The 288,358-nt window shown below is 37.6% G+C and overlaps 1 protein-coding gene across 1 annotated transcript; it reads right to left on the bottom strand.

Moving 5' to 3' along the window:
* Nucleotides 1–59,111: 59,111 nt before the first annotated feature.
* ntng2b (netrin g2b) lies at nt 59,112–166,826 on the bottom strand. Its single transcript, XM_030150494.1, has 44 exons — nt 166,356–166,826; nt 164,305–165,054; nt 146,465–147,108; nt 113,886–114,058; nt 107,252–107,281; nt 105,229–105,411; nt 101,798–101,866; nt 100,007–100,366; nt 95,236–95,325; nt 93,615–93,710; nt 93,396–93,485; nt 93,171–93,282; nt 91,672–91,790; nt 91,487–91,594; nt 91,289–91,393; nt 89,884–89,988; nt 89,617–89,709; nt 89,386–89,451; nt 89,112–89,222; nt 88,884–88,955; nt 86,854–86,952; nt 86,584–86,688; nt 85,462–85,566; nt 85,224–85,307; nt 85,023–85,118; nt 84,571–84,597; nt 84,448–84,525; nt 82,447–82,554; nt 81,742–81,846; nt 81,245–81,349; nt 79,777–79,872; nt 78,554–78,643; nt 78,352–78,456; nt 78,175–78,267; nt 76,386–77,009; nt 76,197–76,325; nt 75,954–76,052; nt 75,607–75,690; nt 73,535–73,645; nt 73,330–73,449; nt 71,161–71,235; nt 68,539–68,706; nt 63,556–63,690; nt 59,112–60,422 (listed from the first exon to the last, which is right to left on the bottom strand). Exons 2-44 carry the CDS (start codon nt 164,521–164,523, stop codon nt 60,199–60,201), a joined length of 5,910 nt encoding a protein of 1,969 aa, XP_030006354.1. The 5' UTR covers nt 164,524–165,054; nt 166,356–166,826; the 3' UTR covers nt 59,112–60,198.
* Nucleotides 166,827–288,358: the final 121,532 nt, after the last annotated feature.

Genomic DNA, 288,358 nt, shown 5'->3' with positions numbered 1-288,358 from the left:
ACCATGCCACAGCAGGACCGCTACATTGAGCTGCAGCACCTCCAGGACCGCTTTGTGACTTTTGGTTTTGGGGGTCCTTAAGTTTCTTTCTTTATCCTTATTTTTTGTCAACAAATTTGGATGTGATTTTTTATTTTTACTGTATTGAAATGGCCTATGATTAATTCCAAAGAGCCTATGGAAAAAAAATCCTCATCGATTTAAAAAAATATAAGAATCTTCAAGTGTTGTGTTTTCATTGGCACTGAGTATAAAACAAGGGATTAAATAAGTAAATACATAGAAACAGTGATAACACAGGGTGCAAAGTGGGCTAAGAACAACAAAATACAACTATCATAAAAATAAAGACAAATTAAAATCTGATAAAAACAGCATAAAAAATATAAAAAGAAACATGTCACTCACTGATTAAAAGCCAATGAGAAAAAGTGCGTTTTTAGATGTGATTTAAAGACAAGCAGAGACTAAGCCTGTTGAACATCTGATGGCAACTGGTTCCACAGCTTTGGGGCGGAAACAGAAAAGGCATGGTCCCCACGAAGCTACCTTTTAGTTTTTGGAACCACAAGCTGCAGCTGATCTGCTGACCTGAGAGCACGAGGGGGGGCGTAGGGGTGGATCAGGTCAGACAGGTAAGAGGGGGCAAGACCATTCAAACATTTAAAAGCAAATAGAAGAATTTTAAAATCAACTCTAAAACGCACTGGCAACAAATGGAGTGAAGCTAAAACCGGTGTGATATGCTCATGTTTCCGTGTCCCTGTTAAAAGCCGAGCTGCAGCATTTTGAACAAGCTGCAGTCGGGAAAGTGCATTTTCACTCAACCCAGCATAAAGTGCATTACAATAGTCAAGTCTAGCAGTTACAAAAGCATGGATCACAGTTTCAAACAGATCCCTAGGCAGAATTTATTTTACTTTGCAAGCTGTCTTACGTGAAAGAAACTAGACTTGACCACACCACTAATTTTCGGTCGAGTTTAAGATTGGGGTCCATTTTAACTCCCAAATGTTAATGATAATGTTATAATGAATGGTGATAAATCCCTTTAGCCCTATCAGCGGGCCAAAAAAATGATATTAATATTCATCTACTAAAAATACAATAAATCAGGACAATGAATGTTTTTTTCAACTTTTGCTGAAAGTTTAGACCCTAATGTTAATAAAAGTACATCAAAAGTGTATTTTAGTGCAAACTTTAATGTTCAAACATGATTTTTAATCTTGTGGGGTGAAATATACGCTATTAAAAATCTCCGACACAAACAATTAATTTATGCATATCATCGTCAATCCAGCCAGAAAAAAAACAGACGAGGATAAAAAATTCTAATTTTCTTTTATTTTTTTTTACAGTTTACTCAGGCATAGTAATAGATACAATATTTTAGACAATGGGAATAGATTCTGTGAGGTCTCTAAATATCCATAGACACCAAGAACATCCATATGAACCTTATTATTGTAAAGTAATTCTTCATTTACTTTGGGTATGTCTTTTTAGGCGTTTTTCCCCTGAAAATATGGTCAGGGTTAAACAGGTTAAGAAAGGTTAAATAAAGAGAACAAGTGGTGCCAGGCACAACAAACCCCGCCCCTCGCATGTATTGTAGCTTATTTTGACATCGATTCAGCTGATGTCATCATGTCTATACACGTGCTGATGTCAGCATAGATGCAGACAGTATCGACAAATTTCAGCCATTATAAGTAAATGGGAAAAAAAAAAAAGATTTTAAAAATTCATAAAATTTCTAACTTTGACCTACTTTTCTCATAATGTAATCACATTTATTCTGGGTCACTGGCAATCTATTAACCCAGTTTGGTATGAATTCAACCAATAGTTTTGCTGGTAAAGTGTTAAAAAACAAAGAAACAAACAAACTGAACCAAAAGCAGTAGTTAAAAGGGGTTAAAATTAATTGGTGTTTTGCTGATGCGTCAGGACTCAATTTCACCACTAGATGGCAGCCAGTTTACATCTGAAAAGTGTAAAGAGAAGAGCACAGATTAGTTTAGTGACACATTAATCACATTACTGTAAGGTTTTGTGTAACTCATACCCTCAACACCAGACATCTTACACATCTGAACACCATCTGGTTATCAGAAACCTCATCAAATATTCATGTTTTCAGCTAAACGGAGCACAACATAATTATTGAACTGCCCATTAGAGAGTTGTCATGTGCTGCTTATCAACAGGTTAGATGTGAATACAACTGGGGAGTTAATTAAATGGTCCTACAAACTAAAATCAATTATGTATATTATTTAATATAGGGTTCACAAAGTCCTGAAAAAGCTGGAAAAGTCATGGAAAAAAAAGAGTAAATAAATGATGATGATGATGATGATGATGATGATGATAGTTTCTCACCTTTTGGTAAAATTAGCTGTCTGGTTTTATCAAAATAAGTCGAAGTTTTTTTTCTTTTTCCATTTTTCCTGACGTAAAAATCAACTTGACAACCAATTTTAAAGTTGATATTTGACACATTTTCTTTAGTTTCAGGAGTAGCCTTGACCCCAGAATCTACTAGTATTAAAATTCATAAAACAAGAGAGTGAACCTGTCAGATTTAGACACTGCTGAGAAAAGTTAAACAGGGGGTCAATCTTGGAGTTTTTCTATGGTTTGTGAAGTGTTTGGGTGCTGCAATTATTTTTGTTGCCATTATTTGGCTAAAAACTGTGTATTTTTATATAATTATGAATCTATATTATACTACATTATTACAATCCTTTGAAAAGTGCTCATTAGCTTAATAGATTCTTCATATTTTAATTAAATTTGAAAGCAATAAAATAGGGACCGATCTGAATATTCACATTAACTAAAATCCATTAATGTTTGTGTCCCTAAAAGTTGTGAAATATTAAGAAACGGTATATTATTGATCATTGAAAAAGCATGAAGAGTTGTCTATAAATATGTGTGGGAAGTGTGTTTAGAGCAAGGGTGTCAAACTCATCTTAGGTCAGGGGCACATAAAGCCCAAAATGACCTGAAGTGGCTCGGATCACTAAAATAATAACATAAGAATATATGAATAACATCAATTCCAAAATTTGTATGTCTAACTTCTGTGTTTAGAGTGGAAAAAAGTAAAATTATATTATCAAAATGTTTTACATCTACAAACTGTCCTCTTAAAAAATGTGAAAAACATGAACCAAACAAAAGTAAATTTATGAAGGAAAAAAAAAGTGCAATTTTTAACAATTTATGCCATTATTTGGCCTCAGCTTCTCATTTTCACATTTATTACAACGTACAGATCACAGTGGATCTACAAATACACAAAACATTTAATAACAGGGAGAATATTCATGCAACTACACTTAATTCTCTTCAGACATTTCAGATTGTTCATATTAGTTCAGGTTGTTCACATTTTTTGTAAAAGCTAGTCTGTAAATGTAAAAATTTTGTGTTATTTTCGTTTTTTTTTTTTTTTACAATAAAAAAAGAGAAAAAAATTGTGGTTTCATTATTTATAGGTTATTATGATTGTATTTTACTGGTCTGACCCACTTTAGATCGAACTGACCTAAAATTATTTTAACATCCTTGATTGTGAATTTCTTTAGTGTAAGTTTTGCATTTCACTAATTCATCCCCACGGGCCGGATTGGACCCTTTTGGCGGGCCCGGTTTTGGCCCCGGGCTGCATGTTTGAGACCCCTGGTTTAGAGGCTGTTGTAAAGCAAATGAAAGAAGGAAATCACACAGAATTAAAGACCCATAACGTCAATCAGATGTTGAATGAATTCTCTGAATAGGAGCTCCAAAAAAAACAAAAAAAAACCAAAAAACAAAAATGTGTTTTTTTTGAGATCTCATTGACCTTGATCTTTGACCTTCGGCCACCAAACTCTAACCAGTTCATCCTTGAGCTCAGCTAAATGTTATTGCCAAATCTATAGTATTTAATGACTTTAAGCTCAACCTTAATATGCATATTTATTCTTAAATGCAGCTAAAATGAAAATATGAAAAACAGCGTGTGTGTTCTTAAATGTTACGATAAAGAGGAGTAAAGTAGTCTTTATGTATGAAGTAGAAGTTGTAACCTTTAATCCTATTAGTCTAATGCCTGCCTAAAACCATTTAAAGAACCCAACACACAAAGTAAAACTGTCATAGCATTTTGTTTAATATACTTTTAACAGGAGGAAGCAGAGTTGTGAGAAAAATAGTGCAGTCTCATAGCAAAAGCAGACACAAATCACATGTTGACACGTTCTGCTGTGTTTTATGAAGAAACAGATGCGTAATGGCCTTGGTTTAACACAGGACAAGATGAATGTAAAGGTGCCGTTTTATGAGAACAATACACTGAACATAAACAGATACTTATTCAGCATATTACTAGCTGCAGGGGGAAAAAAAGCAATAACTAAACGATGGATGACACAAGAAGAACTGACAATAAATAATTGGATAGACAGAACCATGTGAATTTATAGGATGGAAAGAATAACCTTTACTGTAAATTTGAAGATGGATTTTTTTTTTTGTGCAACACTGGGAGGGATGGGTGAGATATGTGAAGCCTTTGAGATCGGATTTTGCTGAGATGAATGCATGAATATGAGCCCAAAATCCTCTGAAGGAAAAATGTTTATGTGTTTTTATTTATCTTTATTTATACATTGATTCTTTACTTTGAGATCCTGTATGCCAGGACCATGATGAGCTGCTGTAAATGTTTTTGTTTTGTTTTTTTACACCTACTCTCTGGATATGTATAGTTTGTGTATTTGTACATTTTTTTCAATGTGTGAAAAAAATCTGAATTCTTTCAATAAAAAGAGAATTTAAAAAAAAAAAAGAAGTAGAAGAATACACTGAATCCTGTGCAGCTTGGTGGATCTTTCTGAGTAGAGTTTATAAATGTAGTTTATATATTTTAGATTAGACAGAAAACCAGGTGTCCCAACAGTAAATGTGTTTTTGTTTTTCAGTCAGACTTCAGTAGGATTTTGAGTTTCTGGGGGATTTCGCATTCTTTTCAGCCAAACAGGACACATTTAATTATATCTAACCACCACATGATGAGTCTTTCATCCAAAACAGCAAAATAAACACAGTTCATCTGCTCCTTAGTCTGACTCTACATCTTCCTTTGAGTACGAGACAAAGGACACACAGTCCTATTGCTGAGCGTGCACCTGTGTTGATAAACTTAGTAACCATGACAGAGCTTTGCTTTGTGCAGCCAAAAGATGAATTCCTTGCACTGCATAAGTCACATGACATGTATTTGAGGCAAGTAGAGCATGTAGGATAGCACTGAGCTGTGTAACATAATGTAACATGAAAAAAATCAGTTAAACCCTTCTATAACACATTGTAAAAGTACTACAATCAGTAGCTACTACCCAACATGCAGGAATAGTGTATATTGCATATAATGTATGTATATGTACTATATGAAAGGCTTATAACCAAAGGGCCGAAGTGGCATTTGACCAGGGTTACACACACAAAATTTGATTTGATTTGATTCAGTGATTTATTCTGAACATGCAATGAAAATTAACACATATGTGAACTAGCAAAACATACATAATAATACAAATATCAAGAATCATAACAATTTTAGGCAGAAGAACAGCACAATAGTCTATTTACATGCCCGAAAAGGGGTGGAAAGAAGTGCAACTTATTTAACCCTTTCATGCATGAATTATGAAAACCTTAATTGAGTTTTTTTCCTGAGTGTTTTTATTCCTCTTTAGGCATGAAAAAAAAACAATGTGATTACCTCTGCCAAGGAGGTTATGTTTTGCCAGGGTTTGTCTGTCTGTCTGTCTGTCTGTTGTCTGTCTGTTAGTGTGCAACATAACTCAAAAAGTATGGACAGATTTGGATGAAATTTTCAGGGTTTGTTGGAAATGGGATAAGGAAGAAATGATTAAATTTTGGTGGTGATCGGGGGTGGGGGGGCCCACGGGGGGGGGCGCAGACCAGAAAATTTCATCAAAATCTGTCCATAACTTTTTGAGTTATGTTGCACACTAACGGACAGACAAACAGACAGACAAACAAACAACAACAAACCCTGGCAAAAAACATAACCTCCTTGGCGTGGGGGGGCCCACGGGGGGGCCACTGATCAGCCTTGGCGGAGGTCTGCGTTCTCCGAGTGCTTCTAGTTGAAATTTTTTTTATGAACCTATTTTTCATGGTGTTACAAAAATGTCCAGTCAGCTGGACACCAATTTTTGAAGCAAAAAAACATGTATGTAAAACCCATCATCAGAAAGTGATAAACTGCGTGAAAACTATGAAATAAAAACATTTTTCATGCAGCTAATCTGATGTTTTCTCACATTTTAACATACTCTAATACCAGTTATTACTAACTTCATGCAAACAATATGCAAAAAAACCCTTTTTGATTAAGAAAACTGTTGATTACAGGCTAATAACAATTAGCAACTGATTTAACACATGTTACAAAGTTACAGTAATGGTATGAATTACAATGTATTATGGGATGATGCATAAGCGTCCACTGTGCCAGCTGATATGGAACTAAAACAACAAAACCCATGAATATATAAGAGAAGAGAACTGTCCATTGTAGTGACCAGTATGCATGAAAGGGTAAATCTCACCCCCCTCCCGAAAATATTATTAATAATAATATTCATTCACTCATTCATCCATATACACATACACATATTTATACATATACATATACACACAACATACAAGTACACATAAACGCATACAAATACACATATAATCTTTTACCCATGTGTTTCTTTGTAGGGGTGTGTATTGGTAATAATCTGGTGATACGATACAAATCACAATACTAGGATCACGATACGATATATCACAATATGTCATGATACTGTTAAAAAGGCAATTTTTTGTTTGCTTCTTTTTTTAAATCATTATTTCCTTGAAGAATTGAATGACACCAGAAATATGCACAAATACTTAACACATTTTTATTTGATCAGAACAGGATCTAATGCTATATCACAACATTTTCCTGTGTTCAAACTTAAATTAAGTTTTACAGACATTACAGTTTAAGATCCTGTTCAATGTTCATATTCTACTAGTTCAGAACTAACATCAGAACATTATTTTTGTGCAATCCCACAAAGGAACTAACATTATTTAATAAAGAGTGTTAAATAATAATAAATAAAATAGAAACAAAAAAGAAAACAAAAATGAACCTCCACCATATCTGCATTTGAATAAATACCTAAAAAATATCAATACACTACTTTTAATATCGATACAGTATTGTGAAATGAAATATCGTGATATATTGCAGAACTGATATTTTCTGACACCCCTATTTCTTAGTTGTGCTGGTAAATAAATAAACAAATAATAACTAACCCAAAGAAGGAAATATATACATAAACAACAGTGAACATGTAAAGAAAATGCCCATGGTTGATATGACAGTGTGTGCCGACTTCAAGCTGTAATCATATAATTTTACAAATACATGAATAACAGTGTACTTAATGATTAATATTTTCATTTATCACCCCCAAAAAAAACTATGTTTATAAATTGGGAAAAGAGTCAAAGGCATCTTTTTCGCCCCCAATGTTTCACTCCATTCTGAATATAAACAGGAGCATCTGGTGACAGTACAAAGCATTAGATTAATGTGATTAGAGACTAAAAGAAACACCAACCCATTGTGATAAAATAAAAAAATAAAAAAAATCACTTGAAGAACTCCTTACATCAGGTACTTCAGTGAATGATAGTCATCTGAGACTGTTAGCCATCTGTGTGACTGAGAAGATCCTACAGGTGTCTTTTTTTTTTTTTTTTTTTTCATAATAATACAAAATTAACAGTAATTTTCATTATTTTAATGATACATGATTTTTATTCAGTATTTAATAAGGTACTACAAGTGAGTCTGCTTATGACCTTTTGGCACCAGATGGCTCAGTGTTTTAAACACTAAGTTCGTTGGTGTTTGATTAATAACTATAAAATGACTGATAGCTCATTTATGTACTTTTGGCAGAATAATGAGCTCATCAAGAGCTTTTTTTTTACACAGATAAATATATATATAATATGCAGTACATTTCCATTTCAGCCAAAATGTCACTTATGCCCATCTGGTTCTGAGCCCTTGATATAATATAATTTAATTTGTATCCTAATTAATGTCCTTTTTTATGTCCTTAATGTCAGTAGCTCCACTCCAGACCTTTGCTTGTTTTTCTGCAGATTCTCCACCAGAGGGCAGCACACACTGACCTGCTCTTACTTACTTGATGGTTGAAGTTATCATTGGTTGGTTCAAGGACAAAGCAGGCATTTAGAGGACAAAGATGATTAAAACTCACACTGTGAACACTCATCTGGCTTTGTGTGTCTTTTTTGAAGTGTTATGTAGAGTAAAAGTCAACTCATACTTTTTCTAACCTTGTGATTGATATAATTAGACAAAATGTAATAGATGATATCAGACTTGGATTGAGTGCAGAACATCTAAATGATATCTCTGTTAAGTTTTAACACCCTGTGTGTTGAGATTCAAGATATTCGGAAGTTTTTCAATTTTTTTCCCCCTGCTTTTATCTTTATTTAGACATAACGAGAATAAGTGAAGGGAACAGCAGTGCGAGTGTCTGTCAGGTCCTGATCCTGGACCAGCTGGTGAACTCATGCGTCTATTTTTACACAATATGGAAGTTGCACTAATCTTAATTTCAGAGGATAAAACACTGACACAGTTCTTCAGCTGTGGCCCGGCACTATTTATATCAACCATTGTGCCCACACTAAATATGTTTAACATCTGCCTCTGTACACCTGCTTTTTGTGACATCGCTTGTTTTTCTGAGTTTTACTTTCATATGTGTCACTTTTACATTTCAGAAGGCGCTCTAAACGGACTGTAATGCTGCAGATTAGTGTGAAAACTGCACTGCGGTACGATTGAAGCACATCACTGGTGTCAGTTGATAAGAGAGCCGAGAAAATCAACTTTCCACAACTACTTTCATTAACCCATAAAGACCCAGTGCTATTTTGTGGCAGTTTCCAAATGAATGTTTCTCTCTATGAAACCTTCCTTAAGTGATTTATCTGATTTATTACTTTATTATCCTCCGTATTTTGTATTTTATCTGTGAAAATCAGGTATTTTCCTGTATTTAACCCATAAGGACCCAGTGCTACTTTTGCGCCAGTTCCATATGAATTTTCCTTTAGATTTAACCTTTTGTTAAATGATTTATTACCATTTTCTATGCCATTATCTTCTGTATTTTGTATTTTATTTGTGAAAAATAAGTATTTTCCTGTATTTAACCCATAAAGACCCCGTGCTACTTTTGTGCCGGTCCCTAAATTAATTTTCCTCTAGATTTAACCTTTCTTAAATGATTTATTACCATTTTCTATAACATTATCCTCGTATTTTGCATTTTAGTTGTGAAAATCAAGTATTTTCCAATATTTAACCCATAGGGACCCAGTGCTACTTTTTAGCCAGTTCCCAGATGAATTTTCCTCTAGATTTAACCTTTTGTTAAATGATTTATTACCATTTTCTATAACATTTTCCTCTGTATTTTGTATTTTATCTGTGAAAATCATGTATTTTCCTGTATTTAACCCATAAAGACCCGCTGCTACTTTTGTGCCAGTCCCCATATGAATTTTCCTCTAGATTTAACCTTTCTTAAATGATTTATTACCATTTTCTATAACATTATCCTCCATATTTTGCATTTTATTTGTGAAAATCAAGTATTTTCCAATATTTAACCCATAAGGACCCAGTGCTACTTTTGTGCTAGTTGCCAAATGAATTTTATTCTAGATTTAACCTTTCTTAAATTATTCATTACCCTTTTCTAATTTTCCTCTGTATTTTGCTTTTTTTTCAGTGAAAATCATGTATTTTCCTGTATTTAATTTCTTGATCATGTGATGTTGGTGGAAGCTCATATTAAAGTTGAGGGTTATTATTTAAAAAACAGTGAAAACTGAAAAAAAAAGTGAATTTGTAAGCAAAAATATCAATAACTGAAGGCCAAATTAAGCATCTCCATCTACTGTCATTGATCCAACTCCATGGGTTTTACCAGTGAATCAATGTTGTAGAAGATGACGGTGTTTTCATGTTCACTATGGAGCCTCTGAACGTTCAAATGGGTCATATCTGATGACCATGAAAAGACCACAAACTGTATTTAACACCAGTTATTTACATGTATTGATAGGATTGGTGGTTCAGAAGTTATTAAACATATTAGATCAGTAGATGTTTTGGTTGCCAGTGACTATTTAGGTCTTTATAGGTTAATTCACTGATCATGTAGATGTTCATAAAAGCTCAGATTAAAGTTGAGGGTTATTATATTAGAAACAGAAGAAGTGACTTTTTCAGTAAATATACCAATAACTGAACATAACCCAGTGTGTCCATCCACTGTCATTGATCCAACTCCATGGGTTTACTGGTGAATCAATGTTGTAGAAGATGACGTTGTTTCCATGTTCACTACGGAGCCTCTAAACGTCCAAATGGGTCATAGCTGATGACTGTGAAAAGACGACAAACTGCATTTTACACCAATTGTTTACATGTTTTGATAGGATTAGTTGATCATCAGGTATTAAATAGTTTAGATCAGTAGATGGTTTTGGTCACCAGTGGCTGTTTGGGTTTTTATGGGTTAAATAAATTCTGCACAACTAAGTCAAGAATACTTTGCAATTAATCCATCTTCTGATATTAGTCTGGCACTTAAATCCTTATCTATGGCATCCTCATGCATTCCTCAAAGTTTTGTCCTCTTTCCCTTTTTTCCAGTTCTTTTCCGCTGCTTTCTTCTACCACACACTTCCCTCCTTTCCCAGCAGCCGCAGGCCAACTCTTTTCCTTCAACTATCTTTAGTTTCCTCACCATTTCCTGCAGCTTTTTCCACTTAATTTTCTACCAACGCTTTCCTTATTTCACAACAAAACCCTTTTTTCCGCATTCTTGCAGCATCCAGTGTCAAGGAACATTTTCAGGTGATGGTTTCTCTTACATCCAAACCCACGTGCCTATATTGTGTTTTTGCGTCTCCAGATCATATCCATAATGTAACTATTAATGCATTCACCTTTCCATTTTCTGCAGTGGCTCTCCCATCAGTTTTTCTATTATATAGAGGATCACATTTGTGGAATTATTCCATTCACCCTGCAAAAGAATCTAAATCCCTCAATAAATATAAATGCAGATTTAAGACCCTTCTGGTGAATAATGATGCTTGAACACACACAACACACCCTGCTATGGCCGTCCCCTTTCTCCTCTTCTTTCTCAGACAACACATATAGCTTTTTTCACTCATGTTATTAATTTAAATGATTGAAACGTAGCTGTACCAAACTCTTCCTCATGTCACATCACTCCCAAACTGTGAAAAGATCTTGCTTTGGGACATCATCCAAGAGCTGCAGTGTTCCTGGACCTCCCTCATCTTCATAATCCTCACAGTCTGAATGGATAGATTGTGATCCTCCTTAATGTTCCTGCATGCTGTCACCTGTTCAGACTTCTGCTCCGTCTTAATGGGGATGTTGAAGTCTCCTCCTATATTGCTTTGTATTGTTGCACTTGGGGGAAATCTTCTCAAAGAAACTTCGCTGCCATGGTCTGTTGAAAGTGGACGATAATTTTAGCTCCTTGGATTGGGAAAATCTGGAAATAATGAAACAATAACAGCAGTTAAATAAAAACAAGAACCAGAAAGATAATCCAATTTCAGTGCTGACAGTTGTATCATGAGGATCCTGTTATTTTAGTTTATGTTGCTGTAATGACAAAAATCAAGTAATTTTACATTAATACAGTATAAAGATAAGAAACACACTCGTGCCTTAGCTTAGTGTAGCCTAGATTAATCAGATGTCATGTATTTCTGGAGGTGACCCTCAAACATACTTTGTAAATTTGCAATCATTAAATTCACCAATCAAACACATGCTGCAAGAGCAACCACACTGTAGACTGTGGAAAAAGCTCTGAAATTAAACTGTAATGCAAAGTCAACATCATTAAATTATGCATTACACAGGTGTGTATCATCATTACACTGTAAAGGTAGCAAGGTTATAATAGTTTTAGATTTTTCATTATAGTTTAGTTTTACTTAGTTTTGACTTTTTTTTTTCTCTAATTCAGTTAGTTTTAATTCATTTTCAGAGCAGGTTTGCTAGTTTTTATTAATTGTCATTTTTTTTTTCTAAATGCTTAGTTATAGTTTAGTTTTAGTATTAATTTTAGTTTTGTTGTATCTTTTATCGTCTTCACCGTCGTATTCAAATAAATCCCAGACAGGACTCTGCTGCTTTCTCCCAACTTTAGTCTCCATGCTTCTAGGCAGAATGGGGACCAGAGGACGATTCTAAACCACAAATGACGGACCGTGAAGTACTGTATGGTGCCGCTAGCTAAAATTGTTAGAGCGAAATAAATCACTTTCGTATCAATCCGACATTGACAAAGAAGAAAATGAAGGGAATTTTATCCATAATTTTTTAGAAGTTTTAGTTAGTTTTGTAAACACACAATAGTTTCAGTTAGTTATTGTTTTTTTTCTTTTAATTATAGTCTTTATTTATTTCAGTTAACGAAAATGTTTTTTCAACTCTAGTTTTCGTCATTTTGTTAGTTTTCGTTAACGATAATAACCTTGAAACGTAGTAAAGTAGTGCAGTTAAGAAATTAAAGGATTGCTTTATTTGTGTGTCATTCGCTCCTTTGCTACTGGGCTTAAAGGTTCAGTGTGTACGATTTACTGACATCTAACCCTAATGTTACACTACAAACTGCTCCAAAATGCTCTGAACTTCTCTTTTAAAATATTACTTTTGCAGAAATCTCCCTGGTGTCATTGATTTTATTTAGACTCTCTAATGAGTGTTCTGATCCATACTGAAATTATTCCTGTCATAAAGCTGCAGGAGCCAAATCAAAAGGAAAAAAATAAATAAATTCTGTGTTTTCATGTTGAAATACAGAGTAGAGCAGCAGAATTTTGTCAAGGCTGCATTTGATCAGTATTTAAGCATTGATCATATATTTAATCCAGTGGTTCCAAACCTTTTTTTGACCCATGACGCCATTTTAACATCACAAATTTCTGGCATTCCCAGACATTCAAAACAGAATTTTTTTTTGCTAAAATTACTTTGTTTTTGATCATCTGATAGTTCGCTATACTGTGTTGCAAACAAATGTTAAACAAATGTTTAGATGACTTTTAGGCTAGATAATCCTACTATAAAAGAGATTCTGTGTCCGACACGTGTCCGACGTGTGTCCTTATGTTTGTCTCAATGTTGCAGCACAGGAGGGCGTATGGGTGCAATGCCGCTAGTGTGTACACACACACACACACACACACACACACACACACACACACATATATATATATATGTATACATATATATATATATATATATATATATATATATATATATATATATATATATATATATATATGTGTATATATATACACACACACACACACACACACACATATATATATGTATATATCTGTGTATGAATATGTATTTATATATATGTGTTATTGTATTATGTGTTTATGTAAATCATATTATATTTGTTCATAATAATATAAAGCCAGAAAGCTAATTATTTACTAGTAAGTATCAGTCATATTATGGCATAGTGTACAGATATGATTAGACTAGGAAGGTTATTATTGTTATTAATTGTATAAGGAGAAGGGGTGGGAGTTTATAAGTTGTACTTCTTCTCACTCCTTTTCGAATGTGTATTATATGTCTTATGTTTAAGTGTTTTATTTATTTATTTTCTTCTGTTTGACATTCATGTTTGAAATAAATACATCGATCAATCAATCAATCAATCAGTCAATCAATATATAATGCACCTTTTTGATTTCTGCTTCTCAGTTTCTCTTGGAGATGTCTTAGTGGGGCCAGACGGGCAAAGAAATTTTTCCATTCTCTGTTCAGTCCAGACTGTAACTGTGTCCGGGCAGGTTGAAGCGTAGTAATGCACACAGTCACATGATTGGGTCAATCAAGATATGCCCTCTCAGATATTATATCCTGCATTTTATTTGAACTTGATTTTTATAAGGAAATGTGTGTGGTATTTTAATTATAATGAAATATGTATTGAATCATTGAAAATATTTCTTATTTGGATTTTTTCTTTTTATCAATTACTAGACATTTCAGGCGACACCATGTGGGGCCGTGACCTCAAAGATGATAAACACTTATTTAATCCTTCACCCTCCTTTAACCTGTTAAAATGCTTATGATTAGCTATAGTGTTTGTGTCACGGTGTATGTTTATGTACAGGCCTGAAAACACAAGCAAGGTGCAGTTGTTTCATGTCTTCTCAAATCATTTGAATTACAATGTGTAGAAAGGTAATTATGCAATTATAAAACCAGTTTGATTTGGGAGAAATATACACTGTAAAAAAAATCCTGTTTTTTTTACGGAAAAAAACTGGCAGCTGTGGTTACCAGAACAATACTGTAAAAAAAAACACATCCAACTGTAAACATATTTACAGAGTAACATGTAGATTTAATATTTTAAACATGTAGATTTAACTGGTAAATGGGCTGCACTTATTTAGCGCATTTTATTCACCCTCATGGTGCCCAAAGCACTTTACAAAGCCACCAGGTCCTACTGGGAGCAATTTAGGGTTCAGTGTCTTCTATGAACACTTGGACATATGGACAGTCAGAGCCAGGATTTGAACCACCAATCCTTTGGTTATTGGACAAGCCGCTCTACCAACTCTACCAACCCATTAATTTACAAATTTAAAATGTTAAATTGTAAATGTTTACTTTTTTAAAATAACTTTTTATTAAAAAAAAAATAATAATAAAGCAAATATTTTCTGTGATTCTTCAGAATGTATGTCCAGATTTTATTAATAATAATAATAATAATAATAATAATAATAATAATAATAATAATAATAATAATAATGGATTGGATTTATGTAGCGCTTTTCTAGACACCCAAAGCGCTTTACATTATTAACCCATTATTCATTCACTCTCACATATACACTCTGGTGGTGGTAAACTACATTTGTATCCACAGCTGCCCTGGGACAGGCTGACAGAAGCGTGGCTGCCAATTTGCGTCTACGACCCCTCCGACCACCACCAAACATTCATACACCAGTGTGGGTGGCACTGGAGGGAGGGAGGATGAAGTGTCTTGCCCAAGGACACAACGGACTGACTAGGACAGACAGGGATTCAAACCGCCAACCCTTCAGTTACTGGATGACCTGCTCTACCACCTGAGCCACAGCTGCCCCATTTTGATCAATAAAGTTGAAGGATAAAAAAAAAATAATCAAAAAACTTCTGACTTAGAAAACCGATATGACGCTGACCCGAACACAAACTCTCCAACTCCCAATGACAGACATCACAGTACCTCTACGGCATTTTACAATAACTTAGCCCTCAGTTTGCTCTGTGGCTAATATGTTCATTTACTTAGACCCCATTCTATTGCGTCACGCTCTTAGAATCTGTCACTGCCTTTTTTGCAATCTCCAGGGCGCTGTCTTCTGCCATCTGGCCTCTCTCCCACACAGTCCAGATTTGTGAAGTGCAACTCTGACTGTTGTCTTTCCAGAGAAAAAAAAAAAATCTCATGTAGCAGCTAAGGAAGGCTGTAGCTCAGCGTGATGGGTCCTTGAATCTTGGTCACTGTCCCGACTGGAATTCACTGTTTTCCTGTCGCTTGATTTGTGGTTGGATGTCCAGCTCTGGTAAGAACACTGAACTCTGGCCACTTCTACATTCTCAGTGTGCCCATGAGGCCCCAAGAGTTTTTAAGAGAGTGCTTTTTTATTTGGCAAAATGACATGAAGGAAATACAACCGAGGCACAACCCAGACTCAGCATGTGTCTTGTGTAGTACATAAATATTACGCAATTGTCATGAGATACAGTTTTCATGAAGTGCTGCATTGAGCTAAACAGTGAGTTATTCCTAAGAAGCTCCTTGTCATGCTTTGTGTTTAACTGTGCAGTGATGGACAGCAGTGATCCGTTTGAGAGCTGCAGGGAGCTTAGTCCACATGCTTTCCTGATTTTCTGAGTTTTGTGACAGCATCATGAATATTTGCTTATACTAGACAACCTTCACTACTGCGACACTTTTGGGGTTTTTCATGTTTGAACGTTTCCTGATGCTCATTAAATTCTAACAGCCCTAAAGTTTGTGCCGCTTCAATGCAAGAGCAAAACCAACAGCTGGATAAGCAGCAGCAGTCGATAACTTTCCAATAATAATTACTGCACTAATTCATCCTCATGGTTATTTCTTTGTTGACCAAAACTTTTGCTATATTAACACTTTTTAATCAACTTTACAGTTTTTCATAGCTTTGTAGTCAAGACCACCTGAACCAGTGGTTTCCAACCTTATTACCTCTGCCAAGGAGGTTATGTTTTTGTCGGCGCTGGTTTGTCTGTCTGTTTGTGTGCAAGATAACTCAAAAAGTTATGGATGGATTTGGATGAAATTTCAGGAAATGTTGATACTGGGACGAGGAACAAATTATTAAATTTTGGTGGTGACTGGGGTGGGGGGAGGGCCACGGGGGCTCACTGATCTGCCTTGGCGGAGGTCTGCGCTGTCTGTTCTAGAAAAGCACTCGTAGAGCGCAGACCTCCGCCAAGGCAGATCAGTGAGCCCCCATGGCCCCCCCACCCCAATCATCTGCCTTGGTGGAAGTCTGCGCTCTCCAAGTGCTTCTAGTTTTATTTGTGACCGTATTTTAACATCACAAATTTCTGACGACCCCAGACATTCAAAACAGACTTTTTTTTTTTTTTTTTTTTCCGGGCGACACGGTGGTGCGGTGGTTAGCACTTGTGCCTCACAGCAAGAAGGTCCTGGGTTTGATTCCAACACCAGTCGACGGGGGGTGGGACCTTTCTGTGTGGAGCTTGCATGTTCTCCCCGTGTCTGCGTGGGTTCTCTCCGGGTACTCCGGCTTCCTCCCACCATCCAAAGACATGCACTAATAGGTTAATTGGTTAATCTAAATTGCCCATAGGTGGGAATGTGAGAGTGATTGTTTGTCTCTATATGTTCAGCCCTGCGATGAACTGGCGACTTTGTCCAAGGTGTACCCCGCCTTCACCCCTATGTAGCTGGGATAGGCTCCAAGTGACCCCTGTGACCCTAGTGAGGATAAAGCGGGTTCAGAAAATGAATTAATTAATTTGTTTTTGATCCTGTAATAGTTTGCTATACTATGTTGCAAATAAACATTAATTTTAGACGACATTTAGTCTATATAATGTATATTATTCTGGACGGAGGTAGTAAAGCCAGGCGTAGATTACTGCACAAAGGGAGAATTTGATTTTCCTTGGTCAGGATATGTACAGTCAGTCCAGCTTAGATTTACAAGGCTGACAATTAATACTGAACAAACAAGAACTCAAACTATGAATTATGAAAGAGCTGCAGCATCTGAAACTGACCACAATGAACATTTGACAGATAAACAGAACCACAGTGCTTCAGCTTCAGCTTCAGAGTTTGTCATGTCTGTTATGGATTGGGATTGTGTCTCTCAACTCACCATATTTTTTTTATTAGTACGGTTTTTATTTTGGTCAATTACTAGAAATGTCAGGCGACCCCATTTGAATTCCAGGCGACCCCACATGGGATCCCGACCCCAAGGTTGAAAAACACTGACCTGAACCAAGTCATGATTGTGACCAGATACAGAATAAGAACATTATGACACCCACATTTTTTGACTGATTAATTTGGCAAAACCTGTGAATAATTTTCCTTTAACACTAAAATATCCATCATGTTGAGGATGATGATGATAAAAGAGATGTTTATTATGAAACACCCAGTGTGAGTGAATGAGCCACAGCAGACATTGACTAACATTGATGCAATATAACTTTATAGACAGTAGCTTCTCTGGCTTGCTTAGAAGTACTCAGCCAGAATACAGGTGAATACCTCTGCAGTGACAGGATTGTCATTCTCTTTCTTTTTACTATCTCCACATCATCACTTTGAAAGTCCCCCTCGCTTCTTGGCAGAACAACAACCACCAAGTAGCAATTACACCCTGAAAGTGGAAAGTTTCCACAAAGACAAACATCTTTTTATGTGTCATTTTGTTTTGTATGGATTTCCTCATTTTAATACTGTGACGCAGTGACGTGCAGTGGGGTTCATGGCCGGGGAGGCACTGACTCTTTCAGAGCCAGATCTACAAATATATGGTGGCCTGAGAAACTGGAATAGTGAGAGTGAGCAAAAGGAACGGCCTGAGTATATGGGCTCTGCATCAGGTCAGCATAGGTAGACTGGCAGGAACTCAACAAAAAGAGCCATTTCAAACTAAAAATAAAAAAAAAGTTTATGGTCTTACCTTTATTTGTACATGAAATCCATGCGCCGATCCTGGTGAATTAAAGTGTATAAAAAAGAACGAAGAAGATTACAAGTGCATGAATCTGTGGACTCACTGGCGCCATCTATCATGAGGCAGGGGTACTGTTTGCCTCCCCAGTGACTTTTTCACTGCAGTTTTCTGATTAATCTGCGAGCCTAAACATGTTACAGAAATACATTCCATACGTTCTGCAGATTATGGAAGGATAGAGCATATAATCAGAGTGTTTGAAAGCATTTTAACTGCGATATACAGAGGGACAGCGACACAATATTTTCATCGGGTACCAGCAGAGTTCATGAGGGGAGTAGACAGTTCTCCTGGAGGCACAGCACAGCGCTGCCTCACAGCGCATCTCCTCCCTGTATCTGAACGGAGCATGCGGAAATTCTGCTATTCTAATTGAAAAAAAAAACAAAAAAAAGAAAAATAATAATAATAACAATATTGTATTCAAACGGAAAATGAGTTTATAGGACATACCAGCTGACAACTATCAACATTTATTAAATTTTATAGTCAAGTTTTTTTTCTTTTCAAGATTGACAAGGGAGGCTCTGCCTCCCCTGCCTCCTCTGACTGCACGTCACTGCTGTGACGCAATTCCTCACATGCACATTCCACCAGAACAAGTTCTCTCCCAACACTATTTTGCAAATGCAGTGTAGAAGCAACCTGTGTTCAGCACCACCCAACAGCAAACCAAAAAAGCCACATAACTTTTTGCAGAGTGATGGAGGAGGTTGCCAGATCCAACTGCGCTCAGTGGTAAAGTGTGGAAATAGGCCTTTGAAGTTATCAATATGTCTTGATTCTAAAATGAAGCCAATGTGGAAGTATAGTTGTAATACTGTTGATGAACACTGGGGGAGCACTGGGTCCTTTAGGTCCAATCCCAATTCACCCCTTGCCCTTCCCCCTTCCCCTGCATTTTGCACGTTCATGTGAGGGGGTAGGGGTGTCCCGATTCTCAATGAGTTAGGGGGGAAGGGCTAAGGGGAGGGCTGTTTAGTACACTGTAAGCCTGGACTTTGTATTTATTAAAATGCTTTAATTACAATGTACTTAAATTATTTAAGTTTTATTACATTACGATAAAATGTTAAGTATATTCTCCTATTTTGTAGACACAGTCAAAAGTACGAAAAAGTTTAAGTTGAATGGATTAAAATCACTCAGTTTTAGTCATGTCCACACCTTTTTATCTCCGCATTGCATTGTGGGTATTGGGCATGTTGTTGAAAATGTGTTCTTTTACTGTGCAGGGGTTCAGTGGGGTTGTGGTGTTAGTGTTAATTTGGACTTAATGTGTGTATGGCAAGGTTTGTTGGCCTTTTTGTGTTTTTTTTTTTTTTTGTATTTTTGTAGAGATGCACCATGAGTCAGAGCCAGAGGAAGAACTATGGATTTACTGTTCATCTCCTTTTTTTTTGATAAATATAAGTTGTTTAGTCTTACCACATTAAAAGCATTTCCTATACTGACAAATTATATTGAGCTAACTTCAAGTGTAACTTCCATACACATCACAATAAATTAAACTGAATAATTATTACCTTTGTCAGGAGGTGTTGTGATCGCTTTGCTGTGTGTATTTGCGTGCGTGTTTGTTTGTTTGTTAGCAAGATAACTCAAAAAGTTATGGATGGATTTTCATGAAATTTTCAGGAAATGTTGATACTGGCACAAGGAAGAGATGATCAAATTTTGGTGGTGATCGGGGAGACAGATCTGTCTTGGCAGAGGTCTGCGCACCCCGAGTGCTTTTCTTGTTATACAAAGCAATTTACTTTGCAAAACATTTTAATTTCAATCAACTTGGAATTGAGTCCAATGAACTGATGATATTAAGTCTAATGATTATACAAAACAATTGACATTGCAAGAAATTTGAAGTTAAATTGACTTAGCATTTAGTGTGCTTTACTTATAATAGCAATTCCATTCAAATCAAGCTTTTAAGTTTAATACACTCAAGTTTTCATTACTCATTACTTAAATTTTTTAAAGCAATCGGTTTACTCAAATTTTTAAAGTAAACTCAACTCAACTCCGGTCTTACAGTGTAGGGATGTCCCGAATTATTTGACCCAACCCAACTTGCCCTGCAAATAAACTGATATTCTTTTGACCCGTCCCAACCCAACCTGTGAGTAACCCGCTTTACATCATGAACACACGGCACTGAACGCACCCCCTGAAATAACCAAGGAGCAAGCATCTTTGGCGATCGAAATGATTGTAAATGAACATAACGTACAGTCCACCATGCTGGTTTGTTTATATCTAGCTACCCCACTTCCTTGCAGTCAGGCAGTTTGGCGTGATTTGCCTGGAATGCTACACAGTTGTGAATCGTGGTTTGAAGTCTTGACTTACGGGCTCAAAAAACGGTCTAGAATGCAATATTTATCTCTCAAAGTTAACACTGCATTAGCCACATCTCTCAATGCTAACTAAATTGTAGCCTGCACAGCTACCAGCATGGCAAATGACCTGAATGCAGCTTACACCAGGGCCCTGAACCTTACAGTATGAAAACACATTTGTATGTAGAGTATATAAATCGGTCTCTACAAGACTAGTTTCTGGTTGAGTGAGAGAGAAAATGTTGATGTAGAGGTTTCTTCAGCACCCCTAACTGGAGAAGTGGTCGATTTTTCAAAAAGATAAATGTTTTAACTTGTAAAACAATGTATTATTTCCTTTACATTTAAAGCCCAGATGTCTATTTATTCCATTGTCTGCCTTTAAAGGAACTTGGCAGAAAGCACTTGTACAATTTATAATGAAGGCAGAAGATGTAAAAAACAACACTGACGATGGCTTCGCTTCACCTACCTACCTACACTGTGCCAGTGAGGTGTTCTAGTCAGCTAGCAAAGCCTTTACCGAGGCTTTCTGCTGGCACAGATAAATGGAAAGCAGACATCATTAATAATGATTAGTCGCACTTGTGTTGTACAAAGATAAATTGTCAAATAATAGTGATAATTCATCAGTATTTTAAATTACGCAGTATTGGTGCATCAAGCTCTTATTTCCAAAGCCAGAGACACCGAAAAATATGTTGACAGCAAAAAAGGTGGAACCACATAAACGCACAAAGACACACAATCACATTTTGATTCAAGTATGAACAGAAAAAGGTGTGACCTTGTTAAGCCAGCGGCCAGCCTCTGTCCTGTTTGTCCTTCTGTCAATAAGTGTGCGGTTCGCTTTTCTTTCCATGCACTCTTCAACATTTCAACCCCTTTTAGCAACACACACCTGCATAGAGGTGAGTGTTTATACGTGAGATAAGAAAGAGGTGTTCAACAGTTTAAAAACAAATACAAACAAATGATTTCTACAAAATACAGAGAGGAAATGGCTTGAGGGGCGGAATCCAGTTGTTTTTCATAGTGGGGCTTTGTAATAATTTAAAAAAAAAAAAAAAAAAAATATTATTATTATTATTATAATAGCTAAATATAATAATAATATTTAGTTTAAATATAGATAAATGAATATATTATTACTATATTACTGTATAGGACAATATAGAATATTATATGTATTTATATTATATGTGTGTTTTGTTTGTTTTATTTGTTTTTTTTTTGTTTTTTTTTTTTTTTTTAGTTTTTTTTTTTAGTTTTTAATATCTGGCATTAATGTCTGCTAGGATAAGTTGTAAATGGGTATTATCATATTAGTGTATATAAGAAAAAGGATGTGCAATATTGTTATACTATTATTATTATTATTATTATTATTATTATTATTATTATTATTATTATTATTATTACATTCATACAAAATAATAATTGCTATATAGTGATCATTAGGAATAGAAATTGTTGGTTGGAGTGTATAAGTTTTTACTTCTTCCTACTCCTTTTTGAGCATGTATAATTCCATTTCATTTGTTTTGTTTATCTTATTATTATTATTATTATTATTATTATTATTATTATTATTATTATTATTAACAACAACAACAACAACAACAATAATAATAATAATAATAATAATAATAACTACTTTATTTATTTATTTATTTATTTATTTATTTTTGTTGTTTGTTTGTTTGTTTGCTTATCAATCATTTATGTACCAGTACTTATATTTTGTTGGTTGATTTTTGTTTTTACTTCACTGTCTACATGTTTGAAATAAAGATTTCATTCATTCATTCATTCAACTGAAAATACAGAAGTGGATGAAGCAAGCCTGGAAAGAAATGTCACTTTCCAACGGCTGAGATCTGCCGCCCTATAAGATCTTGCGTGAACTTTATTGCTATGTGCACCGTGTCCTATGCAAATACTCATCTTCAAACGTCTGTGGGTTAAGCCATCATATCTGCTGTAGGTCTATAAATGTGTTAGTTGTGTTTTTTTTTTGTCCTCCAGAGGTTACGCTGTCACAGCATAGCTCATACGTCTTCTTCTCTGCAGACATTTTGACATATCTTGTCATGAAAAGGCCCAGGTGTAACCATTAGCACTAATGATTTCTATGTATCAGGTGTACGTCTAATCCAGCAAAAAGCAAAATACTCTAGGCCTGTTGTTACTATTATATTACACCGATTAAAATTGAATACACGTGAGTTTGACAAGCCCCAGTTGGTTCAGTCACAGCAGAAAAAAGGTATACAGCCTTAAAACCTTTCCTCCTCATACCGTACTTGCTTTTTTTTTATTTCATTTAATCTTTTATTAATAACAAATTATGGTTGCAACAGTCATTTTAGTATTAATTAATGTCTTCTGTTTTGCACACTGCATTGCAGCTCATCTGGCAGAGCTTCAGCTTTATGTCCTCTGAGATCCTCCTGGCACTGCCTCAGTATCACACGCTGATGGAAGACTCAGATAAAACACAACAAATGAGATATATTCTGCTATGCACTGTACATAGACCTGTAAAAAAAACAAAAAAACAAATATATATATATATATATACAGTATGTATGAATAAGAAATGAACAGACTGCTCAAAATTTCCAGACCTGAAGCCCATTGAAAACCTCTTGAATGTGATTCAGAAGAAGATGGACAATCGCAAGTCACCAAACAAAGTCGAACTGTTTGCGTTCTTGCGCCAGGAGTGGCATAAAGCATCCAACAGTAATGTGAAAGACTGACGGAGAGCGTGCCAAGACACATGAAAGCTGCGAGTGAAAAGCAGTGCTATTAAACCAACCAGTGATTTCTGAATTCTTCCTGAGATAAAACATTAAAATGGTCTTATTATAAAATGAATGTGAACTTTTTTAATAGCACTTTTAGATGTCTGAAAGTTGTTTTATTTTTGTTATTTTAACCGCTTGTACCAGTACTTATAAAACTGCTTGAATAAACACAAAAAACAATGATACCTCAATATTTTCTACAGCTGTATTTAAATATACAGTACTTACTTTGATTAGAGAATATATAAAACCCTCTCAATTGTAGTTAGTTAGTGAGTTAGTTAGTTGTACATATTTCTGATGATATTTCCAGGCGGCGGCAGTGTAATTCACAGCAGTTCATCAGCACAGATGGCTTGTTATGCTACCTTTCACAGACTGGGGCATTTAAGCCTAATATCAAAGCACTTGGCAGGAATTACTGTGCATGATCTGCAGGTTTTTGCTCACACTGAACTAGTGAGTGTTGACAATAATATCATAAGAAAATTAGCAAAATACTAAAATATAAAATACTAAACAAAATATTTCTCCTTTTGAATTTGGGCTGCATGATATATGAAAAAATGACTCTTGCAGTGAAGAGTTCCTTGAAGATAATAGTAAATTTGACCTTGTGATGTTAAATAAATATTCTTTTGTATTTTGGCTTAATAAACAGACTTGCACACACTTTCATCACTACGCATCCAACACTGACAAGCACACAGAAGCTGACAGCAGGCAAAATCTGTTGTTATCCTTCTGTCTTATGTGCTGTAAATAACACATTTTTATATTACTAATATTTTCCTGTACATAAACAAGATCTACGCTAAGACAAACAAACAAACTAACAAACCTGCTTCCTGTTTGGCTCTGCTGTGCTGCTCTTTGGCAGGGAAAGCAGAAGTCATGTGCTCCAACATGTCCTCATCATCGGTGGCAGTGGTACAGGGTACGATGGCATGGCAGACCTGGTCGCAGATGGTACACTTAGGCGCCCCAGAGGCTGCCTGCTGGCAGGACACACACGTTACACAAGTCGCAGTGTTATCCTCTGCTTCCGCCTCAGACACGCTGACCAAAACACACAGGTCCTCTTTGTTACAAACAACACCGGTGCACTCGTTAGGTAGCTGGCACCACTCGGGCTCAAAGCCATCACTTAAATTGCACCAGTGGATTTTAAACATCGTCCTTTTTTTTTTTAATACAATATAAAAACCTCAGATTTGTGTAAATGGAAATATGCCTGGAACCTTTTGTGGAATAGATAATTGCACTCTGTGGTGTTGGAGCTGAGTTTCTGTCCCTTTGTCTGCAGGGAGTTTCTGAACAGGCTCACTTTCTTGCTCCTTCTAAATTGACCTTATTGACTCCATCTCTGTCTCTTTCTTGTGGTAGAGTGCTTTTGGCAGATCTCATTAAGACTAGACATTACATCTAAAAGAGGCTTATAGTGGATCTCCCCAAGGCCTTGCATCTCTTTAGCGACATCTTAAAGTTCTTGATTCAATCAGAAATGTTAAGCCTATACTACTTCTTGTCCTATGAGTGTTTAGGCATAAAGAATATAATGATAACCTAAGCACATGGAAATGCTATGGACCCTGTAACAAACGAATGAGAAAATAACTTGTTAAATTTTTCATTTAAATTTTCACACAAGCAATCCAAGTCATTCACCTGAATAAAATGTTTTCACTCTTTCTCTGTGACATTAGTTTCAGCTCTATCAGTGAAATGCAGTTTGGCATCCAGTCTCAGTACATACACTTTCAATAATTCTGAACATTTCAGCATACTGTATGTGTACATGACCATTGTAGTGTTTCAACCACTCATGGCACTTTGCAGTCATGTTTCTGAAAAAGTGATGTTCAAATATTTAACAGTATTTTAAGGTTATGTTGACACACTAACAGTACTTGGTTAGTGTCAGGGAAAGATGCAGATACAAAAAAATACACCATGTGTGCAGCTTGGCCTAAAAAAGTCATTTTTATCTCTGTTTTTTGGAGATTTTTTAACCTAATTTAAGTAGTTTCAGCAGCTCAGCTTAGTTGTTTTGTTCCTTGTAACAGGCCAATAATTTGAAAATTCTTACGTCTTCTGTACAGTCATGGGATTTGTCTGACACGATACGTTCTGACATAGTTGTTTAACCCATTAAAACTCAAACATCCATCAACAACAAAAAATTATTTACTGATATAAAATGTTTAATACTTGATGATCCACTAATCCTATCAATCCATGTAAATAATTGGTGTAAAATGCAGTTTGTAATCTTTTCGTGGTCATCAGATATAACCCATTTGGACGTTCAAAGGCTCTGTAGTGAACGTGGAAACACCGTCATCTTCTACATCACGGTACTAATGTAAGTGATGATGTTCAAAGGGATGATGTGGATGTTGACAGGTGTCTGGATCGGCACTTATGTTGATGGAATGTTCTAAAAGTGATGTTCTAATGTTCTAAAATACATTTTCCTCTTGCCTTATATGTATTTTTCTTGTATTTTTTATATTTACTTATTGGATTTTTTTTTTTTTTTTTTTTAATTGCAGGTGAGGAACCAAATATGGTAACTTCATTGACCTTGATTTTCTTCATAATAATAAAAAATTATGTCCTTCAATAACACACTATGGTTGATATTTTTAATTTCAAAGTATTTCTATGGGTACCCTTTTAAGGTTAAGAAAGATGCAGTTGATTGGCACTGAAATCTCTACCAGAATCCTCCTCTGTGAATCAACCACTGAGAGCAATTCCTTTTTTTTTTTTTCATTAAAAGGGCTGTTCTGTTGTTAATGGATCTGGCTACATTTACATAGCATTGCCTGGGCCCACTGAACACCTTTTTTTCTTTTTTTTTTTTTTTAACATATTTTATTTAACCCTTTCATGCATGAATTATGAGAACCTTAGTCAATATTTTTTCTTGAGTGTTTTTATTCCTCTTTAGGCATGAAAAAAACAATGCAATTGATTTTTTTTTTTTTTTTTTTTATGAGCCTATTTTTTGTGGAGTTACAAAAATGTCCACTCAGCTGGACACAATGCATTTAAGTTTTGAAGCAAAGAAACATTTATTTAAAAAAATCATCATCAGAAAGTGATACACTGTGTGAAAACTATGAAATAAAAACATTTTTAATGCCGCTATTTGCTATATTGCTACTGTTTTCTTACATTTTATCACACTCTAATATTAGTTATTACTCATTTCATGGAGGTAATATCCTCTTGAGACCCAGGAAATTGACACTTTTTTTACATTAAAAAATTGTCTTGATTGGAAACTCCATAATACAACAGTTTTTTCAGATACATTTTTAAATTATTTTTATTTATTGATTGATTTTTTTAATGGAATGTCCTTTGCAATGCACAACATTTTTAAAGGGGATCTGTCAAACTTTTGTCTCCTACAGAGGACAAAATGCATTGCTGGGTTTCAGGAGGATATGCAAAAAAAAAAAAAAAAAAAAAAACAAACTTTTTTTTTTTTTTTTTTTTTTTTTTTTACAGAAAACTGTTAATTACAGTCTAATAACAATTAGCAATTGATTTACACTAAAACATGTTAGTGCAGATCAAGTTTATCAAGAACAGAAAAGTTACAGTTCTTGTATGAATTGCAGTGTTTGGGATGATGCATAAGCGTCCACTGTGTTGGCTGATATGGAACTAAAACAACAAAACCCATGAATATACAAGAGAACAGCTGGAGAATAACTGTCCACTGGAGTGACCACTGTGCATGAAAGGGTAAATAAATGTGCATTATATTTTACATCTTTCGCACACATCAGAACACAGGTGCAGTGTAAACAAACGGCAAGTTGAGCTGTAATTTTCTCCATTAAGTAGATGGGTGCTTTGATGAAACTGGTCCCTAAAAACAGGACATGGAGGCTAAAAATTCAAACCAGATGTGGACTAATGTTATGAAACAAGTTCGGAAGCACTTTGGGTCTATTTTAAAAATAAACACTTGCTGGGATAAAAGAGAAAATATTTTTCAGATGTAACGCATTTTGATATTATTTTACATTGTATCAAATCCAAAAATCTGTATCTAACATGGTGAAAAGGACATGAAAATTACATGCTACTATTTTTTCGAATATCCCTTTATTCTCGCAAAGGTACATTTTGGGAATTGAACTAATTATGCAAGGCAGAGTTTTTCACTGTTGCAAAATCATTCATGATTCATTTGTGTTTAAATGGGCAGGTTCTGCATGTAACGAAAGTGGACACGATGGGTTACACACAAAACCTGGAATGAGACTGCCGATTCATGAAAAACCTGCATGTCTGGATTAGAAAAACCACTAGGATCATCAAATTGAACACAATGTCTTTATTTATAGTGCTTTATAAGACCATTTCAAGCGATATTTTCAAAATAAAATGCACTGACACCTAGGTAGTTTTTCCTGTCCCAATTTTGGTCCTATTTTCGGCCCCAAGATTTTATTAGAAATTAATTTTCAGATGGCTCATAGCAAGAGTATATATTTTTTGCACTTATCTGAGGTCATCATTAGGTACATCCTGGGGGAAATATGTCTAAATTTCTCCCATATATTTTAAAGTGTAGGAGGTGAATGTTATTCTTATAATATTCTTATTTGAATGAGAAGTTGCTGGTTTCCATGGCACAAAAGCAACTTTTGGGAAAAGTACACAGAACTATGAAGCTACGATTTCGTTATTTCTGTAAAGGCAGCTCTTCTTTTCAGTACACCTATCAGTACAGTGTAGTAAAAACATAACAGAAGCCTTCACTTGAACATCCAGTGTATGACAGTAGCTGACACGGCGCTCTGCCAAGCATGAAGAAAACCAGTGGAATAGGATAGAAGGGGGATCTTTTGGAATGAGACAAACAAGAGCAAAGGCCATAATACACAGAAATATACTTCTAACACACAGTAAAACAACAGAAAACTTCAAAATGTGAAGAGAAAACCACTCGATTACAAAAAAACAGGGATGAAATCATAATGAATCCATACCCTATGTTATGCAGAGTGTACAGTATATATGTGGCCTATGTTAACTGTGTTTGTGCCTTTTCTCTTAAAAACACTTCTTTTCTTGGTTTGCACTGTCAGGGTCTTTTGAAGAGGATGTTGTGCCAGATCTGTACCATCTTCTAAGCAGCCTTCAGGTGACTTTAACAGGTATGTCGCTGCTGGAGATGGTGTTTACTCTGCAGAGTCATATTTTTCTTAAATGTCAGTGCTTCTTTGTTGATGAACTCCGCTTCCTTCCCTCGTGTCACTACGTTGCCAAGTGTTCTTTTGTGTGTGATATTTTTTTAAGAGACTATTTCTTGCTCCAATTTCTCTTGACCTCCATATTGCTGAGTGGTGTGTTTCTCTTAGATGTCTTTTTTTAATCAGTTCAGTTGGACAGGCTAAAATCAGAGAAGTGGGTTTGTAAATTCCCTCCCGCTGCTTGAAATGAATGTAGCCATCCAAACTGTCACTGTGTTTATTCATGTTTCGGTTTTTATGGTGGCTGTGTATTTGGGCAAACGACTAAACCAGGCAAAAAGCAAAAGTGCAGAAAATTTGTCTCGAAGGAAGTTTTTAATAAAAGGTTTAGTTGCCTCATTCTGTTTTTTTTTTTTTTTTTTTTTTAGCAAAAAGCTTCTTATATCAGTCTCTTTTTGTAACTGCTTCATTGCCCAATTTTTTTTTTCTTTTGTTTTTCAGGAAAAGCCATCTGGAAGTACGTGGACTCTGCTGTTTCCTCTGACTGTGAGAGATGATGCTCAGGTCCCTGGTGTCCCTAATGGTTCAAGTGTCCAACCTGCAGATGAATGCACTCTGTACTTTGTCACCTGTGGTGTTGGTGTATCACTGCCACACAACATGCCAGATGTATTAAACTATGTAAAAATATTCACACCAAACTTTCCACACAATGTCATGACACTTGGAGCACATGTCTCCACAACAGTCAAATAACCTACAAACAACAACATACCAGAGGCGATTTCTCAAAGACTGCAAGGGAAGCTCAGCTTCCCCTAAAATTACTCAAATTAAATGGTCAAATATATACGGTTGTGTTGACATTTCATTGACTACAAATGTGTTAGAACACGTTCATCTCACAGACGACTTCGTTCAGAATCAGCCTTATCACAAATCAACAGACTCAATGTTGTTCACTTCTCATACATTCCTGATGCGCTGTTTTCTCATTCGATCTCTGCTCAGTGCATTTGTCCGTAGACGCTCAGCGTCCATGCACTTCAATGGGGCTGAGCGGAACAGTTTTTTTCATTGCCTCAAAACTGGACGGTAATTGGATAAATGTCACAATGTTGTCCCGCCCCCGGACGCTCGGCGTCTCTGGGGGTGAATGAAGCTGTGGGCGGAGCTCGGCTGGGCTGGACGCTGGGCTTCCATGTGCTGATTGGGGGATCAGTCGAAAAGCTGAATCCCGTTTGATTGACAGCTATTTTGAGATGTACTCCTTCACTTGACACAGTTCAGTTTAATACTGTTGTGCATTCTGCTGTGAAATCGAGAGAGAAACTACTATGAAATTACTTATTCATTTCTTGCACTGTAAATAAAACACACTCATTGTACTTCCTTGTTTCAATTTAACATAATTTCAACGTTTTCTTGTTTCAGTTACATAATTTAATCATTTCTTGTTTGAGTTTAATATAGTTTCTTAGATTGTTAAATCAGTCATACCGTTGGCTACGTTGGAGTGAACTAGCTATCTAGCAAGGTGCACATGATGGCAGACAATGCTAATGGAATGGAGGGCCGAATTTATGTTTAAATAACTTGACAATTTTTTTGATGTAAGCCATCAATGAGCTTCCCCTCTCTGAAAGATGAGCAGCTGCCACTGCAACATATTATATACTGATACTGAAAGATTTATACTGAATGGTCACTACAGTAAAACAAGGGCAAACAAAATCATAATAATCCATTGAAAATCTGTCTGATATAAAAATAGGAATTGTGTGACGCTGTTTTCTATTTATTCCAGTATTTGTTTTTGTTTGTTCTACTAATGATGTATTTTCATTTGCCCTGCAGCAAAATGTGGAACTTTTTAATGATCATTAGTTTCATTATGCAGTAGTAAAATAATTGAAAAATCAAATAAAATACTAATACATTGGACCATTAACGTTTAATACGCTATATGTGCAATATATATGTGCTATATATACCTTGCTTGGGCTTTATGTGTTTGTCAACCACTTGTTACAGAAAAGTGAGCTGCTCCATATCATACTGAGCCCTTCAGGCTGTTGATGGGGAGCTTTTGACAGTGTCTTAACCGGGAGTCTCAGCCTCCAGTCATGGAGGAGCCTCTGGCATGATGTATTTGAAAGCAGCAGAACAAAGATCAGTTCACTCACTCAGCATGCACACTATGTAGAAGTGGTGGTAGTCTTACCAGAAGCTGCTTGAAAACAGTTCAGCTGTCATAAACTATAAACTTCTACGATCACTAATAAGCTCAACAAATGGCAGTGAATTAGGATGCATCATGTGTTTAAAACTCTGTGGTTTTTGCTCAGGCCTGAAGCCCATTGTGGCCCTCGAGGATCATTAATTTAAGTGGCCTTTTATTATGGAGGACCAGGGAAAACCTGGACTCGCTATGAAAAATAGAGAAAAGGTGAAACCTTACATGTAGTTTTGAATGAGCTTTTTAGGGTACTGTAACTGGGTCTGTCTGTCCACACCTAGAACTCAAAAACTACACTATTTTTACGTAATGTAGGTCTTTCCCAGATGTCGTACCTCCTAGAAGAGGATCTGGATTGTATATATTTTTAAAGCGTTCTTCGCTGTTGAGATGCATGTCTTTGACTAGGCAGTTATTGCTAAAAAAGAACAAATCATGCTACATGATAGTATCTATCAACATGATCCAAGACTTGATCTTGAAGATGATGCCAAACTGAGAGAATATTTTCCTTTTATTTCCAGATCCTCCATATTTGATGAATGTTCCTGTCCTCAGGTGGGAGGAGTCACTTCAGATGTGTTTACCCTCATTGTTCATTCCTTTTCATATCAGACCTCTTCATACTAGAGCAAAAAAAGAAACAAAGAAAAGACAAATGTGTTTGTTACTGGAGGTAAAACATCTGATGTTTACAAATCAGGCTGATTTCTCCAGCACATCAGGATTTTGACTTTGTGGGAATGTGTTACAAGCATGCTATCTATCTATCTATCTATCTATCTATCTATCTATCTATCTATCTATCTATCTATCTATCTATCTATCTATCTATCTATCTATCTATCTATCTATCTATCTATCTATCTATCTATCTATCTATCTATCTATCTATCTATCTATCTATCTATCACATAAGTGATTAATGGGTTACTGTCCTGAAAACATGTTATCCAATTAGAATCGTTAATATCTATCAAGACCCGGTTAGCTGCCTCATTGATTGGTTAGGACTTCATGAGCCGGGGAGAAGGCCAAGTTGTGTGTTTTGGTTTCAGAGTGACGGGTCAATTGACCAGTCATGGTTTATGCAAGCTCAGGTTCTTTTTGGACCTCAAATCAAAAGATAAACTTTATGACACAGCCATCGCCAACTTCACAAAGAAAGATCAACGGATGGACTTTGTTTTCATGTAATGAAGTAGGCCTGTGTTACAAACAGCTTGATTATTATTGGGATTATTATTACAACGCTGGGGCATCCAGTATTTTTGTGACTTTCTTTTATCTGACATTAGTATTTAATGAAACAATCACTGCGCCATGTTTGTGTAACCTTTGATGTTTTGTGCATTTGAAATGGTATTTTGGTTTGATGATGCTTATGAATGTATTTGACTTGGTCAGTGTGTGTGTGGTTTGTAATGGGCACTGATTTCATATCACTGTCTATGGTGATTAAATGAGCCTTGGTCTCCCTGTAAGTGCAGTAGTTTATATTCCCAGATGTTGGCCTTGGAGGATGTTTATGCAGTTTATATTTGAGCAATGTCCAGTTTTCGTGAAGTTTATGTTGAGCAGGTTGCTTGTTGGAGAGTTGTTGACATCCTCATCATTGTTAATTAGGAGATGACGTAACGACCAGCGTCCCCACCCCATTTTGCCATTTTGCACTTACATGCGCCAACAGTCCCATAGCAGCGCGTTCATTGTTTTCGTAAGTTGTCTGTAAAATCCGTTCGATAGAAGACCCCTGGGAGACAATGGTGCAGTGTGTTTCCTCCTTGGGGTCGGGACCCCACATGGGGTCACCTTGAATTCAAATGGGGTTGCCTGAAAATTCTAGTTATTTATAAAAAAAAAAAACAAAAAAAAACAACTTACTAATAAAAAATATATGGTGAATCAAGAGAGACAATCCCAATCCATAAAAGACATGACAAACTGTGAAGCTGAAACTGCAGCATTGTGGTTCTGTTTATCTGTCAAATGTTCACTGTGGTCAGTTTCAGATGCTGCAGCTCTTTCATAATTCATAGTTTGAGTTTTTCAGTATTAATTGTCAGCCTTGTAAATCCAAGCTGGACTGACTGTACATATCCTGACAGAGGAAAATCAAATTCTCCCTTTGTGCAGTAATCTACACCTGGCTTTTCTGCCTCTGTCCATAATAATATACATTATACGGACTAAATGTCATCTAAAATGAACGTTTATTTGCAACATAGTATAGCAAACTATTACGTGATCAAAAAGAAATAAATTTTAGTTAAAAAAAAAAAAAAGTCTCAGTTTTGAATGTCTGGGGTCGCCATTAATTTGTCATGTTAAAATGGGGTCACGAGCCAAAAAAGGTTGGGAACCACTGCACTGGTGTGTATTTCCACGTTCACTACAGAGCCTCTGAATGTCCAAATGGGTCATATCTGATGACCATGAAAAAACAACAAACTGCATTTTACACCAATTATTTACATTCATTGATAGGATTAATGGATCAACAGGTATTACAAATTTAAATCTTTATGGGTTAAGGCATGTATGTTACAGTTAAATGTGTCGGTGGTTCTTGACCTAGACTTAAAGAATTGTGCCTTTTTATTAATATACTGCATTGGTTGAGGCCTCTATGCATATATTTATTTTTGTTCACTCTGAAGCTACATATTTAACCCTTTCATGCACACTGGTCACTACAGTGGACAGCTATTCTACAGCTGTTCTCTTGTATATTCATGGATTTTGTTGTTCTTTTCGTTTTTTTTTTTTTTTTTTTTTTTTTTTAAGCATATCTTTATTAAAGTTCTAAGACACTACACATCTTTTCTGATATGAATTGCATTATGCAGATCTCTCCTGAGCATAAACCCCCAGAATCACAAGCCCTCCCCATAGTTTTCACACAATTTATCAGTAAATACATTTGCTGTAATGCGTATCATTATTTTTTTATGTATTTTTTTTTGGAATTTTTAAACTATTTTTATTTTATTTATTTATTTTTATTTATCTTTCAGAAGAAAATTTTCAATCACATTGTTTTTTCATGCCTAAAGATGAATAAAAACACTCAGGAAAAAAATTTGATTAAGGTTCTCATAATTCGTGCATGAAAGGGTTAAATCTCCCAAACAGCATTTCAATAGCCTATTTGCTTGGTTTATTATAGACCAAAATACTACTTAGTTCAACTCTGCCTACTCCAAAAAATGTAATCTATCCCTTCATTGGTCCCTGAGGCTTAAAAACTATGAAAAAACTCTGGCTTCAGTAGTTTAATAGTAGCCTCTTACCCCACTAAATGGTTTGTTTAATGCGTGGTTTGCAGGTTAGAGGTCTTTTTTGTGATATATATGTGTAATTTCATACTTTGACTCATTTGCACCTTCACATGATATGTGTGTGTGTGAAAAATCCCCTCTCAGTTTCTCCAGGATTTGGCTGAATCTTGTCCAGTTATTATAAAAAAAAACCAGACAAAAAAAACAGGCTTTTATCAAGACCATAAAGAAGACCAGCCGTTTGACATCTGCTGTCAAAAAAAGTAGTGGTATCAATTGAGAATATTGCTAATATCTTTACTATTCAAGTCTGTGAAACTTGGGACTGTTGGGATTTTTCAGATGTGATGCCAAGGGTACTGCAAACATGCAAACATCCCTAAAAGCTTTTCAGATTGTACAGAAACATCCAGTAAAAAGAACATCCTACTCCTGTCGTGCAAACTCCATCTGTGACAGTAGTCTTTAAAAATTCAAACAAGTTTGACTGAGACAAAATCAAAGCGTATTATGAAAAAGACGTCGTGAAATTCATCGCGGATGTTTCAAGCACCAAATGTTTAAGCATAGTTATATTCCAGCGCTAAGCCACAGGCATAGCGCTTCTCATCTGCTCAGTGCTGAGTCTGTGCTGCTACAGGAGGAGCAGAGGAGAGGGCAGACATCCCAGCCCCAAGTTTTACAGCTGGCATTTGGAGCTCTGATGTCAGCCCCATCGGTACGCTAAGGCTGACAGCTTACTGAATTGACAAAGATTTCATTTTTTAGCCTGAAGCACACACATTTTGAGGGTTACATACTGCACAATGGCAGCCATTTTCAGGCATATGTCAACTTGTTTGAAATGTGGCACACTGATACTTCAGAAGCGTGTGTGTGTGTGTGTGTGTGTGCTAGTAAAGGACAGTGCAAGAAACATGGCAAAGGAAATGGAAGCTGGCCAAACTAAAGCCTTTTGTAAGCACTCCGCACTTGCTTATTCAACAAACAAATGACCCACAAACTGAGCAAATACACAACCACATAACCTTGAGGCTGTACTTTATCTAAGATACAAAAATCATTACTAAAGCAGTGTTCTTGGAACATGATAAATGCGCATTAGAGTTTGATGGGACAAGTGATGGATATGGAGCGAAGACAAATAGATGTGTGGGGAAAAAGTGATTAAAAAGCAGAGCAAAGCAAAAAAAACAAACCCAACTCTCCAGGAGCTGAGGTACTTGAATTCACTTGGAAATATAAATAGAATATAAAAATACCCAATATCTTTTATCTGTATTTCTACACACAATAAGGCAAAAATACTAGTCTTTAATTAAATGAATAATCTGTTTTTTTTTTTTTTATTTGCTTACAGTTTGTGGCCCACTTTTATTTACTTGTTCATAATAATAGTTTGATTGAAGCTTCAATATTATCAAATTTGATGTGTAAGGTAACAGTGATGTAGTTGCAGATTGCAGTCCACTGAAAACCTCCTCACCCTTGCCTACAGTGGCTGCAAAAACACAAAAGTTTCTGCATTAGTTTTGTCCCCTCTGTGTTTTTTTTTTAACCCTTTCATGCATGAATTATGAGAACCTTAGTCGAGATATTTTTCCTGAGTGTTTTTATTCCTCTTTAGACATGAAAAAACAAAACAAAACAAAAAACAAAACAAAACAACAGGATTGAAAATTTTTTTTATGAACCTATTTTTCATGGAGTTACAAATGTCCACTCAGCTGGACACCATGTGTTTAATTTCTGAAACAAAGAAACATGCATTAAAAACCCATCATCAGAAAGTGATATACCGTGTGAAAACTATGAAATAAAAACATTTTTCATGCTGCTAATCTGATGTTTTCTAACATTTTAACATACTTTAATGCTAGTTATTACTCATTTCATGGAGATAATATGCAAAAAGAACAACCTTTTTGATTAAAAAAACTTTTAAATTACAGTCTGATAACAATTAGAGAGAGATTGGGGGTAGGAGTATATACGTTTTTACGTCTTCCTACTCCTTTTCTAGCATGTATAATTTAATTTAATTTATTATTATTATTATTATTATTATTATTATTATTATTATTTTTTTTTTTTTTTTTTTTACTTGTCAACCTTGTATGTACCAGTACTTATATTTTGTTGGTTGATTTTTGTTTGATTTCACTGTCTACATGTTCGAAATAAAGATTTCAATGAATCAAAATTAGCAATTGATTTACACTAAAACATATTACTGCAAATCAGGTTTATCAAGAACTGCAAAGTTACAGTAATGGTATGAATTGCAGTGTATGAAATGGTCCGTAAGTGTCCACTGTGTATGCAACTGAAACAACAAAACCCATGAATATACAAGAGAACAGCTGTAGAATACCTGTCCGCTGTAGTGACCAGTATGCATGAAAGGGTTAAAGAGGTCATATTTTGCTAAACTTACTTTTATTAGTCTTTGGTTCATTTATGCCGCGTTCCCACTATGTGGAACCGGCTCAACTTGGCTCGGTTCGACTTGGGTACCAGGTCCTATTCCTGGAGACCATTTCCATTACAGGATACTACCGACTTTACAGTACCTGGACGTCATAGCGATGCGGCGTGTTACTTCTGTGTCGTCTGCTCAGAGAGTTGCTGATAAACTCGCTCGTTGCGTGTTGTCTCGTCAAGCTCATGCTGAATTTTTATGTCTGAAACTCCTCAACAAACCATGGTGTAGTTTTGTGGGCTGTCATCATGTGGATTAACCTACCGCTATATTTACTGTAAACGTCTGCATTGGTTTTTTGTGAAACGGCGGGTCACAGAGACAACTCTCTGACCAATCAGTGGTCTGCAGTGTTTACACGTCACGTTTTAGTGTCTGTTCTCCAGTCTTGGAACACCTGGCGGAGGTGATACCGAAAAACTAGTACCGGGTACCAGATTCTAGGTCCTTTTTCGTAATGGAAACACAAAAAGGTCGAGTCGCGTCGAGCCGATACCATGTAGTGGAAACGCGGCATTATTTGTATATTTGGGTACCTTGACAGTTCCAAAAGTTTGAATTTGAACCCTCCAGGTGCTGCAAAGCTATCTTTACATTTATTTTGGCAAAAATTGAGCGCATTTCTACATTCATTCATTCATTCATTTTCTGAACCTGCTTTATCCTCACTAGGGTCACGGGGGTCGCTTGGAGCCTATCCCAGCTACATAGGGGCGAAGGCGGGGTACACCCTGGACGAGTCGCCAGTTCATCGCAGGGCTGACATATACAGCATGCATTTCTACAACCTGTTTTAGTTCCTTTTTAATTTGTTACATCTATAACATTTACACATATAATATATGGTCAAAATTTCCAAAGAACATTTCTCCGAGTACGCCATAATTGATTGTCAGCAGCAGCGGTTGTAGTCCATACTGAAAATATGTCCAAACTTTGAGCCGATTACCTAAAATGTTCAGTTGTTGGTTGAACGGGACAGAGCAGCACAGTCAACAACCTGGAGGGGGCGGGGCCTGAAGTGGATCAATTGCGTTTAAAGGGCCAGTGCTCAAAACAACCTTTCTGGTGTCATTATTCAGAAATAGGGTTGAAGATGGACCTGTGGAGTTTAATTAATGAAGAATTAAGACCCAAGTATAGCGTTTACAATTTATGTAGACCACAGGGAAATGTTTTAAAATGCATAATTCCACTTTTAAAAAAGCAAAATATCACTCCTTTAATTTCAACAATATTAGTAGTTTATATTTTCATGTGATTATAAACTAATGAACTTATATGTTGGAGCATTTGTGTATTGTACCTGATGTATTTATACAATGGCTGATGTATACGTTAGGTAGTGTTGTTGTAAAGTGCATAAATTAGGGATGTTTTTAATCACTGCCAAGTGTTTTTTGACCAAGATGCAAAAAGAATTTTAGTGTCGTCACTGACCTTGTCTGTGCTGTGTATGCTCATAAGTTTTAAGCATTTGAAGAACTTACATATTGTTGGAACTAAGACTTGAACTTGAGTGTATAAATTAAGTATGCCTCAAGGTTTTAAACACTTTTATTGTCTCTTTGATTTCAGATACAGAACAAATGCATCAAACGATGGATTATCAGTCAACTGCATCAGTGGCTTGTAGTTTTTTTTTTTTTTTTTGCTGAAACAGGGTGAGTCACTATAATGTAGGATATCCTTGTCCATTTTTGCAATTAGATCTTCCTAAGTCCCCCTAAAACTCACACATATGTAAGAGCTTATATATGTTTTGCACTACATGTGACCTGTGTTACAGTATGTGTCCCAAGTATCACAAAAAATTCTGTTTCCTTAATGTCCTCAACAGCCATTTAGAGTTCGTCACTTCCTCTACTTGAGGGTTTATACTTGTTTTTTGTCTAAAGAAACACTCTCTTGAATCTGTATATTCTACTTAGATATTACTTGGTATGGGTCATTGCTTCACAGTTAGAGTTGACCAGTCATCTACATTACATTTTTACATTTACATTTATGCATTTGGCAGATGCTTTTTTCCAAAGTGACTTATGGGGAAAAACCAAAATAAAAAAACAAAAAACAAAAAAAAAACAAGATCAAAACAAACTGTGCTTTTCAGAAGGGGTGTGGCCTCCTCAGACTCCTGTTTTAACCTTAGACTGTATATAAAGATGGATACAGTGACAACACCTGAAAAGTTAAGCCAAAACATCTCAGACTCCTCATGGTGGGTGGTATAGCTCATATATCCCTCCCACTCTGTATTAAATAATGGGACATAAAAGGCCAAAAAAGAAATTCATACTACCCCTTCATTTGATCTGAACCCACAAAGACCCAAACAGCCACTGGTGACCAAAACCATCTACTGATCTGAAATGTTTAATACCTGTTGATCCACTAATCCTATCAGTACATGTAAATAATTGGTACAAAATGCAGTCATTCATCTTTTCATGGTCATCAGATATGACCCATTTAGACGTTCAGAGGCTCCGTGGTTACCATGGAAACACCGTCATCTTCTACAATATGGATTCACCAGTAAAACCCATGGAGTTGGATCAATGACAGTGGATGGAGACCATGATTTTAAGTTCAGTTAATGATATATTTTACAGAAAAAGTCACTATTTCTTCTTTTTTTTCTGTTTTGATACAATAACCTTTGAATTTACTGTGAGGTTTTATGAATATCTACATGATTAGTCAATTAAATATCGGAAAATACATAATTTCCACAGGAAAAAATGCAAAATACAGAGGATAATAATATCATAAATGGTGATAAATCACTTAGGAAAGGTTAAATAGAGAAAAATTTATTTGGTAACGGCCACAAAAGTCACACTGAGTCCTTACGGGTTAATGATAGATTTTGCTGAGAGTCACTTTTGCTTCAGTTTTCTCTGTTTTTCATATAATAACCCTCAACTTTAATCTGAGCTTCAATGAACATCTATATGCTTAGTAAATTAAATATAGAAAAATACCTGATTTTCACTGAAAAAAAACCCGAAATTAAGAAGATAATATTATAATAAATGGTGATAAATTGCTTAAGAAATCTTTAATACAGTTTATTTTCTTTTCATGGTTATCAGATATGATCCATTTGGACGTTCAGAGGCTCTGTAGTGAACGTGGACACACCATTATCTTTTACAACATTGATTCACCAGTAAACCTCATGATAGTGGATGGAGACACTTGTTTTTATGTTAATTATTGATATCTTTGTTGAAAAAGTCACTTTTTCTTCAGTTTTCTCTGTTTCTTATTTAATAACCTTTGAATTTACTCTGAGCTTTAATGAACATCAGCATGATCAGAAAATTAAATATAGGAAAATACCTGATTTACACTGAAAATAATGCAAAATTCAGAGGATAATAATATAATAAAGGGTGATAAATCACAAAAGAAAAGTTAAATCTACAGAAAAATTCATTTGTGAAAAGTCACAAAAGTACACTGGGTGTTTATGGGTTAACTGTAGGATTGTGGTCTTTATAGATAGATTTCACAAGGCTTGATTTGTTCTTAAATTATCATCTTTCCGATCAGTTTGTTTTAAGTAAGTTGTTTGATATTATAAAAGCAGTGGATTGATTGTTAGCTTTAAGGACCACCGCAGTCAGATGTGCTGCCAAACACTGATCTATAGACACCACATCCTTTACACTTGCTCCAAATTATATCAGACAAGCAATATGGCTGCTCCTGTGACCATGTGATTTTAATCTGCTCCATAGAGTATGGACAAAGCATTTCATGGGGACACATCACACGTCCTCTGAGCAGTTTTACTCATCTGACATAGTGGTTTCTTAAAGTATGCTGTATTATTTATGTTGGTAAAGTAGATGTTATGTTATTCTAACACTTTAGGGAAGCATGTGCTGTGAGCTGTGTTTCTTTTTAGTGATGCTTTTGGGTGTCGTTACTGATTCCTAGAACTCAGCCTTAGGCTAATCTCTTCAGGTAGATTTCTCAGCAGGATGAGGGACGTGGGCTTGAATAGTGAAATACTGCTGACCAATGGTATAAAACTGCACATTTTAGTTTTTAATGAATAATACTATTGATTCCATTAACATATTAAAATAATGTTTTTTCCTCCATGTAGGTTCTCAGCAGTAGATAATATATCACTTCTCTGTGCGTTGATTCATTTGTGATTCCTTATTGGACCTTTAAAGGAATACTTTGATGGTTTATGATATACACCTCAGTGCCTGTGTTGCTGACATTTGAGAAGATCCAGTCAGTCACATCTGGTAAAGATAATTTTACATCCAACAGCCATTTAACTTAGCATCAAGGCTTGAAAACCCAGTCTAAGTTTGTCCATAGGTGCCAAATATCTACCCATTATTTAATCAACAAATTAATTGTAACTCAGAGGTATTCATCCAGGAGACTGATCTCATGTATTTCACATCAGTTCTTATGGCATTTGACGCGCTTTACCAGTGTTTCTCAACCTTTTTTGAACAAACTGCCCTTTTCATCATCATGGGCCTCCTGCGCCATAACATGTAATCTGTAACACGCTGTTGAGTAAGGGGGTGTTATAGCGCAACATAACAAATTGTCGAGTCTGACAAAGTTTATATACATTGCAGATAGTGCCCCCCTTGCAACCGGGTAAAGGTATGTGACGGACGTTACCACTGAAGACTTTTGGGGGGGGGGGGGTGATTTGTAATAGGTAAATTCGCCATTGACATAACATGCTATGCTGCTTGATATTGATACTTATACAGACTAACACCCCCATTTTGGTCTAAGCACCACCCTCTCAGCACTCTCGTTCCAAACGCCCCCCCGATGTGTTATTCAACGGCATTTGACTGCGTGTCAATTTACGCCAACATCTCCAGTTCACATAACCCTAACCCCTAACTAGGGATGCACTGATACCACGTACCCGAGTACGAGTACAAGTACTTACATTTGAGTACTTGCCGATACAAAGTACCGGTATGAGTACTTAATAATCCCATTCCAATTCTTAGTTCCTTTTGTAAATGTGCTTTATTGTCGTTGTCATTAGTCTGACTGGAACAAAGTGCTGCTACTGACATTTAATGTGTTGGAATGAGCGTTTCTCAATTAATCCACCAGAGGGCGCTGCTCTGAATTAACCATACTGGACGAATACCACGAAGAAGAGTAAAGTTTGTTGAGAAGAAGAAAGTCTGTAAAAATAATCATGGAGACGACAGAGGTAATGCTAATGTGATACTAATGTTGATATTGATGAGGGTAGTTGTCATAAATGTGCCAGTAGTTTTTCTCTAACTCACACAGTCGCTCTTTGAACAGATCCTCTACATCCATGGTTCCCGGTGGTATTCTCCATCTGGGTACAGATCTGCAAGCACCTGGAAAATGGATGGAATGTACGCAGAGGACGGACAGAACGCTCTGTCAGTATCTGTCTGTGTCTTTAACCTTACTTGCAGTCAGCGTGACTTTTGTTACCGTCATTTATTTTGAAAAATCTCCACACTGCTGACATTACTCCTCTGCTGTGTACTGTCTGCAGTTAACTGCAAATGTCACGCTGCCGTAAGTGGTATCGGTGTGGTTGTATCTGAGTATTTTTACGAGTACAAGTACAAATGCTGAGTATCGGACCCGATACCTGACACTGGTATTGGTATCGGTACATCCCTACCTCGAACCCTGTGTGGTATTTGATGTGGCATGAAAATACACAGGGTAAAGCTGATAGTGTGTACAGATAACATGCCAGTTAAAAGTGGCGTGTATATTTACACGAGTCATGATATTATGTTCCATCCAGAGAAATCAACATAGTTGCAAAAACATTAACTCAAGGTTTTATGTGGGGTTATGTTATTGGTCCAGGAAACATCAGGTTGGAGGTGCAGCATCCATGTACTGGTGGCCTGGTTAATTCACACACACAGCTAAGCCAATGCATGCATTATGCATATTAAGGCAATTTTATTCTGGGGTGTTCACAGGTACCTCACTGTTACTGCATAACTAGTGGAAATTCAGATCAGTTTTTTCAGCTGCATCTTCCTCTATTTTATTTTTCTCTACAAACACATTATTGATGAATTGTGTTTGTTCTTTGTAATCTCTGACAGAATACAATCTATGATTTTTCTGGGAATGTAGTGCATACTGACTAAAACGACTTACAGCTGACAGGAGATGCTCATACAGAATACACATTTGAACAATTCTCCTTCAAGAGAGGATAAGTTAATAGTTATTTGTCAATTTTTTGTGAATCATGAAGTCATTAATTTACCATCTACTTAATAACTTAAATCATGTGGTTTATGCATGTGTAGGATGCACAATGCACATGCATTGTATGTTATCAAATAAAAAAAGACCAGAGTGCATTGGTACAGATTTTAAAAATCTCCTCACTGGGGTTTTCACTGAATTTGTTTGATTCAAGCTCTCTTCCAGACTGCGTCGGTGTGTGCACACTGGGACAACATGATTTGCACTTTCATGAGTTCCTGTTCATGCAGCTGGTGGCCTCATAAGCTCCGCTGTAATTCTGCCTAATTTAACCTGAGCCGCACAGAAGTACAAACCCAAATAAGAAGCAGTTGGAACACTGTGGAAAATACAAATGCAGAATAATGCAGTAATAATGAAATGTACTATTTCACATTTTAATTTTAGATAGTATGAACATAACATTTTTTTTTTGCTGGTTGAGTAAATGTAAGTAGGCATTCATTCCTCATATGCAGGCTGCAACACATTCAAGAACAGTTGGAATGCTGATAATGAGTTAAAATAATGAATTAGTAACAGTGTGGGTTGAAATAGGTGATGTGCACATGGGACTGTAGTCATGATTACCTACAAAAACACATGTGTTGCACCTTTAGGAGCAAAGACAGGCTGAAATTATATTGTTGTAGTATAAGATTATTATTGTTTGCTCTTCAGCATTTTTATTAAAATCTATTTACTTATTATTTATAAGTTTACAGTATTATTATTAATAGTGTCTGTCTGGATGCTGCATATTTTTATCTGCTGTATTTGTTATTTATCTTTCTCTTTGACTTGTTTTTTTTTTTAAAGTACAAAAAACAGATATGTACACAAAATGAAAGTCAAAGGAAAATATCTTAAAACAAAACAAAACAAAACCCTTGTGAAGAGGAGCACTTCACAAACAGGGTCTCACAATGCTGCAATCATGGACCTTTTCTTGAAATTCATCTTGATCACTCTGCTGCTATAAAACTGGTCAAGGGGCCTGAGGAGCTGCTGGAAAGGACCAGTCAAAGGGGCAGTGACGTCAGTGACATTACAGTCTCAAAAGACAGATGAACAAGCACGCAGTTTTTAGGCAAATAGGGTAGAAATACTCCTGTTGCAAGTGAAGTTGGGTCAATTTCACTGTGGTTTTAGTCGTGTAGGAGCTTAAAGTGGTTTGATTTACAAACTGGTAAATTTATCATGATGACAAGTTCCGTCAAATTAAAAAGTGTCCTACAGCAAACTGACTGCAACAGCATCACGGCATTAAAACCAACTTGTTTTGCACCATGCAGTAATAAATGACATGAAGTGTTGCATGTTAATAGTTATATTATTACATGTTAGATTTTATAAACAGACCACTGCTACTGTCAAATGAGCCGTGTGTAATTTATTCCTGAATCGTGGAAGATCATAACTTAAATAAGATCACATTTCATTTGAAGGAAGGGGGTGCACATGGAGGAACATTTTACATCCGTTCAATAGAAAGTCTGTGTTTTTGTTTTTTTTTTTGTGGGTGGTGATGAAAGGCTATTTGTTGTCTTTAGTCTAAAGGTTATTACATCCTCTACAACACTGGTGTTAAACATGCAGCCCGTGGTCAAAACCGGCCCTCCAAAGGGTCCAATCTGGCCCCCGGGATGAATTTGTGAAATGCAGAAATTACACTTAAGATGTTAACGATCAAGGATGTTAAAATTATTTTAGGTCAGTTCACATTAAAGTGGGTCAGACCAGTAAAATACTATCGAAATAACCTGTGAATAACTAAAAATGCAAAAAAAAAAAAAGGAAAATTACACAAAAAAGTTTACATTTACAGCTTTTTACAAGCAAAATATGAATAACTTGAACAAATATGAATAACCTCAAAAGTCTTATTAATAATAATAATAATAATAATAATAATAATAATGTCTTAAGAGAAGTATGTGGAATTGTACCAATATTCTTCCTGTTACTAAATGCTTTGTGTATTTGTAGATCCACTGTGATCTGTAAGTTGTAATGCATATGTATAAATGATAAACTAAGGCATAATATTGTTAAAATTGCACTTATTTTTCTTAGGAATTTCCAGGTTCATATTTGTTGATGTTATGTTCAAGTACAGTTCATAGATATAAACATTTACAGTACATTACAGGATTTTACTTTTTTCACTCAAAAACAGAGAGAAAACTTTGGAGTTGACATTATTTATAAGTTCTTCTCCTATTATTTATATTATTTTACTGGTCCGGCCCACTTTATATCATATTAGGCTGTATGTGGCCCCTGAATTAAAATGAGTTTGACATCCCTGCTCTACAAGAACAGAGAAATAAGAGAAGTAATTTTTTTCCCTTGTGGTGTCCAAAAACAATGGTGTGATTGTTCAGAAATTTTAGGTAGGTGTGGCTAAAGGGTTAAAGGTTAATTTGCTTCTATACCCCTGTAGGGAATTTTGTTATCTGCATTTTACCCATCCTAATACACTCACAGTACATAGCATTAGCATTAGGATTAGCATTTTTCTTGGTAGTTCTTCTAGGTTCAACTTGACTAGTTTTGATTCAACTGGACTAGTTTTAATTCAACTGGACTAGTTTTGGTTCAACTGGACTAGTTTTGATTCAACTGGACTAGTTTTGGCTCAGCTGGACTAATTTTGGTTCAACTGGACTAGTTTTGATTCAACTGGACTAGTTTTGGTTCAACTGGACTAGTTTTGATTCAACTGGACTAGTTTTAGTTCAACTGGACTAGTTTTGATTCAACTGGACTAGTTTTGGCTCAACTGGACTAGTTTTGGTTCAACTGGACTAGTTTTGATTCAACTGGACTAGTTTTGGCTCAACTGGACTAGTTTTGGTTCAACTGGACTAGTTTTGATTCAACTGGACTAGTTTTGGTTCAGCTGGACTAGTTTTGATTCAACTGGACTAGTTTTGGCTCAACTGGACTAGTTTTGGTTCAACTGGACTAGTTTTGGCTCAACTGAGCTAGTTTTGGTTCAACTGGACTAGTTTTGCTCTAGTCCACTAGTCCAGTTGAACCTAGAAGAACTACCAAGAAGAACAATAACCTGGACAAATGAGAATTTACACAGATTAGCATTAGCAATTAGCATCAGCACATAGCCCAGTGTTCCATCAAGACTAATGCTACATTCCAGAGTGCTGGGAGGTAGAATATATCTCACTTGGAGTTAACTACATTCGACCTCAAAGTATTCCAAGTGATCCATGTTGAACATAAACAAAAAATATGGAGATCGCAAATCTAAGCTCCTATTTGCTTTGTTACTGAAGAGGCATTTTGACTGTCAACACTACAGTGTTCTCATAAACGCAAATGAAGTCGAGGTACTTCGATCTGTCCCCACTTTACAGCTAGGACCTCTGGCTTGGACAGGCGTTCCAATGCATTTTACTTAGATGGATGTGAGAAACGTCCCACTTCTCAGCACTTTGGAAAGCAGCATGAAAGCATACTGAAGACCTTGCATATACATTAGTGATGATACTTTTGGCTCTTTGAAGAGGGCCGTTCAATCAGGAGCAGTTCACTGAAAAGAGCCGTTCAAAAGACTGGCTCTTTTATGTTTTTTGCATTATTTTGAAACACCAATGTTTTAACCTTTTCATGCATGAATTGTGAGAACCTTAGTCAAGACTTTTTTCTTCAGTGTTTTCATTCCTCCTTAGGCATGAAAAAAACAATGCGATCGAGGTTTTTTTTTCCTATGGAGTTACAAAAATATCCATGCATTTAATTTCTGAAGTAAATAAACATATGTTTAAAACCCAATATCAGAAAGTGATTTGAAAACAATGAAATAAAAACATTTTTAATGCTGCTAATCGGATGTCTTCTCACATTTTAACATATTCTAATGCCAGTAATTACTCACTTTATGGAGATAATATGCAAAAAAAAAAAACTTCTTGTCTAACAAATAACAATTGATTTACACTTAAATGTGTTAGTGCAGATCAGGTTTATCAAAAACAGCAGAGTTACAGTAATGTTCTGAATGTCAGTGTATGGGATGGTGCGTAAGTGTTCACTGTGTTGGCTGATATGGAACTAAAACAACAAAACCCATGAATATACAAGAGAACAGCTGGAGAAGAACTGTCCACTGGAGTGGCCTATGAAAGGGTTAATGACTAGATAAGCTACATGTGATGATTGAAATTACATTTTAAAGGTGTTTAATTGGTGCGGCAGTAAATATTACCTTACCATAAAAAAGAATAGTTAGTTTAAATGTGTGGGCTAAATACATGACATGAGAGGTGACATTAAGCAAATGCTGGAATTGGACCAAAAACATCATGGTACTTTATGTGGACTTGTCTGTAGCCTAAAAATGAAGAAGAAAATAAAAATTTTTCTTATGAAATAACATTTTATTCTCCTCAAAACAAGAACAATAAATGTGTGTAAACATACGGAAAAAAACTGCACCAAACACAACAGTGATTAATCACTGCAGTTACTTAAATACCTGAACTGTAGTGCAATTCTCAAGTTGCATGCCCATCTTTTCTTTCTGAAAAGTGCATCCAAATACTCCTCCTTTTTCTTTGGCTCATTACTCACAGGTGGTCACTCACTCTCAAACTTTTCTCCGGTTTTGACCAGTCTTCCAACTCCTCCTCCTCCAGTATGCTCACCTCACGCTTCAAACTGTTGTTTTTTTGCTAACTTCTTGCCATGGGACATGCGCAGTGTCTTTTTTTCTGCTCAAAAATTCTCCTCCTGCCCAATGCCTCCCCAGTGACGCTAAACTGACAGGCAATCGGACACCCCCTCCTTAAAAAAAAAATAAAAAAATTAAGGGCTCTTTACAAAGACTTGGTTCCCATCGTTCATTTCAAAGAGCCGTTCAAAAGATTCGATTCGTTCGTGAACGTCACATCACTAATATACATGTAAACATTCAAACATGAACAAACATGGGAACAACCTGGGTCTGGTCCTCCGAACCTACAGGGGGCAGAAACAACATGCATCTAATAGTGAGTCCAAACAATCAGCCTGCACTTCCTGGGGACCCTTAAAACCTGCACACCTGCTGGGAAAGCATGGGAGGAAAAGTTTGTAGTTAGCTGGCAAACTGCACACAGGATTTCACTGAGTCAAAGGAAAACACCTGTCAGCTTCTTATTTAGTCCCTGAAGACACAACTGGTAAGAAAACTGATATTTAAAGCAAATGATTATGTTTTGATATGTGTATTATTGCTATGAAATGGACAGAGTTTATTTTTGTTTTGGATATGAGTATTATTACTGCTATGAAAGGGACAGAGTTTATTTTGCTGTGAAATGCTCCTGCAAAATGGACAGTCTATCCTTAATATGTACAGCATTTTTGTGTTTTATGCTTAGTCAGAATTTAGTCTATGTGTAGGATTTTTGAGTCGCTTATGGGATCTGACAGGAATTTAGGGTAGGTAGAAGGATGGGGTAAGGGGGCGGGAGATTATAAATTAAACTTCATCCCGCTCCTTTATGAATGTTTTCCTTTCACTTTATAAGCAATAAATCTTTTTGTGGTTTGGTTTTAATGTTATATTCGAAACAGACAAACAAACAAACAAAACAAAATTATGATAATTATTTAGTTAAAAATGGTGACAATTGTGAATACTTAACTGTTAAGGGGCCATGTTAATTTTGTCACTTTGTGCTTTATTGCTTTATAAAGAAAATATGGACTGCTAAAATGTCATCAGCTAAACACCTTATTTGTGTTGTTTTGAATGTTTCATCAGATTTGTTTGTATTTGGAAAACAGGAGACGTTTCATCTTAAATGTTATTTAACAGCATTTCACTGATTGCTGGACTGATTGAGATGTTAATTTCAAATGTTTGCTTTATTAAAAAAAAAAAAAAAAAAGCATATTAATAACGAATGCCCTTAAATGCTTAAAATAATGGATATATTTTGTATTTAACTTAACAGTTATCAACCTATTCAACTTATTCAATCTACTGCTTCTGCTGTTACGTACATAAAACCTGGAAATCTGTCTGAACAACTGAAATTGAAATTATCAATAAATAAGAACTGAAGAGGAATTGAGTTATCCTTTTTCGTCGTTCAGAGCTGAATGAGCCTTTTTTAAGTTTGATTATGTAGTGTTGTCTATTATTAAGTCTAAAAGTGGAGGGTGCATTGAAAGTGCTCTGGGACCACCTCCAGATCTTCATCAATACTGTGGTCAGAGGTAGTGACAGGACAATTAACCTATACAAACTATTTATTTATTTATTTATTTATGGCAAGGGGGGAAAATGTAGCGCCTGGAGGAAACCTGCAAGGCTCTGGTCCAACTGGAAAAAGTGGAGGACTTCTCAATTCTGCACTTGAGTTTCTCATGAAGTATGAAATGTCTTGTTCTTACCACCTCGAGAAAGCAAACAGATGTCTCTGTTCTTGTGGAATATGTAATAACCTTAGAACTGCATCAACACTGCAATGTGTTAAATTTGAAGCAAGAAGAGGTGAGCTGAAATGTAGAAGAGGGAACATGTAAACACTGCAGAAACACTTGGTGAAACTGATCAAGGTGTTTTATGCATTTCCAGACCTATATCTGGAATAATATCTCATCACACTTAAAATAAGACATAATCACTTAAAGAGTAACTTTTCAGTGAGATATAAGAACTTATTTTTAGACAATAGATCTTGAAAATCCTATTTCAAGAAATCTTACCAAGATAATTTTCATTTGTTCCATGGGCCATGTACTACTACTGTAGAATGACTCTTTTGACTATGTGTTATTATGGAATATTTTTGCAGATGTATGTAAACACATTGTCAATGGGCCTCATGCAGCAACATTCTTTTATATTTCTCTTATATTTTATTTTTTAAAAGACAGAAAGTAAGAGACATCAACCCCGGATGCACCAAACATTCTTACTGTTCAGATCTTGATATAAAAATAATCTCTGATAGGTGCTATATAGTTTTGCAGGTAAAAGTACTAAAAGAAGGGATCCAGTAAGTCTTGTCAGATTCTCTTGGAGACAAAAAAACTACAGTACTCCACTTGCAGAGAAAAGATATATTAATTTATAACTGTAGGCTATAAGCAAACAAACAGACCAATGTGCATGGACATGTCTTCATCAGGGACTGATATAAAGATGATTTGACTGCCTCAGAATTTGAAAAAAATATTTTATTTATTTTTTTACTGCAAGATGAAGGCCATAGTTTTTTCCTTTCCAAGAAAATCTGAAAGACTTATTGGATCTCCCTCTTTTTTTTTTATCTATCTATTGGCTACCATGACAAAAACAGATCCGAGGAACAAGCTAAAGTGAAAAATATTTATTTCCACTCTACCCCAAAGATGTCCTTTTATTTAATTATTCATTTATTATTTCTGATACTATAGTGTCCAGTCAGATGCTCCACATGACAGCAATGTTGTAGTTTAATTGACAAACTGATACTTGAAATTCCCCCTTGGGGGATCAGTAAAGTATATCTTATCTTAAATTAAAATAACTAAATAAAAAACTAAATAAATAAATAAATAAATAAATATCAAATTTAATAATCAATCATAGAAATTAATTTAAATCATATAATTATCTAAATTAGATTGTATTATGTATTGATGTTCATAAAATTTTAAACATGTTTCTGTGAACAGAGCAAATACTTCCTGGGTTGTGATTTTTTTTCTCTTATCTTGGTAAAATAGACTCTTACCAAGAGAAACAGCAAAAATAAGAAGTTTGGTGAATCCCTCAATTGTATGGGTACTAACAAAATAAGAGAATATGTACGATACAAACAAAAATAAGAGAAATTGTTTGGATATGGTTTCTTTTGAGGCCCAATTTCAGGTCATTTGAATTATAACAGGTAGATTATTATCTTTTTATTCCATCAAAGAATATATCCTTTTTATAATGTAAAATATTACTAATAACCATATTTGTAAATAAATTAAATGTACCTTCTGGAAACTAATGATGTAGAACCATAAATCATAGGCGGCCATGACTCAGATGGTAGAGCAGGTCGTCCAATAATTGAAGGGTTGGTGGTTCCAATCCCGCTCTGTCATAGTCAGTCTGTTGTGTCCTTAGGTAAGACACTTCACCCTCCTTGCCTCCAGTGCCACTCACACTGGTGTATGAATGTTTGGTGGTGATCGGAGGGGCTGTAGGTGTGAATTGGCAGCCCCAGTAGACTGGAGTAGATATGTAGTTTACCACCGCCAGAGGGGGAATGTGAGAGCGAATGAATAGTGGGTCAATAATGTAAAGCTCTATAGAAATCTAATCCATTATAAATCGTACAGTGGAAATGCTTACAAAAGTATATTAGATTTGTACCTACTGTACTTGAGTACATTGTATCAGTGGAAATAGGGAATGAAATCGCATATAATCACATGTAGTTTAATATTTTTTACTCAGTTTTACTGTCAATTGTCGACCCAAAAAGAAATGTTCTTGGGTCCTTAGTTTGGGAAAAGCAGACGGTGTGCATTTTAAGTCAAACAAGATGCCTTAGAGGGCAGTAATTCAGCATTTTGTGCTTTAAATGTTATAATTTTATACAGAGCAGACTAGGGAATTGTCGAGTAGGACCTAAAATGTCAAGATCTTTGAACCGAATTCATGTGACCCTCCCAAAAAAACCACAGATGCCTTAGTCAGGTCTCCTCCAGGGGGAGTGTACTCAGCCAAGATCTGCTGTACCACTATGTTTTTGTGCAAGATGATGAAACATGAGATCAGCTACAGTAAACCCGGGAGAAACACACAACCCCACAAGTGAAATCAGGTCACGTACAGGAGATGAGCCTTGTAGGGCTACACAAAGCATGACTGGAGGGGGACCCATGGGCGCACATTGGTCGGAGGTAACCGGCATCTATATCCTGAAAACAAAAAGGAGACCTGAAAAAGGGAAATTTTAGGGCAGTCAAAAAGTAGAAGCATCAAGGACCCATGTGAAATCCACAGCTGAAAATAATCCAAACAGGAGGCAGTGCTACAGCTGGGAAAACAGTACAGAGATGACGGCAACAAATAGAGACGTTTTTCTCCAAACTCTGAGTCACATTCACAAGGCTGCAGGAGGCCGAAGACAAACTTATACCGCCACTGTTCTCCCACGTCTTTGATCTCTCTTACACACACACGCCGGCTTTGGCATGTGGTGCAACACTTGGGATTTCAGATCGGATGACAAGTGCCGTGTTTATGGTATGGCAGCCACAGTTTGATTGGGTGTTGGTTCTCCATCTCTGTATGCACACAGTCAGGTGGTCACATTGAGAGCCCGGTCATGCAAGATTTACTTAAGACCCCTACAGACTATGAAAGATAAAAAACAAATTTAGAGGAGATTTTGCTTCTTTTCCACTTATTGAGTTTTAGATGGAATTGAAAGAGGAAGTTCTTACTATGTGGGGAGTTTTATACCATGTAGCTACAGTATATTGTACAGTGATCTTTAAGCTCATTAAACACTATCATGAACTGTAATGCATTATTTAGTGGTTTTACGTTAAATCCATGCAACGCACTAGGAGGGTTTATCTCTAAGGTGATGTGTTCATCTAATTGTCTCCATGATGTTTAAAGTCATATTAAGCCATAAAGACCCAGCGCTACTTGTATGACAGTTCCCAAATCATTTTTATCCCTCTAATTAACCTTTCTTTAATGATTTATCAAAATTTTTATTATAATATTATCCTCTGTTTTGTATTCTTTCAGTGAAAATCATCTATTTTCCTACATTTAATTTTTTTTTGATCATGTAAATGTTCATAAAAACTCAGATTAATGTTGAAGGTTATATCAAAAATGGAGAAAAGTGAAGAAAAAGAACAAATCAAACCTTGTGAAATCCATCTGTATAGACCACAATCCTACAGTTAACCCATAAACACCTAATGCTACTTTTATGACTTTTCACACATGACTTTTTCTGTAGATTTAACTTTTCTTATGTGACTGATCACCATTTATTTTAACATTATTCTCTGTATTTTGCATTATTTTCAGTGTAAATCAGGTATTTTCCTATATTTAATTTTCTGATCATGTTGATGTTCATTAAAGTTCAGAGTAAGTTAAAAGGTTATTGAATAAGAAACAGAGAAAACTGAAGAAAAAGTGACTTTTTCAGCAAAGATATCAATAATTAATGTAAAAACAAGTGTCTCTATCCACTATCATGGGTTTTACTTGTGAATCAATGTTGTAGAAGATGACGGTGTTTTCACGTACACTGCAGAACCTCTGAACGTCCAAATGGGTCATATCTGATGACCATGAAAAGAGAACAAACTGCACTTCACACCAATTATTTCCATATATTGATAGGATTATTGGATCAGCGGGTATTAAATGGTTTACATCATTAGACGATTTTGTTCAATAGTAGATGTTTGGGTCTTTATGGGTTAAATCTGATTTGAGACTTGGTTGGTTCGTTGTCTTCATTGAGATGCTGCTGATGGTACTGACATTGAATGCATCACTGACTGTGCAGATCTTGCTTTTTAATACAGAAATCACCCGTTTCAGTATATTGATGTATGAGGAGTGGGAATTAGGGATGTAGACCTCTGGACTGATACAGTGCATCAAGAAGTTGTGGCCTACATAGAAATTATACAAGATTAACATTCATAATTTTTAGCCTTAGCCAGATAATAAAGATGTAATATTAGGTCACCGTCTTGCAGTGAATTGTGGCTGATGATACTTTGTGTTGAGATATTGCAGAGGGAGGCAGAGACCCACAGCAGGTGATAAACAACACACATAGCATCTTGAAAATGGGCATCTGATTTTATGAACTGGCCAGGAGGCATGAACTAAACAAGACCTATACTGTTTGTACGGTCTGTTTTTACAAAAATAAGATAATTTTGGGAATGCAATGAATTTTAGGAACCACATTAAGTATTTTCACCCAGAACTAATGCCTGCCCAGCTGAGCAAAAAAAAACAAGAGATGTTATTCTGGCCGATTCTAACAGGGCTCAGAGAATTATTATTTAAGGTGTATTAAAAAAATTACCCCCGGTTCCGCATTTGATAATTATTGGAATTTTCTTTAATGGACATCGGTAGGTAGGGGATTGGTGGATATTTGTCCAAATTTACAGACTCAGGTTTTCATGCATGAATGACCAGGGGCAAGTTGCACTATCAGAGTTAAAACTGGTTTGCGCAAAGCAAGGTTATTATCGTTAACGGAAACTAACGAAATGATGAAAACTAGAATTGAAAAAACATGTTCGTTAACTGAAATAAATAAAAACTATAATTAAAAGAAAAAAACGATAACTAACTGAAACTGGCCAAGATATTGGGGCCACAAAAAGATAAGCTGGCAACCACTTTAGGACCATTTAGGGGCAGGAGTTCTGTTTATAATGTGTATTAAAAGGCTGGGATTAAAGGAAAACTCTGAGTCTTTTCCTCAGACTGCAAGACTCTGGAGCCTTTGGCCATGTCCACATGAAACTGCATCTTTTCCTATCTGATCTGTTTCTTTGTCGTTTTCAAAAAAGTGCTCCATAGACACAGAGTCGTTTCAGGAAATATCTGCGTCCACATGAAACCACTGAAAATGATGTGGTACTGATAAAGGTTATTATCATTAAGGAAAAGTAACGAAATGACGAAAACTAGAATTGAAAAAACATTTTCGTTAACTGAAATAAATAAAAACTATAATTAAAAGAAAAAAAAAAACGATAACTAACTGAAACTGTATTGTGTGCTTACAAAATTGACTAAAACTTATAAAAATTATGGATAAAATTCCCTCCGTTTTCGTCTTTGTCAATGTCAGATTGATACGAAAGTGATTTATTTTGCCCAATCAGCTAGTGGCACTATACGACACTTCACGGTCCGTCACCTCTCGTCACTTGTGGTTTCCAGTCGTCTTCTCATCCCCACTCTACCTGGAAACATGGAGACTAAAGCTGGGAGAAAGCAGCAGAGTTCTGTCTGGGACTAGTCTGAATACGACGGCGAAGGAAGAGAAAAGATATGAAAAAACTAAACTAAAACTAAGCATTTAGAAAAAAAAAAAGAAAACTAATAAAAACTAGCGAACCCGCTCTAAAAACTAATTAAAACTAACTGAATTAGAGAAAAAAAAAGTCAAAACTAAATAAAACTAAACTATAATGACAAATCCAAAACTATTATAACCCTGGTGCAAAGTAGCGGTGGGATTTAAATCCAATCAAAGGTCATGGGAGGGAACAATGAGCATCCATCTTGTTTTCCACAAAATTGCCAGGTTACAGTATTAACACTTGGGCCACCATGTATATTTCATTTCTTTACCCATGGCAGCTGTTCCTGTCTTTCAAAATTAATTCAACTTGTTTAGGCCTGAACATGTCGCTGAGGACAGGCCAAGTAAGGGTTAGGGTTAACCCTTAACTTAAATTTAAATCCCACCACTACTTTGCACAAACCAGTTTTAACTTGGATTGCGCAATTTGCCCCCGCTCACTCATGCATGAAAACCTGGGTCTGTAAATTTGGACAAATATCCACCAATCCCCTACCTACTGACGTCCATAAAAGAAAATTCCAAAAATAATCAAATGTGGACCAGGGGGTAATTTTTCAAAATGTACAGGTTTTTTTTTATACACCCTGTAGTCTGTGGCAGCTGTCATAGCTATAGGTTAGAATCCATGGCTTCATTCAGTTGTAGAAAACCTGTGGAAAACCTTTGTATAAGTTGCCATCACAGAGCTGCTTATACTTATATCTGCACTCTACAACGAGACCAAAGCCCAGGTAATGGAATGTGATTTGTATTGTTTATTTCAGGAAGGGGCCACATTTAGGGTGTGCCCTTTCTTAGAGCTGCTATGTGTAAAAAACAAAAACAAAAAACAAAAACAACTTTTTTTTTTTTTTTTTTAACAGATCTCCGCTCTACTTGTACTGTCTCCAGATGGATTTCTGTCTGGTTTTTGTAATGGATGCATACTGAGGTGGCTCACACAGATGCTGCTCTGGAAAAGTGCAGCTGTTTATATTAAAGTCTCTTGTGGTCTCATTCGTAAAAACTCCCTCGAAATAAAAGGGAGTTAACATTCACCTGACTGCTTGTATTAATTGAGGAAGTATCATTGTTGCATTTTGAATTTTACCCCTGTTGTGCATTTTTATGATATAAAGGTGCAATACATGCCATTCATCTGTACTTAAATAAAGTTTGTGCAGGGCTCATGTTGTGCTGGGAGCTGTTTTTTTTCCTTTTTTTTGGGATGTTTTTAGGCTTGAGACAGGTGCGATACACTTGACAGTGAGTGAAAGATGGTTTTGCAGAAACTTGGATAGAAGTTGTTTACATAGAAACCAATGCACAGGTTGGTATCATGGATGTAGGTAACCAGACACCTGAGGGAGAGGCTCGTTTTTCAAAGAATGCCACACATAAAACTGATAAATACATGTAAATATCTGCATATGTATTTAACCTTTAATTTAGGAGGTAGCCGGTTCGATTTTGACATCTGGTACTTTGGCAGCTTTTTTAGACCTAATAATAGAAAGTAAATTTAGACATATTTTCCCCTGGATGTACCTAATGATGACCTCAGACAAATGCAAAAAAACAGTACACTCTTACTCTAAGCCATCCCAAAATTAATGAATTTTTAATAAAATATTGGGGCCAAAAATAGGACCAAAATTGGGACATGAAAAACTACCTAGGTGTCAGTGTGTTTTATTTTGAAAACATCACTTGAAATGGTTTTATATAGCGCTGTAAATGAAGACACTGTTAAATTTGATGAACCTAGTGTTTTTTTCTTTACCAGACATGTCGGTTTTCCATGAATTGGCAGTCTCATTCCAGGTTTTGTGTGTAACCTATTGTGTCCATTGGTGTTACATGCAGAACCTGCCCATTTAAACACAAATAAATCGCAAATGACTTTGCAACAGTGGTCATTGGACATCAACACTATGCCTTGCATAATTAGTTCAGTTCCCAAAATGTACCAGTGAGAGGATAAAGATATTCAAAAAAATAGTGGTGTGTAATTTTTGTGTCCTTTTGACCATGTTACATACAGATTTTTGTATTAAATATGATGTAAAATAATTTAAAAATGTGTTTTATCCGAATAATAGATTCTGTTTTATCTCAGTAAGTATTTATTTTTTAAAATAGACCCAAAGTGCTTCCAAACTTGCTTCATAACATTAGTCTACATCTGGTTTGAATTTTTAGCCCCAGGTATATGCAAGTCTCATCAGATTCTGAATCATAAAAGCCACTGAATTTCAAGCACCAACTTTTTTTTGCACTGAAATTAAGTATTTAAATTTTTTTGGCACTCAGAATTAAGTATCTGATTTTTTTTGGTCTCTGAATTCAACTATGCTCATAAATTTAGAATTTAAAAAAAAAAATTCAGATCCAAAAATTTCAGAAGCAAAAAATTCAAATCACACATCCAGGACACCAAGGATAAGCAATCAATTCTATCTCAAGTCGAAACAACAGCCAGCCAATCGAGTTACGTTAGGTTGGTCATGTGACACCGATGCAGGAAGACAGTCAGCATGGATGTGTGATCTGAATTTTTTGCTTTTGAATTTTTTGCTTTTGATTTTTTTGCATCTGAATTTCTTGCATCTGAATTTTTTGTATTCTAAATTTATGAACATGGTTGTATTCAGAGAGAAAAAAATTCAGATACTTAATTTCAGTGCAAAAAAAATCAGATACTTAATTTCAGTGCAAAAAAAAATCAGTGCTAGAAATTCAGTGGCTTTTATAATTCAAAATCTGATGAGACAGATTTACTTCCATACAGGTACCAGTTTCATAGAAGCACCCATAAGATAGTCCTAAACATGACGGATATCATTCAAACTGAGATCCTGCTACCCTCCCCTGGTTTCATGAAAAGAACATATAGTCAGCTGGTACATTTAGGTCCATCTATGAGGACTACCTGCTGCTTGATCCACAATGAGCTCTGTTCCTTACATCATTTCTCAGTGTTCTACATTCATAAACTATTCCCTCCCAAGTCTTGGTTCTTGACACCACTCAGACTCAGAGGAGATGAGGTCTACACACAGAATAGCTAATACAGCTACCACCAGCTCAGAAAGAGAATAGTAACGCCAGAATCCCTGTCTTGTCATTTCTCGCAGGCTTAGTCTTTCTTTTTATCTTTGATGTACAATGTATCCTGGTGTAATGCAGCATTCATGTCTCTTTATCCACTGTGTACCTGGACTGACTCAGCAATTGAACATTTCTCTGTGAAATTATGTTTTAGTGCTGTTGTAAAGAAGAGAGAGAGAGAGAGAAGAAAAAAAAAAAACTTGAAGGACGTTTGTGCTGAACTGAACAGTGTGTGGCTCTGGAGCAACCTTGTGAACAGTGACTGGAAAGTGAAGCCTCGAGGGTCAGTCACAGTCACTCAGGACGGACTCAGTCTATCTCCTGTTAGAATGGAAAAGGTTTTAATTAGCCCATCACTTGTACTGTGTAAGCAGATGACATTTTTGTGAGATATAAAAGCTCTTTGCAACTTTTAGCAGAATAAAATAATTTATATTCTCTTGACAAGAAAAGCAGTTCTTGTGATTATGATTGTCAGACAGACTGTTAAATTCCACTAATATAATCCTTTTGTAATAATAAGCATTAAAAGCCATGGCAGAAGTGAATGAAATGGATCAAACAAATGACTTGAAGTGATGTTTCTCTTTTCCCAACTTATTCTTTTTTTTTTTTTTTTCTTCTTTCTTGACTGAGAAAATATAAGATGTTAAACAGCATGTAACGGTGGACACTTAAGCGAATAAAATAAATAAATAAATAAATAAAATAATAATAAAAATACAAGCAAGAAGGCAAATAACAGTCATATTTACTGCAAGGTTTACACTCAGTGTAATAAAATGCTCATTTGAAATAGTTGTAAATGTCATTTTTTATAATTTATTTTTAACTCCAAACAAAAATAATTTCTACAAAAAATATTCAAATAATGTCATATAATATTGATACGTGGTTGATATCTTTTCTCTCTCTTTTAGAATTCTGATAAGTTAAATCTGCTTCCTGAATACTGTGTGAAGATTAAATCTCGCTAAGTGTGGCAACAATCACTCATTCCTAGAACAACCATAATAGTGACTAAATTTTTTTTTATAATTTGTAACCCCCCCGGATATTATATAATGTATAATCTCAGCGACTGTTAGTGGGCACATTAGATACATTGACTTAAGATATAATTTAAAAAAATGCAGCAGAAAGAGAATAAATGTAAATCAAGTCTCATCTTTTGAGAAGAAATGAAACCTGGGTAATATACTATGTAGGCCTCAGCAGCAGGATTAAACGGGCATCTCGCCTCCGGTCCACCAATCGTGTCAACACGTGTCATTCTGTCACCGAGTCTGACCGCACACGCTGGCCGTCAGAAAGAGCAGTCTAACGGAGGTGAGATCCTTAAACTCAAGATGAAAAGAAAAACAAAAAGGTCCTTGTGGTTACAACAGCCATTCCCTTTGAAGTGAAACAGTGGTGAAAGTGTTCAGTTTATGCTTTTTGGTTTGATGCACATTGCTCCAGCTCAGAAATAAAGGGAACAGTGGTTGGTATGATGTTCTTTCCCCCCATGGTCTGCATCTTTTTCTCTGAGGTCGCTCCCCTTTTTTCACTTTGTTGGTTCTTCTCACACCTGAGCACACACTCGGTGTCGTAACAGTCCTGTGAGGTGTGTGTATGTGTGTGTTTGGAAAGGGCCTGGGGCTGGTTATTGTCGTGTGGCTGTGTGTGCTTTTTTATGCGAGTGCTGCAGTGCGTTCATCGGGTCCATGACCGGGACGGCCCACGCCGCCATGGGGTCACCCCTTTAGCCTCACGTACACACACACACACATACACACACAGACACACTGCTCGGTTTAAGGGGGGGAGGGGGTTCGTGGCTCAGTGGGGAGTTAACGTGGCCAGCAGGTGGGCTAGCAGAGTGCAGAGCAGCAGGGTGGCTGTGGAGAGGTGCGGCGAGGAGGCGGCGTTGCAGTCCTTGCCCGCTTCACAGCGGGAGTGTTGGCACAGTACCCCTTTAAAATCTGGAGGACAGATGCACTTCTGGTTCTGGTAGCACGTTCCTCCGTTCTGGCACAGAAGCATCTCCTCATCACAAACGTTAGCTGTGAGACAGAGCAACAGAGGGAGAAGTAGAGTTAGAGAGAGAGAACGGTGGAAATTGCAGAGGTAAGTATGAGAGAGAGAGAGAGGAGTTACGAATAAAGAGGTCGCAGCAAAGTGACAGGGTGACAGGCGGTAAAAGGATAGAGGGGGAGTAAAGAGCACACAGAAGAAAAAGAAAGATATACGGCAAAGAGACAGGTGGAGGAGATAAGGAGTGCCAATGTTCGAAAAAGCCTGATGCGAACCAGAGATACAAGCAAGGGGAAGAATTCAGGGCAGAAAGAACAAAGTAGAAAAGATAGCATGAGGAAGGAAAGAGGCAAGATGAATTCTCCAGTCTTTGCCTCAGGGACAACAACAGGTAACACCTGCCTTTTTTGTTTTTGTGGCCCTTTTCTCGGTCTGTTTTTCTTTAGCCATGCACTTTCTCAGAGTCGAGTTAAAATCATTGTTATAAACCAAGCAGAAAACATACAGTGTGTGGGATATTTTTAATGATTAGGTGAACAAATGACATCATTAAAGTGCTATAAAAGGCATTAGGCAAAAACAGAGGTACAAAGATACTTGACCTAAATGTTCAGTGAGAAAATAAAGCAGATCAGGCTGGCATGACAAGAAATAATTACATACGCCCAGATTTTTTATTACACTACAGGTAATTGGCTGTGTTGCTTTGGAGCATTTGGATTAAGATGTCAGACCAAAAAACACACTGTTCGTCCTATATTGTAGTAGATAAATTTCCAGTCAAATTGCATGCATGCCTATGGAGGTTAAGTATCTGTGTGGAAGGCGATGGTCTGTTTGAGACTGAGGCCGCTGACTGGATGGTGGATGGCAGAGGAAGGCGATTCCCCGTAATGGGGTTAAGGTGTGACACGGTCATCAATTAAAGGCACAGCTGATGCTGCTAATGAGCTACATGATCCATTCCTCTGAGAGTAAAGAAAACATGGAGGACAGCACATGCTAAGTGGTAAAGTGCACTCACAAAGGTCCTGGAAGGCTCCGACAGTGCAACATGAACGGGGCTCCACAATAATTTTTTACACTGGGCGAGCTAGTACTAGTGTGCCCAACAGTTTAATTTAGGTGCATCTAAAATATGCACCACATGCAATAGTATACTTGGAAAAAATGTTTGTATTCTACCATTTCTTATTGCTTGCATTTGTTGCTGCATGGCACTTAAATATTGTGGCCATGCACCTACCATAGACATAGATGTGTTTGAGAACTGAGAAATTTAGATTTAAAATATCAGTGCTCAGCAAGAGTTCTGTCGTTAGCCATGGTTTGGCCACAGGTTTTGCAATAAATTGGTCATATTTGTCGGCTGTGTTATCATGTCTAAGCTGTGAAATTTGAACAAGTCATTGTTTGCCAAAGACAGATTTTGGGATTTTTTTGGTGCTACATTTTGGTTCTTGCTCAGACTAAGATGAGGGCATGTCTACCAAAGACATCATGATATAATGTCATATCAGAGCAGATAGGACTGGGGCCAAGTTTAGTGAGCATTGCCTCATTTTTTTTTTTTTCTGGCTGAAAATTAGTGCTGCACGATATTGGAAAAAAAATGACATTGCAATTTTTTTAACCTTGTGATATATATTGCGATATGAAAAAATACTCAGGGGGATATAATAGCTGTGTGGTGCCGACGTAAATGGTCAAACAAATTAGTTGCGTTTCCTTTCATTGCGGAAACAGGTGCAAGACACTGTCAACACAGAACATGTGTTTATATATCATCCTTGTAGCTGAAATAATTCCAGATGCTGACATTGCTTTTCTTTTTGGCACCAAGTCTTCGTTTACGGTGATTTTCTCTTGTTTGTTGCTCATTTTTCACTGTTTTTACCAGCGATTCACTCCACGTGGTGGGGTGTGGTCTGCTTTGGCAAACTGATTAAGAATGCTTGTGACTGATGGATCGCTGTGTGCAGTGTGTGTCAGGTACCCAGGTTTAAATTAGATGAGAACACGTTGAGTTCATTTGCCTCCTACATTACAGGACCTGCAATGTGACTATTGCGCACACGTACATCACGATGCCGATCCTCAAATGATATATTGTGCAGCTCTAATGTCCACCAAGACGTCATGATGTAATGTCAAATCAGAGGAGATAGGGCTGGGGACCAAGGTTATTATCGTTAACAAAAACTAATGAAATGACGAAAACTAGAATTGAAAAAACATTTTTGTTAACTGAAATAAATAAAAACTATAATTAGAAGAAAAAACGATAACTGACACTGTATTGTGTGCTTACAAAACTAACTAAAACAGATAAAAATTATGGATAAAATTCCCTTCGTGTTCGTTTTTGTCAGTGTCAGACTGATATGGAATTGATTTATTTCGCTCTAGCAATTTTGGCTGGTGGCACCATACGACACTTCACGGTCCGTCACTTCTCGTCACTTGTCGTTTAAAGTTGTCTTGTCATCCCCACTCTATCTGGAAACATGCAGATTAAAATTGGGAGAAACCAGAGTCCTGTCTGGGATTTATTTGAATATGACGACGAAGAAGATAAAAGATATGACAAAAACTAAAATTAATACTAAAACTAAACTAAAACTAAGCATTACAAAAAAAATGAAAACTAATAAAAACTAGCAAACCTGCTCTAAAAACGAATTAAAACTAACCGAATTAGAGAAAAAAAAGTCAAAATTAAATAAAACTAAACTATAATGAAAAATCCAAAACTATTATAACCTTGCTGGGGACAAGTTTAATGAGCATCGCCTCATTTTTTTTTTTTTTTTTTTGGATGAAAACACAATTAACAATTTTCATCATTTGGAATCGTGTTTTAGTTAGTTTTGTCGCTCGAGGAGAAGTTCATAACACAGTTTCACACGTACAAACATGCCTTATGTTTCTGTTTTTCCCGGCTGAATTCAGGGAAGTAGAATATCAAGGTCAGAGCCAATCAGAGGCTGAGGAGGGCGGGTCAGTGCAGAATGCAGGCGGTAAAATAACGCTACACTCAAACCTGCTAAATGTTAGGGACACGAGTGTGAGTAAACGGCTTCAACTGTCACACCATACCAACCGAAGTTGCTGCACGATGGAACCCTGATGAACACACAAAATCTGTCATGTTCTACTCACGGTAACAGCCTTGTTTCCAGTAGAATCCTGGCAGACAGTCGTCACACTTTGCCCCCGTGGCACCTTCTTTGCACTGGCAGAAGCCTGTGCCGTTACACCGGTCATGGACAGAGCCCATCTGGTTGCAGTTGCACTCTGAAGAAAAAGAGAAGAATTGGAAAAAAGGCAGACGTGAGGGACAGAACTGAGACAAGTATTGAATTTGCTGCCTATATTAATTTTTAGGAGATGTGATCTAGAGTTGAATTAAGTTCAGCAGGCTAAAAATGTCTCCATTTGTATTCAGAACACAGATTTGTCTTTGGTATTAACACACTGCTGAGCTACTGTGCATGTAAGGTGGAGTTTCTCTAAAGTAAAGAGATATCCCAAGATGCTGCAGTTTTTCAGACCTGAAAGTTTAGCTCAGACTCATTATTTCTCCACTATCAGAATCTATCTGATGGAGATTTTGAGAGATGGCTCACATTTAATGCTTTTGTAAACTACTGTAATTCAAATATTTTAGCATTTTAGCTGTTATACCTCAGCTTCCATTTATTACCTCTGCCCTGAGGTATTGTGATCACTTCGCTTTGTGTGTTTGTTTGTTTACATGTTTGTTTGTGAGCAACTTTACGGGAAAACTATTCCAACCATCTTTACCAAATTGTATCCACAGATAGGCCTAGGCCCTGGGACCGACCCATTAAATTTTGGGCCAAGTAGGCCAGAGTTCAAGGTCACAGCAAGGTCACAACATCCGCAATTTTCTTATCTCTCATCATTGAGCAATTTTCGAAAATTTATAAAAAAAAATTCAAAACGACTCTGATTAGCCTCCAATTTGATCCACCCGTAGCTTAGACCAATATCTTGTATCTGGCACAAAATTGTCCACATCCACTGCGGAATGTGGACTCTGTGGACATTTCATTTTAACTTTGAAAATCCCATTTACCACACATTTTTCATTAGAACTCAACAAGTATTGATTGGAATTGAATATAATTTGACATACACATGACTGGTACCAAGCTTCAACTTTTTTCTGCTGTATGGAACAACCTGGAAACTGTTTAATTCAAAAAGAAATAGTCGATCCACACATGCACACCATTCGGGGGGGCTTGGAGGAGGTTTGCGTTCTCTGAACACTTGTTTAATTTTTTGGTTTTCTCTCACAAAAGAAAATCACTAAACAAACTAATCTCAGATTTAGTAAGAAAATAATCAGTTTGCTTGTTTACATCACTTGCTACCTATTATACTATATCAGCGACTCTCTCTTGATATGTAACTGACAGATGTGTAATTGTTTTACTGAGTATGTCGCAGATGTTGTTTGGGAAACTAATCCCACCTAAATAGAGCTGCAGGTTTTTTTTATTTTTTTTTATTACATTTTCTTTAAAGGCAGACAAACAAACACATTTTTTTTTGTTCTTTTTTTTTTGTTCTTTTTTTTCTGCCATAAATACATTTTCAGTGATTTCCATTACAAATACATGTATTTATAGAAGCTCAGTGCCTAGATGAAGCAGATCAGAGATGATAAATATCTGCAGATCTACATTTAATTCTGAGCCAGTTTACAAGTTTCTCTCTAGATTTGATGTAAACTGATAGATTGTCTTGTCTGGTGTTTTGAACTAAGATCAAATTGATTCATTTATTATAAAATGTATAATAAAATATTCATAAAAGTGAGCAGGCTCTTAATCGAGTAATGTGTAGCAGTGAGGTTGGTGTCTGTGTGTTTGTGGGTCATGTGTATTAATATTCAGACTATATGTGAGCCACTGGGAATCGAAGTGAGCGGAGAATGTGTAATATTTGTGTGCAAGTACATTTGTGCATAAGAGCGTATGGTTTCTTGCTCCAGAGACGCTGGTGTGAACTGATTTCTGTAGCTGTTCTCGGTGTGCCAGTGTGCTGGCAGATGAGCTAATGGGGGCCTTATTTGTGCTGACTCCAAGGCTTGGCCCTGTGTGTGCCCCAACCGCGGCGAGTTTACCCTCCAACCCCCTGCAGTCCACCTACAGATGGATCCAAATCACCACCAGATTTTAGCTCCACAGCTATGCAGAGTGACCTCATATTAGGACGTGACCTTAATAAGGCTGAGTGCAAAAAGAGCTCATACTCTTTGAAGACAGAAAATCTCACATATATTCTACAAGATTATTACAGCAGCTAAAAGTTTGATGTCATTTGGCTCTGTTCTTAATACACATAGGCTTTCCAGTGAATTTAAAACAGGGGTCTCAAACATGCAGCTCGCCAACGGTTCCAATCCGACCCTGTGGGATGAATTTGCAAAGTGCAAAAAATTCCACAGATTCATTTTAGTTCAGGTTCCACATACAGACCAATATGATCTCCAGTAAAATCCTACAAAAAATAATGACTTCTTCTTGGTTTAATGTGAAAAAAATGTTGCATTATGCCTATAAACAATGACAACTTCAAGTTTTTGTCTTTGTTTTAGTGCAAAAAATAACATTAAATTATGAAAATATTTACATTTACAAACTATCCTGTAACAATAAAATGTGAATAACCTGAACAAATATGAACAACCTGAAATGTCTAAAGAAAATTAAGCATAATTTTAACCATTTTCTGCCTGTTACTCAGTGTTTAGTGTCTTTGTAGATCCGATCCATAATGCACATGTAGAAATGATACGCTGAGGCATAATATTGTTAATATTGCACTTATTTTTCTTAAGAAATTTCAGTTTTTTCAGGTTATTCACATCTTTTCTTGTTTGGATATCTTATAAAAGTAAGTATTTTCATAATTTAATGGAGTTTTTTTGCACTAAAACAAAGACAAAAACATGAAGTTGGCATTATTTATCGGTTATTATGTTATTATTTTACTGGTCCGGCCCACTGGAGATCAAATCGGGCTGAATGTGGCCCCTGAAAGAAAATGAGTTTGAGACCTCTGCTTTAAAAGGTGTAGTTTCATCTTTATTTGTCCTTCAGTGTGTTTAATTCATCCTGAGTGAATGGAGTGTTTATGTCCAAACAAAGCAAAATGCAAAACTGTCCAGTCAGTTACATCAGCAGATGTTACACTTCTAAATTTAACACCCAACCAAAAGGAAAAAAAAACCCAAATAAAGGAGACGAATCAGCAGAGATGCAAAAGTGTACAGTGATGTAATTGGTGACAAAAGTTTTCAGCACACATAGTTTCATAGTTTATGGAATAAACTCTGTTATTCTAAAAGTGCTTTAGATTCTTTTTCAGTCTCATCCTGATCTGAGCTCCTCAGCTTCATTAGGGATGAATGAATGAATGAATGAATGAATGAATGAACCCTATCCCACCCTGCAGGTTTGAGTATGTAAATTACAATTGTGCTTTAACATAAAATCTCTTATTTATTTATTTATTTGTTTGTTTGTTTATTTAGCAGGGTCAGCACACTTTAATGAACATTTCTGTAAATGTGCCAGTATTAATAAAAAGCTATTTTTCAGCTGTTGTCCCTGGGTAAGAAGTAAAGTGTCAGCATTCATAAAATTAGAAACATTTTAAAAATTAAGGCTACACCCACACATTACATACCATTAGTTCACATATAACCTTTAAGTATTAGTACAAACACCTGCTTTCTTTTAAGGTGTCCTACATTCAAAGGGTCTATAGAAAGCTGCATGGTTATTTTATCCACAATATAGTGACAGTAATAAGCATTTCCTTTGAACAAGCCCACAATAGTACCAGTGAAAATTAAGCATTTTTTAAACAGAGTTAGGAAAATAAGTATTTATCAATAGACAGTGATAATTGTATTTTGTGCTAAACTACATGATCAATTTCTTGTCAATGCAATGAAGTAATAGATTATGATTGTTAGATGTCTTAGTGCAAGCACAAACATCTTGAAAACATCAAGTATCCAGAAGAGCTTTTATTTTCATCAGTGTCTATTTTATAGCAGTCTACCCACACATTTTATTTTTTTATTTTGTTTTATGATAGTGACTACCTATTATTCAATTTTACCCTTTCTAGGTCAAATACTAATATCAGGAAAAACTCCCCCCATGTTTTCTAACATGAGGATGAATTAATCATCTGACTGTATTATAATTTACCACATGTGTATATCGTGTCAAGATCTAGTGTTTGAGACTTTGATAGGTTAAGGTCAAAGCCACAGTCACAATTTCCTTACATAAATCACTTTATCTCCAGATTTTATGCTCATATTTCCTCAGCATTTTAACACAGACATATTCGGACCATTATCATCCAGGATGCAAATGAAAATCAGTAGTGAAACTGCAGTAATTATGTTGCTGTGGAAAATGCTCTCTGAGTGGTTTCTAGTTTTTATTTATTTTTTTATTTGAAGAGTAACGGCAACAGAAAAAAACAGCTGGTAATACTGTTCTGTCTTATAGCATATGAATACTGTGGGAATCAAAATAATGCAGTTGATGAACTCTCATTAAAGATAACAAACTTAGTCAATATAAGATGCGTTACTGATCAAATTGTACGTCACTGTGGGAAAATGTAAATGTGATCAATTTCAATCCTGAAAAACCCAAATTTTGCAAGAATCTTCTGTAAAAAAAATATTAAAGCTGCAACCGATTAATCAACTTAAATTGTTTAAAAAAAATCATTCAACCACAATTCTCTTGAATCAAAGCTTTGTTTCCTTCATTTCTCTGCTGTTAAACATTGGTTCCACTGTTGTGTTTCACACGGACGCTTATTGTGACGCACAAAGAAGCTTCATTTCAGGAAAACTGCAATAGAATATTTCCCTTCAATCAATTTGAGTCGATTAATCGAATCGTGAATATTTGCATTTGCTTCAAGCACCTAATCTATTAATCGGTTGCAGCTCTAAAAAATAACAACAGCAATGAAGACTGAGCGCCTGTCCGTTCTGTCAGTTTTTGGAAAAATACACTGACACATCCACCACCTCCCTCCACACACTCTGTAACTTTCCCCCTGCAGACTGACCGACACAGACGCTTTCATCATCCAGTTCGGCAGAGGCGTTGCGGAAGTATCCCAGTCTGCAGTGTTGGCAGTTCTGGCCCCTGGTGTTGTGTTTGCAGCTGACGCACGTGACGATGTTCAGGTAGTCGATGTAGCTGCAGCGGTTGGAGTGGCCGTAGCACTCACAGTCTGTAAGAAGAGACAGATTGAGTTTTAAAAACATGGGTTGGGATGGCATCTTTTAGGCCGTTACATCCTCATGGGATTGTTAGATGACATTACGGAGTGATCTATGACCTGCACTAACACATTATGTCTGAAAGCTACTTTACTTTTAGGCGTCAGTGAACAAATGAATGACTCCGTGTGTGTTTTATGACTTGCCTTTCTGATTCTATATTGGTTCAATAAAGACGGGTCACTCCCTCTCCATTACTACTCTCTCACTCCCAGGTTTGCTGAGTCTGCTTCACTGCACTGATTACTGATGGGAATTCCACTATCCTATGCACACACACATCTGTGTGCTCTGGCTTGTTTTTGTGTATGCTGTCATAGGCCCACGAGTCCTGGTTAATTGTGTCTGGGAATTTAATTGCATTACTGGTGTAGTTGTTGATTATAAACTCTGGAATTACAACCAAGGGAGTTTGAGGTGAATGATAGGTGTTTTCAGACTCCACCTAATACTGTGAAATAAGTCTGACCCTGCTTAACCTGATCAAGAAAAAAACATATATGCCATTTCCCTTTGCTTCAGTGTTTCCTCTTTCTTCATTTCCACACAATTACGTTCTCTTTCATGAAGCGCTGCACAATCAGAACTCTTAATTAAATTTTCTCTTTGTTATTCATGAATTATCTGAGTGGGCTTGATTGCAGGTTTCACTCTACGTACTTTTATGCTTTAATAGAGACATCTTCCCCTTTGCAAAAAGAAAAAAAAACTCCTCGAAACCAAAAGTGATGCTGTGATGATTGATGTAAGACCATCTTATAAATTTTCCACAGAGGAAAAAAAACGAAAGCCTGTTATCATTTACTGTCGACATGCATTGTGTGGAAGAGTGCGGCTAGAGGTGGAAGAGTGCGTGTTGCTCTACATTCTTTCTACGATTCTCTTGGCTGAGGCTGGTACCTAATTAAGGTTTTATTAAGCTTTAGAAGTTGGCTGCAATAGTGTGCTGCAAGGCATCACTGTCCTCTAAAGAGGCGTTTACCAGGCATGTTTATGCAAATACACATTTAAATGCACATTAAAAAGTCGGAGTTTAGCTGTTTAATCAGCCGTCACATTATTATTTTATTATTGTTTGGTTGATGATGCTAGCTGAAATATTAATGAGCTGGTTTAAAGGAAGCCAGGGAGAGGAGCAGCATAAAGTGCCTCTCTCAGCACTGAGGGAACCATGCTAGCAGTGGGGGAAGAACTGCCTAATTAAATATAAATGGCCAATTACTCCACAGACTAGGACATTGTTCCACAAATTAACGTTACGAGTCAAGATGCTGCTTTATTGGTGTTTATCAATTGTGGACTGTTAAGCGTGAAAGACGGTTATATTGAGAGAAACCGAGAGCCGGCTGCATCAAAGAGAGATGCAGTCACTGAATCTGAAAGAATAATCGGATATTTTGCTAACAAGCGTTTTTTTTTTTTTTTTCTCTCTGAAGCAGGTAAGCAGAAATGTCAGTGTTGGCAAATGTTTAATATGATTTTAAAGTGTTGATACTTACCTTGATCATTGACAAAAAAAAAAACAAACAAGCATGAGGGAGTCACAGATGCATGGAGTGGGGAAGGGGGGGAGGTGAAAAATATAAAATATGCAGTCAAAGGAGTTTTTCCACAGGTTCCTCTACTCCAGGGATGTCAAACTCATCTTAGTTCAGGGCCCACATACAACCTAATATGATATAAAGTGGTCCGGACCAGTAAAATAATATAAATAATAGGATAAGAACTTATAAATACTGTCAACTCCAAAGTTTTCTCTGTATGTTTGAATGAAAAAAGTAAAATTCCATTATGAAAATGTTTACATTTACGAACTGTACTTGAACACAACATGAGCTAATATGAACATCTTGAAAATTCTTACAAAAAGTAACTGCAGTTTTAACAATATTACGCTTTATTTATTTACACATGTGCATTATAACATACAGATCACAGTGGATCTATAAATACACAAAAAATTTACTAACAGGCAGAATATTGTTAAAATTCCACATACTTCTCTTAAGATGTTTCAGGTTGTTCATATTTGGTCAGGTTATTCACATTTGTTGTATAAAACTAGTCTGTAAATGCAAATATTTTGTGTAATTTTACTTTTCTTACATTAAAACAAAGAGAAAGAATTGCAGTTTTCATTATTTATAAGTTATTATGATAGCCTGACCCACTTCAGATTGAATTGACTTAAAGTGATTTTAACATCTGTGATTGTTAATAACTTCAGTGTAATTTTTTACATTTCACTAATTCATCCCACGGGCCAGATTGGACCCCTTGGAGGGCCAGTTTTGGCCCCCGGACCGCATGTTTGACACCTGTGCTCTACTCTTTAGTTAAATGAGATGATTTCTCAAAGCTCTGTGGTGTCTTCAGCCCACATGCGGCCCTTGTCGGTCTCTTACCTCTGAAATCATCGTATATGATCCCAAACAACTGTCTGTCCTGAGGCTCTCCGGAGATCAAAAGTTTCAGAAGCCCTTGAGGGACGAAGGAACCTTTTGTTTAAGATTTGTTTTTCCATATCACACACTCTCACAGGCATCTCCTACACTTTTTATCTGCAGCACTATACACTCACTCATCTTCTACAGTTAGAACCTATAGGAAGGATGTTTAGTACTACAGAGGGGTCATATCTAAGATGCTGCTGTTTGGGAGAAGTGTACTGGGTTTATTTCCTCTACAAGCCTCTATTCTACAGACGGGTGCTGCTTAAAAAGCTGATAAATCATCCTTTGTAAAAGCATGTACATACACCACCAACAAACTGAAACAGCATTGAAAAACTTCAGCAGAATTTATCTTACAAATACTCAAAACACACTGAAATTTTCAGTCTCATCCATTTTCTTTTAACCCGTAAAGACCCAGTGTTACTTTTGCATCAGTTCCCAGTTGGATTTTTCTCCATATTTAACATTTCTTAAGTGATTTATCACCATTTCTTATAATATTATTTTCTTAATTTTGAGTTTTTTCACTGAAAATCTGGTATTTTTCAATATTAAATTTACTAAGCGCATAGATGTTCATTGAAGCTCAGATTAACATTGATGGTTATTATATAAAAAAACAGTTTTTATTTTGTTTGTTTCTTTTTTTTTAAAGGATTATTTCCTTGAAGAATTGAATTACACCAGAAATGTGCACAAATACTAAACACATTTTTATTTGATTGGAACAGGATCTAATGCAATATCACAAAATGTTCCTGTGTTAAAACTTAAATAATGTTTTACAGACATTACAGTTTAAGATCCTAGTCAAATGTTCATATTCTATTAGTTCAAAACTAACATCAGAACATTATTTTTGTGCAATCCCAACAAAGGAAGTAACATTATTTAATAAGTGTTAAATAACAATAAATAAAATATAAACAAAAAAGAAAAACAAAAAAAAAAATCAAAAATGAACCTCTACAATATTTGCATTAGAATAAATACCTAAAAAATATTGATACAGTACTTTTTAATAGCGATACAGTATTGTGACAAAAAATATCGCGATATGTTGCAGAACCGACATTTTCTTACATCTCTAGTTATATAAGAGCATTACTGTGTCAACTTCTAAACTTGTTACGATAAACCTACGGCCACAACATTGATGTACTTACAAGTCAAAGCACATTTAAAAGCAATATTTTTCCTTTTCTGTTTTGTCGTCACTTCCTGTCTGTCTGTATGTCTCTTTGTGGTCTCTTGACCCCAGATTGCCCCTACAAGCCTGGAAAGTGAGCTAGATTGACTTAGCTGTTTATCTCAGGCTGCTTTACTAAATTAGATTATCAGACCGGCTACTGACAACAGCAGCCAAACATTTGTGAGGATCCTTTACTGATCTGATTTCCACAGAAACTTTAAAAATGATTTATTTTTATGCCTCCGCGCTGAGCTAGAGGCATTACAGACCTCAACTATAAGGACTGTCTGCTTGTCTGGGTAAAAAAAAAAAGCTTCACATGCATTGTTTTTTCTGAGGGTAGAAGTAGCTATCTTGCTTTTTTTTTTTTCTTATCTCTTCTGAAAGTTTCGCAGCATTAATCAAGCATTGACTGGGTAAAGATGATTATATCCCCAACTATTATTATGCAAAATTAGATTTAGCTCACTGAGAAACTCCAACTATATATTGTGCTACAAATTTGAGACTAAAGCAGATAAAAATGGGGTTACTTTTAGAAGTTATTTTTCATTTCTCAACAATATATGGTTTGTAGTTGCACATGAAATAACAAAGATGTGTCCAATGTTGAATTCCTCTTCCTTTTTTGTGTAGATTTTTTTTTTTATTTTTTTTTTTATCCATCCTCCTCCCAACTTCAGTCATTGTTTCAGATAAAAATATGCTGCTAGAGTAGGTTCCAAATTAAGATTTAGGTCTGCATCTTGGATTGACTGACAGGTTATCATATTATTGAAAGGATACATTTAGAAATTATTCTGCTGTTTCTGGTTAGTGGTACTTTTTTTTTTTTCTGTTGCATATTTATAGCACCACAGGCAAACTAGTGAATATTACTACTGTATATCTACAAGAACTGTAGCACCACTACATGTAAGAGATACCTTTTTTGTCATGTTTTCTTTCTCTCTCCTCCTCCTCCTCTCTTCTGTCTCCATGCCCAAATGAGGTTGTTGTATGGTGGCCGTGAAACTGATGTCCGTGGTGTTCAGACATGTGATAGACTGTGACATCGCAATCATCATTAATTAACATAACATAAGCTCAAGCATGTTATCCGCTACAACTACACTCGGTACGACATGATACCTTTCCTTCCAGAGTGGCTATAATTATGCTCCTCTGCCTCCCAGTGCCCACGAGGGGCTGTTGGTCTGTGACCGTGACTCCCATGGGGATGTTCTTCATGGGTGGGATGCGCTGTCGTACCCAATTGTAATTGAAAAATAAAACACAGGAATTAAAGTGTTTAGCTGGTCATTTTTAAAGCTTATTTTCTAACAGCTCCCTTTATTGAGACATAACTAGCATCTTCCTTATTCATTTATCCACATAGTTGTGATAGTGTTTATTACAGTGTTTTTCAACATTGTGGAATTCAAATGGGGTTGCCTGAAATTTCTAGTAATTGATAGAAATAAAAAATATATATTGAGTTGACAGAAACAATCCCAATACATAAAAGACATGACAAACTGTGAAGCTGAAACTGAAGCACTGTGGTTCTGTTTATCTGTCAAATGTTCACTGTGGTCAGTTTCAGATGCTGCAGCTCTTTCATAATTCATAGTTTGAGTTCTTGTTTGTTCAGTATTAATTGTCAGCCTTGTAAATCTAAGCTGGACTGACTGTACATATCCTGACCAAGGAAAATCAAATTCTCCCTTTGTGCAGTAATCTACGCCTGGCTTTACTACCTCCGTCCATAATAATATACATTATATAGACTAAATGTCCTATAAAATTAATGTTTATTTGCAACATAGTATACATACTAACCCTTACTTGATCAAAAACAAATTAATTTTAGCAAAAAAAAAAAATTATCTAAGTTTTTGAATGTCTGGGGTCGCCAGAAATTTGTGATGTTAAAATGGGGTCATAAGGCAAAAAAGGTTGGGAAGCGCTGGTTTATTGAGTTTTATTATTTAATTTATAGTTACATGGATGGTAGAGGGTTCTATTGTTGGTACTTACAGCTGCAACAGTAGTAGGTTAGTACTTGAACTAAGCATCCCCAGTGCAAGGAGTGATACCACAGGCCACCCCCCCACCACCACCAGAGTCATCAGTAAACCCCCCCATATCACACCATGTGCATGTGCAACCACAGTGTAAACATGTAAATAATACTTGATTTTAATTCTAATTCTCTGTATTTATATAAATACTAAATTTCTTATTTTTCTCTTTATATTTCATTTTTCACTCATTTGTATTTTTTCTAGCTGTCTTTCTCTCTGCACTTCCTTGTTGTATGTTGCTGCTGTTGACGGTGAAATTTCCCCATGTTGGGATAAATAAAGTTATATCTTATTTGGAGTATAGTATTAACAGTTATGGGTATTTGCACTAGTTACTGGTAATTACACAACAGTTCTTGCTTTTAACCTTGTAAAGCCTGAACCATTAAATCATTGACAGAAAATTCCAGTTCTTTAAAACTGGAGCCTTTATTGGTCCTTCTGAACAACCCCAAAAAAAGTTATTTCAAATATCTATTTCCATGTATGAGTTCGATAAGGTCTCAATGCTCAAATATTATTATTTTTGAACAACCAAAAACATAATATAACACAAACGTGTCTAACAAATTGGTAATTCCTTTTCAAAATTGTCAAAGTTCTGCCTCCTTCTTCATTAATGCCAGTCTTGTAGTGTCACTGGAAAGGCCTCTGGGGAACGAATTCCTTCCCCCTGATGGATTATCTGTGTATTGCATGTATCTAATTGTATACATCAGGTTTTTCAAGAAAAAAAATATCACACTGATCATGTAGAGGGCTTCAAAACTCATGTATCAAATATGATACATTTGGTGTTATAGGGTTAACAGTTATAATTCAGTTTCTTGTGCATCCATGTGTCTCCCCTTTCTCCCTCCTCCCCCAGCCTCTCTTCCTTTAACCCTCTCTTTTTAACCTGAACTGGTCAAGGCAGATGACCATCCTCCCAAAGATTCTGTTGGTGTCTGTGAGTAGGCTTAAGAGTCTAGTTCGACCAACTTTAAATGTAAAGAGTTCTAAGACAACTTTTGCTATGATGTTACGCTATATAAATAAAATCTGATAGATTTGATGTTTCTAATTGAACAAATGTGGATAAATTTATGCTGTTTTTATTGTTTTTTTTCTACCACTACATGATGGATAAAATGATACCTCCATAATGGCCCCCATGCCCAGATGAGGTTGGTGCTCTGTGGCCATGACTGTCATGTCCATGGTGCTCAGACTTGTGGGAGACTGACACAACACAGTAATTATTAACAACTCCAAAAAAGAAAAAAAAAAAAGTATGCAACCTCAACAATAAACAGTTGCAAATATGGCAGTGTAAGAAATGTTAGCCACGATAGTTAAAGAATTTAGCATAGAAAAATTCGCATTTATACTGAAATAACTAGCACTATTTGTACACTACTTGTCCAGTACTTTTCTGAGGATGAAATGTTTAATATTAATGTACAAGGACTTGTCCATAACTAAGTAGACTATAAAAGAGATACCATGTCCTCCTCCATGCTCCACCACTCCATGTGCAGATGAGGTAGTTGTTTTGTGGCCATGTGTCTGATGACCATGTTCCCCGTGTGACTTGTGTGGGACTGTTATGCCACAAAAGAAAAAGTCATTAATATGACAAGCAGTCCGAATCATCTTAGTCTAACATACTATTTAGATTCAGTAATTTATGTTCAGGATAAAGGATAAAAACTGACAACCTACTAGGATTAAAGTTAAAAGTATACCTGTATGTTCAGTTCTTCCATGGCCAGAGGAGACTGTGTGGTGGCCACCAGTTTCATGTCCATGACCATGACCATGTCCTCGATCATGTCCTTGGTCATGTCCATGTCCTTGGTCATGTCCATGTCCATGTCCTTGGTCATGTCCTTTTCCATGTCCTTGGTCATGTCCTTTTCCATGTCCTTGGTCATGTCCTTTTCCATGTCCTTGGTCATGTCCATGTCCATGTCCTTGGTCATGTCCATGTCCATGTCCTTGGTCATGTCCTTTTCCATGTCCTTGGTCATGTCCATGTCCTTGGTCATGTCCATGTCCTTGGTCATGTCCTTGTCCATGTCCTTGTCTATGTCCTTGGTCATGTCCATGTCCTTGGTCATGTCCATGTCCTTGGTCATGTCCATGTCCGTGTCCTAGGTCATGTCCGTGTCCTTGGTCATGTCCCTTTCCATGTCCTTGGTCATGTCCATGTCCGTGTCCTTGGTCCTGTCCGTGTCCTTGGTCATGTCCATGTCCTTGGTCATGTCCCTTTCCATGTCCTTGGTCATGTCCATGTCCTTGATCATGTCCTTGTCCATGTCCTTGGTCATGTCCTTGTCCATGTCCTTTTCCATGTCCTTGATCATGTCCTTGTCCATGTCCTTGATCATGTCCGTGTCCATGTCCTTGATCATGTCCGTGTCCATGTCCTTGATCATGTCCGTGTCCATGTCCTTGGTCATGTCCTTTTCCATGTCCTTGGTCATGTCCATGTCCTTGACCATGTCCTTGTCCATGTCCTTGGTCATGTCCATGTCCTTGACCATGTCCATGTGATACTGTCATATGACAAACGTTATTATTGAAACAAGCAAGACATTCCATAAGCAGTTTTCTTAGTAACCTAAGCAATAATAAAACAAGCTTTATACATTAGTTTTTTGTTTTCATGGATTGATTTTAACAGGCTACAACTGCTATGACAAGTTGTAGATACAGTAACTACATCTCAGGCAGGACACATGCATCAGATTTGATCATTCATTACAGGACAACTGACACACATTTGACTTTTCCGGTGTCTCTGAGTGATGCTCTGGATCAGTCTGAACAAGTCTGACAGAGATGATCCCTGACATCACAAAACGCCTCTAGCAAACACTGAGAATGGCAACTTTTGAATGAACAAGTATATATGAACTGAAGATGCACTGGTACAACTTTTCCCAGGCTGTTAGTATTTTCTGATCCTGAGTACCGATTTGATACCAGAGTTTATTTAATAAGCAACTATAGGCATGTTCGGTGTAGTTAGTGATGATCTAAACTTGTCCCATCTCCACAAAAATGCAATTGCCTTTGCATCGTTGCATGCCCGCCATCTGATATTACTGAACTGGAAGGGGAAGAACCCTCCTGCCTATGTTCATTGGATTAGAGAGGTGATGTTGGGATTGGACCTGGAAAAAATTAGGTATACAGTCTGCGGGTTGGAGGATAAATGTGATAGAACCTGGTCACAGTTTATAATTCATATCAAGAACCTGCCTTTTTCCTGATTCCTTGTTTTTATTTAATGCATTTTTCTTTCTTCCTCACTCTTCTACTGCCATCCTAGTCTTCTCAGTGCCCACAGTCTGACTGCTAAGACTTTTTTTTTTCCTTATGCAAGAGGTCCAGAATGTTGGTGATATGACCGAAATGATCCACATAAATTGGTTTGAGTCTTTTTTTTTTTTTTTTTTTTGGTGTTCTGTTTATCTGTGCGTTTATATGGATGTATTTGTGGAGATGCCACCTGGATGGGGGGAGGGGAAGCAAGTTCAACAATTGCATAAGATATGCCTTAAAGATGTAATTGTAATGGAAAAATGATTAAGTTGTTAATAAGCAACTATAACTAAATCGGATGTTGTGCCTGTCTGAGCAACAACTAGAAATGTACAAAAACATAACTACAACTGAACTACTACTAAAACTACTGCTAAAACAAGATGCCCTTACTTGCAGGTCTGTGAGCGTGCTGTCCATGCTCTGAAGACGTTGTTGTTTTGTGGCCATGAGTCTCATGCATATGAACATCAGATGTGTGGTGGACTGACAGAGTACAACTGTTAGTAATAGAATAGTGCATCCATGTGAATCTACAGAGCTATTACTACCACTACACAACAGAGGTACCTGTCTTTTCTTTGTGGCCATGCTCTTCACTTTCATGTCCGTGCCCAGATGTTGCTGTTTTGTGGCCATGACTGGTATGCCCATGGTGCTCAGACATGTGGGGGACTGACACACCACAGTCAGTAAAAAAAAAACAAAAACACTCTACTGTAAACTACAGAAAGCTACAAAACATGTCTTATTTTTCATATAAAATATAAACCTCTGTGCTCTGACTCGTGCCCGTGCCCAGATGAACTTGTAGTTCTGTGGCCGTGAGTCTCATGTCCATGAATGTCAGGTTTGTGGAGGGCTGACAGCGCAGTAAAGAAAACAAAACAATTGTTTACGCTGCAAAAATCTAAATCTTACCAAGTGTATTTTTTCTCATTTCTAGTCAAAATTTGCTACAAACAAAAAGTCAGGGATATTTTTAATTTTTGGGCAATTTTTTTTCAGTTGGCATTCTTACACAGCGCTTTTTACTTTTTTGTGTGTGAATTGAATTGATACACATTTTTTTTAATGACCAGATATAGTTTTATTTACAATCGACAAAAATGACAAAAAAAAAGACAAAAAAAAAAAGAAATATCCTCAACTTTTTGTGTGTAGTGTATCTCATCACACTTAAAATAAGACGTAGTCATCTAAAGAGTAATTTTTCAGTGAGATATAAGAACTTATTTTTCGACAATAGATCTTGAAAATCTTATTTCAAGATAATTCCAAGATAATTTTCACTTTTTCCATTGGCTGATTTTTTTTTTTTTTTGCTTCAATTGAGCAAAAAAAAAATTGAATTAAGACTGAAACACTGTACTGAACACTTAAATTAAAAAAAAAAAGGGACCACGATGGACTGAACAGGATGAAACAGAAAACCAAATTCGAGTTTTTTTATTTTGCTTAATTCAAGCAAAAAAATCTGCCAATGGAACAAGTGAAAATTATCTTGGTAAGATTTTTTTTAAAACAATAATTGACAGATTTTTTTGTTTGAATTCAGCAAAAAACATCTTGAATTTTGTTTTCTGTTGTTTCATCCTGTTCAGTCCATCATGGTCACTTTTTTATTTCATCATTCAGTACAGTGTTTCAGTCTTAATTCAACATTTTTTTTTGCTATAATTCAAGCATTTAAAAAAAAAAAAAAATCTGTCAATGGAACAAGTGAAAATTATCTTGGTAAGATTTCTTGAAATAAGATTTTCAAGATCTATTGTCTAAAAAAAAGTTCTTATATCTCACTGAAAAGTGACTCTTTCTGTGATTATGTCTTATTTTAAGTGTGATGAGATATTTTGACTAGAAATGAGAAAAATACACTTGGTAAGACTTTGATTTTTGCAGTGTTCTAGGTTTAACTCATTAAAATGTATAAGTGTATGGGCAAACTACAGTACAAAGCGACAAAACATTGCCAGATTTTCATATAATATATACCTTTATGTTCGTCCTCCCTTTCATGCCCGTGCACAGATGAAATAGTGGTTTTATGGCCGTGAGTCTCATGCGTATGTTCCTCAGGCTTGTGGAGAACTGACACACAACAGCGTCCTCATTAACATTACAAGCTAAAACTCAGATGAATCCCCACATTTTCAAGGTTTCAGTTTTCTCTGCACCATTTTTCACTCTAAGTTACTACAATTAACTAGTGCTAGAAGCTGATCTTGTCTATACTACAGCTGTAACTATGGTATCTATAGTAGAACCTGGCAGTACGAATGCACCAGTGTACGAGTAATTAGCATTTTTGTCTTCAAATACGAGCAAAAATCTGCAGTTTGAGTGAGCTTCATACTAGTCAGCACTGAGCTTGCATGTGCTCCTCCCAACAGGAACCACCTCCACTCGCTCTGGTCACGTGTTCATCTCATTGAGGCAACACTGTGAGAGGAAAGGCCAGAAATTCTACCTAATGTTTTAATGGAAAGATATTTTCCTTCCAAACAATAATCCTCCTCCTCCCCACATTATCTTCCTGTACAGATAGTCTCATCTTTGAGGTAAATAAGTTAATAAAACCAGTGTATTTCTCCTTTATTTATGTTTTTATAATTGTTACTTTCTAATTGCACTTTTTCTGTTTTAAAAACCCTTAAGAAAGAATTTTAGGGTAGTTTTTGGTATGGAGCTGATTAATTACATTTCACTTAATTTTGATAGAGAAAATTGTTTTGTAAAATGGATAACTCGCAAATCAAACTCAGTCATGGAGCAAATTAAACTCATACTGCGAGGTTCTAATGCTGCGTTCCAGGCAACCCTTAACTCATGTTTTTCCAACCTTCTACCGGTGAAAATGCACTGGAATGGCAGTCAAACCTGTGACTTCCCACCCATGAGTAAATCGATGTACTCCCAGTTCCGAGCTCTGACATCACATAGCCCGTGAAACAACAATGGCAGCCTCCATGGATGCGGTGTTTATGGAGATTGTTTATTAAAACAAAGTATTGCTCTGACATTATTTATCTGCAAATGTTCTGCATAATCAGCAGCTACTCTAGCATTAGCTAGTTTTCAATCCATTGAGTGCAAGAATAAATTAATACCAAATATGTATCCAAATATACAAATAACACAACATAAAAGGTATAACAGTTTCTCTTGCCTTATGCGCCGTTTTTCCTCCTCTGTTTCTCTCAAATAAGCAAAGAGCAAACACCTCTGGGATAGAAATGATTGTAAATGAACATAACGTACGGTCCACCATGCTGGTTTGTTTACATCTAACTATCACAATTCCTTGCCCTCAAACAGTTTCGTGTGACTTGCCTGGAAAGTTACAAAGTTGTGAGTCATGGTTTGAAGTCGTGACTTACGGGCTCAAAAACCGGCCTGGAACGCAGCGTAATGTACTTCTAAACATACTGCAATAGGTGTAAAACTACATGTAAAAACATACCGTGTCCGTCATGGTTTCTGTTTCTATGCTCATCCTCTTTGTTTTCCTCCCCGTGTGCAGAAGAAGCTGGGGTGTGATGACCATGTACGTCATGTTTGTGAAAACCTGACACACCACAATTACAGTTAATGTAACAAACCACGTAAGTGATTGATGACCATGTTTAGGTGTTGATTTGAAAAGTTAAGTGAAGGGAAACTTCAACTGATGCATAGTAGCACACAGAGCTGCAGTGAATCTATATTTTTTTAAACGATAGATAGATAGATAGATAGATAGATAGATAGATAGATAGATAGATAGATAGATAGATAGATAGATAGATAGATAGATAGATAGATAGATAGATAGATAGATAGATAGATAGATAGATAACTTTATTTTAATCAAATCTTATTGTCCACAATAATCACAATCTGACTTTTTCACCAAATCACTCAGCCCCTACTAATAAATAATTCTATTTAGACCTGTTGGAGTTTTATCCATGTGAATACCTGTCTCTTCAGGTTTTGTGTGTCCGTGCACATTCTCCCCATGTGCAGATGTGGGTGTCATATGGCCGTGACTGTTATGTCCATGATCCAGAGACCCATGGGAAACTGACAAACCACAATCATAATTAACATAATAAAAAGAAGTAAAATGATTGACACTTTACTATTATTTCAGTGGTTATGCATTAATGTGTATTTTCAGGTTTACTGTAACTTAGGAATTAGACTAATGTAGCTCAGAATGAACTTAATATTCCCTTAACAAAAAATGGACAAAAACAATGCAGACTCTGAAAATGGTCTTTGAGGGTTTATGCCATAGCCTCCTGAGACCCAGCAATGCATTTTTGTCCTCTGTAGTGGACAAGAATGTCATAGCTTTACTTAAAAAAGAAAAAGAAGGCCACTGTAAAGGACATTATATTAAAAAAAAAAAAAAAAAAGTAAAAATGTATTTGAAAAACCTGCTGCATCATGCTGTTTCTAATTAAGATTATTATCTAATGTAAAATGACAAACATGTTTACTTGCTGGGTCTCAGGAGGATAGAAGATGGCAGCAAGTATTCAGATGGGTGAAATCTGCAACTTCACCAATAGTCGTCACAAAATGTTACTCACTCTTTAAGGCGAAAGTTTATTATGTAAATTAGTGCCACTAATAATATATTTAACTATGCTAGTAGAATTGAATGACTATGGATACCTGTGTGTTCAGATTTTCCGTGTCCATGCCCATCCACTGCATGTACATTTGTGGCTGTTGTTTTGTGTCCGTGACTGTGATGTCCATGATCCACAGATGAGTGGGAAACTGACAAACCATAATTATAGAGATAGAACTAAAACTTTGACAGTGATGAATTTTTGCTAACTGTAGTTTTCAGTGGCCAGTAGGGGTGCAACAGTACAGGTATCCCACGGTTTGGTCCGTACCTCAGTTTTTGGGCCACGGTTTTGGTACGTGTTTTGTGTGTAAAGAGAACAGGCTTTTTTCTCCCAAAATTATATTTTTTATTTTGCTTGTTAGCAAAAACTAAATTTTACAGCAGGAACAAATTATATCGCTGTACTGACAGGATAGAAAATAACATTTTCTATCCTGAACAATAGAACCCTTTCTTATTACTGGACTAGTTGTATACAGTTGGATAAAACAGGCACATGCACACATAGGGCCCAAAGGGAGCTTTTTTTAAAATAACTAAATGCCTATTCTGCATAGGGATGTAAAAGAAAACGGCAGTATGAAAACGCCACAGTTATCTACCGTATGCATTTCCTTGTAATAGCGTGTTATGGTATATGTGTGCCAGAGTCCTGCACCAGGTCAGATACCTGCGGGAACTTAAAAGTGAGTTACTGTGTAGACAATGTGTTTAATCACGGGTCGGGCCACAGGTGTAATGTACGCGGGTACAGGTGGGTGCCCATGTTGGAAAAGTGGTGGACTCATGCAGGACAAGGTTACAATAGTTTTGGATTTTTCATTATAGTTTAGTTTTATTTAGTTTTGACTTTTTTTTTTCTCTAATTCAGTTAGTTTTAATTCGTTTTTAGAGCAGGTTTGCTAGTTTTTATTAGTTTTCATTTTTTCTAAATGCTTAGTTTTAGTTTAGTTTCATCATATCTTTTATTATCCTCGCCATCGTATTCAAATTAATCCCAGACAGGACTCTGCTGCTTTCTCCCGACTTTAGTCTCCATGTTTCCAGGTAAGAGTGGGGACCAGAAGACGACTGGAAACCACAAGTGACGAGAAGTGATGGACCATGAAGTATCGTATGGTGCTGCTGGCTAAAATTGCTAGAGTGAAATAAATCGATTCTGTATCAATCCGACATTGACAAAGACGAAAACTAAAGGAATTTTATCCGTAATTCTTATACGTTTTAGTTAGTTTTGTAAGCACACAATACAGTTTCAGTTAGTCATCATTTTTTCTTTTAATTATAGTTTTTATTTATTTCAGTTAACAAAAATGTTTTCTCAGTTCTACGAAGTTGTCATCATTTCGTTAGTTTTCATTAACAATAACCTTGATGCAGGACTCTGATGTGTGAGTCCAAAGCTGTTTCTCTGTCCTCTGTCTCTCACGGAGGGGCGGGGCTTCCCCACGCTGCATGCTCACATGCATGTCAAGCGAGTGAGAGAGAGGGAAATCAATTTTTAAACCAAAAACCCATGGTCCATAAGGGCGGATTGTGCCATGCAGGGCGTACTGAACGGTACACGGTTTTCCAAAGTATAGTTGCATCCCCAGTGGCTACATTTGGTGTGTATTTACAAGTTGAACTTTAAGGTTCAGTGTGTAAGATTTGAGCCATTTTAAAAGAATATAAATGCAGAAATTGGAATTAACAATTAGTTTTCATTAATATATATTCATATGAAAATAGCAGTCATGTTTTTACATTGGAATGAGATGTTTATATTTACAGTGGGAATGAGACATGGTTCATGGAGTTGCCACTATGTTTCTACACCAACTCAGACTTGTTCTTCTCTTTTTTTCTGTTGTGTGGACCAGATTTAATATACTCTTAACTGAAAGGCCCTGAATGGACCACACTGTAACTTCACCACTAGATGGCATGAAATGTTACACACTGAACCTTTACAGCAAAAAATGTGTTTTGTTTACTAACACCACTAAAAAACATTAGTATCTAATCTACCTGAACTCTATCACTATGAATAATAATACCTTTCTCTTCAGTTTTTGTGTGTCTGTGCTGATCCTCTCCATGTGCAGATGTGGCTGTTGTGTGTCCATGACTGTCATGTCCATGACTGTCATGTCCATGACTATCATGTCCATGACTATCATGTCCATGGTGCTCAGACTGGTGGGAGACTGACACACCACAATCATTAACTTAACACACAAAATAATTGATTGGTGACTTTATTTTAGTGTGGATTTAAAGGTTGAACTTTAATTGTGCAGCTCTAGGTGCTAATAATCTTCACTTTATAGGTTATTGATGTGTATATGGTAATATTTTAGATACAGTGACACGGTACAGATGGCAAAAATTGCAAAAACAGTCACTAGAATTTTTCTGTTAATTTACTTTTACAAGATTAAGTCTGTATGATTGAATTGGGAAAAAACATAGCTTTCATCACCACTGATCTGTGCATTTTGTCTTCAATTGCACATTCTAATATTATCCATAATCACATGGTGACTTTTTCATCAAATCGCACAGTCCCATTAGCACCATTAATAAGCAATAGTAATTAAATTCACTATATCACTATCAATATAATAGATACCTTTCTCTTCAGTTTTTGTGTGTCCATGCTGATCCTCCCCATGTAAAGTTGTGTGTCCATGACTTTGATGTCCGTGATGGGCAGACCCATGGGAAACTGACACACGCCACAAATGTCATTAGCATAACACCAGCTACAGTTAGATGTAGTTTTTAGTGGTTATATGAAGTAGAATTTTATCACAATGAACAATAGGAATACCTTCAGCTGTTGTGTGTCTGTGCACATCCTCCCCATGCCCAGTTGGGGCTGTTATGTGTCCATGATGCACAGATCCATGGGAAACTGATACACACCACAAATGTCATTAACATAAAAATTATATGTATATGTAGTTTTCATATCCACAACATTAACTTCAGAAATTTTTGTTGGTAAGTTAGATTTGGATGTTATTTAGAATATAATAGAATTATATCGTGATTAACAATAGAGATACCTTTATGATGAGCTGTTGTGTGTCTACTGTCATCGATCCCATGTACAGATGTGGGTGTACTGTGACCATGAGGGTGATGTCCATGATCCTCAGACGTATGGGAGACTGACCACATGATCATCATAAATATAACAAAACAAAATAAGTGCTAATTTTGGCTTTCACTGCCTATGTATTGATGTGCATTTACAAGTTTAACATCAGGTGAATCTTGTGTTGATAACCAACGTGATATCATGAAATCGCGTAAATATACACGCCACTTTTAGTTGGCGTGTTATCTGCATGCATCATAAGCTTTCTGCATGTATGTTCATGCCATGTCAAATACCACGCACTGAGGGTTAGGGTTAGAGGTTAAGGATATGCGAACCAGAGATCTTGGCGTAAATTGACATTAGGGCTGTGTATCGGCAAGAATCTGGCAATACGATTCAAATCACAATACTAGGATCATGATACGATATATCACGATATTTCATGATACTGTTAAAAAGGCGATTTTTTTTTTGTTTGTTTCTTTTTTTAAATGATTATTTCCTTGAAGAATTGAATTACATCAGAAATATGCACAAATACTAAACACATTTTTATTTGATCAGAACAGGATCTAATGTTATATCACAAAATGTTCCTGTGTTCAAACTGAAATTATGTTTTACAGACATTGCGGTTTAAGATCCTGTTCAAATGTTCATATTCTATTAGTACAGAACTAACATCAGAACATTATTTTTATGCAATCCCAACAAAGGAACTAACATTATTTAATAAGAGTGTTAAATAATAATAAATAAAATGGAAACAAAAAAGAACCTCCACAATATCTGCATTTGAATAAATCCCTAAAAATATTGACTTTTTAATATCGATACAGTGTTGTGAAATGAAATATCGCGATATATTGCAGAACCGATATTTTCTTACACCCCTAATTGACCTGCAATCAAATGGCGTTGAATAACACACGAAAGGATGAAACGGCGTACGTATAACACACCAAATGCCATAAGAAGTGGCGTGACATACAACGTGATTTCATGAGATCAGTCTGTGATAACAAACAGCTCTTTTTAAACCTTCTTTAAATCAGAATGTCGTCATTGAGAATCAAAGCGATACCTTTCTCTTCAGTGTTTGTGTGTCTGTGCTGATCCTCCCCATGTGCAGATGTGGCTATTGTGTGTCCGTGACTGTCGTGTCCATGATGCTCAGACTTATGCGAGACTGACACACACCACAAAGATCATTAATGCCACTAAAATTACACTTATATGTAATTTCCAGTTTCTCTATTGGCAAGTTTATCTTCAGGTGAAACTCGTGTTGGTAACTAAAGTAATATGTGAATGTTGTATCCACTAGAATTTTATGACAAATGAACTAGGATACCTTCAGCTGCTGTGTGTCTGTGCTGATCCTCTCCATGTGTAGATGTGGCTGTTGTGTGTCCGTGACTGTCATGTCCATGGTGCTCAGACGTGTGGGAGACTGACACACACCACAGTCATAATGCATATAACGAACAACGACTGCTTTTTGTAGCTTCCACAAACTACCTATTGACGTGAATTTACAAGTTTAAGTTCAGCTGAAACTACTGCTACTAATAAAGCTTTATATTTAAAGATAATGTAAACCATAATTTTATCATAACAAATGATAATGAGGTAGCCTGGTCAGCCATCTGCTTTTCTCAGTGTATTCAGTACTGAGAAAACAGTCTGGAATTGGGCCGATCGCTGTGAAACATGCACAGCCTATTCTATACCGAGTCAATCGTAAGTGTGGGGGACGGGTGTTTCGCAATGCATCATAAGCACCGACTTCTTTTTGTAGCGAGTCAAAGTCAGTTCCAAGTCCACAAATGTCTTTACAACTGTTGTCGGTTGTTTGGTTAAAAAATAAGGATTCTACCAATCAAATCAAATTTTATTTATATAGCGCCAAATCATAACAAAAGTTATCTCATGACACTTTAGAGCAGAAACCTGGAGCAGACCTTGACTCCTGGAGGATGGTCATCGACCTTGACCAGTTGACCCGAGGGGGAGGGGGAGAGGAAGTGGGGGGTGGGACTGGAGGACACATGAATGCAGTGGATACACGGCAAACTGAACTTGAACTATCAAAAACTAGATCAGTTGGTGCTAGTATAATTAGGGTGCGATTTGTGGGGGTTGGGGTGGGGTGGGGTGGGATCAACCCCTCCCTCTGGTTTTTATGTCCCTACTTCTGCTCAGTTAATTTCATCCTTTGGGGGGACCAACCAATTGAAACAACAGGCAGGTTGTGACAGTTTTCTTACACCTACATCACTGGCACTAACTTTCACCTGAACCGAACTGTCGGGGCGGGGGGGCAGGGGGGGGTGACAAATTCATGGGGCCCAGCCTTTGTGTGTCCGGTGGATACAGGTTAGAAGTTGTGAAATTTTCATGTAAGATCCACTGTATAATAGTGGAATAGAACCCGGGAGTTGGACGTTGAAAGTTGTATTAACAGTTATGGACGTTTGTTCTGGTTATTCGTAATTATACTCAGGGTGCGATTTGTCCAAAAACCAGGGAGGGGGGTTTGCTTGTTTTTTTGGAGCAGGGATGGGGGGTAACTAACTAACACTAGCATAAAATGAAAGTGAAGCTTTACAGTACAAATGTTAAATTTCTCGGACAAAAGTGTTACTTCCGTCTTATCTGTGATTGGTTTACTCTGCGCCTGTTAGTCCCGCCTTGTAGAAGCCAATAATGTAATAACGGCCGATAATGTAATAACGGCCGATAAAGTAATACACTTTAGTAATAACTTATTACGTTATTGGTTCAGGACTTTCATTACATTATTGGCCCGGTAAGACAGAGAGAGAGATTTTATCACAGTTATATCTAATAAATGAAACTTAAATGCAGTGATATTAATATATTACGTCATTAGCTTAGTTACTACATTTGCAAAGAATTTTTTTTTTTTTTACCAGGCCAATAACGTAATAACCAACCAATGACGTAATAACGGCCAATAACATAAAACATTTGCCTAATAATAAGTTATTACGTTATCGGTTCAGGACTTTTATTACGTTATTGACCTATTACATTTTAAAAATAGCAAATTTATTACGTTATCGGCTGTTATTACATTATCGGTCATTATTACGTTATTGGCTTCTACATGCCTTCATATTTGGATTCAAACCCCGTGATTCCAGCCTGACTTCTCAGTGAGAAAGACTGATGGCTGTCCAGGCTAATACTGAGATACTTTTTACTTTTTTTACTTTTTTTTTTTTTATGTGTCTGTTCTCATCTTCCCCATTAGCACATTAATAAACACTAATAATTAAATTCACCAAAATGGTATCACTATATCACTATCAATACAATAGATACCTTTTTCTTCAGTTTTTGTGCGTCTGTGCTCACCTTCCCCATGTGCAGGTGTGGCTGTTGTGTGTCCATGACCATGATGTCCATGATGCACAGACCCATGGGAGACTATCGCACATCACAAATGTCATTAATATAACAAAACAATTCAGCAGTTCTATTTATTTATTTTTTTGTAGTTTGTCTTCAGGGATTGTATTTAGAGTTATATTTAAATGCTAATAAATATATATATTTTTTAATCACAATGAACAGTTGAGATACCTTCACCTTCAGCTGCTGTGTGCCTGTGCTCATTCTCTCCATGTACAGATGTGGCTGTATTGTGACCAGGAGTGTGATGTCCATGATCCTCAGACTTGTGGGAAACTGACACTACGATCATCATAAATATAATGAAACAAAATGACTGCTCTTTGTAGCTTTCACTGACTATATATTGATGTGTATTTACAAGATTAACTTCGGGTGAAACTTGTGTTGCTAATGTTTAAGGTTACTTGAAAAAGAATTGCATCATCGTGAACGAAAGGGATACCTTTCTGTCTGTGCTGATCCTCCCCGTGTAACGTTGTGTGTCCATGATGCACAGACCCATGGGAAACTGACACACACCACAAATGTCATCCACATAACAAAATGACTGTTACATGTAATATTCAATAGCTGTTGTTTGAAGTTTAAGTTCAGATGAAATGTGTTTATGCAGAAAAGTTACTTTTAAATGTTCTATAAACTAGAATTTCATCATTATGTACAATAGGGATACCTTCAGCTTTTGTATGTCCGTGTTCATCCTGCCCATGTGTGGCTGTGTTGTGACCAGGAGTGTGATGTCCGTGATTGTCAGACTTGTGGGAAACTGACACACATCACAATCATCATAAGTATAAGAGACAAAATAACCGCTATTTGTAACTTCCAAAACTGCATTGTAAATAAAGACATATTTAATTAACTTTCATATTACATTTTGATTAAACTGATATTTAGTTTATTCAAAACAGAATGATCTCACTATGATTGAAAGTGATACCTTTCTCTTCAGTTTTTGTGTGACTGTGTTCATTCTCTCCATGTGCAGATGTGGCTGTTGTGTGTCCATGACTGTCATGTCCATGGTGCTCAGACTTGTGGAAGACTGACACACACCACAAATGCCATTAATATAGAAAAATATTAAATTCAGTTTTCACTACCTGTATTTACAAGTGTAACCCATAAAGACCCAGTGCTACTTTTATGGCAGTTCCCATATGAATTTTTCTCTATTTCTACCTTTCTAAACTGATTTATCACCATTTTTTGGTAATATTATGCTCTGTATTTTGCATTTTTTTGGTGTAAATAATGTACTTTCCTATATTTAATTCACAGATCACATAGACGTTCATGAAAACTCAGAGTAAATTCAAAGTTAATTCTATCAAAACTGTGAAAAATGAAGAAAAAGTTACTTATTGCTAACAATGTAAAAACAAGTGTCTTAATCTACTGTCATTGATCCAACTCCATGGGTTTTACTGGTGAATCAATGTTGTAGAACAGGGGTGTCAAAGTCATTTTAGTTCAGGGGCCACATTCAACTAAATTTGATCTGCAGTGGGCCAGACCAGTAAAACAATAACATAAGAATATATAATATATAAATAATGTCAACTCCAAACTTTCCTCTATGTTTTAGAGTGAAACAAGGAAAATTACATTACGAAAATGTTTACATGTATAAACTATCCTTTAAAACAATGTGAATAACATGAATAAACTGAGTAAATAAGTGCAATCTTAACAATATTAGGCTTCAGTTTATCATTTACAGACATAATATTGTAAAATTGCACTTGCTTCTCAAGATATTTCAGGTTATTCAGTTTTTACAAAATTATACTTTGTTTTTAGTGTAAATACATGAAAATGTTTACATTTGAAAAGAGAAAAATTTGAAGTTGTGGTGTATTTATAGGTTATTACAATGGTATTTTACTGATCCAACCCACTTTAGATCATATTGGTCTGAAGGTGGATCCTGAACTAAAATGATTAATATATTTGTGTAATTTTTGCATTTCACACATTCATCCAAAGGGCCATACTGGACCCTTTGGTGGGCCGGATTAGGCCCCTGGGCCGCATGTTTGACACCTGTGTTGTAGAAGATGACACTGTTTCTGCATTCACTACGGAGCCTCTGAACGTCCAAATGGGTCATATCTGATGACCATGAAAAGATGACCAACTGCATTTTACATCAATTCTTTACATGAATTGATAGGATTAGTGGATCAACAGGTATTAAACAGTTTATATCTGTAGATGGGTTGTGTCACCGGTGGCTGTTTGGGTCTCTATGGGTTAAAATCAGGTGAAACTTGTGTTGACAAACAGTTGTTTCTAAATATCCTTTAAATCAGACTATTACCATCAAGGAAGAGATGAAATACCTTTCTCTTCAGTGTTTGTGTCTCTGTGTTGATCCTCTCCATGTGCAGATGTGGCTGTTGTGTGTCCGTGACTGTCATGTCCATGATGCTCGGAGTTGTGGGAGACTGACACACACCACAGTCGTCATTAACAAAATGACTGATGATGGTATTTGCAGTTTTAGCAGGTGCTGTGTTTTAGTGAGGAACAGTAGATACCTGTCTCTTCAGTTTTCCCATGTCTGTGTGCATCCTCCCCATGCACAAAAGCAGTTGTCATTTTGTGGCCATGACTGTTATGTCCGTGTTCGTCTGACTTGTGGGATGCTGACACACCACAATTATCATTAATATAACAAGCAAAAGTGTGTTATTCTCTACCACTACACGTTATGATGTAATACCTTTTGTTTCAGCGTGGCTTTGGTTATGCTCCTCTGCCTCCCTACTCTCCCCGTGCCCATGTGAGGATGGCGTTTTGTGGCCATGACTCGTATGTTCCTCGTGGTTGTGCTGCGCTGTCGTACCCAATTGTCATCCAAAAATCAAGCACAAGAAAATGAGTTTTAGCTGCTCTTTCCCTTCGCTGTCAGTCAGTCTAGATGAAAATATGATAGTACAGCACTTATTTTCTAGAGCCAAGTTTAACTGAACCCCCATCCAAAATGTACCCAATACCACTACATATGAAACAGTACTTTTCTTTTCAGTCACTCCCTCCTCCTGCCTTTACTCGATGTCTACAGGAGAGGTTGCTTTGCAGTTGTGAGTCTCATTTAGGTGGGCCTCATGGCTACGGGAGACTGAGGGCAGTTTCACACAGCGTACTCGAGTTTGTACCGTACTTAGATACATTCACACCTTTCTTGCAGATGTTGCATTCACAAGCGCGTACTGCGCCCATGCCCAAGTACAAATGGGCGATACAGAGCCGAAACAGTAGGTGGCAGTGTGGAAGGAATTCTGTCGCTATCCAACAAATGCAGAAGTCCAAAGAAGACAAACCTGTACGTCACCAACTGAGCAGCTGTTCTGTTCTTTTGTCTACAATGGTGGGAAGACAGGCACTACTTTTCTATCTGTTAGCCTGTTTGTGGCAAAGTGAAGAAGAGTGACCTTCATTGTCCCTGATGTATCACAGAGTGGTTCGGTCGATAAGGCGAGTCCATGCCGCATGGATCCGAGGCTTTTTCAGGAGACAACAGGAGCGTCATCTATGGTCTTGTGGTGATTAACTCACTTCCGTTGTCAGAATGGTGATTTGGTCACGTTCGGTCTTGGGCACAGATCGCATTTACACAGCAACGTACCGTGCTGGAGTCCACGCAGTCTGTACCCAGGACTACCTTCTCAACTCGGCTCGGGTACGGTACTCGCACACGGAACGTTTGCATTCACATGGATAAAATTAAGCGAACTTTGGGGTCCAGCTTACTCAGATACAGACTCAAGTACGCTGTGTGAAAACATTACAAGAATAAGGCCCAAGAACAGGGGTCAACAACCTTTACTATCTAAACAGCAGTTTTTGTCTAAAAAGAGAAAAAAAAAATGTCTTGACCTGTAAAGAATATTTTGCCCAATAAATACTGGTAATAGATGACATATGGTGTATATGTGATTAACTTTAGGCTTGAAAGCATGACCGTAAAATGCTAAAAAACAGTAATTATTTCAGTTTTTGAGAAAATATTTAACCTGCTGAGACCCAGAAAGAGTTTCACAACTTTACCTAAAAAAATTTACCCCCCCCCCCCCCCCCAAGAACATAAACAATGACTATTTCCTGCTTAATTTCCCTTTTCTTGCTTCAGTCATTGCTTCAGATTAAAGTACAAGGCTACAATCACAGTCAAGTAAAGCTGGAAATGCTTATTTTGTGCACTCCACAGATATATGTGCATTTTCAGTTTGTCTTGCTTTGTGTTCCTCTTCCTTTTCCTTTGCATATTCCGATGTGGCTGTTGTTTTGTGGCCATGAGTGTTATGCCCGTGGTGCTCAGATTCATGGGGAACTGACTCAACACAGTCATTAAAAACAAAACAGTGATTCGCTAGGTTTAAAACTGTCCTATGGGGAAACTACGGTGGGAAGCTACAAAATATCTCTGACAAATGCAAGATGTACCTCTGTGCTCCGATTCATGCCCGTGTACAGATGAAATTGTGGTTTTGTGGCCGTGAGTCTCATGAATATGCTCCTCAGACTTGTGGGGGACTGGCATAAAAAAATCGTCATTAGCATAACATTCAGGCAAATGTATACACTGCATTTTTATCTACTTACACTTCTAATAAACATCTATAAATCAGTCTACAAGATTACTGCCATCACTCAACTATTTACCTTTTGCTTCTCTATGCCCTTCAGTCTCCGCTCGATGCTCAGATGACGTTGTGTGACCATGAGTTTCATGTCCATGTGGTCCAAATGTGTGTGAGACTGACACACCACCGTCATCATCAACAAAATAAGCAAAAGAGATTGTTCTTGTTATACAGTAACTTTTTGGTCCTTATGATTTACTGTATTTTCTCTAAAATCACACCTATTTATAACAATTGTCTAAAAGTACATATTCAGGTCTACATCATATTAAATACTGTTCTATTTTAAATTAAACCCACTTTTTTATTGATGTTTTACATTACATTTTCTCATGTATTCAGTGTAGGGCTGCACGATTCTGGCAAAAAATGTGAATCATAATTTTTTTTTTTTTTTTTTGCTTAAAATTGAGATCACGATTCTCTGGCACGATTTTTTTCACAAAATGTTTATTGCACTGCTGTCAATAAACTTCCCAACTGGCACAATGGAATTTTTTTGATATCAGATTTTTGGAGACGGCAAGACTTTTTATTCTTGGTTAAAGGCCGAGTTATCCTCACTGGTAAAGAAAAGAAAAGAAGAAGAACAGCGCAGAAGTCAGAGAAGTGAAAGTGAAAAGACACTTGGATCTGGATGACAAAAAAGAAGACCGACATGAGATTAACACCGACGAATGCGAACCTTTATTAGGCACGAATTCGGGTGGGTGACTCTCGCCACTACCATTGGGGTTTTCATCCATTTCACTCTCTTTACCGCAGATGTTCCTCCGCTGTAGTTCACTCTTTCCTCACTCGACTGCAGCCGACAGCAGCAGGCTCATATGTTGTAAAGACCCTTTACCATTGGTTGAGGGAAGAGGCAGTGGTGGTTCTGCGTTTGTGGGCAAATGTTTGTAATGTAGCCCATGAAATAAAATGCTTTAACGTCCGTGTTTAGAAATGAGATCGTGCACATGTGTGAATTGAGATCACAATCTTTTAACGATTAATCGTGCAGCCCTAATTCAGTGCATAAAACTACCCTATGAAATGATTAAAAAACTTCAAAAATATTTGACTAAACTACCTTAAATCAGATATTTAAATCAAATGAAACCATAGTTGTTGTGTTTTTAAACCATTTTCTTTAACTGTGTGTCTTTGAACTCATTTTTACATCTTAGTGTTTATTTTATCACAAAAGGAGGCAGGAAATAACACGTGGGTGTCTTCTTTCTCTACAGTAACAGGAATCAGACTGTGCAAATTAAAGCTTCAAATGTCTGTCATTATTTTTTAAGTCCATGAGCTTGTTTTTTTTTTTTTTTTTTTAGTTTAATTTATTTCAAATATGCAACAAGACAAAGTAATCTTTCTAAGTCCTTAGAAATAAAACAGGTACTAAGAAGTCATGAAAAAAAAAAAAAAATTCTACATATACATGATTTCATTTGCACATTCAAAAAGGAGTGGGAGGAAGTATAACTTATTTAATCCCACCCCTTGTCCAGTATTTATTAAAGTTAAATATGCCACTACTCCTAGAATGTTACCAACATGAAAATGTAAGGTTTTTATTCCAACAATCATGAGAACCAAGTGCTACTGATAACAAGAAATTAAAACCATATTTTTTTTCTACTGCTATATTCTACCTTTCCTTTTGCTTTCTCCTCCATGTTCAGATGAGGCTGTAGTTTTATGGCCGTGACTCATATGTCCGTGTTCCTCTGGTTTGTGGGAAACTGAGATGCCATGAGATCATTAACAAAAAAAGCAAAATATATATATATATTATGATCAGGATATTATATTAAGTTTGAGCACTTCATCCTTGTCTTAAATATTGAGCAGAAATTGCTAAAAATCTAAATGCATTGTGTGTAATCCAGCCTTATCTATGCTGTGAAATATCAAGTATAAAGTCTGCATGTTGTGCTGCATTTAAGTGAAGCAACTTAACCATCGAAAAAAAAACCAAAACTTCTTTAGTGTTGTTTATGATTCAACTACAGGAGTGACTTGCAGTATGAAAATATATATCAATATTGACTTCTTTTCAGGTTCTTTATCCACTTCCTTACTTTCCGCTCTGTGCTTAGATAATGTTATTTTGTGACCACGGCTGTCATCTGCTCGTTCCTCAGACTTGTGGGACCCTGACGCTCCACAGTCATCATTAGCATCACAACAAAACACATCTTGTTGCTTCTTTTGTATTCTTTTCCTTAAACCACCTTATAAGAACCTTTATAATTGGGCTGATCCGCCAGTGAGTAAAGATTAGTGATATTGTCTGGCTTTCCCTTTCGATCTTCCTCTGAGACCTTGTTTCCTCCTTTCTCTTCCCCTCTCCGTCTGTCAGATAGTGGATCGGCCCATCAGCGGCCTCAGCCCTGGGCTTGGGGGAAAAAGCTGCAAGAGTCAGAGAGGCTTGACAAACTCCTTCATCACTACATTTTCGCTCTGGGTGCAAGAGAAATGACATCCACTTCCTTTTATCTGAATGTCATGAAATTTTCTGACTGCTGCTTATTCTAGCTCTCTGCGTGGACTTGTTTCTTTTTTCCTTCTCATAATAGAGAGAGAAGATTCATCTTTGCTCGGATGCTTTACCCTAGATATGAATATTCATGGCATTCTATTGTATTGTTTCATAGTAACATCTCATAATTGGTGTGCTTCTGTATTTTGAGATTTAATGTACAATCTGGTACCACACTAACAAGGCAACTTCAGCACACACCCCGCTTTTAGTGCATTTTTAATTGTCTAGTGCTCAAGTTTTTTTTTTTTTTTCCCCTTTTTTCTCTCTTCTTTGTGTTCCACTTTCCCAGAGTGCTTCATCCCATTCCCAGGATCCTTTGCTACAAGTTTACAGGCTACAGTGAGCAGAAGTCAATGTAGAGATATGAAACTAGTTCAGCTACTGGATCAAGCCTCCTGTTCCTTCTGTTACTTCTACCTTTCCAACCCAGCCACAATTCAATAAATCAAAGCACCGCTGCTTCCTCAAAGGGATGATTACGACTAAAAATACAGCTAACCAATCACACGAAGCGACCGCACCATGCATGTCATTGAGGGACTAATGATTAGCTGATCACAAGAGACTACAGTTCTGCATGCTTCCATCTGCGTTTCCCCTTGAGGTGCTTCTGCATAGGCGATGCATGTATCCAGTTGTGCTTCAGAGAGGGGGGTCCTGGAAGCATCCAGCTCCCCTGCGGAGCATCCCCCTTCAGGCTATCTTTCGCCCACCCACTCCCCTTCATCCCCAACCCCCCTCCCTGGGGCTTTGGTGAGACAGGACGCCAGCAGCTGTTCTCACAGAACACTGGACTGTTTCACACTACTGGCATCACGCCATCATTACATCTCATCAAAGTAACCCCTGCCTACCTCTACTCATGTCCGACTCTGGCCCCACTAGACCCACTATCCCACACATCTGTCAGGCACACATAGGCATGCACACTAAGGCAAAAAAAAAAGCTCGCTTACAGGAAAGCAGGATTCAAAGGCTGGAAAAGCATTTAATCTCCGTTACCCATGCAGCCTTGAGGGTAGGAGTGATTCAAGCCATTCTTGGCATTAATCTCAATCAGATCAACCCAAACTGTCTGACTTCAGACTCAAGCAGACAGAGCATTCAGCATTCTCGCTCGCAGTACTCTGAATGAAAGAGGGAGGTGTGTGGGAGTCTGTTGGGCTTAGCAAACCACGGCAGTGATGGAGCTCTTCATCTGTACTCCTACTGGCAGCTTGATACTCTGCCAAAACCACCAGAAGTTCACCCCAGAGATCATGTGATCACTTCATTCTATCTTCACCCTTCACAAACTGTTTTAATTAAGGGTTGGAATCAAAAACAGCCATGATATGATGTACCAGGGACAGCAAAGCAGCATGCTCATTATTCATTTCCTGTTTGAGGTCACACAGGTTTCACTTCCAGTGAAGACCACACAGCAGGTCTGGAGTCTGTTCGTCCCAATGTGAATGTGAACACAGATTTCATCTCATAACTGCTGAATTAGTCCGACTCTGTTGGAATAATCCAGCCACTGGGTGACTAATCAGTTATTATCATGAATTTCCCCTAGGGATTAATAAAATTCATCTGAATCTGACTGTGAAAGTAGTAACACGCAGAGCGCAGGAGGGAGGAGAATGCTGACTCAAAGTCCTCCAACAAGAACAATCTCAGAGCTTGTGGCTGGGTTCCCCACATGTAAATCTTCCATCAAATGAAGTTCAACCCTCACTGGACAAATCAGACAAATGCAGTGTGTGTAGTGTCTGTCCCCTTCCCCTACCTTGTGTCAGACCTCCGGCACTGAACTAACAAAGTGCAAGGCTGTAGCTGAAATAAAATTTGCACTAAAAGGACATTTTTCAGACTAAAGGAAGTAAAAAAGAAAAAAAAAAATCATTTAGTTCAAGACCTGTGTTTGTTTCCGACAGCAACTTCCATATCTACATGTTCCACCTTTTCAAGATAGAGTGTCCCTGATAAGTCAAATTAGCAGAGAATACACCACAGCAATGTTTGTCTGATGCTGTGATAAACTGAGGTTTAAACTTTGTTTTAGTTATAGCCTTGAATCTGTCTCTTATATCTTGGAGTCACTCTGATCCTGTAGCTGATGCCTCACAATCCTCTGGATATATCTGGATGATGCAAAGACAAAAGCCTCTTTTACACAGTACTTCTGTTTTGGGAATATTTCACCTTTATTCAGGAATGACGTCTGTGTAAATTAAATGGTGTTATCATTTGGTCTCACCTCTGTTACGGCTCTGTAACACCTCTGGAGGTAGTAACAGAGCCGTGATAATAGTGGAATCAGGATTCCAGAGCGCTATGTAAAAGGAACACCTCTGGTTCTGCAACCAAGGTGTGACATTTTGATGACATATTGCGTGTGCGACCCCCGCGGCGGTGGGATTTAAAAATGAGCACAGGCCGTGTATAGTGAACAAACGTGAGCAGAAAGATGTCGACCTGGGGAGACACCGAGATCCATGAGCTGTTGTCACTTCGGGCGGAGGACTCTATCCATGCTAACATTTGTGGAACAGTGAAAGACGGGCCAACTCTGGAGAGGTTAGCAACACCGCTATGCTTGAGGTAATTCCAACGCATAAGTTATACGTCACACTATATGCTGCACTGTGTCACCACCCCTTTGATTCCAGAATGCAGGTCCGCTGTGTAAAAGTCCAGCCTGTCTCACCTCTGTTACTCCTTTGGTTTGGCTGTGGAAAACAGTCAATGGTGGAAAAAAGGTGGGATCTCTGTGTAAAAGTGGCTAATGTCAACTGGTTCGCAAACCCTTCTCTGCCAGTCCTTGCACACCCTCTTGTTTTCCCATTTACCCTCAATCTACCTCTCACTCAAAGTGTCGGTAGCAAAATTAAATAAGTGCTTCTGACACGATTCTGAGCCACATAAAATGATGATCCTGCGTGTAAGCATACATTAGTGTCTTTCACCGTCTGAAAATTGTCGAGTTAAGTTAGTTACTTTCCACACCATAAAAACCATCATAGTAGCTGGAAACAAAGATTATGTCCTAATTCTAAATTAGGTTAGACTCTATACCCACTTTTACACAGCCTGTTCAATATAATATTGTGTCTGTATTCTGCATCAACCTTCTTTATTTAAGGTGTAGACAGCAGGCCTGAAAGAACCAAGACACCACTGTTAAAAATGTCTGTGAACTGGGGAGTGAGCTCCCAATGAGGCCACAAAGCTCTTCACCATCTGAGGAGACTAGATGATCCCCTGATATTGTAATTTTCAAAGCCTCTGATCTTGAATACAGACGTGCTTAAATCTCACACAGGGGCAATATTTTGCTCTTTTTGTTTGGTTCAGCTTTTGTTTGGAACAGCTACAGCTTGTGGTTCCAAAAACTAAAAAGTAGCTTCGTGGGGACCGTGCCTTTTCTGTTGTTGCCCCAAAGCTGTGGAACCAGTTGCCCTTAGATGTTAGACAGACGAAGTCTCTGCTTGTCTTTAAATCATGTCTAAAAACTTACTTTTTGTCATTGGCTTTTAATCAATGAGTGACATGTTTCTTTTTTATATTTTTTATGCTGTTTTTATCAGATTTTAATTTGTCTTTATTTTTATGATGGTTGTATTTTGCTGTTCTTAGCCTACTTTGTACCCTGTGTTGTCATTGTTTTTACCTACTTATTTACTTATTTAATCCCTTTTTTTTTGTTTTGTGTATGGCACTTTGGCCAGCTGTAAAGTTCTTAAAGTGCATTATAAATAAAGATGGTATGGTATGGTATGGTTTGGTTTGATTCAGCGTTAATGGGCATAACTGGCATATTAAGGGGTCGACATAACAGCTACAAAACAGGATCTCTGTGTAAAAAGGGCTCATCTCTACTGGGTCTGCCTTACCTCTGCCCTCACTATGCTTTAGGTTTTCATCCTGGCTTGCATGATGATGACCATGGGTGAGGGGATGGCCAACAGACTCTGTGATTGGTTGGTGCACTTCAGACTGATGATGGTGATGATGATCAGTGACCACATGATGCCTGGACCCCTGTGGGACTGGGTGAGACAGATGTGTGTGAGGTGTGAGCTCCTGTGGTGTCATGGAAGCTCCATGTGAAGGAGGAAGACCCTCTTCTGGAGCAGGAAGTGTGTCAGACTCTCCCGTGGGTGAAGGCTCAGATACATGGCTGGTGGCGATGCTGGGTAACACAATGTGTTGGTTCTGTCTAACTGTGGTTTCTGCTGGTGGAGCTCTGGTGTCTGTTGCACGAGGACAAAGAATGTGAATGCAATGAGGAATGAGCAGGCTAACACATTAGCATAAGAGATGCTGCCTCAGATTGTTTATCCAAAGGAAAACCAAGCTTTCCTTTTTTTCTTTGCAAATGCGGACATATACACACTCACTGAAGCAGCACGCTCGTACACTCGAAAAGTGAGAACACACAATGAAAGTGTGATTTCACACTGCTGAGACAGGCTAAACTCAAAAGCTGTTTTACAACCCTTTCAGTGCTGGAAAATGTTTTAATGCAAAAAAAACCGATGAAAGTTAAAGGTGTGACTTCTGTTAATTGGCTGTGAAAGAAAATTGCATAGAGCTTGTGTGTTCATTAACAGTGACGTTCATTAACTGTGTCACACATAGATGGAATTTATCATGAATTAAAGGAAAATGAAAATGTATCCCCATAACAGTTGAATGAATTAATATTAAACCACTGAGTAAATATTAACATAATCTAAATACTTACAATGTACATTCAAAGAGCTGATGTTCATTAGCGCAATATTTTTTTGCTGTTAATTTGGAATCATTGCCACACTTTTCATTAAACTCCAACATGAGAAAACAGCGAATTTTATGTTTGATGATCAGCTTTTGGCCATTTTATGTCCTGGCCAGTACAGTGTTGTTTTTAGAGTTATGATATGTGTGCTCTGAAGATGATATGGGCATAGGTAGAACTTAGGGACTTTTTACTTTGAGTAAAATGCTGATTATTTTCCGATAAAATATTTAAAAAATGAAACAAGATTTGCTTATTATAGTTTCCCTCAGTGGTGTGTTCACTGAGTTGGACTATTTAGTCAAACATCAGTGCAGTATCATTTGCCATTTAACCAAAAAAAAAAAAAAAAAAAAGGAAAAAAAGAAAGGATTAAATCCTCAGAGCTATATACGGTGAACATTTTTGTTATTAAGTAATTCACTTTTTTGTTACATTGACTAATCATTTATAATGTCAATTTAGTCATTTTAATTTGGAAAATAGTTCCGAATTACTCCACCTGATTTTTCTGTGGAAGCACTTTTAGAACACAAAAGCAGCAAGACTGCTTCGAAACACAGCAGGGACAGCGATATAAATCTTCTTTAATTCATTGTAATCTTATGGTCCTAAAGCTCATTTCACATCCAAACAGCAAGAATTAATATTTGGCTTTTCTTCTTTAAAAACAGCTACCAGCCCAGTGATGAAAAGCACCGATAAAGTGTCAAACAAGCAAAGGTACTAGGTATCTAGAAGGCCATCTCCAGAGTATTTAGGATATATGGGGATTGTAAAATCTACATCAACACTGACCTTTACCACCAGCTTTGCTTAACACTAATATATCTCTCTATAAGCACTATACTTGTGCCGACACTACACTTTATGCAGCAAAGATCACTCTATTTGCATTTACCTTCACTCAGATCAGTGTGATGGTGGTTTAAGTGCGAGTGTCCAACCCCAGAAACAAAGCCTCTGGGCTCTAAAAGACAAGGGTACAGGGTTGTGGTGTCATTTTCAGTCATGTAACAGCGCCATCACTCTTTCACACAGAGCAACAACAACCTGAGCTAATGCATTACATAATCCTCTGCGATGTGACAGTCTGTACAGATGGACCGGCTAACCGTCCCATAACACACACACACATACACACACACACACAACATGCAGTGTCGGTTCATGTGCATTTCCCCTCAGACATGTGCTCACACATGCATAAGCATTTAGGTTTCTTCCATGCAAATGCATTTGCATATAATGAGATCATTTGTCACTGGTATTAATGTAGCCTAAGAAATGATAACAATAATTTTTAATGCCACCTGTCAGTCTCAGCATTCACATCATTTATTACTAGAGTGCCAGACATTGGATTTAGATCTGCACTAATGAAGACATTGGGATTCAGGATAAGTTAATGTTTGCCAGAACACCTAATGTCACCTGGTTTAGGGGCGGCAAAAAATGTTATTAATATGTCACATGATTGTCCAGACATGAATGTCTCAGTCTGAAACCAAGTTCAATTTTCATGAAAAAGCATAAAATTCTGCAGAAGGGAATTAGATCGATGGTACACTTGGTCTAGTACTTTATGTGTTGTGGAGTGTATGACTGTGTGTCATCCAGGCTTGTCTGCAGCTCTGCTTGGACGCCCTGGGATCTGATTTTGGATGAGAAGATGGAGTAGGGTCGTGTGCGGTCATGGTGGCTGGATAGGTAGATATATGACTGGGTCGGAGGATTTGGTTTCTCTGACCCCCCCTCCCTCCCTTGCCAAACGCCCATCTGTTCAGCTGACCAATGGGCTATGAGCTCTGTGGATCAGCCTCTCTTGCCAATACAACGCTAATCCCCATCTGAGCATGCTCAGTGACTTAACTGGGGCAGGGTTATGACAAACTACTGTATGCGACAAACTACTATGACATGTTGTCCAGCACCACAAGTGTGCTGTAATGTTCTGAAGAATATGTGTGTTAAGGCAGCACCAGCTCCAGTCTCTTTTTGATCTTATAATGTAACACCACACACTTGAAACCAAAGGGCGGATTTGGATTTTCAGATTTCTGGAAAAGGTAATCATATCAAAAGTATGATTTATAATACCAACTTAAATGTGGACAAAATAATAAGTCTAAAATCCCAGGCTTGGTATTCAGCCTCAGCCCTCTTACCTTACAATAATAATATAGAGGCCTTGAACACATCTCATACAGCGAAATGGACAACTTTGGACATTTACAAATGCAGACTATATTAGTTAAGAAAAGCTATATTGTGATGTAGTTATTAATGCCACAAGGCTGTCAGCCGCATGACTCAATGTAACCCATGTGTGCATATTAGGGTGAACATGTACAAACAGCAGTGGCGGCTGCCCTGTGTGAGCACAACCTTACACCTTAGATCCCCATAAGGAAAAAGATACTGGGGATGGACATGATTTATGGGTCTCACTGAATTGGACCATATGCCAAGAATCTGCACATACGCACACACTCCCAGATAACAAGGGTTTTCTCAGATTAGGGTCAGGTTCAAGCCAAATATACCTGTTAAAAAAAAAAAAAGTTAGGAATATAGCAAACTGAGAAATGTAGCTGAGCAGTTCATACATTTTATATATTCCAAATTCTATGTTTTGTTCATTTGTAATCAAAAAGTTCACCATATGTCCATTAACTCAACTCTCTCACTCTCAACTATGGTGGTTGCAAAAAAATTTTGAATTAGTTTTTAGTCAAGGTGGTTCAGACTGAAACATAATATAGTTGTATGTGACTGTAATGCATCTTAACACAAGATTCCACATATTATAAATTGAAAATAGAAAAAGAGGAACCCTCTTTGGAGCAACAACTCATTCTAAAGCAGTGTTTTTCAACCTTGGGGTCAGAACCCCACATTGGGTCGCCTGGAATTCAGATGGGGTTTCCTGAAATTTCTAGTTATTGATAAAAATTTAAAAAACAAAACTTACTAATAAAAAATATATAGTGAGTTGAAATCCATAAAAGACATGACAAACTGTGAGGCTGAAACTGAAGCACTGTGGTTCTGTTTATCTGTCAAATGTTCATTGTGGTAACTTACAGATGCTGCAGCTCTTTCAAGATTCATAGTGTGAGTTCTTGTTTGTTCAGTATTAATTGTCAGCCTTGTAAATCCAAGCCGGACTGACTGTACATATCCTGACCAAGGAAAATCGAATTCTCACTTTGTGCAGTAATCTACACCTGGCTTTACTGCCTCCGTCCATAATAATATACATTATATAGACTAAATGTCATCTAAAATTAATGTTTATTTGCAACATAGTATAGCAAACTATTGGATGATCAAAAAGAAATTAATTTTAGCCAAAAAAATTGTCTCCGTTTTGAATGTCTGGGGTCGCCAGAAATTTGTGACGTTAAAATGGGGTCACGAGCCAAAAAAGGTTGGGAACTACTGTTCTAAAGTATCAAAAACACAATAATTCACATTGTAAGCATAAAAGATCCTGCAAAATTGCCTCTAAGTATAAAAAAATAAAAAGGGGGGGTAATCAGTTTTGTTCAAACTGAACTTCATATGATTCACATGATCAAACTCTGACTTCCTAGTCTCTGCGTGATGATGTTATGTGGCATTTTACATGGTTCACAATGGGCTTTTAAAAGCTTACAGACTGTTTTAACAATGTTAAAGCTTCTGTCAGCCTCTCCTAAATCACCACTAATCAGTGAATTCTTTGAGTTCCCTACTGATGTCAGCCAAACAACAAAAGTGCTGCGCTGTTAAACAAATGCTCTTAATGGATCTCCCCACCCAAAAAAAAAGGCAATGTGACGACATCGCAGCAAGGCCGAAATCCCCGCTCCTCTCAAGTCCTAAGTGCTTTTCTGGTGGAACATGAGAGGCTCGCTGCCTACCAAGATGGCTGGTTTAAATTTAGCATGAGTGCAAGCGAAGTTCGAGGACCACTTTACTGTACATCCAAGCGGCTGACATAATCCGTTCACGCCATTCTGGGTTGCTTAAAATCAGTCAGCTGGAACAAATGAAGTCTGAATGTCCATATAGTTTAATGCCAACGCGTTCAGGCCGAGGCAACCCATAATCGGACATTTACGTCATAGACATATACCGAAGTTAACAGCCAGTGTCCATCGAATGGCCTCCAGTTAAGTTGTGGGATGAATTATGTATGATGTATACACAGACACACAGTAACACTCAGTTGTCAGCGTCTATAAGCACATCCACAAGCACACTTTTTGCTTCGTCACAAGTGAAGAGCATGTCTACGCAGCTACTCTACTGTAGCATCTGACCAGCTAATCTACTTTTCCGCACCTTCATCGGGGATTCCAAAGGCCTTGTGGGTAACACCAGGGGATCGCTCAGCTTCTGAAGTGGCTCCAGCACCCTGACCTTCAGGTTCACCCTCTGTTTCAACTTTATCTCGGCTTTTGCTTTCGCTCTCTGTTTCATCCTCAACCTCAGGTTCGTTAAAGGTCTTAGGTAGAGTTGATGAGGCTAAATTAGCAACACAAGTAGGAATGCTGATTAATAAACATAAGCACATGGGAGACTGAATGTGAAACACTAAACAAGGGATAGTCCGATTAGCACAGGGGTGTCAAACTCATTTTAGTTCAGGGGCCATATTCAGCCTAATATGATCTCAAGTGGGCCGGACCAGTAAAATAACAGCAGTAAAAAAAAGTAAAATTACATTATGATAATGTTTACATTTACAACGTTACATGAACAACTTTAAATGTCTTAAGTGCAATTGTAACAGTATTCTGCCTCCATTTATCATTTACACATATGTGTTACAACTTACATTAGAATTACAAATACATAAAACATTTAGTAACAGGCAGACTATTGATAAAATTGCAATTACTTCTCAAGACATTTCGGGTTGTTCATATTTGTTCAGGATATTCACATTTTTTGTAAGAGGATAGTTTGTTGATATGAAAATTTTCATGTAATTGCACTTTTTTACACTAAAACAAAGATAAAATCTACAGTTTTCATTATTTATAGGTTATTATAATAATATTTTACTGGTCTGACCCAATTGAGATGTAGTTTTTCTGTATGTGGAACCTGAATTAAAATGATTTTTACATCATTGATTGTTAATATCTTCAGTGTAATTTTTGCATTTCACAAATTCATCCGATGGGCTGGATTGGACCCTTTGGCGGTCCAGATTTGGCCCCCGGGCCTTATGTTTGAGACCTGTGGATTAGCAGATCCAGTGTTCACATTTTTATTCTTTATTATTGTAGGTTTTTATCCAATAAACTAAACAGTCCTGTTAGTTTGATTAATGCCCTGTTTACAGCACACATAGGGAGTAGCAGCCTATCAATGCAGAAATGAGAACACAAGTTCTATTTACTCGCTAGTACTGTTTATTGGATTTGACAGTGAGCTTAATTCCATTTCAACAAAGTTTTGTGGTGCAGTTATGAAGGTTGACAACAAGATTTATAGGTTTAACTGCAAACGAATAGGTTCTAAATGCTATCCATCCTTGATTACTATTAATTAGTGCCACTGCTAAAAAAAAAAAAAAAAAACCTAGTTGATCCCACACTACACCCATAATTGGCTCATTAGCAAGCAGCCTTTTCTTTTCATTTATAAATCATACTCATGCTATTCTTCTGTATCTAGGAGACCTTTCAAAAGTCGACGTCTGCAGCACAGTCCAATTGTTCAGTCTACCCATGCATCAGCCTTTTACTGTTGGACCATGTGGAGAAAAGCCCAGTGCTGTCAGGGTTGATGTTGCCACTTTGCCGATCGTTTCTGTCTAACAGCTCGGAGGCTGAGAGCCTCTCCACAGAGAGAATCCCTAATCAAATTCCCTTTTATTCCAGCCTCCCCTAGCACCTCACCCGGAATCACACTGCATTACAACACACTAACATGTGGCTGCATGCTTCTCCTTTTCACTTCTGACTCTTTTCCTTTCTGTCTATCCCATCCTCACCCATCCTCCTTCTCAATCCATCAGCAGCAGCATCTATAGTCTAAATAAGAATAGCAGAAACTGCGGAAGAATTCCTCCTGTGCAGGTTAGTGTGATGTGCTATGATGAAAGGACATGGCGACAGAGAGGCCTATTAATAATGAAGCACACAGGGCCCGAGCTGCAGCAGGGAAAGAGAAATGACTGACTAGAGAGCCAGCTGAACATCACAAGAGAGAGGGGGAGCGCAGGATATATACAGACGGTGAGGTATGGGGTTAAGATGTAACATTTCAACAGCAATGCAACAAAAAGGAGATATGAGAGGAAAAGAAAGAGCGGGATGGCACATCTTCTGCTTTGCTTTGCGTTATTACTTACTGGAACCGGAGGGGGAGCCAGCAATTGCACCTGAAAGAGAAGAAGAAAAAGAAGAGGAGATGAGAATTTGTTTATTTATGCATTCAATTTGCCTAAAGACTTGACTCTGCCTCATTTATCAGACTCAGGTGGCAGAGAGAGCTTAAGAGCTGTTGTGCAAAATAAGGGCTCACAGACCACCTTTCAGCATTATGGAGTAATTAGAGCGTCCGCAGCGCTGCCCCCCTCCACAGTTTAACCTTACACCCCTCCAAGTTCCCATGTTCAAAAGCGCTTGTCATATGTACGTGGGCTTTGACATGCATTTAGCCTTTCTGTTACATTTTTACAGATTGTATGCATCTTAGATTGTCATGCAAAATGCAAGCAGTGGAGACCAAACTATGAGCTGTGGACTTTTTGTGCAGCGTTTCCACTGTGTTAGCTGCAAACATGTAAATTTTTAAATTCTACTAATGGGATTTGGGAGTTTAAAAGGGGTGTGATGGGCACTGAAGGTGTCTGTCAGAACCATTAGAACTGGCTTGGAAACAACAATGCGTTAAAAAAAAAAAGGGCTGACAATAGAGTCACTCTCTGCAGAGGGTGTGTGTGTGTGTGTGTGTGTGTGTGTGTGTGTGTGTGTGTGTGTGTGTGTAGGTGTGTGTGTGCGCAGGTACAGGTGTATTTTTGTGTGTGAAAATAGCGTACGAGGCCATGCTGAGAGTTGCACTGAGCAGTCCGCTAATGACTTAGAAATCATCTCCCTGTCGTTATTGCAGTAGAGGTGGACGACGCTCAGTGTGTGTACGTGTGTGTGGAAACGAGGGAGGGGCTGCCCTAGATTATTATTTTATCAGAGCTAGCTACAGTAGCTGACTACACTTTCCAAGAGGATTCCCCCCACGCACTCCCCCGTTGTTACACAGCTCTGCTCTCTGCATGGAGGTGACGACATCTCCATCTGTCTGTCCATCATCTTCTCTCAGCCTTGAACTCTTTTCCTTAAATTATTTTTTACATTGCCTGCCTCAAGCCTTTTTTGCATTCAAGGCAAACCTAAACATCAGCGACCAAACTGTTGCAGAATATTTTAATAAATCCTATGTGCCTGTGCATTTTATGAGAATATATACTGCAATGAGTCATGGCTTCTGATTAATACACACTGCAACAATGTCAGAAGAGTGTCTGAGATCATTATTCTAATAAAGAGGGCAGAATAAGAAGAATGTTGACAAATTACAAAATAGCATTTTCATCACCATAATAAAGACATGAAGGAATCTGTAGTGTATTAGTATGAGCAGTTAGTCATGTATAGACACCTCACCGGGTTAAGATACTTTCTCGTATCTTGAACCTTGTTGATTCATGGTGCTTTCACATCTAATATGAAGATATGAAACATCCTCAGACCAGAGTGCAGACAAAGCAACCAAGTCTGTAGCTTAATTAAAAAAAAGGTGGTCACAGTACTGAGCCATGTATTGGTCAATTTACAGTGAGAATACACTATTTGGACCATTTACAGGAAACTATAAAAAGCTGTTGTTGCAAATTTAATAATTAGAATAGTACATTTCCTGTCTCTGAAGTGGGTGCACTGCAAAAATTAAAATCTTACCAAGTGTATTTTTCTCATTTCTAGTCAAAATATCTCATCACACTTAAAATAAGACATAATCACCTAAAGCACAGGTGTCAAACATGCGGCCCGGGGGTCAAATCCGGCCCTTGGGATGAATTTGTGAAATGCAAAAATTTCACTAAGATATTAACAATCCCTTTAGTTCAGGTTTCACATTCAGAACAATTCAATCTGAAGTGGGCAGGATTCAATAAAATAATAACATGTAAATAATGACAACTCCAAATTTTTCTCTTTGTAAATGTAAATATTTTCATGTATTTACATTAAAACAAATTATAATTTTGCAAAAAATGTGAATAACCTGAACAAATATGAACAACCTGAAATGTCTTAAGAGAAGTAAGTACAATTTTAACAAGATTCTGCCTGCTACTAAATGCTTTGTGCATCTGTAGATCCACTGCGATCTATAAATTATAACGTACATGTGGAAATGATAAACTGAGGCATAATATGGTTAAAATGACTCATTTTTTTCAGTTTGTTCATGTTATTCACATTGTTTGAAAGGATAGTCTGTAGATGTAAACCTTTTCATAATGTAAATTTACTTTTTTTGCTCTAAAACATAGAGGAAAGTTTGGAGTTGACATACTTTATATATTATAATGTTATTATTTACAGGTTCGGCCCTCTTCAGATCAAATTCAGCTGAATGTGGCCACTGAACTAAAATGAGTTTGACACCCCTGACCTAAAGAGTAACTTGTAAGTGAGATATAAGAACTTATTTTTAGATAAATAAATAAATCTTGAAAATCTTATTTCAAGAAATCTTACCAAGATAATTTTCACGTGTTCCATTGGCAGATATTTTTGCTTGAATTAAGCAAAAGAAAAAAAAAAAGAATTAAGCAAAAAATCTGCCAATGGAACAAGTGAAAATTATCTTGGTAAGATTTCTTGAAATAAGATTTTCAAGATCTGTTGTCTAAAAATAAGTTCTTATATCTCTCTTACAAGTTACTCTTTACGCGATTATGTCTTATTTTAAGTGTGATGAGATATTTTGACTAGAAATTAGACAAATACACTTGGGAAGTCTTAGATTTTTGCAGTGTGTGGTCAGAAAGATGAAGCAGCTGAGTAAAATAATAATACACTGATGTTTTTTTCCTTTTTTTTTTGTTTTTTTTGTTTTTTTTCATGGAATTTCCAATTCGTTTATAATTCTTACTTGCTTTATTTCCTTGTCTCTTCCTTCAGATGAGATTTATGTTGCCAGATCTAGTTAGAATGTGTTACTGGGACAGAGACAGATCTAAAACATAGCCAATTTTCTCCTGATATGTGTGCCTGGAAAATGTCATTTTAATGTGGGAATCTTTAGAAGATATGTGTCTTGTGAAAAATGGGTTCAATATTTACTCAACTTTGGGGTCGAGTAAATTTGTTGTAATCTCTGATGGTGTTCAGTTTGTCACTTGGAGAGAATGGGACAGAATTTAGAGTTAGTCTCTTAAATGGATGAGATAGTGTAGAAACCCACATGACAGGAACAGGAAAGAGCTCTTCAATTAACGGTCTTGTTCTTAACCGCCTTTACATGCTGACGTTAGACGCATCCATCTATAAACCAATTAAAGTTAAATACAGGGAGACACAGCACACGTACATGATGACGGTAGGGCAAAGTGGCTGGCTTCTAAAATTGCAGCATGGAAGTAAATAGACCAAATGCGTACAATGTAAGTTTAAAAAAGGCAAACACCCTTGATAATTCTAAGGAGACCACTTTAAATAAGGAGCTGTGCACTTAAGCAAGAGAGATTCTACCAATCAGCTGTCACTTTTTGCAGTCATGGTTGTTACAGCCCTTTTTCCAAAAACTATAGGGAAATAAACTGACTGCTTAAAGTCCCATTTGTGCAGCTGATTTATTTTTAACCACCCAGAAAGGTTCAGCTCTGCAAAATCTGCACTTCAAGGGCCATCGGTAAGTATTACCCCTGTTGACTTTTATGGCATCAGCGCTCTGGTAGAAACACGATAAACCTTCCTGAAATAATTCCTGTGAAAAAGTACCTGCAGTGGCAGTGGGCTACAGTATAATTGAATTTTAATTGAGGCTAATGCCACATAAGCGTCTCCCTGGATGTGCCACAAACCTGCAGTTCTGCACTGCAACATATTCAAGTGTTGTACTTAACCTATAAAGACCCAAACATCCACCATCGACCGAAACCATCTACTGATCTAAAATGTTTAATACCTGTTGATCCACTAATCCTATTAATACATGTAAATAATTGGTGTAAAATAATGTAAAAAGTCAAAGTCATAGGTTTGACAATGAAACTTGATTATTAATAGTAACCCATAAAGACCCAAACATCCACCATCGACGAAAACCATCTACTGATCTAAAATGCTTAATAACTGCTGATCCATTAATCCTATCAATACATTTAAATAATTGGTGTAAAATGCAGTTTGTCATCTTTTCATGGTCATCACATATGACCCATTTGGACGTTCAGAGGCTCCGTAGTGAACATGGAAACAGCGTCATCTTCTACAACATTGACTCACCACTAAAACCCATGGAGTCTGACAAATGACAGTGGATGGAGACACTTGGTTTATGTTCAGTTAATGATACATTTTAGAAAGAAAGTTACTTTTCTTCAGTTTTCTTTGTTTTCAATATAATAACCCTCAACTTTAATCGGAGCTTTTTATGAACATCTATATCGGGGGCCTCAAACTCATTTTTGTTCAGGGGCCACATTCAGCTAAATTTGATCTGAAATGGGCTGAACTAATAAAATAATAGCATAATATATAAATACTGCAACTCCAAAATTTTCTCTCTGTTTTATTGTGAAAAAAGTAAAATTAAACAATGAAAATGTTTGCATCTACAAACTATCCTTTCAAACAATGTGAATAACATGAACAAACTGAAAAAATGAGTGTAATTTTAACAATTTTCTGTCTCAGTTTATCATTTACACATACATTACAACATACAGATCACAGTGGATCTATAAATACACAAAACATTTAATATCAGGCAGAATATTGGTACAATTGTACTTGCTTCTCTTCAAACATTTCAGGTTATTCACATTTTTTTTGTAAAATTATACTTTGTTTTAGTGTAAATACATGAAAATATTTACATTTACAAAGAGAGAAATTTGGAGTTGTGAGTATGTATAGATTATTATGATAGAATTTGACTGGTCCTGCCCACTTGAGATTGAATTGGTCTGAATGTGGCACCTGAACTAAAAGGATTGTTAATATCTTAGTGTAAATTTTGCATTTCACAACTTCATCCCAAGGGCCGGACTGGACCCTTCAGCGGGCCGGATTTGGCCCCTGGGCAACATGTTTGACACCTGTGATCTATATGAGCAGTACATTACATATTGGAAAATACCTGATTTACACTGGAAAAATGCAAAATACAGGGTTATTCAAAAAGAATGAACTGATTTCATTACGCAATATTTTAATAAGGAAAAGCAATAGAAAACTCCAGCCAAGTCACATGTATTCTATTCACAATCAACTTTTATTTCCTGTCTTACAAGTGTTCAGTGTGGCCACCACCCGCAGTACAGACAACATCAATGTGATAAGAGGATTCCTCCCAGACGCGTGTCATGCAGCATATTATGATCCGCTGAGTTGATCGGTGTTGTTATTCGATGATTAAGGTCATCGAGGCAGCCATTCAGAACTTAGAAGACTCCTCTTTCAAATGGTCACTGGCTCATTCCATGACGATGCTTGAGAACTGAAGCAATGTGTCATGAAGTTGGTTCATTCTTTTTGAATAACCCTGTATTTTGCATTTTTCCAGTGTATATCAGGTATTTTCCAATATGTAATGTACTGATCATATAGATGTTCATAAAAAGCGCAGATTAAAGTTGGGGGTAATTATATCGAAAACAAAGAAAAATGAAGAAACGTAACTTTTTTTCTAAAATATATCATTAACTAAACATAAACCAAGAATCTCCATCCACTGTCACTGATCAAACTCCATGGGTTTTACTGGTGAATCAATGTTGTAGAACAGGGGTGTCAAACTCATTTTAGTTCAGGGGCCACATTCAGCTAAATTGGATTTGAAGTGGACCAGACCAGTAAAATTATAATATGATGACATATAAATAATGTCAACTCCAAACTTTTCTCTATGTTTTAGGGTGGAAAAAGTAAAATTACATTATGAAAATGTTTGCATCTACAAACTATCCTTTCAAACAATGTGAATAATATGAACAAATTGAAAAAATGTGTAATTTTAACAATATTATGCTTCACTGTCATATCATATCATATCATTTACACATGTATATTATAACTTACAGATCACAGTGGATCCACAAATACACAAAACATTTAGTAACAGGTGGAATATTATTAAAATTGCACTTACTTCTCTTAAGACATTTCAGGTTGTTCATATTTGTTGAGGTAATTCAGATATTTTGCAATATTATTCTTTGTTTTAGTGTAAATAGATGAAAACATTTACATCTAGAAAGAGAAAAAGTTGGAGTATTTCTAGGTTATTATGACCCACTTGAGACTGAGTTGGTCTGAATGTGGAACTAAACTAAACTAAAATGATTATTAATATCTTAGTGTAATTTTTGCATTTCACATATTCATCCCAAGGACCGGACTGGACCCTTTGACGGGCCGGAGTTGGCCCCCGGGCTGCACGTTTGACACCTGTGTTGTAGAAGATGACTGCGTCTCCACGTTCACTACGGAGCCTCTAAACGTCCAAATAAATGGTGATAAATCACTTAGGAAATGTCAAATACACAGAAAAAAAATCACCTGGGATCTGCCACAAAAGTAGCAACTGGGTCTTTATGGGTTAAATAAAGGTATAGTCAGGAATAGCAGCGCAAAACTTCACACACATACGTAGTTTAGATGTATGAAAAAAGCAGGCAGTATTTTTCACACCCCCTGAGTCTGAGCTGGATGAACACTGTAGGAACAGAGAGGTGTGTTTTGGGTACGTACAAGTGTTGGGGGTTCCATTAGGTGTTGGCAGGTAGGAACCAGCCTTCCACGATTTGGCTTTGAAGCCCTTTTTGCAGCGTTGACAATCCTGGCCTGTGGTGTTATGTTCACACTGGCACTGGAGGTTCCCATCCTGCAGCAGGCACTGGGAGGCATGGAGGTTACATTTACACCTGAGAATGACAAGAAGACACAGGAGAAATGAGACGCACAGGTGTTATGTGTTTGAGTGAGGAACAGCAAGCGTTCAGGAGGCGGTAGGTGAAAGCTGTTATTACACACCGACGGTGAAGATAGATATGAGAGGAACATTCAAAAACGTTAAAAAAGTGTTTGTGCCCGCAACTGAGAGTGTAATCTCATACAGGTGTTGATCAGACTCTGAAAATAAGGAACTGGTGCAAAAATGTTTACTTTTTTTATGTTTTTGCCGCTATTGTCAGTTATCGAGGCTCCTGTGCTTTTTTAGATGTTTATAATTTGATAGTTCTCAACATTGCCAATTCTGGTTTCTCTCAAAAGTCACTGGCAAAGCTAGAGCACACATTTGTATTTTGATGTTTGCCAGTACAGTGTGTGCAGTTGCCAGTTTATTTGGTTCTGCAGTTTTTTACCAGCTAGATGCTCTCACCCTGAGTGAAATATTAATATGGGAGCCGACTCACAGCAAGTCAAAAGGAATTTAATTTTCATACAGAAAGTAAATATCATGTAAATATTTCTCATGTTGCCTTCCCTTTTTAATAAATAACTCTCAAATGCTGAAAGACAGAGCAGGGTGTAAATGTGCTAAACAAAAACGCACTTCAAGTTATCGCAAGTCTGAGTTTGCTGTTTATCCGCTGGCGATTTAGGATGTGATTGCTGTGTAGAAGTGCTGCTTATCATAATCAGATGTCTGTATGAGTGTGTCTGCATGCATGTGAATGCACATGTGACCTCAGAAGAGGGCAGGGCTCAGGTGTGCTGATCCAGAGGTCATAGTTTTCGCCAGGAAGGAAATGAGGATCTTAAGGACACTCGGTGGCTACGACTTTAAATTACAGCCTTTTCCAGATGAGCGACTGGACTCCAATCCAGTTTGTTCCACTGGAGTGAACAGCTATCCGTCTACATCAAATATTCAAAGAATGGCCCCTGTATTCTGGCGAGAGGACGACTTCAATCTTACTTCTACACACTAATCTGCGCTTTCTCATCAGTTTTTATTTATTTATTTTTGGTTTTTGCGAAAACTGAGCTGTCAACCCATCAACCTTAACACCACTTTCATAACATTAGGTATACTTTACATACAGAGCGATGACTGAAACACACAGTTAGCCTCAAAGGGAAAAGTGGAGACACTCGATCATGGTGAGTCGTGTCTCATATCACACTGTTGCTTGCAGTCCTATAAATTACCCACACTTCTCTCTGATCACCTGGATGAGCTGACAGGACGTGCCAGGGAGAATCCATCCACCGACAAGGCCTTGTTTCCTGCATGGTTTCTGAAGGACACGAGCTGTCCACTTAGTGAAGAAGGGAAATTGAACATCTCTTTTTCATGGAGAAAATAGTGCACGCATGAGAGAGAGAGAGTGAAAGTATGTGAAATAAGACAGGTGTGTGTGTGTGTGTGCACGTTTGTTTCTGCTTCGTGCTGCGCATTTGTCTGAGAGCGACGATGACAGACAACAGATCAGAGAGGCAGAGGCTCGGTGACTAATGCCTACGTTGAGTGACTGACAGCAGCGAACATATCACTGCTTCTCATCTCCTGCATCTTCGGTGATAAATCTCATCTGTCTCATCTTTAAAGTGGAAGCACTGCTGAGTGCAGGATCGAGAAGTTGTAGTTTAAAATCAATACCGAAGACCAGAGTGATTTTTAAGGTATACCGCTGCACAGTTTGTCTCCTGCAGGCCTAATGGCTGCAGTGCGCTAGAGGAAATGGCCTCAGTCTCTGCAATTATACGAATAACTGACATACCCTGACATTAAAGCCTGCATTAGTAGATGCGTCTGGATCCATGAATTTCCCTTGTTAATGCCCTTACCTTTTACTCAAACTAATACAATTTCTGTAGTGCAGTCTTGCAGGTTCAAACTTTGTGGACATCCCATCCCCTTGACCTGCTTTACTGACTCCTTCCAGCCCAGGAAGACCAAAAGTACTTCTAGCCTTGCACTCCTTCCGCATGAATGATGTGACACTCCTGACTTTTCAAGTGCTGTGTCTCTTTTGCTCCCTCTCTTTCAGATGACAGCTTGCACTGGGATTTTATCCATATCCCCTCGCTCTTCAGTCCCTCCACAACACAAATAATACATGGGCCACAATCATATGTTAATGTGCAAGATGTCTGCCTTCACTGCAAAGTCATCAAAGTAGGAGTAGCAGCTGAAGGAAGTTAAGACAGGACAGCTGGATCCATCACAGCCTTGTCTGTTTGTTTCCAGAAAGAGAGTAAGAGACAAGTGTGGAGACGAAATGAGAGAAGGTTGAGTGGAGGAAAAGACAAAGAAGGGCAAGAGGAAGAGGGGTGAGGAAACAGAGTCTGGGAGCAGGAGGAGATAAAGGATGCAAATGCATTCCAGTTTACATTAGAAACTGCACACACAAGGTGGTGCTTTAATTACCTGCTCTAATTATGGGTCACTACTTCTGTTTATCAATCTGTTGGCTCTGTCGCTTAAAGGAATAGTTAGACATTTTAAGAAGTATATGTAGTCGCCTGCTGCTGTCTGTGTCTTATATGAGAATGTCAACATCACTCATGCCTGTGTTTATGAATTGATATGCTTCCTTGGATTTGCAAAAAGAAATGCCCCTGAAACTTATGAGTGTAACAGATGTGAGTCAGTGATACAAACATCCACAGTCTGGAACCACTGTTCTGTTTTCCACGTTGCAGGTAATTTATTTATTTATTTATTTATTTTCAGTCAATATGTAGACAGATCCTCAACAAAGTTTATTTATTTAGGACACTTATGTGAAATTAATTTCCAAAGAAGATCTACCCTCAACGTGTCGTCTATTGTGTTTGATATTCCAAACTATAACTGGATTTAAAGGAAAAAAACTCAGCAGATACATAAAAATTACAAAATGTGCTTTAAAAATTGAAATCTGATCCAAAAGTATGCATTTGGAGAATCATTAGCAGTGAAGTTAGTGAGAAGAGCAGAGTGAACGAAAGTAGCTTTGTTCTTATTTTCGTACAGACTCGATGCCCAAAGGTCAATGCCCAGAGACGTCCTGAACACGGCAAAACAAGAAGAAAAGAGAAAATCCAAGCAGAGGCCAGGGTCTCTGCAGGTAAATACACCACCACACACTGACAGAGGGTCAGAAATGATGAAAGAGAAGGTTTATACTATAAATATATAAATATGTGTGTGTGTGTGTGTGTGTGTGTGTGTGTGTGTGTATGTATGTATGTATGTATGTATGTATGTATGTATATGTGTATGTGTATGTGTGTATATATGTATGTATGTATGTGTATATGTATGTATGTATATGTATATATGTGTATGTATGTGTATATGTGTATATATGTGTATATGTGTATATACATATGTATATATGTATGTATATATGTATATATGTATGTATATATGTATATATATATATGTGTGTATATATGTATATATATATGTGTGTATATATATATATATATATATATATATATATATATATATATATATATATATATATATATATATATATATATATATATATATAATAAGGGTAGAGACTCCGATCTGGTAGGATCGGCGATTCTACCAGTAGAGACTCCGATCTCTACCAGTAGAAACTCCGATCAGAGTCTCTACTGGTAGAAACTCCGATCCTGCCAGTAGAAGGGTTAGGGTTAGGGTTCGGATCGGAGTTTCTGCCGGTAGAGACTACGATCGGAGTTTCTACCGGTAGAGACTACGATCGGAGTCTCTACTGGTAGAATCGCCGATCCTACCAGATCGCAGTCTCTACCCTGACATATATATATTTCTTTTTCTTTCTTTTTTCCTTTGGAAAATGTTGCGTATTTTGCCTTCAAAGGGGTTCTATGTATTATTGACATTTCAAACTCTCAACAGCAGGGGGAAGTCACATGCCAGAACACACTTAGGACTAACAAAACCACCAACAAATCACTGTTATGTATCCACAGACTGAATCACTCACTGAATAATGTATAAACCTCATAATTTACACGTCTCTATTATGGTATAAAGTTTTCATCTTCAAATAAAACCATATAACCAGTTATTTTGACAGTCAAAATAATTATGTCTAATAATCTTCATGTGCTGATAGTTTACGCTACAGCTCTGTTAGCTTAGCTCTGTTTTTAGACAGAAAACAGCCACAGTTCGACTTTAAAAGTTGTGTTTTTGGTCAAAGCCCCTTTGTATTGCCATGGGAGACCGGCGGAGAGACTCCTTGTTACTTCTCGTGGTCACATAAATCCACTGGACCATTGGTATATGAACATACTCAGTTTGCATCTCTACAATCCAATACATGGGTATCTTTGGCATAACTTCAGAGCTCTTCAATCTTTACACACTAATGATAACACTGGGTTACAAAAAAATGTTTTTTGCAAGTTGTCTAGGTTTTTTCAACTGAATTAGGACCATTTTGCACCGCTAAATCCAAAAATGACATGTGTTTTTCTCAATCAGGTCAGGTTTTTTTGCTAATTTGATTTTGAAAAATTTGATCTCCTCACAAAATTGATTACATTTTTGTGACTTTATCAGTTCATTTTTTATATAGTTCTCACCCAAAATAGATTTTAAGAGAAAAAAGAAATCATTTTCTAACAGGATGTATTTATTATTTATTATGCATTCACCGCAGATGTAGCAGAATACGTCAGGCATATTTTTGCAAGATCTTCTAGTCGAAGCCATTTCATTCACCTGTAATATTAAAAAAAAACCATTAATCATAAATTGGCAAAAGTAAAATCTTCAGAACTCGTTTACTGCAAGAAATATGAAAGAATTTTGTATCATATGATGTGAAAATGCCCATAAATGGAAGCAAAAATGTTAAAAAGCCAATATGTAGCATAGTTCAGAAAGTTGACCTGATTGAGCAAAATTAATGTGATTTTTGGATTCAGCACACCAAAATTATCCTAAATCAGCTAAAAAAACTTAAACAATAAATTTGTTGTTGACCAGTGTAATTTTAGGTCATTTATCAATATCTAAAAACAGAAATATCACATATAGCCCATTTAAAGGGGTCGTATTTTGCTAAACCCACTTTTATTAGTCTTTGGTTCATTTATTGGTGTATTTGGGGACCCTGATAGTTCCAAAAGTTTGAAATTGAACCCTCCAGGTGCTGCACAGCCATCTTTATATTCATTCTGGCAAAAATCAAGTGGATTTCTACAACCTGTTTCAGTTCCTGCTTAATTTGTTATGTGTGTAACTAGTTATGTCACAACATTTGCACATATAAGGTCAAGACTTCCGACGAACATTTCTTTGAGTACCACATGATTGTTTGTCAGCAGCAGCGGTTGTAGTCCATACTGAAAATATGTCCAAACTTGGAGCCGTTTACCTAAAATGTTCAGTTGTTGGTTGAGTGGGAAAGAGCAGCTCAGCCAACAACCTGGATGGGGGTGGGGTCATTTGCATTTAAAGGGCCAGCGCTCAAAATGACTGTTCTGGTATCATTACTCAAAAATAGAGTTGAAGATGGACCTGTGGAGTTGAAATAATGAAGAATTCAGACCCAAGCAGAGCATTTACAGTTTATGTAGACCACAGGGAAACAGTTTAAAATGTATAATCCCATTAAAAAAAAAAGCTAAACATCACTCCTTTAAAGTTGTATCGGTCTTCTGTTACAACTTGGAAATAGAGCGAAGGAGCAGCAATTTTGTCCTCTGTTGTTTTCCTAATTCAATGTTTGCTGTAAACCTGTGTGTGAGTAAGACGAGTGATTTACACCAACATTAGCAATAAAAAACTAAAATACATCACATGGAGGAAGAAGGAGATGAGATCCACCACAACCACCTCACTGTGACTTTTGTGTGGTACTAGATTGTAACAAAGTGTGGGAAATAAGAGAAATGTTTCCAGGAAGCAATAACACTTCCCCCAAAGCACATTTGACAAACAATTTAGTGGCATTTAAATGCATATTTCAGGACACAGACTCAGCAGGTCATGTAACATCTTACTCATATTTACCTACACAACCTCTCCATGGTTCCTGCACATTTAACCAATGATCTGGTAATCCAATATATGGATAAAATAATTGTCAGTCTATCTGTGTCTCTTTCCAGGGTTGTCTGTTTGTGCGTGTTTCTCTCTGTCCATACTACTCTCAGTCTGTCTCTGTGCATTTAATGATACGGGGACTGCCTGTTTCAGACAGCAGAGACACGGCAATTAGGGGAATAAATAAGAAGAAAGATAAACAAACATCAAGGGGGAGTCATGTGGTGGCAAAGCCAGAAAAAGCAGCTGGAAGCAGCAGTTAATGGGGCTTTATCTGTCTCTTTACTGTAGTCGACGCCTATTCCTCCACTTCTCTCTGGGGACACAGCTATCACTCCTTCTCTCTTATTCTCTGCTTTGCGCTCTCCTCCCACTGAATCTTTTTTGTTTTTTTTCCACTTTTGCTCCCAAATTTCGTTCCACTACTGTATTTTTCGTTCACACTCACCTTCAGGTTTTTTTTTTTTCTCCCTCTTCTGTCTGACTGTAACTCTTTAGCTCTTTTGCTACTGTCTGTAGCACCAGCGCTCACTGAGAGTGCAATGGGTAAATTGGGATGTGGACATGTGTTTATGGGGAGTATGTGGAGGAGAAAAAAAAGGCGGGTTGGGTAAAACAATGTGGGTGAGTCGGGGGGGGGGGGGGGGGGTTAGTAGTCTGTACAGTAGGGAGCATGGTAGCTGTGTCAAGTCCTGACAGCGAGCCTGCCTCCCCGACTACAGCGGTGAGACTCGGAGGAGGAGCAGGAGGAGGGCCGCATTGACGTACTCTAACCTGCGATGACAGACTGCATTGATGCAGCTCTGACCCAGCAGGAGATCTCCCTGCTCTGCCTCCCCGCTCTGTGTTCGATCAGCCGTCACTGAGAAGGCCCACACGGCACTCGCAGCAGCTCCATCCCCTGATACCCAAAATACACAGCCTACTGCACAACTTGTTAGAGTAACAGAGTGGGAGTGTTATGGCCAATGAAAGCCAGTGCATTTGTCAGAAAGAGGAACACTTGACACTTAAAACCTGGGGCCGCTCTCACACAGAGGTTTTAAACAGGTCTATAGCCCATACATTGTCATTTGTTTCATTTTAATTATACTAGATTAGATTTCTATAGCACTTTTTTTGGGCACTCCAAGCACTTTACATTATTGACCCATTATTCATTTGCTCTCAACCCCTCCGGTGGTGGTAAACTACACCAGTGGTACATACATACACCAGTCTGAGTGGCACTGGGGGCAAGGTGGGTGAAGTGTCTTGCCCTAGGACACAAAGGACAGAGTGGGATTCAAACCGCCAACCCTTCTGTTATTGGACGACCTGCTCTAGCTCCTGAGCCATGGCCATAATCTAATGGCTGCAGACTTATTTTGGTCATAGTTAGCCTCCATGCTAACAAAGGGTTATTCATGCATAGAGAATTACAAAGTGGCTGCCTCTGTGAAATTTGTTCATCAATCAATCAATCAAATTTTATTTATATAGCGCCAAATCAAAACAAAAGTTATCTCATGACACTTTACATATCGAGTCAGTCGAAACCAGACTCTTTATGGAAAACACTCTGTAGAAGCCAATAGTGTAATAACAACCAATAATGTAATAAATTTGCCATTTTAAAAATGTAATAGGCCAATAACGTAATATCTGGCCAATAATGTGATAAAAGTTCTGAACTGATAATGTAATAGTTTTTGGTCAATAACGTTATAACTTATTACGTTATTGACTCAGTTATTACATTTACAAAGAATTTTTATTTACAAGGCCAATAATGTAATAACCAGCCAATAAGTTATAGCGTTAAGTTATTATAAGTTATTACGTTATCGGCTGTTATTACATTATTGGCTTCTACACACTCCTTTCAAAAAATAAATATAACTTTACTGGTGGTGAAAACAGGTCCTTAAACTTTCGTGAACTGCACAAAACTCTGCACATTAGAATCAGAATCAGCTTTATCGGCCAAGTACGTCAACACATACTTGAAATTTGGCTTTGGTTTTTCTTTGCTCACAATGTACAATTTCAATATGAACCCAAACACACTAATCTAAACAAGCATTCGACTAAAGACAAGGACAGCAATGGGTTGAGATTTACAGTGGATTTGTAATATAGAGTGCAAATTGGAGTTTTATACAGTGAGTGGATGTGTACGGGGATCCAGTCTATTAAAAATATATGTTTATGTGTATATTATTTACAGTGGGTTTATTATATATATGTATAAGAACATGGACCAGACTAGGGCTCTATCCATTCTAATATGTTGTTTTAAAATGAACAGAACAACAAATGAATACATCTATCTGACATCTTAGCATTAATTAGATGCTCAAAGGTACTCGAATAATAGCAACAATATAAAGGTCCTTTATTAACCGTGCAGGGGAGAAGAAATTTAAAACAGGAAATGATCTTGCTGTTGATCTTCTACCTATGTGCAGTTATTGATTTGATAAAAATAGCAAGTTTTGGAAAAATAATAAATTAGAATTGGTGTTTATTGAGGCCCCCTTTTGTGAGGACTAAAATATCCCATTTCGGTTGATCCACTGTGCACAAAGGAGGTGATTTAATTTTATTGGACGTTAAGAGGCTGCACTTTGGGCTGTTCACATTAAGTGTTTTATGCATTTATCATAAGAATAAGTGTTACCATAAATTAGACTCTAAATGATAGGGGGCAGGCTGTGGTCGAGCCCCATAGCACAGTATATCCCAGCGCCAAGCGACCAAGCGAGGAGTGGGAGTCGCATGAAGCGGGGATCATTGATCAGCAGCACGCCTTATTGGCTTCTCCTGAAGTCTTTATCACCACATCCCCTCCCACTTCCTCCCCCTCGCTTCGCCTCGTAAATTCAGAGCAGCTAATTGGACATGACTGCGTTTATGTTCCAGCTTCATAAATTTCTTTCTGTGAAAGGAGAGGATCGATTTTCCTCGAGTGCAGCCTCCCGGAGCAGAGGAGCGTATGAGACTGTTCAAATGTTCCCTCTCCTCTCCTCTCCTCTCCTCTCCTCTCCTCTCCTCTCCTCTCCTCTCCTCTCCTCTCCTCTCCTCTCCTCTCCTCTCCTCTCCTCTCCTCTTCACCCTTTTCTCCCCCTCCTTCCCTGGAACCATCCATCCATTTCTCCTCCACATGTGTGTGCTCACTCTGCCGTCCTGTAGACTAAACAGGTAATCTATAACTGACCTCCACTGCAATCATGTGTTGAGCAAAAACACAGCGGGCTTCTTTTTCAAAAACACAACGGGTCACACATATTTCTATCAGCGCTCCTCACACATTAATAGAGTGTTGACATCCTTAAACAAATCATTCCAACCACCTCATTATCTGTCATTATCTCATGAAAGATGTTGACAGCAGAAGACAGCAGATGTTTGAGGTACATATCCTGACAAACACACATACTCCATCTGTTTTGTTTTGTTTTTTTCTCTCTCTAGCTCTTTCTCTAGTTTCTCAGGTTTGCAGTCCTGTTTGGGAATATTCCAAAAGCCATCCAAGGAGAGAAAACGCTTTCTGCTGGAGCATCTCAGGGAGTGAGGGACAGGCCTAAGGGATTGCATGTTTGAGGGCTCCCATTTTCTCAAACGCAACACACACAATGGCACCCGTGATACTGAAGAGGTCACTCACTGACTTTTGGCAACAAAATATAACGGGAGTGAAACATCCAGCAAAAAGACATCTTAAATTATTCACTGAGCAGCAATGGCCTTGATTGCCTTTGCAATCTACACCTTAAGTGTGTTTTATCAGTGTGTGTGCAGAGTACTGGGATGTGTAACTTCCCCAGCACGTGTGACGCAGACTGTGGTAATTATTATATTAGCACATTTGCACTGACTTTCTTTTAGATTGTAATGCTGCATGATATTTAAAAAAAAAAAAATATATATATATATATAGATGCAAGAGAAAGGGAGTCAGGAAAAGAGCGAGACTGTGTGTGACTTAGTGTTTAAGTAAATTATTTACACAGGATACAGTAAATGGGTATTGCGTGCCTGTGCTCAGAACTGAAAGCAGCTCTCTGATTGGTCGGTTTGGTTCATGTAGGCATCAGCAGGCAGAGTCAGGCCCACTTTGAGCTACCTGCTCTCTGAAGTATGTACCGTAAGCACAGGACTAAATAACTAAATAATGGAGCCTGGGCACATCCTGTTCTCCAGCCCAGACCTCAGAGGACTGTTCTCATGAGCACTGCAGTGTGTGTGTATATATGTGTGTGTGTGTGTGTGCGTGTGTGTGCAAGTGTGAGAGGGAGCTATATTCAGGTGTGGGTTACATACCAGCTGTGTAAAATGTACTGTTTTTGCTGGCCTTTCAAACTGCAGGAGTAATTAATACCTGGCTTTCGTAGAATTTTGTCACCCCGGCTGTTTTCAGTGATACTTTGTTTTTTATGGATAAAAAGAAGATTGAAAAAAGTGTTACAAACTTCCTCACCTCCTTTAACAGTGGCTGCATACAGCCTTAACAAGTCATCAGCACCTCATGCATCAGCATTCTTTGCACCAAATGTTTGTTACATGTTGTTGTTTTTTTCCTCTAGAAGCCCAAAAACTTTGAAATGACACAAGAACAGCAAATCAAAAATTCAAGGGATAAAAGGCAAATGTATAGTTAATTAAAATTTCCTCTGATATGCTCTTGATTCCTATATAAGGCAGTATAAAAATCAGTCAAAAATGCCAAAACTTGATATAGAAAGTGAAAAGTTAGGATGGAGCTCTTAAGGTTTTCAATGATTGTTGATACTGATATTGTAAGAAAAACCATAGGGTGATCTATTTGCTATACAATTTCCTTTCAACTCTGATGGAAAAAACTTGTAAAAGCTGCATTCTTAATAGCTCTTTCAGTTTGATTCTAGGTCAAAATATTTTAAAATAAATCACATTATGTAAATTATTTCTAAGCAGTGGCACAATAGCAGTTTTGCTTTGGACAAAACAAAACCTAATACATAAACATGCTTTCTTCATTAAAAAACAGACTGATCTGCAAACACAAGGGAGACGCTGTGACAGCTCCACCTTAGAATTGACTGAAAAAATAATTTTATTATTATTCAGCATATGTTATTGATATTATCCATGACCAGACACAATATTAACTGTGAACAAAAGTCACTGACCACTGTGATGGGTGACCCTTATTAATTCTTCGGTACAAGACGTACTTTACTGGCATTTGGCACTTGGCGGGTGGTAATTTAGTACTCTGCATGCCAGCATTGTAATATTCATGCAGCATGATGCAGCATGAATGATGCAGAATGGCTGTTCTGAGGCAGCTCTGTCACTGCATCTTAAGACATCTCCTGGTAAAGACAACCCATCCTCGCTCTGTCCAGCTCCAATTGTCTTGAGATCACAGTGCGGCTGCGCTGCATATTAGAGTATAACCTCCCTGCAGAGTCCTTACTGATGCTGAATTTATTTTAATGAACACTACTGCAAAGACTAACACCTGGGGAGACAGGAAATCGCGTGTGTGAGTTAGAAAGGGGGGGTGCGTTATTATACATCCTCCTCTTATTTAAAATATGAACCTGCACCTAAAGAGGCAGGAGGAATAGAGGCGGATGAGGGTAAAGGGAGGATGGAAAAGTGATGAAGAGACAGAAAGTGTAGTGTGACAGAAGTTGGGAGGGATTTTCTTCCTGTTGTGCAGCCCCCCATAGAGCCTCAGGACCCCTAAGGATGTTTATGTCTGTTGGCTGCGTGTGTGTTATGGGAATGAAAACTTTGGTGCGGAGAACAAAACCAGACATCTATGTAGCTCTACGCTCTGAGATAGTATGCCCGCCACGTGAACTTAAGAGCACACTTTTGAACCTCTGATGTGTGAAGGTATGTAGTTATAAATTAGTGTGCCAACATGCTTGCAAACTCGCACCCACAGGGCTTCACCCTAATTTTTCCAGACAAACTCGTTCCCGTAGCTAATTTAAATGATAAAATAATTAGCGAAAAAGTCTCCCAAAAGTCACCAACACCTGCTTCTGTAGACAAAAAAAAAACCCCACTCACTTGCAGCGTCCCCCCTGTACAGTGTATACCCATATGTGTATTAGTGCTAAATTCCGGTGAGACCGCAGAGGGGAGCATGCCTGGGGAAGAGAATCTGAGCTGGGATCAGCCAGAGGACAGGGGTTAATATAATTATCCTGCTAAAACCTTGAGACTGAAAGAACATCATTAGTCATAGAGAGAAGAGAGTTACCCCAGCCGCCGGCCATGGGAGGAGAGAAGGTGAAGAGAAGAGGGGAAGTAGAGCTTCAAAACACACCAGTGCAGTTAGTAAGACAATTAGTACAAGGTCTAAAACTTGAGGGTTTAAAATGTGAGAAAAAAAACAGAAAAAAAACCCAAAACAAAGGACAGTGTTTACCAGTGCTCTGAGCTGCTGCGCTTCTTCACTAATTATGATGTTTTGCTTAATAATCTCGATCTAAATGAATTAGCTGTGGCGAGATGGTTCAGAAATTAGATTCTTATTTGAACCGGGCACATAATGGTGCTCTTGTGCAGCGAAGATAGAGGCATTCTGTATGATTTAATGAAATTACCTCTGGTTTGTGCACTTCAAACATGAAACTTAACTTCATGCAGGACTTCATTTTGCTTTATTTTACAGCTGGGATCAAATGAAGAGTAATAGATTCTTCAACCATGTGCCTACGAGGTCCAATAGCAAGACTTTTAATACGTCCAATTGAGAACCAACTATTTTTACTGGTACTTAACCCTTTGATAAATAAATTATGAGAACCTTAGTCGAGATTTTTTTTCCTGAGTGTTTTTAATGCTATTTAGGTATGAAAAAAACAATGTGATTGAAACATTTTTAATGAACTTATTTTTTATGGAGTTACAAAAATGTCTATTCAGCTGGACAACATGTGTTTAACCCTTTCATTCATAGTGGTCACTACAGTGGACAGTTACTCTACAGCTGTTCTCTTGTATATTCATGGGTTTTGTTGTTTTAGTTCCATATCAGCCAACACAGTGGACACTTATGCATCATCTCATAAACTGCAATTCATACCATTATTGTAACTTTGCTGTTCTTGATTGGTTCTTGAGTGGAAATCAATTGTTAATATTTATTTTTTGCATATTATCTCCATGAAGTGAGTAATAACTAGTATTAGAATATGTTAAAATGTGAGAAAACATCAGATTAGCTGCATTAAACATGGTTTCATTTCACTGTTTTCATATCACTTTATGATATTGTGTTTTAAATACATGTTTCTTTGCTTCGAGAATAAAATTCATGGTGTAGCTGAGTGGACATTTTTGTAACTCCATGAAAAACAGGTTGATTTTTAAAAAAAATTCAATCACATTGTTTTTTTCATGCCTAAAGAGGAATAAAAACACACAGGAAAAAAAATCTTGATTAAGGTTCTCATAATTCATGCATGAAAGGGTTCATTTTTGAAGCAAAGAAACATGTATTTAAAACACCATATCAGAAAGTGATATACCGTGTGAAAACTATGAAATAAAACATTTTTAATGTGGCTAATCTGATGTTTTCTCGCATTTTAACATACTCTAATTCTAGTTATTACCCACTTTATGGAGATGATATGCAAAAAAACTCTTTTGTTTAAGAAAACTGTTAATTACAGTCTAATAAAAACTAGCAATTGATTTACACTCAAACATGTTAGTGCAGATCAGGTTTATCAAGAACAGCAAAGTTACAATAATGATATGAATTGCAGTGTTTGGGATGGTGCATAAGCATCCACTGTGTTGGCTGATATGGAACAAAAACAACAAAACCCATGAATATGCAAGAGAACAGCTGTAGAAGAACTGTCCACGGGAGTGACCAGTATGCATGAAAGGGTTAATCTGGTAATCTTTTTGGATTCTTTGCTTGGTATTTTTAAGAACAAAACAGAGATGATCCGCTTTTCCAGGGTCCTGCAGATTATGATGACAGCAGGTGTGTCGTATTTCACCAGAATAAAACAACCGAATATGTTAGATTTGCTGTGTAAGACGAGGCAAAGCATTTATATCACATTTCACAAGAATGAACCATCAAATGACTTTTCTAAACCTCTGGTAATGTCTTAAAAGTTAAACTTGGAGATCTGTTGTTGTAAGTTTTGACATTAACTGCACCCCAGCAAGTTCAATGAGTTTAATGTCCTGAGATGACCTTTAATTTCACTGTGTCTTGAGTACAAAGTTGATATCAGACCACCATGGATGTCAATGGTGACCAGATGTTCCCAGTTCTGGTCATTTGGGAAACATGTGCTGTGTTTTAAAAAATAACCAAAAACAAAATGCCTTGATTCCAGTGTGCTGTGATGAACTGTATTTGTGTAAGTTGTCTGATGGAAATGTAGCGGGAAACGACATACACTTAGTTAAGGTACTTTTAGTGGCTTGCAAAAAAGCTATTACAAGGAACTGAGGAAAGACAGAACCACCAACAAAGGACCAATGGATCACAATTATTGAAGGAAAATGCAATAGAAAAAATAACTCACACACTGCGACTACAAGAAGCACAAATGGACAAAAAAACTGAATAAATGGACTGATTACAGAACCCAGAATGGTGGAAGGACTAAATAATGTCAATGTAGTGTACACAAGCAAGGTTTGTTTGTTCACTTTTTGTTGTTTTTGCTGATTATGTGTTCATAAAATTCCAATTAAAAACTGAAGTGAAAAAAAAAAAGCCTAATTATGGGTATTTCCATAAACAGCTTTAGAGCAAATAAGCTAGGCTACAGGTGGTGCTCAACAATACACATGGCTCTAATAAACAGTAGAAGAAGCAGAACGTCTTGTTGTTTCATCTAAAATGTTTTTTTTTAGAGGTATAATTAGATCTCATCAGAATACTGTCAGTCATGTGAATTAAATGGTTGTTAGTTTTTGAATGTATTCAAAAAGAGATATTTCCATTTCCTCTATGTGTGTTTACTGTTAGCAACAAAAAAGAGCAAAAACCATCTCAAGCAAGAAAAATTCTTTTTTTTTTTTTTTTTTTCAAAATGTGCTGTTTCTAGAATGTAATAAGTGAAACATTTCAGATTGTATTCATGGAACACTCCTTATATGTAGATTATGTGCACAAATCCAAAATCAAATGTGCAACTTTGCCTGTTTAGGATGGAAACTTGCAAGTGTTTAAAGTGTTAGTCGAGTTACTACGCTGCAAAAATCTAAATCTTACCAAGTGTATTTTTCTCATTTCTAGTCAAAATATCTCATCACACTTAAAAGAAGACATAATCACCTAAAGAGTAACTTTTCAGTGAGATATAAGAACTTATTTTTAGATAATAGATCTGGAAAATGTTCAACATGTTCAAGAAATTTTATAAAGATAATTTTCACTTGTTCCACTGGCAGATTTTTTTTGTTTGAATTAAGCAAGAAAATCTTGACTTAATAAATAATGATATTAATAATACATTTTATTTATAAGTGCCTTTCAAGACACCCAAGGACACTGTACAACAAGATAAAAACAGACAGTCCATAAAATACAAAGAAATAAACAAATAAAAGAATAATTACTATATATAGAAATGAAGATGTAAAATGGAGAGTAGAACTTATGGTGGGTAGGCTGTTCTGAAAAGGTGAGTTTGGAGTCTGGATTTGAATGTGGGGAGAGAATCACTGTTACAGATGGATGATGGGAGGGAGAATTAAGCAAAAAAATCTTGAATTAAGCAAAAAAATCTGCGCATGGAACAAGTGAAAATTATCTTGATGAGATTTCTTGAAATTAGATTTTCAAGATCTATTGTCTAAAAATAAGTTGTTATATCTCACTGAAAAGTTACACTTTAGGTGATTATGTCTTCTTTTAAGTGTGATGAGATATTTTGACTAGAAATTAGAAAAATACACTTGGTAAGATTTAGATTTTTGCAGTGTAGTGACTCGACTAACACTTTAAACACTTGCGAGTTTCGATCCTAAACGGCAAAGTTGCACATTTGATTTTGGATTTGTGCTCAGAATCTACATATAAGGAATGTTTCACTTATTATATTCTAGAAATAGCAAATTTTGAAAAAAAACAAAAACACCAAATTAAACAAGAGTTTTTCTCACTGAAAAGTTACTCTTTAGGTGATTATGTCTTATTTTAAGTGTGATGAGATATTTTGACTAGAAATGAGAAAAATACACTCAGTAAGATTTAGATTTTTGCAGTGTATCCCCATGAACCCAGAATGATCGCTTAGGATGACGTATCATTGCTTTGGCGGAGGTGTCACGTTTCTCTAAAATTCTCTCTTGTTTTTTTTTCTTTTTCTTTTTTTCAGAGAAGATCCTCCACCACAGCACGAGTGTGCATGTGTGCACACAGCCTCAGAGACGAAGAAAAAGATGCAGAGAAAAGCTGAGTAAGTTCAGTATTCCAGAGTTTAAGTGCAAGTCAAGAAAGTTTGTAGAACTTGGCCAGCAGCCAAACTCCATATCACTACCTGTCGTCCTCCGTCTCTTCTTGGATTACCTGTTCCTTTACTAAAACTAACATTAGTGATCTGCATTTCCATAGCATGAATCTGCCCTGTCAGTCATCTCTGTTAGCTCAAGTTTAATAAATCAAACCACATTATCACAACAATAATGTTTTTAGATGATACCAAGAAACAATTATAAAAGATACTCAGGTAAACAACAATTAGTATATTAGAAATGATTTACAAATATTAAAAATAAGTAGAGGTAAGGTAGAATATACAGCCTAGGCTACAGTTTCCTTGCAATACTATAAACACTGCACATAAAAAGCATCAATTTACTGCATGTATTAGTTTTTTTTATGATGCACATCACTGTAAATTCAGGATATTTGTCAAGACCCTGTTGAAATGATGACTGTTATATCAGTGATTTGACTGGTCATTGGTATTTTGTTAGTCAGAACCAGACAGTTTCGACCTGCAACACAGTCATGATAATGTTCAGTCCATGTTTGTCTCAGTACCTACATTTGATCCTGTATCACTGCCTGCCTTGCAGTTAGAACAACTCAGTTACTGTGAGTGAGTCTCTAGGGAAAACAATACAGCAGATATGAGGCATTTCTATACTAAACGGCGTAAAAGACAAGTAAGATCCACAAACTGACAGCACTCTTTTGGATGATTCCGTGACTATAAAGCACTGGTAGATGACAGTTTTGTACTAAATATTTACCATATGCTGCTGGTTAATTTAGATGTATTCTTCTCACTTTCTGTATAATTATTTTATAATTAACCCTTTAACCCCTAACGTGTCTGTGGTGAGCATTCTGAAAGTTTGGTTTATTTTAAATATTCATAAAAATTCAACCATGTATTTAAGTAATATAAGTTAATATAAGTAATATAAGTTGTAATAAGAACATTTTCAAAATGTGCTGATAGAATAGACCTTGTTCTTTCCATAGACATCTGAACATGCTCAGTACACCTGTCTGTGGAAATGGGGCGTAAAACACAGAGCAGTGAGTGAAACTAACTCACTATATATTTCCTTTGTGTTTTTTTTTTACTGTTGTTTGCAGTGTTGTGGTGATTTTCCTTTTATTTATTTTTATTTTTTTACTGAGTTTTGACCGTGTAACTGCTTTTTGGAGTTCAACCAGGTGTCAAAAAGCAGCTGGACCGATTTGGGAAAAAAAAGAGCCCCAAAACAAAAACTACTGGGCCCAAATTCAAATACTTCAGTGTGTTCCAGTTCACAGTTCATGTTCAACATCCTAAATCTCTTACTGATGTACATTCTCAGTGCCTTATTTAGTCAAAACCTGTCAAACTTCATTTCCTCTCTTTGTCTTTTTCTGTTATTCCCACCTGTTTTGACCCTAAAAACACACAGTAAAACAAAACCACTGAAGAAACGGAACACAAGCACATACTCACAGCAGCTTTTATGAACCTGAAACAGATGACAATTCACAGCAGCACATTTACCTGGAATAATGTGTCAAGGGTTAAAGGCTTAACACAGTGTGATTCCCAGAGCTGTGACTTACAGAATCTGAAATATGAGCCTCAAAATGTCCAACTGTTCCGTCCAACTGCCCCCTTAAACCTATTAAAGAATTATAACATTTAGGTTCAAATCCACAAAAATTGCTGTCTTTCCAAAAGTTCCCACTAAACCAACATAAATTTGACAACATTTTCAGCTCAGTACTTTCTCCCTCAATATGAAAAGGTTTTGGTGAGATCTTAATCACTAGTCGCTTTTCCATTGGACATAAGCACAAAACTTTACCGATATTTACTAAATGTCAAAAAACAGAAGTGTGTAATGTCAGTTTTTCCATTATTTCACAAATGCGACGATTTCTTTATTTATTATCACAAGATGACACGAGAAATCATGCCATAAACATGGTGATGAATGTAAATATCATGTTGATTTACAGATATATTTATTATTATTATTATTATTATTATTATTATTATTATTATTATTATTATTATATATTACCCCTCTATCCCATACTAAATTAAAAAATGATTTATTTCCTGGTATTTCCACACATAAAACTCTTCTTCTTCGCTTGTTGTAACATCCGTCAACATCTGTTTTTTTTTGTTTTGTATTCACATGACTCTAGTTGCAGAAAAACATCTTTCCATTGCAGTTTGTGTTGATATATCAGTTTCACTACGCCCGAAATGCCACCTCTTGCCAGCGCAAAAACTTTTAATCAAATAACGAGAGTTTTGGCGAAATTGTCATTTTTCCATAGGACAAATTTTTATGCACAAGTTATATTTTCGCAATTTGAGGGTCAGCGGAAAAGCGACTATTGATCCAACTCCATGAGTTTTATTGGTGAATCAGTGTTGTAGAAGATGACGGTGTTTCCATGGTAACTACTGAGCCTCTGAACATCCAAATGGGTCATATCTGATGACCATGAAAAGATGATAAACTGAATTTTACACCAATTATTGACATGTATTGATAGGATTAGTGGATCAACAGGGATTAAACAGTTTAGATCAGTAGATAGTTTTGGTCGCTGGCGGCTCTTTGGGTCTTTATGGGTTAAGTTATATTCGTGCAATTTGAGGGTCAATGGAAAATCGACTACTGTCTCCATAACAACGGCTCCTATGATGTGCAAGCAGATAAAATCTTTACAGTAATATACAATTTTAAAAAGTCAACATGTTATCGTTCTAATTAAGTACAGCAGCTTTTATGACACTTCTACAGATGCTAATTCAGAGCAGCACATTTATCTGAAATAATGTCTCAGGGGTTAAAACTGAAATATATGTCATAGAAGTGGCCTTTATGATACACTGATTAAAATGTACAACCTACATAAAACAGCATTAATAAAGCTGTTTAAAAGTATGTTCCCCACAATTGGTGTCTGTTTAACTTAAGTTCAGATGGAAGGCTTGTTAATGCTGCTGATGTGTTGAAGTGTCAAAATTGTACGCGTTTAGCAGGTGTCGAGGGTTAACTGTTTACACACCGCCTGCCTTCGTCTCATCTGCCACTGCCTCTTCTGCATGAAAACATTCTGGAAGTGACTATGCAGCAGAGAGATGTGTCTTCTGCTCCAATGCAGTGTTTGTGTTCCTCTTGGATGTGTTTTTTCTAACTTAAAACTCCTAAACTGCATAATCATTTGTCTACATTTACAGACTAACAGTTCAGTTTTGAAATGATCATTAATCACATCATTCACCTCAGTAAATTCAAGGACATTAAGAAAACAGGAATCAAAATAGGATTCCACAAAGAAGTTTATCACAAGAAGAGAGGAGGGAAAAGAGTGATATTTTCTGTTCAGTGAGTATTATTGAAGTAGTCAATACTGCTGATGGTCTGTGCCCCGCTAGGAACGGTTAACTTTAAAAACTGCCTCATTTTGACCAACAAAATGTAAGTGCTTATGGATAAAATGATACATTCAATGGCACCACGTAAATTCTAAAACCTCTATTGAAAGGGCCACAAACAGTGTAGAAAGATGGTGGAAAGTTTGTATTTTTTTTTTTTCGTTCTGTATTTAAAGACATGGGCGTTATACTGAAGGGATGAAAATGCTTCCCCAGGTTCATATTTTAAAGTTTGACCAAAGAACTCTACTTTTTCAGCTTTCAGAAACTGTCAAGATACTCTTACAACTGGCAGCATTATCAAATTATATGTTGTGTTAAATATACGGTACGGGGAGAACATTGTGATTGTGTTTTTTGCCATATCACCCACCCACAGGTAAATAATAATTATAATAATAATAATAATAATAATAATAATAATAATGACATGTTTCACTTGGATTGAAGAATAAAACATTTACACGTTGTAGATTTTTACATCTAAAGGTAACAATCACTGTGAACTCATAAAACACATCTTAAGCCATAACTAAAGGCTTAGATTAAGATGTAAGGAAGGTAGACATATGTTTGAATTCACATGATTGACAAATCGTTGATGTTGTTAGTTAATAATAGTTAAAATACAAAACATAAATAATATTTAACCAAATACTATATGCTTCACTATCTTTTGATGGCATTTTGAAGTGGGTTCATGTCAAGAACTGTGGAAAGGACCAAGGAGATTCCTTTTGGCGTTTTTAGTTCTTAGTGCAGGTTGTAGTTTCAAACTTTGTTTACATTTATGTTTACTCCAAAAATGCATACATACATTTATGACAAAATACTCTCAAAAATAATTTATTTAACCTGGTAAGTTAGTTGAGAACTGATTCTGATTTTCAATCACAACCTGGACATACAGAGATGAACAACCAATCACTGTCACATTCACACCTATGGGTAATTTACATTAACCAGTTAACCTTCTAGTACATGTCTTTGGATGGTGGGTGCCTGGAAAGAACTCATGCAAACATGGGGAGAACATGCAAACTCCACACAGAATGGTTCCTGGTGTTTGAATCAAACTCAGGAACTTCTTGGTGTGAGGCGACAGTGCTATCCACTGCACCACCACGCTGCAGTGTAGATAGATAGATAGATAGATAGATAGATAGATAGAGTTACTTCTTACAGTAAATCTAAAAAGTAAAGAAGAAGAAGTAAAGTAACAAAACTATAACTATTATTCATTATTTGTGGTTTACTTCCCCACTCATTTGCGTCTAAATATCCAAAATTAATCCACCCAGCTAATCACGATCAACATGACACCAACCTGCTGTAGTTTAGTTAGAATAAAAACTTGCTGACTCTGGTGCCTGTGCGGCCCCCGATGGGACGGCGCTGCAGTCAAAGTGAAAGTCTCCCATTTCAAACACTGACTGATCACAGTGTGATGCTCATCGGCAAACACATGGGCCTATTTCCTGCCTCTTGCGTCCATTTGATGAGCTGTTTATCTGTGCCCGTCGACACACTCATAATGACGGCGACGGTCCCGCAGTTAAGACGCCTCTGCGTTTTTTGAACCCACCATGCCTGTAATAATGGTATGCTAACTAATGTGGCTGACTGAGAACAAACCATCTTCCCAAGGACACCCTCCCTCTACCTCATGTTCTCCCACTTACAATTCCCAGCATGCTTTTCAGCTTTAAAGCATGTGTGCAGTATCAAGAGATTCCCCCTCTCACCAGATGCTGGGTAAAGCACAGCACAGGGGATAGTGGGGAGAATTCTTTATTGTATTTGTGAATTTAAAAGGATATTTATGTGATGAGTAAGGGGAGGGGAGATGGGTGGGTGGGGTATAAGAAGAAAAGAAAATCTATTGAAGAGGGTGTGGAGGGCAAAAAAAAAAGATCTGTGAAACAAAAGACAGGGAATGAAAGGCAAAAAATTGCTGACTTTAACGTTCTTCCCTTCTGAGGGGAAATAAACTGTGATTATCAAATCAGTTACAACCATTGTGTCATAAATCATCGCATATGAGAGGAACAATGACACATTCCTCATTGCGGTCCCACAGCTTTCTGCATGCCTTTCTTTTCTAGCGAGTGCTCATGAATGATTTAAAAAGTGATCTGTTTCCAGGCGGCGGCTGCCTCAGAGGGAGATAACTTAGGTGGGAGGAGTCTGAGCGGGGTGGGAGGGGCCACACATGAAGATTTCCTGTCTTTGGTGAGCACACATGCGCCACACACAGCCTCTATGTTTTTCTCAACACATCAAGCGCCGATCACATCTTTCATTCATGAGGTAGAAAGCGCCGGAATTCATGTGCAAAGCGTTTTTTTTTTTCTCATGAAAATAGAATAAATGGGAAAGTTTTTCCACACAGGGTGAAAAATACGCACAATACCGTAGGTAGACTATGTCTCTGTGGTCGCTGTGTGAACTGGAGAATAATATTTACCGAGCATCATACCTCACATCATTCATCACAAAATCACACACCCCAGCTAGTCCCATGAAACTAGAAGTTAATCCATCATCTGCCTCCCTCTTTTTCACTCTCCCACTCCCCTCACTCCAATCCACACTCATACCTCCCATCCTCTCACCTTCACTCCACAAAGGACACCCAAAAAAAAAGAGAAAAAACTTTGGTGTAATCCAAAAAATAGTCGCAGACAGTTTCCAAAGTCAAAGTCACCCAACCTGGAGAGTCAAGACACAAAAGTCTCAAGGCTCCACCGAGGTAGAAGAGGATTAGTATCTGTTCTTCCTCATTGGCAAGGGCACGGAGATTTCTCACTATCTGTCTTGTCAGGTTCATTCATACAACAATAAACCTCTGTACAGTCAGATATAGCCATCGTAAGCCATGTAGGCTAATTAGACTCTCTCTGCAGGCTGTCGAACTGAAAAAGTACAGATCAGGGTTAGTGAAGGTCTGTGAAATGATGTTAAGTTGCTTCAGTCACCTCATACATCAGTGGTTTCCAACCTTTTTTGGTTCGTGACCCCATTTTAACATCACAAATTTCTGGCGACCCCAAACATTCAAAACGGAGACTTTTTTTTTTGTTGCTAAAATTAATTTGTTTTTGATCATGTAATAGTTTGCTATACTATATTGCCAATAAACGCTAATTTTATACAACATTTATTCTATATAATGTATATTTTTATGGACGGAGGCAGAAAAGCCAGGTGTAGATTACTGCACGAAGTGAGAATTTGATTTTCCTTGGTCAGGATATGTACAGTCAGTTCAGCTGTGATTTACAAGGCTGACAATTAATACTGAACAAACAAGAACTCAAACTATGAATTATGAAAGAGCTGCAGCATCTGAAACCGACCACAATGAACACTTGACAGATAAACAGAACCACAGTGCTGCAGTTTCAGACTCACAGTTTGTCATGTCTTTTATGTTTGTGATTGTCTCTCTCAACTCACCATATATATTCTTATTAGTAAGTTTTATTTTGTTTTTTATCAATTACTAGAAATTTCAGGCGACCCCAAGGTTGAAAAACACTGTCATACATGTTCACATATCTGACCAGTTTATACTTCTCTCACTATTTTATTTACAGGTCAACTGTGTAAGATTAAGCAGGATTTCATCTTCATAATTAGATGAAAGTTAGAATCTTTTTTTTTTTTTCTTGCCTTGACCCTGTACCAGGCAAGTAACTATTTTTGGTAATTTCTGCATACATTACAAGACAGTGGCAGCAACAGTTCCAGTGAGGACAGTGAGTCAACTATCTTAGGTCCAATGTGGTCTCCAGGGTCTGTAAGGTCCACCTCTGCATGAACAGTGAGTGGACCTGCTCTGTTAGGTACCATGAAGTAATTTATTTAGTGTGAGGGGTGAGGAGGTCCTTGAGGTAGTTGGGAGGTGTGTGTGTGTGTGTGTGTGTGTGTGTGTGTGGGGGTGGTGGTGGTGGTGGTGGTGGATGCAATTCAATATTCCATATTTTGGGTCCTCTGTACAGAACACTGAACTGAGTCTGGCTGATATGAACAAAGGGTGCTCTAATAAGACAGACGTGCCTGGGTGTGTTTGATGCTGTTACCTTCTTCTTTGGTGCCTACTTTCTGTTTGACAACACCAAATTAAGCAGCAATGGCCAGATGTTTAGGAAACTGGACATTTGGTACTAAGATGTTCAAAGGGATAATGTGATGTTGACAGGTGTCTGGCAAGGTTATAATAGTTTTGGATTTTTCATTATAGTTTAGTTTTATTTAGTTTTGACTTTTTTTCTCTCATTTAGTTAGTTTTAATTTGTTTTTAGAGCAGGTTTGCTAGTTTTAATTAGTTTTTGTTGTTTTTTCTAAATGCTTAGTTTTAGTTTAGTTCTAGTATTAGTTTTAGGGTTTTTTTTTTAATAACTTTTATCTTTCTCGCCGTCATTTTCAAATAAATCCCAGACAGGACTCTGCTGCTTTCTCCCAAATTTAGTCTCCATGTTTCCAGGTAGAGTGGGGACAAGAAGACGATTCTAAATGACAAGTGACAACAAGTGACGGACCATGACGTGCCGTATGGTGGCACCAGCTAAAATTGCTCAAGTGAAATAAATCCATTTCATATCAATCCAACATTGACAAAGACGAAAACGAAGGAAATTTTATCCATAATTTTTATATATTTTAATTAGTTTTGTAAGCACACAATACAGTTTCAGTTAGTTATATTTTTTTCTTTTAATTATAGTTTTTATTTATTTCAGTTAACGAACATGTTTTTTCAATTCTAATTTTCGTCATTTCATTAGTTTTCATTAACGATAATAACCTTGGTGTTTGGATCAGCAATTACGTTCTTCAAATGTTCTAAAAATGTTGGTCCTAATGTTCTCAAACACATGTTCCTTTCACCTTACATGTGTTTCTCGTATTTTTTGTATTTACTACTTGGATTTTTTTTTTTTTTTTTTTTTTTTGCCACTAAGGAATCAAATATGGTAACTTCATTAACCTTTATTTTCTACATGACAATAAAAGAGTTTGAACAATGTCACAAAAGTAGTAGTCTTGTTAGGTCCTCCAATAACACACTGGGATTGAAATTTTGAGTTTCAGAGTATTTCTATTGGTGCCCTATTTATAAAGGGTTAGAATGAGCCACTGAGGTCTACAGAAGGAGCAGGTATAGCCTCCACAGATCCACCGTCTTTCTACAGAACCTTACAACAAACTTCTTCTTCTTCTTTTTCATCTTCTTCTTCTTCTTCTTCTTCTTCTTCTTCATCTTTTTCCCTTTTACAACAGATGGTAACCACAAGTAAAGCTGCAGGAGTTGAAATCAGGTAAAAACAAAATGCCAGAATTTGAAAATACACACCTTCCTCACAGCTTTCCGGATACACACTGATTTTCATAATGATCAGAAATCTGTTTGCACACCTTATGAGCTGTTTAACAGTAAAAAGAAGAGTGTAGACTCCCATTAGATGGAAAACATGGATGTGTGGTGCCTTTTGAGAACCTCTTTCTGTTCATAAATGGTGGGAAAGTTGTTCTGTTGCAATGGAACCATATGCTTGTTTTTGATTCTTGCCAAATTAAGCTATTTGGTAAATCATTGTAAAGGACTAAACGTATCTTTCAGAACACACACAAAAGCTGATTTTATTCCTAAAATTTTCTCATGACTGAATAGAAACAATGCACAATGGAAAAAAAAAATATTTAATTGAATGTGTTATCAGTGCTAAAAAGGGTTAAAAGTTAATGCACTTTGTTATCCTTGTAGGACAATTTGGTCTCTGCATTTTACTCATTCTTTTTTTGAAAATAGAGCATTTCAATTACAATATTCTGAAAGGTAAGTGTGAAAGTTCTGCCCAGTGATGCCAAAAATCTATGAAGTACCAGAGACAAAGATTTAGTTGAACCTTTAAGAGGACAAAGGTTAGATGACTCTAAATTACTGTCAAATTATATAATAAGTTTAACATCTATGTATTTTTTTTAACTATCCCTTGTTTTCAAAGGCCGCTGTAACATTTTTAGAGGAGGTTGTCCTGGTTAAGTTAAATTCTCTCTTTTTTTTTCTTTTTTACTTGAACACTTTTCTCTTGATTTACAGTGAAATAACCAGATTTTAAACTTTTACACTTCGTCCAGACATGTCAAAGTACAGTAGGCATCCGTTAGTCCAGAATACAGACGAGCATGTAACCTTTTCATCAGTTTAACGTGATCGTAACACTTCTTCACATGCAGACGCAAACAAACCAAAAAAGAAAATCAAGACTCTCACAAAGTGGCCTTTTGAACAGTTCTTTCATGCCAAAAAACAAAAACACATCCCAATTTGAATAATATTCATGAGTGCAGATGAGTATTTTACGAAGCAAAAATATTGCCATTTGAAGGATTACAAAGGATGTCTGCTAAACCTGCCGCCGTGATACAACCACAAACAGACAAAAAGAACACCTGCAGATACATAAAAGAAGTCATAAAAAGTACCTTCTCTTCACTTTCTGTTAATAAACATCGGAAAAGTTTCAGTGCCAGTCTGTTCCAGTCTGTGAGGAGATGGAGGGCTTAAAGCTCTCAGCACATTAGCTCAGTCAGCAGGGGGCCAGGATGGCACAGTGAGAAACACACACACAACACAGATAAATGAGTCAAGCAGGCATGAAACAACATGACCATGTAAAACCACTCTGAATACCATTAGCAGTCATATGGCTCGTTTTCTGACAGGACTGCTTTTAACTAATTTTCACTACTCGAAAATCATTAGTTGATTAGGAGACTTAAGGAAGACTGGACCATTCAGATGTAATTGGGGGTTAAAGGTAGGGCTGTGTATTGCCAAGAATCTGGCGATACGATACAAATCACAATACTAGGATCACGATACGTTACATCACGATATATGATGATACTGTTAAAAAGGCGATTTTTTTGGTTTGTTTCTTTTTTTAAATGATCATTTCCTTGAAGAACTGAATTACACCAGAAATATGCACAAACACTAAACATTTTTATTGGATCAGAACAGGATCTAATGCTATATCACAAAATTTTCTTCTGTTAAAATTTAAATAATGTTTTACAGACATTACAGTTTAAGATCCTGTTCAAATGTTCATATTCTATTAGTTCAGAACTAACATCATAGCATTATTTTTGTGCAATCCCAACAAAGGAACTAAAATTATTCAATAAAAGAGTGTTAAATAATAATAAATAAAATGTAAACAAAAAAGACAAACAAAAATGAACCTCCACAATATCTGCATTTGAATAAATACCTAAAAATATCGATATAGTACATTTTAATATGGAAACAGTATTGTGAAATAAAATATAGCAATATATTGTAGAACTGATATTTTCTTACACCCCTAGTTAAAGGTTTAGTTTAGTTTATTTATTTGTTCTTTTCATGAAAGTGGACAACAGAATTTATCCGTAAATACACAGTGCATTTTCAAATCAACACCTCCATGACTGGAAAGGTTAGTAGCAGGTGAACAGAGATTGAACATGTGACAGACATACCTTAACAAAAACAAAAGCACCTGATTATTATTAAAGGAGCTAGACCCACTTGTATTATTCTTTGGTACATTTATTTGTGTATTTGAACCCTAATAGTTCAAAAAGTTTGAATGTTAACCCTCCAGGTGCTGCAAAACTATCTTCATGTTCATTTTGGAAAAATTGAGTGGATTTCTACAACCTGTTTTAATTCCTGCTTAATTTGTTACGTCTATAAGTCTTTAAGTAGTTATGTCATGACATTTGCGCATATAAGGTCAAGACTTCCCACGAACATTTCTCCGAGTACAGAGAAATGGGACAGAGCAGCACAGTCAACAACCTGTAGGGGGTGGGGTGTGAAGTGACTCATGTGCATTTAAAGGGCCAGCGCTCAAAACGACATTTCTGGTTTCATTACTCAGAAATAGGGTTGAGGATGGACCTGTGGAGTTGAAATAATGAAGAATTCAGACCCAAGCAGATTTATGTAGACCACAGAGAAATGTTTTAAAATGCATAATTCCATTTAAAAGCAAAATATCACTCCTTTAAATAACAGTTGTCATAATGTGCCAAATATGGGCTCCTTTGTCTTTTTTTTTTTTACTTTGGAAAATTGGAAAAGTAACATTTTTTTAACCATAACCCTAACCCTATCTACACATATTTGTGAATGGAAAAATCACCCCTGGGAGGGGCTTCATCCACTGTGCTTTAATTGCGTTAATGACACAACATGCTGAACTCGTCCTCATTAAAGTTTGACAGTGATTTCTTTCTCTGCCCTTGCTCAGTCGACTGCCTTATGGGAATAAAAGACATCCAAACTGCATACTTGGCTCCTCTTAAATGTCATTCTTCCCCCATCAGCTAATCAAATCAAACTGAGAAGTCAGGGAGAGGACCTGATGCTGCAGCGATTACCAGTGAGAAGAGAAATATGATGCAGACTTTGTCTTCCTCCTCATCCCGCCCCATCTCCTTCCCTCTGCCTTGGCCCTAATCCACTTAGTTGGCTCTTCGTGAGCTTACAGCCTTTCCTTTATTCCATTATAAAGATCCACCGTACGACCCCATGTCTAATCCATAACAAAGCTACAGGCTAGCCATGGCCTACTCCGGTCCACGCTGCAGTCCGGCAGAGGAGGCTGATAGATGGGATAGTGGGAATAAGGATGGAGAGATGGAGGTCCAATGAATGAGGGAGAATGTGAAAGCTCTGCTTATGCGTGAAGCTTCCCGGTGAATGTGATTTCACTGATGTAAATGATGACAGAGTTGAGCCTTTGCTACTCTATCTTTGATGGTAGAGATGGCTTCCACATGACCCATCAGTGATATGGAAATGGACACATCTAAAGGCTGAATATAGCCTGTAAAATGAGCATAAAGCCCCAAGCTTTCAAAACCCCAAACACCTTGGCTTAGAGTTTATATTGTACTTGGTACTGTAGCTCATTACAGTTAACCTTGGTAGAACTTTACAACACAAAGTGAATGATGCTGAATCGTATAATAGTATTCTATCGACTATACTCAATTTGACTTTGCCTCCTCTCCCTCTGTTTGACCTTCTACTGCCTCTGGTCACTGTACTACCCTCACCCCAACCCTGACTACCCTCTACCCCATTTGCCCCCTAGCAGCTTGCCCAAGATTCGCTTTACTGAGTGTTTTCATTGCATCCACAAATCTAAATTTACAGCCTCCCTCTCATCAAACCAAGCTTGCCTACGTTGGCACTTAATGGCCTATCAGGTTACGTATTTATTGATAAAGCAGCACTATTTAGCCCTGAGTACCTGGCTTCCCACATACCTGCGCCAGCTCTTTAGAGCCCAGTCAGTCAACCTGACAAAGCAGTGTCAGATAAAAGAGACACATTCCACTGAGGTAACATCTTCCACCAATGGCTGATAGTAAAAGGGCTGTCTGTCCGTTCATGTCTGTCCATGTCTGACTCAGATCATTAAGAATAGTTAACTGATAATAATTACTTTTAACCGGGTTCAGGCCCAGAGCCACAGATAGAGGCTTGGGGACATACAATACGGCCAGGAAGTGACTACAACCCTCTCTCCATCGATAACACCAGCATATCTCATTACTGTGGCGACCTGTGGTACACTGCCACTCGGTCTTGATCATATAAAACCCATTTTACTGTGCCGTCCCCGCTGGAGCACCAGCCGAGTGGAATATTCATTATTCAAATTTTAAGCATTGGAAATCCCAATATGTTACTAAGGCCAGATGAGATGAGATGAAATAGCTTAGCCTTTTGTCCAGGGAACATTGACTAATCGTCTCTCTCCCCAAAATCAATTTCCCAACCGTAAGCATCACACACTCCTGATTGTACTGTACTGTTGAGGACCCCCCACCACTATCACCTAATACTCCTGCTGGCTGCCCAGAATAACTTATTGATTAGTGATTATGTTACGGGAGGTGTGGGTGGCCGGGGCGGAAGACGGACTGGCCTCAGTCATCTCCACAAGACTATATTTAGGTCCCTTGTTACCAGATCCAGCACATACTGACACCACCTACAGCTGCCACCAGTCATCAGCCTATAGAGCTATCTGTAAAGCTCTGGGGTGAGAGAAATTTAAAAACAACTTTTTCTGGAAATATAAATATGAAGAGAAAAATCTGCAGCTTAGGGGGTATTTCAAGCAAAGTTGCACTGCAGGGATTTAAGAGTTGGATGATAAATTTGTATTTGTGGTGCACTTGGTGAACTAATAAATAAAGAATAAGTACAAAAACTTCAAAACAGGAATGTCTGATTAAAATTATTGGTTATGGTGGAGGTTCTAGCTTAGTGATGAACAGCTTCAACCCTGCGGTGTCGGACTGCTCTCTCTCTCTCTCTCTCTCTCTCTTGCTCTCTCTCTCTGATTCTGTGCTGAGCCTGAAAAGTGGCTGTGATCAATACCTGCAGGCCCTTTTCACAGTGCCAGAGGGCTGTTTGTTTGTTTGTGTGTATATGTGTGCATGCGTGTGTGTGCGTGCTGTGTCAGCATCCACTCAGGACTTCATCAAACACCTCGCCATAGCCTGACTCGGTACACACATACAGACAAGACGCCCACATCAGCCAATGGGCCCTCTCAAGCAGTTGCTCATTTTCACTTTCCCCTTCTCGCTCAGCACCCCTAACCGCACACACACACACACACACACACACACACACACACACACACACACACACACACACACACACAGTTCATCCCTCCTCACATTTCAGGCGTTCCCAACAAGCATGTTAAATACCATTCAAATGTCAGCCCGCCGTATTGATTGGAATAATAATTCTGAAAGGTAGGAGAGATGGCTTGTTGATGCTAAGCAGGCGTGTGACGGCCCCGAGCATCCTTCACTGTCACAAAGTTGCCATGTAAGGGTTTCCGGCTCCCCTGGCAGACCGTGGATGGCGGTTTACGTTAGACCACTGAGGCCGTATGTTTCTGTCATTAATCATTGTCCTCACGGGCTTCGCTAAGATCCACGGCGAGAGAGACAGGGTAATTTTTAACGCCCTCGGATCACACTGATTGTGCGAGTGCGTCAGGATTGTACGTCGCCAGGTGGTTTCCCTCAACCGTCCACATTGAAAGTGGAGTATTTCTGATTTAATGATATGTTTTAGGATTTAACATGATCAATTGGCAATTCATGATGTCAACAATACCTGTCACTTGTTTGTCACTTCCTCCTTTTTGTCACTCAGAGGTTTGATGGTATGGGCTCTAACAGCAAAATGTAATTAAAAAAAAAAACAAAACATAAACATAGAACAGAGGTGTCAAACCCAGTTTAGTTCAGGGGCCACATTCATCCCATAATGATCTGAAGTGGGCTGGACTAGTAAAATAATAGAAAAAAAGTAAAATTGCATTATGAAAATGTTTACATTTACAAGGTTTCACTTAAAATGTGAATAACATGAACAACCTGAAATGTCTTAAGAAAAATGAATGCAATTTTAAAAATATTATGCCTCAGTTTATCATTTACAAATAGGAATTACAACTTACAGATCACAGCGGATCTATAAATACACAAAACATTAAGTAATAGGCAGGATATTGTTACAATTTCATTTACTTAAGACATATCAGGTTGTTCATATTCATTCAAGTTATTCACCTTTTTTGTGAAAGTATAGTTTGTAAATGCAAACTTTTTTTTTATGTAATTTGATTTTTTTTTCCCCACTAAATGGAATATGGCTTTTTTTTTTTTTTTTTGCAATTATCTTTTTATTTGGAAAGGCAAATGCCTATCACATACATTAATTACAGCCTTAATCTTTCAAGAAAATAAAAAAAGAATGAATGTAGAAAGTTTCAGTGATTATATCTATACTTCCCTTCCAGAACTTCCTTTTACGGACCACTCATTTTCAGTTGAAGCAATAACACAACAAAACTAATATGCCTTTTTGACACTAAAACAAAGAGAGAAATCTGGAGTTGTCATCATTTATAGGTTATCCTGATAACCTTAGCCTTACTATAATGGTCTAATGCACTTGAGATCATATTGGGCTGAATGTGGAACCTGAACTAAAATGATTTAACATCCTTGATTGTTATTATATTCAGTGTCATTTTCACATTTCACAAACTCATCCAACGAGCCAGATTGAACCTTCTGGCAGGTTGGTTTCAGCCCACGGACCATATGTTTGACACCTGAGACTTAGAAGATAAATGGCCGGTTGCTTAAATGAGTAATGGTGTCTCTCTCATCTTGGAAGGAAATGTAAGGAAGATTTGAAAATGGAAAATATTTCACTCAGGTTTAATACACCTTACAAATATGGACGTTTTGATTTACTCTGCTTTGTTCCTAGTATCTGCAGAAATGTGAATTAAGGCATTGCTATGTAACTCAGTGTTATCCCTCACCTGGCAGGTACCTCGATGTTGGAGATGGCGTAGAAGTACTTCAGCAGGTTGTCTCTCTGGACATAGGTGCCTCCGAGGGCAGGCCTGAGAAGCCTCATCCTAAGGTTTGTGAAGGTGAAGAAGTCCCTCAGTCCCTTCATACTTTCCATGCGAGTGTACAGGTTGTCCATGTGCTGTAGCCGAGGCCCCGCAAACACAGCGAAGCGCGACCGCACCTCGAATTTGACGTTTTTGTCGTTCTTGGAGCCGACCCAACGCGAGTACTGCTCAGTGCAGATGACCCGTGTGATATTAGTGGGCGAGAGGTCACGCACACGTTTGGGTGGCATGTTGAAGGCGTCCAGACAGTCGTCAGCGTAGAACTGGTAGGGCTGCCAGGAGCGTCCGTGGTCCATGGACTTATCCAGGACCATGATAGTAGGACGGCCGTACTCAAAGGTAATCTGGATGTCATCTGTGAGCTCCAGACTCTTGTTCCAGGACATGGTGATGTTGGCCAGTAGAGGCTCTGGATGGCGTCTCCATGTGACTGTCTGCCAGTAGGTGATTAGGCCGTTGCGTTCACGATCCTGCATCAGTTGAGGAGGATGCGCCAAGTCTGGGTTAGAAGCATCACACTCATCACTACAAAGGTAGGGATTCTCCTAAAAGAAGGTCAGAGACAGTGCAGTCAGCATTTATGAATGAAGCTCATCTTATATGTTTATGCTGAGTTGTGGAGATATTTCTAGGAGAATGCATATACCAGTGTTTACCAAAGGCTTTTTTTCTTGTTTTTTTGGGGGGGGACCCACTTTTTTAAAATGAAAAAATACTGTGACCCAATTCACTATAAGCTTTAGGTGTAAATCATGAAAAGAGCGTAGTTGTGCATAAATGAATGTTCTTGACCACTGATTTTCACATCACCTTACATTAACTGGATTAGGTAGATTTTGAAGTGATATACAAGATTACTGACCATCTGTGACAGAGCCTCCAGTATTCTCGAACTCCCTTCCTCTCCACGTACAAGACCCAAGTCACTATTGAAACCTCATTGTCTTACACTAACCACATAAACCACAGGTGTCAAACATGCGGCCCGGGGGCCAAAACTGGCCCGCCAAAAGTTCCAATCCGGCCCGCGGGATGACTTTGCAAAGTGCAGAAGATATTAACAGTCAAGGGTGTCGAACTCAAAAATAATAGCATAATAACGTAGAAATAATGACTCCAAATGTTCTTCTTGGTTTAATGCGAAAAAAATAATATGATGTTAGACTGTTGCCCCCACGACCTGGCCCCGGATAAGTGGCAGATAATGAATGGATGGATGGATGGATGGATGCCTATAAATAATGTCAACTCCAATTTCTTCTCTTTGATTTACTGCAAAGAACATTAAACTCTGATATCCTTTAATAACAAAATGACAATAACCTGAACAAATATGAACAACCTGAAATGTCTAAAGAAAAATATGTGTAATTTTAACAATATTCTGCCTGTTTTGAGTCTTGGTAGATCTGATCTGTAATGCACATGTATAAATCATAAGTTGAGGCATAATATTGATCAAATTTTTCTTATTATTTTTCTTCAGAAATTTCAGTTTTTTCAGGTTATTCACACCTTTTTTGTTTGGATAGTTTGTAAAATGTAAATGATTTCATAATTTAATCTTATTTTTTCCATGTAAAAAAAATTTGGAGTTGTCAGTATTTATAGGCTATTATGCTATTATTTGACTGGTCCGGCCCACTGGAGATTAAATTGGACTGAATGTGGCCCCTGAAAGAAAATGAGTTTGATACCCCTGACATAAACCATAATTACTGTAAAATTATTTTACCATCATGTCTAAAAATGTGTCCTATGCTGTTGTTATTGTTATTGTTAACATGCTAAATAGGTAGAGTTAACATCTTATTGTATTTTCCTCTTATCATAACAGAATATACACCAGCCTTTCATACTAGATTAAAGGTCATGAGCACACTCATCAGAATAATACTAACATTAATACAGTCATTCTTATTCTTTTTAAAGTTTTCTGAAATGCTTTTTACTTAGAGGTCCAAATATTATATCCCGTGAACCACATTCAGGATGATATACTTCCATTACAATAACACCTGCACGTGCTGGAGTTTGGATCTGTTTGGATAAAGCGTCTTTGAGTACCTAGAAAAGCACTACATAAAACTGATGTATTATTATTATTATTATCAATATTATTATTATTATTATTATTATTATTATTATTATTATTATTATTATCAATAATAATAATAATAATAATAATAATAAATACATTTTTTGCATTTAAAAAAAAGTCTTCTTTGATGAGAAAACAAAATTCAACACAAAATTTCAGCCCACTGTATTAAAACATTTCTTGAATTGACCTCTGTTGAGTAGAATATGGACAGGCCGCTTAAACATGCAGCACAGGTACCAGAGATCCATACTTATTACCACAGTTTTATATCTTTACAAGGACATTTATATTGTTCACATAAAGCAGGTTGTGTTTCTAAATAAGGCATGTCTTCAACTCCTCACCAAGCCACTGAGGGACACAGAGCTTAAAAGTAAACTTGCCAAACAACATAACAGGAAGTGTGAAGGTCAAGAGGATCGTGCATCATCACTCTCTTTGCATAGACAGCAGAGTGCTGCTGCACTTTTAACTCCAGAGAATTGATCCTCTTCTTCTAGTGATGCCAAGACTTTCAAGTTGTTGCCCCTCTACTCTTCAGGAGGAGAAGTCAACGGGATTATTCACACAGCTCAAAGACTGCTCTGGACCTTTTTCCACCTGCACTAAAGAAACGCCTTTCAGAGATCTGATGCCTCTCACCACCCTTTGCTTCACAAAGCACAAAGTCGGCCTCCGTCATCCAGATCAAAAATGTCCGAACATCTTATTGTTAATAGATTCAACGTGCCGCCTGTGACGTTTAATAGCCCTCCATCAAATTATGTAAAATTTAAAGGCACTCGCATTTGCATACATCTCAGTAAAACTGATGTAGCTTAGTGTTGTAAGCCAGTTGTCAGACGTCCACATCACCACAGAGTTTAAATATTTACACAAAGAAATCCCAGAGATCCTTGCAGTCTCCTGTCCTAGATGAAATGCAAAATCAATTTCTAACTCTGTTTGGATTTTATCACATTGAGAAGCCTCAGCACTCGCCATGAAATAAAAATCAGACTGATAAAGGGTCACTCTTTTCCACTGTATCTGCTGAATGTCGGATGTTGCACCAAAAGAGGTTATTACCTGCAATTTTTGGTAACGATTCTCGACAAGCCTGATTCATCATAGTCAACATTTTTTCACAAATCCAAGCCCTGCATCCTACTTGTGATTTCCATTTTTGCCACTATGTTGTGTTTATAAACAAGTTACTGAATAATATATGTAAAAAAAAATAACTGAGCTTATTTCTGCTTTAAATACAGTACACTAGGTTTGATTTAGGGAAAAAAAACCTGCTGATGCCAGTAAAGTTGCCACTTAACTGTCTCTGACCTCCTCTCCTGTTTTCTACACATGAAAGTGATTACATTTTATGGCTGATCTTATCTGTCTTCTTTTATTTATTGGAAATTCAATCGGCTTTCTGAATTTTACTTTGTCCTGCTTAACCAGCTCTTGATGGAGCAGAACGTTTCTTAAAATACTCTGCTTCTTTTCTTTTTTATCCTCCTCCACTCGCTCGTCTTCCTCCACTCTCCTCTCGGCTTTGCTTGTCCTTTTATTTTTGCTTTAAGTGTTATTACCACTTGTTCTAATTGCTGTATTTAAAAGAGTAGGATCTTGAAGTGCCGCTTGGTAAAGTACTGGTAATTATTTTGAGAAGAACAGCAAGTGTACTAGAGTAATACTTTTAAAAATCTGTTTTATGTTTATTCCTGCTTACTCTGATCAGAGGGAAGCATAAAATAAACTTGACAAAATTACTGTCTGCTTAGTTATTTATTAAATTATAGTTAAAACCAAGATACTGACATTCCACTGAAAGAAATAAATGCTCAAATGGATTAAAAACAAATTGAACGCCATGATCTAAACTGTTGTACTAAGTTTAAGTACAGCAGTAAAGTTGAATATATTCCACCCAAAACCTCTCAGTATATCTGAGGGTGTGTTTGGACTTTGGAGATTTAACCTTTTTGTAAATAAGAGGCATTGTTTAAGACGACACGCAAACACACAGCGATAAAGGTACAGGAAGTGCTATATGATATGATGATATATATTGTACATATTATAACATATTATATATAATAACTGGCCATTTATATCATCACATCAACAAATTATTTGTCATTTGGCTTTTGTGTTCCTCCACATGGCATTAATGTGGACAGGATAATTACACAAAGACAACACAAAATCAAACATGATGCACAGTGAACATGACATAAAGAGAAAAATCTGAACATGAATTATTTGGATAGAAGTCTCAGGCATAGGAGGAGAATAATGAGATGTAGTGATGGACAGTATGGCTATTTTAAACAGGCCACTTTAGGTACACCTTGCTTGTATCGTGTGTATGTAATATAGTGTCCAGTGTGTGTACAGGGTGGGGAAGCAAAATTTACAATATTTTGAGGCAGGGATTGAAAGACAGTGTATGACCAGTTAGTTTATTGAAAGCCATGAGAATTTATTTGCCACAAGAAAATGTACATAATAGAAAATGTTTTTATTCTATGTGTCCTCCTTCTTTCTCAATAACTGCCTTCACACGCTTCCTGAAACTTGCGCAAGTGTTCCTCAAATATTCGGGTGACAACTTCTCCCATTCTTCTTTAATAGTATCTTCCAGACTTTCTCATAATAGTTTTGCTCATAGTCATTCTCTTCTTTCCATTATAAACAGTCTTTATGGACACTCCAACTATTTTGGAAATCTCCTTTGGTGTGACGAGTGCATTCAGCAAATCACACACTCTTTGACGTTTGCTTTCCTGATTACTCATATGGGCAAAAGTTTCTGAAAAGGTATGGATAATAGTGTTAGGTATGATTATGACATCAATATATGTTTGGTTTCAAAACAATTGACGTAGTGCCTGCTGAGAAAAAACAACTAAGTGTTCATTGTAAATTTTGCTTCCCCACCCTGTATATAACCGCTGCTGTAGCCCATCTGCTTTAAGGTTACTTCTTCAAACCCCTTTTTGGGTATATAAATGAAACTATTGTGCTGTTTTTCTTTCTAAGATTGTCTTGATCGTTGATTTTTACCCCGCACCCCCAAAGGGGAGGCAAGGGGTATTGTTTTTGGTTCGGTTTGTTAACACTTTGGCTGCAAAACTATTGGTTGCATTCATACCAAATTGGGTTTATAGATTCCCAGTGACCCAGAATAGATGTCATTACATTTTGGGAAAAGTAGGTCAAAGTTCATTTTTTTTTTAGGAATTTGTAAAATCTTTTTTTCTCCCATTTACTTATAATGGGTGAAATTTCAAATGTTTATAAAAAAAAAACAAAACAGCAATTTTGTTTAAATTTACTTCAAACTTGGCACATATATAGAGGCAATTGATATGCTAACATCAGCACAGGCATAGACATGATGACATCAGCTGGATCGATGCCAAAATAAGCTACAATAAAGGCGAGGGGCAGGGTTTGTTGTGCCTGACATCTCTTGTATTATTAATTCTGTTTTACTTGTTCACATATATATTAAATTTCATTGCATGCTCAGAAAAAAATCACTAAATCAAAAAATCAAGGTTTAACATGTTGTGTGTTCAGACATGATGTTCCACATATCAGCGGTGGTTTATTTGAGTCCCTGTTGCCTGTCTATCAGCTTGAACTAGTCTCATCTTCTCCTCTAACCTCTTGCATCAACAAGGCATTTTCACCAATAGATCTATGTTCAAAGTCTGTAAACCATTTTCTTTCCTATTCTGATTCTGAGCTTCTTAACCAGCTCAACATGGTTAAATGCGGTTAGTTGCTTCTGTGTGATTGGCCTGTTAGATATTTGTGTAAATGTTTAGTTGAACATGTGAACTGACCAATGAATATTTACTGTTACTGTGATATAAACTTGCACATATTGTGTAATTGGGTATTTGGTAATATCAACCACTCATAGTTACAAGTTGTGTATTTGAATCAATCTACAGCACAGGCATCAAACAAACAGCCTGTGGGCGAAAACCGGCCCACCAAAGGGTCCAATCCAGCCCATGGGATGAATTTGTCAGACTCATTTTATTTCAGGGACCACATACAGACCTATTTGTTTGAGTCTGTCTTTGTTTTAGTGGAAAAAAAAGTCAAATTACACAAAATGTATGCATTTACTAACTGTCCTTTCACAAAAAATGTGAATAACCTGAATAAATATGAACTTCAAATGTCTTAAGAGAAGTATGTGCAGTTTTAACAATATTCCACCTGTTACTAAATGTGTTGTGTATTTGTAGATCCACGATGATCTGTACGTCATAATGCACATGTGTAAATGAGAAGCCAAGGCATTATTGTTAAAATTGCACTTATTTTTTGTCCAAAAAAAAAGATGTATGATTGTTCATCTTAATCCCATTTGTTAAAGGATGCGTTGTAGATGTAAACATTTTCATAATGCATTTTCAAAATTTTCACTCTAATACATAGAGAATAGTTTGGAGTTGATATTATTCATAGATGATTATTTTATTAGTCCGGCCCACATGAGATCATATTGGGCTGTATGTGGCCCCTGAGATAAAATGAGTTCGATACCCCTGATCTACAGTATGACTGTTGGTTAGAGAGTTTACTGCACAAAGGTTTGGAGAAGATACGTTTTGATACAGTCTACTCTCATTATACCGCCAACTTCCGTTCATGGCCAAATTGGCGGTATAGTGAAAATGGCGTTACAACGGGTTGCGTCCATAATGAGCATGTCTTTACTATATGATGTCTATGCTGCCTCCGTTAACCCGTTCTAATTGCGTTTCTAAATAAATCTTGATTCTGTTATGTTGTAAGGGATCATTTAAAGTGGGGAAACATTTTAAGCATTATTATACCATGTCGGGAAATGACACCCCATCATCTTGAGGCTTTGGCTTAATCCCACGTCCTCTTCCTGACATCCTGACCTACTGAGTGTTCTGCGACAAATGAACGGTGGCCGTTCCGTAGACCTACTTGTAGCTTGTCGCGATCAGCGTCTGGCGCGTTTATTTCAGTGCATTGTTAAAATTTATGTGTACTCGATGGCAATCACGCTGGCGGTATAACGGTCGGGAAATCAATGGTATAAGTGTTGTTTGTGCATGGAACTGGGCTGGCGGATGGCGATAGGCGGAAATGGCGGTATAACAGCGGGCGGTTTAACAAGAGTAGACTGTACTTTACTTTTTTTCTGTTGGAAAAGGTTCAATAATCCAGTTTTAAACCCACTAAGACCCAGGAAATGTCAGCAAAGTACCAGCTTTTTTTGTTTTTTATTAAATAAGTGCCTATATTGGAAACATCATGATGTAACAGTTTTTTCAGATGCAGTTTTTAAATTTTTTTATGGAATGTCCTTTGTGGTGGACAGTTTTCTTTTCTTTTCTTTCTTTTTCTTTTCTTTTCTTTTTTTTTTTTATAAAGTTGTGATACTCTTGTCCACAAATGTGGACAGAAAACCCATAGCTGGGTCTTAGGAGGTTAAGGTTACATTACCTACGTTGAACTCCCTCCCATCTTCCTATTACTGATACCAGTTATCTACAGGGTGGGGAAGCAAAATTTACAATATTTTGAGGCAGGGATTGAAAGACAGTGTATGACCAATTAGTTTATTGAAAGTCATGAGAATTTATTTGCCACAAGAAAATTTACATAATAGAAAATGTTTTTATTCTATGTGTCCTCCTTCTTTCACAATAACTGCCTTCACACGCTTCCTGAAACTTGCGCAAGTGTTCCTCAGATATTCGGGTGACAACTTCTCCCATTCTTCTTTAATAGTATCTTCCAGACTTTCTCGTAATAGTTTTGCTCATAGTCATTCTCTTCTTTCCATTATAAACAGTCTTTATGGACACTCCAACTATTTTGGAAGTCTCCTTTGGTGTGACGAGTGCATTCAGCAAATCACACACTCTTTGACGTTTGCTTTCCTGATTACTCATATGGGCAAAAGTTTCTGAAAAGGTATGGATAATAGTGTTAGGTATGATTATGACATCAATATAGGTTTGGTTTCAAAACAATTGACGTAGTGCCTGCTGAGAAAAAACAACTAAGTGTTCATTGTAAATTTTGCTTCCCCACCCTGCATGTCTTGGTTACTTTTGAATATAAAGCACAAAAATACCTAAAATGAAAGCTTAAAAAATATAAATAAATAAAAAACTGCTGGAACTAACATGATTTCAAGCTGACCAGATGTTGTGTGCTCCATGAAGGATGACACCACAGACTTTCCACACACACACTTTTCAGTCTTTCAGTAGCTGACTGTTCAATACTGCAAAGATTTTGGGTGGAGTATCATCTTAAACAGCAGTTTCTTCTTTATGATGTAAGCTTGAACGTGAAAGCAATACCGCGTAATATCGATGTCCTTCGCAAGCACAGATCATGTGTCTTCGCTTCTTTGCAGACGTTCACTTTTTTTTTTTTGCTCCTGCTGCCAAGAAGCAGCACATGCCGACAGTTCTGCCTTTTGAATAAAATCATTGGACTGTACCATGGGAAAGTGAGCAGTCACTCAAACCCACTCTAGTGGTCTAATAACAAAAGCAAAAGTTACAATCCTGCGAGGCTGAGATTATAAATCATCTGATTTATGGTGACAACGCAGAGTGGGAAAACTCCAAACATAAGCAAACGCTGAGGCGGCGCTGAGGGAAGCTGTACGGGGCAGAGATACTATCCAGGATCATAATGCATGTGAAGACGCAGCACTGAAACCATAGTATCTTTACACCCAAAAAACTGCCGATAATCTATCTCTGTACTTTCAGGAATGACATAGCAGCATTGTTCTGCATCTGATAACCCAATTATCTCCCTTGCACAGACTCAGACAGACAGATCAGTGTCGGCACAAATACACTTAGGATGATAATCTACAATGGTTATAAACAACCGCTACCGGAAAAAGGTAATTAGAATTAGATGAAGCGAGGTTAGAGTGAAAGTCAGAGGAAGTGAGAGGAGCTACTTTTAGCTGCCCTGTAGTGGTCCTGCTGCTTCTGTGCCCTCCATTAGTGCCTCAGCTGACCTTAGCCGAGACACACATTTAAACACACGGGACTGGATTAGTAGGCTGTTGTTCTGGCGATGACCCTCGACCTACAAATCCTATTGAGAAAATGGTCGCACTGTCACACTGTCCCAGATACAACACCCACTCCATAGGTTTACTCCTCAAGTGTGTTTGTGATAGGCTAGTTCAGTGTTTTTCAACCTTGGGGTCGGGACCCCATGTGGGAATTTCCAGTAATTGACAAAAATAAATAAATAAATAAATAAAAACTTACCAATAAAAAATCTATGGTGAGTTGACAGAGACAATCCCAATCCATAGCAGACAAACTGTGAGGCTGAAACTGCAGCACTGTGGTTCTGTTTATCTGTCAAATGTTCATTGTGGTCGGTTTCAGATGCTGCAGCTCTTCATAATTCAGAGTTTGAGTTCTTGTTTGTTCAGTATTAATTGTCAACCTTGTAAATCACAGCTGGACTGACTGTACATATCCTGACCAAGGAAAATAAAATTCTCCCTTTGTGCAGTAATCTACACCTGACTTTTCTGCCTCCGTCCATAATAATATACATTATATAAACTGAATGTCATCTAAAATTAACATTTATTTGCAACATAGTATAGCAAATTATTACATGATCAAAAACTAATTAATTTGAGCAAAAAAAAAAAAAAGTCTCTGTTTTGAATGTCTGGGGTCACCAGAAATGTGTGATGTTAAAATGGGGTCAGGAGTAAAAAAAGAGTTGAGAACCACTGATCTAAACACACAAAGGCTGTTTCTCCATTTGCATTCTTGTCTGTTTTTTCTGTTCTTGCGATCTCGTGAAACATCATCAGTCACAACCCAAGTACTGTTCCATATAAACAGGGTTCATAAGGGTGCTTGAAACCCTTAAAAATGCTTGAATTTCAATGTTGTGCTTTCAAGGTCTGAAAAGTGCTTGAAAGTGCTTGAAATTCAAACTCTGTGATGGGATTTATTTATTTGTTTTAATATTAACATAAGCCACAGCTACTTATAGTGAGGTGACACATTTTGAATGAACTAATACTTTAAACTCACGAACACTTTATGACACAAAAGAAAGGTAACACTTTATAATAAGTACACACTATGAAGTATTAGTTAAACATTAACAAATACTGAATTCATCATTTATAAAGCGTATTTCTGACATGAATACTCATTAATATATGGTTTATAAGCACAGTTTAAAAAAAAAGTCCCTGTTTTGAATGTCTGGGGTCGCCAGAAATTTGTTATGTTAAAATGGGGTCACGAGCCTAAAAAGGTTGGGACACCACTGGGCTAGTTTGACTAAGACAGAGTGAGTCCAAAAAAAGAGAAAGCACCTCAAGACAAGAAAAAAAAAAAAAAAAATCAATACAGAACTTTATCATTACTCTGTCAGGTTTGAGTGTTGGGTCAAAAGCTACACCATCGCCAATGTGCTCTGACCTCTCTGGACCCTTTAGGATTAGCTACATGGGAGGTGATATGTACAGTAATATAAAAGACTTTTATCCCCCAGCAGAGACTTACGCATGAGGTTATGTTTAAGCCCTTTGTGTTCCCTTTCCTCCTTATCCCACTCTGCCTCCTGCCACTACTCTGCCCTGGCCCAGTCTATTTACGCCAGGATACACACTCACCCACAAACACCCGATTCAACACACAAACACACGCACACACAAATCCCGGCCAACTGCTGCGGCAGGTGGCCCGCGCCGCTAAGCCCCTCCAGCAATTATCCTCGCCGGGATCCTGTCTCCACGACAACAGCCACCACGATGCCCCAGTGATGAGTAACTTCCTTGTTTTCACTTGTGGGATAACAATGTGATTCCAAACACAAACTAATAAGACCTCAAGTGTTAAGAGGTGCTTCAAGCCAAGGCCACAAAAATAAAAGATTGAAGTTATCTCTGCAGTGACCGTGAAAAAATGCTCTCTGACCTCTTAAAAATGATCTCGCGCAGAACTAAGGAGGTGTTTTAACAGTAACAAAACCTCCCTGGTAGGGGTGTTAGAAAATATCGGTTCTGCGATATATCATGATATTTCATTTCACAATACAGTATCGATATTAAAAAGTATTGTATCGATATTTTTAAGTAAGGGTTAGTGTTGTTTCTGCAATATTTAAATGACTGATGCAATATTTATGTATTTCAATATTTTTGCATCATCATTTTCATGGATCATATGAAAAATTGTAAGTATTAGTGATACATGATTCAAGCATGAGGATGATCCATCACTACTTCCTATAATAAAGTTACTGGCATCAATAATATTCTTGCTGTCATCACTGAAGAGCAGTGGCAAGTGTTTCTACAAGTTTTAGATGTCAAACAGAAGAATCTTAAAACAATAATAATTATATTATTAGTTATTCAAAAACATTCTTCAAATGTGGCTGTTGAAGTGGTGACATGTAGCATTTGTACTATAAAATGTTAAAATATGACCTAAAAAGATCATTACAGTCATGAGCAGTGGTGTAAGCAAATATTGGTTCTGCAATATATCGGGATATTTCATTTCACAATACCGTATTTATATTAAAAAGTACTGTATCGATATTTTTAAGTATTTATTCAAATGCAGATATTGTGGAAGTTCATTATTGTTTTTCTTTATTGTTTATATTTTATTTATTATTATTTAACAGTCTTTTATTAAATAATGTTAGTTCCTTTGTTGGAATCGCACAAAAATAATTTTCTGATGTTAGTTCTGAACTAATAGAATATGAACATTTGAACAGGATCTTAAACTGTAATGTCTGTAAAACATCATTTCAGTTTGAACACAGGAACATTTTGTGATATAGCATTAGATCCTGTTGGGATCAAATAAAAATGTGTTTAGTATTTGTGCATATTTCTGCTGTAATTCAATTCTTCAAGGAAATAATCATTTCAAAAAAAGAAACAAAAAATTGCCTTTTTAACAGTATCATGATATATCGTAATATATTGTATCATGATCCTAGTATGGTGATTTATATGGTATTGCCAGATTCTTGCCGGTACACACCCCTTCTCCCTGGTTGGCTACAGAAATAGCGAGCTGCAATTATACATGTATGCTTAAATAAAGAACGGGGAAACCATGCTCTGGATGCTTTCACCTCTCTTTATCTTATCTTTCTGCTTCACACTTTTATGAGCACTTGTGTCCCCGAAATATTTTTCACCGCCCTGCCCTCTCTCTGCTCTTTATTTCTTCCTCCACTTATAGAAGTTTCTAAGTTATATTGCTAGCAAGGGGAATAAAGGTAGGGGCACACACTCAGAGAACACAATTTATTTTGTTTTGGCGGAACATCAAATGAAATGACCCTCCCATTAAAAAGGCCACAGAGGGGAAGAGAAAGGGATATTGCTTTTTCACTTATAACGTTAATCTTTTATTTTGTTGGAGGTTTTTTTTTTTTTCATCATACTGGAACTTCCTGTAACCCTAAGTGGAGACTGTGTGTGCGATATCTGAAAGATGTGCACGGACATGACTCTGTATGTGTGTCAGCGCAGTGCATGCATAGAATTACAAGATTTAAATTTAATTACCTGAAACAGCGATCGCTCGCTGTAAGCCATGTCTCGCCGGGTACAAAACAGCAGTCGGTAAGTATAAATGTGTTTTAGGTGAATGTCTGTGTGGGTGGGTGTTGTTTATGTGTGTGCGCGCTTGCAAGCAAAAGTAAATGTTTACTGTAGGTATGTGTGATGGTGCTGGAGGAGGAGGAGAGAAAGAAGGATGGAGCAGAGACACCCAGCTGCTCTGAAGCAGCAGCAGAGCTTGTCGTGCTCACATCACCACAGTCGGACTAGGGCAAGTTAGATTAAGACCTAAACTTAACGTAAGCAGATACAGTGCACTGACGGAAGACAATATTAGGGAAACTCAGTGTTTTTTAATGTTGTGCACTGATAAGGTGAATTCAGGTAAAAGCCATTATCTTTTATTGCTGTCTGTTATTAAATCTAAAGCAGTCACAGAGGAGGAAATGTAGAAGAAGAGAAACAGACGAGCTAAAGAAAGGTTTTAAACATCCAGACACTCGAGACTAGACTGTATAAGAAAAGCTGCAAGATTTTACATATTATTTACTACAGTGACCTCAGCTGAGGAGCTGAAGTGGCTGAAATGAAATACGACTTGAAGAGAACTTCCACCTTGACAAGTACTAGAATTTTATTATCATGGTTTTATCTTTTATAACTGTCATGTAAGAGAAAACCATGTGGCTTCGGTTAGTTTTGAAACAGGTTACAGCTGACCAGTTACCCTGTTAAAAATGTAATAGAAAAACTGTTTTAATAACTTCCAGTCCAATCACAAGCACTTCTTTTTTTTTTTTTTTTTCATTTTTAATGCATACTGGAACCTGAAAAAAGCCTATCTAGATGTGGAGACAGCTCATTTCAAACATTCCTACCCCACTTTGCTGACCTGCATTTCATGTGAACTAGAATAAGCTAAAAGAAGGCATTCCTGTGTACGGAAAAGATACAAAGAAAAGGAATAAATGTTACCCAACAAAATTACATATTTGGCTAGAACCCCTTTACAATAACTAGCATTTTAATTAGGAGCTAAATTAATCAAACTCTTTTCTCAGTAACTTTTACAGATTATAGTTACATTTACTATATAATTATTTAATGCTGTTACATGTTACTCCTTGCGTCTCAATACAACAATAACAGTCACACCCACTGCAGAGCTCTGTTGTGTCTAAGCCTACGGTAAAAGTCATCTCACCTTAATGGCCACAATTACGGAGATCTTGATTGGTCAGACTGGACGTTAAGTTCACCTCAGGCTGTCTAAGCCCCTGCAGCCAATCCCTCTTAGTATCACCTCAGTCAGGGATAAATCTCACTTATAACTGTCCCCGTGTTCTGCCAACACATCTAAACACTCTCTGATCACTTTCAACTGAGGCCTAATGGGGAAGCAAGCCATGTCATTACATCACTACACCCTCTCCCTGCTCCCTTGTTCATATGGTCACTCTCTCAGTTGCTGCCTTTAGCTGTAGCTTTCTCTCTGTTCCCTTCGTTAATTATGCCCCGCACTGTCAAACCTGCTCATGCTGTGCCCAAATTCACCTCCAAGGATGTATTATTAGGACACTGGCCACCTGGGCTATATTTTACCCATGGGGAGGGGCATCGGGGATGGTGCACTGCTGGGTGCGGGTGGCCCTTTTTGCGGGGTCTTGATGGTCCACTGCTGGGCAGGGCAGGCCAGCCGGGCCTGGCAGGACTCTGCTGGGCACAGAGTCTGAAGTATGGCCATAGGCCCAGTCTGGGAAGCACTGATCCACGCTACCAGCTGCCATCTTCCTCCCCTTCCTGCATGCTCCCCTTCCGCTGCTGCGCGGCTTCTCTCTCTTCTCATGTCTATTTTTAGAGCTGGCTGATTTCTACCTTCTAAAACAGGCATGTGTGTTGTGGAACAGGAAGGTGTGTTTTTGTCTTTCTTAGACATACTACTGTCCACCGTGGCCAACACGTGCATATGCTTCGCACATCGTCGCTCATCTCTTTTAACATCACACCACACTGTACATTCCTGTACGCATGCATTCCACCCATTTGCATGCGGCTGCTGTCTGATCTCCTCCCAAGGGAATTGGCTGATTGAAGGTTTGGGTTCAAAACCAAAAAGTGAAAATAACAAACAACTGCGCAGTGAGACCTTTTTGAGTGCAGCATTTTTATATCGACAATGTGTGTACTACTGTGGAACTGTGGTCTGATTTCATCTTTCTGCTTAGCTAAGCTTGGATCTTCTTCACCTCTCCCTTATCATTAGCTATCCCCCTCTGCATCACACTGCCTCACCCTCCCTAAAACCTCTGTACTCCATCATCTCCCAACTGCAAGCTAAGGCTCTATAGTAGCTATGATACACACAAAAACTACAAAGAAACTACAGAAGCGCCTAACACAGAAGTAGTGACAGTAGCATCTTTGTCAAAGTACTGGAAGCCCGTTGTGTTGAAAGAAGCCAACATGCCAGCCTGTTTGGCTGAGGAGAATGGATGCTGCATTCCCAGGGAACAAGAGAGATAAATAGAGTAGAAAAAATGCATCCCTGTGGAGATGGAGACCAAAACTACTGTAAACCAATGCAAGCAGGGAAAGCTACAGTATGACTCAACATCAAAACACCGAAAAGTGAATTCTCACATACTTTTTAGAAACATACCGTAGCACTCACAGGGTGAGAAAGAGGGGGAAAAAACTATTCTGCATCTTCCGCAGTATGTTTCAAGTCTTATTAAGGATGAGCAGCTCTGCGCATTGGGTGTTGCAGTCCTCTTTTTTTTTTCCCAGTGCCCTGACTTTCCCTTGACTTGTGGGATTGCTGAATGAGTGAATGTAAATCTACACCAATTAGATAAGAAACTGGCTTTTCTGCAAAGCTGCCAAATCTTGGAGCATGACAAAAAAAGGTTATTTTCTAGGAAAATAAAAGATCTGTACATCAATATGCCTCAATCAGTACAGCGCTAATGGGTCAGAGAGAAAGACAGGAAGAGGCGATGGCCTTGACTCTGATGGAAAGTGTACAGATGGATAATTTGTCTGTTTGGAACCTGGATTTAATATGTAGATGCGCAGTGATTCCGATGCCAAAAATGATGAGGATTTTCAGATTTGATACATGCAAAAATATGGATCATTACAAACCAGAGGCCAGTCTGAAGTTTCTAAATGATTGTCAAGTAGTATTCACACAATTATCAAGTTCCAAACTTAAATCTGCCCTGCTTCCCACTGTAATAATCACTCATTATAAGGGAATTTGCTTCTAATGTAAACTTTCAGTTCATGTCTCCACACTTTCAATCCCCCGCTAGCAGATCAGGGGACGTGGTTCAGTTCCCAGAGCCACAGTCGACCTGAAGCGAACCAGAACTTTCGACTATAAAGATCCTGTCCGACGGTAAAGTGCTGACTAAGACCTGCCTCTTTCCTGTCCCGCCCTCCAAACCCTCTTTCTATCTCTCACCGTCAGCCCGAGCAGTGCACTCTGGATTCCTCGGAACAGAGAGCGTCACTGGTCAACCTTTGTATGGAAGCCCATTAAAGGAGCCCATCAATATTTCATCATTGCTCACTCAGAAACGTAGTTATAGAAGTTTCCAGGCCAGGGCCATTAGGGGGCAGACGTCAATACGTTATGGCAGTGAGCATCTCTCTTCACTTCCACCCCCCACTTCTTTCCCCCTGCCTCTGTCCGTCTCCCCTCTCAAGAAAAGTCATCGGAGAAGCTTTTCAAGACGACTGTGGTTTCCGCTACTTTTACATTAAACAAATCATTAACCATTAGGTGTCCAAGGAGCACAGTATCCTTTCCTGCTCCTGTCCACTGATTACAAGTACTGCTATTAGTCTGAGCGAGTGGAAAGGAGGCCAGTCTGTGCATTTGTGTGGATACTTGACTGACGCTTGGGGTTGTTTGTGCAGTCTGTCTTAACATAGCAAATCTCTAGTCACACAGAATACCAACATCTAATTAACAGCAGCATGACATGATTGGATAATATTATGTAAACAGGCCTCAGTGTTCTCTCTGTATATTTTCTCTTTAGTAGCACTTTGTTGAAGACTTTTGACTCATGGCTGTTGAGACAAGTCTGGCACCTGTAGTACTGGCCAAATCAGTGAGTGGACACACTGTGGTATGGGCGATCATCAAGAGGACAAACTTGCTGTCTCACACATGGTGAGTCAAATCTTATGAGTCAAACCTCCAACATAAAACTTTCCCTTTAAGAGGCGAGGGGAAGCTTAATTGCAGTCTTCTTAGGATTACAATGATTTTATAACCCTTATTTCAAATTATTACACCCACATTAGCCGGGATGAGATCTAGCCTGCAGGCTAAAGTGTGTTAAATACTGCTGTAGCAGACATTTTAACGAGTTTTCCCCCAGCACATCCTTCAGTGTCCTTGGAACTAAAAAGGTCCCGTTATATGCATTTTTACCAGAGGAAATGTGAAGTCATCCACAAGCTCAAATTTAAACCGGATGACAGGCTGCCAACTCCATATTAATGTAAACAACACCTCCGGACCTCTCAGAGGGAGGTCGGCTCATGCCAAGTCATTGCACTTATGTCATTCCTCTTTGGTCCCTATAGTTTTTACAGTGTCAAACCCGCTCTGACCTTTGTGACTTTCAGTGGTAACATTTTACTACTTGCATGTGAGTTAGTTGATTTCTAAAACCAGTTTTAAAATGTTGACATTGTATGGAGAAGCACATTGTCTCCCTGAATGCTTTTAAATCCAAACCCAAAGTGCTACAGAATAACTCAATGAGTTTTTCACAGATTGACTTGACTTGTAAATTATTGTATGTTGGAACTGTATGTTGGAACTATGTGTCGTGTTTCATGCTGTCTCTTGGCCAGGACTCTCTTGGAAAAGAGGTTCTTAATCTCAATGGGATCTTTTTCCTGGTTAAATAAATAAAAATTGTCACTGTACCCACATCTACCTCCATATAATTTAAATTCTTTACATTTGAAAGTTATTATAAAGCATAAAAAGATGCTGCACAACTCGTGACATGAACTCACCAGGGTGCAGAACCTCTCCGGGGGGTTTCCGCACGTGATTCCGGGCGGATCGACCTTGAGCCGCATGTAGTCTTTCATAGACGCGGGTTTCGGCTGGCACGCGTAATGCTCCCACACTGAGCCCTCATCCGTGCTCACCAGGGACTTGCACAGTTCGTACTGGCCCACAGTGGAGGCCAAGCAGTGCAGCAGCAGCAACAACACGACCTGGAGGAGCATGGCAGGCTGGGGGGGTGTTTGGAGTGGGGTCCGGCGCAGGGTGAGGGGGCTACGGAGCTCAGAGGAGAGGTGAAGCGCATGGAGCGGTGATCATAGGGAAAGAGTGGACATCCCTATAGCATCATACTGCTTCAGTGTGAACGGATATTGACACAAGTGCCCTCCGGCCTGTTAAATTCCCTAAATGACAGGAAAACACCGGATCAGTAACTCGTTCAGTGTCTTTTCACATATATTGAGTGGCCCCAGAGATCCGTGAGAGGGAGGCTTTCTTGTTTTGACGACTGGCTTCCTGAGGAGGATGGGCGGTGGGTGTAGAGGCGGATAATGTTACACACATTAATCTTGGCATACGCTTTAACCATAGTGTTGCAGGAAGTTGGGTTGGAGATGTTTACGTGGATCCATGTCTCAGAGAGCGGGGTCCTGCAGGGAAACGGTGGAAGTGGACGGGGAGGACGAAGGAGACGTCGCTGCGTCTTCAGGTATATCCATTGGACGCTTTAGACCGGCAGAGCTCCTGTGATTGTCCTGAGGCGAGATGGGGACAAATGTGGGACAAAGTGGAAGTTAGTTTAAACAACACAACAGCATTTCCCCGCTATTAATAATCTCCTTCTGAGTGTGATCATATTTTTTTATAGACACCACTGACAGCAGAGGGTTTCTCTTTCGCTTGAATAAAGGTTTAATGTTCAACTTTGAAAGAGGTTAAACAGCTGTATTTTATATATTTATTAACCTCATAAACTTCAGGGGGAAATAATCCCATCATTGACTCCATTGTAGGTGAAGAATTTAAAATCTAGACAGCTGCTTCCAAGGAAGATAAATGTATGTAAACCAACCACAACCCGCAGTGAATTGGCCGATGTTTAATGTTCAAAAGTTGCATATTTAACCGCTGTCAAAGCGCCGCACTGTGAGGATAACCTTGTGCGTAAAAACACGTGCTGCTGCCGGGTGCAGCCTGTGCGTAAAAGAGTTGTAATTTCCCCTATAGCCGTCCATTGCTGGAGTAGGCAACACATGTTTCATTGTTTCCCCCTTTTTTTTTTTTTTTTTTTTTAAACAAAGTAATTGTACTGCAATTATAATAATATGAGTGAGGCATTTAATGATAATGTTTCTAAACTATTAAAAATGCGGAAATGACCCCAAATTGATTCTTTTTCTAAAATATTGTGCCTGTGTCATTTTCACTGCAGCTGATGTCTTTATTATTCTGCCACACTTCAGCATCCATTTAATAATGAACTTTAAGCAAAACAAACTGTCTGGAAATCAGTGAAATTGTCTCATCCACTTGGCAGATTTATCCGCTTCTTATAATTTAATTATAATTCGAATTTCAGAGTGAATACATGAATAAATGAATAAATCTGGTTAACATTTTTTAAAGCGTGCATTCCACTCCTGGTGATGATTGGAATGGTGGCGTAAACTGACAGGAGCCAGGACCTTGCGCAACCTGTCCCATCCACAGTCCTGTGGACTCTGACTTAGTTCAGTTTACAAGTGAAGTCGCCAGAGCTATTTCCCGGCACTGACAGTCTGGTAGGGGTGTGTCAGTTTCTACAGTAGCGCATCCCACCGACAAGCATCGCGCACACTGGGCTATTGTGTATTCACTCATTAATTAATACACTGTGTTTATCTGAAATTGTGTCAGTAACATGTAAAGTCCCGTGTCCACTGTGATTTCCTGAAGTGTCTCGGATATTGTGTGGAACTCAGAGCGGCTGGTCGGTGCAGACTTCAAAGAGCTTTAGCAGGATTTCCAAAATGCATCGTCTATAGAGATGCGTTATCTTATCAGATAAAGCACTTACTTCTAACATGCATCCGTGAGACAGGCCGGCACTTTGTGTGGCGTTACACTATGTGCACGTCCCCTTCTTTGGGCAAAAAAATCCTCCGATCATCCAGTGTAGTCGTTCCCGTCGCGGTGCTCACTGTACTCCGTTATCCGCCTGGCTGCCCGACTCGCTGTTTGTTTTTCCTTCTGCGGGATACTTTTTTCTCTCACCGTGCGTTGCTGCGCACGGTAGATCGGTGTCCTAGATCTGGAAACGGTTGGGAAAAGAGGACTGAAATCCAGCGCCAAGGAGTATCAAAAGTATAAAATATTGACTTTGAGGAAAGGCTTGTGCCCGCCCTTCTTCCCCCCCCTCTCCTCCTCCTCTTCCCACTTTACAAGCTCGGGTTTACCCGGGATGCTCAAGGGCAGAAAGAAAGAGAGGAAAAAAAGGCTTTATGGAAAATATCACCCTCCCTCCTTCTCCTCCCCCCCTTCCTCTCTCTCTCTCTCTCTCTCTCTCTCTCTCTCTCTCTCTCTCTCTCTCTCTCTCTCTCTCTCTCTCTCTCTCTCTCTTTCTGTTAATGCCCAGGCTAAATCCTTTTACCATCACTTTCAATCACTATCTGAGCTTTTATCTGCTCCAGCCCTGCTGCCTGAACCGGGGCGGTGCAACTTCCCCTCTCCGCCGCCTCTGCTCCAAACTGTTCCCCACCAGGTCCGATCGGCACCCTGCACGACTTAAAGGACCAGCGGAAGACGGGACCCGGTTTTACTGTACCCACTGTCCTTAATCTGTCCACATGCGTAAGAAAGTACTCTACACCTGGTGGCTCTATAGCGACCTTTATTCTTTCGTGCACTATGTAATAATATACCGATCTAAAATTCCTTATATTATCCTTATTAGCCTTTTGCCATCTGTTATTCTGCAGTTGTTTATTCTGCGGTATTGCATGCAGTATTAATCTGTTGGATTATAATGAAGGATTATCAGAGGCTCTGAACTTCCAGTATCCAGTTCACATCCACATCCACACAGGGTGGAACTGATCAGCTGGTCAGTCCATACGTAGAACCAGCCGTGCGCTGTCCATGGTGCTGATATGGAGCCTGACCTTTAACTATGGAACAAGTGACACATTAATCCCCTCTTCAGTTTGCGAGTTTCACATGATTGTTGTTGTTGATTTAGAGTTAGTACCGTTTTGTACGTAGTCCGTGGTGTTGCATAAGTACGCTTTCATTTTCTCTTAACCTCAAGGGGGATGAAGGTCTGGAGGGGGGGTCACACAATAAGACTGAGGGGAAACAAATGAAGGCAGAAGCTGATCTCACATTCACCAGCCTGAGTGAGAAGGTTTAAAGCAGGGGTGTCAAACTCATTTTAGATCAGGGGCCACATTCAGGCCAATATGATCTCAAATGGGCCAGACCAGTAAAATAATAACAGTGAAAAATGTACAATTTCATTATGAAAATGTTAACATCTATCAATCAATCAAATTTTATTTATAAAGCACCAAATCATAACAAAAGTTATCTCATGACACTTTACATACAGAGTTGGTCAAAACTACAAAGATCTATGAAGTTTCCCGAATAACACAAACATCCTGAAATGTCTTGAGTGCATTTTTAACAGTATTATGCCTTAGTTTATCATTTACACATGTGCATTGCAACTTAAATTACAATTACAAATACACAAAACATTTAGTAACAGGCAGAATATTGGTAAAATTACACTCACTTTTCTTAAGACATTTCAGTTTGTTCAGATTTGTTCAGGTTATTCACATTTTTTTTTGTAAAAGCATAGTTTGTAAATGTGAATATTTTCATGTAATTTTACTTTTTTTATACACAAAAATAAAGAAAAAAATGTGCAGTTTTCATTATTTCTAGGATATTGTGATAGTATTTTACTGGTCTGACCCACTTTAGATCATATTGTTCTGAATGTGGAATCTGAACTACAACCATTAACATCTTCAGTGTAATTTGTGCATTTCACAAATTCATCCTGCGGGCCAGATTGGACCCTTTGGCGGGCTGGTGTTGGCCCCTGGGCCGCATGTTTGACACCTGTGGTTTAGAGTTTAAGGCGTGTATCTACAAAACTGTTTTAATAGCAAGTTATGACTGAAAGTGGACTTCAGGAGAGTACAGATTCAAGAACTTTTTAGCAAAGTTACAGAAATTCCCCTGTGACACAGCTAAAACAAAGATAAACAACAGCAACAGTAACCGAATTATACATTATAATATTTAATGAACTCTGTCTATATACTAATAAACTGTATCTTTATGTTCTTAAAGATTCAGAAATTAGAGAATTGGGATTTTAAGTAGTAGCTGGATGTAAAATCAGCTTCTGCTTTTATTTCCTGATGATCATGTGTTGTCCCCTCTGTTTTATTCTGTGACCATGTGCTGGTGTTAAGAACCAGTGAATCCAAACTGTTCTTTATGTGATGCCAGAGACTATAAAGAAAAATGGACATGGCTCAACTTTTTTGTAAAACATAAAACAAGTCAGATACAGAGTGTTACAGAGTATAAAGTACTTTTATCATGTCTGTTAACATGTCGACAGGATCTTTAAACATTATCAGGGGGATCTGCTGGAACATCTTTTACAGCCCCATCGGTCCATGTACAAAGCCCTGGAACTACTTACGTATCTGACACTAATGTTCTCCTGACACGGGAACAGATGTGTACATTCAGTTCATAATGAGCTAGGACATTGTAATTCTCACTTCAGAGGTGAATGACAAGCGTTTGGGCTTACATAATTCACACCTTTGGTTGAGAGAAGAAGAAAGAGGCAACAAAGAGAAGGGGCCAGAGGGGAAAAGAGATGTACGATTCAGAGGAAATTTTGAACGGCTGTATGAAATACTGGCAGTGCACCCAGGAGCGGATCGATATTTTGTCCTTGCAGGGCCTTCCCTCTCTTTTCACATCTGTGAGATGAGCCTTAACCCTTTTTGTTCCACTCACTCGAGCACTTCAATACCCACTTTCCACACCGCTTGCAAACAGGGCCGGACTAAAAGACCGATCCCTCCCCTTGGGGATCAATAACATCTTACAAATATGGTCATTGCTATGTCATAACACGGTTTTAATCAACATTGCTCTAGGTCACAGAAAAAAAGGGGACCAGCTAAAGCTGTAAACCAACCTCTGAGTCACAGATGAAACAAACTACGCTGCATTTTTCGAGGAGTTCAAAAACATCCATTAGCCTACATATTCACCTTCAGTATCACACTTAGCAAGGCTGTTTGTGTTTTGTGTTTTGGGGACATCATGCACTAAAGTACCCTGTTTTTTTGTTATTGCAGGATTCTTCCTTGCTTAGTGTGAGTGATTTCGTTCATCAGTGATTCAGCAATGGTCAGAGAGTGTCAGCCTAGCCTGAAACGTGACTGTGTGATTAAGCTCTAAACATTTATTTCACAAATGGACAAGGATTAAACATGTAGGCAGTGGAGCCGGTTCAATTTTATGCAACCTCTCTTTGATTTAGTGCTCTGAATCTCTAACAAAACCATCATGATACTCAGCATGATCAATTCTTGGAGTAACTACATGTGTTACATTTATATATTATTTTACACTTTACTAAATTCACTGGAATGGCCATCAATAACCTGATAGAAATGTCATCCCTCAACATGATGAATGAGTGATATTGTATTTTGGAATTCAATTATGTCTACCTAAATAAAAGCATCAATAACAATACAACAGGCTGTCCCAGTTAATAGACCTGTACACACTACGAAGCATATCTGGGCATCGCTGCATTCATTTCCGACAACAATGTTAGTGGTTTGAGCATACTCTCTTAAATGTGACAGTCTGAAATCTACTTACTTGTGAATTTGCTGAACGTTAGAACAATTTCTGTGATTCATTTTGCAGTTGATGTGGAAATCTGCTCTGTCAATCATCCTCGCTCTGCCTCATGTCCTCTCGCAGAATGTGGAAAGTGGTGTCGAACGCTTAATGTCAGCGAGGGGCAAATTTAGATGACAAGACTCCACCATTCTCTCTGTTTTTTGTCAGTCTCTATCTTTCTCTTTTCTCCCTCTGTTTCTTTCTCTCCGACTCTCTCCATGTTTGTATTTTGGCAGAGGATAGAACTGACAGAATAGCCTAGCTGGCAGACCTTGATAAAAAAATATACCCTTCATCGTGGCAGCCTGTGGAGTTTGGACAAGGTTCAGGAGAGGCCTCATCTCTCTCTCTCTCTCTCTCTCTCTCTCTCTCTCTCTCTCTCTCTCTCTCTCTCTCTCTCTCCTTTGCTCTGTCTCTATTTGCTGAAGAAATGATGCAAAAGTCAACTTATGGAATAGTCATGCTCTTTTAGAAAGCAGTCAGAAACTTAAGGCATACCCCAAACTGGTTGTGAATTACCAAAAAAAAAAGTCAGATCGATTTGACAGGCTTTGAGCAACTGGATGGGAAGGAAACCTCCATTATTTTTATTGGTAAGGAGAGAATTTTCAGTCGTAATAGTGGGCATTTCACTATCACCATGTACATAAACACAGGAAAACATCAAAACCTATAGAATTGAAATGATTGGGCAGACACCATGAGAAAAAGTGATAGCCCTGAGTGTGTGTAAAACATGAACAACATAAACATGGGAAGGTTACCAGTTTGCGATGCGTTTTCAGTTACATTATTCAATTCAAACTAAACAATGAAGGTGAAAATGAACTCAGACTGACCACAAAAAGTCTTGATGGAAACCATTTTCTTCTTTTGAGTCATTAATTTCCCTCAAATTCATTTTTATTCAGATTAGAGACCTAATGCCTGATATGAGACAACTTCCACGAATATGGATAGTTATCAGAAAGCTCTATCAGCAACATTAATCAGTCTAATTTCATGGTTATTTCTCTGAGGCATGTTAATACTGAACTGTCACTTGTTTTAGTTTTTTTGTTCCTCATGCCAGTAATACCATATACATATAGTAACAAGAATGACATCATAATGGCAAATACTTACCGTCATATACCGATGATAAAAAATAATGAAAACATGAATTACAAAAAGATAAATTGTCAGTCATTGTAATTCTCTCATTGTAATTAACTCTTAATCGGCCCTGAGCATTATAAAGAGGAGTTGATAATATTATTTATTTTGTTGTTGTGTTTATTGTTTTTGTTTTTTCTCTTTTTTTTGGTTTAATAGGTCTGTGGGTTTGTTGTGTGTGTGTGTGTGTGTGTGTGTGTGTGTGTGTGTGTGTACATATATATATTTATATTGTGTCTGTGTGGTTCCTTATGTCTAAGTACACGTTTATGTAAATGTATGATTTAAAATTTAAAAAAAGGCCTCATAATGGCAAATACTTACTGCCATACACCATATACCAATGATAAAAATGATGAAAACATGAATTACAAAAAAAAAAAGTCAATCATTGTAATAAATTCTTAATCATCCCTGAGCATTGTAAAGAGGAGTTGATAATATTATTTATTTTGTTGTTGCTTTTTGTTGTTGTGTTTTTTGGTTTTTTCTCTTTTTTTGTGTTTAATAGGTCTGTAGGTTTGTTGAATAATTTTTTTTTTTTTTTTTGGTATTGTGTCTGTGTGGTTCCTTATGTCAAGGAATGTTAAGTACATGTTTATGTAAATGTATGATTAAAAAAAAAAGACCTCATAATGGCAAATACTTACCGCCATATCCCAATGATAAAAACGATGAAAACATGAATTACAAAAAGATAAATTGTCAATCATTGTAATTCTCTCATTGTAATTAACTCTTAATCAGCCCTGGGCATTGTAAACAGGAGTTGATAATGTTATTTTTTTGTTGTTGCGTTTTCTCTCTCTCTCTCTCTCTCTCTCTCTCTCTCTCTCTCTTTCTCTCTCTCTTTTGTGTGTTTAATAGGTCTGTAGGTTTGTTGTGTATTTTTTTTTTTAATATTGTGTTTGTCTGGTTTCTTAGGTCTAAGTACATGTTTATGTAAATGTATAATAAAAAAAAAAAGGAATGACCTGGTAAATACTTACTGTCATATACCAGTGATAAAAAAAATATAAAAACATGAATTACAAAACGATGAATTGCCAATCATTGTAATTACGTACAATAACATTTGTTTTAAGCCATATTCGTACTGACATTTTCCAAATAAATCACTTTTCACTTTCACTAATAAATAAGTTCAAATCAGCCTTTCTTTATGTCAGTATTCCCCTTTCATTCATACATATTTTCTGAAGTTCAGACTGGTTCACTTTTAACATTTCAAGCTCTTTCTCCATTTTTGGACTGAGGCCTGAACTGTATGTGCTTTCAAATGACACAACCCCTGTCACTTTGAACATATGATATTCTTTAACCAACCAGATGGGTCCTCCAGACATTGAACAGACATACATGCACACATACACACACACATGCACCAGTCATGGTCTCTTAGCAACTCCTAGTTAGTGGTCCTACCTTGGGAGCGATGCTCTTTTCACGTGTCATGTGTTTGCCCACTAGGGAAACAAGAAATAACCTTGGACTGACCCTGGAACACATGCACATTTCACCTCATTCCCACAAACTGCCTATGACCTTTTTACCTATAGTAAACATAAAAACTGACAGATTAACTTCTCAAGTAATGTTTTTTCTGCTTTTCTATTTCCCCATTGTTGTGTATTGGATCAGTTTAGTAGGCTATATTGGAAATTTTCTATTGTTTTTGGATGTTTTATTCCAATACTGTTTATGCTAGGTGTGTATGACGACTCTCTCTCTCTCTTTGGGACCTCTGTTGGGAAACGATGGAACCCACATTCATCCAGCACCAACTGATGATTTCTAGATGTTTCCTGTTTATATTCATGTTTTGGCCAAGATATTGGGGCCATGAAAGGAAAAGCTCGCAACCAGTTTAGGACCATTTAAGGGCAGGAGTTCCGTTTATAATGTGTATTAAAAGGCTGGGATTAAAGGAAAACTGTGAGACTTTTCCTCAAACTGCAAGACTCTGGAGTCTTTGGCCATGTCCACATGAAACCGCATCTTTTCCTATCTGATCTTTTTCTTTGTCGTTTTCAAAAAACTGCTCCATAAACACAGAGTCGTTTCGGGAAATAGCTGCGTCCACACGAAACCAATGAAAACGCCTGAAAATGATGTGGTACTGATCAAGGTTAATGAAAACTGACGAAATGACGAAAACTAGAATTGAAAAATCATTTTTGTTAACTGAAATAAATAAAAACAATAATTAAAAGAAAAAAAATGATAACTTACTGAAACTGTATTGTGTGCTTATAAAACCGACTAAAACGGATAAAAGTTATGGATAAAATTCCCTTCGTTTTCGTCTTTGTCAATTTTGGATTGATTCGAAAGCGATTTATTTTGCTCTAGCAATTTTAGCCAGTAGCACTATACAGAACTTTACGGTCACTTGTGGTTTAAAGTTGTCCTCTGGTCCCCACTTTACCTGGAAACATGGAAACTGAAGTTGGGTGAAAGCAGTCTTGTATGGGATTTATTTGAATATGATTGTAGTAATTATCCAAATTATGTCCAAAAATAACAAAGCGAGACTCTCGGTTTAAAAATACGCATTCATTTTACTGCGTGCGGCAACTTGAAAACACATACAACTTTTCACTACTCATGGCATACATATATCTACTTCTGTGAAAAATGTCCTATGCTTCTTGGGTAATGCTAAGCCTCATGGGAAACGTAGTTATCTTAATCTTAGCATTCACTATGGCTTATTTTAGCTCAACTTTTAATATAAATCACAAATAAAATATACTGTATATTTTACTCTGAAATAAAATTAACATGAAATTGCATATGTATCGTGAAATTATAATAAATCCAAACACAAATTATTTGTACTTTATCGTTCCCCGAATAAAGTCACAACAATGATGGTGAAGAAGATAAAAGATACGACAAAGCTAAAATTAATACTAAAACTAAACTAAAACTAAGCATTTAGAAAAAAATGAAAACTAATAAAAACTAGCAAACCTGCTCTAAAACGAATTAAAACTAACTGAATTAGAGAAAAAAAAGTCAAAACTAAATAAAACTAAACTATAATGAAAAATCCAAAACTATTATAACCTTGGTACTGATGCCAGGCCTGTATGTAGAGTCATAATGCTCTCACAAAAGATGGAGAAGAAGACGTGGAGCATGCACGTAAAGTTTACTTGGTTCTTCCGAGTCTGATCCACTATTTCCTCTTGGTTGCACCTCTCCGTGGTAGATCCAAGAGCATGTAGTGAATATTGTGAGCTATGGTTGTTTGTTGCTCATTGTAATGAAAGAGTAGCTGAAAATTTTGTTTCCAATAAGCTCAATAGCTGCTGTAGCACCAGCACTGCTCTGTAGTCCATCTTGCTTCCGGGATGAAAGGTTAGACAGGTGGGGCTATGACATCATCCTTTTAGAAAAGTTGCTGTTTGGTCGTACAGACGAAGACACGACACCAACATTTTCAAATTTATCCACTCTGGGACCCGGTTTCAAAAAGTTGCGGTTTCGGTGACTGAAAATGCTGGTTTCGTGTGGACAAAAGGCCTATCCGATACTAAACGTTTGCAGATTAGACTGAAACCATTTTGGACAGGGCCTTTGTCTTTTTTACTTCAACATTCCACAACAGCTTTACTTGCTTTGTATAGGTTTAGTCATGTTACCAAGGTTAAAGAAAGGTTTTATTCTTAGGTTGTATTTATTTTTTGGACTAACAGCAACAATTTTTTTTTTTTTTTTTTAATTTGAAATGTTTTTTGTTTTTTTTTTTAAATTTCCAACAGACATTGTTAGTTATTATATACTGCGCATTAAAGTAAAAACAGCCTTAGTTTTGTCTGTTACTTTGCATCTTGTCTTACTGTATGTCACAAGTAACAGTGTGCAAAGGAAATTACAAAGCCCCCTGCCTGCAAGATCTCACAAAAGTTTAGCTTTTTTTCTTTTTTGCTGTTCACATTAAGAGTAATGTTCTTTTGGGTCATCCATGCTTAGAACGGACACAAAATAGACACAATGGAGAGGAAGAAATGTATTAAGTTTTATTTTGACCTAAAATACAACGATATTAAAACAGTACTTGGCAGTAGATATGGGTTTGATGTTAGTGAGAGACATCTAAGAAGATTCTGCAGTGGGAGAGGACTTTCTCGTCACAAAGCGTATTCAGATCTTGCGGTCCTGGTTGATTTCATTAAGAACCAGCTGCAATACTCTGGACAGCTTCACGGGTATAGATGGATGTACACGAAATGCAGAGAATGTGGACTACGGGTGAGGAAAGAGGATGTGAGATTAGCATTAAAGGAACTCTGCATCCATCTATACCCGTGAAGCTGTCCAGAGTATTGCAGCTGGTTCTTAATGAAATCAACCAGGACTGCAAGATCTGAATACGCTTTGCAACGAGAAAGTCCTCTCTCGCTGAAGAATCTTTTTAGATGTCTTTCACTAACATTGAACCCATGTCAAGGTTCTAATAGTTTTGGATTTTTCATTATAGTTTAGTTTTATTTAGTTTTGACTTCTTTTTTGTCTAATTTAGTTAGTTTTAATTAGTTTTTAGAGCAGGTTTGCTAGTTTTTATTAGTTTTCATTTCTTTCTAAATGCTTAGTTTTAGTTTAGTTTTAGCATTAATTTTAGTTTTGTCATATCTTTTATCTTCTTTGCCGTCGTATTTGAATAAATCCCAGACAGGACTCTGCTGCTGTCTCCCAACTTTAGTCTCCATGTTTCCAGGTAGAGTGGGGACCAGAAGACGACTAAATGACAAGTGACGAGAAGTGACAGACTGTGAAGTACTGTATGGTGCCGCTAGCTAAAATTGCTCGAGCGAAATAAATCGCATTCGTATCAATCCAACATTTACAAAGACGGAAGCGAAGGGAATTTTATCGATAACTTTTATACGTTTTAGTTAGTTTTGTAAGTGCACAATACAGTTTCAGTTAGTTATCGTTTTTTTCTTTTAATTAATAGTTTTTATTTTTTTCAGTTAATGAAAATGGTTTTCAATTCTAGTTTTCGTCATTTCGTTAGTTTTCGTTAGCGATAATAACCTTGACCCACGTTGCAGAAGTTCATATTTTTTTTTCCCCATCCCACTTTGCGAGATCTTGCAAAAGTTCATCTTTTTTTTTTTTTATTCACCCATCATTTTTTCCCCCCTAATGTCCCTTTAGGGGCTCCGTAGGAAGTAATTTAGCTGCCACTGTATAAAAAAGAAGCAGAAGAAGCAGCTGAAGAAGCAGAAGAAGCAGAAGCTAACAGCCAACACTAAATAGTCCCCTTTCTTTTTGTAATTTACAGTGACCATCAGGGAGTGTGCAGAGGCCCCAGGCAGAAATGTCAAGTGGGAATTGGTGCCAGCTGGGTTAACTATCCTCCACTGTCTGAGTGGAGGGTAGTTAGCCCTGCTCTCCAGTTTCCACTTTCCAGGTGAAATCCCCCTCTAGAGCCTTTCTACAAATGTGTCCACGAATGGTTTAGCCTCCGTTAAACAACTGAAAAATATCAACAACAAACATTGCCATGTCGCATTTAACTAATTAAAAAGTGGAAGTATTTCAAACTGACTTTATGGTTTATGCTTATGCACTAATTACCTTCGCCAAGGAGGTTATGTTTTTGCCATGGTTTGTTTGTTTGTTGGTTAGTTAGCGAGATAACTCAAAAAGTTATGGACGGATTTTCATGAAATTTTCAGGAAATGTTGATACTGGCACAAGGAACAAATGATTATATTTTGGTGGTGATGGGGGGGCACAGATCTGCCTTGGCGGAGGTCTGCGCTCTCCGAGTGCTTTTATAGTTTTCTATTATTATTTTAATTATTTTTAACCATCAACTTGTCCAGGGACTACAGGTGTAAATTAGCACTTATGCTATAACCTGGCACCAAGCATCTTTCCTCTGACTCTGTCTAGGTCAGTGTATTGTTGTGCACTGTCCCTGTACAAATCAGGCCATACCATACCATACCATACCATACCATACCATACCATACCATACCATACCATACTAAAATGACTGATTAGACATAAGCAATAAAAGCAAACATTCATTATGTAAGATTTATAGGATAGTATAGAAGGATCTAACAGATATCCTCCCGAGACCCAGTAAGTAAACATTTTCACCATTTTACATTAAATAATTGCCTTAATTGGAAACAGCATGATGCAACAGTTTTTTCAGATACTTTTTTTTTTTTTTTTTTTTTTTAAATATAATGTCCTTTTCAGTGGACATTTTTAATTTTTTATTTTAAAGTAAAGCTGTGAAACTCTTGTCCACTGCAGAGGACAAAAATGCATTGCTAGGTGGATAGAGGAGTATATGGAGGATATGGCGTACAATTATTACAATAATTATGTTTTTAGTAGTGTATACTGAACATATGTATTGAATACTTGGTATGGCCTGAAAATGTAATAACAAAACACCTCTGTAGGGGAGGGTGATAGGGTATTCAGTTGTTTGCAATCTGCAGCCTCACCACTAGATGTCACCAAGTATCACACATTGAACCATTTAGTTTTTACTGCACCAAAGGTTGGTTGGTTTGTTTGTTTGCTTATTTATTTGTTTCGAATTAGCATTAAAACCAAACAACAGAAGGATTATATAGAAGAAAGTCCAACATTCAAAAAGGAGGAGGAGAAGTTTAATTTATAATCTCCCGCCCCCTTACCCCATCCTTCAACCTACCCTAAATTCCTGTCAGATCCCATAAGTAACTCAAAAATCCTACACATATCAGACTAAATTCTGTCTGTCAGTATTCTCTGAAATATCATGGACCAAATATGTGGAATAATCTACGACATGAGCTTTCAATCAACATCTTCTTTATCATTATTTAAAAAGCATCTGAAAAGAACTCAAATTCATGAAAAAATGTAAGGCTGTATATCATTTGATTTGATGATTTTTTTAATGTGATTGGCATTTTTATTGTTTTTACTTTAGTTTTTTAATTCAGTTACATTGTAGTTTTAATTCTTTTTTTTTTCTCTATGAATTGTTCATTTCCGGGGAGGTATTCATATAATCCTTTTTTTGGCTTCTAACCTCTCCTGCACAGTGATGTTACTTGTTTGAATGTTGTTGTTTTTTTTTAAATTTTCTCTTGCTGTTTTATGATGTGCAAAATAAATAAATGAACTAAGTACAAAACACAAAATTGTTATACATATCAAGGATAGACTGTCCATTTTGCAGCAGTATTTCACATTAAAGTAAACTCTGTCCTTTTCATAGCAGTAATAGTGTACATGTCAAAAACAAAAATAAACTGTCCATTTCATAACAATAATACACACATTAAAAAAAAAAAAAAAAAATAAACTCTTTCCTTTTCATGACAATAATACACATATCAAAAACAAAAGTAAACTATCTGTTCCATAACAATAATGCACAAAAATAAACTGTCCATTTCTTAGCAGTAATATACTTATCAAAAATAAAGTCCAATTCATAACACTAATACCCATATAAAAAAAATAAAAAGTCAACTCTGTCCATTTCATAACAATAATACCCATGTAAAAGAACATAAAAAAAAACCCCCTCTGATAACATATAAACATAGGTATAAACATATTCCTTCACTTTTTGCTTAAAACTCTACTCTACTCTAGATTCTTCATTAAATGTTGACATGTCATTAAAGACACACTTATGTGATATTATATATTAAGAAATATTCCAAGACACTGGGGTCAGCGGGGTAGGCGTTGGGTATAGTATGACAGACCATAACAGGGAATGTGATCCATAGTCCCTCAACTCCCTGCCTCATAACACTATTTGGGTTTACTGCTCCACTGTACTTTTATGAGAAAACATTTTTGTTTCCATGAGTTTTTGGTAACTTATTGTATTGATTACTGTACTGTAACTCTATTTTTTCTTTTTGTTGTTGCTCTAAGAACCTTTAATAACAAGAAAAATAAGCTGTATATATTGTTTCTGGAGCCTTTCTATTTTTGCTTTCTTTGAAATGTGAGTGCATGTACCATATTCAGGAACAATCTTTAACAGCCTGTATGAGAAAAGCAAGAAGGTAAACAAATTTCTAAAGACAGCTGTGTTTTGTGTAAAGTATCAGTCTATTGTTGCAGCAAAAGAGTCATTAAAAAAGTGAATCATTTTTGTGGCAAATATACCATTTTCAAACAGTGTTAGCTTTTTATTAGTTTCTTTTTGACATACAGTACACTCTAAAAAATGATATGCTGGCTCAATGTAAAAAAAAACTTGACGCAACAATTTCCATTAATCTTTTTAAGTTATTTCAACTTGGCCATAATTGCATAAATGCCACAAGACTTCGCTAGTTAACAAGACTAATGTTATGGTTGAATTGCTACATCAATTAGCTAAAAGTTTTACGTTACTAGCTTAAATGTTCCCACCTCTAACTGAACAAAAGACTTTAGTGTGCTGTAAAAATGATTTTTTGACATTTGTGGTGGTAGTTATTAGCTGTTGTGAATAAAACAATGCTAAATTCTACTTATCAAGCCTTAAAGTTTTGTAAAGTTCAGTGCAAAATTATATTTCTCCCTTTTCTTTCTGCGCTTCCCTCTGTTTCTTGTGGTATAGGCATGGTCTGTCAGTAAAATATGTCCAGGATCATCAGCTTTGTACTCAACTTTTAGAGGAAACTTACAAGATTTTTAAGTTGTATTAACTTAATATACTTATGTGTTAAGTTAAAGCAGAAATGTCTGTTCAAAATCGATATGTTACTGAGTTAAGACGGTTTTCCTTATTTTTCATTTAGACCAACTTAAAAAAAAATAACTTGTCAATTGATTATAATGCATATATCCCTTTCATGCATAGTGTTCACTCCAGTGGACAGTTATTCTCCAGCTGTTCTCTTGTATATTCACAGGTTTTGTTGTTTTAGTTCCATAATCAGCCGACACAGTGGACACTTATGCACCATCCCATAATAATACACTGACATTCATACCATTACTGTAACTTTGCTGTTCTTGATAAATCTGATCTGCAGTAATATGTTTGACTTTAAATCAATTGTTAATTGTTAGATTGTAATTAACAGGGTTTTTTTTGTTTATTTTTTAATGTTTTTTTTTTTTTTTGGCATATTATCTCCATGAACTACGAAGATTATTACTGTTAATAATTATTTAAAGAGAAGGAGTGGGATTTTATAAGTTATGCTTCTTCTCACTCCTTTTTGAATATGTATTATATGTCTTATGTTCAAGTGTTTTGTTTATTTATTTTCTTCTGTTTTGACATTGATATTCGAAAGAAATACATCAATCAATCAAATCAATCAATCAAGTGAGTCATAACTAGTATTAGAGTATGTTAAAATGTGAGAAAACATCAGATTAGCAGCATTAAAAATGTTTTTATGTCATTGTTTTCATATCACTTTATGATATTGGGTTTTAAATACATGTTTCTGTGCTTCAAGAATAAAATGCATGGTGTAGCCAAGTGGACATTTTTGTAAATCCATGAAAAAAAAAACCTCAATTGCATTGTTTTTTCATGCCTAATGAGGAATAAAAACACTCAAGAAAAGATCTCGACAAAGGTTCTAATAATTCATGCATGAAAGGGATCTGTAACAAACTTAATTTTTTAAGCAGAAAAAGCTCTTGATTTTAAGCTTAACTTATTAACCCCATGAATCATTTCTTAGAGTGTATTGTACGTGCTTATCTGTATTATTTGTGTGTAGAGCTGTGACAAAATGAGACAAATTCTTCAACAAGTACGTTAGAGTTCCAAGTTGAACCTCTCTAGCGGTTCCTCTCTAGACTGATGAGTGGAAGTGGCAGCTGCAGCGAAGGGTCCAGATAAAAAAAACAGAGCTGTAATTAGCAGAAAAAACACCTGAGGGCTCATCCTCCTGCATCACATATCAGTCACTTTGTAAGGAGGGATGACAAGCTGTCGGCTCAGAGATTTAACAGTATGTGTGGAGGGCCCGGTTGGTGTCCGGTCCCACACTGAGCAGGCAGCAGAAACGCTAATCTGCTGAGGTGTGTGTTTGTGTGTATGTGTGTGTTTGAGAGAGAATCTGAGAATGTGTTAAAGAGGAAAGTTTATATCTATTTTGTGTGTCTGTGCAGTGCTGGATGGTGGTTCCCTGAGGTGGATTCATGCATGAGCTGCACCAGCTTTGCCTGTATATACGTGTGCAGGTGCAGCACAGTTTGTGTTTATGCGTGCGGTGGCCTCTTTTTGCTCTGTAGCCGGTACATGACTGAGCCTCCTCGGTGTCCCCATGTGATCTAGTGATCGATGCGAACCTCTGGAGGTGCCTTTCACACACACACACACACACACACACACACACACACACACACACACACACACACACACACACACACACACACACACACACAAATACACTTCCCTCTGTGCTTCTCCTCACTGCAAAAGTGTCTGTCTCCGTTGAAGGTTACGGTAACAAACCCAACCTCTTGCTCACCCTCTCACACACAGCACGAATAAATGGGTCAATCAATTAGTCATTTACATTTACTCATCCTTCCTCATCCACCACATCACCAATTGTAAAGTTACTCTTAACATCGTTCTGCACTACTGTCAAACCTCAGTGACATGCTCACTTACTCATTCATGTGCTGAGTGAATGAGTGAGCTCACACTTCACTGACTGGCACACTCCACTCGGAGCCAAAGCCTGTTCACTCACTCTCACTGTCTCATTACAGCCGCCAATGAAAGTAGAAAGTAGGCTCTAGTTGTGAATTGTGAATTGTACCCCTCTGGAAGTCAGTTTCACAGTATGGATGCAGGAGTTTGTGGCTGTTAACTTATCATGCATGTGTCTTCATCAGCTGTTTCCCAACAGTTCTGCTGTTTATTACACTGGGTTTCAAAAAAATGTTTTTTGCAAGTTGTCTAGGTTTTTTCAACTGAATTAGGACCATTTTGCACCGCTAAATCCAAAAATGACATCTGTTTTTCTCAATCAGGTCAGGTTTTTTTTTGCTAATTTGATTTTGAAAAATTTGATCTTCTCATAAAATATAATAATTAATACCAAAATACGATTGGTAAGCACACTTTATGAAACTTGTGACTTGATTCCTGTTAGGTACAATGGTGTATTCACCACAGATGTAGCAGAATACGTCAGGCTTATTTTCACAAGATCTTCTAGTCGAAGCCATTTCATTCACCTGTAATATTAAAAAAACATTAATCTAAAATTGGCAAAAGTAAAATCTTCAGAACTCATTTATTGCAAGAAATATGAAAGAATTTTGTATCATATGATGTGAAAATGCCAATAAATGTAAGCAAAAATGTTAAAAAGCCAATATGTAGCATAGTTCAGAAAGTTGACCTGATTGAGCAAAATTAATGTGATTTTTGGATTCAGCACACCAAAATTATCCTAAATCAGCTCAAAAAACTTCAACAATAAATTTGTTGTTGACCAGTGTTATTTATGCTGCCCTGAGATGGTATTTTATGTTTTGGAGGTACTTCATTGCAAAAGTGCATTGTCAAAATGTCACAAATTTATCCGTTTGCTTAATTTTCCACTCATTCATGCTTATTTTTCTCACTTATTTCTTCACTTCACACTTTCACTTATAATGGTTTTCTTACTCAGCCACTGACGTGTCCCATTTGCTCATGCACGTACTGTAACAAGAAAGTACTCTGAGATCACATATCTTCACCAAGGCCATACAGTTCTGCAATTCAATCAAATGCCCCTTCTTGAAATGTTAGAAAATGTGGGGAAAAAAAATAAAAAAAATTCATGGATCTGTTCCAAGATATAATGGGTTTGTCCTTGGCCCCTGTCCTGCTCATCCACATAGTCTCATGAAAATCTGTGCAGTAGTATTCCTGTTGACAGACAAACAAACAAAATCACTGTAATGAAATATAACCTCCTTTGCAGAGGTTACTGAAGAATAATTATAGAATAATTACAGTATTGCTCTGAACTAGGGATGTAGCGATATGAAAATTTCATGTAATGGTTATTGTTATTATCACAGTATTGTTGAAATTGTGCTCAAAATGTTCAAAAAGTACTTATACACGCACACTGAAATAATTTAATAAAGTTGTATTTTGGAAAAAAACAAACAATTAAAATAACAGCTCACTGTACTTTGTTGGCAGAAACATTCAGATATTACCATGTAAACATCAAACATACAAATGTGCATTAAAGGTGACACCTTATGGCCATTGTTTGACCGTTTTCCATATTGAGTTTGAGTTGTTTTAGTTTCTTTTTCAGAGCTAGATTATAGATAGATAACCTACAAGGTAATATTTTTAACCAGATAGATAGATAGATAGAACGGTGGTCTCTCTCTCTCTCTCTCTCTCTCTCTCTGAGTTTCAAAGTGTGCTAATCAAACACAGTTATCGTGATAATTAGAATTTAAACGGTAATACTAACCACTGGAAATTTTACCACGGTTTATCATCATACTGGTAATCGTTACATCCCTACTCTGAACTGCTCTAAAATGTCACATATTTCTCTGCTGATGAAGCTTGCCTCCCAGTAAACTCAAGGACATCAGTACTGATCAGATTCAGGGTCAGTTCTGCTCACTGAAGCAGATGTTGTGGCTACAGAAGCTAGGACCTCTCACACCTATAGATACACGTCTAAAACAACAGTCCTGACACTTTGCGTAGCACATCCCAGCAACAAGACGTGGACTGACGTTAGTAAGTCACGTCAGTAGGTGAGGCCCAATCAGAAGATAGAGTCAGATGACACTGCGAAGTCCAAACCCATTGTTCAGGGTGGAGTCACCCAAGAAGATCATTGTCAACCACACCCTGTCTTCGGGGCTCTTTGACTCGAAGTCCTGCAGGAGCTCTTGTCTAGAGAGACCAGCGCTGGCTTTTATTACCTCCACCAAGGAGGTTATGTTTTTGCCAGGGTTAGTTTGTTTGTTTGTTGGTTGGTTGGTTGGTTAGTTAGCAAAATAACTCAAAAGTTACAGATGGATTTTCAGGAAATTTTCAGGAAATGTTGATACTGACACAAGGAACAAATGATTAAATTTTGGCGATGATCGGTGGGGGGATCTGCCTTGGCGGAGGTCTGCGCTCTCCGAGTGCTTTTCTAGTATTTCACATGTGATCAGAATAAATTCTTAAACTGAGACCAAGTGCATCCTGAACTCGTCTTTGGAGCTTCCAATCAACGAACATGAAAAATCCTAACATTATCAAAGTCACAGTAAAAAAGGGAAGTTACAGTATTTGTTGGAGCCATGTAGTGGTTTAGTCGGGCACAGAAGTCAGAATTGGTCAAAAGGGCCTTTTTATCCAATTCTGAGAGTGACTTCATTAAATCACATTGTATGTGAAACCAGTTCTTATGACATCTGGCATACTGTACTTAAGCATTTTTGACCTTTCGTGTGTTATTCAACGCTATTTGATCGTGTGTCAATTTACACCAACATCTCCGGTTCACATAACCTCAGTGCGTGGTATTTGAGGGGGCATGAACATACACGCGGAAAGCTTATAATGCGTACAGATAACACAGCAGTTAAAAGTGGCATGTACAGTCACAGAAAAAATTATTAGACCATGAAAAGTCATCAGAAACAATGGTTATGCAATCACGTACTGACTCCTGTGTGTATCATGTGACTAAAACAGACAGAAAAGAAAACATGGAATGCCTAAAAGCACTGTTTTTGTCAGTACAATGCCATAGATATTGATGCAAGAACTTAAGTAGTGATTTTTGGTTATTATCAAGAAAACATGGAAAGTGCCAAGATATCAGCTCTGAAATTAAACTCTTCTGAACTATTTTTGTTGTTATCATTATATTTGTCCCAACAAATGTACCTTTAGTTGTACCAGGCATTAAAATGAACAAGAAATTGAAGAAAACAATGGGGTGGTCTAATAAGTCATGATATCACATTGCTAATTCTTCACAGCTTTACTCTGCCCTACCCCTGTCAGCAGGCTTTAAACCACAGCTGTTAATTCTACTATTACTGTTATTTCTATTTTTATATTGTTTTTTTTTTTTTTTTTCACTATTTTTATGCATGCAATTGTTTTTCTAGCATTTTATTCTTTTGCTGCCTTGATCTAATGTAACGTAATGTAATGTAATGTAATGTAATTTTATCTAATCTAATCCAACTGCCAGGAAGGCCATGAAAAAATCATCTCCTCCACCTTTCCTAACCTCCTCCTCAAATGAGCCCAAATTTATTATTCATGCATATATGTTCAATTTGAGGGTCTGAGGCTTGCTGTTTTTTTTTTTTTTTTTGTGACATTCCAGAGCATCACTCAAGCAGAATTATGACAAAATAAAAGGCAAAATTCTGAACTTAAGTCATGTGGCATACTTCTAACTGAAGGACAGTATGTGAGTGAGCAGGGTGTAGTTAAAGATTTAGCTGTCGTCAAATTGCCCTCCCCAAAGACGGCCAATAAAGAACACAGAGGTTCCTCATTAGAGCTCATGTTTATTTTGTTGGCTGTTAAGTCAAGGGGGTATTAACTCTGGTTCACACTGATAACTAAGAGGCAGAATTACACATTTACAATGGATGCTTTAAAATGGGACAAAAGAAGATTCCTCTGTGGAAACATGGTGTCAGCAATTGTTCTTTCATGTGATTATATTTTTATGTTGTTTTATTGCACCCATTTTATGTACAGCACTTTGTGGGTTTTATACGGTGGCTGACAAGGGCCAGACACATTGCAATGGCCAAAGGCCCTAAACCAAGGTTATAATAGTTTTGGATTTTTCATTATAGTTTAGTTTTATTTAGTTTAGACTTTTTTTTTCTCTAATTCAGTTGGTTTTAATTCATTTTTAGAGCAGGTTTGCTAGTTTCTATTAGTTTTTGTTATTTTCTAAATGCTTACTTTTAGGTTTTTTTTTTTTTATATATCTTTTATCTTCTTCTTCTTCTTCTCATATTAAAATAAATCCCATACAAGGCTCTGCTGCTTTCTCCCAACTTTTAGTCTCCATGTTTCCAGGTAGAGTGGGGACCGGAAGACGACTCTAAATCACAAGTGAAGAAGTGATGGACCATTAAATATCATATGGTGCCAGCAGCTAAAATTGCTTGAGGGAAATAAATTGATTTCATATCAATCTGACACTGACAAAGACAAAAACTAAGGGAATTTTATCCATAATTTTTATGTTTTAGTTTTGTAAGCACACAATACAGTTTCAGTTAGTTATCGTTTTTTTTGTTTTTTTAATTATAGTTTTTATTTATTTCAGTTAACGAAAATGTTTTTACAATTCTAGTTTTTGTCATTTCGATAGTTTTCGTTAATGATAATAACCTTGCTCTAAACCAGGTACAAAAAGAGAACGCGATGCAAATGAAAAAAATGCGCTGCAAGAAACAAAAACAAATGCATCATCATCAAATGCTCTGCAAATAAAGACACAATACAAACCAAGAAACATCTGCTATACGAAAAACGCAGCATAACCAGTCGGTACAACAGAAGTGCTTCAAACTAGTGTCAAATATAATCAAATAAAGTCACATTACCACGCTACGGCGTAACTTCAATTTGTTCCCACTGTAATTTGAAACACTGTCAGTCAGCTGTTCTCCGTCTCTCTCTCCATCCTGTGTGTGTGCGTTGAGCTGTTCTGCTGACAGCGCCCCCTGCAGGTTTGGAGCACTTCCGTTGGACTGACTGGTTATGCAGCGTTTTTCGTTTGCAGATGTTTTCTTAGTTTGAATTGTTTTGTGATTTGCATCGTTTCTCTATTTGCAGAGCATTTGATGATCATGCATGTGTTTTTGTGTCTTGCAGCGCATTTTTTCATTTGCACCACGTTCCATTTTTTTGTACCTCGTTTAGACTTGTGTTTGAGTTTGTGAATTTACAACATTTCTGTACTTTTAAATTCTTTTGTTCTTTGTTCTTTTAATTTTTTTTATCTAAATTTTTATACATATACACATGTTTACAGTATTTTAGATTGTTTTTATATTTCGTGAAGTGTGTTTTTATTTATTTTTATAACCGACACTGTGGTGAGCTAAGCACCTGAAATTTAGTTTGATAAGGTACCGATGGTGCATTATTAAATGATAATAAAGGAAGTCTGAGTCTACTTGCAGCTGCTTTCTCTAACGGAGGCCTTGTCGGCCACCGTATTTTTATCTGTGAAAAGCACTTAACCCTTTCATGCACGATTTATGAGAACCTTAATCAAGATTTTTTTTTTCCTGAGTGTTTTTATTCCTCTTAGGCATGAAAAAAAAACCAAAAAACAGAAAACAATGCAATTTAATTTTTTTCATCAACCTATTTTTCATGGAGTTATAAAAATGTCCACTCAGCCGGACACCATGTGTTAAATTTTAAAGGCAAAGAAACATGCATTTACTGATATACGGTGTGAAAACTATTAAATAAAAACATTTTAATGCTGCTAATTTGATGTTTTCTCACATTTTATCATACTCTACTACTAGTTATTACTTATTTTATTGAAATAATATGCAAAAAAAAAAAAAAAAACCTTTTTTGTTTAAAAATGCAAATAAATATAAATAAAAGTCCTGTTAATTGCAATCTAATAACAATTTGCTTTTCTTTGTTTTTGCACTCAAACATTGTTTACTGCAGATCAGGATTGTCTAGAACAGTCAAGTTACAGTAATGGTCTGAATGTCAGTGTTTAGGATGATGCATAAGTGTCCACTGTTTGGCTGTTATGGAACTAAAACAACAAAATACATAAATATATATGAGAAACAGCTGGAGAAAAGCTGTCCACTGTAGTGACCACTATGCATGAAAGGGTTAATATATAAACTTTACTTACTTACTTATATAATATTATATTGCTAATGTTTATTTAGATCGATTCCCCCTTAAACTGTCTGTCAAACTGTTCACCTTCTTCCTCAGTCCTCCAGGCCATTTTTGGATCGAAGGTGAATGAAAAAGTTAGACTTAGATTATAACCTTTAGAAATGCTTGAGTGTTTTATGCTGTAACCTACATATACACATCAGCCTAATGTGAAAATATCCTGTGTCCTACATTCATCATAATGGGACAAATAGTTTTTCTGATAACTACATTTTTAAAACGTACACCTTCAGTTTAGTTGAAAGAGGTCTCAGAATTTTAGTTATAAATGTGTAAACTCTAAGCTTTAGCAGAAATATTCATTTTCTCAATAATACATAAAACTATGTTTTGTAATTGAGAAGCTGATTTTGACACATAAAATAAGGGGAGTTTTTCAATTTTGGGGCGATTACCACAATAATATAATGTGAAAATGAGGTTAACAGATGAAGTTTTAGACTGATAAACTCATATGTGCTATAATTTAAATCACATCTGTTATAGATACTAGGTGACATGGTTTGTGTAATCCTCTCTGTTGTGGAAACGCCTCAGGTGAGAGAATAAAGGGTGAGAAATCCTGTTTTAACACTTCTAACTTTTATTGACTCTGTTCTTTTTATAGTGTTGGCTTTAATATTTGTTAAGGGTATTGATTGGTTTTTAGCTGTAATTACATCAGCATGAAATAAAGTGGTTTGCCCTCTAAATACTATATTTCCAATTCAGTGAGACTGTAACTGCACTGACAAAATAAACTGTTAAAGATCATGAAACCAAAGATGAAGACATTATTAGCCATGTGCTGGCATAGTCACTTACATGCCATTTCAGATTTATAACACAGTCTAGGAAGCAAATTAAAGTCAGGTCTAGAGGAGGATAAAAGATTTACAGGCTATTCACCAGAGCGGTCCGCTAACAGTCGTTCAGCCTACTCACACCATTATATCCTTCAGTAAATGAGCTGTAGAGGAGAGAATGAGATTTATCCTGGTGCTCTCAGGGCAAACAGGGCATGGTCTCTTCTTCAGACTGACGCTCCGTGTTGACATTGGGAGGGGATAAATTCAGCAGGATCGATACCGGCTTTTCGTCTCATTGATTTGCTCATACAACCTCGCCCTCGTCCCACCCAGAGGCTCTTCCGCCAAGCTGACCCTCTCCGTCACCCGTGGACACCGTTCATTCATCTATCTACATATAGTGCCTATCCATTTCTCACACTGGAGACAGTGACTTTGTGCAGTGAGTGCGGCGCTTAAAGGTTTCATAACGTCATCTTTGAGTAGGAAACTGACCACAACATGCCACGAAATTTGTGTTTGCTAATGTTTATTACTTCCGCCAAGGAGGTTATGTTTTCATCTGGGTTTTTCTCTTTGTTTGTCTGTTAGCAAGATAACTGAAAAAGTTATGGACGGATTTTCATGAAATTTTCAGGAAATGTTGATACTGGCACAAGGAACAAATGATTACATTTTGGTGGTGATGGGGGGGGGGGGTCTGCCTTGGTGGAGGTCTGCACTCTCTGAATGTTTTTCTAGTTACCTCCGTCAAGTGAAACAGCAGAGGTTATATTTTCATCGGGGTTGGTCTGTCTGTCTGTCTGTCTGTCTGTTTCTTTCTTTCTTTCTTTCTTTGTCTGTTAGTAAGATAAGACAAAAAGTTCTGGACAGATTTTCATGAGATTTTCAGGAAATGTTGATACTGGCACAAGGAACAAATGATTAAAATTTAGTGGTGATCGGGGGGAGGGGACAGGGGGAAGATTTTTTTGTTTGCTTGTTTCTTTGTCTGTTAGCAAGATAACTCAAAAAGTTATGGACGGATTTGGTGAAATTTTCAGGAATGTTGATACTGGCACAAGGAACAATGATTACATTGTGGTGGTGATGGGGTGTGTGTGTGTGTCTGCCTTGGTGGAGGTCTGCACTCTCTGAATGTTTTCTAGTTACCCTCCGCCAAGTGAAACAGTGGAGGTTATGTTTTCATCGGAGTTTGTCTGTCTGTTTGTTTGTTGGTTTGTTTCTTTGTCTGTTAGTGAGATAAGACAAAAAGTCCTGGACGGATTTTCATGAGATTTTCAGGAATGTTGATACTGGCACAAGGAACAAATTATTAAATTTGGTGGTGATGCGGGGTTGTTTGCTTGTTTCTTTGTCTGTTAGCAAGATAACTCAAAAAGTTATGGACAGATTCTGATGAAATTTTCAGGAAATGTTGATACTGGCACAAGGAACAAATGATTACATTTTAATGATGATGTGGGGGGGGGGGTCTGCGTTGGTGGAGGTCTGCACTCTCTGACTGTTTTTCTAGTTACCTCTGCCAAGTGAAACAGTGGAGGTTATGTTTTTGTCGGGGTCTGTCTGCCTGTCTGTCTGTTTGTTTGTTTGTTTGTCTGTAGCAAGATAACTCAAAAAGTTCTGGATGGATTTTCATGAGATTTTCAGGAAATGTTGATACTGGCACAAGGAACAAATTATTAAATTTTGGTGGTGATGGTGGGGAGGGGACGGGGGGGAAGATTTTTTTTGTTTGCTTGTTTCTTTATCTGTTAGCAAGATAACTCAAAAAGTTATGGATGGATTTTCAGGAAATTCTCAGGTAATGTTGATACTGGCACAAGGAACAAATTATTATATTTTGGTGGTGATCGGGGGTGGGGGGATTTTTTGTTTGTTTGTCTGTTAGCAAGATAACTCAAAAAGTTACAGACAGATTTAGATGAAAGTTTCAGGAAATGTAAATACTGGCACAAGGAACAAATGGTTACATTTTGGTGGTGATCAGGGGAGGCTGGGGGGGCTGATCTGCCTTGGTGGAGGTCCGTGCCCTCCAAGTGTTTTTGTAGTGTATTTATTCATTTATCCACATACCAAAGTGCTGGTGATGGCCTGTCTGTAGTCCACTTTGGTCTCCTGTTAAAAGTAAATGAACATCATGAAGAGAAGAAAAGGGCCTCCATGAACAGCTCAAGTCTTGTAAACATTGAGAATAAATTCAACCTGGAAACAATAAAACAAAAAAAGTATTACATTTACATTTATGCATTTGGCAGACGCTTTTTTCCAAAGGGACTTACAGGGGAAAACCAAAATAAAGAATAAAAAAACAAGAATAAAGACATAAAGCAGCTGTACAATTAAAAACAGTGTCGTATAGAGGAATAAAAAAGCAAAATCATAGACTAAAATACAAGAATAATTAATTAATTTGTTAGATCTAATATGTTCATCTCTACCATTCGGAGTAAATTTACAGTTTATATTTTGCTAAACTGTAGCAGATTGTAGGCTGGCTTAAATAACAATTTCAGCACACACACTTGAATTTGACATAAATGATCATTTCTTTCATTACTAGGACGATGTCACACATGAGAGTCTATGTAAGTTGTGATTGAAAGCCAGTGGGCACAGTGCATGATGACGGCCACAGTAACCTTTCACTGCAGCGGTGTTTTGTTTCCATCACTCGATCAGCGGTGGTCTTTGTGTATTTCTGTCCTTCCTCGCGGGTAAATAGGACCCCGCTCTGCCACAGAGAAGCCTGGGTAATGAGGATTGTGTCTTTAGAAGCTCTACATCCAACAGGTCAGGGGTCAGTCTCGGAGATACGGGGAAATAGATATGAGGCTGGAGGAATCTATTTATATTTCATTATATTAAATTTCTATGTGTGTGTGCATGTTTTGGATCTTGTCCTCTATGCCCATCATTATCGTCTTTGACTGAAGCAACCAGCATGTAACAAAAACATGTAAAAGCTCAAAACATGTCAAAATATGACCTACTACAATATTTTACATTAAGATTTTAAAAAAAAAAATACACAGAGGTAACAAATATTAAGAGCTCTTGCTGGCATTTTAACTGTTGATATAACATTTACCCCAGTACTTGACCACATACTGTATTTATGTTTGTCCTTGCTGTGTATTTGCCAAAACCTTGTCTCTCACTGATATGATTTAATTTTCAAAATCATGTTAAATATTATTACGCACACATCTCAGATTCAAACATGTTTAAGCAGTGCCACACAAATTCTCCTTGCAAAATGAAGTTTGCAATTTTTTAGTTACAGCTTCAGTATGCAGGAAAAGAAAATGGAAAAGAAAAACAATAAATTCTTCTTTTCTACAATTTTCTTAGAAATAATAATATACCTGTTGATGGCTAAATGGATGACATAAATTGATATATATTCTTATTTATTTGATTTTTTTTCCCCCCCGTAGTATTATTATTGGTTGTTTCTTTCTTGTGTGTGTATTTTGTATTTTTATTTACATGTACACTTTGTATGTGCTTGGTTTGTTTGTTTGTAACTTGTTGTATTGGTTAAAAGAAAAAATCTCAATAAATACATGTTTAATTTTTTTTTTTTTTTTAAATTCTTCTTGAGTCTTTTCCCATTAGGTTAGCATGACGATATGAATTAGTAGAAAAGTTGATACAAATGCTCTGTTTCTGAAAAGTTAAGAGGATGAAAAGATGTGGAAATACGTACATACTGATGTAGCTATTGGACAAAAAGTAAGTTTCCCTTCTCAACAATGTAAGTTGTTTGACAGTAGTAAAGAGTGAAGACACACATGAGAGGGAAAAAAATTAAACTATGGCACTATTTCAGAACTATTGTCAGTCCATAATGGTTCTATATATTGTAGTTCTGTTGCAATAGAACAATACACTGAGCTTCAGTTCTTGGCAATATACATAACCAGGCCAAAAAACACCATATATACAATATTTTGTTGGACCTCCTTTAGTTTTCTGGCCTGTAGCCTAAGGGGGCTCGGAGGGTTTGTTTGAATTGTATTTCATTTCAAATAACCACTCATTTTTTGGTGGATACAATTTTTTGTTGGTCGATTTTATTCCATTTACAGTAGCATAAAAAGAGTAGCTGTAACCACCAGTTTCACCTGCTTCACTGTCTCTGTGTGACATACGGCTTTTTAAAACAGAGATCACACTGCATGTCACCACCACCACCCTCTCCCAGTCTTCATGCTGTAAGTTATATAACCGATATTTACCAGGAAAAAGAAAAAAAAAGCTCATTGAGATTAAAAATCTCTTTTCAAGAGTGTCCTGACCAAGACAGCAGCAGCAGCAGAAGTTACACAAAATGGAAATCACAGCCATACATCCACACCAGAAATATACATAAACACAACGAAAGTCAGTACTAAAAACAAACTTAAAACTGATAAGAAGATGGGTGTAAGAAAATATCGGTTCTGTAATATATCGCGATATTTCATTTCACAATACTGTATTGATATTAAAAAGTACTGTATCAATATTTTTAGGTATTTATTCAAATGCAGATATTGTGGAGGTTCATTTTTGTTTTTTGTTTTTCTTTTTTGTTTATATCTTCCTTTCATATTATTTACACACAGTTTTATTAAATAATGGTTATTTGAAGCATCCTAAAAGCACTTTTTACTGTCTGAGAGGCAGATGTTAGGTCCTTTGGAAAGTAGGAGACTTAGAAAAGTTTTTATCATATAGCATTAGATCCTGTTCGTCGATCAAATAAAATGTCTTTAATATTTATACATATTTCTGGTGTAATTCAATTCGTCCAAGAAATAATCTTAAAAAAAAGGAACAACAAAAAATTGCCTTTTTTAACAGTATCATGATATATCGTGATATATTGTATCGTGATCCTAGTATTGTGATTTGTATTGTATCACCAGATTCTTGCCAATACACACCCCTAAGAACATACATATAAAACACCATTATTTAAAAGGGACTTAAAGTATAACAACAGAGTTCTTTAAAAGCATCTCAAAGCCGAGGTTAAAGGTGTGTATGCCCCCAGAAAATCTTTAACATTAAAAATAAAAAGACAGACAACACAGAAGAGAAAATGTCACATGGAAGTGAACTTATAATGAATAAAAAAATGAAATTAAAAAGTGTGCTCGTGTATTTTGGGGGGGTATGGTGTAAAGTCAACTTTTTGGGAAAAAAGACACCCCCCCCCCCCCCCCCCCCCCCCCCCCCCCCCCGCCCTGACAAGGCTGGCTACGGGCCTGGCTTTGATTATAGGATGCATGGTTTATGCCATGTCATGCTTATGTAATGTCAAAATAAATGCCACAATATTTATTTCTGGCCAGATTTGCATTAATATGTTGCCAGGATCTTGTATTAATGATGTAGAGTCAGACCAGTGTGTAGAGCCTTCTCCATCACATCACATCCCAAAGATCATCAGGGACGTTCCTGGTTTTCTCATTTTGGAAAATGTCTGTGTCATTAGGGAAGAAAAAAATCTGCTGGTGTTCAGACCTGGTCATTCAATATTTAGGTTGAGCTGACCTCTTCTTCTTTTTTTTTTTTTTTTTTCTTAATCAGTGTATTTTTATTAAGTCTTTCAAACACACAAACAAAAGTAAGACAAACACTGAGACAAATAACAAAGGTATAAGCAACAAACAAACAAACAATTTGAGGGTTAAAGGATTCCACAATGTAATTACTCGGGATGGGAATCGATAAGAATTTAACAATTCCGATTCCATTTTGGATTTTGCTTATCGATCCGATTCCTTATTGATTCTCTTATTGATGCTCATTGGGTGAGGGAATAAAAGAGTACAAATGGGTGTGTTTGCATTAGCTGTCTTTTATATTTCCATCTCTGCACAGAAAATATAACATATACGGTATGCATGAATAGTAATAACAGATGACGCCAGTGAAAGTGAAACTTAAGACACTTTACTAATTCCTCTGTCTCCAGTTGTTGTGCACCTAATTTCCTTTCCCCTGCTTTTGGAAACTTTTATTTGAGGGGGCAGGACGTTTGTTGCCCACAACGGAACCGGCTTAGTGTTCGCTCTGCTGCTAGATTCACAAGCGTCACTAAGTAGTGTGTCAAATACATGACATTCCTGTAAATCACATGTAAATCACATGCTGTGGACAAATGTTTGAGCATACTGGAGGGATTTCACCCTTTTAAAGAAATGGAAACTTTGACAGTGTTCCAGCGGACCTGGTGTTGTCTGTTTGGACCGTTTCTGCCTCAACGCTATGTTGGCTACATTCTGACCAAAACAATGCAGTGTGCTTGTGACGTCATCACGCATGCGCAACAAAGGCGGAATCGATAAGCAGAATCATTAAGCAGGTGTAGCGGCTGTATGCGTGTGTTGTATAAAATATGACAAAACCGTTCTTCTTTGGACACTTGCTGTTTATTCCGGGCAGAAAAATATACAGTCAGTCTCAGGAGTAACACCCGAGCCTTGTTCTCACACTGCTAAGCTAAAATAAAAAAATCAAAGTTAGCTAACACACCACATGTTAATCATGTTATGAACATATAATTAAGAATATTGTCATTTTCATTCAAGAATACCCTCAACCGATAGGGAGCCAAGCGTTACACAAATATAATGGTGTAATACAACCATTTAGAAATTAAATTTAAATTAAAAAATGTAAAACTAGAAAAGCACTCAGAGAGTGCAGACGTGCACTAAGGCAGATCAGTCCCCCCCCCATCACCACCAAAATGTAATCATTTGTTCCTTGTGCCAGTATCAACATTTCCTGAAATTTTCATCCAAATCCGTCCATAACTTTTTGAGTTATCTTGCACATGGATGGACAGACAGACAGACAGACAGACAGACACTGGCAAAAACATAACCTCCTTGGCAGAGGTAATAACGACGGGACTAACAATGTGTGTACTTACCAGGTAGACAGCACAATGAAACTGTTGCCATCTCCCTGGGGTGCACGACCCTAGTCTGCAGGGGTGTTGCATTCAATGGCGATTAAATAAAATTGTAATTAATATCAGTGTGAGATGGCAAGTGGAATCAAACGCAACATACATTAACTCCATTACACAAGGCAAGCGCTTCCAAGGAATCGAGCTACTGGGAACCGGTTCTCAAAAAGAACCAGTTCTCAATTCCCATCCCTAATAATTACCCAATCACTTTGTACACAGCACACGTTATCCAGAGTCAAGGTGCACTGTCGGCTGTTTACATAAGAAATAAAAGGACGCCATACCACATTAAACTTCCCCATTGATCCATTCAATGTGTATCTGATCTTTTCAGTCTTAAAGCTGTCCTCATTTTATGGATGCATAACATTGCTGAACCTAGACCTGAACAAACCCCAGATCATAACCCTGCCCTCACAGGCTTGTACTGTAGGCACTAGGCATGATGGGTAATCACTGCACCCACCTGATGCACCCATCGCTCTGTAAAAGGGTCAATCTGGACTCATCAGACCACATGACCTGTATCCATTCAAACACGGTCCAGTCTTTATGCTCTGTATCAAACTAATGGTTGTTTAAGAAATGAGAATCTACTCACAGCATCAGTTAGGGATTAAAAAAAAGTCACAGCTGAAACATATTAATCACTGCAGTAATTATCCAATGGAAGGATCTGAACTATTTGCTTAGTTACATCCAGGGGGATTTTTTGAAAAATTTGCACAGATGGTTGGAATTTTGTAAACACCTGACAGCATCATACCTTCATGTGCACCTGCTCACTGGCCTGCTTTCTGAAAGTGAAAACCAAAGCACTTCATTCATCTCGTTAGCATCAGGCAGATGATAGCTTGGTGCAAACAAAAAAAATGCACTTAGACAGGAAGTGAGTTTATTAAAAACAACTTCATATTTATGGGCAGCTTTAAGCTTTTTGTCATACAGCCAGTTATTTTATGTTTATTGAATTAGAATAATTGGCTTAGAATGTAAACTTTTTATATATTTCCCTCAAACTCATATACACAATAATATTGGATATATTTTACAAATAAGATAAGATAAGATTCATCACACTGTGGGGAAATTTGACAGTTAACAGCAACAACATACAACAACCAAGTACAGAGAAAAGACAGGTAGCAAAACAATAAATCAGTGAAAAATTAAATATAAAGAGAAAAAATAGGAAATCTGGTGTTTATATAAATATTAGCGCCGTCAAACAATTAAAATCTTTAATTAGATTAATCACAGGGTTGCTGTGGATTAATTTAGATTAATCGCTATTAAATAGCATTCATTTTTAATCCATATTATTTACGTTTCATTTTGCATGAACAAAAAGACTCGAGAAAGAAGAGAATATATGCTCTTAATGTGTCTGTCGCAAGCTGGGCAACACATCAGTCGAAGTGCTAGCAGAATCCCTGACTAATGTATGGTTTGTGTCATAATAATAATGGATTAGATTTATATAGCGCTTTTCTATGAACACATATTTAAAGCGCGTACAGAGATTGTTTTAATATGGTATTTAAAGCTGGAAGTGCTTCAGTGAAAAGAAAACTCCTTCTTGTAGAGTGTGTATAATACTTTATGTTGGTTGACTGTTCCATCTTGTTTTTTTCTCCTCCTATTTCCATCCAGAGGGTAAACATGTGCTTAGTGTCGTCCATCTTTATGGGTTGTTCTGCTGCCTGTCACTACCAGACCAACTGCCCATTTATTCATGCACGACGGTAACTGTACTTGGACAGACTGACACAAATGCGTTGGCAGAGACGTTCAGTCATTCTGCTGCAGATGAGTTAATTGTATTAAAATTTTTAATCAAATTCATCATAATGATGGATTAATCCACGTTAATGTGTTAATTTGGACAGCCCTAAATAAAAATGTATGTACATTTAGAATTAAAATGAATTATTATTTACATATTTACATTGTGGTTGCACATGCACATGGGATGATATGGGGGGTTTACTGGTAACTGTTATAGAGTCTGATGGCTGTGGGGAGGAATGACCTGCAGCAAGGTTATTATCGTTAACGATAACTAACGAAATGACAAAAACTAGAACTGAAAAATCATTTTCGTTAACTGAAATAAATAAAAAACTATAATTAAAAGAAAAAATGATAACTAACTGAAACTGTATTGTGTGCTAATAAAACTAACTAAAACAGATAAATATTATGGTCCGTCACTTGTCGTTCAGTCGTCTTCTGGTCCCCACTCTACTTGGAAACATGGAGTCTAAAGTCGATAGAAAGCAGCAGAGTCTTGTATGGGATTTATGTGAATACGACAACAAGGAAGAGAAAATTTATGAAAAAACTAAAACTAATACTTGAACTAAACTAAAACTAAGCATTTACAAAAAAAACGGAAACTAATAAAAACTAGCAAACCTGCTCTAAAAACTAATTAAAACTAACTGAATTAGAGAAAAAAAAAAAGTCAAAACAAACTGAAACTAAGCTATGATGAAAAATCCAAAACTATTATAACCTTGTCCTACAGTTAGGGTTAGTGTCATATACGTAAGCATTCATGTGTTTAAAAGGTACATGACTTGCCCAGTGATGCCAAAAAATAACTGCCTACTCCAGCTTTAATCGCCCTCAGAGGCTTTAATTCTGAGATTCACTATCCCTTAATTGTACTGTAAGACTATATTTGTGCCATAGCCTGATTGGCCTTTTACTCTTCCAGTGTGTTTACACCATCTGTTAGGACAGTTGGGAACATAAGATACTAATATCAGGCTTAGTATTACATAAACATTATGAGTGCATTTTTTCCATTTTTTTTTTTTTTTTTTTACTTTCACTAAGGACAGTGAATGTACCTCACCACACACATAAACAACATGAAGAGCTATGTGAGCTGGTAACTAGTAGCATAACAAACCACTCATTAAATTCCTGGCGTTATTGATTTTATGTGCTATAAAATAGATTCTGTTTACACCTCTTTGAATTACTGCTGGGACTAATTCGACTACCGAATTAGTGCCACTGCATGTCTGGGGTAGCCCCAACTAAGAAAATGCAATACTTTCTAATTCAATTAATTATTTTACACACAGGCTGAATGGAGTTGCTGAAAATGTTGTGTTTCACACTCAGTCTGGCCACAGTGCTGTGGGGCTTGTGTTGGTGTTGCCTTTCCGTTCGCTGGCTCATCAGAAGCCTTCAAACGTTCCTGTGAGCATACATCAACAGCAGCTCATCATGACCCGATGCCACCAGTGCCAGTCTGTGATGGAGCCTCAGCTAATTATCATCAGATCCAGTGCCCTACAGTAGAGCACACTGCTGGGGTTCAATTTATGACTTCACTGTAGACTAAAGGTTGAAGGATTTGAAAGAATTTCTTCTGTCACTCTGATTTTTTTTTTCCCTTATTAGACCTACACAAAGAACACTGATTCTGGTGCAATTATTTTTTCCGCTCCCCCACAACTGGATGATTTCTTTCATGCTTCTTCGTCTTCGTCTTCTTCTTCTTCTTCTTTTTTTTTTTTTTTTTTTTTTTTTTAACAGTCCTAGCTTGTCAGATGTTTGCTGGCTTCATGTGCTGTGTCTTTGTTTGAGTTACTGGACTGTTTCTCTACAAATGTACAGTGTGTCCATTCAGTTTGAGGCTTTTGTGCACCAGTACTGAGCAATTTTCCCACAGTATGCAGGCTTGGGGTGATGGGGCAGAGGTGGTGGGTGTAGGGGAGTAGGTGTACCCTTCCTGTCCACTCAGTATGGGAATGGAGCAGGCAGTGGGTGGAGGTCTGGCTACAGATTAGCCCTCCGCTGTCTGAGTGATCCCAGGACTGCAGCAGAGGCAGGGCCGGCCTCTCCTCTGCAGATCCCCACGTACCCATTAATGTAAACACGATCAATATGTTTGTTGTGAGACCTGCACAACTAAAAGGAGAGTGAAACCACAGGACCGTAAGGTTGGAATCCTGCAGCCTCTTTCTCACTGTGGTTCTATAACCATAACGTCTTCATGCCCTGTATCTTTTGACTGGGCTCAATGCATCACATTTCATACCAGGGCTGCCTAGGTTGCTATGAACACCATTTTGTTTAATGTTTCTTTACCTCTGTTTGCTCTTTTTTTTAATCTTCTCCTTGTTCTCTTTCCTTTTCATCTGACCTCCAAGTATAAACTTATTACAGTGTAATTTTTCTTGTAAGATTCAAAGAAAACTCCATATGCACTCAAGTAAGGATACTCAACTTAGGGCATTTGGTCTGCGATAGGGTGCCAGCTGGCCCCCGCCAACTATTCACAATGAAAATAAACTGATTCACACTGGGATTTTTTTTTTTTTTTTTTTCACTGTTTTGAAGGTAGCCAAATCTACTGCAAACACTAGAAGGGCACCTGGAAGCACAGCACGTTTACAAAGCTAACACATGGTCAACTTTTCTTCTCATCACACAACAAATCTGTTTGTCAGTTGGTGCCACTGGTTAGTTTAACTGACTGTTGCCATGGTAACAAAGGTCTTACATCTGTGCCCCATGGGATCTTTGGATCAAATAGTTGTCTCACAGTCAGAGACAAGAGACGAGTAATTTTTTCTGTTGTTATGTATACATGTTGTCCTTTAAAGATAACGTTACAAGTCAATAACGTTGTAGTTTGTTGTAAAACTGGTAAAGTATCACACTGTGAATACATATGTAAATACAAAGATCACACACATGTTTTGTTAGTCCCGCAGGTGATGTCTCTCTGCAGGCTGTTCTGAGTTGCTGAAGATGTACCATAGTTACATAAATAGAACTAAACAACGACATATATAGGTGCTTCTATGAAACTGGTACATTTTGGTATCTGGCACTTTGCCAACTTTTTAGATTCAATAATTGAAGAGAAATTTAGACATATTTCCCCCCAGGATGGACCTAATGATGACCTCAGATAAATGCAAAAACAAAATTATACTGTTGCTCTGAGCCATCCCAAAATTAATGAATTTTTAATAAAATATTGGGGCCAAAAATAGGTCCAAAATTGGAAAAATTACCTAGGTGTCAGTGCATTTGATCTTGAAAATATGGCTTGAAATGGCCTTATATAGCACTGTAAGTAAAGACACTGTGTTAAATTTGATGATCCCAGTGGTTTTTCTGTTTCAGACATGCAGGTTTTTCATGAATCTCAGTCTCATTCCAGGTTTTGTATGTAACACATCGTGTCCACTTGTGTCACATGCAGAACCTGCCCAGTTAAACACATATAAATCGCAGCGGTCATTTTTATCACTCTGCCTTGCATAATTAGTTCAATTCCTAAAATGTACCTGTGAGGGAATAAAGAGATATTCCAAAAAATAGTAGTGCATAATTTTTGACCATGTTACATGCAGATTTTTGAATTAAATATAATGTAAAATAATATAAAAGTGTTTTATCTGAAAATTACTTTCTCTTTTATCTCAGTAAATATTTATTTTTAAAATAGACCCAAAGTGCTTCCAAACTTGCTTCATAACATTAGTCTACATCTGGTTTGAATTTTTAGCCCCCATGTCCTGTTTTTAGGGACCAGTTTCATAGAAACACCCATATGTAAGTTATTTTTAGTGCTATTTAATTAATTTCTGCATATACATGTTCAATTGCTAGTTGCAGGAACACTAGTAAAATGAGTGTGTGTGTGTGGGGGGGGGGTAATTTTTCTGAACAGGTAATATGTGGCTTTCAGGACTCAAGAATGAACACAAAGCAGACAATTATCCAATCCAACTTTATTTGTAAAGCATTTTAAAACAACTACAGTGGACCGAAGTGCTGTACAGAAGAATAATTAAAACCAAAATAGAAGAATAAAACACAGAGTAGATTTAAAGACATAGAAACTGTACAAAAAAGAAAAAAGTGCTATACAGAAGAATAAATAAAACCCAAACAAAAAGAATAAAATAAAAGAATAGATTAAAAAGCCATACAATTGAAAACAACAAAAATAAATAAATAAATAAAATCGATAAATAAGAACAATCAACCATTACCAAATAAAAACAACAGAATAAAGCTAGTACCTTCAAACATCTCACATGGTTTCAAAAGCCAAGGAGAAAAGATGGGTTTCAAGAAGGGATTTAAAAACAGACAGAGGAGGCCTGTCTGATATGGAGAGGCAGATGGTACCATAGTTTAGGGCAGGGGTCAGCAACCCTGGTCCTAGAGAGCCACTATCCTGCATCTTTTAGATGTTTCCCTCTTCCAGCACACCTGATGGTCATTATCAGGCTTCTGCAGAGCTTGATGATAGGCTTATCATTTGAATCAGGTGTGTTGGAAGAGGGATACATCTAAAACATGCAGGATAGTGGCTCTCTCGGACCAGGGTTGCTGACCCCTGGTTTAAGAGCTGCTGCAGCAAAGGCACGGTCATCCCTGAAGTTGTGCGTAGTTTTTGGTACACTCAGGAGCAATTGGTCAGCTGACCTGAGAGTGGGGGGGTATATAAAGCTGCAGCAGCTCAGAGAGGTAAGGTGGGATGAGGCCATTTAGGGATTTAAAAGTAAATAAAAGAATTTTAAAACGGATCCTAAAATGTATGGGCAGCCAGTGGAGTGAGGCTAAAATAGGGGAAATGTGCTCGTGTTTATGTGTGCCGGTTAAAAGACGTGCAGCAGCATTTTGCATCATCTGAAGACGGGAGGAACCACTACCCCTACATAAAGACCATTAGTAAAGTTTGGTCCTGTTCAGTCTGTTAAACCTGCAAGAGAGAGATACAGTTCACTGCGCTGTTTGTTTGTTTTTTTCTTCATAAGTAGATGTTACTTTGATACATTAGAATTAGCTTTTCAAATGAGAAACATCATATGTGTAAATACATGGATGAAAGGCCCAGGCAAAGAGGAAGAATGTTTGTTTTGCTTGTTTACTATTAAAAAAGCCAAAACTTTTACTTTCCTGGGTCTCAGGAGGATATAACTCAAGAAAGTATCAACAGATCCACTTAGTCCTCATAATTTTGTATAGGTCTGTAGTCAGTTCTTGATTATCATCCGATGCCAAAACTGCCCCTTTTATGTGAATTCCAACAGTCTGGTTAGTAATTCTTCGTGACACTTGCGAAGCGTGACTGCAGGTTTAGGCTCTGTGTTTAGACAAGCCGGTTACAGTATAGCCCCCCCCCCACCGTCTGCCCTCCTCCTGCACCACCTGCCAGTGCTTTTCCATGTTAGTCATTCGTCACCTGTCCACCAGGTGCCCTCAATGTGCTCACCTTTCCCTCACACCTGTGACACTTCTCTTATCAGCCCGTTTTCACAGCTGTTCCTTCTCACCATTTAGTGTTCCAGCCATTTTTTCCTGTTGCCTCCACACTGCAGGATCTATTTTTCATGACATGCATTGTTTGCTGTCTGACCTAGAAAGTTAAATAAATCCACACTCTGTCTTGTATTTCTATGTGATATATAGGTTAAAACATCCCAAATGCATTCAGATATCTATTGTACTTAAGCATTCTTCTCATGCTAGTTGGTATAGTTTTGTTTATTAGGAAGTTTTTCTTTAATGAGTTTTCCATTATGTATTCTATTGAGAAGCGTAGTGTAGTTTATAACAAACAAAGCCATCCTGTGGCAGAAGCATCTCAGAATTTTTGTCTTTTTAATGTTAAAAATGCAGGAGCCACCCTGAATGGGAATTAACTGTCACTAACCTCCATATAGATGTTGTAAGACAGCTAAGAAGAGAGTAATGTCAGTTAAGTCAGTGTTGGTACAAGTCTACAATTGTCAGAAAAATGTCAGGAAATGAGAAGATGCTTGTGTGGGTGTGGGGTCTTTAACTGACAGTAAAAACAAGAAGAAAGCATAGAAATCAAAAAAAAAACAAAAACAACAACAGATGACTGACAGGTTTGGCACATAGGTTTAAGTAGGGACACTGAAATTAGCTGAACTCTATTAAGGAGGGGGTGGATCATTGTTGGAGTTGGCTGTGTGGAGTCACTTAGATACCACTGCATCCATATACCTATGGACATAGAAATGTTTGACACAAGGCAAGGCCAGGCAGGTTTATTTATACAGCACATTTCCTGTACAAGACAATTCAAAGTGCTTAACATAAAACATTAAAAACATTACAACAGGGAACCAATAAAAAGTATAGGCATGAGAGAAAAAATACTGATAAATAGATAAAACCGATAAACAGATAAAACAGATAAAATCTATCTAGGGCATGGGTCTCAAACATGCGACCCACCAAAGGTTCCAATCCAGCGCGTGGGATGAATTTGTAAAGTGCAAAAAATTCCACAGTCAAGGCTGTGGAACTCATTTTAGTTGTATGCATTATGATCTCACATAAAATAATAGCATAAAAATCTACAAAAAATAATGACTCCATCCATATTTTCTTCTCTGTTTGATGTGAAAAAAATATTACACTATGCCTATAAATAATGACAATTTCAAATTTGTGTCTTTATTTAGAGCAGAAAATAACATTAAATTATGAAAATACTTGCATTTACAAACTATCCTTTAACAATACAATGTGAATAACCTGAACAAATATGAACAACCTGAAATGTCTAAAGACAATTAAGCACAATTTTAATAATTTTCTGCCTGTTACTCAGGCAGACAATACTCCTAACTGGCAGTAGCTTAGCATAGCTGCCTACAAGTGTTCTCACTGGAGTAACATGGTATAGTGTTACGGTGTATCGTGTTAAAATACAAGATAGAAGTAACATTATTCATATTAATTGCTAGTATGAAAAATCAATATGGCCATTAGAATTGCATTAACTTGCTTATTAGTTCATTTTAATCTAATTTCAAACTGCAAGAATGAGTTGTGCTATAATATACTTTATATTATCGCAAATCATAACAGTTTCTTGTGCTTAAACTTCCTCTTGGCAGTTTTATTTACATCACTTTAAGTGTACATATATATTCAATATGTGTAAATAGTTACCTCTTGCCAAAACTCCAGCAGTAATTATGTAAAGATAAGAGGAGAGGAAGAAGTTTACTGCAATGTATTGTGGGATTCAGTACCTCTGTGAATATTACCTTCATTCTTTTTTTTCTTTTTTTTTTCTAACTTGTTTTGTCCAGCATCATAACAGTACAATGATTGTCTGGCTGCCTTTTGGTGCTGAACAAATATGCTTTGCCAAAGGAAACTTCATAAAGTATATGAGGCTCCCCTTGAAATTCTGCTGTCTTTATTTTGAGTTTCGTTGAACCACGTTTCGAAGCTGGACCTGACATGAAGGCAGATTTTTTTTTTTTTTCTTGAATTAGCAAAAAAATCTTGAATTTAAGCAACAACAAAAAAATCTGCCAATGGAACAAGTGAAAATTATCTTGGTAAGATTTCTTGAAATAAGATTTTCCATATATTTTGTCTAAAAAATAAGTTCTTATATCTGACTGAAAAGTGACTCTTTAGGTGATTATGTCTTATTTTAACTCTTTCCCCGCCATTGACGAGATATTCCGTCAATTGCTTCCCAACGCTTCCCCGCCAATGACGAGATTTTCCGTCAATCCGTGTTTTCACTGTTATACTGTAGTTGGAGGTGTTGTGGATCATGTGAATTACTTTCCTTAGTCCAAAAACAAACAATTAAGCAGCTTTTTCGGAAAAATGACGGGCCGGGTTTAACGTTTTTGCACTGGAGTCTCCGTATCCCATGGCAACGCATCCAGCAGCAGTCACTGAATGAGGAAATGCAGACTGTGCAGGAACCGCGCGCAGTTTCAAAAGCCTTAAAGATGATTATGGAGACAGAGTCTGACAATTCAATATATGATGGAGCTACAGAAGAACCATTTAGAGACAGGAACGGAGAAACAGAAGGTGAGGGAGACGGACACGGAACACGGGAAACAAGGAGCGGCTCAGGTCCGACACGGAGGTGCGGGTGGGGGGGGGCGGGGGCACAGAGCGACACGGAGAAAATGACAGACAGGAGGAAGAGAAAAGAGACATTTGTAGGGGACATTCAAGGAGAAGACAGACATACAGACATGGGACAAGACAAAGGAAAGCTAGTGTTCATCTGTTAGAGTGAGTTCAGATTCAGACTGAGGACACAGAACATATTCAGCTGTAGAATGTCAGCAGGACACATGGAAGACACTGTTGGATTTGGCTTTTGTATGAAATAAATAAATACATATATTCATACAGAGATAAATAAATAGATGTCCATATAATTATTTACAGATCAAATACAGCAGCTGGTCCAACAGGAGGACCTGGTGCAGCCAAAGGCCAGAAATCTACAGTATTTAGTGCATTTGTTTCTTTTTTTCTTGAAAATGAGGAATATTGAGGTGTTTATATCCAAAAGCTAAACTACTATGTGTTAGACTTATAACTGATGTATGTAAATGTGCAAAGTTTAGAAGGAACCTGGTGCTTTACAAGATGTTCGGTCTAAAGTTTGGTGTGGATTCCCCTAACATTTTGTGGAATGATGGGATATCTTAGAGCTGTTTGTTACTATTATTGCTGTTATTATTATTTTATTTTGTGATTTTGAAGACAGTGTTACTGTTGGTAAATAAGAAAGAGTCAAAAATGTAAATAGGAAATCAGTTTTCTCTTGAAAATCAATATCTTTGAAAAAAATGCAATTTTCTCAGCTTTTTGCTCAAAATTCAGTTTTTTCCTGAAAATGACCAATATTCAAATGTTTATATCTCACGAACAAATAAAGATAGAATAAAATAGTTTTTTGTGTTTAAAAGTTGAAGTTCTGTTCTTTCTTTTGATGTATTCAGTGTTCACATACTCCTAACACAACATTTTCAGTGAGCCTCCAAAGATTAGTGAAAATGACCAAAACGGCTGGCGCTGGCTACCAACTCACTGGAAAATGCTCTGGCGGGGAAAGAGTTAAGTGTGATGAAATATTTTGACTAGAAATGAGAAAAATATACTTGGTACGATTTTAATTTTTGCAGTGTGGACAGAATGTTTGAAAAAAAAAAAAAAAAAACGGAAGTAAGTACCCCTTTAGTGAGGACAGGGTAACTTCTATATCACCTGAACACCTTAAAATTAGCAAAAACAAATCAGGTCCACAGAATATTTAAACAATGAAAAGTGATATTAATTGTCAATCAATAACAATGAGTAATGCCACTGTGCAAACAAAGAACTAAACAGGAAAATATGGTTAATGTAACCGACATAAAAGTTCAATACACCAGGGAGAGCTTTTAAAGGACTCTGGGTGTGTGTTGTTCACATATACACAGTCCTTTGTACACTCCTTTATTGACATCCTTGAGAGTTCCCTTTAAGGCACGCCATCTTCACCATTTTGTACTGTATACGTACTTTGATGACCTCTCCAAATTCCCAGCACAGCTCAAGCCAACTTCCACCTCAGCAGGCGTCTAATCAGCCAATAAGAGACAGCACCTGTGTCAGTGTTCAGGGTGCGTGAAGTAGTTCTGCTCTATCCAGTGGTTTTGTCATGTCTTTGAAAAGTACAAAAAATTAAAGATTGAAATATTAATGACCCTTTTTTCAAGTCTCCAAGAAATCTTACCAAGATAATTTTCACTTGTTCCATTGGCAGATTTTTTTTTTTTTTTTTTTTGCTTAATTCAAGATTTTTTTTTTTTTTTTTTTTTTTGCTTAATTCAAGCAAAAAATCTGCCAATGGAACAAGTGAAAATTATCTTGGTAAGATTTCTTGAAATAAGATTTTCCAGATCTATTGTCTAAAAATAAGTTCTTATATCTCACTGAAAATTTACTCTTTAAGTGATTATGTCTTATTTTAAGTGTGATGAGACATTTTGACTAGAAATGAGAAAAATACACTTGGTAAGATTTTGATTTTTGCAGTGTAAGTAGATTTCCCCCTTAACCCTTTGTTGGACAAGTGACTATTTTTGGTAATTTCTGCAAACATTAAATATGGGGCCAATCCTGTGTCTCAATGAAGTCAAGAATCATGTTGGTTTTTATAACACTATACAGTGATTGAGAGAGACTTGAAATATACTTTGAAGCTGTAAATAGTGAATATGAATGATTTTTGTCAGTTTATGATCTTATAATAGTTGTTTTATTGTGTGTTTTATGGTAAGAGGAGGAAGACTGTTGTCATGCCAACTGATGAGTCGGTGGATGATGATGTCCAGTAACACACTAAGATTGAAATTTTGAATGTCAGAGCATTTCAATGAGTGCCCTATAAAGGGTTAATAAAATTGACATGGCCTGAAAACACTGCAAAAAAAAAAAGTGTCTAAAAACAAGACAAAAACACTAAATCTGAGGAGAAAGGTACTCAAAACAAGTGAAATTATCTGTCCATGCAACAAGATAATCTCACTTGACAAAATTTTTTGAATTAAGATTGTTAATCTAGAAATAAGCATGTCTATACGGATGTATTTAGAAGGCTTAAAATAAGCATAAAATGCTGGTTTTAAGATGAGATTACTTAAAATGTAACTTTTTACAGTCTAAAAATAAGTGAAATATACTAAATATGAACTAACTGAGTCGGCTATAAGAATTTAAGTCTTAAAATAAGAGTAGTAGGAAAAAAAATCTTAATATAAGCATTTGATTCGGCTGACAATGACAGTTTCAACCAGAAATTGGTCCCAGGTCCAATGCCTTACCTACTGAGCTAAACAGCCCCTGTGCTAGCAGGCAATTATTGAATCTTAAAGGGGTCATATTTTGCTAAACCCACTTATATTAGTCTTTGGTTCATTTATTTGTGTATTTGGACCCTAATAGTTCAAATAGTTTGAATTTGAACCCTCCAGGTGCTGCAAAGCTATCTTTATATTCCTTTTGGCAAAAATCAAGTGGATTTCTACAACCTGTTTTAATTCCTGCTTAATTTATTACGTTTTATAATTAGTTATGTCATGACATTTGCACATATAAGGTCAAGACTTCCGACGAACATTTCTCTGAGTACGACATAATTGTTTATCAGCAGCAGCGGTTGTAGTCCATACTGAAAATATGTCCAAACTTTGAGCCGATTACCTACAATGTTCAGTTGTTGGTTGTATTAATGAACACAAGTGTCTGAATGGGACAGAAAGCACAGTCATCCTGGAGGGGGCGGGGCGTGAAGTGGCTCATTTGGATTTAAAGGGCCAGCGCTCAAAACGACCTTTCTGGTGTCATTACTCAGAAATAGGGTTGAAGATGGACCTGTGGAGTTGAGTTAATTCAATTCAATTCAATCCAGTTTTATTTGTAGAACGTTATATCACATCAAGGTTGCCTCACAGGACTTGACAGAATTAGTTGAATATGAAAATAAACAACAATCAAATAAACAGTAGATAAAGGAAATCATCATTTTCAATCATCAATCATCATTTTAATGAAGAATTCAGACCCAAGCATAGCATTTACAGTTTATATAGACCACAGGCAAATGTTTTAAAATGCATAATTCCATTTAAAAAAGCAAAATATCACTCTTTTAAAACAAGATTTATTTTGATGAGACTTTGGGGGAGAGATGTAATCTATTTTATTTTAACAGTTATTTACCTAATTTTAAGATTTACTGCCTATTTGAGATTAAAAAAAAGATAAGGTTGTGCTTGATTTAAGATTATAGTGTAAAGCTGAACACTTAAAATAAGAAATTAACTCTTAAAACAAGATAAATTAAACAAACACTTCTACTGTAAGGTTTTTTTTTTTTTTCAATCTTGGTAGGAACCAAATAATTTGCAGTGCAGTGTCTCACTTGTTAAATTTCACAGCTTTAAATCTGACTTAAATGTCATCCTCCGTGTGAACAGACTGTCCCGGTCTGTGGCACAACCTTTGAGCGCAAGTCTAGAAAAAGGCAAGATGTATTTTCTAAAGACTGAGCTGCTTATCCACGCTTGTCCTCACAGTGTCAGGCGGGACTCGTGCTCTAACAATAGAAGCTCAGCGGAATCTGATGGAACTGTGGCACGGTCCGATCTTTGTTATGTGACTCGTGGGCCCAGGAACATTTGTTCCCCTTCATCCCTCGATATGTGTGGGATGAACACATCCTTCCCAGGAGAATCCAAGCTGTTTGCATGCTGCTTCATTTATCTTGCCATCTTTTCCACTCTTTTGCCAGCCATATTTCCCTGTATCTCGTTCATTTCCTTAATGCTCGTCTATTTCTATTTTGTTTGTTCTTGCCCCCCCCCACATCTCTTGCGCCTCTTCTTTTTTACAGTTTTTCTCTTGCCTGTAATCAGTGCAATGCATGTAGAAACACAACACTAGCAAATATTATGACCATGCACACACTGAAAACATCACATTGAGCCACTTTTCTGTTGATGTTAAAACATTTCATGCTTCTGTCCTGGAAATAGTCAGCATCAGAGATATGAAAACAAGATAATATGATGAAAAGATAATATTTTATTTCCAAAAATTCAAAGGTCAACTTGAGGACATCAAATACTATTAAATGACAAGTTAAGGTAGCATGTTTATCCCTGGAAATTATTCACCACCACTGTACTTGTCAATACAATCAGAACTTCCATTTTGTCAATAAGAAAAAAGAAAGAAAAAAGAAAGGTAAAATATGTTATATATTCATCAAAGATTTCACACTATAATAACACTGGTCAACAACAAATTTATTGTTTAAGTTTTTTGAGCTGATTTAGGATAATTTTGGTGTGCTGAATCCAAACATCACATTAATTTGGCTCAATCAGGTCAACTTTCTGAACTATGCTACATATTGGCTTTTTAACATTTTTGCTTACATTTATGGGCATTTTCACATCATATGATACAAAATTCTTTCATATTTCTTGCAATAAACAAGTTCTGAAGATTTTACTTTTGCCAATTTATGATTAATAGTTTTTTTAATATTACAGGTGAATGAAATGGCTTCGACTAGAAGATCTTGCAAAAATAAGCCTGATGTATTCTGCTCCATCTGCGGTGAATACACCATTGTACCTAAAAGGAATCAAGTCACAAGTTTCATAAAGTGTGCTTACCAATCTTATTTTGGTATTAATTGTTATATTTTGTGAGAAGATCAAATTTTTCAAAATCAAATTAGCAAAAAAACCTGACCTGATTGAGAAAAACAGATGTCATTTTTGGATTTAACGGTGTAAAATGGTCCTAATTCAGTTGAAAAAACCTAGACAACTTGCAAAAAACATTTTTTTTGTAACCCAGTGTAATCTTTCTCTATCATCACGTAAGACATAGAGGTGTGCGTCAGTATATTTACCTGTCATTTGCTCATATTTTACTATTTTTCTCTTATTTTTCTAGATCAGGATGTTTCAGGACTGCATCTTTGGACCCTGATGTGAAGCTCCATCCAAACACAGCAAAGGGCAGAGTATACGGTTGGAGCAGTATAAAAACTTTCTTCTGTCTTTCTCCTTCAGTCTACTGTGCTGTGGGTCTGTCTGAGAGACCAAATTGAGGGCAAAGTTAGCACGGAGTTACAGAAACCTCTGGGGTGCCAACATTTAGAACCTCCCTTTAGAGATGTATGATAATATGAGCACATTAATGTTTCCTTTTAGAACAGAACCACTACACATTCCCTCTCCTCTTGAGCAGAGAGACAGAGGAAAGTAACCAGGTGTTAAGGCTGCATGATATTGGAAAAAACTGATATTGTGATTTTTTTTTTTAACCCTGCAATATATATTGCGATATGACAACATTTACTCAGGAAGATGTAATAGCTGTGTGGTGCCAATATTAATGGCCAAACAAATTAGTTACCTCTTGTGGCTACTGGTGCAAGGCACTATTGACACAGAACATGTGTTTTAATATCATCCTTCTTTTTGCAAGGTTATTATCGCTAACAAAAACGAACAAAATGACGAAAACTAGAATTGAAAAAACATTTTCGTTAACTGAAATAAATAAAAACTGAAATTAAAGGGAAAAAATGACAGCTAACTGAAACTGTATTGTGCTTACAAAACTAACTGAAACGTATAAAAATTATAGCATTCCCTTCGTTTTCGTCTTTGTTAACGTCCGATTGATACGAAAGCAATTTATTTCGCTCTAGCAATTTTAGCTAGCAGCACCATATGGTACTTCACGGTCCGTCACTTCTTGTCACTTGTCTTTTAAAGTCGTCTTCTGGTCCCCGCTCTACCTGAAAACGTGGAGACTAAAGTTGGGAGAAAGCAGCAGAGTCCTGTCTGGGATTTATTTGAATATGACGGCGAAGAAGATAAAAGATACGACAAAACTAAAATTAATACTAAAACTAACCTAAAACTAAGCATTTAAAAAAAAAAAGAAAACTAATAAAAACTAGCAAACCTGCTCTAAAAACAAATTAAAACTAACTGAATTAGAGAAAAAAAAGTCAAAACTAAATAAAACTAAACTGTAATGAAAAATCCAAAACTATTATAACCTTGTCTTGTAGCTGAAATAATTCCAGATAACTGACCTTGCTTTTCTTTTTGGCACCAAGTCTTTGTTTTTGGTAATTTTCTCTTGTTCGTTGCTAATTTTTCAATGTTGTTACCAGTGACTCACTCCATGTGCAGGGGCGTGGTCTGCTTCAGCAAACTGATTAAGAACAAATGAGATTGGAGGATCGCTGCGTGTAGTGTGTGTCAGGTACCCAGGTTGAAATTAGATGAGAACATATTGAGTTCATTTACCTCCTACTTTGCAGGACCTGCGATGTGACTACTGCGCACACGTACATCATGATTTGATGCTCAAACGATATATCGTGCAGCTCTAAGGTGAGAAATTTTACATATTTTAGCTTTAAGTTCTAGACCAAGGATCAGGGACTTTTAATACAATGAAGATAATGCATTGCGATTGATACTGCTATTTATACTGCGCTGGTTGACCCATGCTTATTTTGTCTGTCTGTAAGACTATGGGGTGAGAAGCTCTTGTGTGTCTGTTGTACTGGCTGTGAAGTCTTGTGTAATATGTTTTCATCAGGGTTTGTCTGTTTGTTTGTTTTTCTGTTAGCAAGATAACTGAAAAAGTTATGGACGGATTTGGATGAAATTTTCAGGAAATGTTGATACTGGCACAAGGAACAAATAATTAAATTTTGGTGGTTTTCGGGGGGGGGGGGGGGGGGGGGGGGTTGTTTGTCTGTCTGTTAGCAAGAGAACTCAAAAAGTTATGGATGGATGTGGATGAAATTTTCGGGGGTGGGGGTTGATCTGCCTTGCCAGAGGTCTGCGCTTTCCAAGTGCTTGTGCCAAAGATGAATTTCCACAATGTGGACAACAAAGATCTCTATTCTATTCTATTCTATTCTATTCTATTCTATTCTATTCTAATGTGTTAGACTGGAAGTACAAAAAAAGTGTTTTCTGAAAGTGCAATACCGCTAATAGCCACTAGATGCTGGCTCTATAACAGCTTGGCTCCCGTAGCTCCTCTCTGAAAATATTGGGTCACTGCTTTTTTTTTTTTTTTTTTTTCTTTTTAAATAGTCATTCTTGTATTTATTTATTTGAAACCTTTATTACTGTTCTGATGGCCCATCTTTAAATTGTCTTTCTGTTATTAAAATTTTAGAGTGAATGGAAGGCTTTGGCATCTGCTGTGTTGAGATTTGATTGACAGGTATATTTGACAGCTGTCTGATTTTTGTATTTTTGTCCTGACTGACAGCTCGACTGTAGTCATGGTGAAGGAGTTTCACTAACAACAAAGTCGAATGATTTTGCCACACAAACGGTTGATGAAGTTTACTGTTTTACAATGTCATGTCATCACCCCTCACACTCCCCAAACTCTGCTCTTTTATCCAAATATAGTCACTTCTGGCTGTAACACAAACTCCTGATGTCAAAAACCAGCGATAGAGATCACACTACTCTTCTTTTATACAGTCTCTGATCTGGACCTGGATGTAAACCACTACTTAACTGATTGGCAGCATGGGGGTGGTCATCGTAGTCTGAGGGGGGAATAGAATAATTATACATAAATAATTATCCGATTTTTTGTCTTTGTTTTAGTGAGGAAAAAAGTAAAATTACATTCTGAAAATGTGAATAACCTGAACAACTAGAAACATCTCAACAAAAATAAGCACAATTTCAACAGTGTTTTGTATCTGCTTATTATTAACACAACTTACAGTGGATCTACAGATGCACAAAATATTTAGTAATCAGCATAATAGTTAAAATTGGACTTTTTTGTTTGTTCATATTTGTGCAGATTATTCACATTTTGTTGTGATAGGACAGTTTGTAAATATCGATATTTTCACTGTCATTTTATTTTTTTTTGTTTGTTTGTATGTTTTACATTAAACCAAGAAGAAAATGTGGACTTGTTATTGTTTGTGGGTTATTATTCTCATGTTTAATATCTTCAGTGTCGTGCTGTCTCCTATGTCCTCTTGATGGAGAAACTGGTTGTTAGTATACATTATATTAACTCTCAGTCAGCCCTGAGCATCGTAAAGAGAAGTTAATAATATTATTTAATTGTTATATTGCTGTAGTTTGAATGGTTTTGCTTTGTGTTCTTCTAATAGGTTTGTTGGTTTGTTGTGTAATTTGTTTTTTTGTATTGTGTTTGTGTGGTTTTTTTTGTTTGTTTTTTTTTACATCTAAGTACACGTTAATGTAAATGTATAAATAAACAAGTGCTCAGAGAACGCAAACCTCTGCCAAGCACCCCGAACAGTGTGCATGTGTGGATCGACTATTTTTTTTTAAATTCAACAGTTTCAAGGTTGTTCCATACAGCAGAAAAAAGTTTAAGCTTGGTACCAGTCATGTGTATGTCAAATTATATTCAATTTCAATCAATATTTGTTGAGTTATAATGACAAATGTGTTGGAAATGGGATTTTCAGCGCTAAATTAAAATGTCCACAGAGTCCACATTCCACAGTGGATGTGGACAATTATGTGCCAGATACAAGATATTGTTATAAGCTACGGGTAGATCAAATTGGAGGCTAATCGGAGTCGTCTTGAATTTTTTATGAATTTTCGAAAATTGCTCAATGATGAGAGATAGGAAAATTGTAGATTTTGTGACCTTGCTGTGACCTTGAACTTTGGCCTACTTGGCCCAAAATTTAATGGGCCTAGGCCTATCTGTGGGTACAATTTGGTAAAGATGGTGGGAATAGTTTTCCCGTAAAGTTGCTAACAAACAAACAAACAAACACACAAAGTAAAGTGATCACAATACCTGCTGGCAGAGGTAATCAATAATAATAATAAAAAAAAAGGTAATCTCTACAGTGGGGCGGTTTTGGCCCATGGACTGTATGTTTGGCACCCCTGTTCTAGTTGTTATGTTTGCCTCCTTAACTTAACTTAAAGCTGAAATGGCTAAAGCTGATCATTAAAGTAAACTCCCACTTAAATAAAGTCACAAAACCATTTCTTTTTCATTTAAATACAGTGAATTTTAGTAGAGGACCCCAGTTTTGCTTTGAAAAACCTCCTCAGTCAGCGGTTTAAAAGTCTGAAAAGTCTAGTTTCAGTCTCTCTCACACACACACACACACACACACACACACACACATATATTTCTGTATCACTAAGTGACATTCCTGCGTACTGGGGTTTGTCTCCGGAGTCACTAGATCACTGTCGGATTAGCCCCCTGGTTCCCTGCAGGCAGTTGGGGTGCCCCAAGTGAGTCGGTATTTTTCATTGTGTGTGCAAATTCAAGTGTGTGTGTGTGTGTGTGTGTGTGTGTGTGTGTGTGTGTGTGTGAGAGAGTGAAATGGCAGGGAACATGGTGATTAACACTAGATGCGTGGTTGCTCCCGGCATTGGCACAGTCATAGGGAAGTGCTGAGCCGTGTAAGCACCTGCTTTATTCCCCCCCAGTGACACGGCAGAATAAAGACATTAAGTACACGCCTGCAACCCCCCACCCCCCCCCCCCCACCCCCCCTTCCTCACGTTCTCATGTTATATGCACACACACACACACACAGGCCACGCTCTGTGTGTAAATGCTGTATGTTCAGTCTGGATCTACGCCAGCCACAAGGACCTTATTGGACACATTTATGTACGGTCTCCCCAGATGCAACGACCCCCGCTGGTGGCCGAGCTCTGCTGAAACTGAACCGTTACACCACCTTAAATGCACCATTACTGAGATCTATGGTCTCTGTTCCCGCGCCGTCTCCCAGTGGTCCTTAGATCCAACCGGCAAACTTCAGATCACAGTGCCTGAATCTTTGGCTTGTCTTGTCGGGCCTGGAAGTTTGTTTTTTAAAAGGAATGAATCAAACAAAACAAGCCAAGACAGAAAAAAAAACAACAACACAGGAATCCTGCGGAGATGCCTCATACACAGTAAAAGAAGAAGAAAGTAGGAGAATAAATCAAAGAAAAAATACCTGCTTGATTTAATTTTTGTGGAATGTACAAACAGGAAATACTTTTAAATTTTAAACATTGTGATCTTTGTAGAAAGTTGGCAACAGTTGTTAAGATGTGAAACAGGATCACAACGGGAACTTTTGGAATTTTAAAATAAAAATAATGAATACTAATGAAATAAGCCTCTTATATTGATGCTTGTGAAATAATGCAGGAACGAACAGTACGCAACATTTTTGACACATTTGTGTATTTGTGTGTAAATTAGTCTAAATCTCACAAGTCATTATCATTCTGCCCATTAGCGCCCTTATTCCGGTTGCTGTTTGCAGCTTGTTGACAGGTTTCTTCTGTGCCTTCATGCAGGGAGACCATTCTCAGTGTTACTCGGATGCTGCCCGTTAAATGTGGTTTTACATCATTTTGATCATCACACTTCCTGTGCACACTTTTGTTGAAGTTGTTTACTGTTACCAGTGCTTGACATTTCTGGATACATGCGCTAAACTTTTAATCTACCCCATGTTAACCCTCTAAGACCCAAACATCTACCAATGACCAAAACCATCTACCGATATAAAATGTTTAAAAACCTCTTATCCATTAATTCTGTCAATACATGTAAATAATTCACGTAAAATACAGTTTGTCATCTTTTCATGGTCATCAGATATAACCCATTTGGACATTCAGAGGCTCCATAGTGAACGTGGAAACACTGATTCATCAGTAAAAACCCATGGAGTTTGACAAATTACAGTGGATGGAAACGCTTGGATTATATTCAGTTGATATATTTTCTGAAAAATGTCACTTTTTCTTCAGTTTTCTCTGTTTTTGTATAATATTCATTGAATTTATGCTGATTCTCAATGAACACTTACATGATTGGTGAATTAAATATAGGAAAATACAGGATTTACAATGAAAAATGTAAAATTCAGGGAACAACATCGTAATAAATTGCGATAAGAAAGGTTAAATAGAGAGAAAACATTTTTTTCTTTTTTGAGAGCTGCCACAAAAGAAGCACTAGGTCTTTATGGGTTAATTTATGGAGATGCGGCATTTACTTCAGGATCAGAAATGAGAAACCATTCGGAGAGCTGTGAAGGATAGTTCCTAAGCAGAACGGTGAGAGTTTCACGGAGAGATAAAGTTCACGACAAGGATGTGTCGAGGAGAGCTGGAGTGAGCAGGAAGCTGCTTTGTGAACTGACGATCAAGCAGATGAGATTTTTAGATCATGTGATAAGGAAAAAGGAGAAATGAAGAATGTGGCACCGGCAGGAAACTAGAGAGGAAGTAGAGCACAGGAAGTAAGAGATGAACACTTAGGATGTCTGCTTTGAAAGAGGAGGGGCGGGGGGGCATGTCAGGGTGTTGTACTGTTGAAAAAAAAGATAAAAGAAAAAAAAAAGCAGAAATATAGCATGGCATGATTACCCAAGTTAATGATATAAGGGTGCTTCTATGAAACTGGTCCTAAAACCAGGACATGAAGGCTAAAAATTCAAACCAGATGTAGACTAATGTTATGTAGCAAGTTTGGAAGCACTTCGGGTCTATTTTAAAAAGAAATACTAACTGAGATAAAAGAGGAAGTATTTTTCAGATAAAACTCATTTTTATATTATTTTACATTATATTTAATACAAAAATCTGCATGTAACACTCTCAAAATGACACGAAAATTAAGGCGCTACTATCTTTTTGAAGATCTCTTTATTCTCTCACAGATACATTTTGGGAATTGAACTAATTATGCAAGGCAGAGTGTTTAATAAAAATGACCGCCGTTGCAAAATTATTTGCGATTTGTTTGTGTTTAAATGTGCAGGTTCTGCATGTAACGCAAGTGGACATGATGGGTTACATGCAAAACCTGGAATGAGACTGCTGATTCATGAAAAACCCACGTCTGGATTAGAAAAACCACTAGGATCATCAAATTTAACACATTTATAGAGCTGTAAAAGACCATTTCAAGCCATGTGGTCCAGATAAAATATGCTGACACCTAGGTAGTGTTTCATGTCACAGTTTTGGTCCTATTTTTGGTCCAAATATTTGATAAAAAAATTAATTAATTTTGGGATGGCTCAGAGCAAGAGTATAATTTTTTTTTGCATTTATCTGAGGTCATCATTAGGTACATCCTGGGGGGAATATGTCTAAATTTACCTTTTATTATTGAGTCTAAAAAGCTGCCAAGTACCAAAATGTACCCAGTTTCATAGAAGCACCCATAAATACAAATAAAAAAAAGAATACAGGACAACAGAAAGTATCATCAGAACTGGATTTGTCAGTCTCTCATCTCGTTTAGCCTCTGTTGTCCAAGCTCATATTGTTAATAAATTGTATAGAATTCAGATTAGTGGTCGACTTAAGCTCATATAATTGAGACAGGAAAACACAGCTGCTTAATCTGCTCATACCACCCCATGTGCCCACCCACCAAAATATTGACATTGAAAATCTATTTATTTGATTTTTACATGTCTGAAATTAATTTAAGAGTGAATTAATGTATTAGAAAGCTGACAGCTGTTGAACTGAATATCTAAGTCAAGGTTAGGGCTGTGTAGTTAATCAAATCACACTTGTAATTGTAATATCAGCCAGCGCAGTTATATAATGCAATTTAAAGGTCCAGTTTTAGTAGGATTTAGGGTAATCTAATAGAAATGGAAAAAAAAAAAATAAACAGCCTCTGTTGTGTGGTAATATCTTGGATTTAGTGGCAGTGAGCTGAGCAAAAATAAATGGCTTTTTATGCTGGTTTGTGTTTGTTTGACTTGACATTTTTTAATAAGTAATCTGTGCAAAGTTGATAACCAAGCAAGTAGACTCCTATCCAAATTGTAGTGGCAAAATTGCCAAGAATAATTACAAGAAGACTTTGCCATCAATTCATGGATCCTAAATAATCCATAGAAGTCAAATGAATGAACTGATACACATGGAAGTGAATGGCAAAAAGTAATCCACTCCTGTAATGCATTACTTTTGTAATGCATTACTCCCAACACTGCTGATTAAACAGGCAACAGAACCCTGGACTATCTTGGTAGATACCACGAGCTAACATAGTTAACTATCATCTGCTGACATATTTGTTCATGTTGGTCTAGTCTAGTGAAGTCAGAGAATGATGCAACTTTTGATTTAACTGTATTAACTGTTACCGATGCTCTTGGTGATGAAAGTCTAATGTTCCTCCTTGTAGCATAACAGTGTACAGAATGTATTGACATTCTACGAGTGATCTAACAGATATCAGCCTCACAAAAATAATACAAACAAGTGGTGCCAGGTACAACAAACCCCGCCCCTCACACATATTGTAGCTTATTTTGGCATCAGTCCCACTGATGTCATCATGTTTATGCATGTGCTGATGTTAGCCTATCAATTGCTTCTATATCTGTACCAAGTTTGAGGTAAATTGAAACAAAATTGATATTTTTATAGACATGTGAAATTTCGCTCATTATAAGTAAATGGGAGAAGAAAAAATTTTTAAATTCCTAAAAAATTTAAACTTTGGCCTACCTTTGCCAAAATGTATGGACATCGATTCTGCATCACTGGCAATCTATAAACCAAATCTGGTATGAATTCAGTCAATAGTTTTGCTTTTACAGACATTTGAAATTTCGCCCATTATAAGTAAATGGTGAAAAAAAAGATTTAAAAAATTCATTAAAAATTTGAACTTTGACCTACATCTCCCAAAATGTAATGAGATCTATTCTGGATCACTGGCAGTCTTTAAACCCAAACTGGTATGAATTCAACCAATAGTTTTGCTGCTACAGTGTTAACAACAAACAAACAAACATACAAACTGAACCAAAAACAATACCCCTTGCCTCCCTTCGGGGGTCAGGGTAATAATTTACCCAAGTCTGTCCTTTCACAGTGCAGTCCATATGAAAACCTACATCCTTGGTTCTAACCTTGTCTTGTGCAGTGTTATTCATTTTTTAACGTGGCAAAGCAAGAACAATTGTTTAGGATTTTGTAACTCGATAGGATCATCACACAAAGACTCCACCTCTCAGTTCAGACCAATGACAGATTACTGTGCTGGTGGTATTTAAGTAGTGGACGACGGGAAGTACACTGAGAACTGGATTTATCAATCTGTTCTACTGGGCAGTCTCTATTCTTGTACTGTCAATAAACGTCTCCTGCGTAATTCATCCACAGAGTCTCCTGAGAGTTCGTCAGTCTTCAGTGGCTTTCTACCGTTGTTCGCAGAAAATGGCTCATCATTAAAGTAAAACACGATGCACAATTTGACAACTGATCCCCGTCTGTCTGTCTATCTATCTATCTATCTAGATGCACAGATGTGTGAAACTGCACAAGCAATATTGTGGAGGTGCAGGTTATATGACATGCTGGCTGAGCTGTGCCTTTTGCAGAAGCGCTGACAGTGACAGGGTCTGTCGGTGATAGCCGGGCACGGGAGGTCTCTCAAGTGTCGCAGAGAGCTATAGCCACATAATTTGATATAGCTGCAGTGGTGAAAATGAAGGAAAAACAAAAACAGTAACCTTTAATTGAGCTGCCCCTGCTGCTTCTCGAACAGTTGATTCTCCAGGTCAGTTCGAAAACCATCATTTTAGCACATAAGTCCTTCATGAGTTTATTAAAGGTTAGTTGATTTTTTTTTTTTTTTTTAGTTTCCTTTCTCCCACGTGTGTCTATGCTCTTTAATCAAATCTAAGATCTTTGTTCACCTCAGATCTCTCTCCATGACATTTCTTCAAGCATTCATTTGCCAACAGCCATCAGTAGACGTGTCAAGCTGTAGTCAAATGGTGCTTAAAATTCACTCCATCTCCCCCGCCAATCACTGATGGCTGCATCAGATCAGAGTTTTGTCTGAGCTGAGACTGAAGTTGGTGGAGATCAGTGGTGTCAGAAAATTCCCCTGGCCTCCCTCCATCCCCAGAAGGTCACTTTGCCGCAGGCTGTCTTTTGCTTCCTTTGGCTGTAAGGGTTGCAGGAAAGCTAATGTGCCCGACTAATGAGAGCAAGAAAGACAGGAAGAGGGCAACGGAAAATAGAAGCCCTCAGGTTAGCATCAGATTTCAATGTAATACGTTAATCTGTTGTTTTACCAATGATCTTCCCCTTATCCTGCTGCTGTTGTTATTTGTGCATCTGCTTTGTCACCAGGTTTCTCCTGAATGCTGATCAAAAGCTGTTTATTTGCCTGCACTGCATGTACAGACTTCATCTTTGTCTTTGTGTATGTGGGTACGCTTGTATGTTTGTTTTTGTGTGCACACATTTTTTTTTTTCCCTGTCACCAGTGGCTTTAATCATCTGCGGAGCAAGGCCACGGACCGTAGTCAGTAGTGACCCACCCACGCTTGTTCAGTGTGTCTCTTTTATGCATCGCTCGTCTTTGTGTTGCAGTCTAGCTTTACTGCTAATGGCCCGGCAAAGCACCTTAATGACAAGAAACACACACTCCCTGCTGTTCTGTTAGCCACAGCTAATAAGTCAGTCAGTCAAATACCAGAAAGTATTAAAACCCATTTTAAAAAAAATACAACAACAAAAATCAATGTGTAGACAGAAAACACAGGAGCTGCAACGAGCCTGTAAGATTTCACAGCGAAGAAAGCTACCATCACTCAGATCTGCCCGGTCTTTGATGGAAGGGGGGCCATGGGGGTGGGTGGGAGGTACACAGCAGAGCACTGCAAGACGAGAGTGAATAGTAATATCAGAATTTGTTTGTTTATCTTTTACTGCTAATTCCTCATTAAAACCAGTCAGAGGCAGCAGGGGCCCTTTGATAAGAAGAAGCACAGTGTTTGCTTTACTTCTCTGAGCGCCGTCATCTGGTAGGCCCACTGTGTGAGTTGGCTGCAGTCACCAGGAGATTGTGTTGATTTAGCTTATTTAACATGTATCATTTTCCAAAACTCCGTCGTTATTTTGTGCATGGCTAGCTGTTTACTCTGTCGTATTGTGTAGACTCCGAACATTCAGGCTTTATCTGAAGTGAGGACTTGTTCCTAAACAGCACACTGTCCCTTTCGTCTCTAACATGAAACACTGTTCACGTAATTGTTTGCAAGACTTGGCATACGCATGTGTGTGCGTAGGACTGCACACGAGGCTGTCGGTGAGAGTGTGTGCGATGCCCACACTCTACATGTGTGTAACAAAGGCTGTACTGTATTTAAAGACAAGGCTGTATTTCATAGGTCATTTCCCTCCTCTCTTCCAAGAGCGCGCTGCCCGGGCTGCGTCCATCTAAAGCCGAGATTGAGTTCAGCTCATTTTTCAACTCTGACTCATGTCCGGGTTTTAATAAAGCCAGCTGAAGGGTTGGGAGAATTAGAGGGCTGTTGGGTGGAGGGGGAGGAAGGGGGTTTGGGGTGGGTGTGAAAGGCTCTAATTCCAGCGACGCTTGGTGCTGGTTTGGGATCTCATTAGTGCTGCGTTGTACTGTCACACATACGCGTCCGCTTGCTCAATCATAGCAACCAAAGAGGTGTTTAATCCGAAATGAGTTTCCGACTAGAAAGCCCGCATGTCCACGTATCCAGAGGAGTCTGATTTATGGGGTTGCGACCTAGGAAATACCACAGACCACCGTCTCGGTACCTCTATTTTTTATGCTTGCTTGGAAATTGTTTTTTTTTTTTTTCTTTGTTATTTTCTTATTCCCTTCTCCCCCTTTTTCATTCTCAAGTCATTTTTCTGTTGCAATTCAAACAATTCCTTCTTGTTTCTGTCTTTCTTCTTCCTTGCTGTTGAACATAATTGCTCTCTTAGCCTTGGCTTTCTTCTCTCCCAATTAATTTTATTTTAAGCACGTCGTAATGCGTGTAAAATGCAAATGCAAAGAATTCAAAACTATATGATCAGGCTCTTCTGTCCACTTAAGGGGATGGTCCACACTAAAACACAGTAGGTGACACTACTGCACCTTCACACTGGATGCCACCCACTATGAAATGGAAAGGATAGAAAGGAAAAAGGAGTCCGTTCAGAGCTACAGTACTAACATAGTGGACTCGGTGTGATTAGTGATCGAGTCCATCTTAAGATATAAACGACTTATTTCAAGTTAATAAAAACACGACACATCTTATTTTCCACACGATTAAACACTAATGAAAACATAATTCTGAATGTATCTTACACCCTGGACCTTTAAGGTGAGTTTACACCAAACATTTACAACCAGACATGTTGAAACTCCTAACTACTTTCAAAATAATATGGTTTGTAACAGTAAAAGCTTCCAGTTTTACATGACCATATGAGATGGTATTACTCATGGTTTCCATCACGATGACTCTTTACTTCAGTGTTTCTTATATTTTTTCAGTAGCGCAAGTCCATGCATCTTTCATGGTCACAGTGTCAGAATTTTCACCAACATGGTGTTTATTGTGTCAGCTCAGGAAAATGTGGACACGTTCTTCTTTTGTATTCCCCCTGGGAGGAAATTAAGAGTTTCTTGCTCTTGAAAGCATTAATGTCTCCTGCAGCTTCAAGGTGAACAACGTGGGAGGATGGACTGCTCTTGAAACTTCTTGTAAAAGCATCTTTGCGAGATTAAGCCAGCTGATTGTATTGAAATGGAGGAGTTAACAGCATTGTAACCTTTTCTACAACTTTTCTCTGCTGTCTCAAAAGGTTTTGCTAATTTATCTCAATTAACATCATCAATGCATTTATGAATAAGAGGAAATGCGAATATGGGATGGATGGATGGAGGGAGGGAGGGAGGGATGGATAGATGGATGGATCGAGGGGTGGGTGGATGGACGGATGGATGGATGGGTGGGTGGGTGGATGAATAGAAGGACGGATGAATGGACGGACGGACGGACGGGTGGGTGGATGGATGGATGGATGGATGGACGGACGGACGGACGGGTGGGTGGATGGATGGATGGATGGATGGATGGACGGACGGGCGGGCGGGCGGATGGATGGATGGACGGGTGGGTGGGTGGGTGGGTGGATGGATGGGTGGGTGGGTGGGTGGATGAATAGAAAGACAGATGGATTGATGAATGGACGGGTGGGTGGGTGGGTGGATGGATGGATGGATGAATAGAAGGACGGATGGATGGATGGATGGATGGATGGATGGACGCACGGACAGATGGACGGGTGGATGGATGGATGGATGGGTGGGTGGGTGGATGGATGGATGGATGGACGGGCGGGTGGGTGGGTGGATGAATAGAAGGACGGACGGAAGGGTGGATGGATGGATGGATGGACGGACGGGTGGGTGGATGGATGCATGGATGGATGGATGGATGGACGGACAGGTGGGTGGGTGGATGGGTGGATGAATAGAAAGACAGATGGATTGATGAATGGACGGATGGATGGGTGGGTGGGTGGATGGATGGATGGATGGATGAATAGAAGGACGGGTGGATGGATGGATGGATGGATGGATGGACGCACGGACAGACAGACGGATGGATGGGTGGGTGGGTGGGAGGATGAATAGATGGACAGATAGGTAGATAGATAGATGGATGGGTGGATGCATGGGTGGATGGTTGGCCAGGTTCCTCTGTGGACCTCTGGAAGGGACAGCCTGTGGGTCACATATGTCGTGTGTTTTCTGCGTGAAGGCATGGCTGCATGTTGTTGCTTCTTGTTTTCTCCACAACATCAGCCGGGTCTCCCATGTGCAGTTTACGTAAATCTGAGTAAGTCACTTGGACTCCATGGCCTCAGGTGCATTACGGAGGTGTGGGGGGGGCAGTAGCGACCCTCCAAAGTGTTGTGTATTTTAAGATAGTCTGTTGGTAAGCCACTAGTAAACAGCAGAAAAGGTTTTGGTCAGAGTTCTGTTCAAATCTACTTCTTCACAAAACATTGAAAGTGCCGCTGTGTACATTAGTTTTTCTTTTGCTGGCTGCTCGTAAACGTCGTATTTTTTTATTTGTACATGTTACAGAGTGTGCGGGCTTCAGAGAAGTGAAACGTTAAGTAAATCAGTGATTGCAGACTATCTGAATAATCCCATGGTGCTGAACTCCCATGGGGCAGTTATGAGCAGGTAACAGGAAAATGAGATGGAGGATCTTTGAATCCCGATCCAGATTCATGTTCAAGGAGGGCAGTGATATAGTGGAAACCTTACATTGTATAAAACAGGGTTTCTGCAGGTATCAGCAAATCTGATTTAATGTTTTTTAATGCCCTTTTTAATGCCACTTTAAACACATTTAATGCCCACGTCCAACTGCAGATACAGTTTTATATATACATATGGTTTACCGTCGACAGGCTTTAACCAAGTTTTGAATAGTTCCTCCTCCAATCACTTTTGCGGAACCTTGCATTTTCCATTTTTCTGACATTTGCTAATGTTCCCTCCGCTCTTTCACCACAGCATGAGCACGCTCACAGCACGTTGCATTCCAAGCATCCGGTGTTGTGACTTTGTGTATTGGCCATAAACAATAGACAATTAAAGGGTTCCACCTGTCAATCATCACACTATACTTCTGATCAAAATTAATAAATGTTTATATAAAAATAAATCAAAATAAATTGTGAATAACAATGCTTTTTTTCATTAAGCATATTTAATTTTTTTAATGCCTCTGGACATCAAATTTTATACTATTTAAGGCCTTAATTTTCACAAAATCTATTTAATGACTATTAATGCTTTTTAATAACCTGCAGAAACCCTGTAACAATTTCAAGTCAGGATGTGCTTTCAAATTTTAGTCACAAATGGGGACAGACAGAAAGATGGACCCAACTACAATACCTAGCACAATTAGTAACAACAATAGCCTTAGTAACCTTAAGTAAACAATTAAATTTGTCAATGACTATGTGTTAGTGTTTGTGTCAGTGTTAAGACTAATTAATGATTTCTGTTAGAAGGTAACATATGAAAAACCTTTTTAAGGACATTTCATCACCCTTTCATCACGCTTTATTGCATGTTCTTGTATACTGCTGCTGACTTCAAAGGTCCAGTGTGAAAGATTTAGTAGGACCTATTGGCAGAAATGGAATTCAACATACATAATAATGTTTTCATTAGTCTAGTAAAAAGAAATGAAAATCTGATTTTATTACCTTGGAATAATCAGTTGATCAAGGGAACAGGTCAATGTTATATCTCTACAGTAGTGCTCCTAGCGGCGTTAAGGTGGATTATGATAAGCTACAACATGTCTAGGCCAAAAATGAACAAAACAAACAGTAACTTCAGTGAATGAGGAACATGTGTTTTTTTTTTTTTTTTTTTTTTTTCTTTGTGGTCAGTGTAAGGGAGGATACTCAATTGTTTGCAATCTCCAGTTTTATCACTAAATGTCACCAAAACAATGTCACATTGAACCTTTAACATATTGTACACTGCATAGGGGCGGTGTCACCAGAATCCAGATTTTGAGGGTTAAAAAAAAGGGACACACACGATTTTAAGGTTAGAAATAGGTTTAGGATAGTGTTAGGTATTCATTTATTATGGTTGGAGTTATGCCCAGAGAATGCATTATGTCCTCAGAGGCAGAATAAACAGGTAACTCCCAGGTCAGGGTAAGTCCTGTAAATAACTAAGGAGAAAAATAGCTTTTTGGTTGAACTGCATCTAGTTTGTTTAGTGGATAAACTGTAATGAAGGTCAGCAGACACAGGTAGTACCTGGAAGAAGTAGAGACACCAGAGATGGTAAAATCAAACTTGGCTGCTTCTATTATCTAACTGTTTTATTATTAAGTACTGGAGTAATATTGGTGGCAATACTAGCAACGGTAATTATTTTCTGTAGCATTTTTTTCTTTCTTTTAATATATGTGGGAATTCCTCACAGTAATACTTTTGCCATAGAAAACGCTTATGCAACACAAACAGTACCTAAAAAACAGAGCTCCACCGGAGACATTGCACTGTGAGCCTGTCAAATTTATATTAATAAGGTGAGTTGGGTTATAACTCTCTCACTCTGAACATGATCTGCAGTTCAAACCATGAAACAGCCTCTCATTTGGCCCTCTCTACTGTAACAGTGTGTACCTACAGTATCTCATTTCCCTGTACACCAGTATCCTCCACACTCTCATTAAGGGGCCTGACTATCCTCTAAATCCACCAGGGTTTGATCATTAGGACGTACGGGAGGAATCAATCCGGTGAGTGAATTCACATCACATACACCTCCAGCTCTCATCAAATGACCTTGACTGCTGCCGCTGCTGGCATCACTTGGTTTTAGATGAGAGGCTAAGTATGATAGTAAGATGTGTGATGTGCAGATGAAGTATAGTATTGCACTTTAGCAGGTTGGAGGAGGTAAATTCAAGCAGGCTAATGAATGTGCCATGCTGACTAATTTAAAGTTCAGTGCCCGCGTAAAGTTAATGAGAGCTGCTGCACACTAAGGGCCATGCTTTTCCACAGGCCAGGGTCGCTGATTTGAAGTTTCACATCTGCATTGTGCATGTGAGGAGACACGAGTGTGTGTGTCTAAACTGTTAGTTAACCTGGATATTTCAGCACACTCAGGTCCCAGTGGCGATTACCTCAGGAGGGTGACACTGCTTAGTCTCCAGTGTTGACTCGCCCAATGCCGGGCCTCAGCCTTAGACATATGGAATTACAGAACCATGCAACATTTGCACATGTGCTGTCACCTCACTGAATACATACATACACACTCTGACACAGTGCAACACTGCATGTGTCTGCTCCTGCCAGCTCGGCAGCTTTGTTAACATCTTTGCCTACTGTACTACAATAACTTGCCGATCCATATGCAGCACATCCCAGTAATAAAGCGAGTGTCACCTGCGTGTGACTGAGATATTTTTGTAGGTGAAGATATGATATCTGTAGCCAGCAGTTCTGAGAATGCAGGTGGTTCGGAGGTAGAGATGAATGTGCTTCAGAATGGGGCAAATGTCACTGTTACACAACTGAAGAGTAATAACCGTGACGAGGGCCAACTCTCTCTCTCTTTTTTTTCTTTCCTCCTCTGCTGCTCAGTGCAGGAGACTGGGCACAGTTTCAAAGCCTCCTCTTTTCTCACTCTGACTCAGTCAGAAGGAGAGAGAAAGAAAAAAAAGTGTCCTTCTCCCACATTCACACGGGAAATTCATCATTCTGTTTTCTGTATCTGGACTAAAAGATTCCAGGAGCCCAAGGCTATTGTCTTCTATGTACGGTCCGCTGTCACTGGCTGCGTATCATGGTCATCATCAGCCCTAAAGCTTCCACACTATCGCTCACTCACACACAAAAAGCGCACCCATGCATTTGCACTGTTTAACATTCTCAGGACACTCTGATGCCTTATGTGCATAAGTGGCGGTGTGACTGCTCTGCACACCTTATTTAAAGCACTTGTTTATCTGCACGTATAATTTATATTTGCCTTTATTATTTATTGAATTTATTGAGTATATTACTCTGGGTTCTGGATCTGGGAACATGCATGCTGCAGCAAGATTTCAGGTTCGTTTTTACCAAGCTCATTAGCCGCAGAAGGCGGCACCGGTTAATTAAAATAATTCCCTGTTATCGTGGCTGCTTTGGTCAGCCAAACGATACCGGGGGACAGCTATGCAGCTCAGACTGCACTCGCTCGGTGAACGGCGCTCCTCGTCCACAGCTAGCACCTAATTAGTGCTAGAGGAGGAATATTTTACCTCGAATTAACATGCCGCGCTTCGGCCTGTGCTCTAATTGACGAGCCTCATCTAAGGGCCGGTGGACGACTGCGGCTGTGCAGGGGCTCGGCTCGAGTGCAGGAGAGAAACATGCACAGAATGTTTAACCATTTCATAATTAGTGTGAATCAAAAAGATGCTTGTTTAGTGGCGGACTTAAGTTGATTTTTATGGACTTAGCATACTCGCTCAAAAGAAGGCCTCCTTGTCTTCTCCCATGACCCCCGTTGCACTCATTTCAACATGAAAGCAGGTGTTACGCAGGTTAAAGGGCAACGGTGGTAAATATCCTATAATCCATGTTCAGATCAAAACTCAAAGGTCCCGTCTAATGAAAGCATTTGGACAAGCCGTAATCCAGAGTAATAGGAAGGAATCCTACAAACACTCCTCTCATTAAGTTACTCAGCTGAATAACAATAAACCCAAGCCTTCAAAATACATATTTAAAACCCCGGGGTGAGCTTTAGTGCACAGCTTTGCCAACAGGCAACATTTTGAAAGAAAATGTAACTGAAGCGATTTTGATTAGAGTTTCCTGCAGGGCAGTGAGACATTTGTAGGATGTAGTTTACAGATGTTTAAACCACAATGGATCTCAGGTTTCAGAACTGATTATGTTATCGCTGAATGCTTGAAAACTGGGGATGTAATCTGAAAGGATTTCAAATGAACAACTTATCACAAAATGTACACATCAACAATAAGACATTTATTCTTTTGGATGAAAAACACACAACTTCTAGAAGAAAAAAAGAAAACTCGTAGGTATACTGTTATTTTTATTGTTATGTTAAAAATGTACTGTATTAATTATGCATTTCCTTTTCATGGAGCTGCTGAACTGAGATGTCTTGACTTTTTAAATCCCAGAATGAAACTTACTGTTCTACCTATGCTTCCCATATCTTTCAAATGAACTTCTTCAATTTATAACATATACTTTGTTATGAATTTGCAGTTTAATTCTTTGTCTTTCATCGGCAAACCTAAACTTCTATGACAATCTCTTTTATTACTTTTTTTTATCCCTGACCAAAAAAATAAAAGAATGACATTGACATTTTTAACAAATTTAAGCTTAAAGATAAAGCAGGTTCAGAAAATGAATGAATGAATAAATGGATGAATGAATGGATGAATGAAAGGCTGGATTGGACCCTTTGGTGGGCTGGTTTTGGCCTACAGGCCGTATGTTTAACTCAGTGTATGAGGTAGTAAAGTAAGTAAAAAAGTTGTTAGAAGTGTAAATGCTCAAGTACAGCACAGATGTTTGAAAACTATTTAAGTACAGTAACATGGTCTTCATACTTAGTTACTTTCCACCTCTGTTTTTGGCATAAACTGACACAGACAAATGCCACATATAATAATGAACTGTGCATTTTTTTGGGGATATAGTTTTTGTTATATAGTTAGGATATAGTTTATAGGATATAGGATATAGTTTGGGGATATAGTTTTTGTTGGAAATGTACCAGAAACACAAGAGACATGAGTCTACCTTCTAAGTCTTCTGTGTTAAACTCTGCCAGAACATTGACTGTGGCAGACAAAGAATGTCGCAGCCTCACAGCCACGCTGCTAGGCTTCTCATCTCCACTGCGCAGTGAATAAATCTCTCCTCAACCAGCTGCAACTTTGGACCTCAAGAAATGCTTTTTCTCCCACACTAGGAAGGAAGATAATGGCTCAAAACAGATATCAATTGCTCCCATCTTTATTCTTTAAAACATTTTTTTTTTCACTTGTTCAGTCCCACATTTAGTGATTAATTACGTTGACTTAAATGTCCAGTTCAATAATGACCCACTATCAGACAACCTCTTCAGCCACTTTTCCACTGCCGCTATCTCTTCGACTTAGCTCGGTTCAGCTTAGTTTGACCATTAGCATGCAACATTTCCACTGCAGGGATAGTTCTCGCTCAGTGTCCTACAAGTAAAAATATTGTGATGTCTTAAAAGGTGCCTGTGGTGAATTTTCATTGCTTGCTATTTCAAAAGATCGCATATAATACTAGCGGTTCCATCAGGTAACGTTACAGCCTGTTGTCAAGTACACATGCGTACTAAGTCACTGCCTCATCAGTGTTCATGGTTAGCAACATGTTACCTCCTTCACAGGCTGTTCCAGCACCAGTAGTGACACAGACTCGTATTGTCCGATTACCTGGGCTGTGATGGACTGGTCCCTGACCCCACGCAGCAGACACCAGTCGAGGATGACACATTATTGGTCAGCACTGGGTCACGTCTCTAGGACAATGGCGGAGTACAAAGCTTACGGCTGCACTCAACAATGCGAACACATGCTTTCCACTCAGTCTCGCTCACTGACTGCTGCTTGTTTACTTGCACTTGATCAGCCATAAACAACAATGGTATATCACCTCTTGTCGGCAGTGGCTGCTCCCCATAGGTTCTGCCCCCGCCCGTAATCCACGTAATAAAAAGGTCCAGTGTGGTGCATTTATGGTGATTTTTTTATTTATTTATTTTTTTAACCAAATTTGCACCTCTCTTCCTTGTAAGTAATACACAAAGCACAACAAGAAAAGCACTCGGAGAGCGCAGACCTCCGCCAAGACAGATCTGCCCTCTCCCCCGATCACCACCAAAATTTAATCAGTTGTTCCTTGAGCCAGTATCAACATTTCCTGAAAAATTCATGAAAATCCGTCCATAACTTTTTGAGTTATCTTGCTAACAAACAAACAAACAAACAAACAAACACGCAAACACACAAAGCAAAGTCATCACAATACCTCCTGGTGGAGGTAATTAATGTTGTCAGCATGACCAGTACAGGTAAATTTTAAGCACCAGTGTGACTACAAACAATGCAACAGTGAGGAGGAAGTTATAATTTCTGAAATAAAGTAACATATTAAGTTTTAGTCAGGTGAGAATACACACTGTAAGCCCGGACTTTGTATTTACTAAAATGCTTTAATTACAATGTACTTAAACAATTTAAGTTTTATTACATTGATATAAAATGTTAAGTATATTCTACTAATTTGTAGACATAGTCGAAAGTACGAAAAAGTTTAAGTTGAATGGATTTAAATCACTAAGTTTTAGTCATGACCACACCTTTTTATCTCCGCAGTGCATTGTGGGTATTGGGCATGTTGTTGAAAATGTGTTCTTTTTCTGTGCGGGGTTCAGCGGGGTTGTGGTGTTAGTGTTAATTTTGACTTAATGTGTGTATGGGAATGTTTATTGGCCTTTTTGTGTTTGTTTTTGTATTTTTGTAGAGCTGCACCATGAGTGAGTGCCATAGACCAAACAATGGCTTTACTGTTCATCTATAATTGTTATAGTACAATACAAAACTTCAAGCCCTGTCAAATTAAAGCACTGTCTGTACTGGCTGATTATATTGAGCTAACTTTGTCTTAACTTCCAACTGTGTAACAATATATAAAGATGAATAATTTTACAAAGCAATTGATGTTGCAATATGTTTAATTTAAATCTACTTGGAATTGAGTCCAATGAACTGATGATATTAAGTCTAATGATTATACAAAGCAATTGACTTTGCAACAAATTTTAAGTTAAATTAAGTTGGCATTTAGTGTGTTGTACTGAAAATAGTGATTCCATTCAAATCAAGCATTTAAGTTTCATACACTCAAGTTTTCATTACTCATTACTCAAGTTTTTTAAGGCAATGAGTTACCTCTGATTTTTTTAAGTAAACTCAATTTATCCAGTTTTACAGTGCAGTTGTTTAGACTCCGTTTATTCAGGTCGAGCCAACATGAAATTTAGCTCCAATGTTTTCAGAGATTTTCTATCGGCTGGGCTTGATGTCCCACATTGCAACGTGATGACACACATATGTCTCGATGCAGTGATGATTCTGGATTTTCTAGTCCGCATTTAGTGTCACTTTGGCTCACTTGGAACCTCAGTGAAGGTGTTACTAGGAATAGCATCTGATTGTCCCCGGTGGTCCCTGCTCTCACACAGTGGAAGTGCCTAAAAGCCGTGGCGAGTCAAGGCCGGTTGAGCTAATACCGGCAGTGGTAAAGTGGCTTACATCAAACAAGTTTGGGGCAGCTGTGGGCTAGATGGCTGGAGAGTCGGCTTATGACTGATGGGTCACCGGTTCGATTCCCCGGACTGGCAGATAGTTGTTGGTCAATGTGCCCTTGAGGAAGGCACTTAGCCCTCCATTTGGTCCAACGGCTGCATGATATGGCAAGCCCACGGCTAGTCCGCTGTGTGTGTGGTGTGTTCCTGCATGTCTATAAACTGACAAATAAAGAATCTTGATTTAACCTTAGTAACATAAAAGGCAGCAGACCTATAATAACCAACCTAAAGGCTTATGAGAAAGTTCCTGAGATATTGCACATTATTTCCATACTTGCTTCCTATAAGACTAAAATATTAAAGAACAGTGCAGTATATTTATAGTATGTAATCTTTTGCACTTAAGTTGTGTTTATGCTACTGTAATCAGTTTAGAGCACTGGAAACATTTGCCCAATATTCTCTCTGATGATATTTGTTGTGTGTCTGAGATGAGATAACCACTGTGACTAATACTTTGCTCTTTCCAGCAAAAATTATCTCTTTTTTTTCTCTCTCCCTCTGTTTCTCTCCTTTGCTTTTTTTCTCCCTTTTGTTTCTCTTTGCAGAACTGTAGCAACATTCTCACATTTTAACATATTGGTTGTGAGAAGAGTGGGTGGGAGCGCCAGCTCTTCTTAAGAATGTTTTTTCATCGGTCTATTTGTATGCCGATGTTTGTTCTCGGCATGCTAATCTAGCAGTCAACACTGGTAAAGCCTGAGTTGTGTGTTTCAGAGACCCGGGGATCTTTTGATCAGACCAGCGCTGCCTGCTGAGCCCCTTCGCAACCCTACTGAGGCGTGTTTGCAGCTGTACACACTGTAGGCACAGGCTGCTGCTGCTGCTGCTCGAGTACTCACTCACACATCTGTACGTTTCTCAGACATGAACAGCAGAAAAATAGTTGTTTTTTTATCCACATTCTGATAATGAAAGTGGTAGAATGAAGGTACACACATGGCCTGCTTCCACCTACATCCATTCACAGCAGCTCAAAAAACACACTACAATTCAACTTTAACATGTACAAACACACTCATTGTGGGGTTTACGCGCACACCCACGCACACACACGCACACACACACACCTACACACACACACACACACACACACACACACACACACACATTTGAGCCTACTCACTGACACATGAAAGCAGACACAGAGACGAGCAGCCTCCGTGGGCCTCGGGGAGCTCTAATGGCCTTGTAGAGTGCAGTCAGGGAGAGTGAGGGTGAAGAGCAGAGCAAGGTGAAGGCGCACGGCTCCGCTTCCACTTAAACACACACACACACACATTCAAGTGCACGTGAACATCTGTGAGCTTAGACCTATTGTACACAAGCGCGGTGAAAAGTACAGCACACAACTAACAAACATGCCACTACAAGCAGAATTCAGTGCTACATACACACTTTCTCACACACACACACACACACACACACACACACACACACGCTGCCTGCATTGCTACAGTCAAGCGGGCCTGTCCTGATGAAGCTGCTGTTTCTAAAAGGAGCAGAACATGAATTATGCAGGTTCGTCTTCACATGAGGGGGTTTTTCTCCTTCTCCGCCGCATTCCTCTAAGCCAGCTGTTTTCTATTTCTCCTCTGACTTTTCCTCCACTCTCTCTTTCACTCTTTTAAACTCATCTTCTCATCTCAAACACTTCTATCGCTTTCATTTTGAATCATATCTCCCAAAAAACTGTGAGCCTCACTCTGCACTCGTGCATGCTGCCCCCCAGGCTCCCTACGCTTCTCCCCCTTTTTTTGGGTCTCTACTGCACCCACTAACCCTTTTTCCATCTCTTTATCTTTGTCTTGATGTTGCAGAGGCATACTCTCTCCACCATCTCTCTGTATTTCTTGTTCACTTATCCCCATGGATGGGGTGCCGAGCAGAGGAAGGGAAGAGGGGCCAGTCGAGCTCCAGCAGTATTGGATTCTCATAAGTGTGTGAAAGAAGAGAAGCGGAAGTCTTAACGTTTTGTTATCTGCCCATAAGGCTCAATTTTCCCTATTAAAGTGGCCTGTGACAAATGGACAGACTGGTCCACGACAGTCCAACTCTAACGTGTCTGTTTGTGAACAGAGGGAGTGGGCTGCTTTGTATTTGTGTCAGTTGTGACAGAGAAGGTGAGAAAATTTAGATTCTCACACCAAAACATTGTTTAACAGCAGTATTTATCCCGCAAGTGACTATTTTTGGTCATTTCCGCATACATTACAAGACAGTGACAGCAACAGTGAGGCAACAATCTCAGGTCCAACAATCTCAGGGTCTGTAAGGTCCACCTCTGCATGAACAATGAGTGTGCCTGCCTTGTTAGGTACCAGGGGCGTAGAATTGCGTATGGACGCTAGGGACACGTCCTTACTAATATCCATCCACTACTGTTTAGTCCCCAACGCCAGTCAACGGGGGGTGGGACCTTTCTGTGTGGAGTTTGCATGTTCTCCCTGTGTCTGCGTGGGTTCTCTCCGGGTACTCTGGCTTCCTCCCACCATCCAAAGACATGCACTGATAAGTTAATTGGTTAATCTAAATTGCCCATAGGTGTGAATGTGAGAGTGATTGCTTGTCTCTATATGTCAGCCCTGCGATGAACTGGCGACATGTCCGGGGTATACCCCGCCTTCACCCCTATGTAGCTGGGATATGCTCCAAGCGACCCCCATGACCCTAGTGAGGATAAAGCGGGTTCAGAAAATGAATGAATGAATGAATGAATGAATACTGTTTAGTCCCTATCAATCCAACCGCTGTCCATAGTGTTTGGTCAAGGATTATGGCACACAAAGGGTTAATAGTTGGTCTCTGCTAGAAGTCCCGCCTCTAACGTAAATGTCGCTCTCCGATTGGCTCTTTGGTTTTGCTAACGTACATGTGATTGGCCATCCCCGCTGTCACTCTATCTACTTGTAAAAGGAACCTGCTAGTTGGACCGCTAATGAAAACTGACAATATGTTTGGCATTTGTTCTGTCTGGGTCGCATCAGCTAGACGGATTTGAATATCAGTGGTGTCATTTACATGTACATTTGTACATGTGTCTGTGTGTGTGCATGTGAGCACACGCCCATGCGTGTGTGCTCGGTAGTTAGGATGTAAAGGATATCAAAGAAAAGAAAAGTGGTCAGAGGACACTTCTTTAGGAGTCCAAGTGTAAGTGAGTTCAAGGGTATAGAACTGCAGAGGCTCAACAACACAGATATTGAATAAAAGACATTATTTAATGCCAAACAGATACACTTTTTAAAGTTATTTTTACTTATTATTTTCATGTATTTCTATGGAAGAGAGCGACTGTTTAAAACAAAATAAATAAAGAAAATTTATGGGGGAAATACAATAAAACCTCAGATTCTAAATGTGATTCTAGATTTGATTTTATCTATGTTTTTGGGGAATAAATTACATGTAATAATTGAGAGTAAAAGCCTTTTTTTTGCTCAGGCAGTAACTCATCAAAGTAAGGCATCAAACTCTATGATCACTGTATCCAGAATCTGTTCATATGTCATGCATCAACATATGTTTGTCAGGTGACAGACAGTAGAGAGACAGGAGGAGGTAGAGGAGGAGAGGCTGGAAATTCATAGTTGAGTTTAAATGATGGATATATTAGTCATGAGAAGAATGCAGAATGCATTAAATTCTTGTATTGTCTTTAGATATTCAGCTATGCCTTCTAAACATGTCAATTACTGAATTTTCTTTCTGACTATGATTGTTTGCTTGTTTGATCAGCTCTACATGACATGAAATTATGAAAATGCAAAACAACATCAACTCTCAGGAGTGCTGCCTTGGAGCACTTTTGTGTCCCCACCAATGTCAAACTCTAACCTACTCCCTTGTTAGGTACCATGAAGTAATGGTACTAATGTAAGGAATGATGTTCAAAGTGATAATGTTTATGTTGACAGGTGCCTGGATCAGCACATATGTTGGTCTAATGTTCTTAAACTACTGTTGTACATCACAACATTATAAATCACTTGGCACATGCCCTCCCCCTACTCATGGATTGAGGTCTGTGGGAAGGGGGGGTTGCATATCGTCTGGCACAATGTCTGGCAACAGGTAGTCAATGATAACAAAACATTGGTGGGGCACTAGTGGGCTCATGATGCCGTTAGTGGGGTGTGGTTCAAAAAAGGTTGAGAAACCCTGTTCTAAAATACATGTTCTTCTTGTATTTTTATGTTAATATATACATTTTTTTGCTACTTATGGGTAAGAAACCAAATATGGTAACTTCATTAACCTTGGTTTTCTACATAACAATAAAAAGTTTTGAAAAATTTCACAAAAGTAATAAAGTCATGTTATGTCCTCCAATAACACACTAAGGTTGCAATTTTTCATTTCAGAGTACTTCTATGGGTGAACTATAAAGGGCTGATGTGAGTTATCTAGAGGAGCATGTAATCTTCATTCTGTGTTGGAAAAAAAAATACAAAGAAATATTCAACAGTAATATCTCTTTAAATAAGCAATTTTAGTTTGGATGGTCCATAGTGTAAAAAGGATACGACGATACTTAACATCAAGTGACATAAATAGATGACATTTCTCACCACTGGTGGCTCCAAAAAAAAAAAAAAAAAGTCTTGTCCGTTCTGGGCAAGGTGAACATCTGGTCCGCACTCAAATGTAGCAGGGGACAGAAATGCACCTTGATACTGGAAATACTGAATCCTTCTATAAAATGGAAAAAAAAAGAGAGAAAGACCTTTCAGAGCTACTGGAGAAACATAGCAGCACATTATGGCGAACTCCGAACAATAACCCATTACCTCTGTAGATATAAATGACTCTTCTAAGGTCAGAAAAACACAACAGTTCTTACTTTCATGATTACATGGTTGTACACTGATGAAACTATAATAATGATCCTCCTAAGTCCCTCTCAATTTTACACCCTGGTCTTTTCACAGTAATACCATGTATATATTCTATTTTTCAAACTAAAAGCACTCAGAGAGCTCAGACCTCTGAAAAGATCATTTCTTCAACACATTACACCATCCTCTGCCATCCCAGTGCCTACACTGAAGTAATGCATGTAGGGTATGTACCATTTTCTTTGACTTATCCAAACATAATCCCTTTCAGTCATCACTTCAATGTGTGGTTGTGTATTTACCCGCAGAGACCCTACCTTCTGCCTGTATTTTCTACTTTTTCATCTTGTTTTGCTGTATTTAGGAAGTTACAGGGGAATGGACCTTAGCCTGTGTGTTATATCTCCAGCCAGTAAAAGCATAAAGGAGAAGCTTTAGCAGATCTCTGTAAACACACAAGTGAAAAATAAAAATGCTATGTATTTTGCCTGTAGTGCAAATTAGGTCAAGGTGTTATTTTTCATTTTGGAGGACAATAGTCCAAAGGTACGTCAGTTAAATGGGAAAGAAATGTGTGTATAGAATGGTGAGACAGTGATTGTTGGTTTTGTTTTTTGTTTTTTTTTCAAGAAAATTGTCTACTGTTGACCTTTAAACTTGTGGCTCTAGGTCTTGATGCAATAGAAGTATGTGATGAAGTAGAAACAAATCAGATGAGTTTTGACCTAGATATGATTTCTTCATTTCAGTCTATGTTAACAAATGGGAATTCCTGATCTTTGACTTGGAACAGCCAAAATGTAATGTTTCCGTCACTGTCACCAGAATAGTGACAGTGATAAATGCATGCGTGTGGAGAGATACATGCTGGTAAAAACACAGCCTCCTTGGCAAAGTTAACTAGAAAAGCACCCCCCCCCCCCCCGATCACCACCAAAATTTAATAATGTGTTCCTTGTGCCATTATCAACATTTCCTGAAAATTTCACCCAAATCTGTCCATAACTTTTTGAGTTATCTTGCTAACAGACAAATAAACAAACAAACTAGAAAAGCACTCGGAGAGCACAAATGTCCACCAAGCCGATAACCACCAACATTTAATCATTTGTTCCTTGTGCCAGTATCAACATTTCCTGAAAATTTCATCCAAATCCTTCCATAACATTTTTACCGTACTTTCCGGACTATAAGCCGCTACTTTTTCCTCGTTTTGAACCCTGCGGCTTATACAGCGATGCAACTCGAGTATAGATTTATACAGGCTAACGGCCACCAGGGAGCACTCTAGCAGGAAGCGCAAATGTGAGACAGACAGGTGGAAGAGGTGATGAAGAGGAGAAGTTTTAAGCTTAACTTTTAACCATCATTTTGCGTGTCATGCACAAACCCTCATCATGGAAAACACACGAAGAAATGCATATTTAGCAGCTTTTAAGTTAAAACCAATCGATCTGTCTGTCCAAGAAGGAAATAAAGCTGCAACACTCAAGTGCCATTGAGCAACAACGGAGGAGAGACATAGAAGGTGTGCGACAGAGGCTTTGAGGCTGTTCAACTCCGACACTGAAGAAGACGACTGCAGTGGTTTCAATGAGCAGAAGGAAGATGAAGATAGTGATCAGTGACTTTTCTGGGTTTTTGAACCAGCCGTGTTCCTGCTGTTTTACTGCCGTGTTACAGGCGCTGTTTGGAAAAAAGCAGTTAAGGTATGTACATAAATATTTAAATAATCTTTCTGTTTACCATCTTTCTGTGTAAATATCTCATGTCACTACGTGGACACCTGCGGCTTATAGTCAGGTGCGACTTATAGCCCGGAAAGTACGGTAGTTACGAGGGCCGTTCAATAAGTTCATGGCCTCACCCAGAACAGAACAACACAGACTGATAATTTATATTTTATTTTTCAACATAATCTCCATTTACAGCAATGCACTTGGTCCATCACGAAAGAATGTAACATCCTGTATTATAACAACCAGTATTTCTGGGTGAGGCCATGAACTTATTGAACAGCCCTTGTATCTTGTTAACAGATAGACAAACAAACAAACCCCCCCCCCACACACACACACACACACACACACCAATCACCTCCAAAATATAATCATTTGTTCCTTGTGTCAGTATCAACATTTCCTGAAAATTTCACCCAAATCCATTCATAACTTTTTGAATTATCTTGCTAACAAACAAACACACAAACAAACAGACAAACTCTGACTTCAGTAAATCTCTTGTAAAACCATACAATGACTATTTCAAATACCTGTCATTCCTTTGATGTATAAAAGACTGTCAGCCTCTTTTTCTATTTACAAAAGCAATCTTAACATATTTCTTATGGACAGTATTTCTCACAAGACAAGTCAATGTTTTTTATCCCCAAGGTCAGGTTGGAGTGTAAACTAGTGGAATGCATGTGTGGCGACTTGTATTGTACCGACAAAGCTGTAACATTAAAAGGACATGGGCGTCTGGACAATGAGGAAAAATACCACCAGAAGAGAGTGTGGGTAGGTGAGATAAATAAGGCAGAAATGAAGTTGGAGTTATACATTTGACTGGTAAAAATGTGTGGGAGCTGTGCATACATTTATTTTTGAATTCTTAACATAAAATAAGATATTTTTATGAGTTTTGGAATACATATACTAAACTAGATGTGACAAAAGACTGATGGTAGATGACCTACAAGGTAATATTTTCAACTGGATGGATGGATGGATGGATGGATGGATGGATGGATGGATGGATGGATGGATGGATGGATGGATGGATAGATAGATAGATAGATAGATAGATAGATAGATAGATAGATAGATAGATAGATAGATAGATAGATAGATAGATAGATAGATAGATAGATAGATAGATAATTTACCATTTGTACAAATTCAGGTACATAAAAGTAATTCGGAATTATACAGGGTGAGTCAGAAAAAACGCTCTTTCCATTTAAAGAAATTGTACTGCTAAAACGGAAACACTGATTTTCCTTTTGACCATACAGTCATATTGATGTGGTTATTGAGCATGTCTGGTGATGTAGTCATAGATTTATTGCATTGCATAAGAGAGAGAAGGTCCATTGTTTATTTGGCACTGAAATACCTGCCAACACAATGTATGCCACAGTGAACAAACTTGAAATTGACAACAATTACAGGAGTCGGGGCTTTGCTTTCACACTCAGGACATAGGCCTACATGACAGCGCCCAGGGAGTTTTCATCATGGCAAGACCACAGTTTATGGATGTGCAGAGAGCTTTCATGGTGACAAAATTCTCCCCGATCCCCAGACTTGACCCCCCTTGATTTTTTCTTGTGGGGGTATCTTAAAAACCGTGTGTATCAGACTGTTCCACAAACTCTTCAGGAACTCCGAAATCGCATCACGGCTGAAATCCAAGCCCTACGACGAACACGAATGGCGAGAAGAGCTGTGTTAGAGATGCGACAACGAGCACAGATTTGCATCAATCTGAATGGTAGCCAGGTTGAAGGTCGTGCCGGACGACTTCGTTGAGACAAAACATTTTGATGGTGAGTAAACATGCTGTAATGGTTGACAATTTCAATTTCATTCACGGTGGCATAAACTGTGTTGGCAGATATTTCGGTGCACAATAAACAATGGACATTCCCTCTGTTATGCTATGCCATAAATCAATGATTCAATCGCCAGACATGCTCAATGACCACATCAATATGACTGTATGATCAAAAGAAAAATAAGCATTTCCATTTCAGTGGTACAATTTCTTTAAATGAAAAGAGTGTTTTTTCTGACTCACCCTGTATTAAAATTAGTAATTATCTACAGTCATTGATAACAAAGATAATGCACATGTTATTGTGGTATTTTTAGGTCTACAATGGCCAGTCATTTTACACAATTAGTTGATCAAATAACAACCTGTGTAAGCCAACACTCAAGAGAAAAAAAAAAATAAAACAGTCTGAAAACACTCACCTTCCTTCTGCAGCTCTCTCCTTTAAGTCCGAATCAAAGACTAAATATAAATTTGAACCTGATTCTGTTTCATGCAGTAATCGAATAGTTAAGGCGCTTTTCCAAATGTCTGTGTTGAGACCAAGGTTATAATAGTTTTGGATTTTTCATTATAGTTTGGTTTTATTTAGTTTTGACTTTTTTTTCTCTAATTCAGTTAGGTTTAATTAGTTTTTAGAGCAGGTTTGCTAGCGTATATTAGTTTTCATTATTTTCTAAATGCTTAGTTTTAGTTTTTTTATATCTTTTGTCTTCTTCATTACCACCGCCATTAAATATCATATGGTGCCGACAGCTGAAATTGCTGGAGGGAAATAAATTGATTTCATATCAATCTGACATTGACAAAGACGAAAACAAAGGGAATTTGATCCATAATTTTTATATGTTTTGGTTGGTTTTGTAAGCACACAATACAGTTTCAGTTAGTTTTTTTTTTTTTTTTCAGTTCTAGTTTTTATTTATTTCGGTTAACGAAAATGTTTTTACAATTCTAGTTTTCATCATTTCGTTAGTTTTCGTTAACGATAATAACCTTAGTTGAGACACAATGCAGTTGGGTCATATTTAAACCCCCCCCACCCCCCCCACCTGCCTGAAAACACAGGTGATCAGACATGTTTGCGCCATGTCACAGTGTCATGGGGTAGATTTTCTACACAGCCTGAAAACACAGGGAAGTCCATGCAGAAGTCTCAGACGACTGGAATTACAACATGGTGGCAGGTAATGATGGAATTTTTGCCCAGTGACACTAAAAAACCTCTAAGCACTGCAGGTTTAGTCAGCAACTATACTGACATTTACAACAGCAAAAATGCAATACATGGTGTTTTTTTTTTGTTTGTTTGTTTTGTTTTTTTCAACTTCTCCAATGCTTGAATTGACTACTACTATACTACAATACATAGAAGTGAAATAGTGTTAACTTTTTCAGACACTACTTTAACATTTATTGACATCTGTAAAGCACTGATTACAGCAGTGGTTCCCAACCTTTTTTGGCTCATGTCCCCATTTTAACATCACAAATTTCTGGCGACCCCAGACATTCAAAACTGAGGCATTTTTTTTCTAAAATTAATTTGTTTTTGATCATGTAATAGTTTGCAATACTATGTTGCAAATAAACATTAATTTTAGACGACATTTAGTCTATATAATGTATATTATTATGGACGGAGGCAAAAAAGCCAGGTGTAGATTAATGCACAAAGTGAGAATTTAATTTTCCTTGGTCAGGATATGTACAGTCAGTCCAGCTTGGATTTACAAGGCTGACAATTAATACTGAACAAACAAGAACTCAAACTATGAATTATGAAAGAGCTGCAGCATCTGAAACTGACCACAATGAACATTTGACAGATAAACAGAACCACAGTGCTTCAGTTTCAGACTCACAGTTTGTCATGTCTTCTATGGATTGGGATTGTGTCTCTCAACTCACCATATATTTTTTTATTAATAAGATTTTATTTTTATCAATTACTAGAAATTTCAGGCAACCCCATGGTTGAAAAACACTGGATTACAGCCACATAGCCTGCCTAAAAAAAGTCCCACACTCATTTGACCACTCATAGGTTTTAATTTCGGCATTCATTTGTTGAAGGGTCAAAACACAGTAATGTTTCGTCAGAGAGCGAACTTTAATTGATTGCCATTCCAACATTTATGTTAATATAAAATAGGTCCTTGTTTTGGATAATCCCTTATGGTCCAGCTAAAGCAAAAATGAATTTAAAAGTAAAAATGTGGGTCATTTTAGCAACACTAATCTGTCAAATTGTCTCTAAAATGTCTTGTCAGAGAGAATTCGAATACTGTGTTTTGACCATGTAGCGTCATTTCAATAAGGAATCTCACAACAATTATCGTTGTCACTCCTTTAGAACCGTAATGTTGCTGAACCTAGACCTGACCAACTGAAGTAACCCCTAGATCATAAAACTGTCCCTGTAGTCTTGTGCTGTAGGTGCTAAGCATGATGGGTAATCACTTCATCCACCTCTCTCACCCAACACTCTGGAACAGCATCAATCTGAACTCATCAGACCACATGACCTTTTTCCATTTAAACACAGTCCTTATGTTCTCTGTCTAACTGACGGTTGTTCAAGAAATGAGAAGGTGCTCACTGCATCAGTTAGAATTACAGAAGTGAAATATATTAGTCACTGTAGTAATAATCCAATGGAAGGATTTTATCTTAATTGCTTGATTAAATCCTAGTGACAGTATTTTGGGAGGGGTGGTGGTGGTGGTGGTGGTGGTGGTGGTGGGGGGTTGCAGTGTATAACAAACTGGAATATTTGTTTTCCTTTTATAGATGTAGAACAACATTGGAGATTTAGCTGAGATTTATTCATAACCAGCATTGGGAGTAACATGTTACAAAAGTAATGCATTACAGTAATGGATTACTTTTTGCATTAGTAATCTATTTTCAGTAATATTTTACTTGGTACATATTCAATTACACTTGCGTCACAACACACTTTTTGCCCATAATTTAATTGCTCAAATTAAAAAAAACAAAACAAAAAAAAAAACAGTGAAACTGCGACGTTAAGGAATCAAAAATGCATCTGTGAAGTTCTGTTTCCTGTTGGTGTTCAGCCAATGGGTGCAGACGGCAGAAGACAGTCCATTGTCCACATGACGTGTGCTCATTACTAGCCCTAACCTTGCTTTACAGAAGCTAGTTAGCATAATCAACAATGACAAGGTAAGATAACGTTCCTAGGACTAGATAGAATTCTTTATTGATTGTGGATTTATCTACCAGCGTCCTCTGCGCCGCACCCCCTGTTTGAACATGTAAAATGTTGAAAAAAATGCAAGCGTTCCTGCTGGGAGTTGAACATCGTAGACTGTATAGCAATTACTTACTGAGCTATCTGTCCACATGTGCTTTGGGGTGCAAATGTATGTGTTCCAAGGCTATCTGTTGTATTGGGGGGGGTGGGGGCACATGCCATTTATGACAAGAGTCTGTATGTAACTCAAAAGTAATACAGGAGTCATGTAACAACTCTGAGACAGTAATATTTCAGGGTAAGGAATTACTTTTAAATAACAGTAACAACCCAGATAGCAAAGAGACACTGGGACGGATCTGGAACAGAATCGCTGACCGATTTGGCCCAAAACTGTTTTGCGGCTCTGGCCCAGTGTCCAAACGCACATCGGGCCAAAACTGGTACGGCTACGCGAAACGGATCTTCTACAGAAGCGGTCCAGCTCTGGCCCAGTTCCGTCCCAAATAGCAAAGAGATACTGGGATGGATCTGGAACAGAATTGCTGACCGATTCGGCCCGAAACCGTTTAGCGGATCTAGCCCATTGTCCAAATGCACATCGGGCCAAAACAGGTACTGCTCCGTGAAATGGATCTTCTACAGAAACGGTCCAGCTCTGGCCCAGTTCCGTTCAATCACATCTAGAATATACACAAGAATCATGTTGGCCCAGATTTGTATTACGACTCTGGTCCAGATTCATATTACGATTCTGGTCCAGATCACCATTACAACTTTGAAAATCAGTCTTGGTTGTGTGATGGGAGACTGTTCTGGGCTGAATCCGTAAGCCAGCACAACTCCAAAACTGCTAGAGTGAGCTGAAAGACAGATCCAATGCAGATTTGGTCCAAAGTCAGAAAACGGATTTGAGCTATAAACAGATATAAAGGCTTTAATGCGGATCCGGCCCAAAGGTAATTGCTATCTGGGAAGTAATCTGTAATGTATTACAGTTTGGAAGTAACTTGCACAACACTGTTCATAATAACTAAACTGTATATTATCATTTCATTGCTATTACTTTAAAGTTCTTTTCACCTCCATTAGTTTGGGGTTGAAGCCAGCATCAGTGCTGCTGTTTGGAATCCCGAGATAAACAAGGTCACCTCCCTCCCCAGTAGAGTGGTGGGAAGTCACCAGTGGGCCATTTTCATCTCTCTCTCTCTCTCTCTCTAAAAGCAGCTGCTTCGTCCTTGTGGGATCGACCTGGAGTGCCATCATCAGGGCGGTTCTGCTCTGCCCCTGTCAGCTCAGGATCCAACCGTTCCTAACAGGAGCGCTGTGTCACATGTCCCCAGTGCCCTTCAGGGTCCAGATCAAACCCAGAACACATGTGATCTGGCCCTGTGCCATCTACAAAACCAGAAAAAGCACACACGGCTGATACGACCACTGCAAATAAGTCTGAGCCCGACTGCGTGTGACAGCGTGTGTTTTCATGCCGCTGCAGTTGATGACCTTGTTTTTACTCGTGGGATGACAGAAGGCCCTCACATTAGGGAGCTTTGTCATCAGCACTTGCGACAAAAAGTTTACCGCTCTTATTTTGTCAAGGGCAGTATTTGATATTGTTGTCGTTACAACACGGAGGCTTTTTATACAAAGAACGATAAAGATGTTGAACAGAGGGTGTCATGATGATCTGAGTTTTGTACCGCCTCCTTAAGCAGGGAGAAGGGTTACAGGGATCTAGAGATGAAAGACTAGTGAGTGATGGTGAAGATCTCTGCATTGTTAACCTCAAGGCACCCTGTTCTCCTCCACTGGAATACAGACATGCTGCTTCCCACTGGATTCCATTTCCTCAGCTGACCCTCGGTTGCCCCAGTACTCCTGCTTATATGGTATCCAGTTCTGCTGTGAAAAAAAGAAACGACAAGGTGTTACATGGAGAGCAGGCAGCTGTACATATATACATCTTGTGAATTTGACACCCTTTAATAAAATCGTATGCTTTTTTTTATTTTTGTTTTTTTTAACTCATAAAGACCCAAACATCCAGTGGTGTAGTCCAGGATATATGGGGGTATACAAGGTTCAAGGTTACTTTATTTCTACCCATGGGTAGATTTGTTTTGCAGACATAGTGATTGCTTTTGGCATGACAACAAAACATACATTGAACCTGTTCGGCAGGTATTTGATCGAGCGTCCAGACAACACAAAAAGTGCTCAGTGTTCCACCATTCAACAGTATAGCAGCATGGATAAGTAAAAGAATAAAATATATAAATAGGATCAAATAAATAAAAACAAGATGCAATAAAACACAATACAAACCCAGAGAAGATAAAAACAGTCTTTGGGATAAAAACCAGGATAAGAACGTAAAATGTAAAAATTAGAAGTCACAATAATAATAAATAGAGCAAAGAAGTAGGATAAATAACTAAAATAAGTTAATAAAGTGTAATGTCACTATTTCTTATTGAGCTCAGTGACGGCGACAGGAACAAAGCTGTTTTTATAAACGCTGTGTCCTGCACCTCGAGACTACAAACCTCCGTCCAGAGGAAAGGAGCTGGAATTCACCTCATAAAGGCTGGGAGTCATTATTAAGAACTGATGAAACCATCCTCTGGACCTGTTTAGTGTACAGGGAGGCGGGACAAGACTGAGACTCACCAATCAGGCGACTGGACCATCTGACTATTTGATTCAGTGAGTTTCTCTCTGCAGCTGAGGTCTGATTGAACCATGCCACTAGGCAAAAAGATAAAACAGACTCAATAAAGGAACAATAAAACAAGGTTAAAATGAGTATATGGAGTATACCCACTTATTTTTCAGTCAGCATTGCATATACCCACTCCTAAATCCCCCTTATGCGCATCATTCAGTAGTATGTGCAGCCACATTGCCCATTTTTTTCCTTAGGATGGTGAAGCCATGACCTGCCCTACTCTGCCTCTAATTGGCTAGTACTTGGTACCTTCACTGATTAGATTAGTTAAGTTTGGGCATGAGGACTAATGAGCCAATCAGAGGCAGAATAGGGTGGGTCATGCCAAGGAAAATATTGCTACCAAGCACTGGCAATATCTGCAACCTGACTGGACACCTCAGGTGCCAGTGCCACCCCAGTTGATTGACAGGTCACTGCACATCTCGTTGAAAGATGCACGATTATTGGAAATGCGAACGAGAAAGGCAGAATAAACATCTTTCAAATGAGTGACATATTGAGAGACTCTACTGTCATGGAATACATAATTCTGAGGTAAGTTTTAAGGTGGTTTCAGAATGAGTCACTGAGGAGAAGAGATTTTTTCACCAATAGTTCAACCATGCAACTAGGCTAACGTTATGAAAGGCTAATGTTATCCTATGTTTGCCTCATGTTGAGTACATTTCCATTCATGCAGCTGCTTGTGTGACCAGTAAAACCTACAAACTGTTCCTGATCAAGCCATGATAAATTTCATGTCATGATAATAGTAAGCAAATACCACTGACTTATTTTTGGGTAAACTAAATAGAGTAGTCTTATTTGTCAGTGTGTCTAAAATGGCATTTTTCTGGACTTAAAAAAAAAAAAAAAAAAAAAAAAAAAAGAAGCCAAAAACTGAGAGTATACCCAGTTCTCCAGGGACCACTACACCACTTCATCTTCTACAACATTAATTCACCAGTAAAACCCATGAAGTTGAATCAACAACAGTGGATGGAAATGCTTGTTTTATGTTCACTTAATGATAGAGTTTACTGAAAAAGTCACTTTTTTTGCAGTTTTTTCTGTTTTTGATATAATGCCCCCAAGTTTAATCTGAGCTTTTATGAACATCTTCATGATCAGTAAATTAAATATAGGAAAATACCTGCTTTATACTGATAAAATACTAAGTACAGAAGATAATATTATAATAAATGGTGATAAATCACTAAAGAAAGGTTAGACATAGAGAAAATTCACTTGGGAACTGACACAAAAGTAGCGCTGGGCCTTTATGGGTTAAACATTCCCCTTATACTCACCCCTCCGTTCTCCTCCAAATCAAACCGTGAAGCCTGTTGCGTAATGGGACGTAATTTTTTTTTCCAGCTCTTGTTCGGACATCTTTTTGTGTTTAATCATGGGAGATTGAAAGGATTAAGCATGGAGATTACGTATGGCGGGATTACACTGACCCCGATATCAGGAGGCCTTGGGGATGGGCTGAAGGGAAAGAGGGTGCAGCACGGGAGGAGGGAACCATGGGACCTGTCGGGTGGATAAGTGAATAGAGATACAGATAGAATGGATGAGGAAAGACAGGGGGAGTTGGGGAGGGATTTGTGAGACAATTTTATTGAATGAGAGAAGAATGAAAAAGATTGAGGTGTGAATCTTCAGAATTGGCATAGGAAAGGAAGAGGGAGGCAGAAAAGAGACGGAAAATTACTTCCGAAGGAGCAATCATGTAGTACTATTTTGTTACAACTTCATATTTTTGGCAGTTGTGGAGCTCTTTCTCTATCAGTAGAGGTCATATTATGTCAGATAAATTGCCACTTGTGAGTAATGTTGTCTTTCAGATTTATTCATGATGCTGTTCGCTTGTTTCCCAACCAATCAATAATAGCAGAGCTTGTATAGTCATTTGAGTCATTTGTGATTAGGTGGCTAAATTAATTAATTTATTAATTTATTTAGATGTTCATAAAAGCTCAGAGCAGGGGTGTCAAACTCATTTTCTTCCCTGGGCCACATTCAGCTCAAATTAATGTGCAGTGGGCCGGACCGGTAAAATAATAGCATGACAGCCAATAAATAATTACAATTCCTATTTGTTTTAGTGCAAAAAATAACATTCAATTATGCCAATATTTACATTTACAAACTATCCAAACAAAAAGGATGTGAATAACCTGAAAAAAAAAAATTGCTGAGAAAGATTAGTCCAATTTTATTATCAATATTCTGCCTTGTCTTATCATTTATACATATGCATTACAAATCAGATCTACAAAGTTATAAAACATTTAATAACAGGCAGAATATTGTTAAAATTGTGCTTAATTTTCTTTAGACATTTCAGGTTGTTCATATGTGTTCAGGTTATTCACATTTTATTGTTAAAGGATGGTTTGTAAATGTAAATATTTTCATAATTTAATGGTTTTTTACACTAAATCAAAAAGAAAAAAATGGTGTTGTCATTATTTAAAGGTTATTATGGTATTATTTTTGAGTTCGACACCCTAACTTGCCCTTTGCAAATTCATCCTGCGGGCCGGATTGGAACCTTTGGCGGGCCGGTTTTGGCCCCCAGGCTGCATGTTTGACACCTGTGGCTCAGAGTAAAGTTAAGGGTTAATATATCAGAAACAGACAAAACTGAAGAAAAAAATATTTTTTTCAGCAAGTATATCATTAACTGAACATAGATCAAGTGTCTCCATCCTCTGTCATATATTAAACTCCTTGGGTTTTACTGGTGAATCAATGTTGTAGAAGATGAAGGCGTTTCCCTGTTCACTATGGAGCCTCTGAACGTCCATGAAAAGATGACAGACTGTATTGTACACCAATTATTTACATGGAATGATAGGATTAATGCAGTGTTTTTTATTAACCTTGGGGTCGGGACCCCACATGGGGTTGCCTGGAATACAAATGGAGTTGCCTGAAATTTCTAGTTCTTGATACAAAAAAACCCAAAAAACAACTTAGTAATAAAAATATGTTGTGAGTTGAGAGAGACAATCATAATACATGAAAGACATGACAAACTGTGAGTCTGAAACTGAAGCACTGTGGTTCTGTTTATCTGTCAAATGTTCATTGTGGTCAGTTTCAGATGCTGCAGCTCTTTCATAATTCATAGTTTGAGTTCTTGTTTGTTCAGTATTAATTGTCAGCCTTGTAAATCCAAGATGGATTGACTGTACATATCCTGACCAAGGAAAATCAAATTCTCACTTTGTGCAGTAATCTACACCTGGATTTACTGCCTCCGTCCATAATAATATACATCATATAGACTAAATGTCATCTAAAATTATTGTTTATTTGCAACATAGTATAGTAAACTATTACATGATCAAAAACAAATTAATTTTAGAAAAAAAATGCCTCAGTTTTGAATGTCTGGGGTTGCCAGAAATGTGTGATATCAAAATGGAGTCACAAGCCAAAAAAGGTTAGAAACCACTGAATTAATGGATCAACAGGTATTAAACAGTTTACATCAGTAGATGATTTGGTCAACAGTGGATATTTGGGTCTTTCTGAGTTAACTCAAATACAGTGTTTAGTGTCATTTTCCACAGTCAATATTTTACTTGTAAAAAGTGTTCAATCCTGTTTCAGCTTCTGGTCCGTTGACAGCAGTGCATCGTTTCACTTCATGGTCAGCTGTGAGTAGACATAAAGCATCACTTTATTTACCTTCCCCTGAACTGAACACCTAGATAAAGGATTACAGATGAAATGCAAAGTGTGAAAATGTGAAACACCTCATAAAAGCTTTATTATGTATCAGGGTAATCTGAAACTTATGAATGCTACTTAGCTAACATGCTAACATCAGCTAGCATAATTGTTTTCTTTTCTCTCATTTGTTTAACTTTCTCAACTTTACTTACCAATTACATCCACTTTCCCTTGTTTTCTTTTCTATTTTCTTTCTTTTTTTTTTTTTTAATTTCACACGTTAAGTGTTATAATGGTAAGTGGATGTGTTTTGTGGACTCAGGGACACAGTACTGTAGCAGACTGAATAAAAAGCCAGATTAGAAAAATAATACACTGTTGTCCATAAAGTTGTAATAAAACATTTTTCCCTCTTCTCATAAAATGATTGTGACAGTGTGATTTATTCTTGATAAAGTGTAACTGGGACTGTATGTAATCATTGTACCTGGTCAAAGGCAATTACTAATATGTAGAAAAATTATAAAAAAGGCAAAGTATAATGTATGTACTGTAATTCCACTTCTTTGTATGTATTATGTTGCTCAAAAAAGATTAATAAAAATAAAAAAAACTGCCTCTGGGCAATGCAAAAAAAAAAGAAATAAGAAGAGGAATGTGTCTGAAAACAAAATTATTTTAACTTTATGGGCAACAGTGTATATGAATATTTGAAAATACCATCTTAAGTCCTGAGCATTAGTATATAAATTGAAAGAATAAAGTCACAGCATCAATTTTCTTTTTTTTCATTACATGTCAGTTTATATCAGAAGGGAACCACACAATGTTTAAACACAGGACATAGTGCTAGTTATTCGTGTGTTCGATCACTCCTTTTTTTCAAATCACATCTAAAGCCACTTTCCTCATCATCATTGTTAGGGTAAGGAGAAACGTCCATTGAATATCATCAGGCTTAAAATGATAAGGTTGAGATACGTCCCAACTTCCTGAATTTTAACTTCCAGCCTCTCTCTTACATGACTATGCATGTGTCATTTATTACAATGGTCTGTGTGCAAAATGCTTCCAGAACAGAAACTCTAAATTTGGGTCACTAAAAAAGAAAAATTTAGACAAAAGTGCTACTTCACTATAATTTCAAGATACAGAATTGGGTCGAAATATGAAACTTTATGAATTAATAAGAGAATAGGTTTTACTCAAATGAAATGTTTGTCTTTGAGCTACACTCTGGATGTGTTGTTAATTCATTGCAGGCCTCACCACATTCAAACCTACAGGTGATTTAGGTCGACCATTTAAGGTGCGTGGTTTTGGATGGTGGGAGGAAACCAGAGTACCTGATGAGAACCCACACAGACGCAGGGAGAACATGTAAACTGCACCGTCAAGGGCCCCATCTGGGTTAGATCCTCAGGACCAACATCTGTGATCTGCAACTGGCAGTTTAAATGCAGTGATGTAGAGGTGGAAAAGTATTGCCCTCACACAACCAGTCCATTCAGATTACACCAAATGTAGCATCAGTAAATAAAGGGTGTTGAGTTAGAAAGCAATAGATTCTGCCCTTCAAACTGATTTTCCTTATTCTGTTTACTCATTTCAACTTGTGTTGTAACCGGACTCGAGACCGGTCTGAAGTCCATTTTCTGCTTTCTTGGTCTCGTCTCAGACTTGACTCGGTCTTGACTCGGTCTTGGACCACAGTGGTGGTCCGAGTGGTTTGTTTTGATATAGTAGTTTAAAGTGAAAAAATAACAGAGAAATGAGATAGATGAAGTTGTGCTGAAAAAAAAGATACCAAACATGGGTATAGTAAACATTTCTTTATATAGTATATAAAGGCAAAATCAAAAGTACTTAAAAATAGCCAAAATAGGCTCAGACCCCTAAGGGCTAATTTACACCTGATCTGAAATGGAAAAAAGAAGACGTCTTAATTCTGTTCTGAGCTACTGCAGCACAACATGATCGACCTTGTTAACAGTGACCCACACCCACCCTCTATAAATAGAAACTGTTCATTAAAACATGACAAACATTTCTTATTTTTGTGTCATTATGCACTAAAATAAAAGTGTAAAATTGTTGAATTGTGTTTCATTTCTGTAATTACACCCTCCTAAATCTCCCTAAATCTTACACACTTAAATTATTTTAACTATGTTATAAGGCATAATATTTCTTTGTCATTTGTGGAAAAAAAAACACTGTAATCCCCACTCTTGCCACAGACACGATAATCACAGCAAAACCCACCACCAGTTACTGAAATCATCCAAAACTAACCCAAGACATTTGTTTTATCGTGTAACTTAAACTTTGAGCCTCATTTTAAGGGACTGGAGGTTTCTTGTGGAAATTCAACTTGGGAGTCAAAGAAATTCAAAGTTTTTATGCAACACTTTTAAGACTTTTTAACAGTTATTCATCTTTTGTTCTGGTGCGTCAACGGGGAGCGGCGTATGTCAATCTAAGCTGTAAAAAGGCTTCAACTCTCTGTCATCTAACTTAGTCGATAGGGAAAATTAATGGGGATTTTACTTTAGGAGGATTTGGATTCTGAAATAGCTCCTTCCAGTTTACTGCTAAATTGTTGGAAAAAAAAAAAAAATCAGCACCAGAGGACAGATTGTGTGATAACACTATGATTCCAACATGAATAACATAATAACCCAGAATTATCATGCTATTTTGCACTCCTCAACCATTATTTTGTTCGCACATATGCTTGATAATATGTCATGTTTACCTTTTTCATTATATTTCCCTACTGTTGTTTGCACACAATGGTCAGAGATATGAAAGATTATTAATATTAATGCTAGATGTTATTAATAAAGTCGAACTAAAATGCTGCACAGCATTTGGGGAACTTACGCATGTTCCCATCACCTACAGCACACATGAATAAAAAGCATTCGCACTTTCATGTTCACACATAAGCAATAACACATGCACAGACACTTACATGCACACACAAACACATACGCCCATACAAAGTGGGTTATTACAAGCCCACATCCCATATTGAGGGATTTATTCATCAGATTTATTCATGATCTCAGTTTATGCATGTTTCATTGGTTAGATTTGTTGGGTTTGGTTGAACCGAATGTCTCAACAGATTTGTTAAAGCTATGGATGAGAGAGAATGTGAGTTAGATCGGAGAAACTATAACAGGCTAGATGTAAATCGCATTTGTTGTTCGGATGAGAAGCTAGAGCTGGGATATCTCAAATGGACTTCATGTATTGCAGCTTGTTCTGTGTGACATGTAGTGAATGATTTTATCACCAACATCAGTATAAATTATCACAATATTTGCTGAAAAATCTGAGAAGTTCAGATAATCTCTTTACAGAAGAAGCATGTAAATGGAAATATTGTGCTGTTCTTCTGTCTAAGATTGTTATGATTGTTGATATTTGTATTATTATATATGTTTTGCTTGTTCCAAGGTTATTATCGTTAATGAAAACTAACGAAATGACGAAAACTAGAATTGAAAAAACATTTTCGATAACTGAAATAAATTTAAAAAAATATAATTAAAAGAAAAAAACTAACTGAAAGTGTATTGTGTGCTTACAAGACTAACTAAAATGTATAAAAATTGTGGATAAAATTCCCTTCGTTTTTGTCTTTGTCAATGTCAGATTGATACGAAATTGATTTATTTCACTCTTGCAATTTTAGCTAGCGGCACCATATGACACTTCACGGTCCGTCACTTGTGTTCACTTGTGGTTTACAGTCATCTTCTGGTCCCCACTCTACCTGGAAACATGGAGACTAAAGTTGTGAGAAGGCAGCAGAGTCCTGTATGGGATTTATTTGAATATGATGGCGAAGAAGAGAAAAGATACAACGAAACTAAAATTAATACTAAACTAAAACTAAGCATTTATAAAAAAAATTAAGACTAATAAAAACTAGCAAACCTGCTCGAAAAAAGAATTAAAACTAACTGAATTGGAGAAGAAAAAAAATCAAAACTAAATAAAAATAAACTATAATGAAAAATCCAAAACTATTATAACCTTGGCTTGTTCGCATATAAGTTAAATTTCATTGCATGTTAGGAATAAATCACTAAATCACAAAAAAATCCCAATCACACAGAAGTAAAGACAACCTGAGTGACTATTTCATCATTATTGGCTATATTTTCATAGATATTTTATCTATCACATCTGAATTTTTTAGTCAATCTAAATCGTTCAGAGGTGTGAATGTGCGAACAAATGGTTGTTAGTGTGAACTGGCAACACGTTCTGGGTGCTCACTGACTTCGCCCATTGGTAGCTGGGATAGGTATCAACATCCCAGCAAACCTCTTGAACATTAACCCATAAAGACCCAAACAGCCACTGGTGACCAAAATCATCTACTGATCTAAAGTGTGTAATACCTGTTGATCCACTAATCCCATCAGTACGTGTAAATAATTAGTGTAAAATACAATTTGACATCTTTTTATGGTCATCAGATATGACCCATTTGGACGTTCAGAGGCTCCGTAGGGAACATGGAAACACTGTCATCTTCTATAACATTGATTCACCGGTAGAATCCATATAGTTTGATAAATGACCGTGGATGGACACATTGGGTTTATGTTCAGTTAATGATAACCTTGCTGAAAAAAGCATTTTTTTCTTCATTTTCTCTGTTTCTGATATAATAACCCTCAACTTTACTCTGAGCTTTTATGGACATCTACATGATCAGTGAATTAAATATAGAAAAATACTAGATTCTTACTGGAAAAATATGACATAAAGAGGGTAATATAACAATAAACCAGGAGAAAAGGCAATTATAGAGAAAAAAAATAATTTGGGAATTGCCACTTAAGTAGCACTGGGTCTTGTTTCTGATATAATAACCCCCAGCTTTACTCTGAGGTTTTATGAACATCTACATCAGGGGTGTCAAACTCATTTTAGTTCAGGGGCCACATACAGCCTAATATGATCTAAAGTGGGCCGGACCAGTAAAATAATATAAATAATAGAATAAGAACTTATAAATAATGTTAACTCCAAAGTTTTCTCTGTGTTTTTGAGCGAAAAAAAAAAAAAAAATTCCATTATGAAAATGTTTACACCTACAAACTGTACTTGGACATAACATGAACAAATATGAACAACCTGAAAGTTCTTAAGAAAAAAAGTGCAATTTTAACAATATTACACCAAAGTTGATCATTTATAAATGTGTATCACAACTTAAAGATTTAGTAACAGGCAGAATATTGTTAAAATTCCATATACTTCTCTTAAGACGTTTCAGATTGTTCATATTTGTTCAGGTTATTCATATTTTTTGGAAAAGGATAGTCTGTAAATGTAACTTTTTTTTCTAAATTTACTTTTTTATACTAAAACAAAGAGGAAAATTTGCAGTTTTCATTATTTATAGGTTATTATGATAATATTTTACTAGTTTGATCCATTTTAGATCAAATTGACCTAAAATGATTTCAACATCCTTTATTATTAATATCTTCAGTGTAATTTTTGTATTTCACAAATTCATTCTAGGGACCAGATTGAACTCTTTGGTGGGCTGGTTTTGGCCGCATGTTTGACACCTGTGAACTACATAATCAGAAAATTAAGTGTAGGAAAATACATGATTTTCACTGAATGCAAAATAAAGAAGATGGTGATAAATCACATAAGAAAGGATTAATACAGAGAAAAATTTATTTGGGAACTGCCACAAAAGTAGCACTGGGTCTGTATGGGTTAAGCAGCTTGGAAAATGAATGAATCGATGAATGGATAAATGAATAAATGAAGTTGCATTATGTCGTTAATTACTGAAATGTTATTGAAGGCAGTTTCTCTCACATCAGCCTACCTATTATGAGTTGTAGGCTTATGTGTCGTCACACCTCACATGACTTAAGATTGTTACCCACCTCAGAAAACAGTGTGATTTACAGTATATCACATATTAAAAATCCACTCAGCCATTTTCTGCCACTTATCAGGATCTGGGTCATGGAGAAGGAGCCTAAGCAGACAAGCCCAGAAGTCCCTCTCTTCATCCACTATCTCCAACTCCTCCAGGGGTACAGTGAGGCGTTCCCACACGAGGAGAGAGAGATGTAATCCCCCCAGCGTGTCTGGAGTCTTCTCCTCATTGAGGTATTTTAACTAGATACCTGAACCGGCCCCTACTGATGTGAGGCAGCAGCAGGTCTATCCCGAGTCCCTCCTGAATGAGCACCCTCTAAGGGAGATCCCAGCCACCTTGTGGACGAACCCCATTTCCACTGTCAGTATATGTGATCTTGCTCTTTCAGTCACAACCCACAGCTTGTGACCATAAATGAGGGTAGGATTGTAGATCGAACAGTAAAGTGAGAGCCTTGCCTTTCGACTCAGACCCCCCCTGCACCACGAAGAGATCGGCCAAATTCTGCCATTCTGCCAAAATATATCAAGAAATTATTTTGTGTTCATATTGCTCAACGCTTAACCCTTTATCAGGCAAGTGACTGTTTTTGGTAATTTCCACACACATTACAAACAGATATTATCACATCCAATACAATACATTGAATTTGGAGTAAATATTTAAAGTACAGATAAATATTATAGTCTATATTAAAAACGGTTGATTATGCAAATCTGATTGTGTGTGAGGTGATTAAAAAAGTGTTTGTGAATGGTTTGTATGGATGTTTTGTGTTATTGTAAAAATATACAGAGGAAAATGTGTGTTTACAAAGCAAAGGAAGCAGATCTAGTTTGATTATTAGTTTGTAAGAAGGGGGTGGAGTCTATAAGTTATACTTCTTCTCCTTCTACTCCTTTTTGAGCGCAGAATTTTTTAATGTTTTTTTTTGACCATGTTATATGATTCTTTGTTATCTGATGATTCTATATGCTCGAAATAAAACTACTACTACTACTACTACTACTACTACTAGCTACTTTTACACAGAGATCCCAGAAAAAAGGTGAAATGGTGATCCCACTTTTTTGCCACCACTGACTGGTTTCCACAGCCAAGCCAAAGGAGTAACACAGGTGAGACTGGCTGGACCTCTACACAGTGGACCTGCGTTCTGGAATCAAAGGGGTGGTGACTCAATGCAGCGCATAGTGTGATTTATAACTTGTACGTCAGAAATGCCCCAAGCAGAGTCGTAGAGTCTTTCACTGTTCCACAAATATCAGCATGGATAGAGTCCTCCACCGGAAGTGACAACAGCTCGCAGATCTTTGCGTCTCCCCAGTTTTACATCTTTGTGGTTGCGTTGATATGTTTGTTTAATGTACACAGCCCGCGTTCATTTCTAAATCCCCCAGCGTGGGGGTTGCACATGCAATACTTCATCAAAACGTCACACCTTGGTTCCAGAATGAGAGGTGTTCCTTTTTCATAGCGTTCCGGAATCATGGTTCCCCGTTATCATGGCTCTGTTACTACCTCCAGAGGCATTACAAAGCTGTGACAGAGGTGGGACCAAATGATAACACCAGTTAATTTACGTTGTTCCGGAATAAAGGTGAAATATTCCTGGAACACAAGTGCCGTGTAAAAGGGGCTGTAGGCATCAACAGTTCCAGTGAGGACAGTGAGTCAATCTCAGGTCCAATGTGGTCTACAGGGTCTGTAAGATCCACCTCTGCATGAACAGTGAGTGTACCTGCTTTGTTAGGTACCATGAAGTAATGGTACTAATGTAAGGAATGATGTTCAAAGGGATCATGTGGATGCGGACAGGGGTCTGGATCAGCACTTACATTGGTCTAATGTTCTAAAAGTGATATCCTAATGTTGTAATATACATGTTCTTTTCACCTTACATGTGTTTTTCTTGTATTTTTTTACCTCCACCAAGGAGGTTATGTTTTTGCCAGGGTTTGTTTGTTTGTTTGTTGGTTGGTTGGTTGGTTGGATAGTTAGCAACATAACTGAAAAAGTTATGGACGGATTTTGATTAAATTTTCAGGAAATGTCCGAAATGGGACGAGTAACAAATGATTAGATTTTTGGAATGATCCGGATCACTGTCTGGATCCAGGAATTTTTAAAAGAATTCTTTATCATTGGGAGATAGGGATATTTGTTGTTATTGTTACTATTGATATTGTTGTTGATAAATTGCATAAATTGTATAGTTCAACTAATATATTTGTTATTTTTATATCTTGGTAAAACACATGAAAGAGAGGAAAACACAATAAAAAAAAAGACGATAATATCAATGCTAAGGGTCTAAGTCCAAAGACCAGGTGCTATTTTTAGTAGATCACAGCATGAGAGACTGAGCTGCCTTGGCGGAGGTCTGAGTGCTTTTCTAGTTATATATCTGTATATACAAATTTTTTTTTTTTGCCACTTATGGGTAAGGAACCAAATATGGTCACTTCACTGACTTTGATTTTCTACATAACAATAACATGTTGTTGTTGTTTTTAACAAATTTTCACAGAAGTAATAACGTCTTGTTTTGTCCTCCAATAACACACTAAGGTTGAAATTTAGAATTTCCGAGTATTTCTATGAGTCCCTTATAAAGGGCTGAGGAAACCAAGTTAGACCCAAAACCTCCTTATGCGCATTCAGCTGTCCATAAAAAGAATGATGTGCTTGTAAAGAAACAGCATGCAGACATTGACCATTACTTAAGTGGAAGCCACGTAGACAGACTGACAGGCACTTCTTCTGCATCCACATCCTGTCCTCCCTTGTTTACTGTGGAGGCTCTCTTTTGCATTGGCTACAATACCTTGATGTCACCCATCGATTGTCAGCACTTAGAGAGACGTGTGCAATGCCCTGATTAGCATACAATTAGGACTGACCTGCTGCCCCTGGGACCGGCCAGAGCGAGGAATATATGGAGCGCTGTGGAGGGAGGGAGGGCTGGAGGCAGCAGCAGCCTGACACAGTGGCTTCTGTTTCTGCTGACACGTGCAGGACAGTGGTGGGGTCTCAGAGGGCACCGTGGGCCAAGGTGTGCCAAACCTGTATTGACGTCTGGAAGAGGTGTCTCGGCTGTGCTGACGGACGCCACTATGAGGGCTTAATGACCGTCCCAGCAAGGGAAAGGTTTAAAAAGGTGTGTGTGTGTTTTATTCAGGGGAAGTTCATTGAGCATGCATGTTAAAAGAGAGTTGGAGAAGGGACTGAGGACTTTATACACTTTGTAAAACAAGTATAGCTACATATCTGCATTTTTCAGCCTATAACAATACAAACAAGATTATACTTTGTGCTCATTTTTGTCTTTTAAACAGGTTTTATGCTACAACATTTGCAAAAGTGAGAAATGTACAAAATCTAATAATAATACCCACATATATCCAATTTACAGTGGTATAGATATTACAAAATCAGCAAATACTCATTTAAAGGCTGCAACGGACTGAGATTACAACCGTTTTATAACGTTATTGCAGTCACACCATGTAAAGTGGATCTAATAAACTTAGGCATGACATGCAATGATAGCACCTATTGAATCTCAGGCTACAATGCAAGTCCACACATTAAACATCTATGCATATCATTCAACAATGCCGCTATAGTTTGCACAGGCCTCTGTTACAAACATGGAATTAAAGCGTATGGAAATAGTCAAAAATCAGGAAGGAGCAGAATGCAATGTGGCTGGGACTTGGTAAAGTGATCTGGTCATTTTATGTTGAATTCCTGTTGGTTGGTTCCTATCAAGGTTGTAATCGTTAATGAAAACTAATGAAATGACAAAAACTAGAATTGAAAAAAACATTTTTGTTGACTGAAATAAATAAAAACTATAATTAAAAGAAAAAAAATTATAACTAACTGAAACTGTATTGTGTGTTTACAAAATTAACTATAAAAATTATAGATAAAATTCCTTTCGTTTTCATCTTTGTCAACGTCGAATTGATACGAAAGTGATTTATTTCGCTCTAGCAATTTGTAGCTAGCGGCACCATATGGTACTTCACGGTCCATCACTTCTCGTCTATTGTCATTTAGAGTCATCTTCTGGTCCCCACTTTACCTGGAAACATGCAGACTAAAGTTGGGAGAAAGCAGCAGAGTCCTGTCTGGGATTTATTTGAATACGATGGCGAAGAAGATAAAAGATACAACAAAACTGAAATACTAAAACTAAGCTAAAACTAAGCATTTAGAAAAAATTAAAACTAATAAAACCTAGCAAACCTGCTCTAAAAACAAATTAAAACTAACTGAATTAGAGAATGGGCGACACGGTGGTGCAGCGGATAGCACTCGTGCCTCATAGCAAGAAGGTCCTGGGTTCGATTCCAACATCAGTCGAGGGGGGGGACCTTTCTGTGTGGAGTTTGCATGTTCTCCCCATGTCTGCGCGGGTTCTCTCCGGGTACTCCGGCTTCCTCCCACCATCCAAAGATATGCACTGATAGGTTAATTGGTTAATCTAAGTTGTCCATAGGTGTGAATATGAGAGTGATTGTTTGTCTCTATATGTTCAGCCCTGCGATGAACTGGCGAAATGTCCAGGTTGTACCCCGCCTTCACCCCTGTGTAGCTGGGATATGCTCCAAGCGACCCCTGTGACCCTAGTGAGGATAAAGCGGGTTCAGATAATGAATGAATGAATGAATGAATGAATTAGAGAAAAAAAAGTCAAAACTAAATAAAACTAAACTATAATGAAAAATCCAAAACTATTATAACCTTGATTCCTATCGGCAACAACTGCCAAACTGTGAGATGTTCATCCTAAGTTTCTGACATTGTCAAAAAATACTTTTGGCCACAACCAAAGATATCCCTGTGTTTTCTCATTTTTGTCAAATGACCCAAAAACGCAAACTGATTAAGAAACTGGTACAAGAAAATAGCTGATATTTTGGCTTAATATGTGGCTTAAATTAGTCACCGTGGACCAAACTTCAGTTATTTATTGATTTCACAGAAAACTTAGCCCCCAAAACACAAATCTTCCCTGATCCCTCTCAAGGCGGTAAAATATTTGAACTATGCCATATTGAAGTGTGTGCTAAAAAGGTTGCAGGTGAGCGACTGCGGTGAAGACATGCAGCCCTGGTTAACTGTCCATGAATTTATATGAGGAGAACATGCTGAAATATGAAAATGTTCCACTGAAATGAAGCATTGCTTTGGGGAAGCTATTGTAATTCACCCGCTGGCCCCTTAATGACCTCACATTCCTCTGTTTTAATGGAGATTTATATGTTTGACAATTTGACCTTTCTGATAGCTCCTCTGGTGTGATCTGTTGTCATCTCACTCTTCGTCTCTTCCACTCCTGTCACACCTATCGGTCCGGGCTGGCTGTACCTTTGCAGCTGTAGCGCTGAAGCCTTAATCAGAGGTGTGTATCAATAGTATCGAACCCAGAAATCCCCTTGTGTCCAGTGGCGTTTGTTCTGAAGCATTGACGTGCTATTGACGGAAACAGAATGGCCAGCAGTGACAAATTAAAATGTCAGCCGTGGCAAAGGTGAGCCCTGCCTCTCCTTGCTGCGTCCTTAAGGTGGGGTGACAGGCCATCGGTTGAACGATTCAAGATAAAACGCTGACGCTTCACTCACTCACACACATACACACACCAACAAGGACGTCAGTGACAAGGGGAGTTGCATATTGAAAAGAAGTGTGTCAGGTGAGAGGACAAGTGCTGGTATAGACTGTGACATAATGGTTTGATAATAGCTTTCTAGTTAGTGATTTTGGCTAAAATGCCTCAGGGACTATCAGCATGACCACTTTTAAAAGCAGCCTCAGATTAGCATATCACAGCAAAAAACAGTTATTTAGCCACTTCCTCAGATTACGTCCCTGTAAAATATGATTACAGACTACTGATGAGCACTGTAATTACATAAACGAGCATGTTTTCCAAGAATCAGACAAATTATAATGTTGGTTTGACTCTTTTTATTTAGCATAAGTAGGCTTCATGCACATTGATTTCATGCAGCGTGTCTGGAGGAGTGAGATGAAATGAAGACAGAGTGACGGAGGACATGAGTGCTAGGCATGCTGTCAACATTTAAATATCATCAGGCTTGAGCGTGCGCACCCACCCGTCTACCCACACACAGATACACAGGGTATAGGATAACTGTAAAAAATTACTGATTAGTCTTTGGCAGAACTTTTCGTCTCTCCTCCGACTATCTTGACAGTTGATCTGGATGTAATTGTGGCTACTTATAAATGTGCTCCTCGCCACATTAATCTGTCAATGTCATCCTCCTGATGTTCCAGCTGTTCTTTGGTTGTAATGGTGCTGCATTGTTGATGAGCTTTACTCTGACAGCCAACTGTCCAACCAGCCTTGGACGCCTATTGTAGCCCAGCCTCAAGAGGGCCCTCATCAGCCAACCAGGGTCAAGGACCACCACTGATTGACAGTTTTGTTTAAGTTAGATCTGCATTAAGTCTTTGTGTTTACACGACAGGCATCCCAACTTTCCGGGACTAACGAGTGGCTCAACTGTGAGGGTGTCTGGTTTCCCAGGCCAAAAGACTGCTCTGATATCCTGCCGTTGTAAGTAATGGATGGAGGGGGGGGTGGTACTGTCGGTATCAGGTTTGTTTTATTCATGTTCTCTGTTGCAATATTAAGCCCAGTATCGAGCCATCCTTGACTGACCTGTACTGACGGGAGCCTCTGCAGTATGAACGCACACCAGTTCCTCGCTTCTTCGTTCTTAGATAACCCAGATTCAAGCTGATCAACATGAGCTGTAGTCTAATTTATGCATCAGCGTGCGATTCACAGGACAACCATTAGCATAGCATCTGCCAACACAGTCCTATAGACATCATCAGGAACGCAAAAGACACGGTTTATGTGAGGTTACATGCGCGTCACTCTTGTTATAGATGTTTCGCAAATGTCATTATAATGTGATGTTTATGCATTTAAAAATAATTGCATGGCTTTAAAAGGCAAAAAAGGTCAGCTACTCCTGCCCCCCACTGCTGCTTCAATCCCCTCATTCACCCTCCGATACACAAACAACTCTGAGTTTGTTCTGTCCTCTACTAAAAGTCATCTGTCATTGAAAGTTTGGTGTCATCCCAGGGAATCAATAAAGTAGATATTTTACCAGTAGAGAAAGTAGTAAGACTTTACCATGTGGCGCAGTATACTGTATGCACATTCTGTATTTAGGGGATTATTTATGTTTTTCTTATGTAAAGGCTCTTCATATGTCCAACAGATTCTGTATCGAGGGAGTATGTCGAGTCAGAAGCTGTGGTACATTTTGAGCAGAAGCCACAGCTGTCATCCACACACCAGTCATTTCTATTTCTGTTCGTCTTTTGTTTGTTTTTCAGTTTTAAGTCATTCTCTCCTCCATGTGGCAAATAGATGCCACGGTTCCATGAGTAAATTTTCACTGGTTAATTTATGTTGTAAGTATTTTTTTTTCCAGTATTTTTTTTTATGCAGAAATCATCAGTAAGTCTTTTTAGAATTTCACAGTGTTGACCAGCGTGTTCATCTTATTTTTTGGCAGCTCGGACACTCATGCTCACACGCATACACGCTCGAAATCTCCAAATCTGCTGTAATGTCTCTCTCTTCCTGGGAAGCTTCTCAGTTCTCACATTTATTTAAATATTTAGCTTTTATACAGAGAGAAAAACCCAAAAAAGATGAATCCTAGTGTGGTTAAAATAAAAACTGTCAAATTTATCACAATCAAGCAGTAATGTTTGCCAGTTTAATTAAAGTTTGGCTGCCTGAAACTGTTTTGATAGTTTAACAGTCTATCTACAATAGCCCAAAGATGTGTTTCTTGGCTTGGCGTTCCTGGTTGTTTTATCGGCTCAGGTCTACATTAATATTATGCACTGCACTTCAGTGGAAACATGACCTTCATCCACCTGGATGGATCTGACAGTAACTTCTTTTTCAAAGCAAAAATGGTATAAGAAACATTCCAACTAAGAATAATCTCTGTAGCTGTGGATTTATATTAATGACATGTGCTGGTCTTGTACAACACTGTACTGCTAAAGTAAAAAACTGATGGGTATTCGGTGAGGTTTCTTTTTCCAAATCATTTTTCAGTGAATACCAAAAGTACGTATTTATACATAAAATGACTTTGTGCGGCAATTGAAGTGTAAACAGGTGATCATCACCAGCCTTTGCAGCTGTTTTCATGATTTCATATTGTCTACTCAAAAGTTGTAACTATGGGAATCTTTCTGATCTTTCTGTAAGCATAAAAGTGTCATAAACCCAACTAAGGCTAGCTGCATTTCACAAAATGCACAATTGAGACTTTAGCAGTTAGATTTGAGAAGAAATACAAATTGGTCTCAGAAATCAGAGGTGACAAAAACAAGGCAAAATGTTGTAGAGAGTAAAATAGTACATAATTTTAACACTAATCTGCTCATGTTGGATGCAACACCTTTATCGTTTTAACTGTCCAATGTGGTAATATATATTAGTATTGTGTTTATTTGTACCACATAATACTGGTTTAACTCAAGTGCTACTTTTGTGGCAGTTCTCAAATAATTTTTTCCTCTGTATTTTTAACCTTTCTTAAGTGATTTATCACCATTTACTCTAACATTATGCTCTGTATTTTGCATTTTGAGTGAACATCAGGTATTTTTGGATATTTAATTCACTGATCATGATCATGTTCATTAAAGATGAGAGTAAATCCAAAGGTTATTATATCAAAACAGAGACAACTGAAGAAAATGTATATTTTTCTGTAAAACCTATCATTAATTGAAGATAAAATTAGTGTTTCCATCCACTGTCATTGATCCAACTCCATTTTATTGTATGGAAAGGTTTCTCATCCATTTTGTGACACACAGTTGTACTTTTAGTATTGTTTTAGTACGACTACATCATGAAATTGGCACTAAAAAATATCGACATTACCACATCTGATCTTATCAGAGTTGTCCATCTGTCCTTCAGTCAGTCGCTGCCAAACCTCATTCTTTTTCCAATGAGTCGAAATGAAGCCTTTTAATCACTTTTTTCAGATCCACCAGACTCACACGAGGGCAGAGACTCTCTCTTGTAAAACCATTAATGTGACGGATTAATTTGTTTGTTTGAATCCAAAATAACATATTGAAATACCACAGTGACACAGCAACACAGGCTGCAGAATTGCTCCTTTTGGGGGCTTTGGGTTTAAAGGGTACTTCAGGATTTCAGTTCCCAGTAGGAAACAACTGTATGGCAGCAAGAAAAAGCAGAAAAATATCTATACATACATATGAATGCATACATATAAATGGATAGTTATTTTTAGGTGGAAATTTCTGGTAAAACCAGAAGAAAAAGTGAAATTAACCCTTTTAGAGCCTCATATGGTCCTCCTTATGTGTTGTGGGATTTTGATAATGTCTTAAATGTGTGCATCGTATCTCATGAAGAAGGGGAGATTTTCCCAGAAAAGCATTCCTGAGTTTGTGTCTTTCTTCTTAATTATTCACAGCAGTGTCTTGTGATTTTCTGTCATACAGATGTCCCTGAACTAGTCCTTTCTCACATCCACCCCTGGACTTTCAGACACTGTTCACCACCATGTCAGCCAGCTTTGTAAGCATGTTCAAGATCATACAGTGCGCAGAGTTAATCTCAGAATGGGGTAAAGTTACACTCTGAGATACCTCAACTGTTGGTCTGAGAAGTCAGTGTATTTTCTTTTTATAAGGTTTTCTCCACAACACTGGCATGTGTCCATCTCCAAATGTGTCTGCTGCTCCAGATCCAAGTCCATGCTCACTTCAGTCTAGATCTACTGATCTATTGTAGTGTGGATATTGTAGCAAAATAGTATTAAAGTAAAGGGATTATAATTCTGGTCCACACTCGGACACAGCAGGCTACTGTAATGCACCTTAATAGTCGACTATAAAATATAGAGTTATAAAATGGGAGAAAAGAACTTCTTCTCTGACTTGTTACTGAGCTACTGTAGAAACATGGTGGTCTGAATTTGAGCTGTTTCGTTAATCAGTGATTGTATATTGAATAGAAAGTACTGAATTTTGGTTTTAAGAAGAGTTACCATTGTTGGCAACAGTTCATGAGAGACTAGGGCCCAGTCCCAATTCACCCCTGGTCCTCCGCCATACCCCTACCCCTTGGCCCTTGCACCTGGCATTTGGTAGGGGTTGAAACATTCCCATATATGAAATAAGACAACCCTTCGAGACCTGTTACGTCATCAGTCATTGATGCCGCTATAAACAGATGCAACAACTTTATTTCTGAAAGAATTCACCATGTTATCAAAAGCTGTAACTGTCTCTGTTGCATGAGCTTTGATCATCTTTTTGTGGAACTGCAGAAATGCTGTCCATAACACATTGAAATGCCATTAAACAGTCGATCAAATGAGGTGTGGTCCTGAAAAATCTTTGTTTCGAGGTCCAAAGAGCCCTTCCCCTTATGCCACATTTCCACTACGTGGTACCGGCTCAGCTCGGCTCAGCTCGGCTCGACTCGACTTGGTCTTTTTGCATTTCCATTACCAAAAAGGACCTGGAATCTGGTACCCAGTACTAGTTTTTTGGTACCACCTCCAATGAGGTTCCAGGACTGGGGACCAGATACTAAAACATCATGTGTAAACACTGGAGAACACTGATTGGTCAGAGAGTCGTCTCTGTGACCCGCCATTTTACAAAAACCAGATGCGGAAGTTTACAGTAAATATAGAGGTAGGTTAATCCACATGATGATAGCCTGCAAAACTACACCATTCAGTCAGGAGATTCAGTCTTTGGTGGCCGACGTAAAAATTCGGCATGAGTTTGATGAGACAACAGGCAACGAGCGAGTTTATCAGCAACTCTCTGAGCAGACGACACAGAAGTAACGCGCCACATCGCTATGACGTCCAGGTACTGTAAAGTCGGTAGTATCCTGTAATGGAAACGCTCTCCAGGAATAGGACCTGGTACCCGAGTTGAGTCGAGCCGAGTCGAGTCGAGCCGGTTCCACATAGTGGAAACATGGCATTAGCCCTTCCCTTCCAACTCATTAGGAATCAGGACACCCCTACCCCTTCACATGAACGTACAAAATGGAGGGGGAGGGGAAAGGGGCAGGGCCAAGGGGGGAGTTGGGATTGGGCCTTGGATTTCCTTGTGACCTCATTATGACTGAAAGTGTCATTCAACATTCAACATGAACCTAAGCTGACAGAAACTAGCAAACCATTTAAAAATTACCTTGAAAGAACCCAACAAAATTGTTAAATTATCCAACAGATTCCTGTTTTCGTGTTAATACTGAGGTTATTGTTAAATGTTTCATATTCACACTCCAACGCCTTTCAGAATATATGGCTGGTCCTCTCAATAGTTGGACTTGTGAAGATTTGTTCTAAATTATGGAAACAGAAATGGAGAGCTACATAGAATTACACTTACATTCAGACTAAATAATTTGCAGTGAAGCCAGTCGTCAGTGCTTAGTCAAAGACCATCTCCCTCGTGTCACAACACAGTCTTGTTACAGAAAGTCGTTCCTCCCTTATTTCCCTTCATCTCCATCATTTCTCATCTATTACCATCTTTCTCCCTTACTTTCCTCCCTGCCTCATCTTCATTATCCCCCTCCCTCTGCGCCGGTAGCCTCTCATCTGCATCCTCCACTCTCCATACCTCCATTTCTCCCTGGTGGAGCCACGGCCCCAGACCTGGTGGTTGTGGGGTTCCAGATGGTCTGGCTGGCAGAGGGTTCAGAACTGACCCCTCGGCAGCTGATCCTGTCCTACCTCAAACCCCAGGGGTCTAAAGAGAAACACGTATCTCAAGAAAGATTAGAGGCAGAGGACAGGAGAGGGACCGGAGGCTGGGGTGGGGGGATTACGTAACAGCAGAACCTGTCATTTGCTGCAACTCATCCTCAAACAGTCTGAGGCTGTTTCTTTGAAAGTGCCTGCACTACGAAGTTGTTTGAAGCACAAGCACACACACTTTGCTATCACTCAAGTGCTGTGTAACAAAAAAAAAAAAAAAAAAGACTGAAATAGCAGAGGGAGGGAGTTGGGATAAGGAAAAACAGACAGATCATATTACAGATAGAAGTATGGGAGGGAATTGAAGACAATGAGGGAGGGAGAATGGAAAGAAAGACTCAGCGAGGCATGGATGACAGCTTGTGACGCCACATTAGTCATTGTGTAAGAAGACAGAGGTGTCTACACAGCCTCTTTAGTGCTGTCTCCTCTAATGGCTGTGTGTGTTTGAGGAGGTGCTGCGCCCACAGCCTATGGCGCGTCCCACCACTGCTCCTTCTTCTGTTTAGACAGCGGCTGCAGCAGTGTTGATGGAAACACACAGGGGAGGGAGGAGGGATGATGATGCGGTGCTGCTGGTGATGGTGATGGTGTTGGTAATAGTGGGAGGGGAGGGGTGGGGAGGAGTGGATGAGGGGAGGAGTGGATGAGTGCTAATTGGGACAGAAGATCGGGGTCAGGAAAAAAAGGAGAAAGGAAGAGGAGTATAGGAGAGACAGGGAGTCCTCAAGCCCTCCGGTGGCTCACTCTGCTTAATGATGCGTCTCTCTCGTAATTAGCAGACGGTAATTAACGCTCGGATCACCTGGGTCTCTGTGGGTCACATTCTCTCTCTCTCTGTCTCCACCATTCTGTATCCACGCCTCGCTACAAACAAGCCCCAGTCACATCCCTACGGTCCAGACCTCCCAGCAGCCACTGTGGCTCAGACACAGCTAATAAAAGCATTCCATCCATATGGGACGCGCATTTTATGGGTTTATCTATGGCTCTGTCTAAACCAGCTTGTGTTTATTTTCTTGTGAGTGTGTTTGTCTGTTTTGTGGCTGCTTGAGCACTCCTTCACTGTGAGCGTGTGCGTACTCTAAAGCGAGTTTATATGGGAGGCAGCCAGTGTTTTGTACACACGGTCTGTCAGGCTGTGTTAGAGTGGGCCTCACCTCCAGGCTGGTTTAAATATTAAGACTGACTGGTGGCCCGACATGTATATTTTAATGCAAAGCTTGTACGAATGCAAAAAAACGTGGTGCTTTAACTGCTCATTGGTGCAGCAAAACTTTACGCTACGACTTAACGGTCATGTGAAGTAGTCAGACACACACTTACCTTAATAAGAAGGATCAAAAATGGGAACACAAACACATAAACACACATTTGGCTGCACACAAACACATGCAAAGAAAAATACACACAGATGGTGGCGCAAGACACAATATGCTTTTGCTGGCTTGCTCCGGGACCGTTAATAAAACATGGAGATGGTGAGACATTCATTTCAGGCGAACCCATCTCCAAACAAGGCTTTGTGGTTAATAATACAGATATGAATTTATCTCTATCTCTTCTCCTTTATTTCTTCACTTGTGTGCCCTGGGATTGGGTCATGTTGGGTTTTGCCCCCCAGGGGTGGCGACAGCTCAGGGGATGTTCACTCTCTTTTTAATTGAATTTTAAAGTGACCTTGCAGTGATATTGATCTGCATTTGATGAAACACACACATAGGTAGGCCCGCATGCACACACACACACACACACACACACACACACACACATATAGTCAGAGACACACACGCATCCATCCTGCCTTATGCATCCTTCACAAGCTCAAGGTTAGCGTAGTAGCAAAGTAAGCAGCGAGTTAGAGTGCTTCGTCGTGTAGAATATTTGTCAGAGTTCTGTGATGGCTGAAGTTTGGGAGTTGTGCTGAGCCGAGCAATAAAGGCAGGAGGGGGGCAGCAGGAGAGACAAGAGGAGAAGAAGGTGGAGGAAGGGGGGAAAGGAAGAAGAGAGGGAGAGAGGAAGCGAGCAGGAGGGTGGGATGAGGCGAGCACATCCAAAGTGCTGTGCAAAGTCATCATGGTGGTGTGGTTGTGATGGTGGGGGGCAAAGAGGAGACAGAGAGAAAAGAGACAGCAAAGGGTGTTATTGTGCTACTGGATGTAAAGTAAGTAAAGAGAAAGGGAGTCAGGTGTGAGGGAGAGAAAGACTTCTCTGACCTATTTTACAGAGTTTGGATCCTGCTTGGCCGCAGCTTATCCCATAAGCAGCTCCCTCTTCTGGTACAAAACCAGTACTGCATCCACTAACCAGCACTACTATCTACTGTTTTCATTCCTCATTAGTTGCAATGAAAGTCAGCTTTTTGCAAATTGCTTGCGTCTGAACACGCTCATCCATCACTTTTCCTGTTAACATCAGCTGTCAGAGTAAATTTTAGTATTTAACACCAACGCAGATGAAAGCCGTTGATGACTGTGATGTGGTTCACAGATGCCCAAATGTCCCTTACAGTATATGCGGCAAAGAATTCATTTTTGATGTTCCACGAAGATATGGAAGGGGAAAAAAAATCTTTTCTTTTTTCGATTCAAGGCTTTGATTCTTTGGGATTATGAAAAAAAAAAAAAAACAGAAAACATATGGGGTTGTTGGATGTAGCTGTGTCACACCCACGGGTGTGAGAATGGTCGATCATCTTTATGTGTCCATGTGTGGGTGTGTGCTTTCATGTCTGCATGGGAGTATGAGGGGGTGAGGAATGGAAACTAGAGCTTTTTTTTTATTTTCTTTCAAATTTGCTCCCTTCTTTTTGTGTCTGGTTTGATTGCATTGATTCTGTCTAAACATCTCTCTTCTCCTTCCCTCATATCACATTTTTAACGTTTTGCTAAGAGAGACAGATCGGCTATATATGTCAGACTGCATGTGAAATAAACGCAAAAACATGCTCATTACTCAAGAGCGACAGGCTTTCTGAAGCTAAATGTGGTGGGTTTTTTTCGACTTGAGAGAGTTTTACTCACTGGGCTGAAGTTTTGTGTAGTGCCAAAATGTGTTACCAGTCGTCATGTGCTATTAGTCAGGCCAGACATGTGAGTAGGGTTAACCTCAATGAATCACACATCCAAGCTTTCTTTGTGGTGACATTTACAGATACAGAAGGATGTCAGAAGTACCTCTTATAATTTCTGGCATTTATCACACACACTGACGCTGATTGTCTGCTTAACTCGTACATGGAGGGGTTAATAGTAATTGATTGGTTGCTGTTAATCACCGCGGTTTGTGATTACCTAGCAGGGCTGTATTGATCGCTCATTGATCATTACATCCTCGCCACTTCCAGCACAGTGTCTCTGAACTCAGTGTCATTTAGAGCTTTACTAGTGCAATATTGTCATTATGACACCCCAGGCGTCGGTGTTGCTCAGCGACTCCCCTGTGGCAAAGCGGCTGCAGCAGGTTTGAAGAACTTGGGATGATGAATATGGACATGGTCGCTGCTTTGTCTGTGGGCCTTTCAGGTTGGGGCTGTGCTTGTCGTGGATAAACTGTTTGTTCCTTTAATTCCTCAGGTTTGTGGTCAAGTGGGGATGATGGCGTGGTGTGAATTAGGAATAAAAGTTTGCTCTCACCTGTCTGCCTTTCTGTCTCTTCCCCTCAATCTCATTCATTTCTGTAGCATGGTGCGCCTGGCTTGAGCCTCCATTAAAAACCTTGTCTAAAGTAATGAGTTTAAAGTCAGGGTACCTGTCTCAGGGAGGGAATAGAAACACAGTGTCGTGTGTGTGCGTGCGTGCATGTGTGTGTGTGCGTCTTGTACCTTGTGTGTGTTACTGCACACCCAGGATTCTGAAAATAATTGCATGTGTATGTGTGTGTGTGCGCTAAGGCTTTGAGGTATGCTTTGACAGCTGCGAATTTAATAAGCAAATGTTAAAGGTAGGAGGGGGGGCGGGGGGGGGGGGGGGGGGTATGCATAGGACTGTGCTTATGAAATATGAATGACTGTTTCTGCATCTTCTTCAGCGGACTTGATATCGTCTCTGGTTTGCAATTCCCCTGCTCTTCTCACAGAACAGGATGCACAGTCCAGTAGTCTTGTGAGAGGGGATGTTGTACTCTGTATAGATATCTCTCTCCAGCTTGTCAAACTGAGCCACGCACATTTTTAATAGGCTGTGTCAGATTTTAACTTTAAACAACTTTTCTTTGGTGCAAGACTTTTTTTTTTTTTTCTACATTTTTAGCATTCATACCCTGGTGTAGGAGCATGAACAGTTAGTCACCAATACTAAGTGACTTGACTCGTTCACGTTGTCTCAGTTTGAAAGTCTATATGATAGGAATAAATGACCTACAAACTGAGCAAGGTGATTCACTGCATATGAACATTTCAGAAGGATCCACTTAATAATTTAATCTGAGGTACCAAAGCAGAGAATGGACAAAAATAATAAAAACAGACTGGTACATTTTTTTGTTCTTATAGGTTTTTTCCACGTTTCTGAGGGACACTGAAAAACAATTACTAGTGCTTTATAAGTTTCAGTAGCAAATTATGCAAAATGCCAAAATCTTATTGCAGTTGTGATATTTACAAGGAAGGCAATCTAATTACATTAATTAAATATAGTATTCATTATAATGTTTTCATCATATAATTGCATAAAAGTGAGAAATTCTGCATTTTTGGTAGGTTACACTGATTTTTTTTATATCTACAGATTCAAAAAGTTCTGTTTTTCTACAGTAGCTAATTGTCTTTTTTCCGATTTGTAGCAGATGGCATCCAGCTGTCAGGTGCATTCACATCACTTACTATGTTTGAGTGTGGACCAGAGTCAACTAAAAAAACCCAGAACAGACAAAACAAACATTGGTTCTATCAAGGAACTTCTATGTTTTTTTGTCTTGCCACCTTCAGCACTAGATATCGCTAAATATTACACACTGCAACTTTAATGTTCAGTGAGTCCATCAGAAACGTCTAAAATCAAAGTCAACATGTCAGAGTACAAACACAACTAAAGCATTGCTTAAAGTTACATTACCCAAACAAACCTATAGAGGGTATGCACATACGTCACTAACCCCCAAGGCCACGCCCCTCTAAGTCAGACTGAGTGGCAAAAATCAACCTGCTCAACATGACGGAGTATAGCAGTAAACACAGCCAGACCAGGAAACTGTGAAATATGAAATTAAATGAAGGACAGTTGGACTGGACATGGATCCGTACGAGCTACCAAAGAACAAGTGGTCCATGAACACTGACATGTGGACACAAATGGAGGATCCGGACATACAGGGTGGAGGGGATCAGTGCTATTTGGACCTGAAACAAATATACATGGTTTCCTCATGACTGACAACCAGGGTCCAAAACTAGGGCCCAGAACCAGCTGATCCAAAGTGCATTTACAGCAGACTGTGGACTGACCCCAGTGAATATATGCATGATCTACTGGGACTGAGGAGATTTACTGAGTCTAGTTCAGATCCAGTACTTTATCCAACACAGATACTACTGCTGTGGACCAGCAGGGTACAACTTTATTCTTGTAAATTATGGTATTTTTTCCACTTCTTTTTAAATTACGACATTATTTTTGTAATATTATGGCTTTATTGCTGGAATATGATGACTTTAATCTCATAAACGAATGACATTTTTGTTAAATTATGAGGGTTTTTTTGTAACGACTTTACTCTCATAACATTGTGATTCTTTTTGTATTCAACTTTATTATCATAAAATTACGGGTTTTATATTGATATTTTATGACTTTATTTTCGTAGTGACAAGCGTTTTTATTTTCTCGTGTGGCCCTAATACGCTTTATTTTCCAGTACCCCCATATTTTAAAAACTAGGTTAGCCTCAGTTTAAGTTAGTTTACTAATCATGAAGGAGCACAAGGTTCAGTATCACAAAATAAAGACAAAAACCATGAAAGATCTGATCATGAAACCAAGAGCTTTACTAAGAAGTAACGTTAGCCAAAACAATCCGTCATTTAAAGTCTGATTCGACCCAAAAATACAGCATGAATTAATGTTAGCTGACACCAAACAGGATCCACAGATCTAGGTTTGGTTTCCTGGATTTGTGGATCCATCTACTTCTCTTTTCTTTGTCTTTCAGTGTCTGTAAAACGATAGCTCCCAGTGCTTTTCAAACCTGTTCATACAATCAATCGCACAACAGCTGTTCCCCATTGTTTATTGAATATTGTTCTTCAGTTTAGACAGTACTGAAGCCACTGCCACTCATCTCCCTCTTTCTGCCACTCAGTGGGCGGAACCGCAGTGACTTCCGCTAGCGGTGATGTCACGTGCAGACCCTCTATAGAACAGGGTTTCTCAACCTTTTCTGAACCAAGCCCCATTAACGGCATCCCCCCCCCCCCCCACACACACACACACACACACACACAACCCACCCTTGCCTGAAAAATTTTGTGGGACCAACGGGGGTCTGTAATTCTACAAGTAATGCGACAGACCTATATGTAGAGGATGTGGTGTGTTAGCTCTGTAGATAAAGCTGGGAGAAACTGAAAGTGAAAGTCAGCTCCCCTCACCTTATTTGCAAATTTGCGACCGGGGGTGTTGGTGGGTGGCTCAGATTGAGGTCCGATCTGTGAGCCGCCCACCCCTGACCCCTGGTAGAGGGGGAGGAGTATGCACCAAGTGATTTATAATGTTGTGATGTACAACAGTAGTCGCTAACACATCCGGTCGAATGACGACGTCATTCGCAACCCCCGCCCCCCAGCGTGGGAGGGTGTCCGCGCCCCCTCAGTTCAGAACCACTGCTATAGAATATTATGTTATTAATTCTCAGTGTCAACTATGTGTAAAACATAAAATGGATGCCATGGTGTAATTTTGTTTAGAATTTTGAAAATAAATCTCAACATAATTCATAAAATTCATATTTTATTTGATTTTAATGTTTCTAATGCTTTTATTAATTTTTATTGTGCTTTTATTCTTCTGTACAGTATTTTGGTCCACTGTGGTGGTTTTAAAGTGCTTTATAAATAAAGTTGGATTGGATTAGATTGGATTGGATAAAAACACACATAATCGCAACAAGCACTATGTTAAAATATGAAGTAAGTTTCCAACAGGCTTCATCGCATTCTGGACTTTAACACATTGACAGCAAAACAGTAGAAATCTGCTACTTTGGGAAAACCAAATGTAATTATGCATATGTTAGCTTTAGCTCAGTTAATGGGTTGCTTCTTTCCTACTGCTGTAAATAACCCACATTATGTTTGTGTCAGCCTGGTAAAGAAGCAGAGGAAGGGTAAAATGTGTGTAAAAAGTTTGTTGAAAACCTTCGTAAAATAAGGGATTAAGTGCGTGGGGAAATGTCTCCTATAATCATGCCATTAAGCAAAAGAGAGAACAGAGCAGGGCACGGGGTCTCAGAGACATTTGTCTGCCTTTTGTTTATCATTTCTTATTAAGACTTGTCGACAACAACAGTGTTGCTGTTGTGTGTAATTGTGTTCTGTGTAGTTATGAAAATGGAAAAGACCTCTAGGAGACAGACTGCTCAAAGTCAGGGGGAGTGCTGGAGTGACCCTTTAGGACCCTTTAGTTATTTACCTATCAATTATCCAGTATATATAGTAGTAATAATGGTTTCCCCTACATGCATTTAATACAACGGTACTTTTGGTGGCACCTTTAATGTCCCCTCCAGGAATTCCTCTAAAGGATTTTCTGTTTATTGCCCCCCCCCCCAACAGTGAGATGAAATATCCACTATAGTTTGTACTGTCATGTAGGTAAAGGCTATCGAATGGAAAACTAAACTAGATAAGGTCAAGATATCATTAATCATCTGTCATAATTATAAGACCTGATTTCTTGCTTGATGGGAACAAAGTCCGCAAAGTAGTTTCTGCAACAGATTTCCTATAGGGTAAGGACTTCTTTTAATTTAGAGGGATAAGTGTTTTTATAGTACAACATATGAGTAGCAATAATAATGATAATAATAACAATGGATTAGATTTATTTATTTATTTATTTGTACCCATTTCAGGAAACGGAGAAGGTAAATGTGATCTTTTATGGTCCAGTTTTTAGGAAATGAAATAAAATTGTCCTACTATGGAACTATATATTGACAGTTTTATTTCCACCTTTGTTTAAAGCTGCGTATAATTTTTGTTACACCCCAGCCTAGGGGTTCACCAGGGCGAACATAATATGCTCAATTTTGTCCCCTCCCAGCTCCCAAACACACGCATCAGTTGAAACTAAAATTCACAATATTTATTTTTATATCAACTAAAGGAGGGTTAGGGGAGGGAGCGGCTAAAACAACAAACAACATATCTTCTGTAGAGTTTAAACTAAATTACCTACTCAAAATAAATGCAAGAAATAAAATACAACAAACTAACCTAAACTCCCTAGCTCAAAAAACAGGAGAAAATGGGAAAACAAAAGAGCCGGCCTCCCTTACCAGAAAAAGGTTCAATTTAAAAAAAAACTATTTACAACTATATACAATCGAATTATCACACGAGCACACGAAGACTGACGGTCACACATGCAGGAACACAGGGTTGGGAGCTGGCAGGAGGCAAGAGAGAGGACCAACTGAAGCTCCAGGGCCATTTTTAAAGGGGCTGGGCAATCACACTACACCAATCCGCTTCCTGCAAAACAAACAGACACAAAAGGGCACAGCACACCTACAGGACGGGGGAGAACACACACACTAAACAGAACATATATATACTGAACAACAAAAGAAACGCAAGTTTTGGTCGTTAATTTAGGCAAGAGTTCAGCTGTCCTGTTGAGTTGTCAACTGAGATACACATTAAAATAAGTGAGTTGTAACCATTGGAGCGTGTGTTTGCAGGCAAACACGACCACGAGTGATGTTGAGCACGTGTACAAAGTATCGGAGGTGCGGTACGTTTTGAGTGATATGGTAGTGGGAGCAACAAATGAGAGTGGCAATTCCCTTTGTTTATCCGGGGGCTATAAAAAGAAATGGTAAGATTCCAAAGTTACTGCATTATCACGATGCCTCGCCTTAACGATAATCTGAGAGAATGTGCCATTGGTATGCTTGATGCTGGTTTAACGGCGCATAATGTTGCCAGACGTCTGCAAGTGCACGAGTCCACCATCAGTAGGCTGAGGACACGATTCTGTGACACGGGGACCACTCGGGACAGACCAAGATCCGGAAGACCACGTGTGACCACCCGTAATCAGGATCGTCATACCAGGTACTGACTGTCAACAGATCCAGGACTATCAAAACTTTTGTTATGGACACAATTCAATGTACTGCCACTGTAAATTTCACAGCTGGATATAAATATCTCATATGAAACCAATATTCATAATAAAACTCCCATATAAACCAATACCGAAACATACTTGCATTTCTTTTGTTGTTCAGTATACATAGAACACAAATAGACAAATTTTGACCCAGGGTCATAACATTTCTGGCACCAATTTTTCGTCAAATCTGTAAAACCCCAGTCATAGCCTAAGTATCAGGAATCTGTAAGTCTTTCTGTGATTACACACCTGAATTTCTTCCCTCACAGTGAACAATATTGAAATGTACTCCACCATAAACAGTCCATTTGTTGACAAACAGAGCCGGTAGGTCATTCGGGCATTGTTGGAAATTTGTCGCAAAGTGTTTTGTGAGAGGCGGAGCTCCAAGCAGCCGCATTATGGCTGCAGTGGCAACACACACAGAAACAGCTTCATTGCCTCTTGCTCCTGTTATGGAAATTTTGCTCTGCTGCTGGTGAATAATGAGAGAGAGACTATTGCCGGCCGACAAGATTTTATTTCTTTGCAAAGAAAGGTCAGTTCTGCAAAAGAGCGGCGATTGTGAAGAAAAGACAAAGAGCTTCTCACAAGATCCACCTTTTATAGAGTGAATCGCATTTGCAAGTGACACCTCCAGTCTCCTCAAAGGACCTTTTGAGTGGGTGATGAGCCCCAGGTTTTAACAATCAGTCACCTTTTGTTACCTTGCAAGAAAATTTACACACATTGTAGGGGGGTTTGGGTAAGGATATGGGAAAGTTAGCATGCAGTAGGGGAGGGTATTCAGGAAAGGATACAGGAATAAAGAAGGGAATCAGATAAAGAAGTTAAAATTCCATTACAACCCTGCAGCTGTGTGGGGCTCCGCTTCCCACAATGCACTTCGTGACAAATTTCTGAAAATGCCCGAGTTACCTACCAGCTCTGTTTGTAAACAAATGGACTGTTTATGGTAGAGTACACTTTGTAATTGTTCACCGTGAAGGAAGAGATTCAGGTGTGTAATCAGGGAAAGACTTATGGATTCCTGATACTTGTTGTCTTGATGTTTTACAGATTTGATGAAAAATTGGTGACAAAACTCATATGCAGCTTTAATGTCTTTTTTTAACTTAGTGACTATGTTTCCCTTAAAAAGACTGAAATGACTTTGTTTTTTTTTTGTTGTTATTTTTTTAATATTGTTTCTAGTGGATTGTTGAGGTTGATGGTTGTGTTCTAAATCAAGGGTGTTAAACTCATTGTAGTTAGGGGCCACATTCAGCTAAATTTGATCGGAAGTAGGTCGAACCAGTAAAATAATAACATAATAATATATAAATAATGTCAACTCCAAACTTTTCTCTGTTTTAGAGCGGAAAAAGTAAATTTACATTATGAAAAGGTTTTTATCTACAAACTACCCTTTCAAAAGATGTGAATAATATGAACAAACTGAAAAAAAAATAAGTGTAATTTTAACAATATTCTGCCTCAGTTTATCTTTTACACATGTACATTATGACTTACAGATCACAGTGGATCTATAAATACACAAAACATTTAGTAACAGGAAGAATCTTGTTAAAATTGTACTTACTTCTCTTAAGACATTTCAGGTTGTTCATATTTGTTCAGGTTATTCAAATATTTTGCAAAATTATACTTCGTTTTAGTGTAAATATATGAAAATATTTACATTTATAAAGAGAAAAAATTGGAGTTGTCATTATTTATATGTTATTATGATAGTATTTGACTGGTCCTGCCCACTTGAGATTGAATTGTTCTGAATGTGGAACCTGAACTAAAAGGATTGTTAATATCTTAGTGTAATTTTTGCATTTTACAAATTCATCCAAAGGGCCAGACTGGACCCTTTTAGCGGGCCAGATTTGGCCCCCGGGCCGCATGTTTGACACCTGTGTTCTAAATAGTCAATTTGAGACCTGTTCCACTGCATCTTCAGGTCTACATCAGTCAAAGAAGTATGGGTCGTTAGCGTCTTCAGTTTTTACTGTCTGTTCCAGAAGTCTGGACTGAACCAGGGAAAAGGTTTGTTATTAAATATGCTGCTCCATTCGCTTGAAACTGAAACCGAAACTTCAGGAGCTGGTCTCATTAGACACTTTCAACAGGACTTTAAAGGAGAACATCTGATAATAGATACTTTTCCTGATTCTCTTGTACGCTGATGACTTTTTTTATTTGAATTTGATGCTGTTTGTACAAACCTTAAAGGTATCCTGCTAAAGAGATTCTTAATCTCACTGAGTCTTTCCTGGTTAAATAAAGGTTAATAAAAATAAATAAAAATAATGGTTGTTACTCTAACTTGAAAATTAAAGGTTAGGAAAAAATTGGGTCTTTGTCCTTTTTGTCAGACAGTCTTATGCTGCTTTCAAGTTCACATGTATTCATTATTCATTTTCATCTCTGCAACAAGCCTTAATTTATATTACTGTGTCCTAGTATCAGTCTACTTATGGAAGGTGTGTTACATTAATATCACATTTCGCACTGTACATGTAGTGATAATGTGAGACAATGACAATGAACAAAATGTACAAAATAATCTGTTATTTTTTTTCCCTTGCTTATTCTTCTCAGTCTTGTTTATTTACATTCAAATACATGTCCTCTGTTCAGTTTTCTTTTTCTTCTCAAAGTTTCCACTGTTGACATATTCAGAATTCAGACGCCTACTTTTGTTCCTTCAAACACCTTCTAGAAAAGGTCACTTCGATACTTTCTCATATCTATAAACTTGCTGATATCTCTCTGTCGTTATATTTAACAGTAGGTGTGTTTCTGCTTCTAAACACAATGGTACATTTTCCTTTAGAGCATCCATCTCTACCAGAGAGGATCTTTGTCTCATACTCAGCTGAGCATAAACAAGGATTTTTTGTTACAACCTGCAAAGGTTGTAATAGCTTTGGATTTTTCCATTATAGTTTAGTTTTATTAAGTTCTGACTTTTTTTCCCCCTCTAATTCAATTCATTTTAATTCGTTTTTAGAGCAGTTTTGCTGGTTTTATTAGTTTAAATTTTTTTGTAAATGCTTAGTTTTAGTTTCGTTTTAGTATTCATTTTAGTTTTTCCATATCTTTTCTCTTCTTCGCTGTCATATTCAAATAAATCCCAGACAGGACTCTGCTGCTTTCTCCCAACTTTAGTCTCCATGTTTCCAGGTAGAGTGGGGACTAGAAGATGACTGGAAACCACAAGTGACGAGAAGTGACGGACTGTTAAGTGTCGTATTTTGCCTCCAGCTAAAATTGCTACAGCGAAATAAATCGCTTTTTTATCAATCCAACACTGACAAAGACGAAAACAAAGGGAATTTTATCCATAATTTTTATATGTTTTAGTTAGTTTTGTAAGCACACAATACAGTTTCAGTTAGTTATCATTTTTTTCTTTTAATTATATTTTTTATTTATTTCAGTTAAAGAAAATATTTTTACAATTCTAGTTTTCATCATTTCGTTAGTTTTCGTTAACAATAATAACCTTGCAACCTGCAGTAAAATATACAAATGGAACTCATTTTCAAGAACACAGAATAACATCAACATATCCCACGTGACTTAATCAGAAAGCTTGCCATTTGGAAAAGCGCCCAATTCAGAATATCCCAAAAGAATATGCTGTTTACATGAGACCTGTTATATCCAGAATATTGTCATATTCAGAATAATAGTGAAATAATAGTGTGCATATAAGAACGGTTGAAGTAATCCGTCTCGCTTTTACACTTCACTTTGACTCATATATCTAAATGTTATATTCCAAGTGACATTTACAGGTTCATTGTGTGATATTTAGTGACATATAAATATCATATAATGAACTAACTGAATGCCCTGTAACCTTCAGTGGTAGCTAAAAAAGCACCAAAGTCCCAAACGTAGAGTGTGTGTAGAGTTCAGGACGGATGCAGAAGATTTAATATAAAATTGTATAACATTACCCATAGACATAACAATGACGTCTTCTTTTTACTTCCAAACTATGCCAGTAAATTATGAGCTCATGCAACACTAAATCTTTTTGGATAAACTTTAACAAGATGAAAATATGTAACAGATTGGTTATGTTGGAGATCTGTTGTAGTTTTCAGTTTATTTTAGTATATCTAAAATGATCAAAACACATATATATATATATATATATATATATATATATATATATATATATATATATATATATATATATATATACATACATACATACATAAATACACTGCCCAGCCAAAAAAAAAAAGTCACACATTTAATATTTCACTGCACCACCTTTGGTTTTGATTTCAGGAGGCATTCACTGTCACATCATTTTTGCCACATGATGCTTATGTTGTGTCGCAATTAGGTTCATAATATTTTTTCCATCCATAGTTGCATTAATTTGTGATTATTGATGATGGAGAATCAGACCGCTGAGTCAAGTCTTCATCACATCCCAAAATAGAGTCTGGAACTTCATGGTGGCTAATCCATGCATGAAAATGTCTTTTTGATGTTAAACAAATGACATGCTACTTACTGTATCAGTTACAGTCAAATAAACAGCCTGGACAAAAAAAAGTAACTACCTGCATTAAACTAAGCAAATAGTTGTGATCCTTCCATGGGTAAGTACTGCAGGGGTTAATAATGTTTCAGCTGAAACAGGTTATTTAAGTCTAACTGATGCAGTAAGTAGCCTCTCATGTCTTTAACCCTGTAAAGGCTGAACCATTAAATCATTGACAGAAAATTCCAGTTCTTTGAGACCGGAGCCTTTATTGGTCCCTCTGAACAGTCTAAAAACTTTTTTTTTTCAAATATCATTTTCCATGTATGCGTTTCAATTTTGGATCGTATTTGATATATCGGGTCTCAGTGCTCAAATATTAGTTTTGAACTAACAAAAACATAATATAACACAAACGTGTCTTACAAACTGGTAATTCCTTTTCAAAATTGGCAAAATTCTTACTCCTTCCTCATTAATGACAGTCTTGTAGTGTCACTGGAAAGGCCTCTGGTGAATGAATTCCTTCCCCCTGGTGGATTATCTGTGTATTGCATGTATCTAATTGTATACATCAGGTTTTTAAGGAAAGAAATATATTGCACTGATCATGTAGAGGGCTTCAAAACTCATATATCATATATGATACGTTTGGCGTTATAGGGTCAATGTCTAAAAAACTGAACAATGCCAGGACTAATCAGGGTTATCAGGTTTGTGACAGAATGGTTCAGGGTGAATGAATGAGACATCATTTTCACACATGGATTAGACTCCATAAAGTCCAGACTCTATTTTGGGATGTGATGAAGACTTGACTCAGCGGTCTGATTCTCCATCATCAGTAATCAAAAATTAATTCAACTATGGATGGAAAAAAATATTATGAACCTTATTGTGACACAACATAAGCATTATGTGGCAAAAAAGATGTGACAGTGAATGCCTCCTGTATTCATAACCAAAAGGTGGTGCAGTGAAATATTGCATGTGTTTGGCCAGGCAGTGTGTACACACACACACACATATATGTACATATATATACATATATATATATATATATATATATATATATATATATATATATATATATATATATATATATATGTGTGTGTGTGTGTGTGTGTGTGTGTGTGTGTGTGTGTGTGTGTATATATATATATATATTCTGAATGTGCAGAATATTGAAAACATGACATTTTATAAATACATAAGAATGTATTAATGTATAGCTGACATGCACATTTAAAGAGGATACTTCCTCAGATGAAAGACATATTAGACTACACGAAAGTGATCTACACTAGTATAAATATTTGATTATATTATTAATACAAAATGCGCTGTTATATCGCATTACATTTTCAGTTGTGGTCTGTTTACCTTTACATATATTCCACCTTAAACTAATATATACATGGCATAAATTACTGGATAACAATGCAATATTTGATGCTCAGATTGCACCCACGCAGTGAGTGTTTGATCATAACTCTGGTCAGGACTCACATATTGTCAGTGACAGTAAAGCGCCTCCACACTGGAACCCCCCCCACACACACACACACACTCACTCACACACACACACACACACATACTATAAAGCTATGATCAGACAGTAGATGTTTTTGAAGACACTGAGGCAATAGGTTGCCCTGTTAAGCTGAAATCTTAAATCAGAACCCCGCCCTTGGTAAACATCTAATCCTGTGAAACTCCTTCAGTCTGCAGCGTGTCTACACAACCAAGAAAGTGTGAAATAATCATCCCTGCTAATGCGATCGGGTCCCTTAATAACAGAGGAAGACATTATTCATTAGCTGTTTTCATAAGCTGAATGGTACTCTCCTGACTAATAAACCAATAATTATGCTGTTAAAAGCAGTTGACCACACCTTGAAGTACTTTATCTTATTGGATTGTGTTAATGTTTGATTTTATTAAAGACTTAAACATTTGAGATTCCAAAACACCGGTTATATTTAACAGCTTTAAAAAAAAAAAAAAAAAACTGCAGTAAATAACATCTGTTGAGTTTTGTAACAAATATTCAGGTTTGGGACTAAAAAGGAACTCATACTTAAATGAGTTTGTCCTGAATGTATTTCTGTAAAGCACCATCTTTAATATGGATAAGGTTTCAGATTGTAATTCCACAAGATAATACCTCTTTTCTCCTTCTCCCTCTGATCCCTGTCTCTGCTTTTTGTACTCGTGCATGTTGTTGTTTTCTCTTAAAACATTCAGAAGAGCCTCATACTGTAGATTTTCCAGTCCTGAATAATGTCCTGCTTACAGCCTGATTCGGTCAAACCTTTTATTAGCTGAATATACACTGCCTGAGACTTTCCGATTCAGCGTTTTTAATGGTGTGGAAAATTGGGAAGAAAAAAAACGTAGTCAGAAAGACAAGAAAACATTTGTTGAAAATATTTTCAGATGTAGAAAATATCCAGAGAATGTGCTGCAGTTCACACTCGACTTATTCACAGTTAAGATCTGAATGTAGGAAGGAGGGCTGTGAAAAAGTCCTGAGAGCAAATAAACAAGTTTTAAAAGCAGTACATCATATAATATTATGGCTGAAAAAAAATGAACTCTGCATCAGCGGGGTTTGATAAATAGAAAATGACAACTCCAAGTATTTCTGTGCACACTTTCAGTATTAATTTGGTGGTAAAATGAATGAAATGGCAAAGTGAGTAGTGAAACTTCCTTGATTTAGCCAGAGGCCTAAAGACTGAGCGGATTCCTAAAAGAATTATACGCATTTTGAAGACTTTGTCAGACAGGAATATTGAGTTAGACATTTAGTTCTTGTGTTTAAAAGGCAAACAAGGTCGTCAGACAATTAACTTTCTTTGTTTTGCCCCTCTATTCCCCCACTTCTAATGTATATTAATTCCACCCCCTCAACCTTAAGATTAGATTCCTTTCGTCCCAACAGAGCGGTCCTCCCATCCCCTCCCTGGCCGACAACCAGGGTGATGAAACGCCAAAGAAAGGCACATAGAAAAAGAAACTAGCTTTTCTTTTCTGCACATCACCGCACAGAAATAGAAGTCTTTCCTCATCCTCTCTCCCAGTTGCCACACTTCTCCATCGTGCTCAGTTTAACCCTTACATCGCTTTTCTTCACCCCTTAATTATGCACTTACCCCCCCCCCTCCACCACCACCACCACCACCAAACACACACATTCACTCACTCTCACACACTTCTTTTACAGTGGCAGTGAGCTGGCTGCATGGAAGAGAGGCTCCAAAGGATGTAACTGATTGGGTTATAGGCTCATACAACACTTCTCATTACCAGTCTCACTCCGATAATGTGGAGATGAAAAGACGCTGCACCCCTGTGTGCACTGCACTATTCTCCATGAGCTTAGAATATGCATTACTGCACCGCTGGAGCCAAGAGACACACACACACACACACACACACACAGTTATTCTTATGGCATTGTTTTAGAGGGTTGTTTTGTGGTGGGTGGAGAGTAAATCCTGTCTAGCCAGAGGAGAATACTTTTGTTTCTTTTACAATACTATAAGACTGACAAGAGGGTTAAGTGCTGTAGCGGAATTAATTATGTCTCCCATGGAGGTTAGACCATCACGTGTGCATGAATACACAAAAACTACACTAATTTTCATGAAACCTGGTAGAAAAGATTGGGTTTAGGCCCTAAACTGCATATAATTGGGTGCTTCTGTGAAACTGGTCCCTAAAAACAGGACCTGGGGGCTAAAAATTCAAATCAGATGTAGACTAATGTTATGAAGCAAGTTTGGAAGCACTTTGGGGCTATTTTAAAAACAAATATTTACTGAGATAAAAGAGAAACTATTTTTCAGATAAAACGCATTTTTATATTATTTTTTACAGTGGTACAGTGGTACCTTGACTTACAAGTTTATTTCGTACTATTGCAAGGTTCTTATCGTTAACGAAAACTAACGAAATGACGAAAACTAGAATTGAGAAAATATTTTTATTAACTGAAATAAATAAAAACTGTAATTAAAAGAAAAAAACGATAACTAACTGAAACTGTATTGTGTGCTTACAAAACTAACTAAAAAGTATAAAAATTACAGATAAAATTCCCTTTGTTTTTGTCTTTCCCAATGTCAGATTGATGAGAAATCGATTTATTTCACTTGAGCAATTTTAGCTGGCTACACCGTACGACACTTCATGGTCCGTCTCTTCTCGTCACGTGTCGTTTAGAGTCGTCTTCTGGTCCCCACTCTACCTGGAAACATGGAGAATAAAGTTGGGAGAAAGCAGCAGAGTCCTGTCTGAGATTTATGTGAATACGACGGCGAGGAAGATAAAGATATGAAAAAACTAAAAACTAATACTAAAAATAAACTAACACTAAGCATTTAGAAACAAAACAAAACTAATAAAAACTAGCAAACATGCTCTAAAAATGAATTAAAAGTAACTGAATTAGAGAAAAAAAAGTCAAAACTAACTAAAACTAAACTATAATGAAAAATCCAAAACTATTATAACCTTGTTCCATGGCCGAGCTCGTAACTCAATTTGCTCGTATGTCAAGTCAATTTTCCTCATTGGCATTAATTGAAATGCCATGTGCAATGTTCCAGCCCCCCAAAAACCACCCGAATCCAGAGATCAAGAGACACATGTGGCTCTTTCATCCCTTTGCTGCGACTCCCTGTGGCTTTGAAAAATTAATAATGCATATTTAATTTTATTTTGTAAGTGTTTTAAATGTAATGGGTGCTTCTATGAAGCTGGTCCCTACAAACAGGACATGGGGGCTAAAAAATTAAGATGTAGACTAATGTTAGGAAGCAAATTTGGAAGCACTTTGGGTCTATTTTGAAAGCAAATATTTACTGAGATAAAAGGAAACAATTTTTCAGATAAAACACATTTTTATTTTATTTTTATACAAAAATCCGCATGTAACATGGTAAAAAGGACACGGAAATTATGCGCTACTATTTTTTTGAATAGCTTGTTTTCTCTCACAGGTACATTTTGGAAAGTGAACTAATTATGCAAGGCAGAGTGTTTCACAAAAATGACCACTGTTGCAAAATCACTCACAATTTTTATGTGTTTAAATGGGCAGGCTCTGCATCTAATGCAAGTGGACACAATGGGTTAGACACAAAACCTGGAATGAGACTGAGATTCATGAAAACCTGCATGTCTGGATTAGAAAAACCAGTAGGATTGTCACATTTAACACAGTGTCTTTATTTATAGCTCTATATAAGATCATTCCAAGCCATGTTTTCCAGATAAAACACTGACACCTAGGTAGCTTTTCCTGTCCCCATTTTGGTCCTATTTTTGGCCCCAGTATTTGATAAAAAATTCATTAATTATGGGATGGCTCAGAGCAAAAGTATAATTTTTTTTGTATTTATCTGAGGTCATCATTAGGTACATCCTGGGAGGAAATATGTCTAAATTT

The sequence above is a fragment of the Sphaeramia orbicularis genome, chromosome 12 (assembly GCF_902148855.1).
Source record: "Sphaeramia orbicularis chromosome 12, fSphaOr1.1, whole genome shotgun sequence".
NCBI classification, from domain to species: Eukaryota; Metazoa; Chordata; class Actinopteri; order Kurtiformes; family Apogonidae; genus Sphaeramia; species Sphaeramia orbicularis.
The sequence above is the reverse complement of the archived record's forward strand: the minus strand, read 5'-3'. Positions and strand labels throughout refer to the sequence as shown.

Bases quoted from the DNA above. Each gene is read 5' to 3' on its own strand.
- ntng2b (XM_030150494.1), bottom strand. From the start codon at position 164,523: ATGCTCCTCCAGGTCGTGTTGTTGCTGCTGCTGCACTGCTTGGCCTCC. The intron at 86,689-86,853 runs GTATCCTAGTTC...GGTGTGTGTCAG, and splicing joins CAGACACACAGCAGCTGAAG to TCTCGCATAAGTCTGAGCAT. The intron at 73,646-75,606 runs GTATCATTTTAT...TGGGTACGACAG, and splicing joins GCATGGGGGCCATTATGGAG to CGCATCCCACCCATGAAGAA.